The sequence below is a fragment of the Somniosus microcephalus genome, chromosome 26 (assembly GCF_052327205.1).
Source record: "Somniosus microcephalus isolate GS21.2 chromosome 26, FLI_Smic_1.0, whole genome shotgun sequence".
Lineage (NCBI taxonomy): Eukaryota > Metazoa > Chordata > Chondrichthyes > Squaliformes > Somniosidae > Somniosus > Somniosus microcephalus.
Genome location: NC_141012.1, coordinates 31,931,490 through 32,219,847, shown reverse-complemented (window position 1 = coordinate 32,219,847; position 288,358 = coordinate 31,931,490). Strand labels below are relative to the sequence as shown.

Genomic DNA, 288,358 nt, shown 5'->3' with positions numbered 1-288,358 from the left:
AAGTAAAAAAAAAAATACCTGTTTAACCTTCATTGGCCCGAGCTTCTGTCCCTGTTATCTTTACCCGGAGGGAAAGCTAGAATGGTTAAAATAGCAGTCGAGGCCCGATGATGTCATTAGACCCTAATCTGCATATTTAAAGAAAGACCTCGCCAGCTTCTATCGGGCATCCCTGCCTCCTTCTCAGAAGAATAGGTTCAAATAGAAGGTAGTGGAGACAGAATGGGATTGCTAGGGAATCGATGTTTTTAATTATAAGTTTATAAGTTAATCCACAAGGTAATAGAGTTCAAAGGCAGCTCTTGACTTTCATAGGAATTAAGCATACAATGATAACTATTATTACCAACAATTACACATATACAATGATAACCACTATTAATAATAATTTCACATATACTCAGGGCCACACTTATGATGCAAGGTAAGGCTCCTCGTGAACTTTAACAGCCTGCCCACTCAATTTCCGCCGGGCGGGTAACTTTAAAAATCACCCTTATTATTTTAATATTATCGTAGCAGATGCAGCATCTGTTCATTCGCACCCCACATGATCATCTGGGGCTACAAACACTTCTTCAGTATAAGAGAGTGAGGTAGTTATTGGTTAGCACCTGACTACAGATGTGAAGTGCGACTGCAACATGCAGCGAAGAAGTTGGTCTGAGGATCTCCGTAAACTGGGACTTGGACCCCATTAACATGAAACCCCATCCACCACCTTAAACATTCACTCCCTCCACCACCGGCGCACCGTGGCTGCAGTGTGTACCATCTACAAGATGCACCGCAGCAACTCGCCAAGGCTTCTTCAGCAGCACTTCCCAAACCCGCGACCTCTTCCACCTAGAAGGACAGGGGCAGCAGGCGCATGGTAACACCACCACCTCCAAGTTCCCCTCCAAGTCACACACTATCCTGACTTGGAAGTATATCGGCTGATCCTTCATCGTCGCTGGGTCAAAATCCCTAGCAGCACTGTGGGAGCACCTTCACCACACAGACTGCAGCGGTTCAAGAAGTCGGCTCACCACCACCTTCTCAAGGGCAACTAGGGATGGGCAATAAATGCTGGCCTTGCCAGCAACGCCCACATCCCATGAATGAATAAAAAAAACAATTGGGCACCAATCTAGTGTCCCGATACAGCTCACTGCTCGAGCCCAGAGCAAGATCAGCTGGCTTGGATGTCGTCAGCGGCCCTTTGGTAGCTCCTGGGATGGGGGAGGCTAATGGGAGGGTCAAACACGGACTGGCAGCGGCCCACAGTATTGCCGTGGACCCAAGAAGGCCTGATTCTCTGAGATCCACATTCAGGTAAGTGAAAACAAATTTACTTACTTTGGCTTTGCTGTATAGCCTGAAAATCTAGTTGGAGATTGCACAGCGTAAGCGCCACCTAGTTTTAACCAATTTCAGAGTGGGGTCCGTAAACAGGCCCTGGCCCCTTATTAACATATGCAAGCCTGTATAAGGTGGCCTCCAGGGACGCCTGAATATCGCCCGAGCCAATATGGCATTGGACATATTTCAGGGCTCAGGTATAATTTATTCCGCTGTTTTATTTTCATCTCTGTACCATTGCTGGCTGTGCCTTCAGCTGCCTAGGCCCTAAGCTCCAGAATTTCCTCCCTTCACTTCTCTACCTCTCTTTCAGATGCACCTTAAAACCTACCTCTTGTCCTAATATGTGGTTTGGTGTCAAATTTTGTTTGATAACGCTCCTGTGAAGTGTCTTGGGAAGTTTTACTATGTTATATAAATGCAGGTTGTTGTTGTACTCCCAAAAACGGGCAAAATTTCTGCCCAAAAATTCTGAACTTGCTAAATTCTTTCATCAGGGCTATCCTGTGTAAAGAAAAACTACTCAGAGAACCTAATAATTTTAGAAGGACAAAAATAGAGGGGAATAAAGAAGCAAAGTGGAAAATGTAGAATCGATAATGCAGTAAAGAACATAAAAAGCTGGATCTAAGGCGGACAGCAGAGGAGAGGAAACTCAGCATGTACAAGGCTGGGTTCCTTTTTCGAGATTTCTTCCAACATCTCTCTACCATTTTAAGTCAGTGATAAGAGAGTGAGTCAAGCTTGAAAGCAAAGGAAGCAAATGAGTCAGGGAGATGCACTTTAGTCAACATATAATAGAGAAAAGCTCCCAGATAGGTCTTTGAAGATAACAAGTTGCAATTACCTGCTTTTAATTCATTTGGATTTATATTTCATTTGTGCAAGTATTTATTCGCCACAGAAAACTACACTTAGTAGCCCAGCAAAGTAGTGGCAATCTTTTTGTTTGTATGAATGACAAATATGAGTGTCAGCCTTTGAGAGTTAAAACTTCTATGGTACTTGTGAGCTTTTAACTGAGGTTAACTAGGATCAGTGAGATCAGAGCAAATTAGGCATTATTTACCAGAAGCAAAAATGATCACTCCAAGGATTGAAATATAAATATGCATTAACTATATATGCAGCCTCAATTAGGAACTGCGGTAACACAACAAGCAATCGCAATTCAGATTCAGCGAGCGTGTAATAAGGAAGTCCAGGTAAAGTGCATGGGGTTCTATAGGGCCTAATTGAAAAGCCTGACTCATAAATGCAATAATTACTGGCTGTTGGCCCCTGATTATCATTGAAGTGGGAGATTTATGCTTTTCCCAGACAACTGCAGTTATGATGGAGTTGAGTTTGGAATAAAAGCAAATATCAAGGCAATTATAAATTAACAGCAGGTTACAGTGACAAACAGGGAGGAAATTACGGTTAATGTGGGCCTAATTGTGAAGTATTATATACACACTATTCAGTGGAAATTAAACTAGCTACCAAAGGGCACTAAAACTGGAAGCCAAATCACAGTCAAGGGAGGGGAATAGTCATCAATTTTCCACTCAAAGCTCGGAGCTGTAATGCAGTGTACTACATTCAAAAGTCAGCGCGTCAGAGACAAAGCAGGGGAAAATTCATTTCCATTAAATAACACGACAGATGTAGAAGAAAACATTTGGGCATGACAGCGTTGGTAAAAAGAGAAATAATGAGCATGTGTCTGGAACAAGGTGCTACAGCTCTTGCTGTTATTCGGGTTATAAGATGGAAACGTTCTAAAACTCGTTCGTGTCAAATGACCATATTTAAATTGCAGTACAGAATCAGATATAGTTCCGACACTGATACAAGTTGGAATTGTGAACTAATGTTGCCAACAAAAGGTAAAAGTCGACTTATTTCTGCTTTGCTTTACTTCAAGCCAAAGTTTCTGCTGCGGTGGTGTTCAAAGCTTTGCAGTTAAGGCTACATTTTCCAAGTACACACTGGCAGTGAGGAACTTTCCCCCTCTCCCATCCCCACCTCCAGTGCTGCATATTGGAAAACATGGGCAATGCCCACCTTCACTCTCTTAAGCTGCAAACTCGAGTGCACCTGGCACGTACTGGCACGGTCACTCGTCACCCAATATACCCCAACCGCATTAAGCTCTACCAGGCTTTACGTAGCCAAATCATATTATCTATATTGGAGGCCAAGGACAACCCATGGCCCATTGTTCTCCATGATCAGCTGCCTACTTAAATCCTTTTCTCCTACCCTCACTTCCAGCACCAAGTGTAAAGAGTTCATGGATTATTTTTCATTCTCAAATACTGAGATTGCAGCTGCCTCTGCCACAACTTCCCCATTCTCTCGGTCAGCCCCAAGCCCCTGCTCACTGTACTCATGGTCCGCTGTCACTTTGTAGTTTTGCTCCCACCTTTCTCCATGCCCTCTCTAAGCTCGCCGCTTTCATCTCCACCCCTAGCTCCTTATACCCAACTCCTAACCACTCAATTACCTTTCCTATCATCCTTGCTGATATTTGTAATGGTTCCCTTTGCTCAGGCATCATCTCCCTTCCTTTCAAAAATGCAGGCGTAACCCATCCTCAAAAAGGCTACCCTTGACTCGTCGGTCCTCCCCAACAATCGCCTATCTCTAATCTCCATTTCTTCTCGAAGGTCCTTGAACATGTTGCCGCCTCTGAACTCCCAAAACACACTGCTGGAATCCCTTCAGTCTGGCCTGCACCCTGCTCACAGCACAAGGACGTCCTAACAAAAGTCACAAATGACATCCTTTATGACTGCAACCATAAGGGATAAGGAGGGCATTATCCCTTCTTGTACAGTTTTGGTCACCACATTACAGGAAAGATGTGATTGCACTAGAGAGGGTACAGAGGAGATTTACAAGGATGTTGCTGGGAGTAGAGAATCTTAGCTATGAGGAAAGACTGGATAGACTGGGTTTGTTTTCCTTGGAACAGAGGAGGCTGAGGGGAGACCTTATTGAGGTGTATAAAATTAAGAGGGGCCGAGATAAAGTGGATAGAAATGTCCTATTTCCCTTAGCAATGGGGTCAAAAACCAGGGGACACAGATTTAAAGTAATTGGTGGAAGGTTTAGAGGAGATTTGAGGGGAAATTTCTTCACCCAGAGGGTTGTGCGGGTCTGGAACTCACTGCCTGAAAGGGTGGTAGAGGCAGAAACCCTAACCACATTTAAAAAGTACTTGGATGTGCACTTGGGATGCTGTAACCTGCAGCAAGAGCTGGGAAGTGGGATTAGGCTGGATAGCTCTTTGTTGGCCGGCGCGGACACGATGGGCCGAAATGGCCTCCTTCCGTGCTGTAACTTTCTATGATTCTTTCTTTCTATGATTGTCTTGTTTGACCTCTCTGTGGTGTTCGCTGCAACTGACCACACTATCTTCCTCCAATGCCATTGCTCTGCTGTCCAACCCTGTGGGACTGCTCTTGCTTGGTCCCAATACAGCCAGCATATCTCCAGAAATGGTTTCTCTTCCAGCTACAAGGATCTATCCTTGGCCCTCTTCTTTTCCTCATTTGCACGCTGCTCCTCAGTAATATCTTTCACAGGGTCAGCGTTTATCTATATACATATATATATATACATATATATATATATATGCTAACCATGCCCAGCTCTACCTCCTCACCCCTTCCCTAAAACCCACAACAATCTCTGTGTAGTCAGACTGCCCAATATTTCTCCAACTGAACAGGATAGTTACCCACTATTTTATGGGCCTGGAGCTTTCGCTCAGTTGTGCCATTTTTTTCGGTGCAATTCAGCTGAAATCGGTGTAAGCGACGCAAAAGATCGCAGCATTTTAAGCACAATTTGCGTTCAGCGCAACTCGAGTTTCCACAATCATGCGCTCTCATTTTTAAAATGTTGCGCTGGAAGCGGGCCCCGCCCAAAGAATTAACCACGCCCCCTGGGTTTGCGGGCCTTTGAGAAGGCTTTAAAAATTAATCTGGTTCTTTTGGGCGCAAGGACACTAATAGGCACATTTTAAAAGTTTTTAAATGTGATTTTTGTTTTAATTTACTGAGAAACTGCCAATGTACCCCAATATAACTAGAAAATAGATTTATATTGTTAAGTCCGTGAATGATTGAGACACGGACTAGCAGGAGAGAAACAAACAAGTCTTTACTGGTGAAAGGTATAAACGAAACTAACCAACAGAGGCTCTCTAGTGCCTTTTATACAGGGGTGGTCACTGCCAGTATGCAGTCTGAGACCAGTTATTCTCTTAAAGGTACATACACAACAATTCCTCCCCTTTTAGATAAACAGTACATAACATTCATTTAACAACTAATGATAATGAATTACAATCACAATTACTGTTGCTAGATACATTGGTTAAGCTTAAGCAATTATAAGTTCAGTCTTTGAGGAGGCTTCCTGATTCTGTCTGGATAACGCCTCTTTGGAGTATCAGGTTCTTCTGGCAATGTTGAGTCGGAATCAATGTCGTTGTTTGGTTCATCTGCTTCCAATATTACCGGTTCTGCGGTAGCTGCAATTGGAACGTCAATTTCATTACCAGGTGTATCAGATCGTGGTGTGGAGTTGACGTTTTCCAGTGACTCTAGAATCTGGTCAGCATGGCGTCTTACAATGCTCTCCCCAACATCCACAGTATACATGAGAGGTCCTTGTCGTGTACAAATCGTTCCTGGCTGCCATTTCTCAGTGCGGTAGTTCCGGGCCAAAACTGGTTGACCTATCTTAAAACTCCTGGTCGGCCTTTCATTCATATTCTGAAACTGCCTGTTCTCCACATCTCTTCAGACGTTTGGCTTAACCAAATCCAAGCGGCATCGTAGTCTTCGATTGAAGAACATCATGGCTGGAGTTTGGTTGGTAACCGCATGTGTCGCATTCCGGTAGGCAAACAAGAAGTTGTCCACCTTGTGTTGTAGGGGTATATCTTCATTACACATTGCCTTGATAGCCTTCTTGAATGTTTGGACAAACCTCTCGGCCAATCCATTAGTGGCTGGATGATATGGGGCAGATGTGTAATGCTTAACACCATTGTTCTTTAAGAACCTCCGGAACTCTTCAGACACAAACTGTGGTCCATTGTCAGAGCAAATCTGTTCAGGCAGCCCATTCCTGGCGAATATGGTTCGTAAAACTGCGATAGTTTTTTCCGTGGTGGTTGAGGACATTTTTATTACCTCTGGCCACTTTGAATCTGCATCCACCGCAATTAAAAACATCGAGTCCATGAAGGGACCCGCAAAATCAATGTGCACCCTTTGCCATGGAGATGAGGGCCACTCCCATGGATGCAGAGGAGCTTGTGGTGGGGCGTTTTGGACCTTCTGGCATCCTGCACAGCTCTTAGTCATCTCTTCGATTTCCCTATCGATTCCCGGCCACCACACAAACGCTCTGGCTAAGCTCTTCATTTTTACCCCACCCAGATGACCCTCATGAAGCTCATTGAGCACTCTATCCGTCAACTTAGGTGGAATTACTACTCTGGATCCACACATCAAGGTTCCTCTGCACACTGACAGCTGTTCTCTTCTTGACGAAAATGCTGGCAGCAGTGGTTCGCCATGTGCTGGCCATCCCTTCACCGTTAAATCATAGACCCGTGATAGTGTCGGGTCATTCCGTGTTTCCTTTTCTATGTTTGCATTCGTCACAGGGAGACATTCGACTATGGTCGAGTGGAATAACTCCATTGGATCCACTGCAAGGTCGTCTTCTTCCACCGTCGGCAACGGTAGACGTGACAATCCATCAGCATTTCCATGCTGTTTAGTTCCCCTGTACTCGATGTCATATTGGTGTGCCCCTAGGAAAAGGGACCATCTCTGCAGCCGTTGTGCTGTCATTATCGGTACGCCCTTCTGAGGGTTGAAAATGGAGACAAGAGGTTGATGATCGGTTAGTAGAGTAAATTTTTGACCGTGCAGATAGTGATTGAACTTCTTCACCCCCCACACTAGGCTGAGGGCCTCTCTGTCAATCTGGGTGTAGTTACGCTCGGCAGAAGTTAACGAGCGTGACGCAAAAGCTATCGGCCTCTCCAAACCATCAAGGAATTTATGTGACAGTACCGCCCCAATGCTGTAGGGAGACGCATCACACGCCAGCCTGATTGGCAGTGCTGGGTTGTAGTGAGCCAATACTTCCTTCGAAGTGATTAAGTCCTTACTCTTCTGAAAAGCACGTTTACAATCATCGCTCCATTTCCATGCTACCCCCGTTCGTAGTGGATGCAGAATTGTCGACAAATTCGGCAAAAACTTATGATAGTGATTCACCAACCCGAGGAATGACCTCAGTTGCGACACATTTTCAGGCGCTGGGGCCTTAACAACCGCTTCAATTTTGTCAGGGGACTTATGTAACCCCTCTTCATCAATCACGTGGCCACAATACGATATCTGTTTCTTAAAAAATTCACACTTGGGGCGGTTGGCTCGCAGCCCATGTTCCCGTAGTCTAGTGAGCACCTGTTCTAGGTTGTTAAGGTGTTCACTGTCATCTTCACCTGTTACAAGGATGTCGTCCAAGTAACACTGAGTACCCGGAATCCCTTGCAGTACTTGTTCCATCGCTCTTTGCCATATCGCCAGAGCCGATGCTACTCCGAATACCAATCGATGATACTGGTAAAGACCTTTGTGAGTGTTTATCGTGAGATACTTCCTAGAGGACTCTTCAACCTCCATCTGCAAATATGCTTGTGCTAGGTCAATTTTTGTAAAACGCTTCCCTCCAGACAGTGAGGCGAAGATGTCTTCTATCCTTGGAAGAGGATATTGTACTGTGTGAAGGACAGGGTTCACCGTCACCTTGAAATCCCCACAGATGCGAATCTTCCTTGGCTCTCCGGACTTATTGCTTAACGTTTTCTTCATGATAGGAACGATGGGTGTCGCCCACTCGCTCCAGTCGACCTTAGACAACACGCCCGCCTTCTCCAGATTCTCCAGCTCTGCCTCGACGGCTGGACGAATTGCATATGGTACCGGTCTCGCTTTGAAAAACTTGGGAATTGCATTCTCTTCTATTTTTAACGAGGCGGTTACGCCTTTAAGCGTGCCCAGTTCTTGTTGAAATACCTCTTTGGCGTTAGCTAAGATTGTTGACAATCGTCCAGGAGTGATGTCTTCATCTTTTTTACCGTCCACCGTCATTGCATGAATGGAATGCCAATCTAAGTTTATCTTCCTGATCCATTCCCGTCCCAATAACGGTGGTCCACCATTTGGCAATATGTAGAGATACAATTTCCGTATTTTCTTGCCATTGTATTCGACAGGCACCCTTATTTTTCCTCTGGGGTATACTTTTTGCCCCGTATACGTCATCAAGACGATGGATGTCTCTCTCAAGGGTATGTGTGAAAATAGCCGCTCGTAGTCTCGTCGATTCATGACGGTTAGCGCTGATCCTGTATCCAATTCCATTTTAACTTGGGACCCTGCTATCGTGAGGGTGACCCAAATGGTTCGGTGATCCTCTTTTGCGATTACATTGTGAAGTTTGAGACAGCTTAATCTCCTGTTCTCGGATTCACTATCGCTCATCTGGTCTTTGGAACTACTGTCCGTCATCTTTTGTACTTTCTTGTACGGTTCCTTAGTAGCCTTTTTGTTGTCGCTGGTCTTATTCCTAGACCTACAAACTCGTGCAATGTGTCCAATCTTCCCGCATTGTCTGCATATTTTGTCTTTGGACCAGCAGTCCTTCTGGTCATGGTTAGTTCTGCCGCAGCGATAACATTTTGCAAATCCCCGTGTCATTTCGTGGGTGCCGTATTCCTGTGGTTTTTGTTGAATTTCTGCAGCTCCCCTGGCTGCTGCTTCATACGATACTGCCACGCTGAAAGCCTTGTCTAGCGTCAGCTCTTTTTCTGCGAGTAACTTCTTCTGTGTTCCTTCACTCAGGAGTCCACAGACAAATTTGTCCCGTAGGGTATCTGCCAGTCCTGCTCCAAACTGGCAGTGCTTTGATAGCTTGCGTAGTTCCGTAAGATACTCAGCATTGCTCTCATCTTTGTGCTGAGTTCTCCTGTGGAATTTAAATCTTTCCGCTATCAACAGCGGTGCAGGGTTTAAGTGCTCCTGTAGAACAGCAACAATTTAGTTAAAACTCTTCGCCTTCGGTTTGGCTGGAGTAATCAGATCCCGCAATAGGCCGTACGTTCTAGCGCCCATTACGTTTAGCAATATTGATGCCTTTTTCCCCTCCGCTATTTCATTTGCCTCGAAATATACCTCGACTCTTTCCACATACATGGTCCAGTCCTCTAATGTATTATCAAAAGCAGTGATACAGCCAGTCTTCGGCATCTTGCAAATCTAAAATGGCGCCTCCCGCGCTTTGCCTTCTTCTCCGATTTAACAAAATGGCGCCTCCCGCGCTTTTCCTTCTTCCCCGCTGTTGTTAGCACTGCTTTCCACGGTTTCTTGCGCGTATTCTTTTTCTTTTATTATCTTCCCGTCGTGGAGCGGACCCTCTGGAACACTTCCCTCCCTCTTCTGAGGTCTGAACGCTGCCCAGCTTCGAAACACCGGCCGCGCCCTGTATGCTCCACCCTCTCTCTCTCTCCTTGCTTCCCGACTCGCTGCCCGGCCCCGTTGCAGCCCAGGAAGGATCAGAGCACTACCTGCCACCAGCCCGATTAGCTGGTAAACCACGGACCGAGGAACCCAGCCTGGCTCTGGACAGTCTCTCCTGCAAGTTTTGAAATCGATGATTGACGGTCGATGCCCGTTTCTCGAGTTTCAATGGCCTATTTGTTTTAAAAAAAATTTTTTTTTTTCTTCTTTCTTCTGGCTCCGACCTTCAACACGTCGTCGGAGCTGCTGCTGAGTTGCAGGTAAGTTCGTTTCGAACTCGTCGCCAGTGTTAAGTCCGTGAATGATCGAGACACGGACTAGCAGGAGAGAAACAAACAAGTCTTTACTGGTGAAAGGCATAAACGAAACTAACCAACAGAGGCTCTCTAGCGCCTTTTTATACAGGGGTGGTCACTGCCGGTACTGCAGTCTGAGACCAGTTATTCTCTCAAAGGTACATACACAACATATATCTTTTTTAAAAGTGAGTTTCAGTCATTTAAATCGGGTTACTCAGAGGTGGTGGACTTGAGACGCTGATTAAAAATGCTTATTTTTTTGTGATAAACCCATTTTCAGCTGTATTAATCAAACTTCACCAAGTTAGCACTTTTAAATACAGGAAAGACATTTTTTTAAGCCCAATTTTTTTTTTTTAATTACGTTTGAAAACGTTGCCCAATCGCGCTGGTTCAGGGCAGGTTTTGTGTTCGGCGATATGCAAATCAGTTTGAGCAGAAACTTGGGGGGGGGGGGCAGGCGGAAAAAAACACTTTACAAAAATGGGCCCAATTTGTACTGGAGTCGGCAATGGTGCCCAAGCCCTAATCAAACCAGATGTTTATATTATTGCAGATGTTTGATAGAAAAACGATGATGTTAAAAAGCAGAAAATACTAGAATGCACAAATGGACTATTTATATTTGACTAGGGTCGTAACCCTTAATCAGACTTCCGATGTAGGATCAAAATAATTATCCAATCCATCTATTTTAAATGTTGATTGGCCTACTGTGTATCTGTAGGATTTTCTGTCTTTATTTCAGATTTCCAGCATTTTCAATTTTAAAATATTATCTATATATTATTTATATATATATCTACACACCTCACTCCAGCTGTTCTGCGTATTCAGGTTCTAGTCAGTAACAGCACTCTTTGAATATTGCTCTTTCATAGCATCACTGCAATGGATCAGGAAAGAAACTGTCCGACCTACAATTTGCCGACAAATCCTCTTATGCAAACTAAATGGCCGCCACACGTGCGATCAATAAAACCCTTCAGTCTCCATTCTACGGCAGTCTGCTCTATATTATACAGTTTCTGATGAAATAACTCACCTGGAGATGTTAGCTGACAAATAAAAGAGCTGGTTGGTTTCCGAAGCAATTAATGGAAAGCTGGCCCTCCAGAGAATTTCATCAGCTGCTTCAAGCCAGTAATGGTTAGGCCTTTGCCTTTACAAAATGGCTCCAAGAAGAGAACACAACACAAGACCACCTGCACCTGCTTCCTCAGCCTCCTTCTAGCTGCTAGCTTTAATTGGATGCCCCATTGTTTAAGGACCCTGGGCAGGATGTTATTGGTTTCAAGGACGAAAATACATTTCTTTTCAGCCAACTTCTATTGAATTGTGTTCAGTGCAGAAAAGGCTTTGGCTGTTTTGATGATCCAAAGAGATGTTGCTTTTACTAAAGGTCACAGTGAAACCGAGTTTGTGTAAAACACTTTCTCCAAAACTGAAAGAAGATTACAACGAAAAACATGCTGAAATATTTGCTCTGTGATAGTTTACTGCAGTTACAGTACGGTTAAAAAAAAATCCATACGTCAGTTTTTTATTCTCCCTTTCCTCATGCAGCATGTCCCAGTAAAGAAGTTATGTCAGTGGTGCTGTCTTTTGGATGACATGTTAAACCAAGTCACCATCTGCCTCCTCGGGTTGACGTAATAAAATTTCATGCCATTGTTTGAGGAAGAGCAGGGGAGTTCTCCTGGTGTATGGCCAACATTTAACCTTCAACCGATAGTAGTTAAACAGATTATCTACTCATTTATCTCTTAGCTGTGTGAAAATTGGCTGCTGTTTGTCCCTACATTACAACAGTGACTACACTTCAAAAGAACTTGATTGGCTGTGAAACACTTTGGGATGTCCTGAGGTCATGAAAGGCGCTATATAAATGCAAGTCTTTCTTACCTTAAAGCAGTAACTACGCTTCAAAAGAACTTCATTGGCTGTGAAGCATTTTGGGACATCCTGGAGAATATAAATGCATATTCTTTCTTTCTTATAAACCTGTATTAATCTTGGCTGTGATAATTACAAAGGTTTGATACATATTTCTAATGCACCCCTTCATTTCTGGACCATCTGGTATGATGATACTGTACATTGCACAGACAATCCTGCCGGTAACAAAACCCACCTGATCTTCCTTTCATTGAGATTAATGAAGGGAAATCCAGTAGGTTGTGTCAGGGGCCTATGATCCTGACCGTGAGATTTCCTTTTCTGCAGTCTGCCCAGGCGGTGCTTAACACCCAGGTGATAAAGACAAATATCCACCCCTATATCACGCAGCACAAGCCCTACTTTAGTAAGCACCAGCAAAGATTCAGGCACCCGCCATTCCATAAATTAATATTACCATTACAAGAGTATCGACCTGAAGGAAGTAGCTCCACCGGTACAGAAAGATGAATCAAAGAGACCTGTGTTGGACATGCGGGCTGGATTTTACCAGCCCTGAGGAGACGGGATTGGAGATGGGACTACGGGCAAAATGGGAAAAATTGGGAGTGGGTCCCAATCCCACTCCCAACCCGCCTCCGAACCATCTTCCCGGGAGGCGGGTCACCGACTCGCGCAAGGACCCATCTCCTCGAGGCGGGAAGGGGATTAGAGCCAATTAACTGCCTGTTAACAGGCAGTTAACAGGCAGTTTTGAGGCTTTTCCCCCTTTTACCCCTGCAAGTGCGGGCTTCACGATGGCTGCAAATCTCGCCAGGGTCAGCGAGGCGAGCAGTGGGTCTGCGGGGGTGAGAGGGGTCAAAATGTTTGCTGTAGTGGTGAGTGATGGGTGCAAGTGTGGACAGGTAAGTATAAGAGGTGAGTGTAAAGTGTTGGAAAAAGTTTACTTACCTTTGTTTCTTTCTGCAGGCTTCAACCCTTGGGGTGCCTCATCTCAGTGGCAGAGGTGACAGAATGGCTGCTGCATTCTCAGATGCAGCAGCCATCTGCTTTCTGCTGAGGAGAGAGGTCTTGGTGCGCCTTCAGTGCAAGGGCTCACCTTAGAATAGAGATTGTCAGTGTTTGACAGCTTCTCAAAGCTGTCAAATGCTGACAATTCATCTGTCAAAATTTTTTCGACAGCTGAAGCGTCATACGCTGTCGTCATCTGTCACCGACTTTCCCTTAATTGGCCGGCTAAGCCTGCAGGGCGGGGCTTAATGAGGCCAATCAAGGAAAAATAGCGTGGGTTCGTCAGACGTCGCTGGGGGCGGGACTGAAACCCGGAAACCAGAAGTCCCGCCTCCAGCACGTCTCCAGAGTTAAGAACGTGGCTGCATGGGCAGGGCTGGATTATATTGGAGAGGCTTTCGATTTACTAGCTAAGGGAAGGTTAGCGGAAGTGAGGAGCCTCAGTGAGATTAATTACAATATTTTGACTGTGCCAAATAGAATTATGCAAATACATAATACGATGGTACGTTGGTTTGGCGAGGGGGCGGTGGGGGTGGGGGGAAGTGAGAAGATCAATAATCTTTCTTCCATGACACAGAAGTGTACATTTCTCAATGTGTCTCGCTGGTGATCACATTGGGGATAGCTGGAAAATCGACAAAGCACTAAGCCCACAGCTCTTTCCTTTATAGTTAAATCATTCTCTTGATGCAGTCTAACTGGGATTGTGAGGAAAGCAGATGATGATATTGTGGCAGGGTTTGAGTTTGTCCGTTCTATCTTTTCCCCTTTTGGTAGTGGCGATGGGGAAGGAGATTATTAGAATCCATGGTATGGCAGGCGATCATCTTATCCATTAAGGATATTGCAGCTAATGAATTAGCATTTGTCACAGTAACTATTTAATGTTATAGCCCGATTCCTTATTCCCTTAGATCATCATTCTGTCAATCTCTGTTTTCTCATAGAAGTAAAATTTATACCAAAGTAAGTGAAAATATTAACTTCATTTTTTTTAGCCTGCAACGAATGTCAGTTCTAAATATAGTTTCAAATATGTCATTTATGATCATTTGAGCTAGTCGTGTTTAAGAAACCAGACATTAGTTTCATGCAGGCTAAGAGAGCCTTATTTTCAATTTATACCATCAAAGTATGATCTTTCGTTATAATCCATAGCATGCTTTTGATAAAGATTAAAAAATACATTCTCAGTTGTCGGGACTCTGTCTCTGACTTGATATCTTAATTTCAGATAGCTCCACCACAGTCTTCTTGTTCAAATCCTGTCATGTGTCATGTGTAGAATTAGCTACAAATAAAGGGGTAGCGGGAGAGCGAGAGAGAGTGCTGGGCGTTTGACTTCCATATGGTTTTCCCATCACTAGGGTTTGATCCCCACAGCAGGAAGCTTTGTTCTTTGGAGACCCTCGACTTGAATATACATGTCGGGAAAATATTTAGCCATAGCTGGGTGGCAGTGTTTCCTCTGAGCTGTGTCTGTGTTAGTTCTGTAAGATCATCATGCCATTCAGTACATCACTACTGACCCAGAAACTCCCCTTCTGTTCAACTACAGTGATAGTGTGATTGAATCAATAGGAACCCCACCAGCTGCCTTTTTGTACCTATATACTGATGAAGGAAATGATGCAGTGGATTGGAAAAGATAATGCTCCTTTAATTCATTTATACAAAGAAACTCGACAATGTCATGTCAGTATTTCAATTGATTTCTTTCACAGGTCTCAGGTTAAGTAGTGTGAACTTTTATATACATTGAAATCTGTATTATTCTTGCTCTGGGGAGCATTTTTAAGGTCTGTTTTTTGAAATATATAAAAGCTAGAAAAAAAGTATGTTGATAATGTTCTGATATTTTGCTGTAAAAGTCATTGCAATCTATTGCTATCACAATCACATGACATCTATATTTTGATTTTGATGACATCACACAGGTTTGTATTCTGCACTTCCTGTGGTTCTGCAGCAAGGCACCATATAATTTAATCTTTTGCGTATAAAGCTAAAACAGACAGGCCATTCACACTCCGGGTTCAAAAGGAATGTCTGCTGAAACATTTCTCTTAAAGTTTATGATATCATTTGAATACACGCACCAGTAGATTTATATCATAGCATATACATAGACATTTTTAACTCAGTGAACTTAGTCTTTTGGATGAGACGTTAAACCGAGGCCCTGTCTGCTCTCTCAAGTGGGCGTAAAAGATCCCACGGCACTATTTTGAAGAAGAGCAGGGGAGTTCTCCCCGGTGTCCTGGGGCCAATATTTATCCCTCAATCAACATCACTAAAAACAGATTATCTGGTCATTATCACATTGCTGTTTGTGGGAGCTTGCTGTGTGCAAATTGGCTGCCACGTTTCCCACATTACAACAGTGACTACACCTCAAAAAAAATGTACTTCATTAGCTGCAAAGCGCTTTGGGATGTCCGGTGGTCATGAAAGGCGCTATAGAAATGCAAGTCTTTCTTTCTTGCTTTGAACTCATACACCTAACATCACAATATCTATCATACGATGCTATATACCTTCCACTCAAATCTTACAATCAGTGTTATTCTATAAGTCTGTCTAATAGGTCAGTGCCTAAAAGATTCTCCCTTCATAAATCTGTGTATGTCACATCTCATAGGTTGCTACATGTAGGATTCTTGCCTCATAGCTTCTTGATTGTGGAACTCTTACTTTTTACCTTCCTGCCTCTGGAACTCTTGTCTCTTACCTCTATGGTGTCGGACAGTTTAATTGCCTACCAAAAAATGTGTGACATATTTTCTTAGTACTTAGCCAGTTATTTTATAAGAAGTGAAGGGAGCTACCCTAGCATGCATGTGCTTGAGAAAGGGGAATCCAGCAAAGCTGGAGGGGAACATGGGCCTTGAAATGTTGCGATTGGATTCTGGTGCACAAAAGCACATTCGCCTGAAATTCCTCTCTGCTATTTTACCAGAGGTGTTAACCTATTTGTTTCAAACAGATTAATGCCTCTGCTAAAATAGGGGAGAGTCAAATTTCTGGCAGATAGGTTAAGCTAGTGTCCCATAATAACATTTCAAAGGTTATGTAGTCTTGTTACTCCTCCTGGTTTGAAACAACTTAACCAATAGCTCATAAGCTAAGAATGAGAGAAAAAAAGTAGTTTGGGGTGTTTGTGTTGCTAACTGTAGCTGTTTAACATCACAGTCAACATTAAGTCACAAGTGGATGTGCAATAGAGGACATTATGGGCCGTATTTTCCGATCGGAGGCTTCCCGCGTGCGGAAGCCTCCGATCTGGAAAAAATCTGAGGGCTCCCAGGACACACATACCTCCGCTCCTGGGCCTCTCGAACTCCAAGTGCGCAGGGCCCACGTTTCTCAGAGTATCCCAGAGGCGCAGGCAGTTCACAAGCGTCCCTGGGATCACGTGGGCCATGGGGAGCCAATCAAAGAAGGGAATCTCCCTTCATACACTTGACAGGAAGACCTGTCAAATATATGAATGGAGATCACCCCAAAAACATAGTAAAACTTTAAATAATTTTTTTTTTAAATCACATTTTTAAAATGACTTAAAATTACACTAAATTACCTGTAAATATTTTAAACAAAAATGTAATTTTTTGAAAAATATAATTAAAGATTTTTACGGGGCAAGAAATAAACTTACCTTTTTTTAAAGTATTTTTAAATGATACATCAGTGGAAATTTTTTTTTTTTTACTTTTACTCAACTCTTATCCTGGTAAAAGTAGGCCTTACGCCTGCTTTTACCAGGCGTAAGAATTGTAAGGCTTTTCTGTGGGCGGAGGGGCTCCAAAAAGCGGAACTGTCCGCCCACAGAGGGCCTACTCCAGGGCAGCCGGAGGATCTGCCAAGACCATTCTTGACAGATCGGAAATGCCGGTTTTCAGCGCATGCGCTGTGCATGCCCAAAACCGGCATTTCCGATATCCCTACGGGTGGGTACACACCGCGTACTCACCCATAGGGATCAGAATATCTGGGCCTATAACTTGATGCCAATACTCAGCAACATGGTACTGTAACATGATAACATGGTTATCATTGCACTAAGAGCACAGGGCAAATCTTCCAAAGCCTTCCTCAGCGCCAATGCCTATAGGAAAATCACGGGCAACATGCAGATGACAGACGAGGGCTCGGAAAACCAACATTACAGAGTCTTGGAGGATAATTTTAACTTAACTTGCTAGGCAGGAATCCCATGGGATCGGGTGGAATGCCGATTTTACTTCCCGGCCAATATTACCCTCTATTGACTTCAACGGTGTAAAACCAGTGCTGCATCCGATCTCATCGGTTTCCCGATGGGCTGGTTACATTAAAATTACCCCCTTCGTTTCAGCATATCATACATCTAAATAAAAGCAAATAGAAGAAAAATGAAATAAGGTGGTGACTTTTTAACACTGAGCATAAGACTTATTTCACACTCATCTTCATCGGGCAAAACCCTAATCTCTCATACAGGCTATTTTTCAAAACAAGGAATGGCCTGATTAACCACGTTGGGCCAACAGAGGCCATGTACTGCTGAGCCTTACAATACACCATCGTGTAGAACAGAAGCCCATGGATTTCCCCACGGATTATACTGCTCACTTACTGCTCTGGGAGCATTTTCCCCCTCGCCGCCCAAACAGATGAGGCTCTAAGCTGTCATTTTTCTTGCTCACTTAGAAGTAGAAAATTACCAGCAAGAACTCAATTAAGCATCGTGTAAGCTGAGCTTGGCCTGGTGTGAGGACATGTCAAGCTTTCACTCCTACTATACAACTTGACATGAAACAGCATCTGCCTTAGAGTAATGGATTTTGACTATAGCATTTCTTATGTGTTAATAAGGTCTTCTGCTATGAATAACAAAGAGGACAAGGACCAATATTTAACCCAGTGGCTCACTGACCTTCAAACTCAGCTGCACTTTTGTCTCACTAAAGGGCCACATGGAAGTGCATTCCTGCTTATCACATAAAAGTACAACAGCAAAGACGGAAGAATTGTAAATGCATTTCCAAGATTCCTTGTAGCTCTATGAATATGCATTTTATAAAGAAACATCTTCAAAGTTTAAGACGACATACCGACCATAGGAAATCTTCATGATTCCCTGTATGAGGGAAATATGTAAACTATAATCTCTCAAGAATAAGCCAAGTAGAGGAGTAATTTGAGCCAAATAAGTTGCTGTTAAACAAGACGACAACAACCATTTATGAAACCTAATCAGATCTCAAAGTGTAGGCACTTGTTATGAACCTCGAGTAAATTACATGCTCATTCTTGCTGGCTGTCTTCATGCATATAAATGAAATAGTAAGAATTAACTGATGAATTAAAGTGTAGCAGCAATCTGACTACTCAGACATAAGCTATTCACTGTTGTTTAGTACTTAATTGTATGCAGATACTTAGATAGTATAACTTGGAAACCATAGTAACTTGAGCATCCCCGATTTTAATCGCTCCACCATTGGTGGCCGTGCCTTCAGTGGCCAAGGCCCTAAGCTCTGCAATTCCCTCCTTAAACCTCTCCGCCTCTCTACCTCTCTTTCCTCCTTTAAGAGGCTACTTAAAACCTAACTCTTTGACCAAGATCTGCCCTAATTTGTCCTTATGTGGCTCGGTGTCAAATTTTGTTTGATAACGCTCCTGTGAAGTGCCTTCGTTTTACTACGTTAAAGGTGCTATATAAATACAAGTTGTTGTTGTTGTTTTATGTGTGCTTTCTGCTGAAATTGTTGTTATTTCCATTTTCTCTTTGTTTTCCCTTTGGTTTTGAACCTACCTGTCCCCTTGTAGTGAAAAGAAAGGATCAAGACTGCAGCTTGGTCCAAACATCACTGGCAAGGCGAAATTTGCTGTAGTTGTCAATCCGCTCTCTCTTTTACTTCTCACTCACTAGCCCATCCTCACTCACAACCAGCTGAGACTGAAGCATTACACTTCCTCATGCTGTTATGTATAAGATAGATGCTGTTTGTTTGTTTCTTCCTACTTTCGTCGTATCTACTTTGGTACATATCCACAATCTGCTGCTGTTCTCAGACCATCACTGCTTCCATACAATGGGAGCAATTCAACTCTCAGTAATCTGAAGCCTGCAGTCTAATGTTGCTCTCTTAGATGGGGAAGAGCCCCATTCTGAATCTTCTGGAACAAATCAACCCAGGCCAGTATTAGTATGGTTGCCCGAGACAATGCCAATCACAGAATATTTTCAAGAAAGCTACATGTGACTAATATCACTAGAAATATAACAATATAAGAAATATGTTATGGTCTGAACAATAAAGTTTCCAAGCAAATTTGCTTCTGAGTTTCAAATTTCCTGAATTGCATTAATCCCATGGCCATGTATATAACTCACTCGACTAAGCTCCGCCTCTCCACCTCTCGCTCCCCCTTTAAGATGCTCCTTAAAACCTGCCTCTTTGACCAAGCGTTTGGTCACCTGTCCTATGTGGCTCGGTGTCAAATTTTGTTTGATAACGCTCCTGTGAAGTTGGAAAGTTTTACTATGTTAAAGGTGCTACATAAATGCAAGTTGTTGTTGTAATGCCATTTCTTCAGTAAACTCATCAAATTAAAAGGAGTGGCAGGTCACTTCCATTTTGATAGGACCTCCTTTCTATTACTACTGGTTTGATGATCTTAAAATCAGCTAAAAGCAAACTCTAATACTGATCTAACAATGTTAAAATTTGCTGTTTTTATCTAAATGACAATACTGACTAATAGATGTCACTATAGTTCTGGATGACATAGAAATGTTTCTATTTGTTATTGTTTGCACATTATACCTTGGCATTAGCAATCCCTATCACTCTGAAAGTCCAAAGAAATCAATTTTAGGACACACAAAAAGAGACACAGATTGTATTTTTCTGTAATTAAAGCGACAAATACATGGAGGGATAGATGTTATGGATTAGCATTCCCAATGAAGTTCTTTGCACGATATGAATGCACATTGGGAGTGTGGCTGTAGATGACAGCATCCCACATGATTCTCCAGCTTTTAACGTTAATGGACAGACAATGGTGTGGAAGACAATGAACCTTGCATCCAAATTGATGCCATACCTACCTGGCAAGGTAAGCTCTGCACCCAGAATGACAATTTGTCAAATCTACCCTCGTGATTTGGGCCACACAGCTGGTCAATTTTGAAACATTAGTAAAATTGTGCTGGCTAACTGATTTGTGCTCCCAATGTAACACTTCTGGGGATTTCCAGGACCAATATTATTGCTTCATTTAAGAATGTCTGAAATTTGTTTTATAAGATAGGGTGCTACATTTCTAAGACCCAGGTGAGATACTCTGCAGTTTCTGACATCAGCAGATTTTTTCAAACCAAACAAAAAATAATTATAATAGTTTCAGTTTATCATCAGTTATAATTAAAAACTGAATTGCTGCTTTAGCATGTTTAATTTATAAATAATTCAGTACATTAACATAGTTTGACATCCACTAGCAAACAAGAACTGAATAATCTTGTGCATTTTGGCTCAGAGATTGTTTTTTCTTTGATTCATGTTGAGCTAAATCTCGGAATGCTGACCAATATTTCTCCCTCAACCAAAAAGAATAAGATTCACCTTATTGCTGATTGTGGGCTGGTGCTGGAGCAGAATTGCAGCCATGTTTCCCCTACACAGCAACAGCCTTTGGACTCCAAAAGTAATTCATTGAATGATGCACTTTAAGACATTCTAAAATGATAAGGTGGTACCATACAAAAATACAAGTGCTGTTAATATTATTAATGTGGGAGAGCTTTCTCAGACTATTTATCTTATAGATTAAGCAGTCAGCTATTCACAATATATATTAATGATCTGGACAAGGGAACTAGATGTAATATCTCCAAGTTTGCAGACGACACAAAGCTGGGTGGGCGTGTGTGCTGTGAGGAGGATGCCGAGAAACTCCAGGATGATTTGGACAGGTTGGGTGATTGGGCAGAAGCATGGCAGATGCAATATAACGTGGATAAATGTGAGGTTATCCACTTTGGTGTCAAAAACAGGAAGGCAGATTATTATCTGAATGGCAATAGATTGGGAGAAGGGGAAGTGCAACGAGACCTGGGTGTCCTTGTGCACCAGTCGCTGAAGGTAAGCATGCAGGTGCAGCAGGCAGTTAAGAAGGCAAATGGTATGTTGGCCTTCATAGCGAGAGGATTCGAGTACAGGAGCAAGGATGCCTTGCTGCAGTTGTACAGGGCCTTGGTGAGACCACACCTTGAGTATTGTGTGCAGTTTTGGTTGCCTTATCTGAGGAAGGATGTTCTTGCCATGGAAGGAGTGCAGCGAAGATTCACCAGGCTGATACCTGGGATGGCAGGAATGACGTAGGAGGAGAGATTGGGTCGATTGGGCTTGTACTCACTGGAGTTTAGAAGAATGAGAGGGGATCTCGTTGAAACTTATAAAATTCTAACAGGAGGAACTTTTTCACCCAGAGGGTGGTTGGAATGTGGAACTCAATGCCTGAAAGGGTGGTAGAGGCAGGAACCCTCACAACATTCAAGAAGCATTTGGATGAGCACTTGAAATGCCATTGCATACAAGGCTATGGATCAAATGCTGGAAAATGGGATTAGACTGGACAGGGATGGATGGGCGGCGCAGACACGATGGGCCGAAGGGCCTCTTTCTGTGCTGTAAAACTCTATGATTCTATGACTCTATGACTGGACAGACTAGATGCAGGAAGGATGTTCCCGATGGTCGGGGAGTCCAGAACCAGGGGTTGCAGTCTAAGGATAAGGGGTAAGCCATTTAGGACAGAGATGAGGAGGAATTTCTTCACCCAGAGAGTGGTGAACCTGTGGAATTCTCTACCAAAGAAGGCAGTAGAGGCCAATTCATTAAATATATTCAAGAAGGAGTTAGATATATTTCTTAAGGCTAAAGGGATCAAGGGATATGGAGAGAAGGCAGGGACAGGGTACTGAATTTGGATGATCAGCCAGGATCTCATTGAATGGCGGAGCAGGCTCGAGGGGCCGAATGGCCTGCTCCTGCTCCTATCTTCTATGTTTCTATGTTTCCATCTCTCCTGTCATTATTTGGATTGCCCTTGCATAACTCCTTACAGCCAGCTCAAAGGTCGTGTTGCTCTGGCAGAGGCCTGAGAGCAGGGCCTCGCCACCGGAGAATGTTAGGCCTTAAATGAGCAGAACAACCTCTTTCATTTTTAAATGGTGGCATAAAATAGTGGACTGACAAATCTATTTTAAGGAAAAGATGGCTGTAAATGTAAAAATAAGAACTTTGAACAAATAAAAGTTGACAGAAAGAAATGTTGACAATTATCAATGCCTCCTTATTATCCCAACTTCATTTACAAATACATCCTTAAACTATGTCTCTTACAAACCCACAACTAACTTAATTTAATAGAATAAATCCTTTGCCAGTTTAAAACGTTTTACCGTCTTGTTACTTTGTAGACAGATCTACGCTAATGAACATCAAAGGAAAATAACAGCTGCTTGTGTATTATTTTGTCACTATGTAAAGATTTATCTTGCAGTCTGATCAGAATAGCTTGAACTTTGAAAAGGTCACAACAAACCACTTGTGTTCCTCTACTGTTTTCTGCAGCGCTGGAGTGACTCTCAAAGGTCTTTACAGATTACCAATAAATGATTTACTCATCTTAGAGAAAATGGAAATCAGCTCCCACAAATGGTTTTCACATTGTTATGGCAACAAGCATCATATATACAAAGCAAGCTAAATTCAATCAAGTTAAGTTATAGGAGTGCTAAAGAAAAGAGAAAATAAAAACGGTATAAGGTGAGTCTTTGAGATGGATAATGGAAAATTTGAAAGCTGCAGTGTTAATGGACTGCCCTGTGGTGGAAGAAAATGGAACACAAGTGGGTGGTTTTATTTCTGCAAAAACATTAGGCGCAGCAATCACATCGGAAGAGCAGTGAAAGATGTCTCCCCTCATTTCTCCAGTTAATGACTGCAGGACATCTTTGAGAATCAGATGAGTAAAGTGTTGATCCATTTCTGACGGCCATTGACAGAAAGAATCTCGTCTTCTCAGAAGAAAAATAAAAAGGCAATTTTTTATCATCAGGCGCAATATTCCTACAGCTTTAAAGCGCAGGCACTGACAAGAATTTCAATTATTTAATTACGAGGGAAATGAAAGGACTTAAGTGTTGCAATTTCAGTCCGCTGTTTGACAGAGCAATCTAATGTGTGCTCAAATTGGAAATGAAGCAAAATACGGAGAAAATTAAAGAGGCTTCTACTTAAATTGTGGGATCACAAATGGTGAATTAGTTTCTTGATATATTCATTTAAGTGTTTAAGTGGAAGGTTTTATTGCTAATGTAGTAGAACGACATGACAGAAAATCTTGTGTGTGTGCCATTTCCATTAGTTCTACAGGGAAGATACTGAAATTGCTGCTTTTTCTGTATCAGGACTAAATGAATTTTCATAGAAATACAAGAATTGGGTCACATTGAACTTTATAGGCAGAGCAGACATGATTGGAAATACATTTTTCCTCTATTAATTTAAACAAAAAAGCGGACGTGACTGAACTGGTGAGCAAGACTAACAGAAATATAGTAACAAGCTGTTCGCCTGTTATTACCATCATTCTGAGTCGTTCTCATCATAAAATGAAAGGAAATTGGCAAAAATGTATTTACATAAGGTTGATTAAGGTCTTGTTAAAGATAAATTGTTGTCTCACGCAGACAGAGTTTAAGGACCTGGCCCATAGTATGGGCCTTGTACTTCAGGCAATCAGGCAGTGATTTACACGTACTTCTTGCAATCTAGTATAGTGCATTTGCTCCTCATGGTGTGGAATCTTCACAACATAGGAGACCAAATGCAGATCGGAGAGACGACTTTGCTGATCAGCTCTGTTCTGTCCTGACCTCCCTGTGGCTCACCACATCAACTGATACCTTCCATTCCCACTCTAACCTGGATCAGTGCAGCTCCAACAACACTCAAGAAGCTCGACACCATCCAGGACAAAGCAGCCCGCTTGATTGGCACCCCATCCACCACCTTAAACATTCACTCCCTCCACCACCGGCGCACCGTGGCTGCAGTGTGTACCATCTACAAGATGCACTGCAGCAACTCGCCAAGGCTTCTTCGGCAGCACCTCCCAAACCCGCGACCTCTTCCACCTAGAAGGACAAGGGCAGCAGGCGCATGAGAACACCACCACCTCCAAGTTCCCCTCCAAGTCACACACCATCCTGACTTGGAAATATATCACCGATCCTTCGTCGTCGCTGGGTCAAAATCCTGGAACTCCCTCCCTAACAGCACTGAGGGAGTACCTTCACCACACGGACTGCAGCAGTTCAAGGCGGTGGCTCACCACCACCTTCTCAAGGGTAATTAAGGATGGGCAATAAATGCTGGCCTTGCCAGCGATGCCCACATCCCATGAATGAATTTTAAAAAGACGTTTCTATTGTTGGATTACTACACTGTTGAACCATAGACAATGTAGGCTTCACGAGCAGCAGCTCAGCTTTCTCGTTGGCATTCGGCAGCCCTCTGGTCTGAACATTGGTTTCAGCAACTTCAGACCTCGATCTTCTTTCTTCCGGCTCACCCGCATTTTCTTGCCTCTTTCTCCCTCCATTTCGAAGCTGTTTTATTGTCTTTTCCTAAGCTTACAGAACAAATTTCACTTCTTTTTTCTTGCTTTTTATTGCCTTTTCACCATCAGACTGTGACTATCTGTATTTATCAACCATCTCTTCTCAACTTATCTTCCTGTATCCAGTTCTGGCAAAGGGTCTCCACCTGAAACATTAACCTGAATTTTCTCTTTACAGATGTTGATGGACTGGCTTTACATTTCCAACATTTTCTGCTCTTATTTCAGTTTAAGTTTGGAGTAATAAAAATGCAAAAAGCAGGAACTCTAACTTACCCATCCCCAAATAATGAACTCCCACAGACATAATAGCACATCCTTACATACCAACATAAAAGATTGACAGACAGGAAAAGACCAGCTGTCCCACACACAGCGATGGTTGGAGCATCATGACGAGACACTTCCCCCCCCCCCCCCCCACCGACGCCCCCACCCCTCCTCCCGCAGATATGTACTCTCCTGGGAGAGGAAAAAAACCCAGAAAAAATAAGGGAAAAAGTACTCTCTCAAATTCCTCTCTGACCCCCTCAGGCAATCAAAACCAGTCCAATAGATCACAAGTGTTAGCTATATCTTGACAAACTGTGTCCTGTCATAGAGTATAGTAGCCTAGTGGATACAATATTGGATTAGGAACCCAAAGGTTGTTTTGAGCTCCCAAACAAACCATCATGGCAAGTTATGAAACTGAATTCAATAAATCTATGGCTAGAACCAAAAGATGACCACTAAAGCTGCCAGATTGTCACCGAAACTCAACTTGTGCACCAAAGGTCTTCAGGGAAAAGAAGCTGCCACCCTTACCCGCTCTGCCCTACATGTGACTCCAGTCCCACACGATGGCCGGAATTTTCACAGGAAAAAATGGGTGGGTTGGAGGCGTGGGGGGGGAAAGTGAAAGTTGTAAAAATATAAAACCCGACCCCAACCTGCCTCCAACCTGCCCACTTTCCCTTTTACTCAGGCGGGACGGAGGTGCGGGCAGCCAACCCACTGCCAGGAGGCGGGTTGGTATTTTAAATGTTATAATGAGGCCTGAAGCCTCTAATTTAACCTGCTTTGCAGGTTTTACTGCAGGCGGCAGGGAATCCCAGGACACGGGATTTCCGGTAACTGTGATAGAACGGATTCTTTTACCCTCAGTCTGGTTCAGTAATCACTGAGTCGAATGCAACTGGAGAATTCAAACGATTTATTTTCCGCGGAGTCTTACTCTGAAATGTCGGCACCGACTCCTGCAAGAGTCTGACGAACCCAACAGAGCAAGCAATTTGTCATACAGTGTGCTACATTATTATACTTGCATTTGAGAAGACATTAACACCTCGTATATTCCTGCACCAACCCTGAGCTGTGCACGTATACATTTAATTTGATTTCCTGGCCTGGCAGTTTGAAATAAAGAAGTCACATTTAACTGAATGGGTTACAGCTAAGTAAACATCCTGGTAATGTGTTCATGATCACCTAAACATTATGGTAATGCGTTTGCAATCATGGTAATGCGTTTTCTGATCGCCTATTGTCTGTATAACTTCTGCACGCTGCCTTACATTGTTCCTTATCAGCAAGGGGTAACATCATGGGCGCCAGCCTCGTTAACAATTAAAGATCAGGTATCAGGTTAGCCCTTTTTTACTTCTCTGCTGCTTTTACAATTTCTTGTTTCTATTTCCTTGACCTTGGTATTCTCATTTGCAATGAGGGGGCGTCAGCCTCAGGGAGCAATCCCTGTGGGCCGGGAGGAGCAGGAGAGCTTCCTCCCAGACCCCCAAGCTCCCCGACCAGCAGCCTGCTGCCCCTGGGATCGGGGTTCGGACCCCTGCCCCCAGTGATCGGACCCCCCCCCCGGGGCTTGGAACCCCGCCCCCGCCAGGAATCGCGACTCAGGCTTGGGGTTGGGGATCGGACCCCCCCCCCAGGGGATGGGAGCCCTCCCCCGGGCTTGGACCCCCTCCCTCCATGGCTTGTAACTGCCCCCACCCCGACCCTCGCACCATCCTGGGCCCGGTGGCATAGTGGTTAGCACTGTTGCCTCACAGCGCCAGGGACCCGGGTTCGAATCCAGCCTCGGGTGACTGTCTGTGTGGAGTTTGCACATTCTCCCCGTGTTTGCGTGGGTTTCCTCCGGGTGCTCCGGTTTCCTCCCACAGTCCAAAGATGTGCGGGTTAGGTTGATTGGCTATGATAAAAATTGACCCTTAGTGTTAGGGGGATTAAATAAGTGGGGTTACGGGGATAGGGTGGGATATGTGTTGGTGTAGGGGTTACGGGGATCGGGTGGGATATGTGTCGGTGCAGGCTCGATGGGCCGAAATGGCCTCTATCTGCACTGTGGGGTTTCTGTGATTCTGTGAACACCTACTTGGTCCTGTGGCCTCCTGGTCTGCGTTCCCCGCCCGACTGGAAGCTGGCATCCGGGTGGGAAACCCGCCCTGTATGTTGCACGCATGCTGTGGAGTTAAAATAGCGTGCTGGGAAACCCGAACTTCCGGATATCCCGCCATCCCCTGGGTCCCCCCGCACCGTGCAGGTGGGAAATGGGAAAACCCCAGCCGATGTGGTTGACTCTTAATGCCCTCAGAGCAACCAAGAATGGGCAGTAAATACTGCTGTGCCAGTGTCAACCACATCCCAAGAACAAATATATAAATCAAAGGGAAGGTTTTCCTGTTCCTAAGGCCAGTCGATTGGCTGGGCGAAGTGAATACAGGAAAATCAGACTATCAGACAGGGTTGATCCTAATGGAGCTTACCCAATGATATTGCGGCTTTGGAAAGGACGCAGAGGAGGCCACTATACTAATTCACAGTGTAAAGCATCTTAGTAATCAAGATAGGCTAAAAAGTTGGGACTCTACACTTTAGAGAAGCGTAGACTTAGGGGTGATCTGATTGAGGCTTATAAGATAATGAAGGGAAGAGATTGTGTTCCAGTTGACAGTTTGTTTCAATTAAATAGGTTAGGTCAGGCCCCGGGGGTTTGGTGTGGTGATGGCGGGAGTGTCAGGCCCCGGGGGTTTGGTGTGGTGATGGCGGGAGTGTCAGGCCCCGGGGGTTTGGTGTGGTGATGGCGGGAGTGTCAGGCCCCGGGGGTTTGGTGTGGTGATGGCGGGAGTGTCAGGCCCCGGGGGTTTGGTGTGGTGATGGGGGAGAGTCAGGCCCCGGGGGGTTTGGTATGGTGATGGGGGAGAGTCAGGCCCTGGGGGTTTGGTATGGTGGGGAGAGAGTCAGGCCCTGGGGGTTTGGTGTGATGGGGGGAGAGTCAGGCCCCTGGGGGTTTGGTGTGGTGGGGAGAGTCAGGCCCCGGGGGTTTGGTGTGTGCTGGGGGAGAGTCAGGCCCCGGGGGGTTTGGTGTGGTGATGGGGGAGAGTCAGGCCCTGGGGGTTTGGTGTGGTGATGGCGGGAGTGTCAGGCCCTGGGGGTTTGGTGTGGTGATGGGGGAGAGTCAGGCCCTGGGGGTTTGGTGTGGTGGGGAGAGAGTCAGGCCCTGGGGGTTTGGTGTGATGGGGGGAGAGTCAGGCCCCTGGGGGTTTGGTGTGGTGGGGAGAGTCAGGCCCCGGGGGTTTGGTGTGGTGATGGGGGAGAGTCAGGCCCCGGTGGGTTTGGTGTGGTGATGGGGGAGAGTCAGGCCCTGGGGGTTTGGTGTGATGGGGGGAGAGTCAGGCCCCGGGGGGTTTGGTGTGGTGATGGGGGAGAGTCAGGCCCCGGGGGGTTTGGTGTGGTGATGGGGGAGAGTCAGGCCCTGGGGGTTTGGTGTGATGGGGGGAGAGTCAGGCCCCGGGGGGTTTGGTGTGGTGATGGGGGAGAGTCAGGCCCTGGGGGTTTGGTGTGGTGATGGGGGAGAGTCAGGCCCCGGGGGGTTTGGTGTGGTGGGGGCAGAGTCCGACCCTGGGGGTTTGGTGTGGTGATGGGGGAGAGTCAGGCCCTGGGGGTTTGGTGTGGTGGGGGGAGAGAGTCAGGCCCTGGGGGTTTGGTGTGGTGATGGGGGGAGAGTCAGGCCTCCACAAACTGGCTGCCGCTTTTCCTACATTACATCAATAACTACACTTCAAAAGTACTTCACTGGTTGTAAAGCACTTTGGGACATCCTGAGGTCACGTAAGGCGCTATAGAAATGCAAGTCTATCTTTCAAATGGGTTCAGATCAGTTCATCTCCCTTAATCTGCACTTTGTTCATTTTAGTGGTGTTGACAGAATAAAATTAAACGGTTAAATACTCAAATGCTCTTCAGCAATTCTTCTGAAGCAGAATAGCCCGGAGTAGCAGCTGTCTGTTTTTAATTTGAGTATTGATCTTGTAGCTAATCCATTTTATTCAATGAGTACTGCAATAATGCAGAATTCAGCAATTCTGGCAATTTCCTGCAGTTGATGATTGGATCCCATTATCTCAGCCTAACCGGAGCTTGAGATAAAGGAGCAGGCTAGAGAATCTCGTCCAATTATGGCCCCTCTAAACCAACTTAAAAACTCTTTTGCTAAATGGCATGCTATGTCAAAAATCAAAGGAGCGACTAAAAAAATAGTGTTAAAAATAAAATTGCTGCTTCAGATAAAATTCAGTATCAATCATTAATTTTCTGCAGACTGTAATAATTGCACCAGTTATTTTCCTCATCTTTCGGCTGTAGCACAAGTACATTTGTTTCCTCTTTTACTGACTTTCCTTTTAGAAATTTGGAATAAAGTTATGGGCAATGTAAATTTCAAGGTTGGCTCATTGAATTCCTTACTTTGTCTGTGTTAATAATTCATCAATAACTAAGTTTGCAGCTACTGTAGATTGTGCCTTATTTATATGGTTTTGTTGGCTTTTGTGGGACATATTAATCTTTAAAGAAAAAAGCTAAAATCTAGCGAGGTTTTTGTTTAAAGGGTTTCTAAAGACAACAGCTCAGACACTCCATATGAACTAGGCCTCTTTGGGTTGGTGTGGAGTTCTGGCCCAGAAGTTTGGTTGTTCTACTGTTCAGCGTCAATGACCATTTCAGGAAACTCTCTTTAAACCGGCACCTAAATAACTGGAAATCTCTGTTAACTGGCAAAATTCAGGAGTAGGTTCAGGTAAGTTTTACTTCATATTAGTGGCAGTTCCTGGATCTGTGGCTGTGTAACTGGGGTTCGTGCACTTGTTGCTAAGCAACAGGGATGCTTGGTCTGTGGCCGGAGTTCCTGCACATGTTGCTAAGCAACAGGGAAGCCTGGATTTGTTGCTGTGTACGGAGCTCTCTATCTTTTAAACTATACCTCTCTGTAATCCGGACTTTTTGATAAACCGGCACCACGCCGGTCCCGTTGGTGCCGGATAATAAAGAGTTTCCTGTATTCTGATGTTCAGGTTGGGCTGTTTTGTGTTCTTTCAGAAACCGAATGTGATAATTTTCTACAGGGATGCAAACCTGTGATTTGATAGACTCAATAAAGAAACGTCAGAAACGACAAAGAGAAAACATGTTGCCTCAACTTTGCCACTGATTTCCTCATTTTCTATTGAGCTGGATTGAGAACTGGCTGGCAGGATGTAGGCCATAGATGGATTTGGATCTGTTTGGAGACCAGTCACCAGTGGTGTCCCGCAGGGATCGGTGGTAGGACTGTTGCTCTTTACTATTTTTATTAATGATCTTAATGTAGGTGTTGGGGGCATGATCTGCAAATTTAGGATGATAATAGGATCTGTGCGAGTGTTAGTGCTGTAAACGATGCTCACCTGCTTCAGGTGGATCTTAATCTGTTGGGAGATTGGGCTCATGACTGGCAGATGATGTATAATTTGGATAAGTGCGGTGTTAGGCGTGTGGGCAGGGCAAACGCTCAACATTCATACGCTGTTCAGGGAAAAGCATGAAAGAAGGTGGAGAAAGAATTCTAGTGTATACATCTTTAAAGGTACATGAGCAATGCCATGAAGTGATAGCTAGAGCAAATAGTGTGTTGGGATGCATTCATAGGACAATTGAGTATAAGACAAGGCATACTGTATTGTCCTTGTGCAAGACCATGGTCAGGCCTCACTTGGAATACTGTGTCCAGTTTTGGTCTCTTCACATGGTGGGTGATATTGAGGCTTTGGAAAAGGTGCAGAGGAGGAGCCACTGGACTAATTCCCAGTCTAAAGCATCTTAGTTATCAAGATAGGCTAAAAGAGTTGGGACTCTATACTTTAGAGAAGCTTAGACTTAGGGATGATTTGATTGAAGTTTATAAGATGATGAAGGGAATAGATTGTGTTCTAGTTGACAGTTTGTTTCAATTAAATAGGTTAGGAAGGGCCAGGGCTCACAATTTTAAGTTTTATAAGGCCAGATTTAGGTTAGATGTCAGGAGGTGGTTCTTTTCCCAGAGAATAGAGGACCTCTGGAACAGGCTGCCATCTCATGCAGTGGATGCTGACTCGCTGAATTCCTTCAAGCGAGAGCTGGACCTGTTTCTGGCTGGGGCGGAGATCACCTCTTACAGACGGTGGGTATTGTAGGGAATTCAGGGCCAGTGTGAGCTCCTGGATTAGTTTTAATCACCTGGATGGGTCAGAGAGGAATTTCCCAGATTGTTTCCCCCCAAATTGGCCTTGGTTTTCCGACTCTCCCAGGTGATCACATGGTTTTGGGGGGAGTGGGGAGTGTATATAATGTGATGCTCAAGATATCGCCATTGTGTGAGACAGGCTGCATGGACCAGAGGGTCTTTACCTGTTCATCATTGTTCATATGTTTGTATTCTTCCACCCTTCAAAACAGCTGTTATCGCCTCTGACTCAAAGAGCCCATTCTTGATTCCATCTTCTCTAACTACTAGCTTATCTCTAACCTCCAATTGCTCTTTCACATCCTCAAGCATGTCATTACCATCTAATTCCATGTTCAGCTTTCCTACCACTGTTGGTTTAAATTCCTTCAATCCAGGTTCCACCCTGCCCATAATACAATACTGCCCTGGTCAGTGTCACCAAATACATGCTTTGTGACTATGACCAAAGCACACCATTCCTCCTTGTCCTTGTCGACTTCTCAGTACTGTTTGACATGGTCAACCATTCCATCCTGCTCTGCAGTCTCTCTTCTGCGGTCTACATCTGTGGCACTGCCCTCAGCTGATTCCACTCCAATCTGTTGAACATAGCCAGCACATCTCTTTCATTGGCTTCTCCTCTCACACCCACATGACTGCTTTGGGAGTGGTCCACAGATGCTTTCTTGACGACCTCCTATTTGTTATCTGTATGCTGTCCCTTGATGATAGGTATGGAATCAACGGCCAAATGTATGCCAATGACACCCAGTTCTGGCACCGCACTTACCTGCCTGTCCGTCACAGTGCTGTCTGATTGTTTGTGCAACATCAAACCATGGATGAGCCAAAGTTTTCTCCAGCTTAACATTGGCAAGACTGAAGCCTTCCTGTTCAGCTTCTGACAAAAACTCTGCCCCCTAGTCACCAATTCCATCCCCTTCCCCAGCTTCTTGCTCAAGCTGAATCTGATGTTGCACACCCCAGATGTTCTGTTTGAGTCTGAGTTGAAACATTGGGTGTGATCTTGCCAGCTCTGGGGAGGTGGGTATGGAGGCGTGACTGCTGGGAAAATGGCAGAATATGGGGGCGGGTGCCCAACCTGCCTCCATGCCATCTTGCCAGGAGGCGGGTAGCCGGCCCACGCTGGGTCCCGTCTCCTTGGAGGCAGGAAGGGGATTACAGCCACTTAACTGCCTGTTAAGGGGTTCAAAAGTGCGCTGTGAAGGTAAGTGATGGGTACATGTGTGGGAGGTAAGTATGTGAGGTAAGTGGAAAGTGCTAGAAAAAGTCTACTTTCCTTTGTTTCTTCCTGCAGGCTTCAAGAGTTGGGGCTGCGGAGAGCCTCGCACCTCCGCGGCAGAGATGACAGATGGCCGTAGCATTCTCCAATGCAACAACCATCTAATTTCTGCAAAAGAAAGATGTATGATGAGTCTTGAATTCAAGAACTCATCAAACTACAGAGAATGTCAGTGTTTGGCAGCTTCACAGAGCTGTCAAATGACAATTCATCTGTCAAAACTTTTTGACAGATGAAACATCATACGTTGACGTTCTCTGTAACTGGATTCCCCTTAATTGGCCCGCTGGGCGGGCTTAACAAGGTCAATCAAGGGAAAATAGCGTGGGTTGGCCAGAAGTTGATGGAGGTGGGACTGAAACCTGACAAGTGGGAGTCCCGCCTCCAAAAGCTCCCCATTGGCAAAATCCAGCCCATTGTATCCTAACAATCACCAAGATTGCCCAATTCTATCTCTGCAACATCGCCTATCTTCACTCATACCTCGCCCCACCACCGATACCCTAATCCACACCTTTGTTACCTCTAGCCCTTATCCAACGCTCTCCTTGCCAGCCTCCTGAGCTTCACCACCATTAACCAAAACTTGTCTAAAACTACACCACCTGTATACTGTTCCCTCTTAGTCCTGTTTCCTTTTTGCCTCTGTCTGCGCTGACCTCCATTGGCTCCCCATCACTCAAACTGAATTCAAAAAGTCTTCACCTTCACTTACAAATCCCTCTATGGCCTCATCTCTTCCTATCTCCTCCAGCCCGCGTGCACATCCTCTATTTTCTCATCTGCAGCCTCTTGTGCAAACTGCTGTCCCTCTGCTCCACTTTTGGTAGCAGCATCTTTAGCTGTCTTGGCCCCACAGTCTGGCACTGTCTCCCTAAACTTTGTCACCCTGCTACCTCTTCCTCCACCTTCAAAAATCTATCTCTTTAACCATGTCTTTGATTTCCTCCCCAACTTTCTCCTGGGCTGCTGCTCTTTGTCCATTACCACCTCTATGAAGCCACATGAACAATTTTACTATGTTAGATGCACTGTAAGAATCCAAGCCATTATTATTGCCCACGGTATGTTCATGATGACAGCAAATACAAATTCAGCACACCCTGAAATGCTGTACAATTTTGTACTTAACTCCTGTTGTTGAGAAAAATGGAAATATTGAGAAACATTTTTTTGAGTTAACATATGCCCCTTTCCTAATGTTTGCATTGGAAGAACAGATAGATCAAAGCATTTAAGTAACTTGCAGAGTGGGAGAGAATAGTGTGGCACAATACCAGTGAATTTTAGATTAAACGTGATTCAAATGCTCATCCATATTTCACCATTTGATATCAACAAAGTTGAAGGCTAGGATTTGGTAAAAGTACTGAAGTCAACTGATTCAACAGTGAGATGGTCGTACTGTATCTCAAAACATACTCAGGTCGGCAAAGCTCCACTAATAACACAGTCTAGGATGCTGACTCAAAATAAGGCCTTTTATCTTAATGTTATAGCCATAAAAACATACAGACAAAACAAAGTTTGTTTTTTCTGATTTTTAACTGTAATTTTGGTTTAAAAAGCTTTATTTGAAGATGCATTTGGCAAATACAGCATAGTCAAAGCGTGGTTCAATTGTGAGCTGTCTGACCTAGAATCTGGAAGTATAGGCTAAGCTGAAAATAAAATAAAAAGAAAAGCAATAGAATATAAAATGTTTTGAGGTAAGTGCGTCTACTGACTACCTCACATTTTCTTTTTGTTCCCTTTTTTCAGGCTTCTATTGGTTTCCACCTCTCTGCCTAATGCATGTAATGGACCCACTCCTTCACTTTGATCTTCAGGATGGTTACCGTTGAAAAAATAAATGTCCATCTGGTAACAGAGGCCCAACAACACAGGCATGAAAGAGAGAAGGAGCTCCTTAATCATTTGACAGAGCAAAATTTTCATTTCTCTTTTCTGAATTAAACCAACACATAGAGTTCCGCACACTTGACGGTGACCTCAAATCATGGTGAGTCTCATTGCACCATCTGGTTCATTCCAGCTTTTAATTGGAAAACTCTCAGATTAGCTGTTTTGATGTTAATTTTTCTTTGATTGAAGTTGTACACCTTCAATTAAATACCGTGCAATTTTTACAATATAAATAATAAAAGAGCAATTCCTTAGGGGGAATGGGTGGTGCAGTGCATTGGATGTGGGCTTTTAACCTTTGGGAACTCAGTTCAAATCTGGTGGGTTGAAAGTTTCCTCTTCCATTTGCTTTGATTTTCTCATTTACTCTATCTAGTCTATAAGCTGGTGGGTCCGATTTCATCTTACTCAGTCATCTTGGTGTTCAGTAAGATTGAGGTAGATCTTGACTTGGTGTGATAGTGTAAAACGGGCGATAGCGAGTCGGCAACCTGTTTTACATCTATCCCGATTTTTATTTCCACTGAAGTAATATTTCACATGAAATCAAAGTTCATAGGTGCAGCAGTCAGCCAGTTTGATGTCTGTGATAGCTTAAACACATAAGAGGTAGCAGAAAACGCAAAGCTACATTTTCAGTATACAAAATATCTATGGGTAGATATACGCAGTAATACTTGTGAAGATATTTTTGGATTGCCTAGTTCACCCATTGCCTGCTTACATTCGATTTGTGCATCTCTTGCACTCGGTGTGTGGATAAGAAAGCTCATTGCCCACTTATTTTTCTAGTTCAAACTAAGAGGCAACTATATCCAAGTGTCTGCAGCCACCACTTGATGTGTGATTTGGTAATCATACAATGAACAGGCTATGAAGCCAGCAATGTGCAGCTAAATAAAACTGACTTTATGTGTGTCTTGTGGGCTAGGGGGAGGATGGGGGGTGGGGGGCGGTAGTGAGATAGCTCTCAGCGGTATTTGTAAAATTCCTATGGAATATCCCTGTGCTCAATTTGATGCATTTGTTCACCCATGTAATTTAGATGGGTTAACAAATCCATTAAAATAGCCCACACAGGAATAATGTATGAACAAAGTAAAATGTCTGTTACAAATATGGCTGAAAGCAATCTGCCCCCACAGGTGTCCACAGCAGACACATACTATGCCAGAGGTTAATGCTGGGCTCGTGTGCAAGGAAGCTGCAACTTGTATAATTGAAGGGAAACAGGAGAAATGGCCATTGAGTTTGACCCTCCCAACAGACTACATACAACTGACATTGTCACACAATCTCCTTATCATCCCAAGAGATTTGAGACCAAAGAGAAGAAAACTCAGAAATGTCATCCTGATTCTCTGAATAGCAATCAGGCAAAAACTCCAAGATATCGATATAATTTATAATCTGCATCATTCAAATGAACAGTTTCTCCTCCCAACCTTAACTTTTATCGAGCTGGCAATGATAAGATTATATTGATAGATATTTGCAAACTTACTTAGAGTTCTACCAAATTATATTTGAATGCCTCCATGTCCAGGACTGAAGATACAAAGTTCATCATGTCTTCTGGCTTGAATTTACTCTGGGCAATAGTACAGGAATACTTAATACATTTTAAATAGATTAACTTCACCATTTAAAATAGCGGACAGAGGAATGTGACTTGAACATATTCAGCATCCATCCACAATTATTACCAATGGTATTTTCTAGCCAGAGGAGGAAGGAGGTTTCATTTCAATCAGGCTATGAAAGATGAAAGGACATTTGGCTAATCTGTTGTACCACTCAGTCCCCTTTGCAGTGACTATTTTGTTGTATAAAAATCATAATATACTGTGTAAAAAATGACAATCCATTATATTATGTAGGTTGGCTCTTAATTTCAGTGCTTACGTTTGAAAATAGACATTGAGGAATTAGAAACTTCACTGCTGCGAAGTGTGGAGGAACTGGACTCCTTCCTGCAAACATACCAGGAATGGAAGACCTGCGAATTTCCTTAAACTAGTATGATGCACTGGAATCCTGTATCGCAAGAATATAGTCCACTATACAGGTTAATGCAATTTTGCAGTCAGTTATTCCAATTAATTAATACTAGGAGCTTACTTTACAATCTTTTCCCAATGGTGAATTTGATGGCCAAGATCTGGAAACAAAATCTGCATTGTTTCCTGTTTTTGCTGACACTATGTTTGGAATCTGTTCATCCCTGAGTATGAGTTTGGCTGAGTTTAGGGATAGCTCAAAATCGCCATTGTATTAAGGATTAAGAGATATTCACACTGGTTTCAGTCAGGTAGATAATCACCTCACTGCAAAATCTTGCACAGTTTGATTTTGAATCTGTTAAGCAGGAGGAGGGTTCTGTACATATACAACTTGCATTTAAATAGCATCTTTAATGTAGCAAAACAAAAACAAGGCCTTTCACAGAGGCATAATAAAACAAAGGATACTGAGCAAACAAAAGAATATTAGGAAGGGTGACTAAAATGTTAGTCAAATAGATGTTAAAGGAGCAGAGGATGTTAGAAAGGCAGAGGGGTTTAGGACGAGAATTCAGGAGCATTGGGCCTAGGATGCTGAAAGCACCGCCATCAATGGTGGGATGAAGGGAGGAGCATGTACAAAACACCAGAGAAAGAGGAACAGAGTGCTTTAGGGGGATTGTAGTGCTAAAGAAGTTTACATAGCTAGAGAGGAACTACTGAGGCCATGAAGGGGGACCGCGGTGGTAGGTCAGCGAGGATAGGGGTGATAGGTGAATGGGACGGTGCGGGGTAGGATACAGGTAGCAGCTTTTGTATGAGCTGAAGTTTATATAGGGTGGAGGATAGGAGGCCAGCAAGGGAAGCATTGGAATAATCAAGCCTGAGGGTGCCAAATGCACGGCTGAGGGTTTTGGCAGCAGATCTGCTGAAGCGAGTTGCAGATGGACTATGTTGCAGAAATGAAAGTAGGCGGTCTTTGTGAAGGAGTATACACAGGATTGGGACCACTGAGATTGTGAAAAGTCTAATTCAACCTGAGAGAATGGTCAAGGAGAGGGATGGAATTGATGGCAAGTGTACAGGCTTTGTGGCAGGAGCCATAGGTGATGGCTTCGGTCTTCCTAATGTTTGACTGGAGGAAATTTCAGACAAGCACTTTGACAATATAAAGGCAGTGGACGAGTTGTGAAAGGTTGTGAAGAGGTAAAGATGGCTGTCACCAGTGTACGTGTGGAAGCTGAGATGCTGTCTATGAATGATGTGGCCAAGGGGTAGCATGAGGAATCTTTGGAATTCTTTACCCTAGAGGGATGTGAATGCTCAGTCGTTCAGTATACTCAAGACAGAGATCGATAGATTTTTTGGTTACTAAGGGAACCAAGGGATATGGGGATAGTGCGGGAAGGTGGATTCAAGGTAGACGATCAGCCATGATCTTATTGAATGGTGGAGCAGGTTCATAGCACCAAATGGCCTTCTCCTGCTCCTATTTCTTATCTTCTTATGAAAAGGAAGAGGCCAAGGATAGATCCTTGGGAGGTTCCAGAGGTAATGGTGCGAGTGAGGTAAGAGAAGCTATTGCTGGCGATGCTCTGTCTATGATTAGAGTGGAAGCAGGTGCAGACAGTCCCACTGAGCTGGACACTGAAGAGAGGCGTTGGAGGAGGATAATACGAACAGATGAAAATGATGGGCAGGAAATGACCAGCTGATCCATCAAGCCTACCCCACACCACGAAACATTCCTTATCACCCACCGCCACCCACCGCCCCCCCCCCCCGCCCCAACCCCGCCACACCCACAGACATGTAATAAGAACAGAAGAACAGAAGAAATAGGAGCAGGAGTAGGCCATAGGGCCTATTGAGCTTTCTCCGCCGTTCAATATCATGGCTGAACTTCGACCTCAACTCCACTTTCCTGCCCTATCCCCAAATCCCTTGATTCTCTTAGTGTCCCAAAATCTATCGATCTCAGTTTGAATATACTCATCGACTGAGCCTCCACAGCCCTCTGGGGTAGAGAATTCCAAAGATTCGCCACCCTCTGAGTGAAGAAGTTTCTCCTCATCTCAGTCCTAAATGACCGACCCCTTATCCTGAGACTGTGACCTCTAGTTTTAGACTTCCAGCTCGGGGAAACAGCCTCTCAGTATCTACCCTGTCAAGCACTCGTAAGAATTTAGTGCATTTCAATGAGATCACCTTTCATTCCTCTAAACCCCAGAGAATATATGAGATAATTATATTCCCTTCTACTCAATCTCTCCTCATAGGACAGCCCTCTCATCCCAGGAATCAGTCTAGTGAACCTTCGTTGCACTCCCTCTAAGGCAACTATATCCTTCCTTAGGTAAGGAGACCAAAACTGTACACAGTACTCCAGGTGTGGTCTCACCAAAGCCCTATATACTTGCAGCAAGACTTTACTCTTATACGCCAACCCTCTTGCATTAAAGGCTAACATACCTTTTGCCTTCCTAATTGCTTGCTGTAGCTGCATGTTAACTTTCTGTGATTCGTGTACAAGGACCTCCAAATCCCTCTGCTTACCAACATTTACTAGTTTCTCACCTTTTAAAAAATATTCTGCTTTTCCATTTCTTCCTGCCAAAGTGGATAATTTCACACTTCCCCACATTATACTCCATCTGCCACCTACTTGCCCAATCACTTTACTGGGCTATATCCCTTTGCAGCCTCTTTGTCCTCCTCACAGCTTACTTTAATCTTCTGGGAGAGGTAATAAAACAGAAAAAAGAAACAGGACCAAAGGCTGTAGATGTGTCAAGAGGATGCACTAGTGTCACAGCCACAGAGGATGACATTTATGGCTTTGGTTAGGGTTTGAAATCAGTGCTGTGGCAGGCGTGGAAACCTGATTGGACAGATTCAAACAGGGAACTGTGGAAAAGGTGGGCATAGATTTGAGATGCAACAAAAAGGTTCAACGACTTTAGAGAGTAAAGAGAGATTAGAGATGGGAAAGTCATTTGTAAAGACAGAGGAGTTGAGGGTGGGGTTTCGAAGAGGGGGGTGATGATGACAGTTTTGACAGAGAGGGAGACAGTAGCTCAGGAGAGGGAATTATTTACAATGTCAGTTAGCATACGGGTCAGGAAGGGAAATTAGATCAGCAGTTTAGCGGGAATGGAATCAAGGGAACAGGTGGTGGGTCTCATGGATGAGATGAGCTCAGAGAGGGCATGAATGGAGATGGGAGAGAAAGTAGAGAGAAATGCAGGTTCAGGGCTAGGGCAAGGTGGAGCCTGGGAAAGTATGGCTTGGTGGATAAAGGAAAGAGGGGAAAGTAGCAAAGGCAGCTGAATGGATGGTTTCAATCTTAGTGACAAAGAAGTCCATGAGCTCCTCGCACTTGTTGTTGGAGTTGAGGGTGGAGGTGGCAGAAGATACTGGTTTAAGGAGACGATTGGTAGTGGGGAAACAGCTCTCCAGGATAATTGTGGAGTAGTGGGTGGTCTTGGCAGCAGAGAGTAAGGCCCACTAGCGTTTGATGTGGTTCAACCAGATCTGATGATGGATGGCTGAACCAGTTGTCCTCCAGATACACTCAAATTTTCTTCCTTGGACTTGAGAGATGGGGGAGCGCACAGGATGGGAGAGAGTAAAGGATTTACTGGGGACAAGGGCATCAAAGGTGGAGGTGAGGAAGTGGAAGAGCAAATCAATAGCTGCAAAAGTACTGTAGTGAAAGGAGGGCCAAAGGCTCGGCAGTTGTGAATTTGAAAGTGTAATTGTAAGTGACTTGGGAGAGAATTTATTCCAGGGGTGGACACAGATGGAAGTGGGGTTTGAAGAGGGTGGGGGAATGTGGGTGGAGATGGATACAAGAAAGTGGTCAGAGATGGTTTTGTCTGTAATACATTGGAGTAGAGAAGCCATGGGAGATGGCAAGGTTGAGCAGAGTGACTGTTAATACTGGTAGGAGAGGGAACGGTTTAGCGAGGACTGGAAGGCAGTGAATTTAAAGGATAGAGGGCAAAGAGAATTGAGATGGACACTGAAAATGCTGGAGATGAGGATTTGCTCAATGCAGAGTATAATGGAGGACATCTCGATGAGAAACTCAGGGTGGGGCTTAGGGGTGGAGGTAGACATCAAGGCCTAGAAATTCGGTTTTGGCGCAGCGAGGGCTTTAGCGCCGGAAGTTAGTGCCGGCGCTAAGTCCCCCTGCGCGCGCCAAAAATTCAGTAGCGCCGCGCCCAAACGGCTGCCGGCGCTACTGAGGGGTCTCAGCGCCTCAAAACTGGCGCCACGCGCCGCATTGCGGCGCTATTCCGGCGCTGCGGCGCCCGCTGCGGTGCGGCAGGCTCGGGAAGTGCAGGCCTCCTCCTTCCGTTAAGGAGGAGCTGCCTGCACCCGGCCGCGGCCCGCGATAATCTTTTTAAAAATGAGCCCGGCACCTCGGACAAGTGCCGGGCTTGCTTCTGTTCCGGGGGGGGGGGGGGGGGGGGGAAGTCCGGGGAGGGAGCTGCGGCCAGGCGGCCGGCGGGAAAGCGGCCGGCCGCCGCGGGGCCTTTAATGCGCCGGCGCAAAGTTCTGTAAGGCACCTCTGCCAGAACGTTGCTTGCGGCTGCCACGGGCGAGGCGGCCGCAACTCAATTTCCGAGTTCGGGCGGGTTACCATGGCAACCGGGACGCTGCGCACACCGATGACGTCATCGGTGCCGGCGCAGCGCTACCGGCCTAATGCCGATTTAGGGCCCCTGTCAATTTCTAAACTGGCCATAACTTCGGCGCTAGGCCCTCTAGCGCCTCAAAAGCGGCGCTAAGGCCAGTGAATTTCTAGGCCCAAGGATTTTAAAGAAAAGGCGAGAGCGGTGAAACGAGGTGATTTGCTCGTAGGTGGAGAAAGTACCGGAGGAGTAGTCATTTGGTGATAAGGGCCACTACAGTGGTTTGGGTGGGGAAAGTGGGAAATTATGGACAGATGAGGAGGCTTCGAGAAGGGGCAAGGTGTTGCCACCCACGAGCCAAGTTTCAGTCAAAGGGAGGATGTGAATGCAATCATCCTCAATAAGGTTGTTGATGGCCCGTGTGTGAATGGAGGGAAATGTGGACGGGCCAGTGATTGTTGAACTATTAAGTGGTTGCTGAGGTTAGCCCCCAGTGCCCCAGGTGTCATAACATCCTATTACTAAATCAGGTCTGCCGGCGATTTCTTCCCAGGTTCCGTGGTGTCTGTCACTCCTGTAAGCAGTCTGTGTGTCTTACTTTTATGGAAGTTGACCCACACTACCTTACGTTTACGTGCTCAATAGCTTAACCACGGGGTATAACAATCATGTCCCCTTGTGACCTTCAAAAAGAGGCGGAGCGAAAAAACATTTGGTGAGACTATGCTTGATATGAATTGCTTGATAAGCTGCTTTTAGTCACAGTAGGTAAACATGATCAGAATCATTTCATTCAACCTGTACAATTTGTCTTCACAAAATGATACAAAATAAAGAAGACACCACATTACCCCTCATCAGTGGGCCATCTTACTTTAATTAACATTCCTTTCACAGTCATCATCACTGCGGGGGGTACCGTTATGTCTCACCATTCACTGCAACTCACGAAGCCACTTCCCAAGGTGCACACTAATCAACCCAAGACAAATTTGTGTGCAAGATCTGTTCATGTGTTGAAGATTTCAATGTTTGACACCACATTAATAGAAACTTTACATAAACATTGGCTAAAACACCCAAGTGGCTACTCTTGTGTGTTGTTAGTTGGTATGATTCGACTCGGATGAAGATGAGTGTGAGGGGTGGCTAGTGAGATGGGGAAGTGATAATGTAGATACAGAGGGATGGGTGGAGGTGCAAGGTAAGTTGGTGTGAGTAAGGATGTGCAGGAGTAGGGTAGCGAAGGCAGAGTGATGGGGATGTGATGAGTGGCACAGCAGGAGGAGGTTGAGTGGTTTTGTACTAATGTTTCCTGAGCGACTGAGATAATTGAAACGTTTGCGCCACTGCACCCAGGTCCTCCTGACCACATCCCTGCTTGTGCCCTCCTGTGCAATGTGCAACCAGGCTGTTTTGGTCTCCTAGGGAGGTCTCTTCCACCCATGGGAAGGGAAGAGGACCTCCCTGTCTGCTGTGACTTCCTCCATAAGCATATGGAGGGAGTCATGGGAGAACCTGGGTGCAGCCCTCTGCCTCTGTGCAGTGCTTGTCAGTGTTTGCAGCACTCCAATGCTGTAGAACACTGACAGCACAAATGTCAAAAGAAAGTTGGCCATGGTCCCTTTAAGGAAATCGGCTGATGTTGCGTCATGAATTACGTCAGCAGACCTGCTTTCTCTAATTGGCCCGGGAAACACACTGGGCGGGCTTAACAAGCCCTATCAACGTAAATTCATTTTAGACGGCGGGATGGAGCCAGCAGCGGGGCCACAACCCGCCACCAACACCGGCCGCACCGAACCCACCGAGGTGAGCGAAATCCCAGCCATTGTCTCCTGGTCATTAGTCCAGACCCCTGGATTGCTAGTCCAGTAACATAACCACTATGCTACTGTACCCGATAAAAGTCAATGGAGTGTAAGATCGGGAAGGGTGGTAAAACGGGCATCCAACCCGAACCTGCCACCTGCCCGGTTCCCGTTCAACGGGTTAGGTTAAAATTGCTCCCTAAGTTGCTTGCTGCTGTTGGGTAAGGTCTGTAGGTGCTATACTGGTGGACTAAGATGTCCTGCGCTCATGGCCAGACCAAGACTGGCAGGATCTCGGACGCAGTGTCAGTGCTTTCTTCCAGAGGCCCATCTTGTAAACTGGTTCTCGGTGCCTCCAACAGCATTCTTTATTTATGAAACAGCAGAGGCAGGGTTATCTCCATGCGCAGCGCTGTGCTATGGATTATGAAGCATTCACCCCATTTTGGGTTAAGACTGTTAGGGTCGATTTTAACTCCCGGGAAGTCAGTGGGAGCAGACAGCAATCCCGCACGAGAGTGTGAGTCGGAGGCCAGGCGGATTTTAACTGCCGAGCCTCATTTGGATCCCGCCAGTCAGTTGCTCGCCGTTTCCGTTGGAAAGCAGCAGTTGGCCAGCAGAGAAGGACAAAAATTGGACATCCCAGGGGTCACCACCTGGCATTGAAAGAAACCCGTGACAGCAAGGTAGCTACAGGAGGGGGGTTGTTGACAGGGTCCCACATACTGGAGGGCCTTGGTGAGACCACACCTGGAGGACTGTGTGCAGGTTTGGTCTCCTTACCTAAGAAAGGACATACTTACCATAGAGAGAGTGCAGCGAAGGTTCACCAGACTGATTCCTGGGGTGGCAGGACTGTCGTATGAGGAGAGATTGGGTCGACTAGGCCTGTATTCACTAGAGTTTAGAACAATGAGAGGGGATCTCATTGAAACGTATAAAATTCTGACACGGCTAGACAGACTGGATGCAGGGAGGATGTTTCCCCTAGCTGGGGGGTCTAGAACGAGGGGTCACAGTCTCAGGATACGGGGTAGGACATTTAGGACTGAGATGAGGAGAAATTTCTTCACTCAGAGGGTGGTGAACCTGTGGAATTCTTTACCACAGAAGGCTGTGGAGACCAAGTCACTGAATATATTTAAGAAGGAGATAGATAGATTTTTAGACACAAAAGGCATCAAGGGGTATGGGGAGAGAGCGGGAATATGGTATTGAGATAAAGGATCAGCCATGATCATATTGAATGGTGGAGCAGGCTCGAAGGGCCGAAAGGCCGACTCCTGCTCCTATGTTTCTATGTTTCTATGTACGGAGAGCCCGGGATAACAGTGACCTGGACTTTCCTTGTGGGGCCCAGAGGAGTACTCCTGCTCCTCCAGGCCGCACTAAGGTCTGTTTTTTTTTTAAGCTTACCCTACAAGGTTTAACTGGCTTCCTCACAGGTTTATCTGGCGAGTTAGCCACGGTGGGCACCCGTCGCGGGAAACCGATTTCCCGTCCACGACCTAAACCAGCATCATTAAAATCCCAGATCGGAGGGAAATGGAGCCGCTCCATTTTAACTGCTCCCCAGGTCCGTTCCCACTGGTCGAAGAGATCACGCAAGTTTGCCGTGTCATGTAATCATTTCACCCCCACCCCACCCCACCCCCCCATCCTAATGGGATTACAGTCGTGTAATCCCCTTGCAGGTGTTCATTATCATCTGTTTAATCAATGACTGCTTCATTTAGCCCTGTGCATGTTTTTTTGTTGTTTTATCTGCCATGAGAGGTTTTAATGATCTTACACTGTGCGATGGGCGCGCTCCATGTTTACTTGAATGTGCCATCTTAATTGGTTCATGAAAGCAAATAAAAAGGAATAATGAATAATTATACTTTTAATATTTTGGCAGCATGAATAAAATACATAACATTTGACAATAATTTATCACTTAAGTTGTATTTTCTGTTCTTCTCTGTGAAACAATAGTTGAAAAGCATGTTATTTTATACAACTCAATTTACAAATGCAATTAGTGGCATTATATTTCATTTTATTTTCAGTCATCTCCCGTCAATACATCTTTGAAGGCTGAAGAAGTTGGCACTAATTAGTTTAATAAAATAATGCAACATGTGATGGTTAATAAGTGATGTAGCTCATTGTACTGTCCCGGAGCATAAGATACGACAGAGAGACATGACAAGGGCTCTTGTCAGCCTTTGATGCAGGAATAAGCTAGATTTCCTGTACAAAGCCCTGTGTTCATCATTTTGAAAAGATGTTAAATTTCATTATAGAGTTGAAGCCAGAAGGAAACATGTTATTCAGTGAAAGGAATATCAAATGAGTTACTACTGAGAACATTTTGTTGCAGTTTCTACTTTTTTAGCCAGAATATTTAAATACAGTCTTAAATGTAACATTACTTGGTCATGAGTACGGACTTGAAATATACAGCACACAGTGTAAAAAGCACTACTGATTGTAGTGCATTCAGAGACTGCACCTGTATTATGGCATCAGGTGACAGCATACACATATTGTTTGTCAAACACCTAAGATTTGCCCAACAGTGTAAGTACAGTTCATATCTTTTCTACAAGGGCTGTTATACATCATGTGACATCTCCTGTACAACTGCAGTTAGTATACTCATCCTGTGCAAATAGCAATGTTTGTGTATATGTATAGCCATACCAATTTTCATATTGTGTACGCTACATATTGGCCCGGATTTTGCAGGGCCAATGATGGTGTACGCACACGCCGTCATAAGCCTTGTAAAAGGCCCCGCAAGTTTCGGCTTTCCACATGTGCTGCGCATGCGCGAAAACCTGGAACTTGTGATCCGTCAAGGCTCGCCTATAAGCATATGAGGAATCCTCCTTTCTGATAGAAGGACCTGGCCCACGTGATCCCAGGAATGCTTCGGAACCGCCTGCGTCCCTGGGATCCGTGGGCCTTTACGCAGGCGTACACCTGCAGGCCCAGGACCCGAAGTAACCAAAGCCCGGGAGCCAGCAAGTAAGTTTGGATTTTTTTTTCGGGTCGGAGGTGCACTCTGGAGTTACACCTCCGACCGCAAATTCCGGCCAAATATATATACAACTTCTGCAGGCATCAGAGATACACCAACATTAATACCAGAACTCTTTTAGCTCCAGAATAGCTTGCCTGCTCTCAAGAAACAAATGATCTGATATAACTGCCAAAACTGACCCAAGTTTACTGCATTAATCAATGAATGCCAACACCAATGGCTTAGTCGATACTCAGCATATCTTGAGCATCCCTGATTCTAATCGCTCCACTATTGGTGGCCGTGCCTTCAGCTGCCAAGGCCCAAAGCTCTGGAATTCCCTCCCTAAACCTCTCTACCTCTCTTTGCTCCTTTAAGACGCTCCTTAAAACCGACCTCTCTGACCAAGCTTTTGGTCATCTGCCCTTATGTGGCTCGGTGTCTAATTTTGTTTTATAACGCTCCTGTGAAGCACCTTGGGACGTTTTAGTACGTTAAAGGTGTTATATAAATACAAGTTGTTGTTGCCATACACACCGGAGGGTCCCAGGTTCAATCCCTGTGTCTGCTAAGTTAATTGATGCAGCAGTTGGGAGGCTATAATTGGCCTCAGGATCCTGGGGCTAGGGGAAAAATATAAGCTGGGGCTCCTGCTCCTGTCACCTGTCTGATCATGCAGTGGCTCCTCCTGGAACTGCATGTATATGGACATTGGATGAAGACAAGATGGAACTTAGTTGTGATGCTCCCTATGGGTAAATAATCTGTGGACTTTAAGGCTTAGAAATTGGATCACACCGCGCCTGTTTTTCAGGTGTGAAATGGGCACCTAAAGGCTAGTCAGCCCCCCGAACCTGTTCTGCCTTTCAGTTAGATCATGGCTGTCTGTAGCTCAACTCCATTTACCCGCCTTTGCTCCATATACGTTGATATCCTTACCTAACAAAAATTTATTGATCTCTGTCTTGAAAATGTCATTTGACCCAACATGTGCACAGCCTTTAAGGGAACAAGTTCCAGATTTCCTCTACCCTTTGAGTGAAAAAGTGCTAACTCATTCTACTCCTAAATGGCCTAGATCTAGCGTTAAGTTAATGGCCCCCTAGTTCTGGATTCCCCGGAGGAAATACTTTCTCTGCATCTACCCTATCAAATCCCTTTATCATTTTAAACACCTCGATTAGATCACCCCTCAACCTTATAAACTCAAGACAAAAGAAACCAAGTTTATACAAACTGTTCTCATCATTTAGACTTTTACGCCCAATATCACCGGGCACAATGTTAGATCGGGCACCCCCATAGGCATCCAGGAAGTAAACAGATCACTAAAATCTGGCATGCACAATCTCACCATGAACAATGCCATGGGAGATTTATCAGTTTTCTATCTAACATATTCAAGAAGTCAAATTTTAAAGTGTCAAAGGTACACGAAAAGGGAAAAAAACACCATCATACCTTTATTTTCTGATATTTACAAGCATCTGGCAATCTGTTAACTTCTCTCACCAAAAGCAATTAACCTGCAGTTGCCTCTTTACAATTTAACTTTGTGACCTTTGTGGTCAGTTGGCACATCAGCAGAATAATGGCCCTGATATTTCCGATCGGAGGCTACCTGTGGGCGGAATGCGTCAGATCAGAAAAAATTCTACGAACCTACCTGCTGGTTCCGTAGATCCCGAGGCTTCAGATCCTGGGCCTCTCCTCTTCGAAATGCGCAGAGGCCCACGTATCCCAGGGGCGCATGCGGTTTGCAAGTGCCCCTGGGATCACATGGGCCAGCCCGACCAACGTACAGAACTGTTAAAAGTATGAATGGGGATGACTACAAAAATGCACCAACACACTGAAATAAATAATTAAAAACCATTACATATATAAAATTAATTAAAATGACATTTAAACAAACATTTGATTTTTTTATTTTTTTAAATATGTTTTAACGGGGCTTAATATAACCTTATTGGACAGGGTTTTTAATTTATAATTGAGTGATAAAATCTTATTTTTCTATTTTTTTAAACTCTTATGCTGGTAAAAGCAGGCCTTATGCTTGCTTTTACCAGGCGTAAGAATTCTATGGCCTTTCAGCGGGCAGAGGTTGAGCAAATAGCACAACTCTCCACCCACTTTTCTTGGGCATGCGTTGGGTCCATCAAGAGAATTCTTGACAGATCGCAAGTTCCAGGTTTCAGCGCATGCACTTCGCATGCCCAAACCCGGAACTTGCGTTGCCCCTATGAGCGCGTACACCCTCGTATGCACCTGTGGGGGTCGGAAATTCAGAGCCATTACATTGTATGGCATAACAATCCTGTCGCTCTAAAAGAGAGTAATGTCCCACTTACCACAAGAATCATCACAAGAGATCTGCTAAGTCTTTATAAACTAGTGCCATACTTCCCAACATTGCTAAACTAAAATCTTTACAGAAGGTATAAGCTCAGAGCAGTGTGACTGGGTAGAAGGAGATGGAAATAGCTAAAGGCACCACTTGGTGGGGTGTGAGGCGGATGACTTTACTCTAATATATAAATGAAAGTTCATTCTTTACTCATGGTTTTCTAACAACAGAAATATTGGCCCTGAAATTAGGATCGGGAGTTTGCTGTGCGTGCAAGCCCCCGATGTTCACTTACCCGGCGCGCTGACATTTTAATCCTGGCCCGCATTGCATTTCCTCTCACTGGACCGCTTGAGGTCCTGCCGCACTGTGCGTGCGTGACCCAGCGGTGTACTTAGTGCGATGAGCCGGCTGGGATCACGTGAGCACAGGGCAACCAACGGGAGGTTGCAAAAGTTCATTCATGAGTTTGACAGTAAGAGCTGTCAAACTCATGAAAACTCCTGGCCCCAAAACACTACTTATACCTGAAAGAAAATTTAAAAAAACATTGCACTACTTAAATGAACCATAAAGAACTCTGAAAAACTATTTTAAACAATAATTTTAAAATTTGAAAAAAAAATTTATATTAAAAAATCGGGGCTAAAACTAAACTTACCTTACTGTAAATTCTTTAAAAATAACAAACCTGTGGAAAAAAAATTCTCAATTGTATTAATAGACCACTTACCTGTAAAACTAAGTACTTACGTGTGGTTTTTCAATGCGTAAATACCGGAGGCCTTTACACACGCGCAACTCTCTAAAAATAGAGGAAATCCAAGTCGCACGCGCTGCCTGATACCGCGCACGCGTTCAGCCTCTTAACCCCTTGGGTCAGTGGACAGGAAATGTCGGTTTTCAGCGCATGCGCTGTGCATGCTGAAAACCGGCAATTCCTCCGAGAGTACCCCATCCTTACTCACGCGTTGGGCCCGGAATTACTGGGCCGTTATGTAATTGTGCAATGTATTATTCTGCTGCTAAGGGGTGGAGATTACTAAAAAAGAGCACAGTTGAATGTAGAGGAAATCCAGTGAGGTGATTGGCAGTGAAATGCCAGAGTCAAAAACTCTTTCAGTATCAAGACCAGAAAACTCTGCTGAAAGCTTAGTGCCATATTTTAAAATAAAAAATAATTTCAGCGCAGAAGTTCTCCAACATTTATAACTCAGTCAATTGAAATAGAGGCAATTTGGGGCAGCTCTCAAGACCCTATTCACAAGTCTGCAGTGAGGTTGATTGATTAATTCCTAACACCATGCCAGCAATGCTCAAAGCTGGTGTTCTCAGTCCAATCGCTGAGAGCATTTCAACAGCATGTAGCCATCATATGCTTCTGTCTAATCAACCCAACCCATCCTATGCTCCAAAGACAGCATGGTCTGTGTTAAAGCTTTCCATACATTGTTGCGATGCTGGAATTACAATGCAAACTGGTCGTTTTTAATGACTGGGGAGCTGAGCATAACACTGACTGCGGTTTGTGTTAATTCTCTTTTCGACTTCCCTAGCTCAGACTTTGTGTTCGACTTTACAAATTCACAACAGTGCAATGCACTTAACACGGCACCACCTAGTGCTTTACTTTTCACTTCGTTAATTGGTTGACAGTGCCAGTGTTGAGGTTACAAGAAATGAGAGCATTGATAATGACTCTGAAAACTGTGAAGAACAGAAACCTAATGGGAGCAATCACTGACGCTCTCCCTACTCCTCCCCGTGAGTGCTACTTCTAGAATTCCACAAAGAAGAAGACTTAATGTGTCATAGTTTGAAAAACAGTACAGCATTAATGGTAAAATTGCTTCTCCATTGGTGCCTGTAGTTACATAACTTAATATCTACAATCGTTTGCTCTCATGGTGCAACACATACAGAGCAAACACACTGCTTTTTGCTGTACTATTTACTGGTAGCTGAGCTATATCCGTCCTATATAAATGTAGTGTGAATGTTTCAATTATAATTCATGCTGCAACTCCCCACCTCAGTATAACCTTCTCAGTATACCTGTAGCACCCACTTTTCAAACAATTGGCTGCCCTGTTGTTACAAGCACTAAAATGTACCTACCTAGAAAAAAACAGCAGGATCACGCCTTCAACTATGTACGTAACCATTGTAAAGTCTGTGGGTTGTGCAGTTAATAAATACACAGACTTCAGAAGTAACAAACAAACAGGTCTTTACTATTCGAAGGTCCGGGCGAATCTGCCCCAGCAATCCTGCTACAACACTTATATACTGGTGTGGTCACTATCGGTATTACAGTATACAGAAGCCAAACAAATAGTGCCACACCTAAAGTAGTTCCCTTAAAGGTGAACGGTTACATTCAATAGTTCCCTTAAAGATAGACGGGTACATACACTACAATCCTCCCTTTTTAGCTTATTACTTACAGAGTCCCCGTTAAACATACATATCTTCAACTTCCTATAAAACAAATTACAGATATAATCTCGGTGGAGTCAATGTCATATAAAACAATTTACAAATATAATCTCGGTGGAAACAGTTCACAGGTTCAGTCTCTGCGGAAACAGTTCATAGATTCAGTCTCTGATCTTGACTCGTTCCGAACAACATTTCTTTGGTGTAGCCGGTTCACCTGGCTAGCGTGACTCCTCCATAGCCTTTTTCTTGACGTAACAGCTTGAACTTTCGTCCTGTTGAACCAGCAGTGCGGACTTTTACAACCAACTGGCTGTCTTGACATTTTCCAGTTTTTCAACTAATTTAGCTCCTTTCGTAATGTCCCGCCTGGAATGGTAGAAGTGCTAATATTTTAGACAGTTATTATCTTCTGCTTCTTCTTTTTCTTTTCTGCCTTTTTGAAACTCTCGGAGCTCCTTTCTCGGCTGCCAGCTGTAGCGCCACCAACTCTCTATGTTCCTTAGACCTTAAGTGCTTCATCCGGATTTCAGCACTTTGAGAGTTTTCATCACAAGCTGGGCAGACCACATCCTCGTAATATTCAGTGTCACTCAACAGGTCATGGTAATATTCGGGTTTGTCCTGAGTTAGGCCAGCGAGAGAGACTTCTTCTTTCTCCTCACCCGTCTGGACGTTAGCTGACGGTGGTTCCTTCCCTAAACATCTTTCTTGAAAAGCCTTCTTCATGCATTCATATTCATCCCGCTCTTCCTGGGTTATCTGCCATTCCTTCACGACGGACCTCATTTGTGAGTTCAATACCTTCCTTTCCATCGGTAATTGCGTTATCAGGCTATTTAACCCTTCTACTGAAGTAACGGTTTCCACATTCTTCTGTTCACCTTGACGTGATTCAACGTACTTTTGGCATCCTTGTAAAATTTGTGTTGCCACCTCAGCTATCTCCGTGACTTTTGAGAGCTCCGAACTCGTTCCCCCTGAAGATTGAAGCTCGTGTTCAGATTGTTCCCCTTGCAGAGTCTTGTCCTTCAGCATATGAAGGAGTTGGCTGACCGTTAACTCTTCCCTGGGAACACGGTGGATCAGAGTCTTCTCCATTTCATCCACCTCTTTCTCCAATACTTCCACCTTACGTTCCTCTTGAACTTTGGCTTTCAGCGCTCGGAAAAGTTGTGCCCTGATGCTCTCTAGTTCATGTTCAGGGACCATTCTTACAGTGTCCTGTTCTTCCACTGAAAGGATTCCCAGTTGAATCTGTTCTTCAAGTTGTTGAACCTCGGTCATTGCCGCCTCATATTTGTCTTGGGTGTCCTTCAATGTTTTTATAAGTTCTTGGACATCCTGTCTTTCATGCGCTGCCATGATTTTCACCTCTAATTTCTCATCTATGGATGGAGCTTCTATCGATGAGTCTGTCTTGGCCTTGAGCTCATCAAGAATTTCCTGCAGCCTTTGGACTTCTTGCTCATGTTCAACCTTTAGTTGTTCATATGCTTCTACTGAAACTAGCTTTTCGGAGGCTGCCGAGTTAACCCCCTCCAGAATTGTAGCCTGGGCCTGTTCAATACTGTTCTTTCAACTTCTCACACTCTGCCTGTAAGGAGTCGTAGAGAAGAACTGGAATAAAATCCTGGCTCCCTGAAGATTCCTCTTCCTTTGGTTCATTCTGTAAATATTCTAGTTCCTGAACAGCATCAGGGGAATGTGATTGGTATTTGACCACGATGGCTCTATGGTCACTCTCTGCTTGAGCTAGCTGTCTCTGTAGTCTTTCCAGGTTCTCCCATTCGGTGTCCCAGAACTTTTCCATATTTTTCATCTCTTGTACGAGACGGTCACTCAACTGTTCTAATTGTTGTCGTACTTTGACATAAGTTTGCGTCTGAGCTCGGTGTTCTTCCGTCATGGATGAATCCTTTGCTTGAACAGGCTCAGAATTCTCTGTCAACCTGGAGTTCTGCTCTGCAGCTTTATTCTTCTTGGTACCATAAGTCCTTCTGCATGTCTTCGTTTTCTTTCCCATCATCGGCAAGTCCCTTTTAGCCTTGTCTTCCATATTCGACTTGGTCTTATCATCATCCATTTCAGAATCTGAGCTAATAGCTTGCACCGAGTCCTCCCTCATTATGGCTTTTAGGTAATGCCATTCCATGTCTATTTTCTTAATCCACTCCCGTCCTAGAAGTGGTGGTCCTCCCTCAGGTAATACGTACAAGTTCATTCTTGGGTGTTCTTTACCCCTATCTCTCACCTTGACTCTTATTTTCCCCACGGGGTATACGTTATGCCCCGTGTATGTCTGTAATACGAACTTGGTATTTCTTAAAGGTATGTGAGAGAATAGCCGATGGTAGTCCCTTCGGTTGATGACTGATAGAGCTGATCCAGTGTCCAGCTCCATTCTTACTTGGACTCCAGCTATTTTTAGTATGACCCAGATGGCCTGTAGATCCGTTTCTTTACCCCCATTGTGGATTCTCAGACTACCCAGCTCCTGGTTGTTTGGGTCTGAGTCTGAATTCTGTTCATCTGAACTCTTCTCAGCCACCTTGTGTACCTTGTTGTACTTTTCTTGTGGTGGCTTCCTTTGATTATTGGTCTTTTTCCCGGACTGGCATACCTTCGCGATGTGACCCAGTTTGCCACATTTCCTACACTTTTGGTTCTTAAACCAGCATTGATTCTGGTCATGCGTTGTCTTCCCACAACGGTAGCATTTTGTTGTGCTTGAAGTAATTTGGTCCACCCCGAGTGCCGCCGCCTTTAGTTGCATTTCCGCCGTTCCTTTCGCTGCGGCTTCGTGCGATGCAGCTATAAGGACAGCCCTGTCCAGTGTGAGGTCGTTCTCTTCCAGTAGTCGCTTCTGCGTCCCTTCTTTCGACAATCCGCATACGAACTTGTCCCGCAGCGCTTCTGTCAGATTCCCTCCGAACTGGCAGTATTTCGCTAGCCTACGCAGTTCGACCAAGTATTCCGCATTGCTTTCATCTTTCTTCTGCGTTCTTGCGTAGAATTTGAATCGTTCAGCCAGCATCAGCGGTGTGGGGTTCAAGTGGTCCTTCAGCACAGCCACAATCTCTTCGAAGGTCTGATCCGCTGGTTTATTTGGTGCTATTAGATGCTTCAAGAGCCCGTATGTTTTTGCCCCCATTGAGTTTAGCAATGTTATCGCCTTGTCATCTTCCTCTATTTTGTTGGCTTCGCAATAGATCTCTATGCGTTCCACGTACGTGGCCCAGTCTTCTATTTCAGAATTAAAGTCGTTAATATTCCCTCGCTTATGCATCTTTCTTCCCTTGGGAGCAGCACCAGTATTTCTTTAAGTATTCTTACTTATTTGTTTGTTTCTAAGATGGCGGTTTTCCCGCGAAATCGGTGGTTTCCCGCTCTTTCCTTCTCTCCCCGCCCACTTCAATGGCGGTATGTCAATCAAGATGGCGGTTTTCCCGCGAAAATGGCGGTTTCCCGCTCTTCCTTTCTCGCCCCGCCCACTTCAATGGCGGTTTCCCGCTTCTGGCGTCTTCTCCGCCTAATGGCGGCTTCCCGCGTTTCTTCCCGGTGGAAGGGGTACGCTTCCCCCACAGCGGACAGGTTCAGCCGCTGGCTGGCTACCGCACAGCTCCCCTTACTCGGCTATGTCTTTTCCTCCCGCCCGCACGGCTCTACCGGTGCTGGGTACACCCCGTTAACGGAGGACAGTTCAGCCGCTGGACTGGCTCTCGTGCAGTCTCTCTCTCCGTACCCGGCTCTGTCGCTCTCTCACCCGCACGTTCGGTGCTACCGGCCCTGGGTACCCCGTTGGTGGAGAACAGCTCAGCCGCTGGACTGGCTCTCGCGCAGTCTCTCACCCCGTTTTCGGCTGTGTCTCTCACCCACTCCCGCACGTTCGGTTTTGCCAGCTCTGAGTACCCCGTTGGTGGAGAACAGCTCAGCCGCTGGACTGGCTCCTCGCAGTCTCTCTCTCCGCACCCGGCTCTCACCCGCACGGTTCCCGTTCGCCTCCCCAGCCCTCTCGCAGACCGGTGTTTCCCTCCCCGGCTGCGGCTGGGTTTCTCTTCCCGCGCCTACTCGCAGGCTCAGCGTTTCGTGGCTGCGGTCGCTGCCCGGATTTTTCCCGCCGATCGCGGTCCGGCTGTCACCCGATGCCGTTGGACCCGACTTTTGGCCGGCACAGCTCCCCCTCGACCGAGGTCAAGTGCTCTGCCCTTATCCTCCGGATACTTCTACACCTTCCCCTACTCACAGTCTCTTCGGCCGCCTTGTTTCTTGCTGGTCGGCTCACTCCGCACCGTGGCAGAAGGGTAGTCAGTGCCTGTTGCTGATACAGCTTTTGTTGTTAGTCTTCCTGCTTTCTGTTGTTGCAGCCTCGTGTTTTCTTTTGGTAGCACGACGAGGGCGGTTGTCTCTCTTCGACGCTCTTCGTTGCTTTTGGTAGTCTTGCCGCAGGGTACGATCGGACTCGTCGCCACTGTAAAGTCTGTGGGTTGTGCAGTTAATAAATACACAGACTTCAGAAGTAACAAACAAACAGGTCTTTACTATTCGAAGGTCCGGGCGAATCTGCCCCAGCAATCCTGCTACAACACTTATATACTGGTGTGGTCACTATCGGTATTACAGTATACAGAAGCCAAACAAATAGTGCCACACCTAAAGTAGTTCCCTTAAAGGTGAACGGTTACATTCAATAGTTCCCTTAAAGATAGATGGGTACATACACTACAACCATGTTCCTAAATCAAAACCTAGGCACCGTTAATTCCTACTTAGTAGACAAGGCAGTAAGTTCTAGGCTTAAATAAAAATAGAAAATGCTGGAAATACTCAGCAGGTCAGGCAGCATCTGTGGAGAGAGAAACAGAGTTAACGTTTCAGGTCGATGACCCTTCGTCATCGAAGGGTCATCGACTTGAAACATTAACTCTGTTTCTCTCTCCACAGATGCTGCCTGACCTGCTGAGTGTTTCCAGCATTTTCTGTTTTTATTTCAGATTTCCAGCATCCGCAGTATTTTGCTTTTGTTTTAAAGTTCTAGGCTTAGGTTGTTTCCCAGCGAGCAACTCGCATAGGAATCAGTCCAGCCACTGTTGTCCACTACCCAGCACCTGGATCAAAAATTGATGTAGAAAATAGATCTCCCACAATTAGGGAAATGTTCCTTTCCTTTAACTCTGAATATGTAATTCACGTGCACAAGTCAAATTGAATTGCATAGCGTAATGTGGCACAGATTATCTGCTTCTGTTTTATATGGTGTTTACAAAACCTTTTTGCCTTTGTGTAATGGTAATTGATATTTTGTAGTATCCAATCCTTTCTAGGGGACTGCAGCCTCAGTAGGAATCAACTGTATTCAGTAAATAGCTTTTTGTGCAGATTCTGATATATGCAGCTCTCTTGTCCCTGCCTCATCTGCATACCTATTCAGCTGACAATTATTTGTCTCTTTACTGAAATAAGAAACAAGGACATCTGTGCCCAATTACTGATGGTGTTATCAAAACATGCCAAAGTGCACATAATTTGTCCAATTTGCTGCTTATTTATGTAATTAATATACATCTTTATGACTTTTATGTGTACACTTCCAGCGAACTTTACCCGTGGAACTGCACAAACCGATTGCTGTGCATCGTGCAAGCACCTTATCAAGACCCTTACCAAAACATTCTCAAACTAATTACCTACACTGTGTAATTCCTGAAATAAATTCAAGGTCAATATTTTTACCTACTTACGTAGTTTGTCAAGTTAATACATTAAACTTGCACTAGAGATTTAAAGGTGAGTGGTTTTTGCTCAGAGTGCCTGACAGTGACAAGATACAGAGAAAGAGTAGCGTTAAATATCATCATTCCAGTTAAAAGAAGAATATTAAATAGTAAAATGTTGCCGTTTAATAAACTCTGTGATTTTTAATGTCCAGAATACATTACTTCGCTGTCAACAGGGCAGTCAACTCTCAGTTGAAGTGAGACTCACTCACTTTGATGACGAAATATCACCGAATGTATTTCTACAAATCTCACTCTAAAAATAAATACATATCCATTTATTTAAATGGGTTTCCAATGCCTCTCTCTTTTTAATCATTTATCGCAGTCCTAACATTTCCTAAATGTTAATTGTACTGCTGTGTCAGCTGTGGCTCAGCTGGCAGCACGTTTGCCTCTGAGTCAGAAGATTGTGGGTTCAAAGTCCCACTCCAGGGACTTGAGCACATAATCCAGGCTGACTCTCTGGTGCTGCACTGTCGGAGGTGCCGTCTTTTGGATGAGATGTTAAACCGAGGACCCATCTGCCCTTTCAGGGAGACATAAAAGATCCCATGGCACTATTTTGATAAAGAGCAGGGGAGTTCCCTGTCCTGGCCAATATTTATTCCTCAACCAACATTATTAAATCAGATTATCTGGTTATTATCACATTGCTGTTTGTGGGACCTCACTGTGCGCAAATTGGCTGTCACGTTTCCTACACTACAACAGTGACTACATTTCAAAAGTACAGGAAACTTTGGTTTATCCGGAGGTTAACTGTCCGGAATGCTCGAGCCACCAGCAAAAATCAGGAGCCGTTTCGTTAGGTTTTTTTTCTTTTCGTTGCTTTTTTTTCACCAGTCAGGCTCTGCAAGGTCTCGCTGAAGCTGTTGCTAAGCTACAGAGACACTTGCAAGGTACGGCCGACTGTTTAGAAGCTTTACAGGGTTTGTTGCCAGATACGGAGCTCAAAATCTCCATATGTTTCAACATTAGCGCTGGTTTGTCTGGCAGTTTTGATGGGACGGCAACAGCTCGGTCTCATCGGTGCCGGATAGCACAAAGTTTCCTGTAATTGGCTGTAAAGTACTTTGTGATGTTCTGAGGTTGTGAAAGGCACTGTATAAATACAAGTATTTCTATTTTAATGTACACTGATCAATGCAGAAGTAAGAGCACCTGGCTATTCTTGTGCTGCTCCACTCTCCTCATGATGCCCACAGAGATCTCAGAATCTCCCCCTTGTGGTTGTCCGTTAACATTCCCCAGGTAAGTGTCCAGTACGATTTGGACAGGTTGGGCGATTGGGCAGATGCATTATATTGTGGATAAATGCGAGGTTATCCACTTTGGTGGCAAAAGCAGGAAGGCAGATTATTATCTGAACGGCAATAGATTGGGAAAAGGGGAAGTGCAATGAGACCTGGGTGTCCTGGTGCACCAGTCGCTGAAGGTAAGCATGCAGGTGCAGCAGGCGGTTAAGAAGGCAAATGGTATGCTGGCCTTCGTAACGAGAGGATTCGATTACAGGAGCAAGGATGTCTTGCTGCAGTTGTACAGGGCCTTGGTGAGACCACACCTCAAGTATTGTGTGCAGTTTTGGTCACCTTATCTGAGGAAGGATGTCCTTGCCATGGAGAGAGTTCAGCGAAGATTCACCAGACTGATACCTGGGATGGCAGGAATGACGTATGAAGAGAGATTGGGTCGATTAGGCTTATATTCGCTAAAGTTTAGAAGAATGAGGGGGGATCTCATTGAAACTTATAAAATTCTAACAGGACTAGACAGACTAGATGCAGGAAGGCTGTTCCCGATGGCGGGGGAGTCCAGAACCAGGGGTCACAGTCTAAGGATAAGGAGTAAGCCATTTCGGACTGAGATGAGGAGGAACTTCTTCACCCAGAGAGTGGTGAACCTGTGGAATTCTCTACCACAGAAAACAGTTGAGGCCAATTCATTAAATATGTTCAAGAAGGAGTTAGATATATTTCTTAAGGCTAAGGGGATCAAGGGATATGGGGAGAAAGCAGGGACAGGGTACGGAATTTGGATGATCAGCCATGATCACATTGAATGGTGGAGCAGGCTCGAGGGGCCAAATGGCCTACTCCTGCTCCTATCTTCTATGTTTCTTCTATGTTTCTATGGAAGACAGCCATAATTACAGCCTGGAGTTTGGACCCCAAAGCATTTATAGGAGCAGTGGGAGTATTCATAAGAACAGCAAAGGGTCACAAAACAGATAGTAAGAGCTACAAAAAGGGACTATGAAAAGAAACTTGCAAGGGATATCAAAATCAATTTGAAGAATTTTTATAGTTACATTTGGAAAAAAGGGTGGTCAGGAGCAATGTTGGCCCCTTAAAAACTGAAAGTGGTGATATTGTCAATGACAATGGGGAAATGGCGGACATGTTGAATAATTACTTTGCATCAGTATTTGCAATAAAAGAAGAGGATAGCATGCAGAAATCCCAAAGAAACTAATATTGAATCGGGGACAGGGAATCATTAAAATTAATGTAGATAAAATAAAATTAATAAAGAAAATAATGGCATTAAAGAGTGACAAATCCCCAGGGCCAGATGGTTTCCGTCCCAGGGTTTTAAAGGAAGTAGGTGAGCACATTGCAGATGCCCTAACTATAATCTTCCAAAGTTCTCTAGATTCAGGAACCGTCCCTTTACATTGGAAAATTGCACGTCATTCCGCTTTTTAAGAATGGCGAGAGGGGGAAACCAGGGAATTATAAACCAATTAGCCTAACATCTGTTGTTGGGAAATTGCTAGAGTCTATAATTAAGGATAGGGTGACTGAACACCTCGAAAATTTTCAGTTGATCAGAGAGAGCCAGCATGGATTTGTGAAAGGTAGGTCATGCCTGACAAACCTGATTGAATTTTTTGAAGAAGTAACTAAAGTAGTGGACAGGGGAATGTCTATGGATGTTATTTATATGGACTTCCAGAACGCATTTGATAAAGTCCCACATAAGAGACTGTTAGCTAAGGTTGAAGCCCACGGAGTTGAGGGAAAATTATTGACCTGGTTAGGTAATTGGCTGAGCAGCAGGAGACAGAGAGAGGGATAATGGATAGGTACTTAAATTGGCAAGATGTGACTAGTGGTGTCCCACAGGGATCTGTGTTGGGGCCTCAACTATTCACAATATTTATTAATGACTTAGATGATGGCATAGAAAGTCATATATCCAAATTTGCTGATGATGCAAAGATAGGCGGCATTATAGGCAGTGTAGATGGAAGGATAAAATTACAAGGGGATATTGACAGATTAAGTGAATGGGCAAAACTGTGGCAAGTGTAATTCAATGTAAGCAAATGTGAGGTCATCCACTTTGTACCTAAAAAGGATAGAACAGAGTACTTTCTAAATAGTAAAAAGCTAAAAACGGTGGATGTCCAAAGAGACTTGGGGGTTCAGGTACATAGATCATTAAAATGTTATGAACAGGTACAGAAAATAATCAAAAAGGCTAATGGGATGCTGGTCTTTATATCTAGAGGACTAGAGTACAAGGGGGTAGAAGTTATGCTGCAGCTATACAAAGCCCTGGTTAGACCACACCTGGAGCACTGTGAGCAGTTCTGGGCACCACACTTTAGGAAGGATATATTGGCTTTGGAGGGAGTGCAGCGTAGATTTACCAGAATGATACCCGGACTTCAAGGGTTAAGTTACGAGGAGAGATTACACAAATTAGGGTTGTATATCCTAGAATTTAGAGGGTTAAGGGGTGATCTGATTGAAGGTTTCAGATATTAAGGGGAACAGATAGGGTAGATAGAGAGAAACTATTTCCGCTGGTTGGGGATTCTAGGACTAGGGGACATAGTCTAAAAATTAGAGCCAGACCTTTCAGGAGTGAAATTAGGAAACACTTCTACACACAAAGGGTGGTAGAGGTTTGGAACTCTCTTCCGCAAACGGCAATTGATGCTTGATCAATTGTTAATTTTAAATCGGACATTGATAACTTTTTGTTAACCAAAGGTATTAAAGGACATGGGCCAAAGGCAGGTATATGGAGTTAGATCACAGGTCAGCCATGATCTCACCAAATGGCGGAACAGGCTCGAGGGGTTGAATGGCCTCCTCCTGTTCCTATGTTCCTAAATTGCTGCGACTGTGGCTATGACCTGCCTAAGTGAGGTCTCTACTGCAGATGCAAATAACCATACAACATAGGCTCCATGTTGTAACAGTCTCTTATGGAGCATGAAGGTCCTTATTCCCGTACAGCAGAGAGAACAGGGTCTCTCTCTCCAGCATGTTCACTTTTCACTACCCAAAATGAGGTATCTCTCAGGATTTGCAACTCAACTCCGTTGAGCAGGATCATTCTCTTTCTTTCTCTCCTCTCTCCAACTAGGATCTCTTTCTTTTTCCTCCAGCCCAACAGAACGCCTCTCTCGCTTTCTCTCGCACTGCCCGTTTCCCCATCTATCAAATAGGATATTAAATTAACGTCTTTCAGGTGCACCTAAAATATCCTATGGCACTGTTTGAAGAAGAACAGGGAGATCTCCTGGTGACCTGGCCAACATTTATCCCTTTAGCAACATCACTAAAACAGATTACCAGATCGTTTACTCACTGCTGTTTGTGGGGCCTTGCTATATGCAGCATTTCCCTACAACAGTTATCTTATTGGCTATGAGGTGCTTTGGGATATGCTGAGTACATGAAAGGTGCTATATAAATCCAAGTTCTTTCTTCTTTCTTTCTCCCCCTCAGTAGACTCTATCTTCCGATCCTTTCTGTCCTCAACCTCAAGAAGATGTCTCTCCCTCTCACTCCTCTTCTCCCTCTCACTCCTCTTCTCCCTTTCACTCTTCTTCTCCCTTTCACTCCTCCACCCTCTGGCCACGATTGCGGAGGCGGGATTGCGGCGGGAGAGCTGGTTGGCGGTTTCCAGTCCCACTCCCGGCTGTAGCCGCTCTGTAAAAAGGATTTTCCGTTAATAGGGCTTGTTTAGCCTGTCCTGCAGGGTTCCCGGCCAATTAAAAGGAAGCGGGTCTGATGACGTCATTTGATGACGCAACATCAGTCAGATTCCTTGAAGCGACCATGGCCACATTCATTTTGACAGTTGTGCTGCCAGTGTTCTGCAGCATTGAAGTGCTGAAAACACTGACCAGCACTGCACAAAGGTGCATAGCTGCACCCAGGCTCTCTCGCATGACTCCCTCCATATGCTTATGCTGTGACTCCCTGCATATGCTTATGGAGGGAGTCACAGCACGCAGGAAGGTTCTCTGCCCTGCCAATGGGCGGAAGAGACCGCCCCAGGAGATGAATGCAGCCTGGTTGCACATTGCACAGAAGGACACAAGCAGGGATTTCGTCAGCGGTACCAGGCTGCAGTGGCGCAAACCTTTCAATTATCTCAGTAGATCACAAAATGTAACTGCAAAGCTACACTCAACCTCATCCTGTTGTGCCTCTCATCACATCCCCATCACTCTGCCTTCCCTACCCTGCTCCTGCACATCCTTACTCACACATAGAAACATAGAAGATAGGAGCAGGAGTAGGCCATTCGGCCCTTCGAGCCTGCTCCGCCATTCAATGAGATCATGGCTGATCATCCAAATTCAGTACCCGGTCCCTGCCTTCTCCCCATATCCCTTGATCCCTTTAGCCTTAAGAAATATATCCAACTCTTTCTTGAATATATTTAATGAACTGGCCTCCACCGCCCTCTGTGGCAGAGAATTCCACAGGTTCACCACGCTCTGGGTGAAGAAATTCCTCCTCATTTCAGTCCTAAATGGCTTACCCCTTATCCTTAGACTGTGACCCCGGGTTCTGGACTCCCCAGCCATCAGAAACATCCTTCCTGCATCTAGTCTGTCCAGGCCTGACAGAATTTTATAGGTTTCGATGAGATCCCCTCTCAATCTTCTAAACTCTAGTGAGTATAAGCCCAATCAACACAATCTCTCCTCATACGTCATTCCTGCCATCCCAGGTATCAGCCTGGTGAATCTTCGCTGCACTCCTTCCATGGCAAGAACGTCCTTCCTCAGGTAAGGCGACCAAAACTGCACACAATACTCAAGGTGCGGTCTCACCAAGGCCCTGTACAACTGTAGCAAGACATCCTTGTTCCTGTACTCGAACCCTCTTGCTACGAAGGCCAACATACCATTTGCCTTCTTAACCGCCTGCTGCACTTGCATGCTTACCTTCAGCGACTGGTGCACAAGAACACCCAGGTCTCTTTGCACTTCCCCTTCTCCCAATCTATTGCCATTCAGATAATAATCTGCCTTCCTGTTTTTGCCACCAAAATGGATAACCTCACATTTATCCACATTATATAGTGCATTTGCCATGTTTCTGCCCAATCACCCAACCTGTCCAAATCGTACTGGAGTTTCACAACATCCTCCTCACAGCATACCCTCCCACCCAGCTTTGTGTCATCTGCAAATTTGGAGATATTACATCCAATTCCCTCGTCCAGATCATTAATATATATTGTGAACAGCTGGGGTCCTAGGACCGATCCTTGCGGTACCCCACTAGTCACTGCCTGCCACTCGGAAAACGACCCATTTATTCCAACTCTTTGCTTTCTGTCTGCCAACCAGTTCTCTATCCAAGTCAATACCTTGCCCCCAATCCCATGTGCCTTAATTTTGCACACTAATCTCTTATGTGGGACCTTATCGAAAGCCTTCTGAAAGTCCAAATACACCACATCCACTGGTTCTCCCTTATCTATTTTACCAGTTACATCCTCAAAAAATTCCAGTAGATTAGTCAATCATGACTTACCTTTTGTAAATCCATGTTGACTTTGTCCGACCCTGTCACTGCTTTCCAAGTGCTCTGCTATTACATCTTTTATAATGGACTCTAGCATTTTCCCCACTACCGATGTCAGGCTTACCGGTCTATAATTCCCCGCTTTTTCTCTACCACCTTTTTTGAATAGTGGGGTAACATTAGCTACCCTCCAATCCATGGGTACTGTTCCAGAGTCTATCGAGTTCTGGAAGATGACCAGCAATGCATCTACTATTTCTAGGGCCACTTCCTTAAGTACCCTGGGATGTAGATTATCAGGCCCTGGGGATTTATCGGCCTTCAGTCCCATCAATTTTCCTAAAACCATTTCCCTACAAATACTGATTTCTTTCAGTTCCACCCTTTCATCAGACCCTATGTTCCCCGGCATCTCTGGGAGGTTATTTGTGTCCTCCTTTGTGAAGACAGAACCAAAATATGTATTTAGTTGGTCTGCCATTTCTTTGTTCCCCATTATAAATTCCCCTGATTCTGACTGCAAGGGACCTACGCTTGACTTCACCAATCTTTTTCTCTTCACATATCTATAAAAGCTTTTACAGTCAGTTTTTATGTTCCCTGAAAGCTTACTCTCATATTCTATTTTCCCTTTCTTAATTAATCCCTTTGTCCTCCTTTGTTGAATCCTAAACTGCTCCCAATCCTCAGGATTATTGCTTTTTCTGGCCAATTTATATGTCCTCTCCTTGGATCTTATGCTATCCCTAATTTCCCTTGTTAGCCACGGTTGAGTCACCTTTTTTGTTTTATTTTTATGCCAAACTGGGATGAACAAATTCTGTAGCTCAGCCATTCGGTCTTTGAATGTTTGCCATTGCCTATCCACCATCAACCCTTTGAGTGCCATTCCCCAATCAGTCCTACCCAACTCGCTCCTCACACCAACTTACCTTGCACCTCCATCCATCCCTCTCTATCTACATTATCACTTCCCCATCTCACTAGCCACCCCTCACACTCATCCTCATCCTAGTGCAATCATACCAACTATCAATACACAAGTGTAGGCACTTGGGTGTTTTATGCAATGTTCATGTAAAGTTTCTGTTAATGTGGTGTCAAATATTGAAACCTTTATTTTCAAAACTTTGCCTTATTGTACAGATCTGTGCTCACCTTTGGTGGTGTCTTAGTGAGTTGTAGTGAATGGTGAGACATAACGGTACCCCCCGCAATGGTGATGAGTGTGAAAGGAATGGCTTGGGCATTGTAGGGATTCTTTATGGTGTTGGTGTGGGCTGGTGTTAACCTGGCGCATCATGTGGCAGCCAGGGTGTACAGCGTCAAGTGAAGTAAATCTGGCCACGATGATGCCATTGCTGGCCTCCCGGGCAGCAATGTTGTCAGGTGCTGATGCCCTGTGTCCTGTGCAGCCACAGTAGAAATAAATAAGTAAAGTTGGGAGTTTATGGGCAGGAATTTAACTCAGGAGTCGGGTTGGAGGCGGGCCTATAACTTTCGGGGTTGCAATCCCGCCTCCATCGAGATGCGGCCAATCCACGCGATTTTAACTTGATTGACCTTGTTGAGCCCAGCGGGCTCAGCAGGCCAATTAAGGGCCACCCAGCAACAGGTGACGTCACAGACTGAAATTTTGACAGATGAAATATCAGTGTTTCACAGCTGTTTGAAGCTGTCAAACACTGACAGTCTTACTTCTAACCTGAGTCCTTCTCCACAGACTCAGTTAGAAATCTCTCCTGCACAGTAAGCTGAAGGCTGTCACTTTTGACATTTTGCAGCCATTCTGCTTTCTGTGCCGGTGAGATGAGGGACTTCCGGAACCTAAAGGAAGAAAGGCTGAAAAGGTAAGGAAAGGTATGTAAAACTTATTTAATCACTTTAGACACACCAAACACACTTACCTTTGCACTCATGCACACATCACTCACCTGAACACCGACATCTCGACCCCTCCAAGTCCTTCAACCCGACGGCCCGCCTCCTCTAACTTGGCGTCGTTTGGAGCCATCGGGAATCCCACACTTAAACATGAAAAATAGGGATTAGGCTAAACACTGCCTGTTAACTACCTGTTAACAGGCAGTTAATTGGCACTAATCCCTTCCCGCCTCGGGTAGGCGGGTCCCAGTGTGGGGTGGGTACCCGCCTCCTTTGAAACTGGCATGGAGGCGGGTTTGGGTGCGGGATGGGGTCGGGACCCCTGATTTTGGGATCTTAACCCTCCCCCCCCCCCCACCCCACGCCTCCAATCCCGACTCCACAGCACAATGAAAATCCTGCCCTATGTGTGAAGAAAGATGGCTATTCCCTTTTGTATACTTTAGAGCATCAGTTGTCTGATAGCTCATAGGAACTGTGATCTTTTACACCAGAGACAGATTATTACACATACACCTTTGGTTTGTTTATATTGGGATCATTACATCAGGCCTCCAAACAGGGGGGTTCAGCTGGCCAGACAGAGATTGTGAAGTAGAATTTATTTTCATAGAATGTGATTGTGAAGTTATTTTCATTATTCACCAATTAGAAAGGAGTAAAACACACTGAATTAGCCAGTGAGGAAGAAGAACATTGACACACTCAATGGCCATGACATAAACAATGGCTACGGCAGATAGCGGAAATGTTATTATAAAGATTATGATTAGCTATTGCAAATCAGTGAACGGCAGCTGCAACTTTTAAACTTAGTTACATGAGTATTGCAGTGGATTTGGAGCATCATGGGTTAAATTGGTCTACATCAGTAGCACGGAATGGACACATAGCTTGTTTTATACCGCGCCCAATTTTCTTTTCCAATAACTTTAGCGGGAAAAAAAAATTGAAAAATAATTACAAAACAACAATTGAACAACAAAACGTCAAGTGAAGTCAGTGAATTGCTCAATCAATACAGCGCACAGTGTAAAGATTAATTACATAATAGGGGAGATTTTCTGTTCTCTAAGGGCCATAGTGCAGGTGAGGACCAGGCACTGAGGTATTAGAAAACCTTGTTCAGATCCATATATAGCTGAATCGGTGCTACTTTAATAGTGAGTCTGATTTTTCAGCAGACCTTTTAGACTGGCGTAAAGTGGTTTCACCTAACGGGATCCTTAGCTTCACTTAAATATTATAATAGAATTAAATGAAGCTAGGCTTCATTTCAAATCAAATCAATCAAATCAAATCAACTTTTATTGTCATTGTTAGTGCACAAGTGCAGTACAACGAAATGTAGTCTTGCGGCTCCCGAGAGTGTACAATTTGGATTATGACACTTAAACATTTCAACATACATTTGTACATATATATTAGCATAAATATGACCATAATAAAGTGCATTGGCAGATGTGCAGGCTTTAGTGTTTATTTGTGGAGTTCAGTAGGATGACAGCCCTGGGAAAGAAGCTGTTCCTAAATCTGGTCGTACGGGTGCGAATGCATCTGTAGCGTCTTCCAGATGGTAGGAGGGCGAACAGACTGTGGCTGGGGTGGGTAGGGTCTTTGATGATGGACCGTGTCCTCCGTAGGCAGCGTTTCTGATATATATGTTCTATGGTCGGTAGCCGGGTGCCGGTAATGCGTTGGGCAGTTTTGACTACCCGCTGCAGGGCTTTCCGGTCATGGGAGCTACAGCTGCCGTACCATACCGTGATACAGTTTGTCAGGATGCTCTCTATAGTGCAGCGGTAGAAGTTAGAGAGGATCGGGGGTGACAGATTACATCCCTTCAGCCTCCTCAAGAAATATAGGCGCTGCTGGGCCTTCTTCACCAGAGAGGAGGTGTTGAGGGACCAGGAGAGGTCTTCCGTGATGTGGACTCCGAGGAACTTAAAGCTGGCCACCCTTTCCACCTCCGCCCCATTGATGTGGATGGGGGTGTGACTTCCGCCTTTGGACTTCCTGAAGTCCACGATTATTTCCTTTGTTTTCTTGGTGTTAAGGGCCAGGTTGCTGTCGGCGCACCACTTCACGAGATGCTGGACCTCCTCCCTGTAGGCTGACTCATCGTTGTTGGTGATCTGGCCTACTACCGTGGTGTCATCTGCAAACTTGATGATGGTGTTGGAACCATTAACAGCCACACAGTCGTGGGTGAAGAGGGAGTAGAGGAGGGGGCTCAGCACACATCCTTGTGGGGCTCCCGTGTTCAGGGTCGGGGGGGGAGGTGTGGTTGCCTAATTTGACAGACTGGGGTCTGTTTGTTAGGAAGTCCAGGGTCCAGTTGCAGAGGGAAGTGTTCAGGCCAAGAGTTTGGAGTTTGGTGGCCAGCTTGTTGGGGACGATAGTGTTGAATGCTGAGCTGTAGTCTATAAACAACATTCTGATGTAGGTCTCCTTACCATCTAGGTGATTCAGTGCCGAGTGTAGAGCAGTAGTGATTGCATCCTCCGTTGATCTGTTTGCCCGATAGGCAAACTGGTGTTGGTCAAGGGAGGCAGGAACACTGGCTTTGATGTGGGCTAAGACCTCTGCCTACTTAGGATGGGCTTGGGTTGCTCTTTTGGATTATAGCAAATGGAAGCTCCAGGAATTATGGAGCTCTTAGATTGAGACTTTTCAGCCTTTCCTTTGTCTTCCAGTTTTGCAGTATATTTTTGGGACTGGCTTCTATTATTATTTTCTTTTGTTTAAAACCATCAGTGAATATTTTTTGTTCTTTCCAACAGTACATAATGTTTATGTGGATCCTAAACTCGTTGAATATTGTTTGCTCATGCACTGGAAAGCCAACTATAATTGAAACCATTTCTAAGACCTCAGCAGAGCAGAGCTGAAAGAAAGGGAGACTGTGAATAAGGAGTTTTTATCATACGACCTGGGAACAGCAAGGCAGCTAAGTGAAGATGACAAGTTAAATTCAAATTAGTGATGGGGTTGGATTTACAGCACTACAAATAAAGTATTTTTAGGTTGAAGTAGAATAAGATTGTGCCAGGTGAGAACATGCCCGGGAGATCAGCGGGCATCAGAACTAAACTGCCCGCATCCATCATTATGTCACCAACCATATCTGCAGACCTTGGCAATGACTGTAGGTTGCACAGGCTCTGGTATTAGTTTTAGATCTGTGCCCTCTGCTGTAAAGAACTCCTACAGCCAACCTGCACCAGAAGTACATTGCTGCCGGTGGCAGTGAAGGTCACCTGCTCAATATTTCTTGCCTCCACCTTCTTCCAGGCTAGCAGAATGATTGTCTGCAGTATCAGCCAATGTGCTGCCCACACATGTATCAAACAGGTCATTAATGCATAGGTCAGCATGACCAATGCTTTCTTCTTCGTTCCCATTGAACGGCAACAGCAGTGTGATATAGCTGACCAATGTCACCACATTGTTACATTGCACAAAGTAGATGGGCCATTGATTGCAGCCATGCGGCCATCACATATGTCAGTAGTCATCAGGCATCGTGTATGTAGCCTATCATACAATAATTTTATGCTTGAAATCCTTTCAAGATGTGATTATGCCAAGAGTGTCAGCTGTAGGTTGCAGTTTAAATATGTGCCCTGCTGGAGTATGGGTATGCTTTTGGACGAGACGTTAAACCGAGGCCCCGTCTGCTCTCTCAGGTGGATGTAAAAGATCCCATGGCTCTATTTTAAAGAAGAGCAGGGGAGTTATCCTCGGTGTCCTGGCCGATATTTATCCCTCAACCAACATCAGTTCAACAGATTATCTGGTCATTATCACATTACTGTTTGTGGGAGCTTGCTGTGTGCAAATTGGCTGCCACATGTCCCAATATTACAACAGTGACTACACTTCAAAATAACTTCCTGTGAAGTGCTTTGGGACATCCTGAGGTTGTGAACGGTGCTATACCAAGGCAAGTTCTTTCTATGCATTATAGGCTGTGAAAGAGCTCTACAGTTGCATGTGGGCTTGGAATGAGCCAGCAGTAAATGTAGAAAAGATTGATACAACTGTTTGTGGCCTTGAACCATCTACCCAGTGTAAAGTACTGTCGGGTAATCTTACCTTGGCAGCTTTCTTATAGTGTACCAGCTTCCTTCCAGGTTGTGCGAATAGTGTAGACAGCATTGGTCCAGGCTGCCAACTCCTGCCAGTCATGCTGCACTGCATTTGTATAAGCATCAACAATTTATCCCCCCCATGCTTGGTGGTCACCTCACTTTAAATGTCATCAACAGCATTTAAGGGCATCTCTCCCCTTAGACAAGCTTCCAGTGCCAGGCTCAATATGGACCAGGCACTCACCATCCATTCATTGGGGATGGGGATGGAAAATCCCATGAGTTCAGCCCTGTGAGAATTATAGACCAGTAAGCCTTACATCGGTTGTGGGCAAAATGCTAGAGTCCATTATTAAGGATAAAATAGCGGAGCACTTGACAAATGGGGAAAGGATCGGACAGAGTCAACATGGATTTACAAAGGGTAAATCGTGTTTGACTAATCTGCTGGAATTTTTTGAGGAAGTAACTGGTAAAATAGATGGGGGAGAGCCAGTGGATGTGGTGTACCTTGACTTCCAGAAAGCCTTCGATAAGGTTCCACACAAAAGATTATCATGCAAAATTAAGGCTCATGGGATTGGGGGCAAAGTATTAACGTGGATAGAGAACTGGCTGGCGGATAGAAAACAGAGAGTTGGAATAAACGGCTCGTTTTCGGAGTGGCAGGCAGTGACCAGCGGGGTGCCGCAAGGATCTGTCCTGGGACCCCAGCTGTTCACAATATATATAAATGATCTGGATCAGGGAATTGGATGCAATATTTCCAAATTCGCTGACGACACTAAACTAGGAGGAGGGGTGGGCTCTGATGAGGATGTCAGGAGGCTACAGTGCGATTTGGACAGGTTGGGGGAATGGGCGGATACGTGGCAGATGCACTATAATGTGGATAAATGCGAGGTTATCCACTTTGGGGGTAAAAACAGGAGGGTAGATTATTATCTAAATGGCAATAGATTGGGAGATGGGGAAGTGCAGAGGGACCTGGGTGTTCTTGTGCACCAGTCACTGAAGGAGAGCATGCAGGTGCAACAGGCGATTAAGAAGGCAAATGGTATGTTGGCCTTCATATCAAGGGGGTTCGAGTATAGGAATAGGGATACCTTACTACAGCTGTACAAGGTGCTGGTGAGACCGCATCTGGAGTATTGTGTACAGTTTTGGTCGCCCCATCTGCGGAAGGATGTTCTTGCCATGGAAAGAGTGCAGCGGCGATTCACCAGGCTGATACCTGGAATGGCGGGAATGACCTACGAGGAGAGATTGAATAGTTTGGGCTTGTACTCACTGGAGTTTAGAAGATTGAGAGGGGATCTCATCGAAACATATAAAATTATGGCAGGCCTGGACAGGCTGAATTCAGAGAGAATGTTTCCAATGGCAGGGGAGCACAGAACCAGGGGCCACAGTCTAAAAATAGCGGGCAAATCATTTAAAACAGAGATGAGGAAGAATTTCTTCACTCAAAGAGTGGTGAGCCTGTGGAATTCCCTGCCACAGAGGGCTGTGAAGGCTAATTCAATAAATATTTTCAAGAGAGAATTGGATATATTTCTGAAGGCTAAGGGGATTAAGGGTTACGGAGAAAAGGCGGGGACGGGGTACTGAACTGGTAAGATCAGCTAAGATCTCAGACGAAGATCAGCCATGATCTCATTGAATGGCGGAGCAGGCTCGAAGGGCCGAATGGCCTACTCCTGTTCCTATCTCTATGTTTCTATGTTTCTAAGTCAGCGAGCATTATGTTCACCATGCTCTGGTCTTATTGCTTTCATGTTGGAAAATATAACCTATCATTTGCTCACTAAATAAACACAATCTGTTGAGTGAAATGGTTTCACATGGCATTACAAAATGGCACCAAGGGCATTATTTCCAAAGCGTACACCCGATTTTATCTGCAATTAGACAATGATCCAGTTTGAATGGAAACTGTCCTCATCATCAGCTTATTTAACGCACATGGCCCAAATTCTCAATGTCTGTGTATGTTCAGCAAATTCCTGCCTTTTCACAAACCCAGCTCTGGCTAATCGCCTGTTTTTATGGCCACTTATTGTAGCCAACACAATAGCTTCATGTGATGCATTTCTTTCTGTCTTTTTTTTTTAGCTCCACTGACAAAACTCTGCTGAGGAGTTACTCTGCAAATCTGCCTGCTCTGGGATTGTGGGATGTGGCTGGGCTGCTGCAGGTTTGTGTCAGAGACTAGAGCAACACAAACAGCAGAACGAAAGGTAGGAGTTTCTCATACATTTTTGAATTAAATTAGTGACAGAGCATATTTTGATTTTTTTTTGGAATAAAACTTTCGTGTCATGTTTTAACTTTCCGATTACATGTTAAAAAGTCAAGCATTTAGAGGCAAAGCAAAAGTTTGATTAAAAAAATACCTTTTTTAATCTGGGTGCATCATATGATTTAAAAGAGAATATAAGGGAGTATTGCTTCTGTCTGCTACACTCAGCACCGCAGTGAAAACTCAAATGTGGCACTGAGGTAAGGTATGTAGAACACATAGTGATACTACTGAAAGAATAGCTATATCTGCAATTTGGAGTATAAGTTCAATGTTAATTGTATGAATCTGATCGCTAACTCCGCATGTGCATTACTGCTAAGTAGATCTTTTTAAATAAAAAAGGTTTCCCTTACTGATTCCAGATTCCGTCTTATTTGGAGTCTGTTCTATTCAGTGGACAATATGAGGAAATGTAATTCTAAGTTTGTAACAACTCCACGAGCAGCTTTATAAAGATTGATCTGTTAATTGTTCGTCTCTACACTAGTGTCTAGCCTTTGCAAACCACATATTCATCAAGTTTCAGCCTTAAATTGCCCTATTATTTAAACATTTTCTGAACAGTATTTTAAAAAAAATATTACAGCATATTTGCTAGCTCCTGTTCTTCACATTATAGCCCTGATAAATTATTTTCCACGTGTTTTTATATTATTACTTAACAAAAGTGCTCTGTACCAAGGAAGGGAAAGGGATGAAAAGGAATGATTCTATTCTAATAAAAGTCTTTTCGATTATAATACTTAAGTTAATCTGTTTGATTCCATAGTTACTATATTATTTTTAAACTGTTAGAATGGCACCATTATGTTCGACATTTGTTTCTCAAATACAATTGTTTTGTCATATGCAAATTGGAACTAGGCTCCTTAAATTGTTATGCCTACCTTTGATTTTTTTTGAGAAATGTGTTTTTTCCCATTATTAAATACCCTAAACACATTAGTGTATTGTTTATAACCTGTCTTCCAGAGGAACAGAATGTTGTTTTAAAACTGTAAAAACATCCACCATACATGATGACAAAACAATCTTTGAGACAATGGGGAGGAGGAGGGAAGGACAGAGGTTGCCTCTGCACGCTGTGTAGCAAAATCGTAAACCTTAGAAACAGATTTACAATTACACATAACACATAGAGGAAATCTTCCTGCAATATTTTATGTAATAGTGTTTTATGAAAAAATTACTTAAAGCACAATTTTAAAGAAAATAGGCATTAAAAAGACATTTATAAATAGAGTTGCAGCCAGCAAGTTAAATCAAGGTGGAAATCATATTGATGGGACTGTCGATATACTGGGAGTATCAGAATGCTTCCTCTATTTGGATCATTTATTTGTCGTTTAGTTTTGAATCTGTTCCACTCTATGAGATATCCTTGAGGATAAATGTTATTTGTATGTTCCATGATATTGATTGCTTTTAAATTTTATGAATGTGCTTTTCTCAAACTTTTATCAGCTGAGCAGTAAAGATACTATGCGTTATTATATCAGAAAAAAAGGCCAATATTCATATTCATGTCCCAAAGAATTACAGATCAGAACTCACCATGAACACAACCATCATCTCCACTATCACTGTCATCAACAATATACACATCACTTTCAACATGACCATCAGCATACCCGCAGCTCCACCATCCAAACCATCATCTCCACCATCATCATCAGCAAACCCACACCTCCACCATCAATACCGTCATCATCATCAGCACACCCGCATCTCCATCTGTTCAACATACTTTATAAGATATCCTTGAGGATATTTCAATACCAGCATCTCCACCATTACTATCGGCATCTCCACATTCACAACCATCGCCACATCCACACCGCCACATAAATGTCACTATCTCCATCATCAGCACACCCACATTTTCACAACACTACCACTATCTCCGCCAGCACTATTTGCACTATCTCCGCCACTACCCCAGCATGACCACCACCGCTATGTCTCCATTACTTCCACCAGTATTTGATATTCTGCAAACATGTTATTGTCCTCTGGCTGTCTGCTCTCCGCAAAGGCAGGACTAATATTCTATGTCGCAGATAAAGACAATATATTAGGTCGCATTAAATGGATTTGTGCCATATATTGTGATGTATGTTTATTTTAACATCACCATAATATAGCATTCCTCCTCCCCCTTCACCCCCTTCCTGGGTGGGAAAAATGTGCATCTGTTAACGTTGGTTCCACAAGATCAGGCATGGTTGTGATACCCTCCATGGTTGAGTAGTCTGCTAATGCTCATTTGCCAGGTTCTCACGTAAAAAGTGATCCATTGGGCAAGTTACCAGAAGGCTCTTGGTGCTCACAAGACCATGCTGAGCATAAAGCACCATCTCCAGGAGAGGAAATAAAAAGATCTCCACGAATGCTGAATAGTTGATTCTCGAGTGGGGGGGTTTCAGGAATTTGGGGCAGAACCTATTCACACTGGGATTCCATCCTGTTTGCAGTGGCCCTTTAAATTCCACTGGGGGGACCGTGAGTGGATTTTCTGCCTGCCTTCCAACCACGTCAAGGAGGCCACCCCAGGAATTACACCCTTTATTCCCTTAAAAGGCCTCAGGAGGACCCTCACCGAGTTCCGCTGAGAAGGAACCCAAACCTTTACAACGGAAAGGTAATCGATATATTGGGGGCAAAAGCTATGAAGAAGAAGATTAGTGTCAATCCATTCCATGGTCTCCACTCTGCCGCTGGAGCATGGGGCTGTTCTCACATTCTGGCCGATGGTTCATGGAGGGTGCTTCTGAAGGACTCTTGTGGACATGCTGCACCCATGCCAGCCACGTGAATTACCCTGTCCCTGCAATTTGGGACAGGGTTTGCGGGCAGCCACTGGCTCCACTCTGCCACACTTGTGCAAGTGGAGTAGGCCTCAGGAATTTCAGGGCCAATATGCACTTTGAAAGTTGCAGAAGGCAATCAGTATACGAAGGGTTAACACTTGATATGTTCTCCGCTCCAACAGTCAGCGAAGGAGGATATTATTCTATGAAATCTGGAGAAACAAAAATTTTCATCACAATAATGCACCGAGCAACAAAAAAATGAATTTGCTTTTTGTACTGTTGTTAACGTTTGTAGAAATTGAATTAACTCAAAGTACCTAAAATGAATAATAATCTGTGCCTTCCTTGTGCATTTCCTTTTATAGATTGCATCTCCAACAACAAGATGTACAGTTTTATGGGAGGAGGCTTGTTCTGTGCCGGTGTGGGCAATATCCTACTAGTTGTTTCCACGGCAACAGATTACTGGATGCAGTACCGCCATTCTGGCAGTTTTATGCACCAGGGACTATGGAGATATTGTGTGCCAGGAAAATGCTATCTACACACTGACAGTGTCGGTAAGGAGATTGAAAGCAGGCATGAATGGAGTTCATAGTATAACGAATGAAGACAACAACCTAGGAATTTAATGAATCCAATTCAGGAACTTTATCAAGGGTTTGAGTATATGTAGAATAATCGTCAAAGATCATTAGGGATTTTGTTTATACATAAAAATGGAGTTGGGGTGCAGGGGTACTTTTCCCCTCTCAAACAAAGACAGGAAATTGTTAAACGGCAATTGTTCCTGCGATTTAAGATGGCACAATTGTAGCTTCCCTGATGGTCTAGTTAGTAAAGGCTGCAAGCCAGGTTTAGCTCCATGGTTGTGGTGAGTGAGCTGATCACAGATGCGGCAGTAATTGGGGTTACTTTTTAAATTGTTTCAAAGACAGCCACTGAATAGGAGGTGTACTGAAATAGAGAGAGAGAGAAAGCACACAAACGTACAGAGAGAAAGAAAGAAGAAAGAAAGAAAGACTTGCATTTATATAACGCCTTTCACGACCACCGGACGTCTCAAAGCACTTTACAGCCAATGAAGTACTTTAGGAGTGTAGTCACTGTTGTAATACAGTAGAACATTATATGAACATAGAAAGAGGATTAGAAAATACCATCTGGTCCTTCTGGTCCATCAAGCCCACTGCATCAGACATGGTGCCACCATATAGAGATTGTACTCAATAGGTATACAGAGAGATGCAAAACATACAGAAAAACTAGTTGTGGAGACAAGCAGAAAGATCCAGGGAAAAAAGAGAAAGTGTAAGAGGCGCACAGGGAGGGGGGAGGCAAATAGGGTGCAAGATAAGGAAGAGAGAGGGAAGCAGAACAATTTCAAGAGAGGAAGACAAGACATGGAGAGACAATTAAAAAATCATTTTTCTCTCACGAGCAACACCACAAGAGATCAATTGGTGTGATAAATATTTATATCTGTAAATGCATAATGTCCTTTTGCCTGGTATCCCAATGTACAAACCTCCATTTTAGAGACACAGACATTGGCAACAAAAGCAAAGCCAGTTGTTTGTTCTGGTAGCACATGAAACAAACAAAATATCTGCACAGCACAGAAACTAAATCAAATCATGGTGGGAATATATCGGGTAATATTTTGGGTGCAACTCTTCATCAGAAATGGGTTCCACCCAGAACAATATCCTTTCTTTCCTGTTCAGATACTAACCAACCATTTCCAGCATTTCTTGATTTACAGCACTTGTGGCCTTTCTTTTCATTCTCAATATATCTGTGCAGGCCTGACCATTTACATTCTCAGCCTGCCCTTTGAATTTCGAACATTGAACAGTTCTTTGAATAAGAAGGTTGAAATACTGAGAACTGTCTCACTATTCAGTATTGTATTAACATGTGATAGCCATAGAGCCATAACGGCACAGAAGGACGCCATTCGGCCCATCGAGTCCATGCCGGCTCTCCGTAGAGCAGTCCAGTCAGTCCCATTCCCCCGCTCTATCCCCAAAGCCCTGCAAGTTTATTTCCCTCAAGTGCCTATCCAGTCTCCCCTTGAAAACATTGAGTGTCTCCGCTACCACCACTTCTGTCGGCAGCGAGTTCCAGGTCCTCACCACTCACTGCGTAAAAAAGTTTTTCCTCACAACCCAATCTCTTGCCCAAAACCTTAAATCTGTGTCCCCTAGTCCTTGTACCATCAACTAGTGGGAACAAGCTTTCCCCGTCTAGCCTTACAAACCCGTCATAATCTTGTACACCTCTATCAAATCACCCCTCAACCTCCTTTGCTCTAATGGAAACAAATCCAGCTTCTCCAACCTGTCCTTGTAGATAAGATCCCCATCCCTGGAACTATTCTGGTAAATCTCCTCTGCACCGTCTCAAGTGACATGTGTCTTTATTTCAACAGAATGGAGTAATTCTGCTGTAAGTTGTAACAGCTTTAATGGCCAAAGAACAAAAGAACAATTCAGGTTAATAGTCGCTGCTCGACTAGTGAATATTCCTCTAGCAGATAACAATCAATTTACCTCATTTTATAATTTATCTTATTTTATATATTTAACTGAATATTTCCATTCATGAATCAGAGTATATTAATATTTAACCACATTAATGGTATTCCTGATAATTAAATCACTTTTGTTGTAACATCTCACCATTTTATGTTTACAGCCTAGATTAGACAATCACTGCCTGACCTGCTGAGTATTTCCAGCATTTTCTGTTTTTATTTCAGTTTTCCAGCATCTGCAGTGTTTTGCTTTTGTAACCAATCACCTTCTCTGGAATGGTGCTTGGTGCAATCAGGGACTTTGAACTTTCCATCAAAATAAATGCAGCAAATTGAAGTGCTGGTGTTATCAGGGATGTGTTGCTTGCACTATTTATCCCGTGAGAGACACACAATAGTATCAATTATGGTAACTTTTCTAATCTGGACTGCAATGGTCATCAGCTCACATGAGGGGAGAAAAGACAACCCGATTTATTTGAAACTATTCAGTCGATTTATAAACAGCCTGTCTACATGGCTTACAGTGACAATAAAATACTTTATTTCTCATTTTTCCTATATTGTCTTTTGCCACTAGTGATAGCAGAATTTAAATTGACTTTGTTCTGATGTATAATAAGCAACTAACACTGACCTTTGTTTCTCCTAACTTGTTCCAGCATACTGGGATGCCACACGAGCATTCATGATCCTATCCCTACTGGCATGCTTCATTGGCATGATTATTGGCATCATGGCATTTATGCATTACTCCTCCTTCAACAGATTTGATAAAACGTTCGCTGCAGGCACCTTGTACTTTATTTCATGTAAGTAATGCAAATGCTTTCAAACATCACACGGGCCATGACGCCTTTCACTTTTTCCAATATGTCTTAACTTTTATTCTTACTATACTTATATTCTTTTTGTTTTGCAGGTTTGTTTGTGTTGCTAGCCATGGCTATTTATACAGCTGTCACAGTAAACTATTATGGTAAGCGGTATGGCAATTGGCGCTTCTCCTGGTCCTACATCATTGGATGGGTGGCCGTAGTGCTCACCTTCTTTGCAGGTAAGACATTATCTTATATAAGAGACGAATTCCTTTATGGTCTATACAGTCTCTCTCTCTGCCTCGGGGCAATTGGCATTACAATGGATTATCAAAAGCCAATTTCCCCACTCTCCTGAAAGTGCTGGGTCATAGTTCCACATTACACCTGCATTCCAGCACTACTTTTTTCATGCGTGAGCTGCAATGGTGAGCGTTGGCAAATTATTTTACCAGGGAGAGGCTATCACAGCCGAGCCTAATCTTCTCACCAAAATTTCTATGCAGACAAACAGACACACACACACACACATCACTGGAGAGCAATCAGGAGCAGGAGCCCTGGCCAACTTTTCTCTCCCAAGCCCAGCAGCGTTGAGATCAATCATGCCAACCCAGTTGAGATCAGTTAACCCGACAAAGACCAGCAATTGAAGCTGGAGCCTTCCTGGTGTGTATGGCTCACAATGTACTGGACACACAATGGAGCCATCAGGCACGCTTCAACAGTGAAATAAGATCGTTCCATCCTCAATGATGCAATCAGTCAGTGCAAAGGATGGCCATATATGGGAACTGCAATGGATGGCCATATATGAGAACTGCAAAGAATAGTCATATGTGAAGGCTGTGTTAATTTCACACAATTAGACAGAGACCTGGCAAGAACACAAAAACGAGCAGAATGATCTTACAGTTGGCTTATGATCTATAACGTCCTTCCTTTCGGTCATCAGAGGTTCCTTTTGAAGGGGTACCTTGTTTCCTTTACACACTGTGTGACTCTCTCCAGTGCCTGCTTTTATCACGAATCTTCTATGCACATTATAAGTCAAGACCCTTCTCTGAAGGGCATTAATGAACCCTCTTTTTTTTTACAACCACTGCAGCAGCTTTCATAATCATTTTCTGATCACTTTCAGATTCACTGAATTCAGTTTCACAACTTGCTATGGTGAACCCATGACCTCTGTGCTGCTGGTCTGGCAATCATAACCACTGCACCCAATTGTACATGTTTTTGGCTCATTATTGTGTCATTTTGAAATTGATCTCTCTGCTGTGCTGATTTGATGACACAACACAAGTATATTATTTCATTTCTTTCCCAGGTATCTTCTACATGTGTGCCTATCGTATGCATGAGAGTCCACAAAGCTCAAATTCTCGCTAATACCCAAGACTACATCTAAAGAAATGGAATTATATAATGGACCATCACTATGCAAGGAGTCCCATATTATGAAGTGGTATTTTTTCATTCGCCTTAGAAAGTTAGTTAGTGAAATTGAAACAAATTGTAGCTATGGTTTCAGAACTTGGTTGCAGATTTTCTAATTACAGCATCTGAGAAATAAAGTTTTAAAAAGGCACAAAAATGCTCTCAAGTACTTTCAAGAATGTTGTGTGAATTTCTCCACACAGTAATAAAATAATGGAGAACAAGTAATCCAGCGTTATGTACAAGAAAAGAATCTATTTACTAGCTTATTTTAACGTATTGGAAATGGCAAAAACTGAAACTAAATTGAATTCATTGCACTCACTTCATTTTACTTAATAAAGGTTCCTTGAACATCTAGTAACATTAAGCAAACCTAAACTTCTGCTGCAGTGCCATTAAATAATCTTTGTGAAGGGTTTCTTTTATATAATCATTCTAAGGATGCGGGCACGCTGGCAAGGTCGGCATTTATTGCCCATTTCTAGTTGCCCTGCAAAGGTGGTGTCGTGGTTTGACACAACTGAATGGCTCGCTCGGCCACGTCAGAAGGCAGTCAAAAGTCAACCGCATCGGTGCCGAGCTGGAGTCACATATAGGCCAAACTGGGTAAGGACGGCAGGTTGACTTCGCTAAAGGACATTAGTGAACCAGTTGGCTTTTAGTGACAATTCAACAGCTTCATGGTCACTTTAACTGATACCAGTTTTTTTTCTTAGTTCCAGAGTTTTTTTTTTAAACTGAATTCAAATTCTCAATTGCCATGGTGGGATGTGTACTCACTGCCTCTGGTTTATTAGTCCAGGCCTCTGATTTACAATGTGCCGATCAGACCATTGCCTCCTGTCCTGCACATGAGCTACTTTTCCCTTACAGGTAACAGAATAATAGAGATGACTACATTTTATGTCTTAAAATGCAGGATTTAGTTACAAATGATATCTGAATTTAGTTCATGTCACTTTAATTCAGAAAAACTAGTCCAGTATCCAAAATTATTTTCCGTAATGTCAAATTTGAAAGGACCAAGCTCCTTCCCTTTTGTTACCATTGTACAGAATTTCTGCAAACCCCAAACTACTTTCCACTGTAAGGAATTCCATCCATCCACATTTAATTGAATTTCAATGAGCCCAACTGCTTCCAGTCCATTCCCATTATATAGATATCCATGGGGACCAAAGCTCCTGCTATTCACTCCTACTGTATAGCATTGCAGTGGACTAAACCATTCTCATTCACTCTCGTGAATAGAATTCCTGATTCATTTAAATACAGAATCCTGATCTAAGCATAAAATGTTCCCTGATTATCGAAATGTTAATGCTCAGCAGATTAAACCCATTGCCTCACTGTTTTCTATATGTGTTTGTGTTAAGCAGTTTCTGTTACCTTTGTTTTGGTTGAATGGCTAAACAAATGGCTGAGCTATGATTAAAAAAAAATCTGCAATTAGACTGTTTCCTAGATTTGCTTTAGTTGTATTGGCTGCCTGCGGACAATGCTGTCAGAAATGCTCCCAATATTGGTGCAGTATAACTGAGGCACGAGACTGTAAGAACACTGGGATCGATACCCCGACAAGAATATTCATCAGGGGGACCAGAATAGCTTACCACAGACATAACCCAGAGCAATGCAGAGGAAAACACAGCCAGCCTGCTACCTGAGGAGAAACGTTATATACTTTTGTGCAAACTTAACACTAGAAGCATATCAGAGCTTCAATATAGTCCGCGAAGTAATTTTTCAAAGCATCTTGGACATTGAACATTCTCCTGTTATTAACTGAAGCCCAGTTAATGCTAACATATTGGCCCGGATTTTACGGTGGAAATCGTGGCAAGACTGTCAGCATTCGCTGTCATTATCCCTCTGAAGTTAGATATATTTCTTAAGGCTAAGGGGATCAAGGGATATGGGGAGAAAGCAGGGACCGGGTACTGAATTTGGATGATCAGCCATGATCGCATTGAATGGCGGAGCAGGCTCGAGGGGCCAAATGGCCTACTCCTGCTCCTATCTTCTATGTTTCTATGAAACTGACCCCAAATTCAGGATTTAGCGCATGTGCAGATAAATGCGGTAATCCTGAGGTTGCGGTCAGTCATTCCCTGCTCCGCCACAAATTGCGCTGTGGAACTCCCCGGAGCCCACAATCAATTCAAATCACTTGAAGGATTGAAAACTTCCCCTTTTACGATGGAATATCACTGCTAAAAAAAACTGAAATGTTAAGCCTTGTTGAGAGAGGTGTAACTGGGTTTTTAACGATGTACAAACTGCTGAACACCCGTTCTGGCCCTGAAACACTAATTTTATATTTGTGGAGTGTCAAATTTTTCCATTAATATGATTAAGAATTACAAGTTTTTAATATTTTTTTAAAATTTGTTTATGATATTTCAGCTTCTACCTTAAAACTATGTGCATGTGTCCCAATCTTTATTTTGCTTTCTGTAAAATCTATTAAAAGTAAATTATAATCTGTGCATTTTACTTCCTGGTTTGTTGTGTGTGAGAATTTGTCAATGTGATTGGCTGCTTAGCCTGCTTGATGACATCACTGCTACGGGACGCTGGCGATTCGCTTGATTTGGCGCCAGATTCAAGCTAAGGTTGGGAGAACTGAAATCGACACCACAGAGATTGCTTGATCTTTCTGGGCAGCTTTCTTCGAGGCCGGCGGCGAGCGCTGACACTTCGCCGCTGACCGCAAATTCCAGGCCAATGTAATACTTACAATTACATTTGTTATTGAGCTTACAATGATTTAGATTCTGTCAATTTTTAAAGTATCAGTTACCTTCAGTGTAATCGCTGATACCGAAACTTATGATGATGTCAACTGTAGTGTGATAGGTGCAGTTACATCAAGTAGCTGTTAATAACATATCTCTATGTCCAGCTCAATTCTTGATACCGCTGCCGGATTAGAGTTATTCTGAACTTCAGTCAGTGTTGTATGGTAGTACTGCTGACAGAACAGAGCTTCATCAAAATTAATCAGATTAGTTTATGTAAGACAATTGAAAGGGGATCTAAGAAGGCCTTATACACAAATATAAATCCCAATCCATTTTTCCATAAATTGGTGAAAGGTGGGCTCACCTGAGATGCTTAAGCTAACATGGGTCACATATTAGGATTGTCAACTTGCTTTTCCTTCACAGTGAGTGGTCATCATCTGGGATTTGCTTTGAACATACATTTGTTCCACAAACGAATTTGCCATTAGTGGTAGAGAAATCAGAAATGATAATAAAAGATTAAGAACAAAAAAGAATAGTACAGTCTCTGTTCATTTCTAACAAATATCTAAATAGTGAAATAATTATATAAAAGTCTGTGCAAAAATCATTACAGAAAATATATTTAAGTCTCATTCTAGCATAAGATGTCTTGGTTATCTCATGTTTGCCTTGTACTTAAATACAAAATGACTGCAAAAAGTGGGGAGTAGCGCCCTCTAGCATGATCATTGTGCTATTACAATACTAGATGACTTGGCGAGGCCCTCCTCACAGACCATCTGGTTATTTGTTCTGTTTTTATTATTAGGCCATATAGCATAAGAGACAGCTATAATAAGGTCAGGGGACCTAATAACTTGACCCTGATGTTATCAGAATGCTAAGAAAAACTAGGAGACAGTTTTACTGTAGGCAGGAAAGTTGTCATATATGTATAGCATATACTAAATTTCTATGTAATCTATTGAAAAATGACTCAAAGAAAGCATTGGAGCAGTGGTGTCACCAAGGGCATGATAGAGATTTTTCATAAATCTATCTTTCTCTCTTTAAATAATATGAATGCCATAAAAATAAATTTAACTTTTAAGAACTTCAGTAGTCAACTGGTTAATAAAAAGTCTGCTGGTCTAACTATACTGTCATGTATTTGGTTTAACTGACCTGGAGGACTATCTATAAACCTACTAGATTATGGCAAATGCTTGACAATAATTCCTTCAAAGCTACTACACAGGTAACTATACACTGTGGACTCAAATTATAACAATGCTGACATTGTGGCCTCATCGACACATCCCAAACCCGCGACCACTACCGACTAGAAGGACAAGGGCAGCAGCCGCATGGGAACACCACCCCCTGCAAGTGCCCCTCCAAGTCACACACCATCCTGACTTGGAAATACATCATCGTCCCTTCATCATCGCTGGGTCAAAATCCTGGCACTCCCTCTCTAGCAGCACTGTGGGAGTACCTTCACCACACAAACTGCAGCGGTTCAAGACGGCGGATCACCACCACCCTCTCAAGGGCAATTAGGGATGGGCAATACATGCTGGCCTTGCCATATCCCATGAATGAATAAAAAAAATGACACCCAACGGATTGTGGAGTATGCTTTCAGCTTCAGGTGTTATCCTTAAATTGATGAATGCAACCCCACTGCAACATTATTGTTCTCATCAGTTCATGGCAGCACAGCTAAATATGGCATTGTGGTGCCCTCAATAGCCAGTGAGTTTATTCAGCGAGTAACTGAGACATATGGATCAGGAGGCTGGCAGGTGCCTGTGGAAACAGGTACCAGAAAGCAATCAACTTCTTCAAGAAATGAACAGCGGTGAGAGGAGCAATATAAAACAGGTCTTCTAAAAATCTTTTTTACTCTAGTAGGTATAGTTAGAGAGTCAAACGTGTCCGGGCGCATAGTTTGATGTTAGGCAAGATGAGTTGGAATACCTGGGGGATGAGTTGAATGGGTCAAGTGACCCTAATCTTACACTTTTTCTTATTTTCTTAACTTACACATGTCCTACGGTCCCACCTGTATTCCTAATGGCCATGGATCAGAGCACAAAACTGTAAATAATTTAGCACCAAGGGCCACAAGGAGGGCTGCTGTGGGAAATAGATATGGAAATGTCATACTGGTGAAGTAGGGGGTCTCTTCCTAGGTTAAAGTGTATTGTTGGATCAGGGCAATAATGCTGATGCATCAAACAATGGCTAACTGCTTGGCTATCAGTTTGGCTCAGTGATAGCACTCTTTGAGTCAGAAGGTCGAGGGTTCAAGCCCCATTCCAGGGCTTGAACATGTAATTTAGACTGACAGTTCAGTGCCATCTTCAGGTGAGATGTTAAACTGTGGCTGTGTCTGGCTGCTCAGTGATGAGAAAATCCCATGGTACAATGTTAGTCCTCTCAGTGTCCTGGCTAACGTTCATTCCTCAATGTTACCCACTGAAACAGATTAGTTGGCTATTTATCTCATTTGCTGCTTGTGGAACCTTGCCATGGCTAGTTGGCTGTGCATTAGTATCGCTTGAGGATGTGAAAGGTGCTACATTAAAGCAAGTTCTTTCTTAATCCAACATTTGAAGCTCTGCGTAGCTCAGTCAGAGTTCCAGGTGAAGACATGGACTGGGAGAGAACTCCATAGGCAGGAGAGACACTGAATGGACCTGAACTGCTGGGTATATGTCACAGGATTATTGGATTGATGCAAATCGTTGAGGTATAACTGTAGGACTTATTTAGTTCCTGGCATAAATATGGATGCTAGGCTTAAACTCTGGCAATGGAAAAGGCAATCTGCCTGACTTTGGACCGCACTGAGCCCCGGAACAAGTGCAGGGCTCCGTCTGCCAAACAGAGCAACAACATTCCATCAGTTGGTAGGATTATGCTTTGTATTTACAATGGACTGTGTTTTTAACTCAATTCTGTTAAATACTAGTTAAATCAAACAAAATTGAAAAGAGGTTTCAGGAGCCTTGTCCTCTCAACAGTGTTTGGTAAAAGCTGTTGAACCTGACTTAGCAAAAAAAAGGGATGGAATGATATAGTGGGCAGTACACTGGCTTTTCACTTTTGATACCTGAGCTTGAATCCAGCTCAGACTAATGGGATGGAATTCTGATAATGCCTGAGACCCAGTGGTGTAACTGGGCTCAGTATATTGGGATGCCGAAGATGGATTATTGGTGATGCTCTCATGCTTGATTTTCAGCACTGCCTTAATGTTATTCTAATGGCAAGTGTGACACTGAAAATCAAGTGTGGATGTACCATTCTCTTACTTATTTTACCAATTTTCACAGCCAATTAAGTACTTTCAAAATGTAGCTGTTGTAATGCAGGCAAACATGGTAGCCAATTTGTGCAAAGTAAGATCCCACAAACAGCGGTGTGATAAATGACCGAATACTCTGTTTTTGGAGGTTTTAGTTGAGGGATAAATATTGCCTAGGTTGCCTAGGACATTGGGAGAGTTCTTCTCCTCTTCTTCCTACAGTTCCATGGGATCTGTTATATCCATCTGAGAGGGCAGTTGGTTCAACATCTCATCTGAAAGACAGCACCTCAAACAGTGCAGCATTCCATCAGTGCTACACTAAAGGGCTGACCTGGATTATGTGCTTGGCTACAATTGACTTTAGGTTAAATATTTAGAGAGCAGAGATTCTCCCCTCCTCACATTATAAACAGTTACCTCTCTACATGCATCCAGGGATTCACAAAGCTCTGTCCTAACCAGGAGACAGGAGCCGAGCACTGGTAAATAAGGTTCTACCTGGCTGGAACCTGAACTGGAACAATTGGCCTCAGACAGCTAGCTGCTCCATAACTGCACCCTAAAGCAATGTGGGCCTGACTAGGAATTGAAGCTGAAACTGGCTCAGTTATACGCTGGACATAACAACTGACCCATCTGGGGAACCAAAAGTCCTCCTGTAACTGAACTACAGGAGGACTACAGTAATTTGCACTGACCAAATTTTAAGCACTCAATCTCGTTAAGACATTGGGGGGAAAATTTGTCCCCTTAGTGCCTATCGTTAGCGCCAGCACATGGCACTAATGGGGCGCTAGACTAGTATCGTTGGGGCGAGGTGAATCCTGCCCACCTGTAGCGCTGCCAGTAAGAGATATCGTCGGGAATATGAATGTCAGGTGCATCATGACATCACTGAGTGTGCAATGCTCACTGACCACCCGATCTGCTAAATTGATTCTTGCCACTTACCTTAGCACCAACAGGGAGAGCTGGCATGAAGCACCAGGAAGCCGGCTCCAGGGACATTATTTAAAGGGATCATCAGTAATCACTCGCAGCTGTCAGGTTCGTGCAGTTTCAGTGGTTTCTTATCAGTTTCACATACTGCAACAGTTTCATTCAGTAATTTCATGGTTCTTTTGTATCAGGAGTCTTGTGACAACTAAAGGTACCTACATTTGTTCCTCAAAGAATCAAACAGCTACACCTGGTAACATTAATGGGGGCTGTACTGGCAGTCGACCTCGCCCTCCAGGATCTACAGCAGAGGCCATGTAGGCAATGAGAAAGACAGGAACGTGTGCACAGAGAGATGAGGAGGGACATCAGGGCTCTCACCAGGAGGCCTTACCCTCCGAGGGTATTCCAAGAGCACTTCTCCTATCTTCAATTAAACAAGGAGCAGTGTATTAGATGGCTCCGCCTCACCAATGAGGTGGTCACAGAACTCTGGCACCTCCTTCAAACAGACTTCCAGCCTCACACCAGGCTGATTTAAAGCCCAGATCCTCTTTGCTGACCACATCCCCATCATTCCATTCCTCTTGCAGGCTGTATCACACTACAAAGCTGAAATGACAGACACCACAAAAAAATGATAAGCAAATTAATACATTTATCAAAAATCAGTGAATACATTTTTACACCATAAATATTAACTATTCACCCTTGTGCAATCCCTTAGTGCCTGTTGTTACTGTGCCTTTGCCTACTCTGGTGCTCCTATGAGGTTTTGGCCCAGTGGCTACAGTAGGGCTGGTGGAAGGCTGCTGAGTGTCCGCGCGGGAGACTTCAGATGGCCTTGCAGGTCACCCTCAACCAGCTCTTGACCTGGAAGGCCCGGCTGTAGACTGCACCACCTCAGCAAGGGTGGCAGCAGTCTGGGCTGGCTAGATGACAGGCAGCGACAAGGGCAATGGCAGAGTGGCAGTGGTGGGAGCAGGAATGCTGTCATCGTGTGAGAGGACAGCAGGTTCCTGATCCACTGACCCACTGCCACTCCCCCAGGGCAACACCTCAGCATACCTAGCAATCTGTTGGAGCACAGATTGCTGGCTTGCTGTGACATCGTGAAAGCCCCGGTCGACGGTGGTAGACCCAGCCACGATGGCAGCAGTCAGAGCTTGCGTGGCATCAAACTGAGACTGCATGAGAGCACACCGACATTGCATCGCTTCTGCCTGCACTGCAATGGAAGCTGCCAGATTGCCCATCACACACAGCATCAGGTCTGGGTCGCTAAAGTCTCTCAGGAAGTCCACCATCCTTTGCAGACTGGAAATGATGGGTTCCATGATGTGTGCAGAGCTTTGTGCAATGTTGGAGGCGCACTCCTCCACGCTCCTTACCATTGCCGACAGGCTCTCATGCACCCTTGCCATTGCACCTATCATCTCCGTGTGCATGCCCATCACCCTTCTTCTAAAGGCCTCCCTATCGAGGTCCTCATCTGAGTCCTGTACAGCAGAACTCGTGCGTGAACTCGCCCTACGGGGAGCTGGCCCCCGAGGTACCCTTTCCCCCTGGCCTTGCTGCAGCCCATTTGTCCCCGGTGCCTCACTCTGTGCAGATCCCACTACTATACTAGCCTCTAAAGAACGTGTAGTGCCAGTATCTGAGCTGGTGTCTGTGGGTGAGAGATGCAGTGATGCGGTGTGTTCTTCCTCCTCCTCTTCTTCCGCCTCACTCTCTACCATGCCCTCTGGGACAGGCTGTCCAGGTGCTTGCTGATTATCTGAAAGCATAAAGGTACAAGAGTCGGGTTAAGGTGAGGGGAGGGGGGCAGGCAGGGAGAAATGCATGCATACAGCATGATTAGCTGGAAAGTGCAAAACACTTGTGGGGTGAGGGGGAAGTGGGATGTGAAAAGAAGGAGTCGGGATGAACATACCATTGTTGTCCCCAAGGGGGTCAACGTTGCCGGTGGCCACGACACCCACCACCTGGCGCCCAATGATTTGCAGCACTCGATTCTCCAGCGCACACAGTTGTTCAGTGTCAACTTGTCCCCCACCTGTGCACTCCTGCTCCCTCCTGTTGTGCGGCACCTCGGCCTGCAAGAGAAAGGAAAGTGTGTGAGTGAATGTGGAGCAATGTGTTTAGGTGAGGTGCCTGCCATAGTTGAATAGCTGTCATTGTGTGCAAGGTGTGAAATGTGGGTGTGAATGTTGGTAGGTAGAGATTGTTGGTGGGGTGTGGTGCAATAGGCAGGGTGTGAAGATTGTGGTTCAGATGGTGGTATGTATCATTTGTAGAAGCATTCACTCACCCTGCCCACCCGAGTAAGGTGGTTGAATTTCTTCCTGCACTGTGTGTGGGTCCTGGGGACCACAGTGCTGCCCGAGACATGCTGTGCTACCTCCCTCCACATGGTGCAGAAGACTTGTGGCGAGGGCCTCCTGCCACTTGTTGGGTAGAGCACCGCCCTCCGTCTCTCCACAGTGAAAACCAGTGCCTCCAATGCTTCATCAGAGAATCTGCGGGCTCTCTCCCTGGGGCATGGACCTGCCATGAGCACCCCTGGTTCAGTCCTCTGGCTCCTTCTCTTGCTTCTGCTTCTGCTTGCTGAGGCAGCTGCACAGCCAGAAATGCTAACAATGAGGTGCTGCAGCATCAATGAACCTCCCCTTTAAGTAGTGAAAAAAACCTGTGGCAATGAGGAGTTGCGATTAAACTGCACCCGATATTGGTCCAGCCTTTAAGGGTAATGCCAATGATCTTGGGTTTTAAGACTTGATTTAGGACTCTAATCATTTTATTGAGCAGTGAGGGCAAAATTTGTGTGCATTTGCACTTGGTGTAAAATTCTCCAACTTTTCTACTTACTTGGCTATGACGAATTTCTAGCCCTAGAGTTTGGTTTGACTGAGTTCCTTCTCCTTATATTTTATATTTTAAAAAGCCTCTCTATTCTATTTGTATTTATTTATATCCAATCCTTGCCAGTGTTGTTTACTGTACCGCTTTTTGGAAAACGGAAATGAACTGTGACAGAGAGTTGATCTCTTGATTTCAATCTCATGGTGGATAACTTGTGTTTCCTCATCTTGCTCTTTGCCTAACCCCCTCCTTTCGCTGAATCTAAAATAGTAACAGTTCCTCAGCTCAGTTGAGTCGCCAACCAACAATTCTTCGTTTATTAGATTTGAAATAAACTTCTTTTGTTGCATAATTTTGGTAAAGATTAAGAGCGAAATCAAAACCAATCTTCTGCCAATGAAAAACCACAAAGAGGGAGAGGGGAGAGACATTTCTGGTGTCAATTGTGACTGTTAAGACAGTGGGTGGTGTCGCCAGTCCATATCCCACTAATTCATTTATTGATGTAATTTCTGAAGTTAGGCTTTGTGGGGAGGAGCTATAGAACGGAAAATTTCATCCCGATCTTCCCATAACGAATAAAATAAAGTTAATTTAGGCAGTCACACTTGGAATTTACCAAATCTAACCTTTCTCACACACAATCCACACGTCTGTCCCTCCCTTTATTGTTTATCTGTCTGCACTCAGCGTTTCTAGAGGATTGTACAGCTACGCGCTCATATCCTTCATATTATAGCGTGCATATCCCATTCTTTCTCGCTGCAGGGTTTACACATCGTTGTAACTATATTCATTAACTTTACGTTTTTTCAGTTTCCGCTCCTTTTTATAGCAACAGTTTTACGCGAATCATCCTACCAACAAAATATACATTATTAATAGTACACCTGGAAAGTTTAAAAGGTGGTGTCTCATTTTTCTTCACAGTAACAACATTCTTGCAATCTTGTCGAATCCCAAGAAGTGTCAGTGTCGCTCCCGATTTCCCTGTAGCTGGGATGTGGGACTCTGCAGCTCCAGCTCAATCCCTGTCCCTTAGTGTGTGGGTCGTTCTGGAGGGGAAACACGCCGAATATTTGAGGAATAAAAATGTGTTGCAATACTCCGTACTGGTGACCATAACTGGGAATAATCCTTGTCGTAAAGTTCTGGGCAGAAAACCATGCCCTGCCGAATGAGGAGACCTTATATCGACTCAAAATTGTTATTTATTTAAATGCTCAGTTAGTTCCGTTTCAAGTTGGGTCTGTTCGGGACAACACGGTAATATCGTGGATAGAATTCAGTGCATGTAAAAATATGGAACTTTACATAGAATTCGACTGTTAAAGTAGAATTCCAATAAGGTAGATTGGATCACTCATATCTTTCACTTTGATAATAAACTAACTCAGGTTTTCTTTTCGTTAAGAGTACATTTAAAACAATAAATGAGTATCTAATCATGAATAAATGAGTGAAACAAATGACTAAACCGATGTTTGTATCAATTCTTTAAAATGAAGATCATAAAGTTTCATATTAATAAGATTCACCAGGTCTGTGTGTGTGTGTGCAGCACCTGCTATAATATGAATGGAACTATACAGGAAAATGTTGCCATTAAGATATGAGACAACCCTGGTAAAGCTGATTAACGTTTCTAACTATGATAAAATGGGCTTCTTGTCTGCTTTGCAAATTACAAGCGTTTAAAGTAGCACAGGTAAAGGCGACGCACGTTTGATAAAAATGCAACATTTTTAAAAGCAATGAATGGTTGTTTAATCTGTAATTATTGAACCGTCTTCATGCAAGGTGGGTGTACTTCATACTTCATACACACCCCGGGGCACACACAGACTGTAACTAGTCTGTGCCAAACTACCCAGTACAGTTTTTGTTGCCTTCGATTTCTTGCAACACAGGTGACGTGAAATTCTGATACACTTTCCGAACAGCAAAGCTGAATGAATTCGGTCAAATGTTTAATTTGTTTTTTGAATGAGAAATGCGGCCGGGTATTTGGTTCGTTTCTGTACATTTGCACTGATTTCTTACCGAGCAATGACGTTAGTTCACATCACTCAACAAGTAATCATTTCATTTTTACTCGCCCTTCTTATTTCCGTCCCTTCCTCTTGTGTTCTCCTTGCAAAGTCTGGTGATCTATTGGAAATCCCCCTGGAGCTGTGTGCGTTTCTCAGGAGAAAACCCCTCTTCTCGGAGTTAAAGTGCTCGAAAAATGACACAACCCCCAGTCTGAGCAGAATCAAGCTGTGCATTGGCGATTCTTTGGCTAACCCTGTTCCATGCTGAGTGTGGTCTTGGTCTGCTTTGCACCGCCGTCTGAGTTGTAGCAAAGCTTGACAAGTCACAATAGGGATCATCAGCCCAGCTTTGTTTTCTCCTTAATCCAATACCTGGCAACTGGGCATTTCTATTCATTTAAGCGAAACAAAAAAGCACACACACATACTCGTGGCCTGTGACTTATTTTAACTGTAAATTCTGTGTCGGCAGAATTCTTTTCCGAGATTGCACGTGTATTAATGTAATCCGGATCACACAAGAACAATGTATGAAGTACGTTTTAATTTGATCTACACCATGTTATAAAGTCGTTCATGTTTATAAGTCTTCTAATTGTATTCAGTAGTACACCAAGTAATTTATAGAAAAATAAAATTAACCAAAAATGTTTTCCACTGATCTATACATAAATGCATGGGTACACACCCTATATACATGTGTGTGTGTGTGTGTGTGTGTGTGATAGGGTATACACATATATATAGTAAAAATGCAGTTTGCAGTAAATGCAGCATATAGTATATATATGTGCAGCTTGAGTTAAGTTTAAACAAATATTCCTGTAACATTAACTGTCAGAATTTCCTGCTAAATCCATTGAGTAAACGGAAAATATACAATGGCTGGAAGTGATACGTGGCGGGGGGGGGGGGGGGGTGGTTTCAGGTTCTAATCACCTGGGGAAAAACTCGGGTAATAAATGACTTTATTCCGCTTTGGGTTTTAAATAACTAAACAAGATGTTCACATATTATCCTCTCGAGATTGAAATATCAAGTATAAGTATGTATAGTGCACCGAAAGGTACTGAATCAGGGGAGATGGGATCCTCCTTTATTGACTAGACACTGAATTATTCTTATATAATAATAAAACGTTGTATTTTAGAACGTGTTCATAAACCCGTCCGAAAGTCACGCTGATTTGCTTGCAAACTGAGTGGAATGTTCTAACTATATCATGTCGGGCGGGCACCAGTGAACGAAAGGGTGAGACACTGACTGTATGCAGCACTCTGCAAGCACTGCACCAGCTCCAGGAGTTAACTCTTGGTCTGTCGCTGACACGCTGCACCGGCCCAATCGCTTTCAATGCCTGGAGGGCACGGGGGTGGAAACAGGCAGCAACCAGAACTATTCCGAAATGTTATTCGTTATCGGACCGTTTACATTCTGACAAGAGTTTAATCGCTGGCCTTTTAATAATGGAGCCCATCTTACCCCAAGTGAAGAATTCGCCTTTCACAGGGAAACATGGCAATTAAAGGTTGAAGCGATCTCGGTGCCACTTCAAGTTCAATCTATGGTGCCGTTCGGTTGCTGCCTGTTCCTCGACTCCTAATCATGTTTTCAGGAGTTCCAGGTGGAGTCGCGACCTCTCCCATTGTCGCTTTTAACCGGCTTTGCTCCGATTGTGTGCAGATATTTTTTTCAGCTAAATCCTTTGCAATTAGTATCGATGTACAAAGTACATTTTTATGTGCAAAGTGCGGACTCTGAACAGCTGCGAGTCGTGAAGTGCCTCCTACACTGTGTCAAATGGCAGACTAGATTATTTAGAGGTGCTTTGTGGAGAGAAACAAACCCATCTGACTTCAAGAGGAAGTGAGAACCTTAGGGTTTTTTTTACATATAATTTACAAAACGCATAGCAGTGATGTTAAATAATCCGGCTAGTTTACGGCTATGCTGCTAACAGCGAAATTACAAATTCGATTAATTGAAGAATTGAAGGGGATGTGTATATCTGATTATTTTATCTGCTACACTGTCAGCAATTTAGTGCCACTTTCTCGCAAAATTAAAAGCAGCACAACCTTCCAAATGGGCCAGGCACATTGGGAAAATACCTTCTCATCATTGGGCTGTGAACGTTTCACAATATGTGAGCGTGTAAAAATGGCAACGATTCTATTTAAACCTGTACGGAAAAAAAAGATTCGTATATATAGTGACAACGATGAGGGAATCGGCCCTGGTTGAGGCTGCCTGTTGCACTATGTCAATGCACTGGTGGAATAGGCGTAAACGGAATTGGCGTTAGAAGCTTTTTACAAGCATGTGTCGCTCCAGAGAAAAGGTGCTGTGCTCTGAAAGCTCAACAACAGGCGTCCTACTTGATGAGATGGACAATAAAGCGGCTTAGCTCTTAGTCTCTGCTCTGACGGCATCGACAAGCTGTACATTAGGACAATCCCATCGCCATTAGTTCATTTACGTTCCCATTTGCCCCTAACAGCAACTAGTTACCGTGTTGTGTGTGTGTGTGTGTGTGGGGGGGTGGGGGGGGTTCTTTTAAAAAAAATCAGTCTCACCGTATTGCATTCATGCTCAGGTCTGCCTGTGTACAGAATAGCAACAGTGTAGCCGGCCAGGAGCAAGAAAGGGCAGATAGAAAATGACACACATATTTGCAAATATATCAACAACAGGAAACGCTGGAAACACTCAGCAGGTCAGGCAGCATCCGTGGAGAGAGAAACAGAGTTAACTTCCAGGTGAACCGTGGAGAGAGAAACAGGTGAACCTGAAACGTTAACTCTGTGTCTCTCTCCACGGGTGCTGCCTGACCTGCTGAGTATTTCCAGCATTTTTCTGTTGTTGGTTCAGATTTCCAGGATCACCAGTATTTTGCTATATATAAAATAATCATTGTGTGTGTGTATGTGTGAGATGTGATGTGACAAGGACGCCGTTTATTCTGATTCACGTGATTTTCAGACCTAGTGAAGTGTCCCCTTCACTCACACAAAACATCCAAAACTTGCCTGCGTTGTACTTGCTGGGCAACTTGGCATGTATTTATTAAAATATTCTTGTTTACCAGCACCGTGGTCTCTTAAACCTTCATCATTTCTCCCTCACCCCGGCTCATACATATGGAAGACGTGACTCGCACTTGGTGAAGTAATGTTCTTTTAATGCTAATTGATTTCAGAAATTAATTTCTCCTACCTGCCTGATCGGATGGAACGGCTGTCCCCGTGCCCAAGGATTAGCACTTCCCTCGCTAACATCTTCCCTAATTATCTAATAGCATGGGCTGCGAGAATTCTGTCTCTGTTCAACCACTTTCCGCATTAATAAAAAATGATTGAAACTGTGATGGCAACTCGATTTCAACAAATTAGTGCGGGCACTGGGAGATGGAACAGAAGTACCTTCTTGTAATTTTCCCGAGTTTAATGTCAATAATTACACCAATTTGATGGGAAATGAGCTGAAATTATCTGCCGCTCTATTGAATCTTGCAGTGCAGGAGGAAAACATGAGTGTGTGAGAGAGACAGAAGAGTAAATAAAAGAGACGAGGGAGGAAGGGGAAATAAATCAGTGAGGTTAAGGGTTAAGTTTTTGATGAAAATATATACTCATAATAATTTTCTCATCGTATAATTGTAGGGATCCAATAGCCACCTAAATATGTATTGGACAGCGTAGGATTAAGAGATAGAAACACATATTCAAGGAAATTAAACGGAGCAAGGTCTAATGAACAGGATAGAAAAGACAAAAGATATCTTGGAACAAAATAAGGCATTTCAGATTAAATGTATGGACATCACAAGGTATGCGCTCGACATGCGGGGAACCTCGCCCGGATCGATTTGAATCGTGTGGCTCTGATGTGTGCAACGCTGCATCCAGAGAGGAGGCGGGGAACGGGGCGAATAAAAATAGCAACATCATTCTGAATGGTTTCCCCTAAATATAGAATTAGACTTTGGTGACCCATGTTAAGAATGTATACATTCCAATATCTTTCTGAAAAACGAAAATGTATTTTTACTTGACACACTGACAGCTCAGATCATTGGTAAAAGTAGCATGTTAAAATCTGCGAAATTTTAAGTCTTAATTGCGTTGCCTCGGATATATTGACGAACGATTCCTGCTTCTAAGTTATCATCTTGAAAGTGACCAAAGATAAAGTGACCCAGACATACTCCTCTTGACATTAAATGTTAAGGCACCTATTAAAACTTTAATTATAAGTCATGAAGTTTCTAGGCAGGGTGCTGCCTTATACCGTCCCTTCGCCGTCCCTTTTGTGTTGATGTGGCACAGTTTCAGATGCACGTCGCGAGCAAAGCAGCAGCATAAATGAACAAGTCAGTTTGCTTGATCTAGTTCCCCCCCAAGTGTAGCTACTAGCCTGCAACGCTCAGCCTATACATCACAGCTACCCTGCTCGCGGCTTCTTGCACTGAGCTGTATGGCAAAGGACTTCTGCTCCCGTCCCACTCCTGGATGGTTATTTTTTTAATCATAAATGACTGCGAGCTCTCTCCTAGCATTAAATCAATTCAAGTGTAATTCCTACACTACAACAGTGACTACACTTCAAAAAGTACCTCGTTGGCTGTAAAGCGCTTTGGGACGTCAGGTGGTGGTGAAAAGCGCTGGAGAAATGCAAATCTTTCTAAATTTAAAGTATGCAGGTGGCCCAATGCACCATCCGGGCACATTTAAGCCTAGCGTCGCAACAGGCCGAAGTTATACTGCACCTGGTGTGAAGCTTAAGTGGGTATGAAGCTACCTGCTAGAACTGACCTCCAATCACTTGTATTCAGCGCAGTCAGGCTGAGCTCACTCAGCTGACGCCCAAGTTACACTAATACAAAAGCAAAATATTGTGGATGCTGGAAATCTGAAATAAAAACAGAAAATGCTGGAAATACTCAGCAGGTTAGGCATCATCTGTGGAGAGATAAACAGAGTTAACGTTTCAGGTCGATGACCCTTCTGATGCTGCCTGACCTGCTGAGTATTTCCAGCATTTTCTGTTTTTATCCCAAGTTACACTATTGCTTTCAAGTTGATGCGCATTCTAAACTTAGGAACGATTACAAAGAACTGTACAGAGGATTGAGGTCATTGGGTCCATCTAGGGCATCCTTTATACGATCATACGAAAATTATGGGCAGATAAAGACCAACTGGTCCATCAAACCTGCCCCACACTCGTGATTAGACACTTGCTACCCCACCCCCCGGCCCCCAGCAGCCGTGTAACCTCCTGGGAGAGGCAAAAAAAGGGCCAATAAATCAATAAAACTCTAGGAAATTCCTCTCTGACTCCCTCAGGCAATTGAAACCAGTCCAGGAGACAAGTCTATAGAAATCTAGGATCCCATAATCACAAAGACCAACACCTCCCCATCTCTGCAAATATCTAAGGACACATAAATATGCAAGATAAATACATAAATACTGTGGCTACAAGAGCAGGTCAGAGGCTGGGTATTCTGCGGCGAGTGTCTCACCTCCTGACTCCCCAAAGCCTTTCCACCATTTACAAGGCACAAGTAAGGAATGTGATGGAATACTCTCCACTTGACTGGATGAGTGCAGCTCCAACAACACTCAAGAAGCTCGACACCATCCAGGACAAAGCAGCCCGCTTAATTGGCACCCCATCCATCACCTTAAACATTCACTCCCTCCACCACCGGCGTACCGTGGCTGCAGTGTGTACCATCTACAAGATGCACTGCAGCAACTCGCCAAGGCTTCTTTGGCAGCACCTCCCAAACCCGCGACCTCTTCCACCTAGAAGGACAAGGGCAGCAGGCGCATGGGAACACCACCACCTCCAAGTTCCCCTTCAAGTTACACACCATCCTGACTTGGAAATATATCGCTGTTCCTTCATCATCGCTGGGTCACAATCCTGGCACTCCCTTCCTAGCAGCACTATGGGAGTACCTTCACCACACAGACTGCAGCGGTTCAAGAAGGTGGCTTGCCACCACCTTCTCAAGGGCAACTAGGGATGGGCAATAAATGCTGGCCTTGCCAGCAACACCCACATCTCATGAATGAATTTTTTTTAAAGAGCAGTGAAACCACCTTTAGAAGGTATTCTCACACTGCCTTGACTTTACGAAGGCGCAGAATAAGTACAGTCTAGTGTAAAGCCATGTTAAATATGACCGCAGACTGTCCGTTGGGCTATTCTGGCATTAGGAATGAGCCAGTCTCCCACCTTCTAACATTAAAACGGGAATAGGCCAGGAAGGAAACTGGACACAAATGCACGTAACCAAACTCTTTCATTAGGAGGACTTAGCAAAACTGAAATCTTCTGTCTGCGCTTTGCACTGTACAGTTAAGTAGCTTAATGATAACCTTCTGAATCGGAACACGATTACACCCCCCCCTCCCTCATACACACCCGCCAGGCCACAATATGTGCTCCAACACTTCTTACCTGCAGATTACCTATTAGATTTTTCATACCATGATCTTTAACAAGTGGATAGTTTTAACAAATGCAAAGTATTGAAATATATTTAGTAAATGCCGATCAACCTGTATTGTGGGTTTAAATAATTTTGTTACTCCTGCAAATGATTGTATTACCCCTTTGTCAGTAGTACTAAGTCAAAGACAATTCGCTTCCAAATATTAACACCTTACATCATAAATGGAACAAATTATTTTGTGATTGTTGTTACATTCTGTATCTCTGTAATGCCCGTGCACCATATAATGCAATATGCCCAAATATGACAAGTGGTTGCAATTCCATTTTTGAATTATCTAGGGATCTAATCGGAAGCAATTTTAACAAAGACAAACATCTCTTCAATCTGAACAAAACGCAAAGAACAGCAGATCCTGGAAGTTCTAAACAGAAAACGCTCAACAGGTCAGCATCTGTGGCGAGAACAGACAAGTTAACCTATCAGGTGTGGACCCTTCGCCAGGACTGTCTGCCCTCTCTCTCCACAGATGCTGACTGACCTGCTGAGTATGTGTTCTCTCTTAAACTTGACCCTGTTTGCTGGAGCACAGGTAGGCTTGGGAAGATTGAGCAGGTACAATGGGCGGGAGGTATTTCTGATGGCTGGAGAGCGGAGATCATTTTAGAAATTGATGACGCAATTTAGTTCAGGAAAACAATTGCATTTTTAAAAAGCCTTTAAATTGTTGTAATTCACTGAAATGGCCTCTTTCAGCACCTGGGCCAGCTCCCGACAACCAGCGCTACCTGCGCCAACATCCCCAGCCAGCTTGCTGATTGATTCCTATCCTCCGCCCTTCAGCTTCCCCATTGGCTGATCGCAGTCCTATTTCATGATGAACTGCAGCTCTTTTACTTCAGTAAATAGTCTCCCAACCTCCTACAAACCTGTTGCCTCTAAAATAAGACATTCCGCCGAGTCGCGGCAATAAAAGACACGTCGAGCTTGCCGGAGGAGTTTCCGTCACAAGAAAGCTGCAGAAAATCCCCTTTGGACTGAGGGCATTCAGCGAAGTGGAGAGATGAACCTGAATTTCACGTCCCCGATACATCAAGTTTCTGCCCAGCGGCCAACCTCTTTCTTCATCGAAGATATTTTACTGCACAAACCCAAGCCTCTGAGGGAAGCTCCTCCCGTTTCTTTTGCCAGTTCCTTGGCGTCCAGAGTCCCTTTGCTAGAGTATGGATACCCTATAATGCCAACCCCGACCATCCTGGCACCTCACCCTCATCACCCACTCCACAAGCCGGAGCATCATCACCCTTACTTTCTCACAGCCCCTGGTAAGTCTACCTGTTGGTCACTACATGATAACTGAACAGTGAAAGGGAGCACTTATGGGCGCTGGAATAGGAACGCGATTTTAACTTTAAAAGGGTATTTCCCAGCGTGTGTATAACAACCTCTGTACGGGTTGTGCACTGAATATGTGGAGACAGCCACCTTAAAAGCGTACTGTCATACTTCGTGTCTTTTATTCAAAAATAAATGTTTTCAAAGGTTTAATGGAGTGCATTATACTATTTAACATTTTTCGCAGCAGGCAAACTTTTCACAAATGTGTTCTAGACATCAGAAATCAGGTTACAACTGCGCAGTTTAGGGGAATATATATGAAATCGCGTTACAGTGCAATTTCATAAAAGCTTTGGATACTTCATGTAACAATGCAATAAATCAATTTAATCAAACGCTCAGGTGCAGAAACAAGGCGCGGTCTAATGTCCAATTGATTTTGGGGCTGCAATTCCTGTCAGGGAAATAATGCGTCATATAAGGAAATAGGAAATCTTGGTTATATACAAAACTTTTATTTCGAACTACGAGGCAAAGATGAATTTGAGGTTTTTTTGTTAAAAGGACGCCTGTTTCAAAGTGGAATTGTTGTTAAAGTTTGTTACTTTGTTGTAGTTTGAGCGTAATCTGATGCTCAAGCTGTGTACAAATACAATTGACAGCGATTAAAACTATTTCATTTTATGAATGGAAGCTCTCGTACAGACCCGTTTGTTTCCCACAGGCGCGAGGAATACAATATTCAAATTTTCAAAGTGCTTTACTCACCGTTTTTAAATCCCCTTTTCTTGAAGGCATTGGTCTCTGCAATATTTTAAGGCAATTATTTTAAAACATGTGTCTCAAACGAAATTGCTACATTTGCAGTTGTTTTAACCGACCTTGTGCATTGCTGTTTCTAAAGCCTCGGTTACTTCAAACTTTAGTCATTGTGGAATTTTTGCAGCGCGCCTTTTTTCTTGATTAATTCGCAAAATTGATTATTTTTTTTTAGGGTAAGGGAGAATCCAGCTTCTCCTGAGCCCCGCATTCAGTTCTCCAAACAATCTGTTATAAAACAGCCACCTTTGCATTCGGGTAACATGAACACGGCCATCGGATAAACTGCATCCTTTCGCCAGGGTGGAATCAAAAAGATATTCCAAAACTTCGTTCTGAAGAAAACTCTTGTTTTTAATTCTGTATAAAGTTAATATTAACGTGTTTGTTAAATGCATTGAAACGATCTAAACCACAACTGAACGATATCACATTTAAAATATTACTATTCAAAAGAGAAAAACAAAATCGCATTTATAATCTGTATTCAGAGTATATTTTATAATATGAAATATAGCTACCGCAGATTGTGGTTATTAACCTTGTATTTTAAATGTCATATTCATACCAATATTAGCTTTGCTTATTTAGTTACTACTAATTATACCGATATTGGACCACTAGACACACAACAAATCATGTAAATATTTTGAAATAGATATCTGGGGAACTGTAGAGTGGGTGCAAAATACCGGTCGTATTATTCAGCTGGCGCGAGTGAGTTTGTACAGGGGCAAACGCTGATGGATGTATCTATTAGTAGACCATCTTTAAACTGAAGTGCAATAAATCCTAGAATATTATTGCACATTCAGGGAGTTAGTAATCATAAATATGCAGATTTCCACCCTAACTAGTGCGAACTGTTGCGTGACTGGGACACGCACTCGCCTCCGCTACCATAAATTAACTTCCCAATCTTTGAAATGAAATGGAGTTTGGCCTCTTCTCGAATCTAGGGTGTATTTCAGAGCGGCAACCGGCCCTCATTTGTATCTTAACGCTGATTTTTGTAACGCACGGAGACTGCTTTAAGCAAAGAAACCCATAATAGTTCATAATGTTAAACCAACGGGCAATTATGATTCTAGGAGAGACGAAAGAAAAGAGCAAATGGTCAAAATATAGCCATTAATTTATGGCATGTCTGTTTAGAATGTAACTGATCAGCTACTAACCTGTAACAAGAGCAGCCTTTGTTAAAACCGCATAAACTATTCTAAACTTCTTATAAAGTGTTACAGACGGTGGGACCTGGTGGGCAAGTTGAGGAGAGATATCGATATCTGTTTACCAAAGTCATTAATGCGAATTTCATTGTTCCACACCTCGTTTCATTGCTTGAAAAAACACACTAAATAATTAGAGACATGGGTTCATCTGTAACCGACACGTCTACAACATCGAATGTAGCTCAGTACAGTGGGCAGGACTGCCCTGCTCTACAGGTCTGATACAACGGGCCTTACAGATAGAACATGCGTTTAATTCCATTGCCGTACAAGGACCACAAACACTTCAGGGCGAACGCGAACTCGTTCAGTAAATCAGTGAATGTAGAAAATGAACCCGGAGCGTTTTGCTGGCAAAGGTTTGGCAATTCTTTAAACGACAAACAGATAACCGTGTCTCTAATAGACTAACGTGTTAATAAACGGAAATCACAGCGATGGAGTACTTCGATTTTCAAGTTTATCATTGTCTTGTAACAGAGAGGTATTTGAGCAGAAATTATCATTAAAGTAAAGGGTCAGATAGTGTCAGGCACACGCTATCGGCAGTGTCTCCTTGTTGTTTTCGTTTGATTTTAAAGTCCAATTTAATATTCATTGCTTTTATTGTCTTGTTCTAAGGATATGTATAAAATCTGAGCAGAAAGAATATTTAAAAGGTGACAGCATTCCTAAGGGCTGTTGTAGGATGTGTTGCCGCCGATGCTGATGTAGTGAGTGGCCAATTTCTGCCGAATCTTGGAACAGAACGGTCATTATAGGCCACACAACTCTGTGAGCCAACTGAGCCAGGCTCAAATAGTTGCATAAGGAATCTTTGACTATGGGGAATACTGATTTGGGAAGGATATTCATACCGGAGTATTGTCCCTTTGTTATCAGTAGGTATGCATGTGCCCGCTCTCTTCCAACACCCGCCCGAGCTTCCAGGCAAACATTGCAGGCGGCGGAAAGCGAGGACCGTCTTCTCCGACTCGCAGCTCTCAGGGCTGGAGAAACGCTTCGAGATTCAGCGCTACCTGTCCACCCCGGAGAGAGTGGAACTGGCGTCGGCACTCAGCCTCTCGGAGACACAGGTACAGCCGGAGGGAGGGAGGGAGGGAGAGGGTGAATAAAAAGGATACCGTGCCGTCCTCCAGAGATCTGAATTCCACTTGCCCAGATATAAACAGCTCTTTAAGACCGCTATCAAAAATAATGTCACAGCACGCACACCAATTCCATTTGAGAGAAGTCAAAACATTGAGATCTTCGAATACAAATCGACTGAGATAAAAAAAAACTAGTGGAAAGAAATTCTAGCAAATATTCCCAGAGAATTTGGCCTTAGTACAATGAGATGAGATATAAGTGAGCAGCTGGCTGTTGATTCAATGTTAAGATGTGTTTCTAACTGTGAGAGCGAGTTGCAGTCCAGGGATGGGCCCGGTACATCTATCAGCCAGAGCCGCCGGCCCATACCGATCACACGGCCTGGTCACCACAAAGACACTTCAAAGAAAAGTTGAGTGGCCCCGAATGGAGTTTAATTCGGACAAGTCACCGCTTCTGTTTTAACCCAGCCCCTTGTGTTTTCCCTCCAGAAGTCAGAAGGCATAAAACCACTTCTCCATTCGATTCTATTTGTCTCCACACGCTTGTACCCATTCACAGATTGATGCTCCCAATATAACCCCCCACTCCCCCGCAAAAAAATACATAGAAACACCATCACTGAAACTTGGGAACACCCACACTTTTAAAGTCATCATCCGGAACACGAAACTAAACTCAGAATGGGATGCTTTAAAATGTAATCTGCAGATTCTGAAGAGATTACTCGTATGGAAAAAGTGATCATATAAAGTAACGGCACGTTATCGGACTTGATTGAAAATGACTGCAGTGAAAGTGGGCTGGCAATCGTTTGTTGGAGATTGTTCTAATCGAAATATGTTTTCACACGTTCAACGGTTCATCCACTGCACATATTTTCACATTTACTTTTCGAATTACTTCTGAAATTAAATACTATGCGAATTTATACATTTTTTTCAAGCAATATCTGACGCTGGGAATTTCAATTTCGAACTTAGAGATATACTATACACGTTTAGTGTTAGCTTAGTAGTCATGGTGCCGAGTAATTTGTGGTGATAACACTTTCTCAAGTCCGCACTGAAAGCAAGCGGACAGTGAAATGCTTCTTGTAATATTTTTAATCCACAAAATCTTGCACGTGGATTTATATTTGCCAGGTAAATCTTTCTGTCGGTGAGCATCCAGTGTGTTTCTTGACACGCTGTGTAATTACATGTTTATTACAAGACATTTAATATAATTATGCATTCATATTATGTTTTAAACAGAAATAAATCGTGTCAAATATTTCTATAAACATTGAAAGGCGAAATATTGGATTTGGTTCTGAAAAAATTAAACATTGGAACCAAGAAGCGATTCCATTGAAAAAATTCCTAAAATGTATCTGCATCCCAAACTCTAGTCGCTGCTAATGTGGAATCAATCCGCATTCTCGGCCTGAAGTAACCTCACTGGGTCAATCGTGATCCCGTCACCTCCAATAATCTGAGCTTCTTGCTGGTGTATTTTCCAGGTTAAAACGTGGTTTCAGAATCGAAGAATGAAACATAAAAAGCAGTTAAGGAAGTCTCGGGATGACCACGGTCAGAAAAACTCACCCACCGACGACCAGCGTCTCGACTCCAGCGTCAGTGAGACGGAATTAAACCAGAAAAGTTCCTCAGAGATTAAATCCTTAAGCAGCCAGAGCGCCTTTCTCTTAGAGGACCATGAAGATGATGTGGACATCATTGAAGATGATGATATTTGTTCTGCTGACCATGCAGTGTAGAATAAGATTCGCGAAATAAATACTACATCGCAAAGAACTACTGTCCACATGGGAAGTACTATGAAACTGCTGGGGTTGTGAGGGGGCTGAGAATATCAATGCTACAACACCGACCTGATGTGACAACCCCTGAAACATATACTTCTGATAGCCTGTAAATCTGATGTTCTTTTCTGTATATAGTTAATTAACGCAAATCTAATATTTATTTCAAGTTTATTGTTGCAAATAAATTCGGCTGGAATGATGCCTGATTTATCGATACTATATTACCAGCTGTTAGTTTTTTTTGGATCATTTTCTAGAACTTGTAATGTAGAATGTCTGCATCTTGTCAACGATTTTAAATTATATTCACGTTAATAAAATATTAATTTACAAGAAATTAAAATGTAATTATTAACTCCTGTAGCAGCATTGAAAGGTTTGGCGTCCAAAGCACCAAATGTTACATTTTCAACCATGTATTCGGTTTTAAAGGTGTGGATTTTAATGTTTTAAACCTGTCTGCTCTTGATCGGAATTTCAGTTACATATTCTCAACCGATTTCCCCACTAAGGCAATTAATTTATGTAATTACGATTTGAAAAAAAATACAACACATTGCTAAGGTTTTAAGCTAGGACTTGTACATAGAAATGCGGTGTTGGATTTGTACATATAGTCTGCATTTATTGATTCCACATTTCAGTACAACTTTTCTTATTAATAATACAAATTATTTGACACTATACTGTACGTTATTTACTGTGTTTTCGGCATCAGTTGTGTAACTAGATAGCTTGAATAATCCACCAACTAGAATTTCAAACACGGAGAAAAATCTAGTTTGTGTTATTCGCTCTATAATATATACTGTATATGGTATTTTCTATATAATATATGGTATATGTAATCTGTATAATATATAGTGTATATGCTATTCTAATATACTGTATGTGTTATCCTATGTATAATATATACTGTATTTATTACTCTATACATAACATATACAGTGTGTTGTACTCTATACCATATATACTGGGTGTGTGTTATTTGCCAATAATTTACTGAAGAACACAAGGCTGTGCCTTAATACTTATGTGATACTTGTACTCGGGTTGAATACAATCAACCATTCTTATATCCCTTTGTCTACATAATGTCTCCCTGCACTCAATTCCCTGATAGTGTTGGTAAAGTTACTCTAAACACAATGTTCGAACTGTGACTAAATAGCACACACAGTATTTCTTATAACAAGAAAACAGCCAAGCAGTCATTTAAAGGCAGTAATACTGTTCAGGCTGCAGAAGGTGCTTTTAAATTCATTAAGCTTCAAACTCAGTTGATTGATGTCAATATAAACCTTAATGGAATTAAATTATTGCATTTTAACATCGTTTTGGAATCTATGATACCATACTCAATTATACTTCATTGAAAATGAAGCACTTTGGGATATCCTGAGGTCATGAAAGTTGCTATATAAATGCAACTTTTTTATTTATTTTCTTTAACAACGACTATCATGTACATGAACCCTGATAACAATAAGACATCAATTGAAACAGACCACCTTACATCAGTTTCCAAAATATCTATTCCTTCAGCTTGACCTGTTTCTAAGATGAGGACCACCATTCAATTTCAAGATAAATTGTCCATCATTTTGGGCACATTTATATACATTTTGATAAGTATGCATCTATGAAAAGGTAACATTGAATATACAACTATCATAAACAAATAGTGAGAAATTCCACTCTAAGTTCTAAAGTGATCTTCAGTTAAATCTTACTTACAAAACTGTAGTTTCTAAAGAAAACATATGGTTGCATGACGATTACGCTTTAATCAGGACTCCGAAAGAATGGCAGTGAATTGGAGTGATGCATTGGAACTCTATACTAGAATGATGCATGCCTCTATCCAGCCCCCATTATAATTAAAACGATGATGATATAAATTTAAGAAGAATTACTAGAAAGCAAGTCATTGAGTATGGAACAGCTTTCACAGCTTTTCATTTGTACTGCCTACATAACGCCATATGTCTTAATCATACTCTGCAAATTTATCTACCTAATTTTTGATGTGGGATACTATTAGTACAACAACATGATAGAAAAACATAGACCATAACAGTAATAGAAATTGTTAATTTCTTCACAAAATAGCAATTCACAATAAATAATCAAATTAGTCATTTTCTATTACTGCCATATTTATTCTTTTTGGTGTAGAAATGCTGCCACATGACCCAGCTCCATAAGTACCTGCCTCCACAGCCATGAGTCCAAATCCAAGAGCTGCGTTTAAGGTCATCTGTTGATGTCAGGAAACTGGACTGAGGTCATCATTTTCACAAATGGCCGCATTAGCCGAACACAGTACAAATTCTGTCTCTCTCACACACACATTTCATCCCTCATAATTTAAAACGTTAAAAGGTTTCGATAGGGTAGATACAGGGAAACTATTTCCTCTGGTGGGGCTATCAAGAATGAAGGGACATAATACAATTAGAGCAGGCCATTTAGGAGCAAAATCCAGAAGCATCTTTTCACACAAAGGGTAGTAGAAATCTGCCTCCACAGCCACGAGTCCAAAGCAACTCTTGGAATTCACTCCCCCAAAAGGCTTTGGACGCTGGGACCATTGGAGCTTTCAAGACCGAGATCGATAGATTTTTGTTTGGTGCGGGTATCAAGAGCTAAGGTAGGTAAATGGAGTTGAGGTACATATCAGCAATGATTTAATTGCATAGCAGAGCAGGCTCTAGGGGCTGAATGGCCTACTCCTACTCTAATGTTCCTATGTTCACCTGCTTGGGTAATGGCATGAATTAATGGCACAATTTCCCTGGCAACAAAGTACACAATACAATAAGACATTCACTTTGCAATATGCTGCAATGATAAAATACATCAGAAGCAGGCAGCAAACTCTGTAGTACAGTTTAACCTCATAATTGGGAACATATTGGACTGTCCAGGTAGTTACTTAATAAGGCTTGAATTCCATTATTGGTTTTCAATGGAGATTTAGCTGGGGCTAAATAAAAGGCTTTACATAGTAAGACATTTTTAATAACTGAATTCGCTATAAGAAGATTTAAAAGGCACTATCTTCATCAAAAAGTGTGTGTCAAACCTTTTACTGTGATGAAATTAATTACACTGAAATGTATTATGGTATCCTCAGGAGATAAATGCTTTGGGGGAAGAATAGATGTGTTTAAGTTACTTAAGCTGTATATTTTCCGCTATATAAATGCTAAAGTAAAATGAACATTTCCCAAACTTCTATCATTTATATTTTTAAATAAGTAATTCTCTTTTCTGAAGTACACAACATAATAAGGTCCTGACACCCTGGTGAGGGTATGGGTGCAAATCCACTCCAAAATGGACATAAGATTCCTCTGTCTATTGGCTACAAGGGCTCTATCTTAAGTTTTGGCAATTTCATTCTAGTTTTCCATGGGTATAGGTCCAAAGCACAAAATGGCCCAGGATTTAGCATCGATGGCCAATTTCAATCAGAAAGACCATAGTGGAAAATGGAGAAACTTACATTAGTGCAGTAGACAATGTTAAGACATATTACTGGGGAATGAACCTCACTCTGCTTCTAGTTGTAAAGGCTAATTTTATCATTGTGTGTTCTTGGCACAAAGCCTTGCTTTATTCAATTTAATGGATGGAGAATCATGGGAAGTATATCCTCAATTTCTGATATGTGCTCCCAGAAGGCAAGGCTCTCTGCTGGCAGTGCGCATTCATAAAATCAGCCCTTGAGTATACACCTAACCTGGCAAATACTCAATGCTGACACTGGAGGCTAAAAACAGAAACACTTCGGCCGGAATTTTGTTTACCTGGCCGGGTCAGGTGTGGGCAGTCGTCATGGTGGGTCATGACCCCGTGTTGATTCCATCCCGCTCCTGAAATCGACGTTGTGTTAATGGGGCCGATTAAGCCCACCCTGCATGTTACCCGGCCCTATTAAATGGTATCGGTCTGATGACATCATCGATGCCGCCTTTCCAACCGAGATATTTAAAGGAGCCATGGTCACATTGCATTTGAAGGTTCATCTAGGAGTGTGCAGGCAACACATTGCACAATTGGACTGCTGCAAACATTTCCAGAGGTGATTGCACAGAGACAGAGGGCTGCACCCAGGTTCTCCAATGACTCCCTCCATATGAGGGGGTCAGAGCATGCAGGGAGGTCATCTTCCCTTCTAATGGGTGGAAGAGACCTCCCCAGGAGACAAAAAGAGCCTGGCTCCAAACAGCTGAGGAGTTGAACAACAGGGATGTTATGAGGAGGACCTGGGTGCTGTACCACAAACATTTCAATGATCTCATTAGATCAGGAAAGGTGAGTACAAAGCCACACTCAACTTCATCCTGCCGCACCTCTCATCACATCCCCATCCCTCCGCCTTCCCAACCCTGCTCCTGCACATCCTTACTCACACCAACATACCTTGCATGTCCACCCATCCCTCTCTCTCTCTATCTACATACTCACATCCCCATCTGACTAGCCACCCCTCACCCTCATCCTAATGAAATCATACCAATTAACAACACACAAGGAGGCCATTTGGCTTTGGCACCCCACTCCATCATAGTCTCCCTCTAAAGATGTAACCCATTCATTCCTTACACTCATTCCATCAGTCTCACTGAACCATCTCTTCTTTCCCTCCTTGCAGGAAAAGAGAGCCCACAATAAGAGGGAGAGGGAGAGAACTGGAGTTGGAACGCCATCATTGGTGACCCTAACAACAGCAGAGGAGGCTGCCTTAGAAGCTTCGGGAGTCGCCAAATAGCTGGAGGTGGGAAACAGAGAGAGGGGGACATCTCAGCAACCTGGTGACAGAATTACATATCATACAGCTACAAGGCATACATCAGTCACATACAGCTACAAGACATACATCAGTCACTCATATGGGGACTGATGTCAGCAGCCAGTGAATGATCATCATGTGCATAATGGTATCTGTACCCATTCTTCATATGACACATCTAACTCATCTCTTTACTCTCCCACAGGTCCATCAAGAGCGCCCCCCCCCATCCCGACTGTCCAGGGAGAAGAGTTAGATGACTCCTCAGAGGAGTCTCCAGCCTCTGAGGGCGCACCGTCACCAGACATAAGTGAACCCAGAACCAGCACAGATGTGCACACCTCGAGAGATAGAGTAGTGTTGTCACCTGGTGTCTCACAACTCACAAGTGAGCAAGTGCAGATGGTGGAGACAGGGACAGCAGTGGAGAGGCTTTGTCGGAGGCTGCAAACTCTCCTAGCTTTGCTGAGCTGCATGTAGACGCTGAGCCTCGGGGGCCATCCAGAAATGCCCACGGATGTGCAGCAAGAAGTGCAGGAGGCTTTGACAGGTTTTGCGAACTCGATGTCTGCAAATGTGCAGAGAATGGAGGAGTCTATCTCCAACATGAGCACCACCGTGTCGCAGGCGATGACGACTGTAGACTCTTCCGTGGATAGGATGGCCACCTGCTTAGAGCAGCTAATACGCCACTCACAGGAGCACATGGTCTCTATGGAAAATAGATGGCAGAGGCTCATAGACCTCTTTTCTAGGAGGGATGTCAGCGTAGACGTGGGTCCTCATGACCCCACTGATGTGCAGCAAGGTGCTCTCCAGCTCCTTGCTAGCAGGGAAGTGCGGGTGGCCCATAAGAGGGATGATGGTAAGAGGGCACATGGAAGTGGGGGCTTCTCTCAAAGTGCTCACACTTCTACCCCATTGCCCCCTCCTCAGTCAGAGCCCCAGATGCCTCCTCTGACAGCGATGGCCGAGTCTGCCCCTGCACAGTCGCAGGAGGAGCAGACTTTGGCGGGGCCATCAGAGGCTCCAAAACCCAGAGGACGTCCGCTAAGAGTGTCTAAGTAATCGCAGCACAGAAGGGAGTAGGCTGCCTCTACCTCTGCTGAAGCCACAGGGGTAGCACCTCGCAGAAGCATGCGTGAGAGAAAGCTGACACACAAGTAGGTTTACAAGGGTAGCCACTTGGGTGTTTTATTCAGCGTTTCTGTAGTTTCCATTAGTGTGATGTCAACCATAAAAATCTTTATTTTCACCACTTTCCGGTCTTGGACAAATTTGTGTACATCTTTGGAAGTGGCTTAGAGAGTTGGAGTAAATAATGAGACATAACGTGACCTCCAGCAATGGTGGTGAGTATGAAAGGAATGGCTTGGTCATTGTAGGGATGCATTGTGGTGTTGCTGTGGGGTGGTGCCAACCTGGTGCAGCACGTGGCAGCCATATAGTTGCAATGCCTGAAGTTCAGTAAATCTGGCCATGATGAGGCCATCCCTGGCCTCCCGGGCAGCAATGTGCTCGGGTGCTGATGGTATTTGGGCCGCAGATTCCTCCTGATCCTCCTCCTCCTTGTCTTCCAGCTGATGCTCCTGCTCCTCCTCCATTAAGGGAGTGGAAGCCTTTGCAGTTGACAAAGACTCCTGGGTGATGATGGGGTGCCCTGATGGCCACATGTGTGCAGTCGATGATGCCCTGCACCCGTGAGAAGTGAGCCAGAGCTGCAAAAGCCAAGTGCCGCTCAGCAATACTGGCTTCATCAATAGCAAATTTGATATAATTGGCTGACTTGTCTAACAGGACATCAGTGACCTGTATGATGCATCTGTGGGTGCCCGACTGCGAGATGCTACAAATGTCTGCTGCAGATCCCTGGAAAGAGCCTGAGGCGAAGAAGTTGAGGGCCCTGGTGACTTTGACAGTGACTGGTAAGGCGTGTCCACCCGCTCCTCTGGGCTGCAGTCTTGCTCCAGCAATGTGCAAATGTCTGCGATGACCTGAGCCTCCTTTGGCACTGCTGCTCAGTCATGCTGAGGAAGCTCATCCTCTGCCTGTATACCCTGTGTTGGGGGCATCACCTCCGGTGCGGTGCAGCCCTGCGCTGATGCCCTCTGTCCTGTGCAGCATCAGGTGGTTGAGGAGAAGGTTGGTGGTGTTGTTGTTGGTGCTGCTGGTGTGCCTGGTGCTGCTGGTGTTGGGGTTCATTGTGGTCTGATTCTGAGGACCAAGGTGAGGCAGTATTGGTGGCACCCATGCTGATGAAATAGATGGCAAGTCAAGTAGAAATAACTGAAGCAATCTGTCAATGATGTGATATGAGGTGACACAGGATGCCAACTTTGCTGGAAACACTTGCAGCCTGTAGAAAGCTAAATGTGTGTTGCAAATACAGTCAGCGACAGCTTCTGCCCGAGGAAAGTGATCAGCTGTGAGGTGGGAGTTTTTATTGTACTTTCCATGCTGAGCACTAATCAGCTGGATCAATGACCACTCAACTTCCGCCTCAGGTTGACAGACGTGGTTCCCGAACTGCGTGATTCCCGCGGTCAGCCAGGGAAATTTGAAAGGTAGGCTTAAAAAAACTCAAAGGGTCTGACAACTACCTGATAATGATTAAATTAGCTCACCAGCGTCTGCCGTTCGGGTTGCTACCGCACAGGCAAACATGCCCGAGGGAAAGACACGTGGGGCGGGACGAGATATTGCAAATTTCCCATCAGACGTGCCTCCGATTGTGCCCGCACGGACCCCAGAAAATTGCGGCCGACGCCGTTGCTAACATCTCTCGCCTTCACGAACATAAAAAGCCTTTTAAAAAAATCAAATGAGGTGTTGGATCTGTAAAAATCTCCCTGGTGCAGCTGATATGCTCAATGTATCTCCTCAGAGGAGGGAAGCCTATTCCCAACCACAGACTGTTGCGCTAAGACCAGTTTCAAAAATGGAGAACGGTTGTGCTCAGAATTAAGTCCACGTGACAATAGGTAGGACATAGATTGTTATCATCTGAGAACCAGAATTCGAGTAAGGCAAGTTGGCCAACATCACACAGAACTCTGGTGTATCTTTGAGCAGTGATCAAGCCCACCCAGCATGTCGAGTGGAAGGTAACTGTAGACTTACCGTTGATGGTGTATAGATTGGAACCAATAAGTGCCTGCGTTCGAAGGCTACCAAATCATACATTTAGATTATTTTTCAACATTTTCAAACTTCCCACTCCCTTTTATTTTTAACCTTAAAGCTTCTCTGTCTGTTTTAACATGACTTTAAAGACGGCTAATTGCTTGGATCAATAAATGTTTGGTGCCTTTCAGAATATTAGATGATTAATCTAGCACAAAGCGAGCAAATATTTCAAATTTCCTTTGGACAGACCATTTATAATCTTCAGTTAGGAAGCCTAATTATAGATGTTTCAACCTTTCAAAAACTATGCTCACCCCCATTTAAATGCACATACAATTGTGGTTGCTGTTCCGCTTTTATCTGCTCTTAAAAGGTGTTTTAAATTGTATTCTTATACATTTAAAATGTGAGGTGACGGCCTTCCTTGATGGCTGAGTTGCACACATGTCAACTTGAAAACTAACCTGACAATCCCCCCAAAAAATGACAGCACTAAAACGCTGTGGCCTAGAAATTCGGGCGCGTTCAATTTTGGGGTGGGCCGGTTGGGGGGATGGGTGGGGTGCAGGGATCAACCCCTGCACCTGAATGGTGTGGCTCGAGACGCCCCTGATATTGGGCCTCATTTACATTGAGTAGGAGAGTTGCCAAGAGCAACAGGCAGCTCGCAGGCGATGCGCAATTGATGATTGGGCTGCTGCTGGTGTTGCCGCGGCCCTCAGATAAGTAAGGAAGACGGGTGGAGGGGGGGGTGCATTCAGGTTGGGAGGTAGGGGCTCGTGGAGGTAGCGGCTCGTGGAGGTAGCAGTGGCAATGGGCCGAGGGTGGGGGTTGGTAATTGGTAGCTGGCAGTGACCTGCGAGATACTCCGCGGCACTCCTGCTCCTCCCAGCTCCACGTTCAGCTAAGTATTTTTTAAAAGCTTACACCTTGTTGGTTGCAGCCTGCAGCAGTCCCTTTAAGGACCACCTGCATTGGTCGCATGTAGGCCTGGCTTTCCTGAGTGCAGCTGGCGCTAGCTACCTCAGGGCAAACAATCTAGCAGTGAGGGCCTCCTCAGCAATCCACCCTCCAGAGCTGCTCCCCAGTTCTCTCTTGTGTGTGGCACATAGGAATTTCCCCTTCAACTGGTAACTACGGCTCTCTTAATGATCCCCTCCCTCCCACACCTAATCAGCAATTCTCTGAGTACTTAGATATGGAGTTTCCATTTTGGGTGCAATCGGCGATCTGGGCGCAAATTGCATCCAAAATTGCGCTAGTTTTGAGAAATGTTTTCTTTTTCTTAAGTTGCCACTCAAACTCATTTGCATATCAGCAAACGTAACATCTACCATGAACCAGCGCCATCAGGCAGCGTTTAAGAACATTAAAAAAAAAAATTTGCTGTAAAAAATATTCTGTGATATACTTAAGAGTGGTAACTTGGTGCAGTTTTGTTAATACAGCTGAAAGTGGGTTTATCACAAAAAATGAGCATTTTAATCACAGTGTCCAGTCCACCAGCTGTGAGCAACCTGATTTTAAATAACTGAAAATGACTTTAAAAAGCCTTACAGAACCATTTACTAGTTATATTGGTCTATACTAGTCAGTTTATTAGTAAATTTAAAAACTATATTCAAAAGCTTTTAAGACATGCCTATTAGTGTCCCCGCACCTAAAAAGATCAATTTAAAATAGAAACATAGAAGATAGGAGCAGGAGTAGGCCATTCAGCCCCTCGAGCCTGTTCCGCCATTTAATGAGATCATGGCTGATCATCCAAATTCAGTACCCTGTCCCTGCTTTCTCCCCATATCCCTTGATCCCTTTAGCCTTAAGAAATATATCTAATGCCTTCTTGAATATATTTAATGAATTGGCCTCAACTGCCTTCTGTGGCAGAAAATTCCACAGGTTCACCACTCTCTGGGTGAAGAAATTCCTCCTTATCTCTGTCCTAAATGGCTTACCCCTTATCCTGAGACTGTGACCCCTGGCTCTGGACTCCCTGACCATCGGGAACATCCTTCCTGCATCTAGTCTATCTAGTCCTGTTAGAATTTTATAAGTTTCAATGAGATCCCCTTTCATTCTTCTAAACTCCTGCGAATATAAGCCCAATCGACCCAATTTCTCTTCAGTCATTCCTGCCATCCCAGGTATCAGTCTGGTGAATCTTCGCTGCACTTCCTCCATGGCAAGAACATCCTTCCTCAGATAAGGCGACCAAAACTGCACACAATACAAGGTGTGGTCTCAGCAAGGCCCTGTACAACTGCAGCAAAACATCCTTGCTCCTGTACTTGAATCCTCTCGCTATGAAGGCCAACATACCATTTGCCTTCTTAACTACCTGCTGCACCTGCATGCTTACCTTCAGCGACTGGTGCACAAGGACACCCAGGTCTCGTTGCACTTCCCCTTTTCCCAATCTATTGCCATTCAGATAATAATCTGTCTTCCTGTTTTTGCCACCAACGTGGATAACCTCGCATTTATCCACATTATACTGCATCTGCCATGCATCTGCCCAATCACCCCACCTGTCTTTGAAACCTCCTCAAAGGCCTGCAAATGGGCGCATTTAGCAGAAACTTGCAATGGTGATTAATTCGATTTGGGGGTGTGGACAGTTTTGTGGGCGGGGCCGGCTTCTAGCGCAATTTTTTTAAACTAGCGCAAAAGATCGCAGAAACTCAATCGGTGCTGGACATAATTTGCATTTAAAATTCTGTAGTCTTTTGCGCTGGTTTGGCCGATTTCAGGCGAGTTGCGCTGAAATAAAGAGCGCAACCGAGCGGAAACTCCAGGCCAGAATCTCATTGCAGAAAAATGAATTCGGATTAGACAGTGGTGCTGGGTGGGTGGACAAGAGCGATGCTAAGTGGGGGCAAGCATGGAAGGATGTCGATTTTCAGCCATAAGTGTGGACAACATTCCAAAACCCCTGGTTGTCTGTGTGAAATGCAACAACATGGCATGTATGCATGCCACTGTGGAACTGAACCATTCATGTAAGACAGGCCCCCAGTCCAGCTACGCTAGATAACCTCAAATAGGATGGCTGTACACACACTCAACAATTGGCCTCTGTCCTCCTGCGGAGGGAAAGAGTCAGCAGTATCCCCACCATTTAGTCACCACTGCTATGAAGTCCATGGTTTTGTATAGGTGCGTGGGTTGAGCTGTAATGCAATGCACCCCATGAATAAGTAGTCTGTCAGTAATCATTGGCTAGGCTCATGTATAAAGAACTGTTCTTTCGGCAAGGTATTGGAGGCAGCTAATAACGCGAAAGGAGGGCTAGAAGATTGGAAGTGTGAGGGAAATTTAGAATAACCTGTAAATGTAGTACATTTACTGAATTAGTCCTAGATATCTGGCATTTTGCTATCCTTGGGGCATAGTATGTTAATGTATCAATATGTTGCAGCACAGGGTTATATGAATGGGGTCTTGCCCACAATTCCCCATAATAGTGAAATCTCAACCAAAACTGGGTTGTCATGGGGAACTGCCTGACAACTTTTCTCTACATACTCAGCAAATGGAAAAGTCACTTTCACTTATGTCTGTTGAATATCCATGACCACTATGTAGGAAGACTGAACAGAATCTCATGCATGTAATCAAGTGTGCCATACATGGAAAACAGTGGAAGGTTATATTGCATTGTCAATGTCCTTATAATGGCTCTTAGGAAAAAGCCTTGCTTATTGATACAGACTGAGAATAAATCGATGGACCAAACAAGCTCTGAGTGACTCACAAATATTCAAGCCAATCTTTGTGTTACAATGAATATCAGATCCTGAAATTGGGTCAATTGCAACTTTGGTGCATTCAGTAGGAGCCCTATTTTTTGAAACACGTCGTTTTCTGTCCAACTCAGTTGAGAAACAGTTTGAAGACTGCAATCAGGTGATCATCTCTTTGAATTAAATGTGTTAACCATTGCATTTTCGCATCTTGCAAAGAGATAACGAAAAACAACCTATTGTCCCAACTGTGAATGGAATTTCCATTCATGCCATTTAGTGGTAATATGTAATGCTGGATAAAGTCTAAATAATAATAGCTTATAAATAAGAATCATTCATCAAAATATCAAGCATTAGAGCCTCACATAGTGGACTCCATAGGTTGAAAGCAGGTCTGCAGTGAATGGGATTGCCATTAAATAACTTGCATACGATATATTCTGAGAATAAGTTACTGTTGTTTTGAATGAATTCTTTAGTTTCGCAAACCTGTCAAATACACTAAATGATTGAGGCCGAGCACAGGTCCTGGCGGTGAAGAACAAGTAGGACCACCTGTTGTGTCCGTGGCAGCTGCCTAAATTATAAAAAAAAACCCAGCCCAGAGTCAGTTTGGTTCAGTTGGCAGCATTTTGAGTCAGAAGGTTGTGGGTTCAAACACCACCCAGGAGTTGAGCACATAATCTAAGATGACACAGTACTGAGGAGTGCCATCCTGTTGTGTCAGCCTTTGGATGAAATATTAAATTAACAAGCTCATCTGCCTGCTCAGGGCGGATGATGAAGATCCCATAAGAACGCAAGAATTGGAGAAGTAGGCCATACATGTCACTATTTGGTCTTCTTTCAACCATCATCACCAACACCATCTCATTGCTGTTTGTGCCTTGTAGAAATGACATAATTCAAAAATAATTTATTGTATGTGAAGTGCTTCGGAACATCTCGAGAGAGAGACACGACAAGGTGCTATATAAATGCAAGTTGCCTGTGGTGGGATTATGAACTCATGTCTCCGGATCATTAATCCAGGCCTCTGGATTACTAGACCAGTAACATAACCACTATGCTACCGTACCCATAAGTTGCTTGCAATTGTACTATTTAAATGACCACTTGTGAGCAGGGGTTAAAGTGGCTGGAATGGTTCTTATCTCAACCAGTCCTTATAACCACTGCATGAATTCAGTTCTTTTTCTTCATTGGTCACTCATGATCTCCCAAGATTAGCAAAAGATTAAGGGGGAAAAATTCGGTATCGCCCCATTTGGGGTGCCGTTATCGGCCGTGCGCAAAGTTCAGCGCCTGGCGCCAATTATCGCCTCCGACAGCAAACTTGGCTTTTATCGCCCCTGGAGGTGATTGGAGCGCTAAATCAGGCGCTTCACACCTGTCTTAAGGCGAAAACGCCGAGGAGTGAGGCGCTACCTCAGAGTGCTGGTGAAGCAAGGAAGGGCAAATCAAAATAAACCTGCAAAGTGCTGCTCAGTACTCAAAACTCCTTCACACAGCATTGAATCTCTCCAGAAGTCTCTCTCTCTCTCTCTCTCTCTCTCTCTCTGACTGCGTGGTGCAAAAATGTCACCGACAAAAAAAGGCAGGAAGCGGTCGCCTTTAAATAGCACTCCCCTAGTCCCTTTCTGAGAGCATAACACTCCCCTCAACCTGTCGTTGCAAACAACTGAATTTTTCCCCCTAAAACCTGTCCTTTGTGCACGCTCAGTTATTTGTGTGCCGACCTCAGCTCTGGTTTCTCTGCCTGATAAGTTGTGATGTGGGGCTTTTCTGAGATTGGACTGAACAGTGAAGCAATGTGTAATCATGGTGAGGGAGAGACCGGGTACTAGGGATAGTTGGGGCCTCACAGCTTGAGCAGGGAAGTTGGGATCTGGCACAGGCATGGGGTGGTGGGAAGGAGGAATGCAGTGTGATGCCCAGCCAGGTGGAGAAAGAGCCACCTGCATAGTCATTACTGCTCGCTCTTTGGATTTCTTCCCAGGGCAAGTTAAAGTATACGAAGGAAAGCTAGCTGAAATTGGATAGATAGATAGAACTTGCATTTATATAGCGTATTTCACGACTTCAGGACATCGCAAAGTGTTTAACAGCCAATAAAGTACGGTTTGAAGTGTAATCACTGTTGTAATGTAGGAAATATAGCAGCAAATGTGTGCACAGCAAAATCCCATAAACAGCAATGAAATAAATGAACAAATCATCTGCTTCAGACGTTGGTTGAGGGATAAATATTGGCCAGGACACCGGAAAACCCCCCTGCTTTTTTTCGGATAGTGTCATGGGATCTTTTATGCTCACCTGGGAGGGCAGAAGGGCCCTCGGTTTAACATCTCCTCCAAAAAATGGCCCTTCCGACAGTGCAGCGCTCCCTCAGGACTGAGCTGAAGTGCCAGCCTAGATTTTGTGCTCGTGTCTCTAGAGTGGGGCTTGAACTCACGACCCTCTGACTCAGAGAAGGCAGTGCTATTACGGAGCCAAGGCGGATGCTTAATTAGCCAACATGTACCACTTTCACAACCAGAAATAAGCGAACTGTCCTATGAATGTGGCAGAAGATGGAAAACGATGACTAAAGGAAGGCACAACAAAGGTCACATTTTACTGAGATTGAAATGTTTAGTAAAGCAACATGTGAAATGAAAAATGCAGTTCATGGAAGCATAAATATCCAAGAGGACCATCAAAAGATTTGAGCTATCATAGTAAATATTCCCAAAGAAAATAGAAAATAAATGAATAATTTGGAATGTGTGGCTAGATTGCAAATCGCAGAAAATAGAAAAGAAATAATACAGCACAAAAAAACGCTGCAGCATCAGCCGTCACCCAATACTTAGACTTATTGCCAATACTTACAATCTTCTGGGTGAGTTCTAATAAGTAATGTACAGTTTTTATTAAATAAATTAATATTTGCAAAACATTTTCTACAATAATATTGATGGCCTGGTAAATGCCCTTAAAAGTGTCATTCTCTTAGCTAATGGCACCCCCCTCACAGAGCAGCTAACTCGCTATCTGAATAACAAGTAGAATCTTAATCACTGCAGGCAAACACAGGCAGCACTGTGCAATGGGAGAAGAATTGATGTGTTATCTTCAGTGGTGAGAAGGTCAAGTCAATAGTTCTAGTCCAAAATATTGACTATGCTGTTGCCCACCAAACTCCAAGTCTAAGGGTAGTGAGAGTTAAGAAAACATAAAAGTAATAAGGACTCATTAGCTACAATCCAATTTGTTGGCATGGTAATTATATTCAACCTATGGTAGTGAAAATACAATACATAGTGTTACATAGTATATACAGCACAGAAACTGGCCATTCGCCCCAACAGGTCGATGCCGGTGTTTATGCTCCATACGAACATCCTCCCACCTTGCTTCATCTCACCTTATCAACAAATGCTCCTTTTCCTTTCTCCCCCATATACTTCTCTAGCTTCCCCTTAAATGCATCTCTGCTATTCATCTCAACCACTCAATGTGGTAGCAAGATCCACATTCTTGCCACTCTTGGAGTACAGAAGTTCCTCCTGAATTTTTTATTGGATTTATAATAGTGAATATTTTATATTTATGGCCCTTAGTTTTGGACTCCCGCACCTGTGGAAATATGAGTGAAGTCACAACCAGTGAAGATGGCCAGAAAAAGAGGGATCCTCGAGAAAGCTCAAAATCACCATCAGCAAAGGGGGAAAAATTGGGTTGTTTTGCAGCTCCCGTTAGCGCCCCCGGGGGCACTCATGGGACGCAAAGGCCCTCACGCCCGGGCGCGGAGCCGTTAACGCCTCCCACGACATTTAGCGGGAGGTTAGCAGCGGCGGTAGCCGGTAGTGCCCCACGGCGCTGTGCTACTGGCGATAACGTTATCGCAGTGCGCAGTGCCCTGCTCGCACCCCGGCCGCAAATTTCGGTAGCGCCCCCTGACCTATCGCCGTATGATATATCCAACAGGGTCAGGGTGGCGTTTTTGCAGCCACGGTGGCGCAAGTTAAAGGGCAGGTGTCGGGCGGCCATTTCTTTTTGGCTGACTGCCAGCACCTGCCCCCTTCCCCTTTTCTCTTCGGGGTGCCGGCCGCGAGCATCAGCCCGGCACTCCTCTTGAGTGCCAGGCTCTTTTCCCGGTACCCCGCTCCCCGGTGGTCCAGCAGTGCCCCGGTGCGTGCGGCGCTAGGCCCCTCCCCTTTAATCAGGGGAGGGAGGCCTGCAATACCGCGGCGCTACATGCCGACGCACGTGGCGCTGTTGTATATAACACTGCAATATTGAATGGTAATGCCCCAGGAAGGAGGGGGAGCGCTTCCAGTAGTGCCCCGCCTCCTGCTTGGGGTGCTACCACTCAATCTACGGTGTAGGGGCGCAACCAAATTTTTCCCCCGTTTTACAACTTGTATCTATACCGTGGTTTTCGTTTCTATGCCCTTTTGCGAGCTTCAGAAAAAATACATCCCTTTCAATTTGCCCATCAGTTCTTTCTTGGTGCTGCTTGGAGTTGTGCTGCTGACATTTTTAGGGCGCAAGTTTTATATTCTCTGTGGAGCACAGCACACACCTAGGCAAGCTGATGGATTTGTTAATAATAGTGATTTTAACTTCATTTCAGAGTTGACTCTTCGTATACAATTAGAAAGACAGGACCAGGTTATCAGGCCTTTCCAAGATTATTACATGATAGCACAGCAAGAGTTACTGACATTGAAACAAGACTTCTGTTAATCCCAGGAACACAGCAGCAGCAACAATCCATATATGAATAAAATACTAGTACCAGGGCTTCAGACCCTGAGGTTACAAAGATAGAGAAGGGGCAAGGCCAGGGAGGGATTTGAAAACAAGGATGAGAATTTTAAACTTGAGGACCAATGCACGTTGATGAGCATGGGGTGATGGGTGAACTCGGTTAGGATACGGGCAGCAGAGTTTTGGATGAGTCAAGGCTACAGATCAAGTCTCAAATCCAATCTCATCACTTACTAATTCTGTCGATTGTATGTAGAATTTTAAAGGATCATCGATTAAAGCAGAATGGTTGAAGCAAGCATTGGGCTATGGGATAGCAAAATACTGCGGATGCTGGAAATCCGACATAACAACAGAAGATGCTGGAAAAACTCAGCAGGCCAGGCAATATCCGTGGAGAGAGAAATAGAGTCAACATTTCAGGTCAAAACCCTTCTACAGAACTGAGAAAAAAGGCAGGAAATGAAACAGATTAAAAGGCAGTTTGGGGGCTGGGAAATGGGGGAGGGGATGAAAGCAGAGACGTTAAGAGATATTCAAGGTGAGACGAGATGGTAATACAGCCTTCTGGACTCAATATCGAGTTCAACAATTTCAGATCATAACCTCGGCCCCTATTATATTTTCATATTTTTTATCCACACTTTTGGTTTGTGACTTTTCCTTCTTTCTCTCTCTCCCACACGGCAGCTGTCTCTCACTCTGCCAGCGCATTTCACACTTCATCTAGAGCCATTGTTTGTTTCTTTACCTGTCCTATTACCATCTCGTCTCACCTTGAATATCTCTTAATGTCTCTTCTTTCATCCCCTCCCCCATTTCCCAGCCCCCAAACTGCCTTTTAATCTGTTTCATTTCCTGCCTTTTTTTCTCAGTTCTGAAGAAGAGTTTCGACCTGAAACGTTGACTATATTTCTCTCTCCACGGATGTTGCCTGGCCTGCTGAGTTTTTCCAGCGTCTTCTGTTGTTATTTGGGCTATGCGAGATTGGCATGTGGTCAGTTTGTACCTCAGGATGGTTTTACATTGTATTCCACGCTTCCAGGAAATCTAAGGTCAAATTCATGAGACATCTGTCCTCTTATCAGCTGCTTTCAGTTACATTGGGGAGAATTTTAACCCCCCAGAACAAGTGGGAGAGGGGCCCCAGGGGGATAACTTCTTACAAATGGGAAGCACGACCCAAGCCATCGCAAACATGCCTACTTCCGGTTTAATTGGGGCGGGTAGGGGGGTCAGGTGAGTAACTTGCTCACGAGAGGCGGGTCAGTAATTATAATATTTAAATGAGGCTGTGTGCCTCAGATTTAGAATTAGCGGCTGCGGGCCAGGTTTCCCGGGGCTCAGGAAACCCGGCAAGAAGTGACAGATCCAGCAGTTAAGTGCTTTTCCAGCACTGCTAGTGGGCCAGGAGAAACAGAAGTGGGGTGCCACCCCCTCAGTGCCCCCTCCCCCATACTCCAAGCTAACCTGCCTCCCTCCCCGCGATCGGTTAAACCCCTCCTCACAATCTCCAGCCCCCTCCCCGCGATCCGATGTCTCCTCCTTCTATGATTTCTGCCCCTCCCTCTATAATCTCAGCCCCCTCCCCCATCATCTCACTCCCCTGCGATCTTTCCCTCCCACATCTCCTGTCCCGGGCTGTGGCCTTGTACACCAGGCTTTCCCACCCAGCAGCCAGCCAGCCCCTCACTCTGGTCGGCTGCCGAGTAAAAAAAAATCAAATGATGTCCTGCCGTTAATTTCGGCAGGACCTCCACTTTTCTTGTATTTCTGTGTTTTCCAGCAGCAGTCACCCAACTCCCTCCCTGCCTCCCCATAAATATCGGGGCTATCCTGTTGTTATGCCACTATTATACAAAGTGAAACTGACAGAACAATCAGCACTGAAAATTTTTGATATCCCCAGAATAAAATTCCAAATAAATTATTTTGAAGACTTCTTTGGAGCTATCCAGCAATATTTGATAAGTCTTCTTTCCAATAATGGGTTTACTTAAATGCTTGAACCTTTCACCAGATGAAGATTTTAGCACTGAACACCTGAAGGTAAATTGGTGGCTTTCCATTGTCCCTGCAATAAACGCGGGCTGAGGAGCTGCCAGTGCTGTTTTCTGGCAATACACAAAGCTAGCTATTAAGTCCTAACAGGCTTATAGCAATTAAGGACTAGTTCAAGACCATTTCCATCACAACCATCAGCAAGGGAAGAAAATTACTGTAAATTATCTAATGTGAATTCAAAGGATAAGAAGGATAGTAACTGAGCCTAAACCAAATTGCAGGTTACTGTTCTTAAGAGTAAGCAAAAAGGCTTGGGAATATGGTCACCTGTGTGATTCATGGCTTTTAGTGCTAGGTTTTCAACTGCAGCAAAGGCCTCTACTGCCACGGAGGCCATTTTACTCTTTAACCTCCAGCATAGCAATGCAACTCTCTTGCATTATAACTGATATCTAGGTTACATTAGCTTGTGGTGCCCAGAGTCCAGGTGCTGCAGAAGCCAATTTTGTAGCTTGTGCGAATTATACTGGACCTTCAAAAATGCCATAGGTTGGACATTATCTCTGTTGATGAATCAATAATCACCTCCCCCTCCGCATTACCCCCCACAATGTCCATTCACTCATGAGCAAGACCCTTGCTGTCAACGATCTTATTGCGGATGATTGCAGTGACATCCTGGCTTTGACTGAAATTTGGCTGACAGGTGGTGACACCTTGCCCCACCACCCACCCTGTCCAAACCACCACAGTGGCAGTGTGGCACTTATCACCAAATCACACCTTGGTCTTTCCCCCAACTTCTCCACATTTGAGCACCTCATCTTGTTCTGTCTCACCTCCCCCTTTAAAATATGTGTTGTCTACCACTCACTCTGCATTTCTCATGAAGATATCTTTCCTCCTTTCCTCACAGCGTCTATACTGAATGACACCTCCTCTTCAGTGATTCCAATCTCAGCTTCTTCTGTCCTCTCCATGAATTCACTGCCCTCCTGTCCTTCCTAAATTTCTCCTTTCATAAAACCTTTCCTACCCATATTCATGGTCGCCCATCGATTTTGCCACCTCCCATGGTCTCTCAACGCCCTTGGTCTCAATCACACAGAAGCCATCTCTGAGCACTTCTTTATATACCTTACCGTCTACATTTCCCTTTCCCCTTCCAACCTCACTTCCCTCTGCATCCACTCGTGGTAGAAATTCTCCCCCAAGTCATCTACAACTGTACTTTCAAACTACCAACAGCCTAGCCTTGGGCCCTCCATTCACCATTCTACAGCTGATGATTTGCTCAACCACACCTTCATCTTTATGCCCTTGTCCTCAGTAAAACCTTTACTCTCTTTCATCCTGATCATTCCCTCTGGTATAGTCCCCATCTTCATGATCTCAAATCCAAGGTGCACAGACTTGAGCGTATCTGGTGCACAACTGGTTTAACCATCCATCATGATATCTGGCAGGACCATATCATGTTATTGGGCCTCACTACCTTCGGCCAAAATCATCTACAACTCCAAGATCATGCTGGAGAACAAAGATAATCCCTGTCTTCTTTGTCCAATTACCAACCATCTCACTAGACTTCTTTCCCTTGCCCCCTCCACCCTCACCTCCAACAACAAGTGCAAGGGACTTATGGGCCCAAATTTTGCTGTAGCAGGCCATCTAACGGCATCTGCTGTTAGTTAGGCTTGCCTTTGCAGGTTTAGGTTTTAAAATATTTTACAAGGCAAGTTGCCGAAAGTGCGAGCTGATAATGGCCCAGCGAGGGAGACAGGGCATTTGGGATCTGAGTGAACAGGGCAAGCAACTGTGTATCTCCTTAACCAATCAGAAGATATAAACAGTGCAAGGGCTGAGAAGGAAGGGTAAATTAGAGTGGGTAAATTCAATGTCAAATCAGGTACAGAAAGAGAAATAGAGAGGGAAAGAAAGATTGGATTAAGAAAGAGAGAAAAAATGACAGAAAGGATAAGTAAAAATTTTTTTTAAATGTAAAAGAACTATTAATGCCTGAAGGAATGTAACAGTGCCAGAGAGGCTGTTAGACTTGAAATGACAAGACTTAATTTTCTGTGACGAGTTTAGTTCGTATCTACCATGCAAATACAGCAACTTCACCCCATTCAATGCATTTCAGTGGTGAGGCAGACAGCGAGATGTCATGCTTACTGACGCAACTCGGCAGCAACTTTTGGATATTGGCATTCAAATGCGCATCTGCCCCTCGCCTGATGTTGCTGTACCATTGGTGCATAAATAAGAGCGCAATTAGCCTCACCATTATTTTGCGAGCAATATCTAGGCCTTGGACTTCTTTGCCACTGAGGTTGAGATCATTTGCTCAGCTGCCCTGGCCCTGAATCCGTATCTCTCTCTAGTTGCTGTCTCATCTCCCCTTATGTCCTCTCTGAGCTCATCTTGTTTATGAGACTCACCTCCTGCTCCCTTGACAACATCTCCATTACACCATGGACCATCCAATTTCCCTTCCTAGGCCCCATGGTAGCTAACATTGTAAATACTTCATTCTCCTCAGGTACTGCTCCCCTCCCTTTCAGAACTTCCGTCATCACCCAAGCCTGAATTAAAAACACCTCTTCTGTCGCTATCTCTATCGCCATAGGAATATAGGAATTGCTAGACGAAAAAGAACCACGTTCCCTCTAGTTTGCTTTCTACCATCTTGGTAGTTGCAAGATACAATGATAAGGGAGTTGTTGACTAATTGTAGCAATCAATCTTTATTAATTAGTCTCGAGCTGACCCAGAAATTACATTAGTGAAACCCCAGTGGTGGAGAGCTTTGGGAACCATAGGTCCAAAGTCATCATTTTTCTCCCAAGGTTGCTACACTTCCCACATGTCATGACTCAATATTACTCATATAAAGTATCCCCAAATCCCAAACTCCAGTTGTAGTTCTAGTTCTGCTCAGGACTTTAGCTGAGGTGTTTTCCCAGTCTGGCATGATCACCCCCACATTTAAATTGGTGAATATTGGCTGCTGTCTGATTGCTCTTTGTGCCTTTGTAATAGCTTCACACCATTTTGCTTGAGTCACTGCTTTATCAATGATTAATTCAGATTCGAACTGTAATCTCTGAGACAGCAGCTTGTTTTCTAGTCCTCCTACAGTAATATCACTCATCATTTTATCATGCAGTCACAGTGTTCAGCCAGATGTATAGAGCTATAGCAACATTATCTGATTCTATTTCTAAACATTTCTCTGGTTGAATGCAGCTTTCTTAAAAAGTAGGGGCTGGATTTTCATTCAGAAGTCGGGAAGGAGGCGGGACTACAACTTTCGGGTTTTAGTCCCGCCTCCATTGAGATGCGGCCAATCCACGCGATTTTCCCTTGATTGACCTTGTTGAGCCCGCCCAGCGGGCTCAACAAGGCCAATTAAGGGTCACCCGGCAACAGGTGACGTCACAGACTGAAATTTCATCTGTCAAGGCGTGTTGACAGATGAAATATCAGTGTTTCACAGCTGTTTGAAGCTGTCAAACACTGACAGTCTTACTTCTAACCTGAGTCCTTCTACGCAGACTCAGTTAGAAATCTCGCCGGCACTGAAAGCTGAAGGCTGTCACTTTTGACAGCTCGCGGCCATTCTGCTTTCTGTGCCGGCTGAATGATGGACTCCCAAAGTCTAGAGGAAGGAAGGCTGTAAAGGTAAGTACAGGTAATTTAAACTTCTTTACACACTTTAGGCACACCAAACACACTTACCTTTGCACTCATGCACCAATCACTCACCTGAACACCGACATCTCGACCCCTCCAAGTCCTTCAATTCGATGGCCCGCCTCCTCTAACCTGGCGTGGTTTGGAGTCATCGGGAGTCCCACACAACACCCTTCAAAATAGGGATTAGGCTAAAAACTGCCTGTTAACTACCTGTTAACAGGCAGTTAATTGGCACTAATCCCTTCCCGCCTCGGGTCGGCGGTCCCAGTGTGGGGCGGGTACCCGCCTCCTTTGAAACTTACGTGGAGGCGGGTTTTGGGCGGGATGGTGTCGGGACCCCCGAATTCGGGATTTTTGCCACCCGCACGCCTAAAAGCCCGCCTCACGGCACACTGAAAATCGAACCCTAGGTTTCCATGCACTGCAATATGTTTTTTCTCAATAGTTTTCAAGACAGTTAAAAAGAGCATATAACTGATTACTAACCTCTTAGCTAGGCCTGACCCATAACCCTACATGCACCACCCAGACCCAAAGGCCGGAATTTTCTTTACCTGGTCAGGTGCGGGTGCTCGGTGTAGCGGCTTGTGATCCCTGACGTAAGAAAACTACTAGGCACTTGGTCTAAGCATTAAACAAAGCTTTAATCAACTGTTTTACAACATGGAGGTCTAGTTGTGTCCTTCATTAGTTCCTGTTAAGAATGTCCTGCGCAAGCTGGGCCCGTGCCCGAGTATTTATACTCTCCCTGGACAGCGCCACCCGTAGGCCGCTCAGTATTATTTCATAAGTCTTTCTTTCATGAATGACTGATTCATGTCAACCCCGTTGCTGCTTCCATCCCGCTCCAGAAATCGGCTTTGCACTAATGGGGTCTATTAAGCCCGCCCCGCGCGTTACCCGGCCCAATTAAATGGTGCGGGTCTGATGACGTCATCCATGGCGCGTTTTCAGCCAGGATATTTAAAGGAGCCATGACCACATTGCATTTGAAGGTTCATCTAGGATTGTGCACAACTGGACTGCTGCAAACAATTCCACAGATGATTGCACAGAGGCAGGGGTCTGCATCCAGGTTCTCCGATGACTCCCTCCATATGCTTGTGGAGGGAGTCAGAGCATGCAGGGAGGTCCTCTTCCCTTCAAAAGGGCGGAAGAGACAAAAAGAGTCTGGCTCCAAATTACAGAGGAGGTCAACAGCAGGGATGTGGTCAGGAGGACCTGAAGCAGAGCCAGAAACATTTCAATGATTTCATTAGATCAGGAAAGGTGAGTACAAAGCCACACTCAACTTCATCCTGCTTTGCCTGTCATCACATCCCCATCACTCTGCCTTCCCAACCCAACATACCTTGCACATCCACCCATCCCTCTCTGTCTATCACATCCCCATCTCACTAGCCACCCCTCACACTCACCCTCATCCTAATGCGTTCATACCAACTAACACACAAGGGGGTCATTTGGCATTGCCACCCCACTCCATCATAGTCTCCCTCTAAATTTCTAACCCATCCATTCGTTAAACTCATTCCATCACTCTCACTCAACCTTCTCTTCTTTCCCACCTTGCAGGAAAAGAGAGCCCACAATAAGGGGGAGAGGGAGAGAACCGGAGGTGGAACGTCATTACTTACCACCCTCACAACAGCAGAGGAAACTGTGTTAGAAGTATTGGGATTCACCAAGCAGCTCGAGGTGGGAGACAGAGGGAGGGGGACATCTCAGCAACCTGCTGACGGAATTACATATCAACCAGCTACATGGCGTAAAACAGTCACTCATATGGGGACTAATGTCATCAGCCATTGAATGGTCATCATGTGCATATGGTATCGGTACCCATTATTCATGACATATCTAACATCTCTTTACCCTTCCACAGATCCATCAAGAGGCCCCACCCCCCACTGGACAGGAGGAAGAGGAAGATGACTCCTCAGAGGAGCCTCCAGCCTCTGAGGGTGCACCGTCACCAGACATAAGCGCACCCAGCACCAGCACAGAGATGCACACCTCGGTGGGTCCCACGTGAGATAGAATAGTGTTGTCACCTGGTTTCTCACAAGTCACAAGTGAGCAGGAGCAGATGGTGGAGATAGGGACAGCAATCAGTGGAGACTCCTCGCCAGAGGGCACAGGACCCTCCCAGCTCTGCTCAGCTGCATGCAGATGCTGAGCCTCGGGGATCATCCAGAAAGATGGCGATCCTGGAGGTGCAGGAAGGAGTGCAGGAGGCTGTGACAAGTTTTGTGAGCGCGATGTCTGCAAATGTTCAGAGAATGGAAGAATCCATTTCCAACATGAGCACCACTGTGTCGCAGGCGATGGCAACTGTAGGCTCTTCCATGGAAAGGATCATCATAATAATCATAATCAACTTTATTGTCATTGTTAGTGCACAAGTGCAGTACAACGAAATGTAGGCTTGCGGCTCCCGATAGTGTACATTTAGATTAAGACATTTAAACATTCAACATTCATTTGGCTTGTAATACATTAACATAAACATAATAAAGTGCATTGGCAGATGTGCAGGCTTTAGAGTTTATTTGTGGAGTTCAGTAGGACGACAGCCCTGGGAAAGAAGCTGTTCCTAAATCTGGTCGTTCGGGTGCGAATGCATCTGTATCGTCTCCCAGATGGCAGGGGGGTGAACAGACTGTGGCTGGGGTGGGTAGGGTCTTTGATGATGGTCCGTGACCTCCGTAAACAGCATTTCTGGTATATGTGCTCTATGGTCGGTAGCCGGGTGCCGGTAATGCGTTGGGCAGTTTTGACTACCCGCTGCAGGGCTTTCTGGTCATAGTAGCTGCAGCTGCCATACCATACTGTGATACAGTTTATCAGGATGCTCTCTATTGTGCAGCGGTAAAAGTTAGAGAGGATCAGGGGTGACAGGTTACGTCCCTTCAGCCTCCTTAGGAAATATAGGTGCTGCTGGGCCTTCTTCACCAGAGAGGAGGTATTGAGGGACCAGGAGAGGTCTTCCGTGATGTGGCCATCTGCATGGAGCAGCTGATGTGTTACTCATGTGAGCACATGCCATCTATGGAGAATAGATGGCAGAGGCTCATAGACCTCCTCTTTAGGAGGGATGTCAGCATAGACGTGGGTCCTCATGGCCTCCTCGGACAGCCCCTGCACAGTCACAGGAGGAGCAGACTTTGGTGGGGCCATCAGAGACTCCAAAACCCAGAGGACGCCTGCCAAGCGTGTCTAAGCAGTCACAGCAGGGAAGTGAGCAGGCTGCCTCTACCTCTGCTGAAGCCACAGGGGTAGCAGCTCATAGAAGCATTGAGAAAGATGAAACACAAGTAGATTCACAACGGTAGCCACTTGGGTGTTTTATTCAATGTTAATGTCAAGTTTCCGTTAATGTGATCTCAACCATAAAAGTACTTATTTTCACCAATTTCCGGTCTTGGAGAAATTTGTGTGCACCTTTGGAAGTGGCTTAGTGAATTGCAGTGAATGGTGGGACATAACGGTACCTCCCCCAATGGTGATCAGTGTGAATGGAATGTCTTGGTCATTGTGGGGATGGTTTATGGTGTTGGTGTAGGGTGGTGCCAACCTGGTGCATCATGTGGCAGCCATATGGGTGTACAGCGTAAAGTTTAGTAAATCTGGCCATGATGAGGCCATCCCTGGACTCCCGGGCAGCAATGTGCTCAGGTGCTGATGCCCTCTGTCCTGTGCGGCATCAGGTGGTTGCGGAGCAGGTTGGTGGTGCTGTTGTCAGTGCTGCGGGTGTTGGGGCTCATCAGGGGCAGATTCTGAGGACCAAGGTGAGACAGTGTAAACAGCACCCATGTTGATGGAATAGATGGCAGGTCAAGTAGAGTTGACAGAAGCAATCTGTCCATGTTGAGAGAGGTTCTTCCAATAAGGTGATACTGGATGGAGACTTTGCTGGAAACACTTGCAGCTTGCAAAACAATAAATCTGTGCTGGTAATGTTGTCAACTGCAGCTTCTGCCTGAGAAAAGTGATCTGCTGTGAGGTCGGAGCTTTTATAATACATTTGATGCTGTCAGGTAATCAGCTGGATCAATGGCCACTCAACTCCCACCTCAGGTTGACCGACGTGGTTCCCGAGCTGCGTGAATCCCGTGGGCATGCAGGGAAATTTGAAAGCTGGGGGAAAAAGGCGCTTAAGTGTCTGACAAGCTGATAATGATTTCAATTAGGTCGCCCACCTCTGCACCGGCCAACACACCTGAGCGAAAGATGCGTGGGGGCGGGATGATGGCGGGTTCCCAACCCGCACCGATTTTTTTCAAATTTCCCACCCGACCCACCTCTGATCGCGCCCGCACGGACCCCTGAAAATTCTGACCAAAGTATTCTAAAACGTTATTGCAGATCTCAAAATACATCATATAACAATGCAATGATTCACTACAAATCACCTCATAACATGTAATCCAGGACTCACAGTAGTTTACAGGGACACCAAAGAACATCGCTGTTTTAAGCTTATTCAGTTTTCTTATCAATTGTTGCTAATTTTCTGTGTTTTCTTTAATTAACAGCTTTTGTTCACCACTATGTTTCAACATTTCTTTTGTAATAATTTCTTTAACATGTGTCACCTGTTTGCATCCTGTTCCTCGACTCATTTAAATGTGTATCGAATTATGAGCTGTGTGTGTTGCCAAAACAATGTTTGGCACAACATTGCGAGTTAATATTGTAAAGCCAATGGCTGCAATTTTGTTAGAACAATTACCAGTAATTCAGTGATCTTTGTAGTATTATCTGCTTACTCAGTAATCATAGCTAATGATATTTTATGTGTTCATTATTTTGGGCCAGTTAAGACAGAAGGGACAAGTGGTTCGTGCACCTGCCTGTGAACTGAATCCTTTACACATTGAATTTGTCAGTGGATTAGCTGTGCATATTATGATAAAATTAGTACAGTAATACTTTACACTGCAATGATTGTTACATTTATTTAAATCAGCTGTTATTGACCTTTCCACTAATAATCTGTCCATAAAATCGTAACCGACGCCTGACAATTTGTATTTTCTGGGGTTTGACAAATAAAATGCTAACAACGGCTGGTTCAAATGTAGACATGGGCTACAATATTGAAACAAACCATTTTCTGTACTATAGCAGAACATTAATAGACATTTTGCTTCAAGCTGGTTAGTTATTTACTTCAGTAACATGACTAACATACAATTTGTAGAAGGATGTGGAACTGGATAATGCAATGGCAGTTGAAAATTCACCTTGTAAATCCAAGTTCTACCATTCTATATCATTGATTAAATAGCCCATGTGATTCAAGATGATTCTGTGCTGTGAGATGGGGGATAGGTGGCCATTAGGTTTCCATTCCCCTGCTTGATCCTGCAGCTCCTTAATACTACAGTGTGGTGCCCAGAATTGGACACAATACTCCAGCTGGGGCCTAACCAGTGATTTATAAAGGCTTAGCATAATTTCCTTGCTTTTATACACTATCCCTCTACTTATAAAGCCAAGGATCCTGCATACCTTTTTAGTAGCCTTTGCAACTTGTACTGGCACCTTCACAGATTTGTGTGCATACACCCCCAAGTCTCACTGCTCCTGCACCTCCTTTAAAATTGTACGATTTAGTTTATTTTGCCTTTCCTCATTCTTCCTACCAAAATGAATCTTTACACTGCTCTGCGTTAAATTGCATCTGCCACATGTTTGCCCATTTCACCAGTCTGTCTATGTCCTCCTGAAGTCTGTTACTATCCTCCTCATTGCTTACTGCATTTCTGAGTTTCATGTCATCTGCAAACTTTGAAATTATGCCCTGTATACCCAAGCCCTGTTCCTGGGACTAGGGACAGGGTCACCGCCAAGGCTTGGAAGCTAAGCAGAGCCAGGCCTGGTTAGTACCTGGAAGGGGTGACCATCAGGGAAGACCAGGTACAGAAGGTCAGTTTGGAAAGTTTAATCTGAATTTCAATTAATGTCAGATTCATTCTCAAACAAACTTTATGGTATAATTGAGGGTACATTAGAAGTGTAATAGCTATGTCAACCAATAACATCTCCCGTGCTGTCATTTTAAAAGGTTTATAATATTACAACTAATTAGTACTTCTGATTAGTCCATCCCCAAGTACACCAGAACTTCTATTTAAACTCTTCTAAAAGAAAAATCCTTTCTTTCTTCTCTCGTCTTATATTATTTGTGCATTGCTTTCTCCTACCTTTAGAAACACCCTGTGCTCTGCTCCATATTCTAACATCCCATCAGTTCTGTCTGAAGGCTTACTGCCTGCACCATAATTTCTAGCCACTTTTTTTGGTGTGTACCTCAGGACTACAGCGTGAGCAACATCAACAGATTAGAAAAGAGCCATTACAGTGTGGTTTAATTAAACCTACTTTCTGTGGAATTAATTCTAATTTACCTGGTTCCTGCAGGTTGTCTGGGTAAACATTGCCAATTTCAGGCTTACCTAAGAAAAGGGTATACAAAGTTTAGCTTCCCTCACCCCTCCCCGTGCCTGTTTGTTTCCTTAATTTATGAAATTAGCCCTTTCTTTTCACTGATGTATGTTAGTCATTTCCTTCTACAGTTCTTTTTGTGCAAATTGCACCTATTCAGCCAGGAAAAGCATTTGCATTATCATTTATCAGCATACAGATCAAAAGATTCCCTTTCACTGCGAGGTACAGTTATAGCAAACACAACGGCACCTTTTGAAATTTCACTGATTGTGAAAATTCACAAATAACCTTGCCCCCGCCCCCCACCCCCCTCCCTATTTAAACATGGTAGCATGGGGAAGCTAGATATTTAAAATGGACTTTATACGTGAAACATGAAAAGAGAAAGGGGTGTGTATTGGTAGATCTGGTAGGCCAAAGCAGTTCATTTTCCAAAATGTGACTTTGATATGCTGACAATTTGAAAGAAAAGCATTGGTGTATGGATAGTGCGGAAGGTGATCAATTAAGAGATTAAGCATTTTGCAGCACATGGGGTGCATCTGCATTTTATCCTAATAACAAGGCTATCAGCTCATTTTCAGAGCACTGCTGTCTACTTCAGTTCAGGCTTCACTTCAAAGAGACGACGTCTGCCTGTGCTATTTAATCAGAAAAGGGATGCTAATTTGGCCTCCTTAATGTGTGGTGGTAAGAGACTCCTTCAATTAACTGAATTCTACAGTCAGGGAATAAAGGGATGCAAACAGAGTCGAACTGGAAAGGCAGATTTCTCATTAAATCAAAAGGGCCGGCATTCATTACCTCTCGCATCTGAGGCTAAACACTAAATACACACAGAGCATCAAAGGGTCCGTGATGGGTTAAATAGGGAATGCAATCTAATTAAAATATTACATATGAGTAAATAGCTCTTTGATATTCATCTAAAGGTTCCATTAAAGAAATAGGTGCTTCAGATTTGTATTATGGGGGGATTATCACTTTTAAGTACAGACAACAAGTTTGTGCCTAATCAGAACCGCTTCAAAGTGTCATCATTTTGTGACCCATTTGCAGAACCAGCCGTGAATGAGAAAATATGCTGATATTTGGGTCTTGAAAGGCCATTTAATTCTGGCTCAATATAGCAGCAGGTGCACAAACCAGAGAGGCCGAGGAGGAAAGACGAGGCAGATAAAGGGAGGGAGAGTAATTCGGCAGTAGGAAGAGAGGAAAGGGTAGTTTCAATAACTTTATCAATATATATCCATTAAGGTTTCACTAATTCGTACTGTTGTGATTGCATTGGTTGAACCGATGGCTAGTGGTAAGAATGCTCCTTTCATCATTCTGTTTATGATTTTGAACCTCCTACCACTTCTGATCCACCTTGAGTGTTCTGGCACTTGTTAGTAACTTACTGGGCGTGATATCTCTTGCAGCAGTGTTCTGTTTATACTGGATTCTGAATGGCGTGACCTGATGGGCTCCTGAACATCCGAAGTGGTTTGTGTGACCTCACCGTCCTTGGCCTCTTGCATTGTTCCACGGAAGCTCAACGTAAACTCGAGGAACAGCACCTCATCTTCCGATTAGGCACTCTGCAGCCTTCCGGACTCAATATCGAGTTCAACAATTTCAGATCATAACCTCGGCCCCTATTACATTTTTACTTATATTTTTTATCCACCCCTTTGCGGTTTCTCCCTTCCCCCCCCCCCCTCTTTTTTCTCTCTCCCACATGGCAGCTGTCTCTCATTCTGCCAGAACATTTCACACCTAATCTGAGCCGTCTTTTGTCTCCACCAGTCCTATCACCATCTCGTCTCGTTTTGAATACCTCTTAATGTCTCTTCACTTCTTTTGTTCTGTCCCAGCCCTGCCTTTCGATCTATTTCATTTCCTTTCCAGTTTTGAAAAAGGGTTAGACCCGAAACGTTGACTCTTAATTTCTCTCCATGGATGTTGCCTGGCCTGCTGAGTTTTTCCAGCATTTTCTGTTGTTATTTTGGATTTCCAGCATCTGCAGTATTTTGCTATCATACTAGTGTGTGGTGCGCCTGTTTTATAGGCCGCAAATTGTGAATTTGCTTGCCAACCAACCTTGGTGTGTATGTGTGGGATGAAAGGAATTTTTGACAGATGAATTGTCATCGTTTGACAGCTCTGTGAAGCTGTCAAACATTGACAATCTATGTTGTTTGATGAGTCCTTGTATTTAAGACTCATCAAACCTCTTTCTTTTGCAGAAATTAGATGGTTGTTGCATCGGAGACTCTCCGCATCCCCAACTGTTGAAGCCTTCAGGAAGAAACAAAGGCAAGTAAGCATTTTCTATCACTTGTCACTCACCTCACATACTTACCTCTCCACACTTGCACCCATCACTTACCTTCACAGCACACTTTTGGACCCCTCCGTTAACAGGCAGTTAAGTGGCTGTAATCCCCTTCCCGCCTCCAGGAGACGGGACCCGGTGCGGGACGGCTACCAGCTTCCTGGCAAGATGGCACGGAGACGGGTTGGGGGCAGGATGGGCACCCGCCCCCAGATTCTGCCATTTTCCCGGCAGTCCTGCCTCCATACCCGCCTCCGCAGGGCTGGCAAGATCGCACCCTGAGAGTCTGAAATGGCAAATTTCCCCAGTACTAACATACTTTAACCTCGATAAGGTCAAATTCACACACATTAAAAGATAACAAAAAGCATTTGCTTTGAATCCAGGAGGGGTAAGTTTGAGGGACCTTCAGTGGGCATTTTTATTTATATTACTTACAATTAAGACTAGTAACTTGTCACAGTGAATTTCCTCAAAAAATCAAGGGGCAATTACAAGTAAAAATGAGAAAATCATAAAAAGGACAGATAAGTTGCTTCAAGTTTACAAAAGAATAACAAGAGTTTTAACACAGCACTTAAGGTCACAGGTTTGTAGATTTCACAGAAAAATGGACAAAATTGCAAAATCAGGATTTTATCCCGCCAAAAATCATAGAATCCCATGTAATAAAAATAGAATTTGATTTTATCAGTCACTATACCTTAAGGAGACATAAATCCTAATTCTCCACAGCTCCTGTTGCTCCTGCCTCTATTACAATTGCATAATGGAAACAGCATGGAAACGTTTTTTACATTGCATTATAAATCACATTATGATTTAATCAAAATCAATGTAGTTTGTAACAGTCTAAATGATACACTAGATTAATAAGACAAATTATACTAAGAATCAGTTTTGAAAATTGGGTGCATTTCATTTTAATGGAAATCTTGAGAGTGGACTAATCATATAAATTTTTCACCATGAAAGGACACACATTTTGATTAGTTTTGTTATTTACAATTAGCAGACACAAAGTGTATATATTTTAAAATAAAATTAATATAAAAACATATACAATTATGAATAATCCACAAAAATAATTTCTTAAAATTAACATCTCCCACCACACTCCAAATCTATTTAGCTGTGTGCAGGAAATAAATGCATTCCTTGGAAATGAATAAAATTAAAAATGAATCAAGCCAGTCCATATAAAGGGCTTTATGGATTATACTTCAAAGAGTCTTTCTGGAAAGAAGGCTGGGCACACTGAGATTACAGCCTGTAAATGATGAGCACATTTCACATCCTAAAATGCAAGATTGCTTTCAAAGGTATTTCAATAACATTTGAAAACTCTAGTTAAAAGTGGATACTTTTTCATACATATTTTGCCTCCGAGTCTGTTACTTTCTCTCATTGCATAGAGTCCAGAATACAAACAAGCCCCACTAGGCCACAACATGGTGATGGTGCCGTACTTCCCTGAAATGTGTTGTCTTATACAGGTTCTACGGGTCATTGGTTTAAATCAATGAGGTTGCCTTGCCCCCATTATGAATGCACACTTAGAAGAGTAAATACAAGGTATTACAAAAACTCACTTTCAATAAAAGAAGTTAATTTCCATAAACTAATTGAAATGCTTTTGGGCGAGGTAAACATACTCTGCAGAGAATTACACTCGGGCTTCTACGCTCTTTCACATGAAATGATAGGATGTGAGTTTATGCCCATGATCCTTTACACAGCGAGTTCCCAATCTCAGCTGTGCTGCTATGGAGAAGAAACTTGGTGCTTCCCCAAATGTTGGGAGGGGAAAGGGAAAAAAAAAGAATCAGAACCCTAGGGTTGCACTCATGAGTGTCCTAAAGTTCAGCTTCCGAGTGGCACTGGAATAGCCCAGGAATAGTCTCCTGGCCTCTCAGCTGAAAATAGTGCATGGAGATCCAAACCAGAGGAGGAGAAAATACTTCAACAGAAAGGCGTCCATCAGAAAAAAATGGTTTTGAGGATGGTAAGACTGCCTAGATTAAATCAATCATTGAAACTAATGATTGACATTTGTAAAGATGAAAACTGGTACTAGTTTGCCGATCAAGTGTATATATTGTTTGTGATTGAACATTATGAAAATAAACAGCATTTAATAAAAAAAAGAAAACTTGTTTTTTTTAAAAACAAAATGATACATCTAAATGGTATTTAGTACACGTGTATATATACAGAAATAAACTTTGCGTATAAAAAGAGCTCATGCTTCACATATAATACAATAATGGGGCAGTGATATTTCTGTAAGTGCAAATTCATATTATATGGTCAGTAGAATAAAAGTCATTCTTTTTGGTAATCTAACTTCATCTGTTCTGTATCCTCTCTGTGATTATATTAGACCCAAGTATGTTTCCTGACTTCTGACTGCTTATGAGGATGCTTGGTGCAACTTTCAGTTCTTAGACTTTTCCAGTAAATGGATGATATTTGGGGCTATTCACTGGGAGTAGTGTCTGAGGGAAGGTGGCAGGATTGAAAGCAGCAATGTGAAATGTTAAATTGATTTAATCAGGTGCTTTGCCTTAGGCTCTTTTCACAATAAATGAAAGAATATTTTAAAAATAAATGTAATAAAATAATTATCATTAGAAAATCTAATAGCAGAAATCTGGCAGTATTAAAACCAGTTTGTTACCTCTGGTTGCACTGAGCTGGTTCAGACACTACGGGCTACTATTTTTCCTGTTCACTATTTTTAATTAAAAGTGAATGTGAGTATAAGGTAAGGAACACTGTTTTATATTCAGATCTACTTTTTCCACTAAAATTAGCAAACAGAGGAAAATACACACCTGTATGAGTCTGGAGACATGAAGAACAAGTTGAGAATTAACCTCCCATTTTCCTTTCAAATATAATCAAATGGCAATAATGAACTTTCTGCTTCTATTTTGAGAACAGACAGAGTGATTGTAGGACTCAACATGCATTCTGATGTTTTATTTAATGTTGCTTGAGCTCAGTTACAAACCCAGTGTATTCCTGTGCCTCCATCATTATTTGTATGCACGCTCTCCTTGGCAGGCTTTATCGCTATCAATACTAAGATCAATCACAAAGAAGATTATTATTATGCAGACCACTTACCTAAATTAATATGGCAGGCAAAGTGTTTTTAATAATCATCTGAGGTAATTTACTCAATATAGAAGCTTCTTCCTATTTTTAGGCTTTTGCTTTTGTTGCACATTATAGAATCATAGAATCACACAGCACAGAGGGAGGCCATTCGGCCGACCGTGCCTGGTCCATCTCTTTGAAAGAGCGATCCAATTAGTCCCACTCCCCTGTCCTTCCCCTATAGCTCAGCACATTTTTAATTAATAATTAATAAACATTAGTAGAATTTCCTTATACACACTGTGATTGCAGATGGAACAAGTCTCTGACATGTCTATTTTACAGACTGTTAAAAACAATGAGGGATCAGGTGTAATGTGCAATGTCTTTAATAGTTCTCCTGCAGTTGTTCAGTGAAAACAAACCTCGAGGTTGGTGATAATGGAAGGCCATGATAACCTGTGGCTTTGAGTTGTTAATGTTTGACTTTAAAATTACTTTTTAACAGGGTTGCAAAGGAGCTCTTAGTCTCTATGAAAAATGTTATGCCACTATTAAAAATACAGAATCACTCGTAAAGGTACATGAATTTCAGAATACTTATAATTTTCATTCTCAAACAATTGGACCAACTCTCAATATTCAGAATTTCAAGGTATTTCCTCAACATTGGATGGACTTTTTGGGCTTTTGCAGTTTCTCCAGAGATATCATACATCTTTCTTATGCACAGAATTTGTCTCTCAAACTGGCTTTTTACTTGCAAGGAGCTACAAGATTGCAGGTTGCAAGCATCAGTTTAGTTCTGGTGAGAAAGGAAGCTTCAAAAAATACTAACCCAAAAAATGTAAATTGCCCTGCAAGTTCATTCAATCTAGAACCAATAATGATGGTCAGTCATAATACCTTCTCCAAAGAGTTGGAAATCCTGAAAAGACAGACTGAAAAATATTTTAGAAAGAACTGAAGCATACTTTCTCAGTCAGTCTTTGTACAGAATGCAAAGAGAGTCCATCATTTACTATTTTTCAACAGTGGAATTATTGCTCTACGTTAAGACAAATGCAATTGTTATATAAAATATGCAATGTATAAAAACTAGGACTTAGAATGCTATTAACATGGACCTTTCAGTGTGATCCATACAGTATAGTATGTGATGTTCCTCTTGAAATACCAAAATCACTTCTCATCCTCAAGTCACATGCATTGCTTTGAAAGCTGCCACCATTTGCTTCTCTTTTTCATGTCGTTTCTGCATCATCTCAAGCAGTATATTTTGGGATGGGTCTAGTTGTGCATATTGACCACATTCAGTAAACTCACCCCTTTCCGACTTCTCATTGGCATCCCTAGGTTTAGCTGGAAGTGGTTTTGGTTTCTGGATATTTTTAGCATATTCCATCGCCTAGGGTTGTGTAAAGAGAAACAGGAAAAAGTCCATTTTAATGTATAGTATGATTCATAGTATTCTGGTTGCAAAATATAATTTTACAATAGGCAGAGGTAAGTTATCATTTACTGTTATAATCAACTCTCAATGTTGGTTCTTCTGTACTAAAAATTGATTTCTGAGATCTAGTATGTGTGGCAGGGGGAACATAAGAAATAGGAGCAGGAGTCGGCCATTCAGCCCCTCGAGCCTGCTCCGCCATTCAATAAGATCATGGCTGATCTACCTCATCTCCACTTTCCTGCACTATCCCCATATCCCTTGATTCCCTTAATATTCAAAAATCTATCGATCTCTGTCTTGAATATACTCAATGACTGAGCCTCCACAGCCCTCTGGGGGAGAGGATTCCAAAGATTCACCACCCTCCGAGTGAAGACAATTCTCCTCATCTCAGTCCTAAATGGCCGACCCCTTATTCGGAGACTGTGACCCCTGGTTCTAGACTCCCCAGCCAGGGGAAACATCCTCCCTGCATCTACCCTATCAAGCCCTGTAAGAATTTTGTATGTTTCAATGAGATCACCTCTCATTCTTCTAAACTCTAGAGAATATAGGCCGAGTCTACTTGATCTCTCCTCATAGGACAATCCCCCCATCCCAGGAACCAGTCTGGTGAACCTTCGTTGCACTCCCTCTATGGCAAGTATATCCTTCCTTAGGTAAGGAGACCAAAACTGTACCCAATACTCCAGGTGTGGTCTCACCAAGGCCCTGTATAATTGCAGTAAGACGTCTTTACTCTTACACTCAAATCCTCTTGTAATAAAGGCCAACATACCATTTGCTTTCCTAATTGCTTGCTGTACCTGTATGTTAACTTTCAGTGATTTGTATACAAGGACACCCAGGTCCCTCTGAACACCAACATTTCCCAATCTTTTCCTACCAAAGTGGATAATTTCACATTTCTCCACATTATATTCCATTTGCCATGTTCTTGCCCACTCATTTAGCTTATCCATATCCCTTGAAGCCTCTTTGCATCCTCCTCACAACTTACATTCCCACCCAGCTTTGTATCATGGAAAAAACTGTTGCATCCATGGAATTATCCTTCTTGTTCACCAAGACATCAAACAAGACTGATGACAGAAACCATGAACAAGTCTCCTTAAATAGTGTATAGATAAGTGGCCTAGTAGTATTTCACTTATGATATCCATATCACAATGCTTGTAGTGCAGGCTCCAGTCACTGCAGCTGCAAGGACGGATTAATTTGTGAAATATATTTTGCTATTTTTCATAGAAAGCTTTCTTTATCTGGAGAGTAAATGGAGATTCTATTGGGTTCACTTCACAATAACATTTCATTATGCAGAGTGAAATGCAATATAGGTTTGCAGCTAGAATTTCTAAAGCTACAAGTGACACACTGCAGAGGGATTTAAATCACAATACCTCATAGTTGGTACAGTATAACTTTTCTATACCTATGTGGTGGAAACAGATTCAATAGTAACTTTTAAAAGGGAATTGGATAAATGCGTGAAAGGGTGAAAATTGCAGGGCTATGAGGAAAGAGCAGGGGAGTGGGACGAGTTAGATAGCTCTTTTAAAGAGCCAGCACAGGCATGATGGGCTGAATGGCCTCGAGTGTTGTAAGATTCTATGGGCTGGATTTTATGAATGGAGACGTGTTGGAGGCGGGACTGCTGCTTGCCGGGTTTCAGTTCCACCTCCATCAGCTTCTGGCCAACCAGCAGGATTTTCCCCTGATTGACCTTGTTAAGCCCGCCCAGCGGGCTCAGCAGGCCAATTAGGGGGAAGTCAGTGACAGAATACGTCAACATATGATGTGTCATCTGTCAAGAACTTTTGAAAGAAGAAATGTCATTGTTTGACAGCTCTGTGAAGCTGTCAAACACTGTCATTCTGTGTAGTTTGATGAATCCTTGTGTTCAGGACTCACCAAACCTTTCTACTTTGCAGAAATCAGCTGGCTGTTGGATCGGAGGATGCAACATCCAGTCTGTGATCTCTACAATGGAGGTGTCGGGGACTCTGGCTCCACAGCGGCTGAAGGTTGTAGGTTGAAACAAAGGTAAGTTAACATTTTCTAACACTTACACTCACCTCACATACTTACCACTCCACACTTGCACCCATCACTCACCTCTACATCGCACTTTCAGACCCCTCCGACCCCCGCAGACCTCCTACTCGCCTCCTACACCCCGGTGGGGATCCCCCAGGTCGGGAAGCCTGAACTTCAAGATGAAAAATGGGGATAATCCTATTTTCTGCCTGTTAACAGGCAGTTAATAGGCTTTAATCCCTTCCCGCCTCCAAGGAGACGGGACCCGGTGGTGGGACGGTTTCCCGCCTCCTGGCAAGAGGGCACGGAGACGGGTTGGGGGCGGGTGGCAAACCCGCCCCCAAATTCTGCAACTTTCCCGGCAGTCCCACCTCCATACCTGCCTCCCTCGGGGCTGAGAAACTCCAGCCCCATGATTCTATATACATATATATATAAAAATAGATGATTTCTAGGAAAAATATATTCATTTGCTAAACAAATAGTCTTACTATCTCCTATCTGTAGGTCTGATCAATTATTATTCTGACAGCAATGGATCACTTGGCTTTTAGATGATAAAACAGAGATACACAATGCAACATGTATGAAAATAATTGAATTAAAAAGTAATTCTATAAGCTGGACATCACTGTCAAGATTTCAGGTTAGATTTTATCCCTTTCCATAAGTCAACTGGCTGAAAATAGCCCTTCATAATGTTTTGTCAACAATATAGCTTTTATTAAAAAGAAATTCTTAAAATTTAAGAAAATTCATTAGACGCAACAGCTCAGTGTGACAGTTTTTCTTACATCCATCTGAACATACAATAATAGTACAGTACATTAATGTTTCACACGTTCATATGACATTCCTCTGCTCGCTAGTTTAATTCCAAAATATTCTTTCAACGCAATAACATTTTTCTTCATAAACCAATTAATATGCACTGGTATAATAGTGATACAACATTATTTACTTATTTTTTACGCACCACTTTCCGCCGTGAAGTTGTATCTTTGTTTTCAATGCTTGGGGATGGTTTGAGTAGAGATGGGGATGATTTGGATCCTACTTTCAAGTTCTGTTCTTTAATTTGTTTTGCATATTCCTTTTGCCGTTTCATTATCTCTGCCTTAACGGACAAACGCACAAAAAACAAATGTCAGCTACAGGAATGGAAGGAAAGAATAAATACTGCCTAGATTTGAAGTAAAGGAAGGAAAAAAAGGAGTGGGTTGTGACTTTTCCATTCCCAATCTCAAACAGTTCTTCCCTGATGTTGGGTCTTTTGCACCATGTACCCAGCACCACCAGAGAAACCAGACAGCGATCTGTCTCCAGGCAGTGTGCAGAGGATTTGGTGCATCACGACAGTATGCAAGATCGGACTCCCACCCGAACCTGGCAGGGAGTGGGAATTTGGGCAGTAGGAGGCACCAAAGGGGTTCCGCAGGGACCATCGCCAGCACAAGGAGGGCTCCAGGAGGGGAATACCCATCGGGTCGGGTGGGGGCGGCAGAAGCCTGGGGCAGAGGTGGCCCAAGGCTTCATTGTGGACCCCTAGGAGCACTGCTACTTCTCCAGGCCCACAAAGAAACTAAAAAATAATGTAAAAGTCGCTGGGCCTCTTCTAGCCCTGGCTGCTGTTCCCAGTATGTTTGACCTAGTGGGAAAGACACCACTTCTACCCTGCTCAGGCCAAAAGTTAAAATGGCAGCTCGGGGCCTAATTACATCATCAGACCTCCATATTTATAGAGAACCCCGCCCGCTTGAGACGGGTGTCCTTGTCATCAATAATTTAAAATTGGATTCTCCCAGTTTTTATTCCATTCTGCCAGTTTCTCCGTCTCCGTCGCATCTGTTCTGACGATGTCACCTTCTACACCAGTGCTTCCGATATCTGTTCCTTTTCCCTCAACCGAGGATTCCCCTCCACTGTGGTTGACAGGGCCCTCGAACGAGTCCGTCCCATTTCCCACACTTGTGCCCTCACCCCTTTCCTTCCCAGAACCATGTTAGGGTTCCCCTTGTCCTCACCTTCCACTCCACCAGCCTTCACATTCAACAGATCATCCTACATCATGTTTGCCACCTCCAGCGTGATCCCACCACCAAACATATCTTCCCCTCCCCTTTCAGCATTCTGAAGGGACCGTTCCCTCCGCGACAACCTGATCCACTCCTCAATTACCCCCAACACCCCCTCCCCTTCACACGACACCTATCCGTGCAAGCGCAGGAAATGCAACAGCTGCCCTTTTACTTATTTCCTTACCACCGTCCAGGGCCCCAAACACTCCTTCCAGGTGAAACAGCAATTTATTTGTACTTCGCTCAATTTATTATACTGTATTCGCTGCTCACGATGCAGTCTCCTCTACACTGGGGAGATCGCTTTGCGGAACACCTCCGTTCAGTCCACAAGTGTGACCCCGAGCTTCCGGTCGCCTGTCACTTTAATTTTCTGCTCCACTTCCACTCTGACCTCTCTGTCTTCGGCCTTTTACACTGTTTCAATGAAGCTCAACGTAAGCTCAAGGAACAGCACCTCATATTTTGATTAGGCACTTTACAACCTTCCAGACTCAACACTGAGTTCAGCAATTTCAGACTATAACCTCTGCCCCCATTTTTTCGGATAGCAACTGTTGATGATTCTGCTATTCCCATTTACACATCTTCTAGACGCATCTTTTATTCCTTTATTTGTCCCGTTACTATCTCCTTTTGCCTCACACCATCATCCCTTTTGTCTTTTAATCTCTCCTGTCTTCCACTCTATCACAGACCTTCCCCTCTGTTCTTTCCTCCACTCCCCCCTTTCCCTGCCTCTGCACTTGCTTCAAACCTCGAACGTTTTTCAGTTCTGACGAAGGGTTAACTCTGTTTCTATCTCCACAGACGCTGCCTGGCCTGCTGAGTATTTCCAGCATTTTCTGTTTTTATTTAAAATTGGAGTTATCCAGATTGGGTGGGAAATGAGTGGGTAAATCCCCACTCCATTTTAACTGTTCCCCTGGCCTAGGTTCTAACACTCTGTTCCCATTTCAAGTACAATCAGTAACTCCTCTATCATGGATTGTTATTTAGCTGTCTAGGTGACCCTATGTTAATATGTACACAAGAGCTGAAAACACTTGCCTTTTCCTGAGCTGATTTATAGTCTGGTCCCAAACCTCCAAGTTTCACATCCTGTTTTAGGTCCTTGTAGTTTCTCAGTGTATAACGCTGAATGGGGAGCAAATGGGATAAAGATCAACCAAGTTTACTTAATTAGAATTGGAAATAAAATGAATGCTATGAAGATTGCACTTGAAGTTTGTAGAAATTGGAGAACTGACAGCGAGTAAACAGAGAATGATCTGACATTCTCCATTGTTTCTCATTCTCCATAAACTTCATACATAATTGAAATATAGCAAAATAATGCTAAAAGCTGAAGGTAAGAACTCTTTCTTCCAGCGTTATGGCCAGCTGGGGCACAGCTATCCCAAACTGTTTGCCATCTTAAGCAATCAAACCAAGACTATAATGGTGAAGCCATGAAAGTTGGCCTAAAATGTGGCTGCACCATGAAAGGATTAGCTTAGCCTATCTGCGGCTCCTGGCTAGCAAAGAATATGACATTCATTCTGGTACTTAACTGGTTCATCTCTGCATGTTGATCAGTTTAGAACAAACACAAATTGCATTCTTATAGCACCTTTAGTGTAGAAAACACCCCAAGGTGCTTTACAGAGCAGGGAGAAAAAAAAAGTTCAGAAAAGAGACAGCAACTTTGTCATAAAATGGATTTTGATTAGATTTTTAAAGGTGAAGAGAGAAGTGGAGGGTTTTAGGGAGGGAGTAGGGCTGGAGTGGCGGAAGCCTGTGTCACCAATGGTCGGGCGAAATGAAGGCGAGTTACTTAAAAGGGCAGAGTTGTAAATGAAAAATGTGGGAAGGGCTGTAAGGCTGGAGGAGGGTGCAAATAAAGGTGTGGTGGGGTGAGGCTGTGGAGGGATTTGAAGACAGGGACAAGGATTTTAAATTGAGGTTTATCTTATGCTTTATTTGTAAATGAAACAAGAAGTTAACTAGACTAGTGAACACCTTTTTTATAATAAAGACAAAGATTTTGCTTGCACTATAAATGTGCTGAAGGAAAAAATATCCTTCGTTATACAGATTACAATGCGCATCTCTGAGAAACCAGTTAGACAAGAACTGGGGAAAAGATTTGTCCTGTTACAGGAGTATAACACATGATGCATGTACCAGTATTAACCTCTTTTTAGGCCTAGAGCTGGTTGAAGATGACAGTTTATTCCAGCACTAGGCAGTGATTGTGCTGTTTGTTTCCAGGAGCATTACAAGAAATTAAAACAGGGTGAGAGTTGATAATATCAGCTAGTCCTTTTCAAATTTCGGTACGAGGACAAGTTATGGAAGTTGGTTTTGCTTTCTTTGGAAGAGTCTTCAAAGTGACCTGATTGAAAGTTTCAAGATTATGAAGGGGACTGAGAAAGTTGATTCAGGGAAATTGTTCACTATGGTGACGGGTTCAAATTCACAAGTTAAAAATGAAGAGATTAAAAAGAGAAGTCAAGATGATCTTTTTCATCCTGAGCATAACAGAACTGTAGAATAGTTTGCCAAAGAAGACCATTGAAGCAAATATCATAAAGAGATGACTAGATACATATCTGGAGAGAGTTGGAATTGAGGGTTATGGCCAGAAAATATTTTGTTTTCAATTGTGTCATGTGAGTAAATTTTACATGTTGGCTTCGAGGGGGGAGTGATACTATTTTTGTTTCCAGTATAAACGCTTAGCTTACAGTGGAGATGGTACTGGTGCAGACTTCAGCTTCTGGTACAATAGGTGTCAGAGCAAGGGACAGTTCTGTAAAATTTCATCCCATACTTGCACCATTTAATAACAAGATTATCACATTTTGTTTGGTAAAGAAATACCTCAGAGGCACAGGACTGACAAAATTAGTAAACACAAAGGGAAACAATTATTATAGCAGTGGGGGGAATGGATGAATCAGACAGATTTGTGCTTTAGCCGGTGGCTAATCCTCAAAGCCAGTCTGCAGGGCAGTCAGCCGGCAATACACAAAATGCCCAGCTCAAAAATGCAAAAACCATTACTTCAGTTTACTATGTCTGCATTGGGGCTTTAAGTTAACTTTTTAAGTGCATGTTTGGTCATGGTTCTGCTAATCACTTTAACCCTATGCCGGCTGCTTCACTGGTACGTTCCAATGTTCAACCTACATCATGAATGTCCTCTCTAAGAGAGTGAGCAGGAAGTACTGAACTCTTAATTGGCATCCAAGACCAAAAGGATGTTGATCCACACAAGTCATAGTTAACATCAGTTGAGTAGCTCTGTGAGCTGCAATGTCGACGAGTCACTTCAAACTATACAAGGAGTAGACTTTTAATTCCTTTTAGCATAAGTAGATTATTGATAATGACAAAAGTGCTCCCTGTATACTTAACTTGTTTAAAATAAAGGAGCAAATAAGAATACACCAACTGCATTTGTTTGTAAAATAGGTGCGCGTTTATGCCCCTTGTTGAATATATACAAAGCTGATATCTTGTTACAGTAAAAACTCTAGGCCACTCACAGGGTTTGGCAGTGCACTCAAATCACTGTTAGAAATGATTACAAAGCAGTAATCTCACTGAGGGGTTCAGACAATACCACGAACTGCAAAAGCGAAGCTTGAATGGTTTATAACTGTCAACTGAACTCGGATTACATGCCTGAAAATCACTCCGGTACCTATCTACATCTATAATCTCCAGAACAGCAAACACTGCAGAGGCTGTGTACTCGCATGTGCAAAACTTGGATTTAGAAGTATGTATAAAAATGTAACGTTTGATAACCATGTTGCTAAAAATATTTAAATTTCAATTATAATTCTCAGTAATTTAATAAGATCACTAAAAGTTAACTAATTCCTTAAATAGACTTGGAATCTTATTTTCTACAGCAATTCTAAACCCGCTCCTAGTACAACCTGATTAAGTACAAAAGCAGAATTCATTTAAGGTTTCAATGTTTTGAAAGAAAATCTAAGTGGGAATTTTAGGCGTTACAAGGGACAGTATCACACAAAACACAGCAGGTCTGATTTTTCTCTACCACCCTGTTTATGACTATAAGCAGTAGTGGAATGATAACTGTTTTAAAAAGCAAACTTACCGCAGTACTAAAATACTGAAAGAGGAGTCAGATGACACAGTTAAGACTCTGACACAATTTTCACGTCAATCAGGACTGGCCATTCCCTCCACCCACCCACTAATCCTGAGCGGAACAGGTCCGGAGGCGGCCATTTCTGGTGGTACTTCAAGGGATTCTCACCTGCTCTTATTTAAAATGCTGCCAAGGTTTGGGAGATATGCTGATAGTTTATTGTGTTTTTAGGTAAGTTACTTGATTTTAAAATGCTTATAGTAGCTGGACAACCTTCTGAAATCTTCAGGGGGGCACTGGCAATGCACTTTTCTCAAAATGGGCATCCTTCTAACAATTCCAGTCTGGCTAGAAGCAGAGGATTAGCAGGGAAAGGTGGAAGGAGCACTTGGAGCTCTGGCTGCAGGGAGATCAGCTAGACGGAATCCTTACCCTCCCAACAGAGTCTATAGGCTCAGGATAACGCAGCTGCGCTTCCCCAGGGAGGCTCTTGCTGCCAGCAACAAGACCTACTGCCACTGCCACTGCATTGCTTCTTGCAGGCAAGAATCACTACAGCCCTGAGCTTCTTTATCTCCAGCTTCTTTCAGGCTGCAAAGGAGCATATCAGTGACATCAGTCAGTCTACAGTTCATGCTTGTATTAAACAGGTGACTGATACCATGTTTTAAAGCAAACACTTTCAACAGCAACTTACATTTATATAGCGCATTTAACGTAGTAAAACATCCCAAGGCGCTTAACAAGAGCGATATCAATAAAAAACATTTTTGACACTGAGCCACAGAAGAAAAAAAACAGGACAGATGACCAAAAGCTTGATCAAAGAGGTAGGTTTTAAGGAGCATCTTAAAAGAGAGAGAAGTAGAGAAGCGGAGAAGTTTAGAGAGAGAATTCCAGAGCCTAGTAGCAGTTATATTCTCGGTTGTGGAATGGAGGTGAAGAAACTTGTAGCTAGTCTAGGTTAAAAGGGACTGATTTGAAATATACTCCATAATAATTGTTTATGGAGAATACACCATTAATGACAGCTAACCTAATCATTTCCCAGTAGCACCAGCACAAGAGCACATATACCAGAAACGCTGTTTACGGAGGTCACGGTCCATCATCAAAGACCCTACCCACCCCAGCCACAGTCTGTTCGCCCTCCTGCCATCGGGGAGACGCTACAGATTCATTCGCACCCGTACGACCAGATTTAGGAACAGCTTCTTTCTCAGGGCTGTCATCCTACTGAACTCCACAAATAAACTCTAAAGCCTGCACATCTGCCAATGCACTTTATTATGGTTATGTTTATGTTAATGTATTACAAGCCAAATGTATGTTGAATGTTTAAATGTCTTAATCTAAATGTACACTCTCGGGAGCCGCAAGCCTACATTTCGTTGTACTGCACTTGTGCACTAACAATGACAATAAAGTTGATTTGATTTGATTGCTTTGCGCCTCCCATTAGCGCCTTAAGAGGGTGCTAATGGGGTGCAAAGCAATGAGCACCCGGGTGCGGCGCCGCCCGCGAAATTCTCGCAGCGCCCCAAGAGGGATACGGGGTGCTTTCAGTAGCGCCTTGCTTCCCGCTTGAGGCGCAACCACTCAATTTCTGGCGTGGGGGCGCTAATTTTTCCGGGGCGCTACTCAATATTTAGCCCATAGTATTTCTGTTACCGATGGTACATTTTTCATATCCCTAATTCACCAGTATGCATTTTCCATGGCCTGTTTTAGGATTTTCATAGAAAAATTCATAAAGTATTTTGAAAGGCTAGCACACAAACACCATCTGGTGGACACTTTGTGCCGAGGAGCTACACTATTGTGAACTGAGGTCTCGCATTTAATGACATAATGCCTAGAATTTCCTGGAAACTTGTGCCAAAACAATGGTGTAAGTATCAATAGTAAGTATCAATATACCCTCTAATTTTTTTTGGCGTCGTGCGACCCCTTTAAGCGGCTGCGCGGGCCAAAGTACCGCACATGCGCGGTTTTTACATTGAAAAGCTGGCAAGCCGGCTGTGTGGGATCCCTGGAGCACAGCTTAAAGGGAACACTGGTAAGTACAACATAATGGCGATTTTCAATACAAAAGATCGAGCAAATTCGAGTATAAGTGACTTATGCTGATTTCTATGCTACAGACAAGTTTCCTTGATTTTTTTACACTGATTCTGTGAAACCGTCTGCTGCTCATTAACATAGCCCCATCCCAATATAAAAGTTCAGCTCACACAAATTTCCAATATTTACTAACACAAATGCAAAATACTGCAGATATTGGAAATCTGAAATAAAAACAGAAAATGCTGAAAACTCTCAGCAGGTCAGATGATGCCTGACCAGCTGAGTGTTTCCAGCATTTTCTGGTTTTATTCCAGTATTTACAATAGCTATCTGCAGGCCTAGATTGAAGTCAAAACATTTAAGCGCAGCAGGGACCAATTTCACCATTTTAAGAAGGTTGGCAGCAAATTTTAAAAATATTTTTAATAATTATTTCTTACTGTGACGTCCACTGTGTATTCTACATCTTTTAGTTTTTTTATGGCATCAAAAAGTGTTGCATTAAAATTGAAAAGCTTTCACGACCGCATTTTCTTGAACATGCTGTGCCTGATGTGCAAATATGATGGCTTGATGGCTTTAATATTCACAGATAAAGAGGGGCTTAAAGTGTCCTTGCACCCCGATTGTTTACGCTGATTTTTGTTTGTTGATGGGGTTTTGTTACATTCTGGTGTATGCCAATGAGATGGCCAGGTAATTTTGGCGTAAGTAACGGTCGTCAAGATCAGTGAAGAAACCGGCGTAAATTTTGACGTATCTTTCAATTTATGCCAATCCAGGAAATTCTGGGCCAATAAAAAATAAAACATGGGGTCATGTAAGCTTGTGGAATATAACTTAAATCTAATTATGAAGTTATATTCCATATGGATTTAAAGTGCATTCTATTCATCAAAATGGTTATGTGAAGAAGTTTACTTCAACCTATTTCATTGGATATGTTTTATGCTTCATGAGATTCTATAATGGACTTGGTCTATTGTTCTCTGATGTATAATTGAGAATCTAAACAGCTTTACTATTTCTTTGTATTGTTCTGCTTCAGATTTCCTTTATAAAAGTCATCTGCTTAAGGTATAACTTTTTTGGGGGAGTGGTGATAATTTGAGCAATAATGATGTAATTAACTTTTTCCATAAGGTATGAAATATATCTCCTGAAGATACCATTTTCATAGCTGTATTATATAAAACATCAGAAACTGTCGGCCATTTTGTTGTGTGTGTACCTTGTAGTTATTCTTTTCCTTGAGCTTATTAACCTTCTCCATTTGTGCCAGGTAGCCATCCGAGTTACAGCGTGTTATTGTGGCTGGTTTCTTCCTGTTTGGCCGAGTGTCCAGTTCAGAGTCGCTCTCGGCCATGGGACCAATAGGTGGCAGCACCAGGTGGGAGCCAGGGTGTGTGTGAGCCAGACGTGGTGTGTCCTCGCAAATGTGCTCCATTTGCTGAATGAGTCGTGTGCTAGGAGACTGAACCAAATACCGCTGATGAGAGGGCAGAAAGGGAAATGTAGGGAACCTAGAAAAAAAAGAAAGGTGGTTAAATCACTTTTTATTGTATTGACTATTACTTGCCTGTAACATCTTTTTAAAGTTAGAAATACAGTCTATGCAGGTTCAAAACACTCATAATAGGCCAGTGGATGTGGTTCTAGCTTCATTTAATGCTGCTGAAAAACACAGCAGAGAATGTATATGCGGCAACATAGTACTGTACCTTGCTGGTATATATGGAGACTCACTTATAAAACTTTTTAAAAATCACCTTTTTTCAATCATACCAAAGGAAGCTGAGTCTCAGGTAGATGTTTTGGGGTTGTGGCTGCAACAGAAGTGTAAAGGCAGAAGGCAGGTGTACTAATTGGTGCTAATTTAACTTGCAGGCCGTACTTATCAATACTTACTAGCACTATCTTAAGTCATATTATCAAACCGCATTCATAGAAACATAGAAGATAGGGGCAGGAGTAGGCCATTCGGCCCCTCGAGCCTGCGCCGCCATTCAATGCGATCATGGCTGATCATCCAAATTCAGTACCCTGTCCCTGCTTTCTCCCCATACCCCTTGATCCCTTTAGCCTTAAGAATTCATTTGGTTCACAATGTTTTGATAGTCAGAAATTGGAGCAAATTTAGCTTTTGTTGGTCAATTTGGTTTCTATTTCCCACTATAAACAGGTGTAAAGTTACACAGAACCAACTTATGTACATCAATATGAAATCATAGCCAGAGGGATAATCTTTTATACCAGTATGATATGAGAATTGGGGGAAGGGCAAGAAAGCACCATCAAATTTGCTTGAAAACAGAATATTTTCTGGGTTTGTCTGTTTAAACCCGACAACCTACATTTCAAGGGTGCTCACTGCATACAGACACATCTCAGAGCACTTTACAGGGCAGTGGATCACAAAAAGACTATTAAGCAGGAGAAAGGGAATAGATCAGGAGGGGAGAGAGCATAGTGAAAAAGGGTATGACTAATGCCCAATTCTTGTTATTGTGACATTTGCTTTGTGCTTTGTCATGTTAGTTAGTGATAATAATTCAGCCAATATACTATTCAATTAGGATGTTTCATGTGACTTTCTGTAAATGCAACGCACATGGTGTGAAATGTGTTTATTGATTCACGAATAAAAGGGTTCTATTTTGGTGAAACTTTTTAGCAGTTTGTTCCATGTAGAAGAGAAAAGCATCTGGAGTGGGAAATTATAAAAACAGAATGGTAACATGAATGGCAGGCCAAAGTTAAAACATGCTACGTTTCCAGTATGATATCCCTCCGCTGATAAACAGCTACGTATATACATTTATCTGTAAGCAGTGAATTAAACAGCACATTTTTTTTAAAGGACTCAGAACAATTATTATACAAAACAGAAAATATATTTTTTATACAAAGCAGTAGAAACACAAATTGCTCAATGACACAGATGTTAACACATTTGATAAGCATTTCTTTTTAATGATTTTTAATCTTTATGCATATTTGAAGTGAATTAGATGCAATTTTGACAATGAGTTTAAACATTATTGCTTTTGTCACAATTTTTTTAATTGCTCGTTGTAGTTTTAAACTAAAGAATAGACACTGTCTTTTGACCCAAAGTTCAAAGTGGATCATTTAATTGTTTGATGGAGACTTGCAATGAAGAACATAGGAAATAGGAGCAGTAGCAGGTCATTCGGCCCTTCGAGGCTGCTCTGCCATTCAATAAGATGACTGATCTTTGACCTCAACTCCACCTTCTCGTACTATCTCCATATCGCTCGATTCCCTTAGTATCCAAAAATATATCGATCTCTGTCTTGAATATACTCAACGACTGAGTATCAACAGCTCTCAGGGTACAGGATTCCAAAGATTCACAATCCTTTGAGTGAAGAAATTTCTCCTGATCTCAGTCCTAAATGGCTGACCCCTTATTCTGAGACTGTGACCCCTAATTCTAGATTCCCCAGCCAGGGGAAACATCCTCCCAGCATCTACCCTGTCAAGTCCCTTAAGAATTTTATATGTTTCAATGAGATCACCTCTCATTCTTCTAAACTCTAGGGAATATAGGCCTAGTCTACTCAATCTCTCCTCATAGGACAACTCCTCCTTCCCAGGATTCAGTCTAGTGAACCTTCGTTGCACTCTCGCTAAGGCTTAGGTAAGGAGACCAAAACTGTGCACAGTACTCCAGGTGTGGTCTCACCAAGGCCCTATATTCTTTACTCATACTCCAAGCCCTTTGTAATAAAGGCTAACATACCATTTGTTTTCTTAATTGCTTGCTGTACCTGCATGTTAACTGTCTGTGATTTGTGTACAAGGACACCCAGATTCCTCTGAACACCAACATTTCCCAGTCTCTCACCATTTAAAAAATATTCTGCTTTTCTATTTTTCCTACTAAAGTGGATAACTTCTCCATGTTATATTCCATCTGCCATGTTCTTGCCCACTTATTTAACCTGTCTATATCACTTTGCAACCTCCTCACAGCTAACCTTGTATGTCAGCAAACTTGGAAATATTACACTACATTCGGCCCCCTCATCTAAGTCATTGATATAGATTGTAAATAGCTGAGGTCCAAGCACTGATCCTTGCAGTACCCCACTAGTTACAGCCTGCCAACCCGAAAATGACCCGTTTATTCCTACTCCCTGTTTTCTGTCCGTTAACCAATCCTCAATCCATGATAATATATTAGCCCCAATCCCATGATCCCTAATTTTGTGTAATAGTCTCTTGTGTGGCACCTTATTGCTTACTTTCTGAAAATCCAAATACATTACATCCACTGGTTCCCCCTTATCTACCCTGCTAATTACAACCTCAAAAAAACAAACATTTGTCAACATGATTTCCTTTTCATAAATCAGTGTTGACTCTGCCCAATCATATTATTATTTTCTAAGTGCCTTGTTATCACGTCCCTAATAATAGATTCTAGCATTTTCCCTACTACTGATGTCAGTAGTATATTATATACTGGATCACAGATAGAAAGGTATTTTCTTTCTGTATATAATGTGAGTCCAATCTAGTGCCACACTTGCATAATGTATTTATTCATATATTTGTATATAACATTAAGTTCATCTCAACTTAACTTTAAAATAATTAGCAGACATGTTAAGAGTAAATGTTGACAATCAATTCCTAAGAGGTTCAAAACTGGTCAGTCAGCATCTATTACGAAATTCTAGCACATGATCAAATAGAGGACTCCATTTCATGCTGTGGTTGAGATATTATGCTACGCCAATACCAAAAATGGTACAAGATGAAACTTATTGAATTTGCCTTGCTGGAAACCAAGACTTTGTTTAGTGAGCCATCAGAAATTTCCCTATTAGGGGATCTTAATGGTGGAGCAGGCTCCAGGGGGCGTATGGCCTACTCCTGCTCCTATTTCTTATGTTGGCACATGAATAAATAAAATGTAGTTTTAGTATATAATCAAACATTTTGAGCTTCCTATCATTGTTTAATTGATAATAAATATTATTAGTTGTTTTGGTTTGTAAAAACTTTGATCTGTGTTTAATATACTTCAATTCTACTGGTAGTGTACTACAAGACTATATTAAATGCAGCAAGTAGATTACTCCAAGCAAGTCACTTTTAATTCTCAGGTACTCATCTCTGTAAGGGTAGATTACAGAAAAGATTCAGCTTCTGGATCATACAGGATAAAAATCAGATTACAGCAAGTGATTAGACAGCCCAACAACTGGCCAATTCTATAAAAAGAAATTGAAATTGAAACAGAATATCTTACTTTAGATTGAAAAATGTCAAATTTCTCCTCCATTTTGTCCAAAGTGTCAAAATATTTGTTACATTAAAGGGGAAATCACATTGTAAATTACTTACAAATAACAGTCTGTCCTACTAATTTGGTGAAATGCAGCATTTAATCTCATTACCCACAGCTTTCATGACCAGTCTGAAAGCCGGAGATGAGTTACTCAATCAGCGTCACTGGCTGGCCCATCATGATACGACTTTTCAACATCCTTTTCAGTACTGGTTGCTGAACAGGAACCATCTGCCAGTTGAAAACGGAGTGCCAGCAAATTAATAGCAACAGTTTTTAAGTGCACTCAAACTTGCTTGTAGCAAAACAAATGTAGCCGTAAAAGGGACTGTTATATCTGATTTCTGTTACGTCAGGTTTTATGTAAGTTTCTACAAAATATTACAGTACTTGGAAAATAGTATTGTTAAAATATTGGTAATGATACAATGCTGCACAAATAAACAACAACAACTTGTACTTATATAGCACCTGTAAACGTAGTAAAACGGCCCAAGGCGCTGCACAGGAGTATTACACCGAGCCACATAAGGAGAAATTAGGGCAGGTGACCAAAAGCTTGGTCAAAGTGGTAGGTTTTAAGAAACTTCTTAAAGGAGGAAAGAGGTGTAGCGAGGCGGAGAGGTTTAGGCAGGGAATTCCAGAGCTTAGGGCCTAGGCAACATAAGGTACGGCCACCAATGGTGGAGCGTTTACAATCAGGGATACTCAAGAGGGCAGAATTTGAGGACCGCAGATATCTCGCGGGGTTGTGGGGCTGAAGGAGATTACAGAGATAGGGAGGGGCGAGGCCATGGAGGGATTTGAAAACAAGGAGGAGAATTTTAAAATCGAGGCGTTGCTTAACCGGGAGTCAGTGTAGGTCAGCAAGCACAGGGGCGATGGGTGAACAGGACTTGGTGCAAGTTAGGACACGGGCAGCCAAGTTTTGGATGACCTCAAGTTTATGTAGGCCAGCCAGGAGTGAGTTGGAATAGTCAAGTCTGGAGTTAACAAAGGCATGGATGAGGGTTTCAGCAGCGGATGAGCTGAGGCAGGGGCTGAGACGGGCGATGTTACGGAGGTGGAAATAGGCGGTCTTAGTTATGCCGCGGATGTGTGGTCGGAAGCTCATTTCAGGGTCAAATATGACACCAAGGTTGGGAACAGTGTGGTTCAGCCTCAGACAGATGTTAGGGAGAGGGATGGAGTCGGTGGCTAGGGAACGAAGTTTGTGGCCGGGACCGTAAACAATGGTTTCGGTCTTCCCAATATTTAATTGGAGAAAAGTTCTGCTCATCCAGAACTGCATGTCAGACAAACAGTCTGACAATTTAGAGACTGATGCTGTGGTTTCGGATGATGTCGCCAAGGGGCAACATGTAGACGAGAAATAGGAGGGGGCCAAGGGGGACACCAGAGGTAACGATGCGGGAGCGGGAAGAGACGCCGTTGCAGGTGATTCTCTGGCTATGATTAGATAGATAAGAATGGAACCAGGCAAGTGCAGTCCCACCCAGCTGGACGACGGTGGAGAGGCGTTGGAGAAGGATGGAGTGGTCAACTGTGTCAAAGGCTGCAGACAAGTCAAGAAGGACGAGGAGGGATAGTTTACCTTTGTCACAGTCACAAGGGATGTCATTTGTGACTTTGATGAGTGTTTCAGTACTAAAGCTTTGCAATTAAGTATATTAAAAAAATAAATGGAATTTAATTAACACAAAGTGACTGCTTTACATATAGGATAAGAACAGTGCAAGACACTTAACAAGAACCTGTACAATTTTGCCATAACCAAACAAAATAATCAATAACCATGCAATAAACAGAGACACATCAAAGCCTCAAACAATCTAAGTGTCAAATAAGATGTAAAAGCCACTATAAGCCCACTGACTCCCACAGCTACCTGGACTACACTTCCTCCCACCCCGCTTCCAGTTTCTCCGTCTCTGCCGCATCTGTTCTGACGATGCCACCTTCCATACTAGTGCTTTGATATCTTCCTTTTTCCTCTCTACCATGGTTGACACGGCCCTCAACCATGTCCGTTCCATTTCCCGCACTTCTGCTCTCACCCCTTCCCCTCCCTCCCAGAACCACGAAGGGTTCCCCTTGTCCTCACCTTTCACCCGACCAGCCTCCATATTCAACGGATCATCCTCCACCATTTCCGCCACCTCCAGCATGATCCCACCACCAAACACATCTTCCCCTCACCTCCCCTTTCAGCATTCCGAAGGGACCGCTCCCTCCGCAACACCCTGGTCCACTCCTCAATCACCCCCAACAGCCCCTCTCCTCCCCACAGTGCTTTCCCATGCAAGCGCAGGAGATGTAACACCTGCCCTTTTACCTCCTCCCTTCCCATTGTCCAGGGCCCCAAACAATTTAACAATTTAGTATACCGTATTCGCTGCTCACGATGCGGTCTCCTCTACATTGAGGAGGCCAAACGCAGATTGGGTGACCGCTTTGTGGAACACCTCCGTTTAGTCCGTAAGGGTGACTCCGAGCTTCCAGTTGCCTGTCACTTTAATTCTCCGCTCCACTCCCACTCTGACCTCACTGTCCTCGGCCTCTTGCACTGTTCCAACGAAGCTCAATGTAAGCTCGAGGAACAGCTTTCGATTAGGCATTTTTCACCTTCTGGACTCAACATCGAATTCAACAATTTCAGACTATAACCTCTGCCCCTATTTTTTCAGGCGGCAGCTGTTGATGATTCTGCCATCCCCATTTACAGCATTTCACCACTCCCGCCCTCCACTCTATCACAGACCTTCCCTTTTGTTCTCTCCTCCCCTCCCCCCTTTCCCTGCCTCTGCACCTGCTTAAAATCTGTTACATCTCTAACTTTTTCCAGTTCTGACGAAAGGTCACAGACCTGAAACGTTGGGTTCGATTTTGTGGAACCTGTCAGGAAGAAGGCGGGACTTCCCCTTCCGGGTTTCTGACCCGCCTACTTCGACGTCCGGCCAATCCGTGCAATTTTCCCTTGATTGACCTTGTTGATCCCGCCCAGCGGGCTCAGCAGGCCAATTAAGGGCCACCCGGCAGCAGGTGACGTCATAGACTGAAATTTCATCTGTCAAGATTTCTGACAGATGAAATATCAGTGTCTCACAGCTGTTTGAAGCTGTCAAACACTGACAGTCTGATTTCTAAGCTGAGTCCTTCTACGCAGACTCAGTTAGAAATCTCAGCAGCACTAAAAGCTGAAGGCTGTCACTTTTCACAGATCGCAGCCACTCAGCTTTAAGTTCCGGCTGACTGATGCGCTCCCGACGCCTAGAGGAAGAAAGGCTGTGAAGGTAAGTAAAGGTAAGTAAAAGTTCTTTACACACTTTAGACACACCAAACACACTTACCTTTACACTCATGCACCCATCACTAACCTGAGCACCGGCATCGCGACCCCTCCAACTCATTCAATCCGACGGCCCGCCTGCTCTAACCTGGCGTGGTTTGGAGCCGTCGGGAAACCCACACGAAACCCCTCAAAATAGGGATTAGGCTAAAAACTGCCTGTTAACTACCTGTTAACAGGCAGTTAATTGGCACTAATCCCTTCCCGCCTGGTTTCGGCGGGTCCCAGTGCGGGGCGCCCCTGAAACTTACGTGGGGTGGGGTTTTGGGCGGGATGGTGTCGGGACCCCCAAAGTCGGGATTTTCCCCCCCCACATGCCTGAAACCCCGCCTGATGGCTCCCCGAAAATCTAGCCCGTTAACTCTGTTTCTCTCTCCACACATGCTGCCTGACCTGCTGAATGTTTCCAGCATTTTCTGTTGTTAAGATGTAAAAGCCTATTAGCATTTTTTGTTTCTTTATTTTTCCAGGACTTCTCTCTCAACTCAAGCAAGGATAGCCAACTCACACGAACCATCGCCACTGCTGCATTGTAGGAAGGAGTGAAGCGTCTCCATGCTGCCTAATGGTTCATTGGTTGTTGGTGGATCGATCACAGGGCAGTCATCTTCAATGTCACATCCACTGAATTGATTTGTCCTGCGATCCGAGTCAGACTGCACCCCGTTGCTGACCATCTGCTCGTTGGCTGTCTTATATGCCTCAAAGATCCCTTCAGCAGACATCTAGCGCGTTCCAAGAGATATAGTTGGAAATATCCATAGCTGGCTCCTCAAGCTGCACATTGATCATCTTCATATCCTCCTTGATGATGCTCACTTTGCACCAGAAATCTATTGCTACCTTGAGGAATTGTGGCTCTCAAAGGGCATTATAGACCACCAGGTAGTGATTGCCTCAAGATAATGATGACCATATTACAGTTGTAGTTTTGAGGTACTGGTACTGTTGATTGGCAGAAAAGGAGTAGTGTACTAAACAGGCTCGACATCTCTAGAGAACGGGCTGTGCAATTATCAAGCAGGAGAAGAATCCAATCACCTTCTGCTTCTTCTTTGTGGTCCAGGTGATTCACCCAGGCCTTAAACAGGTTTGTTGCCTGCCATGTTTGTACACAGTGGCACAGTAACTCTCTCCTTACTTATCTGCCACCCAATAACTTGCATTTATATAACGCCTTTAACATAGTAAAACGTCCCAAGGCGCTTCACAGGAGCATTATCAAACAAAATTTGACACCGAGCCAAATAAAGAGATTTAGGGCATGTGACCAAAAGCTTGGTCAAAGAGGTAGATTTTAAGGAGTGTCTTAAAGGAGGAGAGGTGGAGAGGTTTAGGGAGGGAATTCCAGAGCTTAGGGCCCAGGCAGCTGAAGGCACGGCCACCAATGGTGGAGCAATTAAAATCTGAGATACGCAAGAAGCCAGAATTGGAGGAACATAGAGATTTCGGAGCGTTGTAGGGCTGGAGGGGGTTACAGAGATAGAGAGGGGCAAGGCCATGGAGAGGTTTGGAAACAAGGATGTTTCTTCAGAGAAGTGCAAGATCTTAGGCAGCACACATTGAAAACGGCCTGTTTCAGCACTAAAATGTCTGACAAAAATCAGAGAAGTGAGAGTATCCTCTCAATCAACAAAACGCCTGCTTACTGCAGATATCTTGTAGTTTGATCTTGCAATGTTTGTTCAATTTTCCCATCCAAACATTGGTAGCCAATTTGTTGGAACAAGGCAACTGCTTTCTCTGTTAGGAATAGATTACTGACCAGCATAATTTGCACATATACCTGGTGAAACTAGCACAATGCTTATCCACATCCATATGGCTGGGCTTTTGAATGCCATCTCCTTGCAGAGCTTATGGTTGAATACGGTCTTCAGTCTTGAGCAAAATTGAGAGAAAGTGCTGATGGCTAAATTGTTTGATGACTTTGCCCTGTTTTTTCTTTTCCATCTGCCAGTGTGCTGAATCTCCATTTTCTTTTTCACTGGTACATTCTTAACCATCACCTTTCCCTTTGACACCATGGGCTGGATTTTCATTGAGGAGTCGGGTAGGAGGCGGGACTACAGCTTTTGGGGTTGTAGTCAAGCCTCCATCGAGTTCTAGCCAACCCACGCGATTTTGACTTGATTGACCTTGTTGAGCCCGCCCAGTGGGCGCAGCAGGCCAATTAAGGGCCACCCAGCAACAGGTGACATCACAGATTGAAATTTCATCTGTCAAGACCTTTTGACAGATGAAATATCAGCGTTTCACAGCTGTTTGAAGCTGTCAGGATCATTTAGAGATCTCCCTGGAACAGAAAGCTGAATACTGCAACTTTTGACAGCTCGCAGCCATTCTGCTTTCTGTGCCGGTGAGATGAGGGACTCCCGAGACCTGAAGGAAGGAAGGCTGTAAAGGTAAGTAAAGGTATGTAAAACTTCTTTAAACACTTTACACACACCAAACACACTTACCTTTGCACTCATGCACCCATCACACCTGAACACCGGACATCTCGACCCCTCCAAGCCCTTCATCCCGACGGTCCGCCTCCTCTAACGTGGCGTGGTTTGGAGCCGTCGGGAATCCCACACGTCAACATTAAAAATAGGGATTAGGCTAAAAACTGCCTGTTAACTACCTGTTAACAGGCAGTTAATTGGCACTAATCCCCTTCCCGCCTCGGGGAGGTGGGTTCCAGTGCGGGGCAGGTACCCGCCTCCTTTGAAACTGGCATGGAGGCGGGTTGGGTGCGGGATGGGGTCGGGACCCCCGATTTTGGGATTTTAACCCCCCACCCGCCTCCAATCCCGCCACCATGGCCCAATGAAAATCCTGCCTCATGTCTCATTAACATCAAAAGATCATGTGTGCATGGAACAAGTGAGTAAATATTCATTATATCACTTATCAAAATGCTCTTTGGGTAACTGCAATACATCTTTACTAAGCGATCTCGCACCATAACCAACCTTCTTTTAAGCAGATTCTAGCCAATATTAAATAACACAGAAAATCCTTATACATCAAAATTATTTTGCTTTTTTTTTTTAAAAAGATTTTGTTATATACAGGTTCGACTATATCAGTATTTAAAATAAATGATTGCAACTTCTATTTATAAGGCAAACTATGCAAGTGACCATAGCATTCCTGTACATTGCTTACCCTGCATTCCCATATTCCTTTCCAAACTGGTTGTAATCCTCTTTCGCCATTTTCTCCTGGTTTATGGAATAGAATAGTGGAGTTCCAGCACCAATATCTGGCCCTTGCAGACAGGGCTGATTGTAAAGACCTGGTGCTAATGCTCCAGTGTAAAGAGCTTGGTGGTAGTTAGGATTGACCATTTGGCCATGTTGGGTTTGTCCAAAGTGTGTATCGGAAGGGGCCTGTATGTCACACAGAGATTGATGTTGAGCATTTTCTGCTACGTACAAAGCTGTTGAAAAGTGGGATGGGTTGGTGTTGAACTGGTGTGGATAGCGAGAGGTCCTTGATTCAGGGGTCGTTTGATACTCCTGAAAATATGGAACAGGATTTGGGGGCTGTGGAGCATTATAAACATTATGGTTTTTGTAAACTGAAGCAGCTTGACTCATTGGATGATGTGATGGGACAAGCTTAACAGTGGTTTGTGTGTTGCCACCAGATATAGTTGGGACAAAATCTGACGAAGTGTTTAAATGAATGTTCAGATTCACGGTTGGCTGAGAATTGGGAATGAAGGCAGGGCCAATCTGATTGACAGACGATGAAGTAAATGTTCGGTCACTGCTGGGAGTCAACAAGATACTGTTGTCATCTCTGTGAATTATTAGCAACTCAGATGTATTTTCATTCTGGTGAACCACGTTTTCAAAATGTTGCGGCTTCTCCTCATGAAGCTGTGCTTTCTGCGTTTGCTGCTTAGTAGAAGGCTTATCAGGAGGTCGTGGGGGTCTTTCTCTCACTACATTCACCAATCCTTTTTTCTTAGTAGACAGTTGTTTTGCTTTCCGGTTCTGGAAAAAAATTAGCATAAAAATATGGCATATTATTACTAAAATATTGTGGGCAATTGAAAATCGGAGGGGGTGGGGGTACCTCGGCAGTGCTATTGAAGCCCAGGGCCCACCTGGTGCAATTTTCAGGCAGGCCTGTAAATGGGGAGCAGCCCGCCCAAGTGAAATGAGCAGGAGCCTGTTTCAACAGGCAAATCAGAGTCCTATGCTGGTTGTAGGATGCCGGTTGCAATTTTCATGTACAAATGGGTAGACAGTGTGCCGAGCATGCTCTGCCCTGTTGTACCAGGTGTTCAGTGGCCTAACCGGTGGTCATTAAAGGGACCGTTGCAGGCCTCTCAATAAACGGCCCAGGAAGCTTTCAATTTTTTTTGGTGGGCCAGGAATAGCAGCATTGCTCCTCCTGGGACCTCCTGAAACATTCCAGCCCACTGCAAGCTTATTTGAGGCCATCCATTGGGATTGCCTCACCCCACCCCCCCCCACTGGTCTAACAAACGGACGGTCAGAATAGCTGCTCTGCCAAATTCATGCCTGTTTTGCGCGCTACTTGAAAATCGCCCCCATTGTATCTGAAATATATTGCAGTGTATTTAATTATATAATTCAAAGGGAGAAAGGGCAACATTGGGATATAAGCAAATTCCCAAATTCCTAGCAGCAAAAAGGACACAGCTACATCACAGAGAGTGCATTGGTGAGACCACATCTATAGTACTGTGTACAGTAGTGGTCTCCTTATTTAAAGAAGGATGTTAATGCGTTGGAAGCAGTTCAGGGAAGGTTTACTAGACTAATACCTGGAATGGGTGGGTTGTCTTATGAGGAAAGGTTGGACAGGCTAGACTTGTATCCGCTGGAGTTTAGAAGAGTAAGAGGTGACTTGATTGAAACATATAAGATCCTAAGGGGTCTGGACAAGGTGGATGTGGAGAGGATGTTTCCTCTTGTGGGAGAATCTAGAACTAGGGGTCACTGTTTAAAAATAAGGGGTCACCCGTTTAAGACAGAGATGAGGAGAAATTTTTTCTCACAGAAGGTCGTGAGTCTTTGGCACTCTCTTCCTCAGAGGGCGGTGGAAGTAGAGTCTTTGAATATTTTTAAGGCAGAGGTAGATAGATTCTTGATAAGCAAGGGGGTGAAAGGTTATCGGGGTAGGCGGGAATGTGGAGTAATCAGATCAGCCATGATCTTATTGAATGGCGGAGCAGGCTCGAGGGGCTGAGTGGCCTACTCCTGCTCCTAATTCATATGTTCGCATGTATAAAGGGAGATTAGCTAGGGGCCATCACAGCTGAATGAGGATATAACATTATGAGTTTGTAGCTTCCCTTTAATGCAATGCTACTCACTAAATTTTTGTCCAACCAATGCCTTGCTCAAAGGCCAATCTAAGGAATATTGCACCAACATAAGCAAGAAAGGCCTTGTGTGCTGTGATTTCTGGCTATGCCATAGAGAGATGGCATGTGGGTCTGCAACAGTGATTCTGCATCTGCTGAGCTTCTGATTTAAATCATGTCACTGCAGGCAGTGAGTGAATGAAGGACTGGCATTTTCCCCACAGGAAGTCAAAAGAAACCACTGGACTAATAGTTGTCAAGTCGTTTCATTTTAATAGGGCTGTTTTGTTTGCCCTATGGAAGCTGGGACAATCCAATGTCCAAATAGCACTCCTGTGTCTTCCTTTGCTGGAGAACAAGAAGCAGAGAGCGGAAAGAACTGAATCTCAACTCGGTCAACATTCCATTGTCCTGCAGCCTGTGAATGGAGGCCCACAGGAACATGGAATAGTATGTATGCCAAGGACCACAGCTGAAGGGACTGTAGTGTGCAAGGGGCCCCAAGACATCACTGCTTTGATACCATACACAATGGGCCAGAACTTCGGGTCCCCACGGGTGAGTACGCGCTGTGTACTCACGCGTAGGCCCAACGAAAGTGCCGGTTTCGTGCATGCACCGCGCATGCGCGGGAAACCGGAACTTCCGTTCCCTTAAAGGAAGGGGTTCACAGGTTGAAATCGTGCGCCAGAGAGGCAGCGCGTACGCCTGGAACTTCCGTTTTTTTTGCAGGTTTCTCCAGGAGGGTAAGTCTCCAGGAGCTATGCTTCTAAAAAGCAGTCGCAAGGCCTGCTTTTAACAAGGTAAGTGGTGAATTAAGTAAAATTAAAACATTTTTTCCACAGGTTTATTATTTTTAAATACTTTAAAGAAAGGTAAGTTTATTTTTAGCCCCGTTACAAACTGTAATTAATTTTTTCAAAAATTTAAATTATTGTTTAAAAGTTATTTTATGTAATTTATAGTTATTTTAAAAATGTGATGTTTTTTAAAAATTTATTTGAAGTTTTAGTGATGTTTTGGGGCTTATAGTATTCATAGATTTGACAGGTCTTCCTGTCAAATCTATGAATAGAGATTCCCTGCTACCATTGGCTCTCCATGGCCCACGTGATCCCAGGGGACGCTTCGAACTAACTGCACCCCTGGGATACGCAAGCACTGCACGCCGGCAGTTGGAGGAGGCCCAGGATCGGAATCCCACGTGGGCCCACAGCTCAACGGCTGGCGCACTAGGTAAGTGCAGGTCGGAGGCTTGCACCCGCGGGAAGCCTCCGACCCAAATTTCTGGGCCAATGCGTCTACTCACTGTTCGAACTACAACGGACTGCAGACTGCCTATGTGATCAATACCACATACAGTATTCTGTGCTTGAAGGCAGGCAATTATTAAAACTATTGCTGTACCACATTCAAAATATCACATTACATTTACAAAAACATCAATTTTGGACGTTAATGACCAGTTTAATCAAAGGCTTTAACTCATTATATTGTGAATGACACTAGTCATATTTACTGCATATTAAGCGGTCAGAATTGTAAATAATCTAACCTGTAACCTCTGTGCCTTTTGCTTCCACTTCATTTCAATATTGTAGTTCTCCTGACCATCCACAGTATCCTGGATAAACTCATCAGCAGTCGTGGTCATGGAACTTTTAGCAGTAGATACCTGTGAAAGTGCCAGTGTCATTGACCACATTTGAAAACATAGAATATAATATATGCTGAAAATGATTTGAAGATACACAGTACTTATCTCTATATTATTATCCTGTCACCTGTAAATACTTCCTGAGGCCATTTCAATGTTAATTGTGTCCACACCTACATTAAAGCTGGTGACGGGCCTGCCCTGACTTGTTTCTCGTAAGATTTTCCATTAAGACTGTCTGTGACTCCAGAAAACATTAGGACAAAAGCAAAATACTGTGGTTGCTGGAAATCTGAAATAAAAATAGAAAATGCTGGAAATACTCAGCCGGTCAGGCAGCATATGTGAAGAAAGAAACAGAGTTAATGTTGGCCCGAAATGTTAACTCTGTTTCTCTCTCCAGATGCTGCCTGGCCTGTTGAGAAAACATTAGGATCTCTGTTCTGTTTGCACGTAGTTCCAGGCTGTCAGGCATGGCACAGTTCTTTTTAGTTTCTCAGCCTCCCTTAATTTTAAATTTAAAAAAAATCTAATTGTTAAAATTTATCTTAATGGTCTTCCTCTGCTGTTTTGTCACACTTAGTGTTTTTTTTGCCTCCCAGCTGCTCCCAATACTTTCTGGGTTCCACTGTTTGCCACTAATAGGCCTCCCACACTGTTCAGCTATTCGGTCAACCTCCACTCGGTTCAGCTCTGCCTGGCATTGCCATTCCCCATTGGCCGCTCTGCAGACCTTAGGCTTGTTGTTAACCCCTGGTGATGCGTCACCCTCAACCCATTCTACCATTTTTATCAGCCTCTCCCTTCAATTAGGTCGTTCTCAGAGTTCCGATTGCATCTTCACAAAGAGCTCATCAGAGCCCGCAATCCCTGTAGCCCTTTGAAAGTTAGTTATTATTCTCTCTTTAACTTTATTGACCAAATTGGGGAGGGACAAATATGAAGAAAAATTCCAGAGAAACATAAACAGAGCAGAAAAAGAAATGTGATAGAAGTACAAAAAAAAGAGGGCACAGATGGCTGAAAGAGATTGAGGCGAGCCAGAAATGGGGGAGACTGAAGCAGAGAAAAACCAATTTAGAGAATGACAGACATTTTTGCCACCATCTCCTCATCTGTTTTCCCTGGTCCCCCTTCCCTCTCCAGTTTCTTCTGGCCTCCTGCATTGCTCTTCCATCTCGGCCCTAGTCTAGTAATGCCCCCTTCTCTCATCCCACTCAACCTGAAGACTACACTTGATATTCAATCCCTGTGTGCAACACCATGGGGCATCAATTAGTCAGAGACAGAATAACATATCACTCTACACGCTTCTACTCCATCTTTTTCCCTAGTCTTTTCAACTTTGGCTCACTTTCCACCTACAGCCTCTGCACTGAACATATCATCTCCTGCCATTTCCACCACCTCCAATGTGATCCCACCACCAAATACGTCTTTCCTCCTCCCCACCACCCTCAGCTTTCCAAAGTAACTGTTCCCTCCGTGAGACCCTGGTTTCAATACCTTAAAGGGACAACTGGAGGTCACCAAAAAAAAAGAGGCAAGCTTTTTAGTTTCCACTTAGCTTGATGTGGAGGCTGGAGGAGCAAGTGTGTTCCTCCTGGTTCTACAGCAATACTGCGGGCCACTACCAGACTGTGCTCAACCACTCCCTGTGCATCTCCTCCCCTCTCAGGATTGACCCGCTGGCTGGCTTGGCATCTCAACCAGCCGATTTTCGGAAGTGGCGGACCAGGGAGCTGCATCGCTACGCCCGACTGACGTCCGCAGCTAGCTGAAACCGCAGCTCACTGAAATGAGGCTCAAGACCCAATTTGGGACGATTCTCCATCTCCATATTTGAGTGTGCATTTTCAACATGTTGCCAAATTTTGCACTGCTTCCCCGCTAGAATCCAATTTCTCCCTCATATGCTTCAAGTTGTACATTGAAGGGATTATACGGATGCATACTGAGTAATTCTGCACACTGCATATACTCAGACTTAATTATCTTAGGGATTGCAGCAATGTTCCCTTTAATTTTTTGGGGGTGCGCGGCCCCTTTAAGGGGCTGCATGGCCCATTCAAAATATCGCACATGCACGGTTTTTCCTATTAAAAAGCCAGGGAGCCAGTTGCGCGGGAACTGCAGAGTCCTCCCCAGCCACGCAGCTTAAAGGGAACATTGGATTGCAGGCACAGATGTAGTTGACAATTCCCTTCTGGTGATAGGGTGGTAGCCCTGGAAAAAATATCAACTTCACGGTGAAGCTTTTGAGATAAGTTGAACCCAAGTATAAATCCCAATGAGGATATTCAAAGACATGACATCATTGTTATTTTGCCAGATAAATCTGGCCCAATGAGTTTAATGCGCATGTCACGATTAGTGTGTAAATCGTCCAGCAATTTATGGCAAGGAAGAGATACTCTAAGTTGCCACAAATTGCTGCATTTGCGCATTAATTAAAGTCACAGCAGAAAGTTAGGGCAAGTACTTAACAGCTTAAGGACCCTTTTAATAACGAGACTTATATTCCTGCAATGACATTCAACCCCTCCAGCCCAGAAAGGGAGTAATCAAAACTATAGGAGTCTCAAGTCTGCAGGGAGTAAATTGTTCTTAGAGGTTTTTAAAATTAAAAATTGACATGTTTTACTTACTTTTCCTTCCTGTCTCTTTTTTCTCTCTCTCTTAATCTTTCTTTCCCTGATTTGACTCCAATTCAACCTATTTCCCTCTTCATCATTCCTGTTTCTTTCTCAATCCTTAAATTTCATTGGCTAAGGAGATAGATGGTTGGTCCCACTCTTCAGCAGTGTCCCAGATGCCCCGTTGACCTTGCCCAGTTGGTCAGACAAAAATTGTTCGGACAGTAGACAAAAAAACGTGCAAAATTCCGCTCATTAGCGGTTGGCCAATCATACGGGGGAAATCCGCTCATTAGCATTGAGTGACGTGAAGGTTGACCAATCCTACGGGGGGAGAGCGTGCTGCGTCACGGGGGGCGTTTCATGGCGTGTGTGGGCGGGGCCTAATCTTTCAAACTGCCGTTAGTACCTCACAAAATGGTGGCCACGGGAAAACTATCTCCTTCCCTCACTCTCTCCCCTCTTCCCTCTCTTCTTCCCTCTCTCTCTCTCTCTCCCCTTCCCCCTCTCTCTCTTGCCGTTGAGTGCGGGACCGGGAAAACCGGGGGCTTTCCAACGAGCCATCCCCGACCGAAATCGGACACGGGACTCCGCAGCGAAAGGCGTTCTTCTGCCGCCCGGCCAACCGGGTCCAAAGGCCCGCCGCGTTAACCATGAGGAACCCCGGGCTCGCTTCGGAGCAATGGGTACCCGGCCTCCCAGTGTCGGACTGACTCCGTTCTGGTACCGAGGTGAGTTGGGCCGGGCCTGAGGCGCTAGGGAGGGGAGGGAGGGAGAGAGGAAAGGAGGGAAAGACAGGGGGAGGGAGAGAGACAGGGAGAGGGAGAGGGAGGGAGAGAGAGCGGGGAGGAGGGAGAGGAGGGAGGAGAGAGCGGGAGGGAGGGAGGGAGAGAGGGAGAGGGAGGGAGAGAGAGCGGGGAGGGAGGGGAGGAGAGGAGGAGGAGGGAGAGAGGAGAGCGGGGGAGGGAGGGAGGGAGAGAGAGAGAGCGGGGAGGGAGGGAGGGAGAGAGAGCGGGGAGGGAGGGAGAGAGAGCGGGGAGGGAGGGAGAGAGAGCGGGGGGAGGGAGGGGGAGGGAGGGAGAGCGGGGAGGGAGGGAGAGCGGGGAGGGAGGGAGAGAGCGGGGAGGGAGGGAGAGAGAGCGGGAGGGAGGAGAGGGAGAGAGAGCGGGGAGGGAGGGAGAGAGAGCGGGGAGGGAGGGAGGGAGAGAGAGCGGGGAGGGAGGGAGAGAGAGCGGGGAGGGAGGGAGAGAGAGCGGGGAGGGAGGGAGAGAGAGCGGGGAGGGAGGGGAGAGAGAGCGGGGAGGGAGGGAGGGAGGGAGAGCGGGGAGGGAGGGAGGGAGGAGAGCGGGGAGGGAGGGAGGGAGAGAGAGCGGGGAGGGAGGGAGGGAGAGAGAGCGGGGCAGGGGTGGAGGGAGAGAGAGAGCGGGGCAGGGGTGGAGGGAGAGAGAGAGAGAGGAGGAGGGAGGGAGGGAGAGCGGGGAGGGAGAGGGAGGGGGGAGCAGGGGAGGGAGGGGAGAGCGGGAAGGGAGGGAGGGAGGGAGAGCGGGGGAGGGAGGGAGGGAGGGAGAGCAGGGAGGGCGAGCAGGGAGGGAGGGAGGGAGGGAGGGAGGGAGGGAGGGAGGTAGGGAGAGCGGGGAGGGAGAGAGGAGCGGGGGAGGGAGGGGGAGAGAGAGAGCGGGGAGGGAGGGGGAGAGAGAGCGGGGAGGGAGGGGGAGAGAGAGCGGGGGTGGGAGGGGGAGAGAGAGCAGGGAGGGGGAGAGCCGTCCCCGACCGAAATCGGACACGGGAGTCCGCAGCGAAAGGCGTTCGTCTGCCGCCCGGCCAACCGGGTCCAAAGGCCCGCCGCGTTAACCATGAGGAGGGAGAGGAGAGGGAGAGAGAGGAGGGAGGGAGAGAGAGCGGGGAGGGAGAGGGAGGAGAGGAGAGGAGAGGGAGGAAGGGCGAGGAGAGAGAGAGGGAGGGAGAGGAGAGGGTGAGAGAGGGAGGGAGAGGAGAGGGGGAGAGAGAGGGAGAGAGGAGGGAGCGGGGAGAGAGAGAGGGGAGAGAGAGGGGGAGGGAGAGAGAGGGGGAGGGAGAGAGATAGGGTGAGGGAGGGAAAGAGTGAAGGGGTGGTAGAGCTCGCCTTCTTCCTCCAGGCTAATCCTGAACTAAATCCAGCAGTCCCTCTCTCTCTCTCTTCCCCCCCAGTCTCTCTCTCTCTCTTCCCCCCAGTCTCTCACTCTCTACCCCCCCAGTCTCTCACTCTCTTCCCCCCAGTCTCTCACTCTCTACCCCCCAGTCTCTCACATCTCTTCCCCCCCAGTCTCTCACTCTCTTCCCCCCAGTCTCTCACTCTCTTCCCCCCAGTCTCTCACTCTCTTCCCCCCCAGTCTCTCACACTCTCTCTTTCCCCCCCGTCGCTCTCTCTCTCTTCCCCCCCGTCGCTCTCTCTCTCTCTTCCCCCCGTCGCTCTCTCTCTCTCTTCCCCCCATCTCTCTCTCTCTCTCTTCCCCCCGTCTCTCTCTTCTCCCCCCCAGTCTCTCTCTCTCTCTTCCCCCCAGTCTCTCTCTTCTCCTCCCCAGTCTCTCTCCCCCCCCCCCCCAGCTCTGTCTCTCTCTTTCCCTCTCTCTCCTTCCCACACAGACAGACAGACAAACTCTTTTATCTATATATAAAAATTATTTCTACTTTTTTCATAACAACATGCCCTCAAAAAAACCCTCGGCACCGCCGGGCACTCCAGCTAGTGTAATATATATTATCAGGGCCACTGCTTTATGACGATGAACTGAAATTGCATATTTATTATGTGAGTGTTAGCAGTGTCTTTGATTTCAAATTATGTGATTAGAACCACAGTTTTGTGGAAATTGTAAATGAGTGGTCTTATTTATTATTATTTGTTTGCTTTGGCAGCAGTAGAAGATCCTGGGTTTTAGGTAGTACTGTAATGAGGTAGGTCCTGGGTTTGGTCGAATGGAGGTGATGGTGCTGGAGCCTGGCAGCATAGTTAGGATTTGTCAGGATGGTAGAAGGTGGTTCTTGTAGTTTAGGTGCATGGGGGCTGTAGCCAGGATTTGAGAGTATTAGGGGGAAGGGCATCAGTATGTCTCAACAATGGTGATTGGTGGGCTGTGGGTGCTCATTTGTGGAGATTCTGCAGTGAGCTAGAAGAGGGGGACCTTGGAGTGTGGAAGTATTGTAGTGTGGGATTCTGGGATGTAGTAGCACTGGGAGGATGCTTCTGGTTTTCTTGGAGAACGAGGGGGAAGGGTCTCAGAGTTTGGAAGAACAGTGGGGTTGTATGTAAAAGTAATGGGGAATCTGTTTGTGGGCAAGGATCAAGACATGTCTGAGTACTAGAAAGCTTGCTCCCTCCAACTGTAAGGAAGTGCTGTCTCCTCAAGATCTCAACCCCTACCTATAACTAATAGCCATAACGGAGACGTGGTTGCAAAGTAGCCGAGGTTGGGAACTAAATATTCCAGGACACACGGGGGAAAAATTCAGTTGTTTGCGCCTCCCATTAGCGCCTTAAGAGGGTGCTAATGGGGCGCAAAGCAACTAGCGCCTGGGCGCGGCGATGTTTGCGCCGCTCGCGAAATTAACTAGACATTTTGCGGCGACGCTAAACACGACTGCCCACGATCTCCTGCGCTGGCAGATCGTGACATCAGTCGAGTGCGCAACGCCCCGTTAGCGTCCCGGACATCAAGTGGCGTCCCCTGCCTTACCGCCTGCGACGACAGGTTGAGGGGAGCGTTATGCTGTCAGAAAGGGACTGGGAGAGAGCGCTATTTAAAGGCGACCGCTTCCTGCCTTTTTTTGTCGGTGACATTTTTTGCACCACGCATTCTGAGAGAGGGAGACTTCTGGAGAGATTCAATGCTGTGTGAAGGAGTTTTGAGTACTGAGCAGCAACTTTGCAGGTTTATTTTGATTTGCCCTTCCTTGCTTTGCCAGTGCTCTGAGGTAGCGCCTCGCTCCTCGGCCTTAAGACAGGTGTGAAGTGCCTGATTTAGCGCTCCAATCACCTCCAGGGGCGATAAAAGCCAAATTTGCTGTCGGAGGCGATAATTAGCGCCAGGCGCTAAACTTTGCGCAGGGCCGATAATGGCACCCCAAACGGGGCAATACTTAATTTTTCCCCCATAACTTTTAGAAGGAATAGGCAAAATGGAAAAGGAGGAGGGGTAGCCCTGATAATAAAGGATGGGATAAAGACAGTAGAGAGAAAGGATCTTGGCTCCGAAAATCAAGAAGTAGAATCAATTTGGGTGAAGCGAAGAAAACAGCAAGGGGCAGAAAACATTGGTGGGCGTTGTTTATAGGCCCCCAAACAGTAGTTGTAATGTAGGGCAAAGTATAAATCAGGAAATTAGAGGCACATGTAACAAGGGTAATACAGTAATCATGGGGGACTTTAATCTACATATAGACTGGACAAACCAAATTTGCAGTAATAGTGTGGAGGATGAATTAATGGAATGTATGCAAGATAGTTTTCTAGATCAGTATGTTGAGGAACCAACTCGGGAACAGGCAATTTTAGATCTAGTATTGTGCAACGAGAAAGGGTTAATTAATAACCTTATAGTAAAGGGGCCTTTAGGGAAGAGTAACCATAATATGATAGAATTTTATGTTGAATTTGAAAGTGACTTAGTTAAATCCAAAACTAGGGACTTAAATCTAAACAAAGCAAACTATGTAGGTATGAGTGGGGAGTTGGGCTAAGGTAGATTGAGAAACTACATTAAAAGGTATGACAGTGGACAAGTAATGGCTAGAATTAAAAAAATTAATACATAATTTACAACAAATATACATTCCTTTAAGGCACAAAAACCCCAGAGGAAAGGTGGTCCAACCGTGGCTAACAAGAGAAGTTAAAGATAGTATTAGATCAAAGGAAGAGGCTTATAATGCTGCCAAAAAGAGTAGTAAGCCTGAGGATTGGGAGGATTTTAGAATTCAGCAAAGGAGGACCAAGAAATTGATAAAGAAAGGGAAAATAGAATATGAGAGTAAACTAGCGAGAGACATAAAAACAGACTGTAAAAGCTTCTATAGGTATTAAAAAAGGAAAAGATTAGTGAAAGTAAATGTGGGTCCCTTACAGGCTTAGACAGGATAAATTATAATGGGGAACAAGGAAATGGCAGAGAAATTAAACAAATACTTTGGACTGGATTTTAATTCAGGGGTGGGCTAGGGTCGTGTAATCCGCATTTCGTGTTATCAACTCGAATCTAAATCGATGTGGGAGATTGATGCGATTTTAACTTAATTGGCCAATTGAGTTCCAACGTGTGGGAACCCATGGCAAATGAGTTTTTCCAGTCTAAAAGTCGCCTCCGATGCCATCATCATTGTTGCTGCATTTAAGGTCTGCAACAAGCCTTGCTTCTTCTGCAGGCTGCCAACCTTTTGGCCTTTCATGTTAGAGGGACCTGGAGGCAGAATGACCAGCGAGAGACCTAGGTCTGCTCCCAGGTTTGATGATGTTGCCTTGCAGGCTTTAGTAGAGGGGGCAAGAGCTCATAAAGAGGTGCTCTTCCCTTCTTCAGGGAGGAAGAAGCCTCCCCAGCAGACCAAGGCTGTGTGGGTCCAGGTGGCTGAGGAGGTCAACTCATTATCAGTAACCCGCAGAACCTGGATTCAGTGCAGGAAGAGGTTTCATGACCTTCTGCGCACTGGAAAAGTGAGTATGCATTTTCCCATCACCCTCTATCTGATCCCCATTGCCTTTCCTCACCAGCACTCAGCTTTAGCAATCTCTTCCTCCACATCCCACTTGACACTGACATCCATGCACCCTTACCCATTCCCTCTCTTTCTATGGTCACATTCACCTAACTATTCGATTATGCAGCCCTCACACTCCCTATCACTGTGATGCTATGAAAACATCTGACAACACACAGGGAGGGCCCTTGGTCTTGCCACCTCACTCCATCTTTGTCTCCTTCTAAGTATCTATGGAATCTCTACACTCACTCCTTCATTCTCACTCAACCTCCACTTGTCTCCCTCATTGCAGGAAAAGATAGCTCACAATAAGCGAGAAAGAGCGAGGACAGGAGGACGGCCACCCCTCAGTAGCCCACCTCACCCCCTGAGAGGAGGCGGTCCTGGAGATCGTAGGAGTACAGGAAGATGCGCAAGTGGGGGGACAGACAGAGGGGTGCATCACAGCAAGCTGGTGACAGAATAGTTTTCCATCTCTCTCACTGACATTGCATGAGTTGCTGATAATGATTCTGAAGCTCTAACAGATGCACTTATGATCATCTGCAATATGCAATGTGCATGTAACCTTGGCATCACATCTCTGACTCTTTCCTTTACTCCCCCACAGAACCATCGCAAGCACCCGCCCCACTAGCCAGGAAGAAGAGCATGAGCCTCAAGACTCCTCAGAGGAAGCTGCAACCTCTGATGGCGCAGCATCAGCAGAATTCAGCACACCCAGCACAGACACTCACACCTTGGTGGAACCTTCGGGACATAGAGTAGTGTTGTCACCTGGTGTATCACAGCTCACAAGTGAACATCAGCAGATTGTGGAGACAGGGACAGCAGTGGGGAGTCCTAGTCGGAGGGCGCAGGACTCTGCCAGCTCGGCTCAGCTGCATGTCGACCCTCTGGATGGACCCAGAGGCATAGGATCAGCGGTGCTGGAACTCCAGGAACAGATGCAGGAGTCTCTGGTAGGTATTGTCTCCAGGGTCGCTGCGAGTGTGGAGCGAATGGAGGAGTCCATAGCGAACATGAGCAGAGCCTTTGTGGAGTCACTGGCGCATGAACGCATCACCATGGAAAGGATGGCAACCTCCATGGAGGTGATAAGTCGCCAGAGTGCAGAAAACATGGTGAGTGTTCAGAATAGAATGACATCTCTGGAGGAGCGATGATCATCTACTGAACAGAGAAACCAGAACTTCATGGAAGTCCTCCTGAATAGGACTGCCAGTGCAGATACGGGTCCCCATGGCCTCCCTGATGTGCAGCAAGGTGCTCTCAAGCCACTTGCAAGCGCTAAGGGGGATCTGACACATGAGAGGGAAGTTGGTGGCAGACATCAAAGAAGTGGGGGCTCCTCTCCAAGCGCTCACACTTCCATGCCACTGCAGAGCCCTCGGTCAGAGCCCTCGGGAAAGGTGTCGAGACAGGAGCAGCAGGAAAGTGAGCGAGGGGCCGCCACAGCTGCTGAAGCCACAGGGGAAACACCACGTAGGAGCACATGTAAGAGAAAGATACTGCACAGTCACAAGGGTAGTCACTTGGGTGAAATTTGATGTTTTCTGTGAAAAAGCCATCAGATGAATAATGTAAATAAAAAATCTGATGGCTACTGCTGTAGTTGTGGCGTGTGTCATTTCGTGAATGGGACTTTCACATTGAGGACTTAGGATTACTTGCAATTGTCAGTATGGTGGTCAAATTGCTAGGAATGGCCATTGTCGATGCTCAGGTAAGAAGCTGCGAGGCAAAAGTGCTTGATTGGCTAGGCTAAGCAAATCTGGCCAAGATGAGTGCGTTCCTTGCACCCAGGCAGCAATGTTCTCGTGCAATGCTGCCGCTGGTTGATGGGCCTCTGCAAGATGTTCATTTTCGCTCTCCTCCTCCTCATCTGAGGAGGATATGTGACGAGCCACTTGGTCCTCAGGAATCTGCAAGCCACGACGCTGTGCCATGTTGTGAAGTGCACAGCAAACCACGACGATTCTGGAGACCCTGGCTGCTGAGTACTGCAGGGCTCCACCTGGATGGTTTGCTCGATTATGGCTCTGGTGGACATATGGCTGGAGTTGTAGCTCTCCTCAGCTTCGTTGGATGGGCTCCTCAACGGCGTCTTTAGCCACGTCTTCAGGGGATAGCCCTTGTCTCCAAGTAGCCATCCATTAAGTTGGTCTGGTGGACAGAATAGCGGAGGCACACTAGACTGGCGCAGTATGAAGGAGTCATGGCAACTGCCAGGGTACTTGGCACAAACATGCAACATTTCCTTCTTGTGGTCACACACCAGCTGAACGTTAAGGGAGTGGAAGCCCTTGCGGTTGATAATAATACCTGGATTGTGATGGGGTGCCTTAAAGGCCACATGTGTACAGTCAACGATGCCCTGCACCCTTGGAAAGCCTGCCAGATTAGCTAATCCAACCGCACGCGCTGTGACACTGGCTTGATCCTTGATGAAATGGATGTGATTGTGTGCGATGGCAAAGAGGGCATCAGTTACCTGCGTTATGCAAGTGTGTGCGGCTGCCTGGGAGATGCCGCTGATGTCTGCTGCTGATCCCTGGAATGAGCCTGAGGCAAAAAAGTTGAGTGCGGTGGTGACTTTGACGGCCACTGGTAAGGGTTGTCCACCTGGTCCTCTGGCCTGCAGGTGTTGTTGCAGCATTGCGCAGATGTCACCCACTACCTCTCGTGAAAGTCGGAGCCGCCTTTGGCACTGCTGCTCAGACATGTTGAGGTAGCTGACCCTGTGTCTGTAGACCCTGTTTGGGGGGTATCTCCTGTGCCGACGGGCTTCCATGCGCTGGCCCCTTCTGGCCTGTGCAGCTTCAGGTGGGTGAGCAGCAGCTTGGCGCTCCTGCTGGTGCTGTTTTTCCTGGTTCTGCTGGTGCCACGGCTGGTCTTCGTCCTCATCTAATGTCCAGAAGGGAAGGTAATAAATGGCTCCCATGCTTCTGGTATATGCCTCTGTTGAGGAAGCGCTCAGTGAAGGTGGCGAGAGGGGTTTCCCAGGAGGTCACACTGGAGATGGGTGTCAGGCTCCAAACTTCCACAGCTGTGGTTATGCCTTCTAAAAGTTCCCCCAGACCCGAGACAACAAAGTCCTGCCACCTGCAAATGATGGCTGATCAAATCTCCTCTTTAATGGTTGAGCTGCAGCTGATCGTCAGCAATCCAATTGTGCTCCCGCCAGGTTTCACCGTCGTGTTTCAGAACAGGAGTGTTTCACGTGGGAAAAGGGTTAAAATCGCAAAGGCCTTTCAAAATGACATTATAGAGGCAATTTAGTGCTTGTTAAGGGCCTTAATTGCCTATCCCGCCTCTTGGAGGAGGGACGGAGATGGGACCATTAGACACGAATTAATGAAAATTGCTTGGAGGCGGGGTTGGGCCCGCCCACCAGTTTTTGCAATTTTAACCCCCCACACGCCTCCAATCCCGCCTCCATGGCCCAATGAAAATCCTGCCCTTTGTGTCTGTCTTCACGGATGAAGACGCAAAAAACTTCCCGGAAATAGTGGAGAACCAAGGGTCTAGTGAGAATGAGGAACTGAAAGAAATTAATATTAGTAAAAAAGTAGTACTGGAGAAATTAATGGGACTGAAAGCCGATAAATCCCCTGGACCTGATGGCCGACATCCTAGGGTTTTGAAAGAGTTGGCTACAGAAATAGTGGATGCATTGGTTGTCATTTTCCAAAATTCCATAGATTCTAGAATGGTTCCCACGGATTGGAAGGTGGCAAATGTAACCCCACTATTTAAGAAAGGAGGGAGAGAGAAAACGGGGAGCTACAGACCAATTAGCCTGACATCAGTGGTAGGGAAAATGCTAGAATCTATTATTAAGGACGTGGTAACAGGGATCTTAAAAATAATAATAGGATTGGGCATAGTCAACACGGATTTATGAAAGGGAAATCGTGTTTGACAAATCTGTTCAGAATTTTTTGAGGTTGTAACTAGCAGAATAGATAAGGAGGAACCAGTGGATGTAGTGTATTTGGATTTTCAGAAGGCATTCGATAAGGTGCCACGCAAGAGTTTATTAAACAAAATTAGGGCTCATGGGTTTGGGGGTAATATACTAGCATGGATTGAGGATTGGTTAATGGACAGAAAAGAGAGAGTAGTAATAAATGGGACATTTTCAGGTTGGCAGGCTGTAACATTTAGAAGAATGAGAGGTGATCTCATTGAAACATACAACATTCTTACAGAGCTTGACAGGGTAGATGCAGGGAGGATGTTTCCCCTGGCTGGGGAGTCTAGATCCAGGGGGCACAGTCTCAGACTAAGGGGTTGGCCATATAGGACTGAGATGAGGAGAAATTTCATCACTCAGAGGGCGGTGAATCTTTGGAATTCTCTACACCAGAGGGCTGTGGAGGCTCAGTCATTGAGTATATTCAAGATATAGATGGATAGATTTTTGAATATTAAGGGAATAAAGGGATATGGGGATAGAGCAGGGAAGTGGAGATGAGGTAGATCAGCCATGATCTTATTGAATGGCGGAGCAGGCTCGAAGGGCTAAATGGCCGACTCCTGCTCCTATTTCTTATGTTCTAACTGAATAATGTACTCTTCATAAATAGTGCGAGAGAAGCTATACAAACTAATAACTGAAAACATCACCAGAGGTTCAAACGAACCTTGCTATACCACAAAGAACTAAAACACACAAAAACAACAATATAAAAATAGCAACAACCTTCAACAAGAAAAACATGCTAACTTTACAAAGCACGCATATCCTCTTATACACATCACATATGAAGTCACTGACTACCTGCACAAACAATTAAATCTCACATATTCATTACACAAACTACATCACGATTTACCTCTCCCACAGTCAAACCATACCACCTCTAACACTCTACAAAAATATTTAGGGTTAGGCTTTGCTATGAACAACGAATGAATGGCGGCAGCCGTTCGTTTGACTTGAACTTGTGTATAGACTTTCTATGGGGTTTTGCACGGCAAATTGCTGTCAGCAGGACATCAAAATGGCACCGTGCCCTCTACAGGGCATCTGGGACCTGTGTGAACAGAGAAAGCGACTGTGTGTCTCCTTAAACAATCAGATTGAAGGATTGTGAAATAAACAGCGCAAGGACTGAGAAGGAAGTGTTAAAGAGTGGCCGAATTCGATGTCAAATCAGGTACAGAAAGAGAAATAAAGAGGAAAGAAAGATTAGATTAATAGAGAGATAAAAGAGACAGAAAGAAAAAAGGTAAAAAAATGTATTCACTTTACAAAGTACTCACGTTAAAAAAAAAATCTCCAACCATAATTAAAAGCTGCAGGGATGAGACGCTACACTGTAAAAGTTAATTTTCAGTGCCAGAGAGGTTATTTGGCAGTAATTAAGACTTACCATGCCGTTAAAAGGGTACTTAGACTGGAATAGACAAGCCCTAACTTTCTGTGGTGAATTTAGTCCGTATCTACGACGTCAGAACAGGAACTTCACGCCGTTCAATACATTTGAATGGGGAGCCAGACGGCGAGATGCCATTTTTGCGCAGCTTACGGAGAGGCGGCATATCACGGACAGCAACTTCCAGATTTTCACCTTTAATTGTGCTTGTGTGCTCACCGGAGGTTGCTGTCTGATTTGCACATTGTTTGCCTCACCGTTATTTTCACAGCAAAATCCGGCCCAATATTGTGAGGTAACTGTTGTGTCCGTGTATAATAAGATACAGGCTGCAGGAGAACGGTACAACAGGTGTTTACTCAACGTGGCTCACACTGGAACTGATCTGTACAGATTACTACTCAGGGCTATATACAGGTGTGGTCACTGCCGGTACTGCAGTATACATGAGCTGTAAAAGATAGTTCCCCCCTTAAAAAGGTATATACATTACAATTCCCCTTTTAGATTAACAGTACCATAACACTCATTTAACAATTAAATATCAAACTAATTACAATTAACACTTTTAACATGCAACATTAGCTGAAAATAGTCTATTTATAGATTCAGTCTTTGGGGAGGCTTCCTGATCCTTTCTGGATAGCGCCTTTCCCGAGTGTCTTGCTCTTGGCGCGGAGGCGATTCTGGCCCCCTGTCGTCGGTTGGTTCATCAGCTTCCGATGCTACTGTTTCTGGGGTAGATGCGACCTGTACGTCGGGTTCATCACCAGGTACGTATGGGCGAGGCATGGGGTTGACTTGTTCCTGTGACTCTAGGATCTGGTCAGCATGGCGTCTCATGATGCTCTCCCCAACGTCCACTGTGTACATTAGTGGGCCCTGCCGTGTGCATATCGTTCCTGGCTGCCATTTTTCTGTTCAGTAGTCGCGGGCCAAGACTGGTTCCCCTACATTGAAGCTCCTTGTTGGCTTCTCATTGAGGTGCTGGAATTGCTTACTCTCAACATCTCTTCGTACGTTTGGTCTGAGCAAATCCAGGCGAGATCTTAACCTTCGGTTAAAGAACATCATGGCTGGGGCCTGGTTGGTGACTGCATGTGTCGCATTCCGGTAGGCGAACAGGAAATTGTCCACCTTGTGCTGCAGCGGAATGTTGTCATTGTACATAGCCTTTATTGCCTTCTTAAAGGTTTGTACGAACCTCTCAGCCAATCCATTTGTGGCTGGATGATACGGGGCGGATGTGTAATGCCTTACCCCATTCTTTTTCAAGAACCTCCGGAACTCTTCGGACACAAACTGTGGTCCGTTGTCGGAGCAAATCTGTTCTGGCAATCCATTCCTGGCAAAAATGGTCCGTAGGACTGCAATAGTTTTCTCCGTGGTGGTGGAGGACATTTTGATGACCTCAGGCCATTTCGAGTGCGCATCCACGGCTATTAAAAACATTGAGTCCATGAATGGACCAGCAAAATCAATATGCACCCGTTGCCATGGAGATGAGGGCCACTCCCATGGGTGTAGAGGGGCCTGTGGTGGTGCATTTTGGACTTTCTGGCATCCTGAGCAGCTCTTGGTCAGGTCCTCGATTTGTTTATCGATTCCCGGCCACCACACATAAGCCCTGGCTAGGCTTTTCATTTTTACCCCTCCCAGATGACCCTCATGAAGCTCATTGAGCACTCTATCCCTTAACTTGGGTGAAATTACCACTCGGGATCCACACATCAAGGTCCCCCGGCACACTGACAGCTGTTCTCTCCTTGTCGAGAATGCTGGCAACAGTGAGTCGCCATGTGCTGGCCATCCCTTCACCGTCAAATCATATACCCGAGACAGTGTCGGGTCATTTCGGGTTTCCTTTTCGATACAAGCGTTAGTTACCGGTAGGTATTCAACTGTAGTGGAATGGAATATTTCGACAGGATCCACTGCTGGTGCTTCCTCCGCAGTAGGCAGTGGCAGGCGTGATAGCCCATCAGCATTTCCATGCTGTTTCGTGCCCTTATATTCAATCTCATAGTGGTGCGCCCCTAGAAAAAGTGACCATCTTTGTAGTCGTTGCGCAGTCATCACCGGAACGCCCTTCTTCGGATTAAAAATGGAGACAAGAGGCTGGTGATCAGTCAGCAAGGTGAATTTCTGCCCGTGCAGATAGTGATTGAACTTTTTCACTCCCCACACTAGGCTGAGGGCCTCCCTGTCAATCTGGGCGTAGTTACGCTCGGCTGAGGTTAGTGATCGTGAAGCAAAGGCTATTGGTCTTTCTGAGCCGTCCGAGAATTTGTGCGACAGCACCGCTCCAATGCCGTAGGGTGACGCATCAAATGCCAACCGAATTGGTAATGCTGGGTTGTAATGGGCCAATACCTCTTTCAATGTGATTAGTGTTTTGCTCTTCTGGAAAGCTCGTCTACATTCGTCACTCCACTTCCATGGCACCCCAGTTTGCAGTAGGGTGCTCAGTGGGTGTAGTATTGTAGACAAATTTGGCAAGAACTTATGGTAGTAGTTTACCAGCCCGAGGAACGACCTCAGTTGTGACACATTTTCCGGTGCTGGAGCCTTGACTACTGCCTCAATCTTCTCTGGGGACTTATGTAACCCCTCTTTATCGATAACGTGGCCACAATACGAGATCTGTTTTCTAAAAAACTCGCATTTGGGGCGGTTAGCTCGGAGCCCATATTCCTGCAATCTAGTGAGCACCTGCTCCAGGTTGGCAAGGTGATCACTGTCATTTTTGCCCGTGACCAGGATGTCGTCCAAATAACACTGGGTCCCTGGGATCCCTTGCAGGACTTGTTCCATTGCCCTCTGCCAAAAAGCCGGAGCTGATGCTACCCTGAATACCAGCCGGATGTATTGGTAGAGACCTTTATGGGTGTTGATTGTGAGGTATTTTTTTTTGATGCTTCTTCTACCTCCATTTGCAGATACGCCTGGGCCAGATCAATCTTAGTGAAGCGTTTCCCTCCAGATAGCGAGGCAAAAATATCTTCAATCCGCGGAAGTGGATATTGTACGGTGTGAAGGACCGGGTTCACTGTTACCTTAAAGTCCCCACAGATGCGAACCTTCCTTGGTTCCCCAGGCGTCCTGCTCAATGACTTTTTCATCACAGGGACGATGGGTGTAGCCCACTCGCTCCAGTCTACCTTGGACAGTACACCTGAACGTTCCAGACTCTCCAGCTCTGCTTCGACGGCTGGGCGGTTCGCATAAGGTACCGGTCTGGCCTTAAAAAATTTTGGGCTTGCGTTTTCTTCAATTTTAATCGTCGCTGTCATGCCTTTTAGTGTTCCAAGTCCTTGCTGGAACACTTCTTTCGCGTCAGTTAGGATCTTTGACAGTCGCCCAGGTGTGACGTCGTCATCCTTTTTGTCAGCCACAGTCAGTGCCTGTATGGAATGCCAATCCAGTTGTATTTTCCGGATCCATTCACGTCCCAGTAATGGTGGTCCTCCATCTTGCAATACATACAGGTCTAGTTTTGGTGTTTCCTTACCGTTATATATAACGGTCACCCTTATTTTTCCTTTGGGGTAGACTTTTTGCCCCGTGTACGTCTTCAAAATAATTTTTGTGTCTCTCAAGGGTATGTGTGAGAATAGCCGCTCGTAGTCCCGTCGGTTTATGACTGTTAGGGCTGATCCTGTATCCAATTCCATCTTTACCTGGACTCCTGCTATCTTGAGAGTGACCCAAATGGTTCGGTGATCCTCCGTTGTGATCACATTATGTAGTTTCAGACAACTCAGTTCCCTGCTTTCGGAGTCGTTATCACTCTTTTGTTCATCTGAACTATTCTCCGTCATCTTATGTACCTTCTTGCACTTTCCTTTGGTAGGTTTCTTATTGCTGGTTTTCTTTCCCGACCTGCAGACTCGTGCTATGTGTCCTACTTTTCCACACTGTCTGCACACTTTGTCTTTGAACCAGCAATCATTCTGGTCGTGTGTTGTTCTGCCGCAGCGATAGCACTTCTCTGTTCCATATGACATTTCGTTTGTGCCATATTCTTGCGGTCTCTGTTGCATCTCTGTAGTGCCCCGTGCTGCTGCTTCATATGATACCGCAATGCTGAAAGCCTTTTCCAACGTAAGGTCCTTTTCAGAAAAAGCCGTTTCTGGGTTCCTTCACTTTGAAGCCCACACACAAACTTGTCCCTTAAGGTATCTGCCAGTCCCCCTCCAAACTAGCAGTGTTTCGATAGTTTGCGCAGTTCTGTTAAATAATCAGCACTGCTTTCATCCTTATGCTGGTTCCGTTTGTGAAACTTGAATCTTTCTGCTATCAGCAGCGGTGTGGGGTTTAAATGTTCCTGTAGTATCGTTACTATGTCTTCAAAACTCTTTTCCATTGGCTTCGTTGGGGTTACTAGATTTAGTAATAAACCATACGTCTTTGCACCCATTAAATTCAACAATACCGACGCTTTCTTGTCATCTGCCACCTCATTTGCCTTGCAGTATACCTCTATTCGTTCGACATATGTAGTCCAATCTTCGACTTCATTGTCAAATGCGGTGATACTGCCACTCTTCGGCATTTTGGGTGTGGTTTAAAATGGCGTCTCCCAATGGCTTAAAATGGCGTCTCCCGTGCTTTCCTTCCTCCCCCGCTGCTGCCAACGCCGCTCCCGGCGGTTCTCGTTGCAATGGCGGCGCCCTGTAGGTTTCGCGCGCTTCTCCTGCGCTGCTGCCAACGCCGCTCTCGGCGGTCCTCGTGGCAATGGCGGCGCCTCGCGGGTTTCTGCACGTCACTCTCTCCCTCGCTTCGACGCTGTTCGGCCCCTGAACACCGGCTGCGCCCTGTGCGCTCTGCCCTCTCTCTCTCTCCCCCGTCAACGCTGCTCGGCCCTTTGCTGTGTCGCTCGGTCGGGCTCTAGCCCACCGCTGTCCGGGAAGGGTCTGCGCACTACCTGTTGCCAGCCCGTTTCGTTGGACCACCTCGACTGGAAAGCCAAGCCTGGCTCTCGACAGCCTCCCCCGCAATTCTCGAGTCTCTGCTGGATGACTGGGCGGTTGCCCGTGGTCGACACCCGAGTCTCTGGCCTTGACCTCCAATCCACTGATCTCCAGGAACAAATCCCCGGGAGGTGATGCAGAGTTGCAGGTAGGTTCGAACTTGCCTTGTCGCCAATGTTGTGTCCGTGTATAATAAAGACACAGACTGCAGGAGAACAGTACAACAGGTGTGTACTCAACATGGCTCACACTGGAACTGATCTGTATAGATTACTACTCAGGGCTATATACAGGTGTGGTCTCTGCCGGTACTGCAGTATACATGAGCTGTAAAAGATAGTTCCCCCCTTAAAGGTATATACATTACAGTAACTACATCAGCATTGAGTACAATATAAAGACCTGAGAGTAGTGCGACCATATTACATACAAGACATGTTTACTAGATAACAATCAACAAAGGCAAATTAATTATCTAAAAGGTCACAGCAACATTCAATTTGGAGGATAGAGTCCTTAAATAAAGCACTTCAGGAATGAAGCAACAACGATGTGCTTTAATCAGCCCTCAATGATTCCCATTGCAGAGATGAATGATGCACATCGCAATGATGTTTAATTGAAGCAAAAATACCGCTTTATAATGAAGAGGTCCAACTACAAATTTCGCTCCAGCATGAATGTAGGCTGCACCTGTTGTACCCATTGAATCTATGACATAGATTGTGCAGCATATAAACTTCAGAAAAATATGGACAAAAATTTAATTTCCGCTGTCCACTCGCACCCCCCTCCCCTTCTCAAGTTCAACCATTTACTACAAATACCATAAAGGGAAATTTTATTTGGGAGCGGGATTCAGGTTAGCGGGGTACGGGATGAACGCTAAATGTGCCCGACCTCGGCAGCGTGGCCTAGGTAATTATAACTCCTGGGCTGCATCTGTTTGGCGCCGGTCAGCTACCCGCCCGAAATGGGTGAGAAGTAGCAGCTAGCTGGTGAGTGGGAGCAGAGGCTCGAGTGGCAGGAAGCTGCTGACTGGCATCAAAGGAAGGCTCGCCAGCAAGAAAGTAAGTCACAGGGAGGAGGTTTTGGGAGGGTCGCGCAGGAGGGAACAGGAGCCCGGGGCAGGGGGTGTCTAAACTCTCCTTGTGTGGCTCAGAGGTGCACTCCTGCCCCTGCTGGCCCCACAAGGAAAGTTAAAAAAAAGTAGCTAAAATGGCCTCTGTTAAGTCTGTGTGTTCTAGTTATGGTTAATAAGAATCACTGCACACAGACCACAAGAGTAAATTCAACAGGTCTTTACTAGTCGGAGGTCAGGCTGAACTAAAAGATACAAGACGCTATACAGGCTTATATACCAGAGTGGTCACTACCGGTATTACAGTACACAGGGGCTCTTAAAGGTACATACACTACAATTCCTCCCCTTTTAGATAATTAGTACATAACATTTTAAGTAATCATTAATTAACATGTTTACAAGAACAATAATCTACACATTTGCTGCAGTTAATCAATTATAAGTCAGTCTCTCTGGAGGCTTCCTGACTCGGTCCGGATAACGCCTCGGTGGTGTAGTAGTTTTCGGTGGTGTAGTAGGTTCTTTTGGCAAGGTCGATTCGGCTTGAATGCCAGTGTCGGGTTCATCTGGTTCCAGTATCACCGGATCGGAGGTAGATACTATGGGTATCTCTGCTTCATCATTAGGCGTATAGAGTTGTGGTGTAGGTTGTCCCTTTTCGGATGACTCTATGATCTGGTCAGCATGGCGCCTTATTATACTTTCACCAATGTCCACGGTATACATCAGCGGTCCTAGTCGTGTGCAAATAGTTCCAGGCTGCCATTTCTCGGTACGGTAGTCCCGGGCCAAAACTTGTTGACCTATCTGGAAGGTTCTAGTTGGCCTTTCATTCATGCCTTGAAATTGCCGGTTCTCTACGTCCCTTCTGATGTTTGGCTTGATCAAATCCAGCCGGCATCTTAGTCTTCTATTGAAAAACATCATGGCGGGAGTTTGGTTTGTAACCACGTGTTGCATTCCTGTACGCAAACAAGAAGTTATCTACCTTATGTTGTAGATTTATGTCTTCATTACCCATGGCCTTTATGGCCTTCTTGAAGGTCTGGACAAACCTTTCAGCTAATCCATTGGTGGCGGGATGGTATGGGGCGGACGTGTAGTGCTTAACCCCATTGTTCTTTAAGAACTTCCTGAATTCTTCGGACACAAATTGCGGTCCATTATCAGAACAGATCTGTTCCGGCAGCCCATTCCTGGCAAATATGGTCCTTAATACTGTGATGGTTTTTTCCGTGGTGGTGGAGGACATCTTTATTACCTCCAGCCACTTGGAGTGTGCATCCACCGCGATTAAGAACATTGAGTCCATAAATGGACCAGCAAAGTCGATATGTACCCTTTGCCATGGAGATGAGGGCCACTCCCATGGATGTAGAGGGGCTTGTGGTGGGGCGTTTTGGACCTTCTGGCATCCTAGACAGCTCTTGGTCATTTCTTCGATGTCTCCATCGATACCTGGCCACCACACAAACGCTCTGGCTAGGTTCTTCATTTTCACTCCACCCAGATGCCCCTCGTGAAGCTCCTTTAGCACTTTATACTGGAGTTTGGGTGGAATCACCACTCTGGATCCGCACATCAAGGTTCCTCGGCACACTGACAGCTGTTCTCTTCTTTGCGAGAATGCTGGCAACAGTGGTTCGCCATGTGCTGGCCATCCCTTCACCGTTAAATCGTAGACTCGTGAGAGAGTCGGGTCATTTCTCGTTTCCTTTTCAATGGTAGAATTTGATACTGGTAGACATTCCACTATGGTTGAGTGGAACATCTCCACTGGGTCCACTGTAGGCGCCTCTTCTACCGTTGACAACGGTAGGCGCGATAAACCGTCAGCATTCCCATGCTGTTTTGATCCTTTGTATTCTATGTCATATTGGTGTGCCCCTAGGAAAAGGGACCACCTCTGTAGCCTTTGCGCTGTCATAATGGGAACGCCCTTTTTAGGGTTGAATATGGATACCAACGGCTGGTGGTCTGTCAGCAGTGTAAACTTCTGGCCCTGCGGGTAATGATTAAACTTCTTTACTCCCCACACAAGGCTGAGAGCCTCCCTATCTATCTGAGCATAGTTGCGCTCAGCGGAGGTCAATGATCTGGATGCAAATGCGACTGGCCTTTCCAAGCCATTTGGCAACTTGTGTGAGAGTACTGCTCCAATACCATAAGGAGAAGCATCACAAGCTAAACGAATAGGTAGCGTTGGGTTGAAGTGAGCCAACACTTCCTCTGAGGTGATCAATGCCTTGCTTTTGCGAAAGCCCTTCTCACAGTCCTCGCTCCACTTCCATGGTACTTCTTTCTGCAAAAGAGCATTCAGCGGGTGCAGCACCGTGGATAGATTTGGCAGAAACTTATGGTAATAGTTAATCAACCCGAGGAACGACCTCAACTGGGATACATTTTCCGGAGCGGGAGCCTTCACAACAGCTTCGATCTTGTCAGGTGACTTGTGCAGCCCCTCCTGGTCAATGACATGACCACAGTACGAGATCCGTTTCTGAAAGAACTCACATTTCTGGCGATTAACTCGAAGTCCATATTCCTTCAATCTGGTGAGCACCAGTTTCAAATTTGCAAGGTGTTCCTCATCGTCATCTCCTGTAATCAGGATATCGTCCAAGTAACATTGAGGGCTTGGAATTCCCTGTAATACCTGCTCCATGGCCCTCTGCCAAATTGCCGGAGCCGAAGCCACTCCAAAAACCAGTCTATTATATCGATACAAGCCTCTGTGCGTGTTGATTGTGAGATACTGGCGCGACTCTTCCTCAACTTCCATCTGTAAGTACGCTTGCGCCAGGTCTATCTTGGTGAAGTGTTTCCCGCCAGACAATGAAGCAAAGATATCCTCAATCCGCGGAAGCGGATATTGCACCGTGTGAAGCACTGGATTAACTGTGATCTTGAAGTCTCCACAGATGCGGACCTTCCCCGGTTCCCCTGGCTTGTTACTCGATGAACGCTTCATGACGGGAACAATGGGCGTGGCCCACTCACTCCAGTCCACCTTAGACAGTACTCCTGAACGTTCTAGCCCTTCCAGCTCAGCTTCCACAGCAGGTCGTATCGCATAAGGTACCGGTCTGGCTTTGAAAAATTTTGGGTTTGCATGTTCTGTAATCTTGATTTTTGCCTTAATTCCTCTCAGTGTTCCCAGTCCCTGTTGGAACACCTCTTTAGCCTCATCCAATATTCTGGACAATCGTTCAGGTTTGACATCTTTTTTTCCGGAATCTACCGTTATTGCTTTTAGGGAGTGCCAGTCCATATTTATTTTCCTGATCCACTCCTGTCCCAGAAGTGGTGGACCTCCCTCAGGTAGTACATATAAGTCCATTCCTTGGTGTTCTTTGCCCTTGTGTATCACCTTGACTTTTATCTTTCCGATGGGGTATACTCTTTGCCCCGTGTATGTCTGCAATACTATCTCCGTATCCCGTAGGGGAATATGTGTGAATAACCTTTTGTAATCTTGCTTATTCATGACCGTCAACGCCGATCCGGTGTCCAATTCCATCTTCACTTGGACTCCTGCTATCTGCAGTGTGACCCAGATAGTTTGTAGGTCAGCTTCCTTACTCACATTGTGAATTCTCAGACTACCCAGTTCCTTGCTGTTGGAGTCTGAATCCGAATTCTGTTCATCCAAACTCTTCTCAGCCACCTTATGTACCTTTCTGCACTTTTCCTGCGGTGACTTTTTGTTGCTGGTCTTCTTTCCTGACCGGCATACTTTAGCTATGTGACCAAGCTTGCCACATTTTCTACATTCCTGATTTTTAAACCAGCATTGGTTCTGATCGTGTGTTGTCTTTCCACAACGATAACATTTCGCTGTACCCAAAGCCATTTGATCTACGCTGAGTACCGCTGCCTTCAGCTGCATTTCCGCAGTGCCTCTCGCTGCGGCTTCGTGTGATGCTGCAATAGTGACAGCCTTATCAAGTGTAAGATCATTCTCTTCAAGCAGCCGCTTTTGTGTTCCTTCTTTCGACAATCCACACACGAATTTGTCTCTCAGTGCCTCTGTCAGTCTTTCCCCAAACTGACAGTATTTCGCTAGCTTACGCAGTTCAATTAAATACCCCGCGTTGCTTTCCTCTTTCAGTTGCGTTCTCGCATAAAATTTAAATCGTTCCGCTAACATCAGCGGTGTGGGGTTCAAATGATTTCTCAGGACAGCAACAATTTTAGCGAAAGCCTGATCCGCCGGTTTAGCTGGTGATAGAAGATGCTTCAATAGCCTGTATGTCTTCGCACCCATTGAGTTTAGTAAGGTTAGTGCTTTATCTTCATCTGATATTTTATTTGCCTTACAATAAATCTCTATGCGTTCTACATACGTGGCCCAATCTTCAACATCGGGATCGAAATCGTTGATGTTACCACGCTTAGGCATCCTTGCAATCTTCTTGAGAAACAAAAAGAAATTTTTTTTTTTTTTCAAAATGGCGGTTTCCCGCGCTTGTCTTCTTCCCCCTACGAAAATGGCGGCTTCCCGCGTTTGCCTTTCTCCCCCGCTGGCTGTAATGGCGATTGCCGTATTGCTGCGTTCGCCCTCCCCAGTGGCTCTCAAATCGTGCCTCCCAGCCCCTCTTGCAGTCCGGTCCTTTCCCCCGGCTGCGGCTGAGTTCTCCGCGGTTTTTAAAAAAAAATTATTTCGCGCCTCGCGGCCTCGGTAGCTGCCCGGCCTTTTTCCCCGGTCGCAGTCGAGCTCTCTCTCAGCGCTGTTGTGTCTCCCAGCCCGCTTGCAGCCCGGTCTTTTACACCGGCTGCGTTTGCATTCACCGCGGCTCCCGTGCCTTACGCTGCCCCAGTCTCAGCGCCTCTGGCCCCGACTTCTGTCCGGCTCTTTTCCCCGGCCGTGGTCGAGTTCTCCGCCCTTATATCCTCCGTTTTTCCCTCCCCTACTTCACAGCCAACGTGGCCGACTTGCTGCTCGTCGCTGATCGGCTTACCCACCACCGTGATAGAAGGGATGATCACTGCCTGTTGCTGATGGAAGGCTTCGTGTCAGGATTCTTCCTTGCTCTTCAGACCCGAGTCTTTTCTCAGCAGGATGATGAGGGCGGATGCCTCTTCTCGACGCCCGTTAAACTGCCTTGGATATATCTCTGCCGCAGGGTAAGATCGTCTTCGTCGCCACTGTTAAGTCTGTGTGTTCTAGTTATGGTTAATAAGAATCACTGCACACAGACCACAAGAGTAAATTCAACAGGTCTTTACTAGTCGGAGGTCAGGCTGAACTAAAAGATACAAGACGCTATACAGGCTTATATACCCGAGTGGTCACTACCGGTATTACAGTACACAGGGGCTCTTAAAGGTACATACACTACAGCCTCTTCTGGTCCAAGACCTTCTTGTCGCTGTCTTTACGAGGTAGGAAAGCCACAGAGGCTTCCTCTCTCAGGCCAGAGTTAAAATTGCAGTCAGGGTCCAATGACATTATCAGACCCCGATCCGCAAATTTAAAGAAGAACCCTGACAGCTTTAGCCAGATGCCTTTGCCGCCTGCTTTGACGAGCAGCTTACTAATGGAATACGGTGGGTTCCAGGGACGTTGGCAGCTAAGCAGCACGGTCAATTTCCATTGGGCGGTTAGGGTTAAAATCGCTCCTCATATGTCTTAGCAAAAAGAAATTACAACAAAATTATTCCATTATCAACAGCCAGAAAACCTGGACTCCAAATTCATGAGGACCCGAGTTGGAATCCATCTTTGACTGACATTCAAACATTTCTTGATAGGGCCTCTAAATGGAGAAGTTTCTCCCAAAGGTAGGATGTTTGGAAAAATACTATAAACAATCCCATTCCTCACTATGATAGTGCCTATTACACAGTTATAATATGCCACTAACACTGCATGCAGCAAGAAGATCTGAAAGGGTTATTACTAGTCCTAGCCCCTTTAGGGCTACCCCGGATCAGGCGTATTCCCCAAACGTTCACTTTCAACTAAAGTTTGAGGTAGCCGAATCCTAATGACGCTTAATTGGGTCTAAAGGTCCAGACTATCTCTCCCTAAAAGGAAAGGAACAACCTGAAGATGTTACCATCCTCCAGATAGCACTTTTAATAAGTTTAGCTAGACTGTAACGTTCCGGATATTATGAGGGTCTGGAAAACTTCTCCAGAATTCTGCAACTCCTCACCAGAGTATACAGAGATTGAGTTTGTGAGTTTGATACAGAAGTATTATGTGAGACAATTCTAAAAATATATAGGTTTATTAAAGAACCGACATGTAATTTACAGTTGGTGATTCAATCACAGCATTAACAGTTCCAAAAACAGAAATCTTACAATTCTATTATCAGAGATCCTTATTCTCAAATCTTAACTTCTCTAGTTTTACAGTTCTTAGTTTATTCCAGGATATCCAACAAAATCAAATACAATACCTTGATCCCCAAGATACAAAGAGTTGTAGACTTACAGAGCTTGCCTCTGAAGCCTGAGAATCGCTTTGCCCCTTTACAGCGAATCTATCATCGCATTTGAAAATTCAATTTTTATACCTTTTTGCAGTGGTATTTCCTTTGAAGTTTTCTGCTGATGTAAGCTAATTATCTCTAGTCATTTTTCTGTTGACCCCTGCTATTTTTAGTTAGATCAGCTTGTAGCATTAAGAATTATGTCTCTACCCTGAGGTGTTCAAAGCTTATCATAAAAAACGGTGTGGAGCAGGTGCATCTATTTCATGTCATTCTTACCAAAGTCTTCTGTTTGTATCTTTTTATGACGTGTAAATTAAAAACACCTCAACCGGGTGCACCATTGTCTTCTTAGTTACCTCAACTGGTGGTAACACAGACTCGTGTTTCCCGTGTTTCATTTGATGTCATTTTTACGAAGGCATATGTTTCTTTAATTTTCTGTGTTTCTTTCCGAAGTGTTGATTTAAGACACCTTAACAGGGTATACCATTGTGTTCTTTCCAAGGCTTCAGACTTTCAGGAACCTCCAACCTCCTGTTTCAATAAGACTGTTGGTTCAGTGTCAACAACTTATCTTATCTCAATAGCCTGTATGCTATTTACAGCTTCTCCATTGTTAGGTTTTTAGATTTTCAAGCCCAGTTTGTCAGAATTCTTTTATAGAATGGTGTATTTTTCTGAATTGCTACATCTGAATCTGTATATTGCTTATTCCTTATTCCTTCACAGATCACTCAGTTGTAACAAACCGCTACAAAAAACAATAAAAAGAATGAAACTGGACGGACCACCCGGCATCGACCTCGGCACCGGCTACGGACACGGCAACAGCACACGCAGCCCAGTCGACCCTGCAAAGTCCTCCTCACTAACATCTGGGGAATTATGCCAAAATTGGGAGAGCTGTCCCACAGACTAGTCAAGCAACAGCCTGACATAGTCATACTCACAGAATCATACCTTTCAGCCAATGTCCCAAACTCCTCCATCACCATCCCTGGGTATGTCCTGTCCCACCGGCAGGACAGACCCAACAGGGGTGGCAGCACAGTGGTATACAGTCAGGAAGGAGTGGCCCTGGGAGTCCTCAATATTGACTCTGGACCCCATGAAGTCTCATGGCTTCAGGTCAAGCATGGGCAAGGAAACCTCCTGCTGATTACCACCTACCACTCTCCCATAGCTGATGAATCAGTACTCCTCCATGCTGAACACCACTTGGAAGAAGCACTGAGGGTAGCAAGGGCACAGAATGTATTCTGGGTGGCTCGGTAGCACCACTACTGACCGAGCTGGCCGAGTCCTGAAGTAAATAACTGTCAGTCTGGGCCTGCGACAGGTGGTGAGAGAACCAACACGAGGGAAAAACCTACTTGATCTCGTCCTCACTAATCTACCTGTCACAGATGCATCTGTCTATGACAGTATTGGTAGCAGTGATCACCGCACAGTCATTGTGGAGACAAAGTCCCGTCTTCACACTGAGGACACCCTCCATCGTGTTGTGTGGCACTACCACCGTGCTAAATGGGATAGATTCAGAACAGATCTAGCGGCTCAAAACTGGGCATCCATGACGCGCTGTGGGCCATCAGCAGCAGCAGAATTGTATTCCACCACAATCTATAACCTCATGGCCCGGCATATCCCTCACTCTACCATTACCATCAAGCCAGGAGACCAACCCTGGTTCAATAAGGAGAGTAGCAGAGAATGCCAGGAGCAGCACCAGGCGTACCTAATAATGAGGTGCAAACCTGGGGAAGCTACAACACAGGGCTACATGCATGCTAAAAAGCGGAAACAGCATGCTATAGACAGGGCTAAACAAACCCACAATCAATGGATCAGATCAAATCTCTGCAGTCCTGCCACATCCAGTCATGAATGGTGGTGGACCATTAAACAACTAACGGGAGGAGGAGGCTCCATGAATATCCCCATCCTCAATGATGGTGGTGCCCAGCACGTGAGTGCAAAAGACAAGGCTGAAGCGTTTGCAACCATCTTCAGCCAGAAGTGCTGAGTGGATGATCCATATCGGCCTCCTCCTGAGGTCTCCACCATCACAGAAGCCAGTCTTCAGCCAATTCGATTCACTCCACGTGATATCAAGAAATGGCTGAGCATACTGGATACAGCAAAGGCTATGGGCCCTGACAACATCCTGGCTATCGTGCTGAAGACTTGTGCTCCAGAAGTAGCCGCGCCTCTAGCCAAGCTGTTCCAGTGCAGCTACAACACTGGCATCTATCTGACAATGTGGAAAACTGCCCAGGTATGTCCTGTCCACAAAAAGCAGGACAAATCCAATCCGGCCAATTACCACCCCATCAGTCTACTCTCAATCATCAGCAAAGTGATGGAAGGTGTCATCAACAGTGCTATCAAGTGGCACTTACTCACCAATAACCTGCTCACAGATGCCCAGTTTGGGTTCCGCTAAGACTACTCGGCTCCCGACCTCATTACAGCCTTGGTCCAAACTTGGACAAAGGAGCTGAATTCCAGAGGTGAGGTGAGGTGAGAGTGACTGCCCTTGACATCAAGGCAGCATTTGACCGAGTCTGGCATCAAGGAGCCCTAGTAAAACTGAAGTCAATGGGTATCAGGGGGAACACGCTCCACTGGCTGGAGTCATACCTAGCACAAAGGAAGATGGTTGTGGTGGTTGGAGGTCAATCATCACAGCCCCAGGACATCGCTGCAGGAGTTCCTCAGGACAGTGTCCTAGGCCCAACCATCTTCAGCTGCTTCTTCAATGACCTTCCCTCCAACATAAGGCCAGAAATGGGGATGTTCGCTGATGACTGCACAATGTTCAGTGCCATTCACAACTCCACAGATAATGAAGCAGTCCATGCCCACATGCAACAAGACCTGGACGACGTTCAGGCTTGGCCTGATAAGTGGCAGGTAACATTCGCGCCACAAAAGTGCCAGGCAATGACTATCTCCAACAAGCGAGAGTCTAACCACCTCCCCATGACACATTGCCGAATCCCCCATCAACATCCTGGGGCTCACCTTTGACCAGAAACTTAACTGGACCAGCCACATAAATACTGTGGCAACAAGAGCAGGTCAGAGGCTGGGTATTCTGCGGCGAGTGTCTCACCTCCTGACTCCCCAAAGCCTTTCCACCATCTACAAGGCACAAGTAAGGATTGTGATGGAATACTCTCCACTTGCCTGGATAAGTGCAGCTCCAAAAACACTCAAGAAGGTCGACACCATCCAGGACAAAGCAGCCCGCTTGCTTGGCACCCCATCCACCACCTTAAACATTCACTCCCTCCACCACCGGCGAACCGTGGCTGCAGTGTGTGCCATCTACAAGATGCACTGCAGCAACTTGCCAAGGCTTCTTTGACAGCACCTCCCAAACCCGCAACCTCTTCCACCTAGAAGGACATGGGCAGCAGGCGCATGGGAACACCACCACCTCCAAGTTCCCCTCCAAGTCACACACCATCCTGACTTAGAAGTATATCGCCGATCCTTCATCGTCGCTGGGTCAAAATCCTGGAACTCCCTGCTTAACAGCACTGTGGGAGTACCTTCACCACACGGACTGCAGCGATTCGAGAAGGCGGCTCACCACCACCTTCTCGAGGGCAATTAGTGATTGGCAATAAACGCTGGCCTTGCCAGCGACGCCCACGTCCCATAAATTTTTTTTAAAAACATGGATACACAAGAGGAAAATGCAACCATTCCAAACTTAAAGCTGCAATGCCCCATAACTTTAACGTTTAAATACAATTTAACCATAAAAAGTAGTATTCTACATAAATGCATTTTCTAAAAGTTATTATGCTGAGTTATCTTAAAGCAGTTGTGTCAAATTATTACATCAAAATCCTGCACGAACACAGCTTTTCAGATTTCTTCTATTACTGAAAGAAAACTAATGTTCCCTAAGAGAGAGAACAAACAACTGGATTTATTTTACTATTAGTTTAAATAAAAACAGCTGTAACACTATAATTTTAAGGAAGGCATTAAAATCAGTCAAGTGAACATCGTTGCCCTTTCTAATGCTGCCTTCTACCAAAATAATCCACAATTTGTTATACTTTGTACCACAGTGCCAGCTGCTTACCAACTGAATTGGGTTTTGTGGGAATCAAAATCTGTTTGGCTAGATAATGTAAGCTTCTTTGCTGTCTAGTGTGTAAAGGCTAAAACTTTAGAAAGTTTGTCAAATAAGTTGTCTCTATGTTTGGACAGTATTCCTGAGACTCACTCTCCTGCAATAGAATGGACAGGCCAACTTCTGTGGTCAGTAAAGGAGCTAAGGGACACTCAGCAGAGACGTCGCTTAACATTATAAACTGTTGATTTATTAAATATTGTTATGTAATTATTGTCTGGCATAATTTTGAAACTGTCAGCCAATGGGCAAAAAAAAACCCAGTATAGTCCTGCAGTAAACTTTCTTTTGAACATTGCTCAAATGTAAGTCCAATGTGGTGCCTCATTATATTTAATAGAATGATATATCACAGGATGAACTCTGCCAAAATATATGCTCTTGATAAAGAATGTCAAACATCATAAAATCTGGTTACGTTAGTAAAGCACTCTGAAGAATGAAAATAATTTAATGAAGCCATTACAGTACTGCATTTACGTAAATTGAAGTGGCTTCAGATTCGAATTGGTGCAAAAACACAAGTCAAACTTGGGAATCAAAATTCCAATCTGACTCAGGCTACACAAAACGTTGAAACCACCTGCAGGAAATACTCTTCCACCACAGCTCTTAGCTATGGTTCAGTTGGTAGCACACTCGCCTCGGAGATTGTGGGTTCAAGTCCCACTCCTGACACTTGAGCACCAAAAGCTAGGCTGACACTCCAGTGCAGTGCTGAGGGAGTGCTGCACTGTCGGAGGTGCCGTCTTTCAGATGAGACGTTAAACCGAGGCTCTGACTGCTCTCTCAGGTGGACGTAAAAGATCCCATGGCACTATTTCGAAGAAGAGCAGGGGAGTTATCCCCGGTGTCCTGGCCAATATTTATCCCTCAATCAACATCACTAAAAACAGATGAACTGGTCATTATCACGCTGCCGTTTGTGGGAGCTTGCTGTGCGCAAATTGACTGCTTGTGTTTCCTACGTTACAACAGTGGCTACACTTCAAAAAGTACTTCATTGGCTGTAAGATGCTTTGGGAGGTCCGGTGGTCGTGAAAGGCGCTATATAAATGCAAGTCTTTCTTTCTTTTCACAGGTATAACTTCATCCTGGTACAGAGCCAAGTTTAGAAAGTGGAATTTGAATATTCTTTAACATTAGCAGGGAGCCTATGCTCTCACCGCTCTCTTCTAATATTAAAATGTAATTAGTTAACAAGCAGAGCTCTGCGCATCACTGCTTGTGCATACACACAGAGCTCGTCATTGGACTAAGTCTGGCACACAATCAGCAACAACTCAATTCTGCTGCCTGTGCACTACACTCTACAGGGACTGCTCAGAGACCAGCATCTGCAATATAAATGACACTTTTAGTTTTACATAATGAATTACCATAATATTAACTGACTGTATTGGGCCAGGATTTGCTGTAGGGCAGCTGGGACCTGAGTCAACAGGGAAAGCATCAGCGTATTTCCTTAACCAATCAGATTGAAGGATTGTGAAATAAACAGCACAAGTACTGAGAACGGTGTTAATTAGAGAGGGCGAATTGTCAAATCAGGTACAGCAAGAGAAATGGAGAGGGAAAGAAAGATTGGATTAAGAGAGAGAGAAAAGACAGAAAAAGTTTTAAAAATTTAACTTTTTAAATTTTACACTGTTAAAATCTCCAACAACAATTAAAACCTCAAGGAATAAGACTCCAGACTTGTAATAGTTAATTTTCAGTGCTAGTGTGGTTGATTGGTTGTAGTTAACACATCATTAATAGGATACTTAGGGGAAGAAATTCGGTACCTTAGCGCCTCCAGTTAGCGCCTGGCGGGGGCGCTAAGGTACCAAATCCAGCGCCACACGCCAAATTCAGCCACCCCTCCACCATAGTGCCGCTGCTAAGAGTTAGCGCCAGGAACTTCAGTGCCAGGCAGATCGTGACGTCAGTGAACGTGCAATGCTCACTGCGCGCTCGATCTGCCAAATTGAGTATCGGCCCCTGCCTTAGCGCCTTGTCCCGACAGGGAGAGGAGGTGTGAAGCAGTCAGTAGCCGTCTCCAGAGGCGCTACTTAAAGGGATTATGAGTAATAAGTCGCAACTGTCAGGTTAGTAGTGTTTCAGTGCTTCCTTGTCAGTTTGAGATTGAATTCAACTCTTGAGCTGTCATTCAAAGGTTGTTTAGTCTCCGAGTGTTGCGGCTTCTAAAAGTTAGTTACATTTATTCTCACAAAATATCAAAGTGCTGCACTTCCTTACATTAATGCGGGCTGTACTGGCAGTCGACCTCGCCCTCCAGGATCTACTGTGGAGGGAGCGCAGGCAGCGAGAAAGATTGGAACATGTGGACAGAGGGAGGCGGAGAGCCATCAGGACTCTCAACAGGAGGCCTTACCCTCCGAGGGTCTTCAGACAGCAATTCTCCTACCTCCAATTAAGCCAAGAGCAGTGCATTAGAAGGCTCTGCTTCAGCAAGGATGTGGTCACAGAGCTCTGCCGCCTCCTGCAACCAGACCTTGAGCCTCAGATCAGGATGGGGACGGCTCTTTCAGTGGCAGTCAAGGTCACCATCGCCCTCAATTTCTTCGCCAGTGGATCCTGCCAGTCTGCAACAGGAGACATAGGCAGCATCTCGCAGTTTGCCGTCCATCGCTGTATCCGGGAGGTCACAGAGGCTCCACAATTTGGCCATCATGAGGGCCCATCCCTTGCCAGCAGGGATTGTGGGACCACCTCAGGAGGAGGAAGGGGGAGAGGAGGAGGAGGAACAGGAGCGAGGGAGGAGACAGCCACTGAATCGGCCTTCCGGAAGGGTGGTCCATTACCGCCTCATCAGACTGCGGTTCCAGTAAATTCAACCCCAGATCCCCGTTGCTCACCACATCCCAATCATTCCATCCCTGTTGCAGGCCATATCACAGCGCACAGCTCAAATGAGAGACAGTACAAAATTATCCGAAATGAATGAATAAATTTATCAATAATCAGTGAACACATCATTACGACAACAATATTTACTATTCCCCCTTGTGCAATCCCTTAGTGCCTCGCGTTACTGTGCCTTTGCCTACTCTAGTGCTCCTACGAAGTGTTGGCCCAGTGGCTGCAGCACGCCTGGTGGAAGGCTGCTGAGTGCCCGTGCGGGAGACTTCAGATGGCCTTGCAGGACGCCCTCGACCAGCTCTAGGCATGGAAGGCCCGGCTGTAGGCTGCACCCCCTCAGCATGGGCAGCGGCAGTCTAGGCTGGCTGGATGACAGGCAATGGCGAGGTGGCAGCAGTGGGAGCAGGAATGCTGCCATCGTGAGAGAGGACAGCAGGTTCCTGCTCCACTGAACCACTGTCATTCCTCCGGGGCCACACCGTAGCATTCCTAGCAATCTGTTTCAGCAGATTGCTGGCCCACTACAACACCGTGAAAGGCCCGGTCAATGGTCGTAGACCCTGCCACGATGGCAGCAGTCAGAGGTTGCGTGATATCAAGCAGCCTGAGATTGAATGGCACCAACTATGGACTCCATTACAGCACTAAGACGTTGCGTTGCTTCCACATGTGCTGCAATGGAAGCTGCCAGATCGTCCATCACACGCTGCATCAGGTCTGGGTCACCACGGTGTCTCTGGGAGTCTACCATCCTTTCCAGACTGGAAATGATGGGCTCCATGGTGTGCGCAGAGCTTTGTGCAATGTTGGAGGCGGACTCCTCCACGCACCTTACCATTGCCGACAGACTATCGGGCATCCTTGCCATTGCACCGATCATCTCCGTGTGCATGCCCATCACCCTTCTTCTAAAGGCCTCCCTATCGAGGTCCTCATCTGAGTCCTGTGCAGCAGAACTCGCGCACAAACTCGCCCTCCCTGAGCTACCCTTTATTCCTGGTCTTGCTGCAGCTCACTCGTCCCCGGCGCATCACCCTGTGCAGATCCCACTACTATAATAGCCTCTAAAGAACACGTAGTGCCAGTATCTGTGGTGGTGCCTGCGGGTGAGACATGCAGTGACGCGGTGTGTTCTTCCTCCTCCTCTTCTCCCGCCTCGCTCTCAATGGTACCCTCAGGGACAGGCTGCTCCGGTGCTTGCTCATTATCTGGAAGCATAAAGGCACAAGAGACGGGTTAAGGTGAGGGGAAGGGTGCAGGAAGGGAGAAATGCATGCATACAGCATGATTAGCTGGAAAGTGGGGTGAGGGGGAAGTGGGTTGTGAGAAGGACTGTGATGAACACAAGGGGGTCAACGTCGCTGTTGTCCACAAGGGGGTCAACGTTGCTGGTGGCTACGGCGCCCATCACCTGGTGCCCAATAATCTCCAGCACTCTATTTTCCAGTGCAGACAGTGGTTGGGTGTTGGCTTGTCCCCCGCCTGTGTGCCACTGCTCCCTCCTGTTGTGAGCCACCTTGGCCTGCAAGAGAAGGAAAGTGTGTGAGTGAGTGTGGAGCAATGTGTTTGGGTGATGTGTCTGCCATAGTTGAACAGCTTTCATTGGCCCAGAACTTGGTGTCGGGGGCTTGCCGCGCGTGCAAGCCCCCGATGTGCACTTACCCGGCGCGCCGACATCTGAAACCTGGCCCGCAGTGGATTTCCTTTCACAGGCCCGGTTCAGCTGTCAGCGTGCTGTGCTAACCTGACCCAGCGGCGTAGTTAGTGCGATGTGCCGGCTGGGATCAGGTGAGCACTGTTCAGCCAATCAGGGGAGGGGAAACTTCATTCATAAGTTTGAGAGTAAGAACTGTCAAACTCATGAGAAGTACTGCACCCCAAAGCACTACTTAAACTTTAAATAAAATTTTAAAAAACATCCCAATCATTAAATTAAGTATAAATAAGTTTTAAAAAAATTTAAACAAAAATTTTTTTTTTGAAAAAAAATTTTTTTTAATAAAAAGGGTCTAAAACTAAACTTACCTTATTGCAGATTCTTTAAAATAATAAACCTGTGGAAAAAAAAATTCTAAATTGCACTAAAACACCACTTACCTGTAAAAATAAATACTTACGTGTGCTTTTTACAAGCGTAAAGACCGGAGGCCTTTACACATGCGCAAATCCCCCAAAACAGAGGAAATCCAAGACGCACGCGCTGCCCCCTACAGCGCACGCGCTAGCCTCTTCACCTCTTGGGTTAGAGGAGAGGAAATGCCGGTTTTCAGCGCATGCGCTGTGCATGCTGAAAACCGGCATTTCCTCCAGCCAGACGCGCGAGTACCCCTTCCGTACTCACGCGTTTGGGGAGGAATTACTGCCCCATTGTGTGCAAGGTGTGAGATGTGGGTGTGAATATTGGTAGATAGAGATTGCTGGTGGGTGAGTGCTGGGGGTGTGGTGCTTTGGGCAGTGTGTGCAGACTGTGGTTCAGATGGTGGTATGTAGCATTTGTTGAGGCATTGACTCACCTTGACCACCCGAGTGAGGTCGTTAAATCACTGTGTATGGGTCCTGGGGACCACAGTGCTGCCCGAGACCTGATGGGCTGCCTCCCTCCACATGATGCGGAACACTTGCGGCGAGGGCCTCCTGCCACTTGCCGGGTAGAGCACCGCCCTCTGTCTCTTGACAGCAGACACCAACTCCTCCAATGCTTGGTCTGAAAGTCTGTGAGCTCTCTCTTTGGGGCGTGGATCTGCCATGAGTACAGCTCGTCGAGTCGTCCGGCTCCTTGGACTTGACATGCTCCTGCTTGCTGACACAGGTTCACAGGCAACAATGCTGAGAATGAGGTTCTGCAGCATGAATGAACGTCCCCTTTACGAACTGGAAAGAGTCTGTGGCAATGATGACCTGAGATTAGACTGCACCTGATATTGGTTAGCGCTTTGAGCGTAACACCACTAAGCTAGGCACTTGATTTAGCGCTCCCATCCTTTCTTTGAGCGATGACACTTAATTTTGCCTGCAGCGAGATTCATTTGCACTAAATCTCAAACGTTTCCATCGTTAGCGCCCTTTCCTGGGCGATAATGAATTTCTCCCCCTTAGACTTTAAATGACTTGACTTACCTTTCAATGGCAAGTTTAGTTCGTAACTACTACGCAAATAAAGCAACTTCACGTCATTCAATGCATTTCAATGGTGAGGTAGACAGCAAGATGACGTTTCCATGAATCTAACAGCAGAGCAGTGCAGCTCGGACAGCAACTTTTGGATATCCGTGTTTAACCACGCATCTGCCCCTCGCCTGAAGTTGCTGTGCCATTTGCACATAAATAACAGTGAATGCCATTAGCCTCATCATTACTTTGACACCGTTAATTCTGGCCCAATATTTCCTGGTAATCAACTGATTAAAGGGGGTGCAAGGACAGAGAGACCTGGGGGTGTTTGTGCACAAATCTTTGGAGGTGGCAGGACAGGTTAATAAAGCAGTTAATAAAGCATGTAGGATCCCAGGCTTTATAAATAGCGGCATAGAATACAAAAGCCAGGAATTTATGCTAATCTTTATAAAACACTAGTTTTGCCCCAGCTGGACTATTGTGTCCAATTCTGGGCACCACACTATTTAGGAAGGACGTGAAGGCTTTGGAGAGGGTCTGGTGGTGGAAAAACATTTTTACGCAATGAGTGGTTCGGATTTGGAATGCACTGCCTGATACGGTGGTGGAAACAGATTCAATAGCAGTTTTCAAAAAGGAATTGGATAAATACTTGAAGGAGAAAAAATTGCAGGGATATGGGTAAAGAGTGGGGAGTAGGACTAACAGGATTGCTGTCCGAAAGAGCCGGGGCTGACTCGATGGGCCGAATGGCCTCCTCTGTGCTCTACTATTCTATGATTCTAATGACATCGCTGTCAGTATAAATGTAACAAAAAAATGAATAAACTTCCTCACCTTCACCATCACTATCCCTATTTTAGAATATACTGGGTAATCTCCAGTGGTAGTGTGCACAGGTAGTCAAGACCAATTGAATTTTCAGGTCAAGTAGGGTTAGAGAGTGGGGGAGGGCAAAGGGTGAGAGGAAAGGGGTGGGGTGGAGGGGAAGGGGAAGACAGTGTGAGAGGAGGGAGAAGACCATGGAAGCGTATAGGGGAGCCAGGGTGGGGAAGGGAGATGGTTAGACAAGTAAGGAGAGGAATCAAAAGGGAAGGAGAAATAGGAGGAGGGTGGAAGAAGCTCAGGTGAGTTGCTGCAGTGCATCCTGTAGATAGTACACACTATGTATAGCCTTGGTACACCGATGGTGGATGCGGTAGATTTTTAGGCTAGTGGATGAGGTGCCGATCAAGCATACTGCTTAGTACCTGGATGGCATCAAGCTGCAGCCATCCAGGTAAGTAGGGAGTATTTCATCACAGTCTTGATGTGTGCCTTGTAGGTGGTGGAGAGGCTTTGTGGAGTCAGGAGGTAAGCCAAGTGCTGCAGAATATCCAGTCTTTGACCTACTCTAGGAACCACAGCATTTATGTGATGGTCCAGTTGAGTCTGGTCAATGGTGATGCCCAGGATGTTAATTGGGGGGGGGGGGGGGGGGGGCAGGGGGGCAGAATAGAGATTCGGCAATGGTAATGCTACTGAATGTCAAGGGGAGGTGGTTATGCTCTCCCTTGTTGGAGATTGTCATTGCCTGGTACTTGTGTGGTGCGAATGTTACTTGCCACTTATCAGCCCAAGCCTAGGTGTTGTCCAGGCTTTGCTGTATATGGGCATGAATAGAAATTGTGAATGGAGACGAACACTGTGCATTATCAATGTACAGGAAACTTTGTGCTATCCGGCACCGACGGGACCGAGCTGCTGCCGTTCCCTCAAAACTGCCGTACACTCCAGAACAAACCCTGTTGCTTAGCAACAGCCTCTAAACAGTCGGCAAGCGTCTCTGTAACGTCTCTAGCTGAAGCTGTTGCTTAGCTACAGATGTTGCAGAGCTTGACTGTTCAAAAAAAGCAAAGAAAAGAAACGAAAAGAATAAAAAACGGCTCCTGATTTTTGCCGGTGGCTCGAGCTTGCCGGACGGTTTGCCCCCGGATAACACAAAGTTTCCTGTATAGCTCTGCTTCTGACCTTGGGAATACTTGATGTGACACAGCGTGTCCATAGTGGATAGGTATTCAGCACACAAGCACTAACATCCCTCATTCTGATGAGCACAAAAAATCACCCAAGAAGTTTAATCAATCTTCACTGTAGAAGTTTACGTTAAAACACAAGTTTTTGAGTAACTTGTATCTTAGCACTTATAATGATACTAGTGCATAGAGCTTTAAGTTATAAGGAAAAATAATTTTTCATCCACCTTCTGTCACCATGAACCTGAATAAAGTGAAAATTTATTGCATTGTATCAACATTACTCCAAGAGAGCAATTTCTACTGAACAGATTATTTTCAGGCTTTAACTATTAGTCCCTGGTCAATACCAATATTCTACAAACCCAGCAGCCGAATACCATGTTCAAAGGGACATTTTGCTCACTGATTGATTTGCTGTTATCCCCCCATTAGTAATTACTGAAATAGATAACAAGTCCAACGTTTAAATAATTCTGTAGCTGTTTTAATGGATGCCTCTCATTTAATTGTTGATTCCTTGGCCTAGAAATTCAGTTGGCGCCGCGCCAGGGCTTTAGCGCCGGAAATTTAGCGCCGGCGCTAAGTCCCCCTGCGCGCGCCAAAAATTCAGTAGCGCCGCGCCCAAACGGCTGCCGGCGCTACAGGAGGGTGTCAGCGCCTCGAAATGGGCGCTGACTGCCGCATTGCGGCGCAATTCCGGCGCTGCGGCACCCGATGCGGTGCGGCAGGCTGGGGAAGTGCAGGCCTCCTCCTTCAGTTAAGGAGGAGCTGCCTGCACCCGCCCGCTGGCCGTTGAAATCTTGAAAAAAATGAGCCCGGCACCTCGGAGAAGTGCCGGGCTCGCAGGCCAGACGCATCTGTTCCGCGGGGGGGGGGTGGAGGAGTCCGGGGAGGGAGGTGCGGGAAGGCGGCCGGCGGGAAAGCGGCCGGCCGCCGCGCGACCTTAATGCGCCGGCGCTAACTCGCGTAGGACTCTGCTGAAACATCGTTAGTTGCGGCTGCCACGGGCGAGGCGGCCGCAACTCAATTTCGGCGTTGGGGCCCGTCACCACGGCAACCGGGACGCTGCGCACACCGATGATGTCATCGGTGCCGGCGCAGCGCAACCGGTCTAACGCCGATGGCAGAGCCCCACTGAATTTACAAACCGGCCATAACTCCGGCGCTAGGCCCTCTAGCGCCTCAAATGGGGCGCTAACCCTACTGGCTTTAAACCACTTTAGTGCTTGTCAATAAGTAGAGGGTTCTTCTGCATGCAGCTAATGTTAAAAGCTTTTCTGAATAACACAAGGTTACACAACATCTAACCTTAGTTGGTTTAAAAAAAATGCATCAAGTTTTCAAGTAATCTTCACCTATTTTGTATCAATGGAAGATGGAACTACGGCTTTTGACAAATCAATATCAATAACTGGGCTAACAGATATACCAGAATTGTACTTTTCAGTAAAATAATTCTATGGTTAAATAAGTTTACAAAGCCAATTCATCCCTCATATATGATATGATGATCTTTTTATGTGGTCTAGCCTAAGTATTTTCTTATGTGTATATTCAAGAATTCTAACATGGATCACCTATTAGCTGTTGTAGATAATGTACAATATTTACCTTAAACATTCACTCTCTCCACCACCGGCCCACTGTGGCTGCAGTGTGTACCATCTACAAGATGCACAGCTGCAACTCACCAGGGCTTCTTTGACAGCACCTCCCAAAACCGTGAACGTTACCACCTAGAAGGACAAGGGCAGCAGGCGCATGGGAACACCACCACCTCCAAGTTGCCCTCCAAGTCACACACCATTTGGACTTGGAAATATATCGCCGTTCCTTCATCATTGCCGGGTCAAATCCTGGAACTGCCTCCTTAACAGCACTATGGGAGTACCTTCACCACAGGGACTGCAGCGGCTCATGAAGGCGGCTCACCTCCACCTTCTCAAGGGCAATTAGGGATGGGTAATAAATGCTGGCCTTGCCAACGAAGCCCACATCCCAGGAACAAATAAAAAAAAAATATTTGACCATATCACCACTGCAACAGATTAGGCATAATTAGCGAGTTTAAATGATTTTATGCAAAGCATGCTCAACGAGAGTTAAAAACTTATGGTTGCAGATCTCCGTATAACTTAGTCATAATTATAATTTTTCCACACATAACTAGTAGCTACCCCATGGCATTGCTCATGGTAAGTGAAATTGTATACTGTTTTATAAGGCTAGGAATGCTGTACCATGTAAACTACAATGTATTGTTCTGTTATTAAGGTAGAGTTGCATCCCTTGATGACCACAAAGTTTAATTATTGTTAAATAAACAGAGCCTTGGATTAATTAGAGTTTCATTGTTGCTCGATGGGGAAATTGCCCAAGTTAGAATGTGCTTTTAATTTCAAGCTGCAGGTCAGAAGCATCTAACATTAAAGTGACTGACGTTATCGCTCTTTTTTTAAAGAGAATTCTACATCTATAACAAAATGTTATGTCTGGTATGCAAAGGACAAAACACACAGTGAGATGCAACTTACTCCTGTGGCATTGCTCACAGTGAGCCAGCAATTATACTGTTACATGGGGGGCTCGGGTAGGGATGTGGAAAGGCGCCTAGCTCCACTTAAAGAATTTGGAAAGACGTTTGTAAGGGATCTCCCCAGAAAGTGAAGTAATTGTTTTCTGTCTGGCTGCTGGAAAATAAGTAAAATAGTATTTTCCTTCCCAACTGCAGGAAGACAATTAAAATAGTTTCCCCCTCACATTACACACTTCAATAAATAAATCTCTGCGTGCAATATAGGGGAATGACTGCTCATCGTTTCTGTCCACCGGTTTAGGCGGTGCCTTTAAGTTGTGATGGCCAAGAAATATATAAAACTTTAGTTTAATCTTTTCCTTATTTACCAATTTATCTCTGCAACAATACTTACTGTACTTCAGCAAGGCTTGTTGTAAAATTCAGCACTTTTATTCAGAACTTCCCTGCAAAGCCAAATGCTGCTGTTTATACTCAAAACTAAAAAAGAACCATTGTTCGTATAAACATGAATAAAAGAGATGAAGCTGTTGTAACCTTTTAGAATGCATTAATTCCAAGTTCTTTCTCACACTCTGGTTTTCTCCTCAGCTCTATCTGTATTTGTTCCACAAGGTCCCTGATATGTCACTGGCCTTTCCACGCCATACATGGATCGACGTTCCAGCAAATTACAGCGTAAATATCAATCGATATGAGCGGGCAGCTGGAAAGTCCCACTCGCTGTTCCAGCAAATTCAAGCCTAATTTAAAATTTTTTTTTAAAGATTGCAAGATTTATTTGGTTTGTTGTTTCCTTTCTTTATTGGTAGCTGTTACTGACTACCTATTTTTTGATTTGCAGTTGTTTGAACTTAATTAGTCATTTCCATTCCTGTTTATTACTTGCTGATTGGTATGTTTCCTACCCATTCAGTTGTGATTTCTTGCTGATTTCTGAATATAAAATGGGAACCAATCAAGTGTGGCACAAACCTTGCAAACGTTGGTGTGACATCGGAGGTGTGACAGCATTGTGTGATGAACATAGGCACCTCCAACACACACTACTGTATTATACACTGCAAAAGCAGCCTGAAACTTAGGTACTGATAAGCATTAACATAAAATCTAGTCAGGGAAAGGTATACATTATAGTCAAGGAAAAAAATTATATAGTGATGATTTTATGGCATGATGCATAGGTCTGTAATCATTATATGTAATTAGCAAGAGCTGTTTAGTGGAACTCCCCCAATGATATTAAACCTAATCAGCAGGGTTGCCCCACACTTTTTTTTTTACTCCTCATTACATTTTCTGCAAGGTTAATGTTAATTTTAATTTAATTTTATAATCCAGCTAAATGGAGCACCTACATTTGGTGGGATTTAGGAAGGAAATTCTGCAATTAGAACAGGGGCAATTCAATGCAAGCTGTTGGATTATTGATATTCATCTGAATTGGTACCAACACGAAAACATGATCACAAGTAATTTTTGTAATTGCTCGACACAAGAAGTGATCATTGTTGAAAATTATTTTTGTACTCAGTACGTTTCTTTTATATAAAAAGCACTGGAATGACTCAACTGTTCAACCCATTCTACTGAATGAAATCTACACTATGTTCAGCATTTCAAAATGCACTGTGGTCACAACTGAGATAAGTACAATGCTGGAAAGTACTGCAGAGGCTGCAGCCATTGTAGGTGTTGATTGCTCAGACACGATCACAACATAGTCCTCATTATCTCTTTCACTGTGATGCAGGCCTCAACCTCTGCCCATGTTTCTTACAGCATCTTTTATGAGCTATTCTAATAATACCAATCAAATTGAGAAAATCATCAAATGAAATTATTTTGAGCATCATAAGCTGCGTAATGTTCTTTCTGTTAAATCGAGTCCGTAATTACTTCTCTACAGAGAATATACAACAAAGCTAGCAATCATGGCATGTTATTATCCCAGGCTAGGGTACAGAAGTCTGCAATAGGACTTCAAAGGCCCATGGTTGTTGAATTGCATTTGGCTGTTATTGTGGGAGCTTGGGCAATCTTGATTAGATGTTCATACTAAGGCGAAGCATGCTGCACAGAGAGCCCGAGCCCTTTGGTCTCGAGCCAATGAGCCATTAATAAATTGTACATTATGTCTTCCCACTTTGAAGTGAGGGTTATTGGGAAGGAAAGGAACTAGTTTAAGTGCAGCGGAGGTAGATGTGCAGCTACTTCTGTTATCAAAAGAAGTCAACAGGTTGTCCTAGACTAACATGACTGGCAAAAGTTGCTGCTTTATCAAGCACCAAATTCATTTTTGTAGATTGAATATCTTGCTCATATACAGGTATTGCTAACAAATTGATGTTGTAACCAGTTATCTTTCTTTTGAAAGTAACTTAAAAAGCCAAATTAACTCAAGTAAACTGAAGCAATACCAGCAATCACATATTATGGATTTGCTCATTATGGACAACTTTAAAGAAAAATCTGCAGAGACGAGAAACAATTGTTTAATATAAGTAATTAGTATTGTAATACTTAATTATTACTGTTAATTTTATTCTGTGGCAAACATCTCCTAAAAACAGGCTTTAAAATAAAGGCTGCATATAGTGACACTGCAAGTTCCGGCCAGGATGGAGGTGATTGGGTAATTCCCCCGTCAATCACACTTGGGGACCACACTGCTGTGAGTGGCTGGGATTGATTTTATGCACATTTGCATTATGTAACTATCCTCCATTCTGCATTTTGCTGGAGAAATAATACTGCTGTACCCGGGATAATCTGCTATAGTTTCAGTTATCAGTTCAGAGGCTCTGCTTGTTGTAGAGGCTCTAGGGGAGAACTTGGATAAGACCTCAAAACGGACGCAGGGATCGCGGTGCACGATTAACCCGGGCCCGTTCATAGCGTTGCAGGCAGCATGTTAAATTCATGCTGCCTGCTCTTTTAAATGATTTTTGTGTGCAGCCAGCGCTACCCGCACTGTCCATTGGCTGCACGCATCTGCAGGGGGCCCAATATCGCAAGTGTCTAATGCTACTTAAAGGCAGTCTGTCCCCCTTAAAGGAGAAGTCCATTGTGGCTGCAACAAGTGGTGGGAGCTTTTTCAAAACTGAATCAGCGCAGTGATACTTTGAGGAATGGCTGAACAAGCGAGAGAGCGCGCACCAAGGTTTTCAGACAATGCACTGGAGGTCTTGGTGGAAGAGGTGGAAAGGAGGAGAGATGTCCTGTATCCGCAGGGGGGCAGGAGGCCCTCCAGGCACATGCTCAGGAGGCAGTGGTAACAAGTAGCGGCGGGTCTCAGTGCCAGGAGTGTTGCTCCAAGAACATGGATGCAGTGCAGGAAGAAGTTTAATGATCTCGCACACAGTCAAAGTGAGTAAATTCATTTTCAAATGGCATATCCTACCCACTGCACCACTAGCCTCATCCACTGCTTAATTCACTGCATCCCCATCACCCATCTACTAACAATCTCTATCAATCAGGACTCAACCCTAATACCATATACTTTACCTCACCCTCACACACTTAGCACTGTTGCAAGCCTAGCACCCATAACTCTCAACTCATACACACTGGCAGCTATTCAACCATGACAGACACATCACCCAAACATATTGCACAACACTCACTGACACACTTCACTTTTTCTTGCAGGAGAAGGTGGGGCATAACAGCAGGCAGCAACAAAGAACTGGAGGAGGACAAGCGCGCTTGCATGTTTTAACCTGCATGGAGGAGACAGTGCTGGTCATTGTGGGAAGGGGCATCGCTGAGACTATGCCCACTGGCAGGGCTGAAGCGATTGATGAGGAGGGTATCAGCATACCTAATCCTCCTTCTCTTATTCCACTTCTCCCTCAACCTCTTCTGACTGACGAGCTGCCGAGGGTGAAAGCACGCACATCTTACAATCTCTTAATAATAATTATTATAATAATAATAATAATAATTCAACTTTATTGTCATTGCACAAGTACATGAACAACGAAATGTGATCTTGCAAGCTCCCATGACTGGGAGAAGCAAAACCGCTGCGTCGGTGCGCGCCGCCATTCCATTTCCACCATTCCTCCTGTCCGACAATCTTCAGCCCAACGCCCGGGCCTGCTCACCAGCCGCTCCTCCTTCCGTGACCTTCTCACCAACCGCCCCTCCTCGGGGCTCCTTCCGTGACCTTCTGCACCTGGTCTTCCCTGATGGTCACCCCTCCAGGTACTAACCAGGCCTGGCTCTGCTTAGCTTCCAAGCCTTGCCAGTGACCCTGTCCCTAGTCCCCTCACCATGAAATTTCTGATGAAAGCTCATCAACCTGAAACATTGGCCACAATTTTGCCGGCGCTCAGAGAGGCAGGTCAGAGGTTAAAGTGCTATTGATTGACGGCGGGTCCCGAACCTGCCGTCAACCCACCTCCAAACAGTTCTCCCAAGTGTCGGGTCCCCGATTTGCGAATGGACCCGACACCTAGCGGCGGGTAACGGATTAAAAGGCAATTACCTGCCTATTAACAGGTACTTGTCAGCAGTTTTCAGCCTGTTTTTGGATTTCCCCACTTCTGGATCAGGTTTCCCAACATGCGGACGCCACGCCAGGTAAGTGTGGCGTGTTGTGAGTCTGGTGTAATGTTTGTGAAAAGATGACAGCTGCAGAAGTGGTGTTAAGGATCCAATGTTGCACATGGCGAGTTTCAGAGCAAAGAAAATGTTGGTTACTGCATTTTTAAAACATATACAGATTTCTTTAGCTTACAAGTTTTTTAAATCCAACTATATGTCCAGTGCCATCTCATTGGGAGAACCTCTCTCACCAGTGACAGATCGCTTCCATCACCTCACCTGCAGCTGCCATCTACTTCAGCATATGGGGGGAGTCATTGGAGAGCCTGGGTGCAAGAGTTCACCTTTGTGCAGTGATTGTCAGTGTTTTCAGCACCTCAATGCTGTCAAACACTGAGAAATCAACTGTCAAAATAAAATTGTGCGTGGTCCCTTTAAGGAAACCGGCAGATGACGCGTCATCAAATGATGTCATCAGAGCCGCTTCCTGTTAATTGGCCGGTAAGCCTACAGGTCAATCAAGGGAAAAATCAAGTCTGTGGAGCGGTGGCAGCTGAGGGTGCTACCAGAACCCGGAAACCAGCTGTCCCGCACCCATCCCGACGCCGATCACAAAATCACGGCCGTTAACTCAGTTCCTCTCTTCACAGATGCTGCCTGACCTGCTGAGCATTTCCAGCATTTGCTGTTTTGATTCCACAATATCTTTCATCGCTTGTTATTACTTAAGACTCATACTGAGTCAGTAACAAAATCTTCCACCTACTACAATTGAGAAAATGTCTGGAATGAATCAGACAACAGAATTTTCAGAGTGATCCAGAGTGTTTTTGAATAAAATGCCAAAAATGAAAGTAGAACTTCTCCAATAGGAGTGAGATTGAAGGTTTCGTGCACGGAAGCAGTAAAATTCTTCACAGTGAATGCGAAGATGGAAAAAAAACTGGGAGAAAATGCTTAATTCCCACATCCCCCCCAAAAGTGAAGTCTGAAGTAATGTAAATGGAGATTCTAGAAGCATTTTGTTAAACTGGCTGCAAACTAGCAGTGACGAAGTGCTATATTATACATGGTAGTTCTGATATTCATTCTGACAAGATGAAAGGCAATTTACTGAGTAACATCTGAGCTGGCCAATCTAGAGAATACAACAGCCTGTATATGTGCATCTTATTATGAGGATTCTAAACAGCAGCATATATAAAATCTATTGAAATCAATGCAATGCGTTTTCTTTTGTACAGCGCATTGAGCTGGCAATTAGTTATTGCAACCCAGTAAGACAATTAATCTACAAAATGATTCATCTATGACAATGTGAAGTGGCTTTCATGGCTGCAAATACTGAAGCTTAGATACTGCGAGTCCTTGCTAAATAGCCTGAATGGTGGTAGTTTTGGTAGGAAATTAAGGATTGCACATCAATTAATATGTGCAGAACCACAGGCACACTGCAATGTTTTCTTACAACATTAGCCATAATTGGTACTTGAATATGCAAATATTGGTGATGGAGGACATTATCGCACTGCTAGGAACAGATGGAGGCCAGAAACAATGACCTCAGCTCTTTAGCAATATAAATAACTGTGGAAATTCCATATTCCTTCATCTTCCGATAGTGATTATAACACCAATAATGAAGAAAAGATATCGAAAAGAGGCCTACAGTGACACAGTTCTGCATCAATAAAAAGTCAGCTCTTCAACAAATTTTTCGAGGAAATCAATGGAGCTTAAAATGGGACAGGCTCCATAACGGGCGGATGATACGCTCCACCCGTTTATCACGGATGGGTGAAAATTACCCTCATAATCTTTAGTTGATTACTAAGTAAGGTTAAAAAGGCAGAAAATGCTGAAAATGCAGTGGTTCTGACAACAATTACAAAGAAAACAAAAAATGTTTCTGTTGGAGACCCTTTGTCAAACCCATTCCAATAAAAGGGAAATGTTTGTCTTTTTATCTTTAGATGCTGATTGACCTTCTCTGAATTTCCAGTTTTTATTTCAGGTTTCCAACACTTATTTCTTTCTAGTTCTACTCAAAACCTTTTTTGCACTTAATTGCATTATGTCAATATTTTAGTAGAGACTCTATAAAATATAAACTTATGGCTTAGTGATGTGCCCACATCACACTGTCCCACAGAGATACATAGAAACATAGAAGATAGGAGCAGGAGTAGGCCATTCGGCCCCTCGAGCCTGCTCCACCATTCAATGTGATCATGGCTGATCGTCCAAATTCAGTGCCCGGTCCCTGCTTTCTCCCCATATCTCTTGATCCCTTTAGCCTTAAGAAATATATCCAACTCCTTCTTGAATATATTTAATGAATTGGCCTCAACTGCCTTCTGTGGTAGAGAATTCCACAGGTTCACCACTCTCTGGGTGAAGAAATTCCTCATCTCTGTCCTAAATGGCTTACCCCTTATCCTTAGACTGTGACCCCTGGTTCTGGACTCCCCAGCCATCGGAAACATCCTTCCTGCATCTAGTCTGTCTAGTCCTGTTAGAATTGTATAAGTTTCAATGAGATCCCCTCTCATTCTTCTAAACTCCAGCGAGTATAAGCCCAATCGACCCAATCTCTCCTCATACGTCATTCCTGCCATCCCAGGTATCAGCCTGGTGAATCTTCGCTGCACTCCCTCCATGGCAAGAACATCCTTCCTCAGGTAAGGTGACCAAAACTGCACACAATACTCAAGGTGTGGTCTCACCAAGGCCCTGTACAACTGCAGATCTGAAAAGAAGGGCAACGGGAGGAGGAGACTTCCGAATGAGATATTTGCAGACAGAAATTCCTTAAAATCAAAGAAACCAGCAGTATTTTCAGATCAGTTGTGTGTTTTGAGAAGTGCACCACTAGACTAATTAGTACAGTACACTCCTCCTCCTAGTTGCTTAAAGAAGTTTAGCAAGGTCGTAATTATCCGTATATTTCTGCCAGAACCTAGCTGCCCCCTTACAAAGCCAACCAACCTCCTAGTCAGCGTTCCTCATTTGTTAATAGTTAGGAAAGATCAACATGTGCTGCTTGCTAATTGTTTTTTCCCCTATTTAGTGACCAAGATTTTAATGTGTTATGTATTCTCCATTTTTACTCCTGATGACAATGGGTGGTTAATACCTGGTGTACACGGCTGCAGGTGGATTGTGCCAATATTAATCTAATCATTACAAAATAGATTTACCACTGAGCCGCTTCCAGTCTACGCAAGTCTAATGTTTCTAGGTTACAAACAGAATCCTACTACTTTTTTTATATAATAAAGGTTGGAAACTGAACTGCAATACTTACAAACACATTCCTAATAAATTACTCAGTTCACTATTTTAACAGAGGTGTTAACCTGTTTAAGAACAAGAAAATAAGAAATAGGAGCAGGAGTAGGCCATATGGCCCCTCGAGCCTGCTCCTCCATTCAATAAGATCATGGCTGATCTTCGACCTCATCTCCACTTTCCACGCCAGCGATGGCCTCACCATGGCCAGGTTTACTTCACTTGACGCTGTACACCCTGGCTGCCACGTGATGCACCAGGTTGGCACCATCCCTACAATGCCCAAGCCATTCCTTTCACACTCATCACCATTGCGGGGGGGTACCCTTATATCGCATCATTCACTGCAACTCACTAAGCCACTTCCAAAGGTGCACACAAATCTGTTCAAGAAGGCAAAGTGTTGAAAATAAAGGTTTCAACATTTGAGACCACATTAACAGAAACTTTACATGAATATTGCATAAAACACTCAAGTGCCTACCCTTTTGCATTGTCAGTTGGTATGATTAGACAAGGATGAGGGGTGGCTAGTGAGATGGGGAAGTGATAATGTAGATAGAGAGGGATGGGTGGAGGTGCAAGGTAAGTTGGTGTGAGTAAGGATGTGCAGGAGTAGGGTAGGGAAGGCAGAGGGATGGGGATGTGATGAGTGGCACAGCAGGATGAGCTTGAGTGTGGCTTTGCAGTAATGTTTCGTGATCTACTGAGATTATTGAAAGGTTTGCGCCACTGCAGCCTGGTCCTCCTGACGACATCCCTGCTTGTGTCCTCCTGTGCAATGCGCAACCAGGCTGTGCTGGTCTCCTGGGGAGGTCTCTTCCGCCCATTGGAAGGGAAGAGAACCTCCCTACGTGCTGTGACTCCCTCCATAAGCATATGGAGGGAGTCATGGGAGAGCCTGGGTGCATCCGTGCACCTTTGTGCAGCGCTCGTCAGTGTTTGCAGCACCTCAATGCTGCAGAACACTGACAGCAGAACTGTCAATTTGGACACGGCCCTTTAAGGAAACCGGCTGATGATGAGTCATCAAATCCGCTTCCTTTTAATTGGCTGGGAACCTCGCAGGGCGGGCTTAAGAAGCCCTATTAATGTAAAATCATGTTGGAGGCCGGGATCGAGACAGATGCAAGGTTCCCACATGCCACAGACATTGCCCGCCACAGACCCGCCGAGGTTGGAAAAATCCAGCCCCTGAAGTCAGATTCAGAACTCCAACCCTCTGATTTCTACAGAAATGTCTCATCTCTCCCTGGGTAATAGGAGGGAATGGGGGACAGTTACATAGTCTGCAAATTATCTTCATTTATTCTTAATGCTATGCTGTCCAAAATCCAGCAATGATATATATAGTAAATATATATATGCACGGTTTTACAAACAGATGCAGAAACTCAGCAAAGTAGAGAAAATATTTGAAATTCTTGCAATCTCATTGAGATAAGCGTAAAATGAAAAGCTGAAAGTCTCATGAGAAAGAATAAAAATATGGAGAGATACAATGAAAGAATATATAGATACATCAGGACATATCTGGTATCTTTCTACTATGCACTAGAATATTTACTATATAGAATAGTATTATACAGAGGTACAGCCCCAACTTATTAATTTGACCTAGTTGATCATCACCTTCTAGTGTCAGCATTAAGTGAATAGATTGGTGAGATGTAACAGACATTTTCTATTCAACATTAATTTCCATAATTCTGTTCACCTAGGATCCTTTGTTGCTTCAGCCACTGAAAAACACGAGTGTCGGCTGGGTTCGGAAGGGAACAATTGTGCCATTATTGTCACAGTGAGGCCAGATGCTGGGATTATCATATAATTGAGATAGAAAATAATTATGGCAGACTGATTATCAAAAAAACCTGAAAACAGCAATGAGACTAGTACATCTGAAAGATCAAAATATTGCTCATACCACAAGCGCGTTATGCAAGCTACAATATGCAATATTTATGTTATACATGATTACGAAAGACGCCAGCCTTTTGAATTATCGTTGTCAATCTCTATTCTTTTCAGTACATTTTTGATATGTAAAGTTAGAATCAGCCATTCCCTTGTTTCGGTAATTTGTCCCATGCAATTCTTTAAAATGTTTTAATAAATTCTGTGAGTAGACAAAAATACATACAGTATAATAAAATGATATTACATCCATGGATCAGTCTCTGTGAGAATCAGTATAAACAAGCCAATTCCATTCAACTGGTCTACATGGATTGATTTAAATACCGGGTCTTAGTATTGACACATTAGTCACTCGTGGGTTACAAGATCTTTGCTTAAGGGCTAGACTGGGTATCTCACCTACTCTCTATTGTGCATCCTCTAAAGAAATAATGGCATCAAATGAGGAAAGAGTCAGGAATTTATCTGGGGTCATCAACTCCGACAGCATTTAAAATAGTCTCTGCAGGTCCTTGAGCTTCAACCCTTGCCTCTGCACTAACAATACTCCAATTCTGCTGCTGATATGGGTAAGTCCCTGCAAATGGACCAGCATGAGAATGCTACCGGTGCGCCACCCTGACATTATATATATTTTTTAAACAGTAGCTGTCTTTGACTGTCTTCTTTTGTGTGCTCTGCTTTTTCCCCTATAGCAGTCAAAAGCGTATGGATTGGCTGAGTTAGTCCGCACAGAATAAGAACACAGTGATTTACCAGCATTGTATCATCTGGGTCAATTACATGGGTACTAACGTTCCAAGCAATCTGAAAAGCAGGATACAGCTTTAGACTTCTAATACCGGCATTCAACAGATCACATTTGCTAGCATACAGTACAAGGAGCCTAGAATTCTCACAACATTCCCCAATACTGTAACTAGCTGCACTTTTGATTAGACTGTAAAATGTTCAAAATCCACTCAAATGATTTCTTTTTTTTACGATTACTATAGTAGAGTAGATACAAGACATGGTATTTCTGGTGTAGCTCAATTTTGTTACCTACAAATTTCATTTTTTCTGGCATCTTATTTTGATTTTATTGAAAAGTCAGTTTGACTCAGTGGTAACGATCTTGTTTTTTCAATGGGCCAGGATTTACTGTAACCGGCAAACGAACAGCGCCCGCCGTTAGTTAAACTTGTCCGTTTAATTTCCATGAGCTTATGCAAGTTGCTGTTAGTGGGAGATCTACAGGGCATCTGGGACCTGTGTGAACAGGACAAGCAATCTCCTTAACCAATCAGATTGAAGAATTGTTAATGAACAGCGCAGAGTCTGAACCAGGATGTACAAGATGGAATAGTGAATTCAATTATCAAATCAGGTACAGAAAGAGAAATAAAGAGAGGGAAAGAAAGATTGGATTAAGAGAGAGGGGAGACAGAAAGAAAAAGTTAAAAGATACATTTTATTTACATTTTAAAAATGAACAATGAATAGCCTCACTGCTATTTTTACAGTAAATTCTGGCCCATTATGTTACTTGGAGAGAAAATCATCTCTGTGTTCTTCCCATTTGTACGATATCTGCAAGAATTTCTTGTGATATCTCATGTACTGCAGTGCTCTCTAGTGTCTGAAGGTTGTCATTGTACCCTATAACTTTCACTATTGCATATAAATATTAATAAAGATAATAGCAACATTGATTTAACAGTTTCAGAACAAATTCCCTTCAATATTCAATATTAAAGGTTACATTATTTTATAATTCTTCAGGCTTTTTTTGAAGAATGTATGCAGCAATTGTAATAATAAAGGAAGTGGCATTCCTGCTACCTCCACCAAGTCCACTGCGTTCAATGTAGGCAAGTTGACTATTTCCCCCCTGAAGCAAATCCACCAGGGAAAGTAATAATAGGCTCACTGCACTGCCTGCACAGAATGCCAGTGAAACTGACTGCATTAAGAGTAAGAAATAGTTTGTCTTTTTATGGTTTCTTTAATTTGTAACAATTTGGTTCTGTGTTACTCGCTATCTTAATTCAGATTGGCCCAGAAATTCGGGTCGGGGCCTTCCCGCAGGTGCAAGCCCCCGACCTGCACTTACCTAGTGCGCTGGCCGTTGAGCTGTGGGCCCACGTGGAATTCCGGTCCTGGGCCTCCTCCAACTGCCGGCGCGCAGTGCTTGCGTATCCCAGGGGAGCAGTTAGTTCGATGCGTCCCCTGGGATCATGTGGGCCATGGAGAGCCAATGAAAGCAAGGAATGCTTCATTCATAAGTTTGACAGGAAGGGTTGTCAAACCTATAAATACTACGGGCCTCAAAACATCACTAAATCTTCAAACAATTTTTTTTTTTTTTAAATCACATTTTTTAAATAAACTATAAATTACATGAAATAACTATTTTAAACAATAATTTAAATTTTTGAAAAAAATAATTTTATTTTCTAACGGGGCTAAAAATAAACTTACCTTTCTTTAAAGTATTTAAAAATAATAAACCTGTGGAAAAAATGTTTTAATTTTAATTAATTCGCCACTTACCTTGTAAAAAGCAGGCCTTGCGACTGCTTTTTACATGTCTAACTTCTGGAGACTTACCTTCCCGGGAAAACCTGCAAAAAAAGCGTAAGTTCGATGCGCACGCACTGCCTCTCCCGCGCACGCGTTCGACTTCTGAACCCCTTCTTTCAGGGGAACGGAAGTGCCGGTTTCCCGCGCATGCGCAGTGCATGCAGGAAACCGGCACTTCCATTGGGCCTATGGGTGAGTACCCCGTGCATACTCACCCGTGGAGACCCGAATTTCTGGGCCATTATATCTTTGGCTGCCCGGCTTAGACTAAAAAAAGGTTACACTGGGAATCAATATAAAGAGTTTGTAAACAGACGAAAGGGCCAATGATGTAGACCCGCAGAGCCCTGCTCCGAAGGTGCTCTATGTGTTTGTATCCCACTGAGCTGACGTTGCCCAATAAATCAGATCATTATTATATGTTGATGCCACTCCTACTGTATGACGCGTAATGTGCTGGGAGGGCAAGGGGTCCACTTGGATGAGATTTCTGTCGGCAGCAGTAACTGTCCTTAAAGTTACACTTCAGATTTTCTCAAGAGCAGTCACTGGGGACAGAGTGGTCCCATTCAGTGATCAGGCTCTGGAGTACCTGGTGCAGGCAGTCAAATACAAGTGGAATTGTATTGATGGAATGGTAGCTCTTTCTATTCATGAATGACACTGCGTTTGGGTTAGAGACAACCATGGCCACATGCATGCAGTAAATGATGCTGAGTACTTTTAGGAATTCTCCGCTATGGCAGACGTGGAGGGCTGTTCTTTCTGCTGGCTACTTTGCAGAGGAAATGTGTTGAAATCCTTGGCCATGTTACCTGCTTGATACAGTTGTGGACTGAAAAATCAGGAGATCTAACAGCAATATCCACACTCGCTTGGAGGAAATCTACCGCATAAAAGTTCAAAGCAGCTGTAACGTTCATAGCTGCTAACAGGCTCATTCCTGTACTCGAACAGGTCTCCAAATCTTGCTGCATAGAAACATAGAAGATAGGGCAGGAGTAGGCCATTCGGCCCCTCGAGCCTGTTCCGCCATTTAATGAGATCATGGCTGATCATCCAAATTCAGTACCCTGGCCCTGCTTTCTCCACATATTCCTTGACCCTTTAGCCTTAAGAAATATATCTAACTCCTTCTTGAATATATTTAATGAATTGGCCTCAACTGCCTTCTGTGGTATAGAATTCCACAGGTTCACCACTCTCTGGGTGAAGAAATTCCTCCTCATCTCAGTCCTAAATGGCTTACCCCTTATCCTTAGATTGTGACCCCTGGTTCTGGACTCCCCCGCCATCGGGAAAATCCTTCCTGCATCTAGTCTGTCTAGTCCTGTTAGAATTTTATAAGTTTCAATGAGATCCCCTCTCATTCTTCTAAACTCTAGCGAATACAAGCCCAATCAACACAATCTCTCTTCATACGTCATTCCTGCCATCCCAGGTATCAGTCTGGTGAATCTTCGCTGCACTCCCTCCATGGCAAGAACATCCTTTCTCAGAGAAGGCGACCAAAACTGCACACAATACTCAAGGTGTGGTCTCACCAAGGCCCTGTACAACTGCAGCAAGACATCCTTGCTCCTGTACTCAAATCCTCTCGCTATGAAGGCCAACATACCATTGGCCTTCTTAGCCGCCTGCTGCACCTGCATGCTTACCTTCAGCGACTGGTGCATAAGGACACCCAGGTCGCGTTGCACTTCCCCTTTTCCCAATCTATTGCCATTCAGTTCATAATCTGCCTTCCTGTTTTTGCCACTAAAGTGGATAACCTCGCATTTATCCACATTATACTGCGTCTGTCATGCATCTGCCCAATCACCCAACCTATCCAAATCGTACTGGAGTTTCTCCGCATCCTCCTCACAGCACACACGCCCACCCAGCTTTGTGTCGTCTGCAAACTTGGAAAAGACCCGTTTATTCTAACTCTTTGCTTCCTGTCTGCCAACCAGTTTTCTATCCAAGTCAGTACCTTACCCCCAATCCCATGTGCTTTAACTTTGCACACTAATCTCTTATGCGGGACCTTATCGAAAGCCTTCTGAAAGTCCAAATACACCACATCCACTGGTTCTCCCTTATCTATTCTACCAGTTACATCCTCAAAAAATTCCAGTAGATTAGTCAAGCACGATTTACATTTTGTAAATCCATGTTGACTTTGTCTGATCCTGTCACTGTTTTCCAAGTGCTCTGCTATTACATCTTTTATAATGGACTCTAGCATTTTCCCCACTACCAATGTCAGGCTTGATAATTCCCTGTTTTCTCTCTACCACCTTTTTTAAATAGTGGGGTTACATTAGCTACCCTCCAATCCATGGGAACTGTTCCAGAGTCTATAGAATCTGGAAGATGACCAGCAATGCATCTACTATTTCTAGGGCCACTTCCTTAAGTACCCTAGGATGTAAATGATCAGGCCCATGGGATTTATCGGCCTTCAATCCCGTCAATTTCCCCAACACCATTTCCCTACAAATACTGATTTCATGCAGTTCCTCCCTCTCATTAGACCCTATGTTCCCCGACATCTCTGGGAGGTTATTTGTGTCCTCCTTTGTGAAGACAGAACCAAAGTATGTATTTAATTGGTCCGCCATTTCTTTGTTCCCCATTATAAATTCCCCTGATTCTGACTGCAAGGGACCTACGCTTGACTTCACCAATCTTTTTCTCTTCACCTATCTATAGAAGCTTTTAGTCAGTTTTTATGTCCCCTATCATACTCTATTTACCCCCTCTTAATTAATCCCTTTGTCCTCCTTTGCTGAATCCTAAACTGCTCCCAATCCTCAGGTTTGCTGCTTTTTCTGGCCAATTTATATATCCTCTCCTTGGATCTTATGCTATCCCTAATTTCCCTTGTTAGCCACGGTTGAGTCACCTTTTTTGTTTTATTTTTATGCCAAACAGGGATGAACATGAGCTGCAGAGTTGGCTGAGAATGTCTTTTAGGCATCTAAGTTGGCGCTGGCTGGTTCTTGAGACAAATGCAAGTAAGAGACCGTGGCATAACGACAGCATAATGATGTGTCTAAATGGAGTGTCCTGTAATGGGCCTCGTGTGTAGTCTCTTGTGTAGACTCCAAGCACTGAAAGTGCTTAAATGCCGCACTGTGGCACATTAAGCACATCGGGCATGGTGAAGGCCTCAGTGTTCCTGTGCTGTGTAGCTTTGGGTGCTTGATATTGCAATAATGGCCCTTAATTTGCGCTCAGCGAGCGGTGAAGAAAAGGCGTTCGCTGCTGGCCCCCGAAGTAAGCTTCGCACAAGGATCTTGTGATCTCTGTGTCGAGAAGTTAGGTTTTCTGACGTGCAATTCAAATCAACGCAGTATAGTGGGAATCCCATAGTGCGAGCTGCTGTGACGTCAATAAGCTGTCTAAACAGCCAATCAAAATGCAGAATTTTCACAGACAGCCAATCAGGAAGTGAGGTAAGCTCTTAAAATCCTAACTTTTTAAAATGTTACAGAGAGCAAACCAAATATTGGGGCTCTCATGGGGAAAAGGCAAACCTGAAATAAAGATAAACAAACTTTAAAATTAAACATTTTTTTTTTAAAGTTTCTAAACATTTTTAATTTTAAATAGATAAATTTGACACTGCACAAAATTAAAATTAGTTTTTCAGGGTCATAAACGTTGTTTAGCAGTCAATGCACTGTTAAAACCCCAGTTACACCTAATGCCTTGGGAACTTTTAATGGGTATTTAACAGTGTAATTACCGCGAAAGAGCCGAAGTTTTCGTCAGTTTTCCTGATTTGAGCGATTTCACTGATTGCCGGCTCTGTGGTGGCCGGGGCGGGGGCGGGGGGGGGTGACACACCACAGCCTGTGGAGGAGCAGTGAATTGGTACGCGCTAAATCCTGAAAGTGCGGTTAGTTTCAAAGGCACAATGACAGCGAACACTGCCAGTTCACTCTCACCAGGACCACAAATTCCAGGCCGTTGTCTCCCAATTGTTCAACTACTTAGAGATCATTCTCCAAAGCTCCACTGAACAAAATTCCACTGAAATTAATGGAAAAGCAGTTGGCAGAACATCAGCATTGTAAATTGTAGCATACCATGCTCTTTGCGACAATGTCCATGCAGCATTGAAAGGATACAAGGAAAGGGACGTGACAGAGAATTTAGACTTCCTGAATGTGTTCCTGGTGTTGTCAATCAAGACCCATACTGAAAGAGTTATTCACAAAAATATCAATAGGTTTCTGATATTATACATGTGGTACAAGAGAGGGCCGAATTTACCATAAACTTTCACATTACAGAAAGCATATGCAATATTCAGTTTCAGCATATTGTTGAGAAATTCTCTTGGCAATGCAACTTTTGGGGAAAGAAAGGGAATCTATTAAAGATGCTTTCAGATACATCTTGCCGCAGAGTTAGAGTGGCACTTCTCGGATCTGGATGTGGGTCACCTGCCCACCATTTCAGGGAGAATACAATTTGGTTTTGGAGAACCTAAAGATATGGAGGACATTTTTTTAAAGATAAAGAAATAGAGAAAAATAATCCAAAACAGAAACAAGAAATACATTTTAAAAAGTCACTGAAACAGAAGAGAGGCAATAAAGTTTAGTAAAAGAGAGATAGTTGGAGAGAACAATCATGAAGGCAGAATCCAATAGATGAAGTAAGAGAGAGGAATAGTGCAAATGAAGAAGCATGGAAAAGGAATAGAAAGGGGAAAGAATAAACACACAGTGGAAGAAATGTGAAGATACAACAGCTAACATTAAAAATGGGATAAGAAACTCAGAATATTTTTAAAAGGTAACATTAAAGTGTAAGTAAATATTTTCATTGTGAAGTTTTTGCTTAGTTTAAAAAAGACTAGATGTAACCTACCAATTACAGGAAACTCTTGTTTAAACGGCACCTAAATATCTGGAATTCTCTATTAACCGGCAAAATTCTCACTCCGAAAACAACACCTCAATAACCGGAAATGTTGCCGAGTCCGAGTCTCCCGCGGTGGCCGAGTTAGTCAGTGGGGGTAGTTCTTAAAACTGCCACTACTTGGCTTCTTGGCGCTGTCGGAAGTCCGAACACCTCAATAACAGGAGTCTGACTCTCCCGCGCTGCCGGTAGTCTCTTCCGATCCACCATTTTTCTGTGTGTCTCCTGCGCTGCCGGTAGTCTCTCCCCGTGCATTTGTTGAAGTGCATGATCCTGATGACCCAGCTGGCATGGATATTCCTGATGAACCAGCTGACTTGGAATAAGTGTACAGTCAACTACAGTACTGTATACAGTCATTTACTGTATAAGTTTTGTTTTACTGTTAAGTAATTAAAGAGTTATGGATTACCCTCAACTGGCAGTACTGTACTTAATCAAGCATCTTCCAGCATCCATTTAACACAACATTCTGTAGGTGAGTACCCAATTACTGTATACAGCAAATTTCTTGATTTTTAATTTTTGTTTGTTAAAAATAGCCTCGGTAGATAACCCGCTCCGTCATCCGGAATTTTTAATCAACCGGCACCATCCCGGTCCCGTCGGTGCCGGATACCAAAGAGTTTCCTGTAGAAGAAAGCTTACATTTACCTCCTCACTGTCAGGTCCTGGAGTCACAGCATCTTGCCTCTTAAAACTAGAAAGCAGTTGCTCAACTGACTTCAGTAGCAGGTTGAGTTACCATCGCCTGAATGTTGGACCGGACATCCTGGGTTTTGTGTGGATCGTCAGTAAATGTCTTAAACGAAAAACAGACTCCAAAGTCTGTTTTTAACATCAAACTCGTTTTCCCATTTATTTCTGTGCCTTATGATATATGGTTATTAAGATTAATACATTTTTAAAAGAATAATCCAGTTAGCAAAATAAGAAGCCACAAACCCACTCTCTGCCCCATTCTGGATTTAGATTTAAAAGGTTGCAACACTAGAAGTGGCTCCACCACTGAGCAGATGTTACTGTTAGTGCGGTCAGTCCTGAGTGACAATCAGAAGGTCGCAGCAAAGTTTTAGCTCAGTAACTAAAACACAGAACAAACATGAAATGAAAGAAGGGAAAAACACAAACTTAGGCAAGAAATTCTGGAACAAAAGCAAATGTAATAAAAACTCTGCCGAGATATACACTAACAAAAGGAAATAAAGATAGTGTTAAACCCCCAACATACGATGGTTTAGTCACCTTATCTTCAGTATAGTCACCAGTTTTCACACACTGATAAGCACTTCAGCACTTAAACTCAGAATGGCTTCTGCCCTCACACAGCAAATTCACTGCAGTCAAAAAGAAAATACTTGACCATCACACCTACCTGCCGCGTACGTTTAGCCTCCTTTTCACTATATAATTGTCGGTATGAGGTTATTTTGTGTGTGCCCAGAGTTTGCTTATTACGTTCCACAATATCGTCCCGCGATCTTACTTTTGTTTGCAATTTCCTGTCACGAGAGATCACAGGGTCCGTGTGGTATTTCACACTATTTATGCTCACGTCGCTACATGTTGACTCACGCTCCCAGTATTGCTGGTATTCTTTCTGATAGTGATCATTCAAATTTTCATAGTTGTCTTCTTCATCGTGACATTTATTTTTCCCATGGTTATCCTGGGGTATGGTTTCTGTGATTTTGTCTGTTCTGGGTTTCCTGTGGTTTTGCAAATCACTCGTATTGTTCTCTTCATAAGATCCGGGAGAATCGAGAGATTCACGATCTTCCTGAGTGCTATCTTCAGCTTTACAATAAGGAGAAGGCGGTCTTTTCCTTTTAGGTTGTTTCACTGCACTGTTACCATTTTCTCTCAAACTAAATCTAACTCCTTGAGATTTATTTGTTGGCCTTTTCTGTTCCAATAAGTCACGGTGTTCATATTTATAATCATTCAACATTTCATAGTCGGCTTCTTCATCATGACATTTATTTTTCCCATAGTTACCCCGAGGTACGGTTTCTGTGATTTTGTCTGTTCTGGGTTTCCTGTGGTTTTGCAAATCACTCTTACTGATCTCATCATAAGATCCGGGAGAATCAAGAGATTCACGATCTTCCTGAGTGCTATCTTCAGATTTACAATAAGGAGAAGGCGGTCTTTTCCTTTTAGGTTGTTTCACTACACTGTTATCATTTTCTCTCAAACTAAATCTAACTCCTTGAGATTTATTTGTTGGCCTTTTCTGTTCCAATAAGTCTCGGTGTTCATATTCACGGGATCTTCCAACATTTTTCTCCAACAGGTCATTCCACTCTTGGAGTGAGTTCTCCAGTGAATCATGAGGGTGCGGGTTGTGTTGTTGATGCGCCTGCTTGGACATAAGAATCTCTGCTCCCACTCTGGTATTCCTCCAATTGGGATTATACCGCAGGCTGGCGTATCGGTCACTGGATTGATATCTGCAAGATTTAAAAAAAAATTCAATTGTAGCATGAAAGATTGTTGACCAAAAAATCTACCGACCATAGAGCACATATACCAGAAACGCTGTTTACGGAGGTCACGGACCATCATCAAAGACCCTACCCACCCCAGCCACAGTCTGTTCACCCTCCTGCCATCTGGGAGACGCTACAGATGCATTCGCACCCGAACGACCAGATTTAGGAAGAGCTTCTTTCCCAGGGCTGTCATCCTACTGAACTCCACAAATAAACTCTAAAGCCTGCACATCTGCCAATGCACTTTATTATGGTTATGTTTATGTTAATGTATTACAAGCCAAATGTATGTTGAACGTTTAAATGTCTTAATCTAAATGTACACACTCGGGAGCCGCAAGCCTACATTTTGTTGTACTGCACTTGTGCACTAACAATGGCAATAAAGTTGATTATGATTATTATGATATAGAAAATATCCTATTAGTTAGTCTATCTCAGTTTATAGCTAATGTGCCCTTACACGTCACATAGTAGGGCAGCGTAGCACCAAATGTGAAATAATCAACGGATTGAGTGGGAAAGCTACTGTACTATCCCATTGCATCACTGTAGGTTCGGGCTGTCATCTATCCTTAAGTTCATGCATGGAACAATGCAGTAAGCTCTTTTCATTGGTAAGAATAGAATGGTGGCACAGGAGAACACCCTTACTTGCGATTTTAAATACTGTTAATTAAAGATAGACTTTGTATTGGAGGCATTTATGCAACAGCTCATATTTGTAAAGCACTCATTATGTGAAATAATGTCTCACAGCATTTCACAACAGGGAAAACTGGACACTGACCACAAAGTGAGGAATTTTGTAGAAAAGGGTGACCCAAATGCACAAAGAGATGATTTTTTAATAGTAAGTGGTTTTGGAAAAAAATTCCGGAGAGCAGTGGCAGAAAGATCTGCATTCGATGGCAGACTAGAGGGGGCAGAGACCAAGCGTGTGGAATTAGTGGCAACCTATTGACTTGGATAGGGAATTCGTTAGGAGACAGAGAGTAGGGATACTGGGTATGTACTCAAATTGGCAGGATGTGACAAGTGGTGTCCCCCAAGGATCTGAACTGGGGCCACAGCTTTTCACTAGATTTATAAATGACTTGGATGAAGGAATAGAGAGCTGTATATCTAAGTTTGCTGATGACACGAAGTTAGATGGCACAGTAAATATTTTAAATGGGAGCAGAAAGTTGCAAAGGGACATTGATAGATTAAGTTAGTGGGCAAAACTGTGGCAGATTGAGTTCAATGTGGGGAAGTGTGAGGTCATCCACTTTGGGCCCAAGAAAGTGTATTTTCTAAATGATGAGAAGCTAGGAACTGTGGAGGAGCGGAGAGATTTAGCGGTCCAAGCACAGAAATCACTAAAAGCTAGTGGACAGGTACAAAAGATAATTAGAAAGGCTAATGGAATGTTGGCCTTTATTTCGAGAGAGATGGAATAAAAGGGGTGGAAGTTATGTTACAGCTGTACAGGGTTCTTGTTAGACCCCAACTGGAGTACTGCATTCAGTTCGAAGCTCGGCACCGGAGGAAGTATATATTGGCCATATATACCAGAATGATACCGGGGCTAAAAAGGTTAAATTATGAGGATGGGTTGCATATTTAGGTTTGTATTCCCTTGAATATAAAGGATTAAGGGGTGATCGAATTGAAGTGTTTAGGATGATTAAAGAATTTGATAAGAGTAGATTGAGAGTAACTATTTACTCTGGTGGGAGAGCCCAGAACAAGGGGGCAGAACTTTAAAATTTGAGCTCGGCAGTTCAGGGATGTCAGGAAGCGCTTCGGCACACAAAAAGTAGAGGAAATCTGGAACCCTCTCCCCCCAAAAAAGCTGTTGAGGCTAGGTCAATGGAAAATTTCAAAATTGAGATTGATAGATTTTTGTTAGGCAAGGGTATTGAGAGTTACGGTAGAGGGCGTTAAGATGCAGATCAGCCATGATCTAACTGAATGGCGGAACAGGCTCAAGGGGCTGAATGGCCTATTCCTGTTCCTATGTTTCCTAGTAATTCAGATTCAGAGGAATGGAGTGTGCAGGCTAGGAAATTGATTCACTAGGGCACGTCTAATCACATTTGATGACAGCATCTAAGAAAATCTTTTTGGGGAAAAAAAAGTGATTGCAACGTTATAACCTAGCACGTCCTTATACTGTACTTAGTAGAGCAATTTAGCAGGAATTGTAGCGCAATGCAAGGGTGGTGTTAGGAGAAGTGGGGGTGACGTCAGTGGAGGACTTTGTGCAGGAGGGGAGTCAGGCTGCAGAGTTCTGGATCAACTCAGCTTTATGTAGGGTGTCAGTGGGGAGGGAGGGCATTTGAGAAATTGATCCTTGAAGTCATCGAGGCATTGATGAGCATTTCAGTAGCTGGCAAGGTTTTTTTTTTATTCATGTGGGCGTCGCTGGCAAGGCCAGCATTTTATTGGCGAGGTACATACTGCTGCTGGTGAAAAACCAAAGTGATGCATGACCACTTCCTCACAGTGCCTTCTTTTGTACTGCTAATGGCCCGTATAAGCAGTTCTGCATTATATTGCAGTCCAGTATTAAACATAGCACGAGTTAGGCACTGCAGACAGCAATAGGTACAAAATCTACCAGTCCCAGACGTACACAGCTTAGGGCTGAACATAGAAACATAGAAGACAGGAGCAGGAGTAGGCCATTCGGCCCCTCGAGCCTGCTCCGCCATTCAATGCGATCATGGCTGATCATCCAAATTCAGTACCCTGTTCCTGCCTTCTCTCCATATCCCTTGATCCCTTTAGTCTTAAGAAATATATCCAACTCCTTCTTGAATATATTTAATGAATTGGCCTCTACTGCCTTCTGTGGTAGAGAATTCCACAGGTTCACCACTCTCTGGGTGAAGAAATTCCTCCTCATCTCTGTCCTAAATGGCTTACCCCTTATCCTTAGACTGTGACCCCTGGTTCTGGACTCCCCGACCATCGGGAACATCCTTCCTGCATCTAGTCTGTCTAGTCCTGTCAGAATTTTATAAGTTTCAATGAGATCCCCTCTCATTCTTCTAAACTCCAGCGAGTACAAGCCCAATCGACCCAATCTCTCCTCATACGACATTCCTGCCATCTGCCATATATTTTTTAATATGAAAAATAATAAAAGCCTTTATCATTAGAGTTTGTCGTGCACTTTGGGTTTATCTGAATCACATGACTGTTAAAAGTTCTGAAATTTCTAGTCTGTGATATAAAAACAGCAAAAATCAAGACCTGAAAATTCTGCTATGCGAATCTGGTGAAACAAATGCTACAAATGAAGTTCGGGTGTCTCCCATTTTTAGAGGCCTTAAACCATTTGAAATAAATGGGCCAGCATCTCTTAAAATAGCAAAGGCAATTCATATACATTTGCTAAGTGTTCAAATGCTAATATTCACAAGTAATTTCAAGGATGAAGAGGGTTTTTCCAAATATATATTCAATAGTAAAATGATAACAATAGGAATGCAGCTATTAAATAGTTGACAAGTATTTAATATTAAAATCAGTATGCTACGCTGAAGGATTTGATTTCAAACTCCTTTGTGGGCTGTAAATCTTATTTAAAAACTTTTGGTTAAATAAGTTCAAATGAACGTTAAATCACAGCAAATTGTATAGCTGTAAACAAACCATCAATTTAAAATAAACGAGCAATAATTGTGAAAGAAAAGCAAATGGAAGCTAAATGTTTAATAACATGTTTCATTTGCATATGCAAAGAGCAATGAGTCCCAATTATTGAAAATGTTAACCTAAGTGCATGGGTTGTAATTATCGGGGAACTGTTCCAATTCAGTCCCTTGGACAGAATGATGCAGTGTTTTCTATTAAATGGATATTTGGTTTTATTTGATGTGATCATGATGAGCACTAATAATGTAGTCCATTAACCTACAGAAATATCATCGCATATGGATTGGAGACCCTCGCAGTAACCCCATTAGTCACCCAGGAATTTGAAGCACTTGCTCAGCATCTGTTGTATGTCCATAAACAAAAGTGTTGGATATCTATTGTCTGCATAACCTTTTATTCGGTTGGGAACAAAAAAATCCACGTTTATTCCATGATAGACCATGAAGGAGCACTTCACACTCGTTTTGTTTCAACACAGCGACTTGGGTCACGCTGAGCAATCTGACCCATTTGGACATCGTGCAGCACAATAGACCTCTTGAGATTCAGATAGCTGAATCATTAGAATCATTTGAAATGATCCATTCTGACACCTAGCTATCTTTCTGAGAAGGGTTTCAAATCCATAAACTACGACTGCAGTGTTAAAGGTTTGCAGCATTTACATTTTGCATACTTTTAATGAATAATTAGTTCAGCTGCTGTGCCGAGCTGTTCTGTCACCTTTCACCGAAGATCTCCCTTTTAACAAGATTCTTTGTATACTTGTGCTTCTGAGCACCTTAATGATATCTTCTTCTTCTGCAGGCCCTCGGAACCGAGGATGACTTGCTTCCACACTAAAAATTAGTTCTCAGGTGACTGATGAGTCCAATGCGGGACCTACAGTCTCTGTCACAGGTGGGGCAGACGGTGGTTGAAGGGGCGGGTGGGTGGGGTGCTTGGGTTGACGTGCGCTCCTTGCGCCTGGCGAAGAGACTCGAGGCGTTCGGCGCCTTCCCGAATGCTTCTCCACCACTTCGTGCGGTCTTGGGAGGAGAAGCATCCGGGAAGGCGCCGAACACCTCGAGTCTCTTCGCCGGGAACAAGCGGAAGCCAAGTGCAACCTTCTGTAGAAAAGGGAGGATTTAGTAAGATTCTTTATGGACGGCATGTTTTAAAATATGCAACAGATCAGCTAACATCTGAAAGAGAAAGACAAGTTAACGGAGACCATCAGAATTCTGATGAAGTTAATAAGTTAATTACCTAAAGAGGAGTGGATGCAACTTTATCAAACTTCATCAAAATTTTGATAAGTCTCATCCAAACCATTAACTTATCTTTCTCTTTCAGATGCTGACTGATCTGTTGCAGATTTCCAAGATTTTTCTGTTTTTATTTCAGAGTTTCAGCATTTCACATTAAATCTTCTCTATTGCAGACCAGGTTGAATATACTTTTAGACCTAGAAACTGTTGTTGGTGCTATTCAGCAGTTAACAGTGAATTACTAAAAGTTTCTGGAAGAAATAGTGTATGCTTGTTAATCACCAATATTGCTGGCTTCTGTTGTACGAGAAAGTTGTGCCCCAGAAAACCCACACGGCAGGCTGACCAACGGAATGGCACAAGCAGAAACAAGGCTGAGCAGCAGTTAACTACATTAAGGAGCTATATTGCTGCAAAATACAGATTTCCAGGGCTCGTAAATACTTTGGTGACCAGGTGCTGGAAGCGCTGATACAGTAAGTAAGGGATATGAGGACAATACTGAGCTGAAGAACAACCTACCCAGAGGTGCCTGGTACAATAAGCTTGGGAACAAAGAACAAACATGGGAATATAGGGGGTGATTTTCTGAGCCCCGAGGAGGCGGTATGGAGGTGGGACTGCTGGGAAAATGGCAGAATTTGGGGGCAAACCCGCCTCCATGCCATCTTCCCAGGAGGCAGGTAGCCGTCCCGTGCTGAGTCCCGTCTCCTTGGAGGCGGGAAGGGATTAAAGCCTATTAACTGCCTGTTAACAGGTAGTTACCAGGCAGAAAATAGGATTATCCTGTTTTTGCCCTCACAAGTGCGGGCTTCCCGATGGCACCAAAACCCGCCAGGGTCACCGAGGCGAGTACTGGGTCTGCGGGGGTCGGAGGGATTCAAAGGTGTGCTGTGAAAGTAAGTGATGGGTGCAAGAGTGGAGAGGTGAGTATCTGAGGTAAGTCCTAAGTGTTTTTAAAAGTGCACTTACCTTTGTTTCTCCCTGCAGGCTTCAGTCAGTTTCTATATGGAGAGTCTCGCACCTCCGTGTTGCAGATGAGAGATGACCGTTGCATTCTCAGATGCAACAAACATCTCAATTCTGTAAAAGAAAGAAGGTTGATGAGGCCTTGTATGCAAGACCTCATCAAACTGCAGAGACTGTCAGTGTTTGACAGCTTCACAGAGCTGTCAAACGATGACAATTCATCTGTCAAAATTTTTTGACAGATGACACGTCATACATTGACGTGCTCTGCAACCGGCTTTCCCTTAATTGGCCTGCTAAACCCGCTGGACGGGCTTAACAAGGTCAATCAAGGGAAAATACCATGGGTTGGCCACAACTCGATGGAGGCGGGACTGAAACCCAACAAGCAGCAGTCCTGCCTCCATTCACAAAATCGCCCCCATAGTCTCCAGTACTCAGTAGACTTGGAGAGATGTGAAGAAAACTGTGGCTGACCTCATGAAATCAGCTAAGGTAAGACCAAATTATGGTTTGGAATGCCAAATACCTTCCCCAAACATACCCTCACAACCTGTAAATCAATCTGTGCTCTACCATTAATAAAAGCTTATGCTGTGCAATACTGCCGTGAGGGAATCATGTCCTAAAGGCTTAGCATGCATGGCCATCATGCATGGCCATACTGCAACAAGTGCAAAATGCAACAAGCAGCTTTATAACTCTAACTGTGGGAATCAAAGAAATCTTAGAGGCTTTAGTTGTTGTTGTTGTTGTAGTAGACCAGAAATCCTCACATTCCAACTTAGCTGAATCGTACACTTTGATTTACCGTCAGACAAAATGGTCTGGAGGATGGATAACTACGTCACTTGCAAAATCTCAAGACTTTTTCTCTGCTTACAGGGCAAGATAGCTCATAATAGAAAAGAGCAGACCAGAACTGGAGGCAGATAAAAGCCTCTGGCTCCATTAGGAGGCCATCCCGCGCATCATAGAGCACACGTGTAGCAAGGGGATACAGGAGAGTGAAGCCAGAAACCTCCCCTGAGCTCATATCTACTGCCATCACGCTCTTCTTATATCTTGTCGCCCTATTCAGTCACATACACTCAACTTCAGGAACATCACACACAATAGGTTGCAATGTTCAGACTGCTAAAAGATTCTTCGTTGAGACAATATTTTGATCGATGCTCCTCTTTTGTTTTTGCAGGCCTGGAAGAACAGTGAAAATGGGAGCCAGTGTCATTGAGCAAGCCAGCACCTCAAAGTGCATGGTGAGGAGACCAAATGCATGTTGATAAAGTGGAACACCTTTCTATTTGTGGACAGCATTGAATAATGGACGAGTGTCCTGTGGCTACATGGGTGCCATCAATCACCCTGGTGGAATTGGGCATCCTTGTTGTGCTGCTGTTGTTGGTCAGTGCGATAAAAGACAAAGGTCTTGGTCCTCCTGAATAAATCATCAAGCACCTCTTTATTATCGCCACAGACAGAAAATTGGCTGATACCATTAGCCTAGAAGGAGCTGAAGGCATAAAGATTGAGGACTATGGTCACCTTGATGGTCACTGGCAGTCCTGTCCCTGTGTACGTGGTTGTTTGTAGGTCTTCTTGAGGCAGATGACTCAGGTTAAAAAAAAGTCAATTACGATTACTTTGTGAAACGTTAAGGCTGTAATTGATGCATTAGCCCCATAATAAGCAATTATGCTGACAACAGTGATCACAAGGTTAACACAAGCTTTCAGTGCAGTAGTATGCAACAGCTTCAATAGTCCTAAAGCAATTTTCAAACAGGTGGAAACGAGGAGGTAAGTAATCATCGTACGCACTCATCACCTTGCTGGCTACGATCGCACATTTTGCCACCAGCAGAATAGTTTACATCAACAACAATTTCCAGACTATGATACTTCATAATGCCTGATAGATTTTTATTTACACTTTGTTTCTCACCTGGTACTGCCTGAGTAACCACTATCCACCATTAAATGTATTCATACACTTTCTGACAGGACAGTGCTTGCAATCAATAAAGAGGATGGGGGAGAAATTGGGTGAGTAGTGCCACTTGTTAGCGCCTAAAGAGGCAGGCAGTGGCTGTAGCGCCACTGGCTACGCCTCCCGCGATATTGAGTTGGGGCGATAATGGTGGCGTTAGCCTTTTGCGCTGCGCCGCCACCGATGACGTCATCGGTGTGCGCCGCGCCCCATTCACGCCCCATTCGCGATATTTGGTAGCGAACAGCACAGTTGCGCCGTTCGCTACCCACGCCCGGCGCAGTTGCGCCGTTCGCTACCCACGCCCGGTTCACGGGGCCTTACTGTGCTGGCAGCGGCGCAAGTTAAGATGGAGGTGCGGGGCGGCTGCCTTTTTTGGCGACCGCCTGCCAGCACCTCCGTCCCCGGCCTCCTAACCCCCCGCGGCATTGCCGGCTGTTTCCCTGAGAGCCCGGCACTTCTCCTTGGTGCCGGGCTCATTTGTCGGCACTCGCGAGCGGGGATCGCGCTGTTGCAGGCACCTCCCCCTTAACAGTGGGAGGAAGGCCTGCAGTACCGCAGCGTGCCATGCCGCAGCGTGTGGCGCTGCGGCACGTTGCGCTGCGATATTCAGTTTCAGCGCCCTAAGAGGGACGGGGAGCGCTTCGAGCCGCGCCCTGTCTCCCTCAAGGGGCAATGAAACTGAATATCTGACGATCGCTGAAGCCTCGAACGCTGCGCTAAATCCTGCACTCAGGCGACTTTTGCGCCACTTTGGCGCACCAACCCAATTTCTAGGCCGATGTGTTTAATTCAATACGTAAAATCTCAAATGATTTTAAAGGCATTCCAGAAAATGGTCCATTGTACCAGTCACTTAATGTGTGTTCCTCTCACCCCTGACAGTTACAAAGTCCATAAACTAAAGCTGCTTATATAATGTGTTTGTGTGGCTCATAGAAACATAGAAGGTAGGAGCAGGAGTAGGCCATTCGGCCCCTCGAGCCTGCTCCGCCATTCAATGAGATCATGGCTGATCATCCAAATTCAGTACCCCGTTCCTGCCTTCTCCCCATATCCCTTGATCCCTTTAGCCTTAAGAAATATATCCAACTCCTTCTTGAATATATTTAATGAATTGGCCTCCACTGCCTTCTGTGGTAGAGAATGCCACAGGTTCACCACTCTCTGGGTGAAGAAATTCCACCTCATCTCTGTCCTAAATGGCTTATCTCTTATCCTTAGACTATGACCCCTGGTTCTGGACTCCCCGGCCATCGGGAACATCCTTCCTGCATCTAGTCTGTCCAGGCCTGACAGAATTTTATAGGTTTCAATGAGATCCCCTCTCAATCTTCTAAACTCCAGTGAGTACAAGCCCAATCGACCCAATCTCTCCTCATACGTCATTCCTGCCATCCCAGGTATCAGCCTGGTGAATCTTCGCTGCACTCCCTCCATGGCAAGAACGTCCTTCCTCAGATAAGGCGACCAAAACTGCACACAATACTCAAGGTGCGGTCTCACCAAGGCCCTGTACAACAGCAGCAAGACATCCTTGTTCCTGTACTCGAACCCTCTCGCTATGAAGGCCTACATACCATTTGCCTTCTTAACCGCCTGCTGCACCTGCATGCTTACCTTTAGCGACTGGTGCACAAGGACACCCAGGTCTCGTTGCACTTCCCCTTCTCCCAATCTATTGCCATTCAAATAATAATCTGCTCATTCCTGACATGCTCATTTCATGCATTTAGAAATAAACACTTACATTTATATAGTGACTCTCATGACCTAAGGATGTCCCATAGCACTTTACAACCAATGAATTACTTTTGAAGTGTAGTCACTGTTGTAGGAAATGTCTTGTGGCAACATCAAAGATAAATTTGCCAGATTTGCTAAGGAACTTCATTACCGCACCAAGATTTTTCCAACTTCAAAATTCCTGGAAGTAAATGTTGGACTCCTGGAAATTGAGATGGTGTCTAATTCTACACTTAACTGTGTACAGTATATTATTTAGCATGGTGATGTCACAATGCTTGCTGTGCTTCCCCATATGTTTATCTTATATTAATGAGCACATTAAAATGTAAATTTATGTTGAAGGAATCTATTTTGTAATATCTGATTAAAAACCAATAAAAGAGGCACAGCTTGCCTTTAACTGTTGCTCACTCTTCTGTAAAGAACAAAGACTAGTCCCACCACCCACTGTGTGAAAGAGGTACTGCACTGCTGTCCAAACAGGACCAGGCTGTGGATATTTAGCACACAGCTCATCACTGTGTACCTGCCTTGTTCAGTATTGCCTTAAATCAAATTATGAGTGAGGCAGTGGGAAGTTGAGACACTGAATGTGATGAGCCTGAAGGTATAAGGGAACAACAGAAGCTGGTAATTAGATGAAGAATAAGCAGATAATGTTGTCATTTTCACCACATCCTTGATTGCAGTCATGATGATTATGAAAGAGTTGAGTGTCTGCGGTTTAACCCCTGGTCTGTGCTTGACTTGCTGATCCCAGCCAGGTCAGGTATGGGGTGATATAATTACCCTAGGTTAGAGTGGGGAAAAAAAAAATCGGCCATGTTTCTGACTGTTAACCAGTGAACCATGGTGAAAAGTTGATGTCTGTGGACAATGGATGAGAACAGGATATGGCTCAGCTGTTAACCTATCATGACTGAATAGCCTGCCGCACGGTGTCTAAATAACAACACGACCGCTTGATTGAGGAACTGAGCGGCTGTATAATACCATAGGATGAATCAGTCAGCATTTTCAGAAGGTAGGAATTTAGTCAAGATTGTGGAGGGGAGAAGAAGCTGAAGAAAAGTAATGGGGCTAAACATCAGCTTCCCAAAAAAGATTATGCCCACAGAAAAAGCAGAAAACTGTTCAGAAAGACTGAAGAAAGTGGCCATTGACGATGACGAGGTGAAAGCTGGGGAACTGTTTCCATACCTGGGAAGATGTACACTGAGCAAAGGAGGATGTAAGAGAAGTGAAAGGATCCATTGTTCTAGACTCTGCGGGCTCGATTTTCCAAGCCCCGAGGAGGTGGGTTTGGAGGCGGGAGTGGTGGGAAAATTGCAGAATTGAGGGGCAGGAACCAATCCCGCCCCCAATCCGCCTCCGTGCCAATGTCCCAGGAGGCGGGTACCCGACTTGTGCTGGGAGCCGCCTCCCCGAGGCGGGAAGGGAATTAGTGCCAATTAACTGCCTGTTAACAGGCAGTTTTTTACCTAATCCCTATTTTTAGCCCTGAAGTGTGGGGTTCCCGACGGCTCCGAACCACGCCAAGTCAGCGAGGAGGACCGTCGGTCTGTAGGGGTTGGAGGGGTCGAGATGTTCGTTGTGCAGGGGAGTGATGTGTGCAGAGGTAAGTGTGTGAGGTAAGTGTAAAGTGTTTTAATAAGTTTTACTTACCTTTACTTTCTCCTGCAGGCTTCCTTCCTTCAGGTCTCGGGAGTCCCTCAGCTCACCGGCACAGAAAGCAGAATGGCCGCTGAACTGTCAAAAGCTGCAGCCTCTGCTTTCTGGTCTGGAGAGATCTCTAACTGAGTCTGAGTAGAAGGACTCAAGTTAGAAGACAGATTGTCAGTGTTTACAGCTTCACAGAGCCGTCAAACGCTGATTTTGCATGTCAAAAGCTCTTGACAGATGAAATGGCAATCACTGACGTCACCAGTAACCAGGTGTCCCTTAATTGGCCTGCTGAGCCCGCTGGTCAATCAAGGGAAAGTAGCGTGGGTTGGCCACAAGTCGATGGAGGCGGGACTACAACCCAAAAAGTGGGAGTCCCGCCTCCAAAAGCTCCCCATTGACAAAAATCGAGCCCTGAGTGTTTTGACAAATTATGGAAACCAATCTGGAGGAGGAGAGATGTGTTATGGGATGTGAAAGGCGTGTATGAGGCCAGTGTCCAATCAACACTCCATATGATGCTGAGTGCTAGAATCCAAAGAAGGCTCAGTAGTGGTGGCCAGAAGTGTTTAGAACACACCCTGTAAGGAAGATATTGGGTACAAGCCCGAAGGATACAGTGACCAAAACTTAAATAATAAGAAAGGGTAACATGTAAAGTACAGAGCATGTTATGGCAAGAGGATAGCTTTGAGCAGGGAGGTTAGGCGATACACAATTGGCTGTGCATGGGCCATGTGCAATTATGATGAATGGCTACTTGGATGAGGTAGCAAAGACCTACTGGTGCCAATGAAACCATAGCCCAGCAAGAGTCAATACCGAGAAGCACAGAATCTTACAACACAGGAGGAGGTCATTCGGCCCATCGTGCCGGTGCTGTCTCTTAGAAAGAGCAGTGGTGCTTAGTCGCAAATCCCCATTCCTTGTCCATAACCCTGTAAGTTCCTCTTCCTCAAGTACCCGTCCAACATCTTTTAAAATTATTTATGGAATCAGCTTCCACCACCTTTTCAGGTCGAGCGTTCCAGATCCCAACAACTGAGTGAAAAAAATTCTCCTCCTCTCCCCTCTCGATCTTTTGCCAATGATTTGGAATCTCTGACCTCTGGTTATTGATCCACTCACCAGAGGGAATTGTCACCTCTTAACCTTCTCTGTTCCAAGGCAAACAGTCCTAACCTTTCCAACCTCTCCTCATAACTGAAGTCCCTCATTCCTGGTAACATCCTGGTAAACCTCCTCTGTACCCTCTCTAAGGCCTTTAAATCTTTCCTGAAGTGCGGTGCCCAGAATTGTCCACAATACTCCAGCTGAGGCCTAACCAGTGATTCAAGAGAGAAATTTGGGAGATAGCTAGGGGAAGAAAAAAAATAGTTTAAATACATGGTCAAAATGAACAATTACCTTGTTTTGTCATTGTCCTTGTGCTCAGCTTCAATCTTGCCTCTATCCGGCTCATTTTCAGCTTCTGCTTCCTCCAGACTATCATAGAGATTCCATCCATCCTCATCCCCATTCTCAGCGTCAAATTCAGTGTCTTCTAAAGTTCGAGTTACCATCTCTTCATTCTCCTGAATGCGATGCTGCAGTTCCAGTTGGCACTGCCTCTCTTGAATTAAGCTGTCAGAATCAGACTCCAATGGGTCATATAAACTCAAGTGAAAATCCTCTCCTTCCTCCAGAGGAAATGGTCCCTCTGGCACCTCTTTCAGCAGGGTGGAAGCTCCTGGGTTAAACAGCTTTCTCCTCTGTGTGGGATTCCGATTTTTATCCATTGTTACAAAATGTTAAAAAGGTTTTATTGATTGTTCATTGCGCAGGTACAGTACTAGTTCACACAAAAAAACGAGAAATGGTTTCTGTATCAATAGGATTTTCTTGACTTCATCATATGCATATGAAATTCATGTTCTGCACGATGTGACAGCCGTATGGTTTAATTGTACTTGTATCATATTTATTCAACAGCTAAAAACAAAAAGATTCAATTGTTAATGTATTAAAAATCATGAAAAAGCTGACAAACTAAGATGTAGGCTTTGTGCCTATATAGCATGGCAGAAATTATTTTTGTTAAACATTTTGTAAAATATGACTATTTATAAAATGCTCTTCAGCAGACTAGATAACTTTACATTTCAGAGGGTTTCTCAAGTTAGGACACACGTAACCTTTACTCTGCATATATTGCCTTTTTTCATAATATATAGAAGCAGAATACCACTAACCAGCATAAAACATGCAACATTAAATTTTCAATCATAGACACTAACAGCTACCAGTTCTGACGAAGGTTACACTTGAAATGTTAACCTGTCTGCTCTCTTCATAGATACTGACTGACTTATTGAATGTTTCCAGCATTCTCTGTTTTTAGTTCTACCACAAAAACTTCAGTTTTAGTTCCTTGATTTTCAAAATAACTATAAACACATTAAGTACTTACTCGGTAGTTCAGGTGTTGCAATGGAATCTAACCGGAACCTCTGAATAAAGAAATACATTAGAGTACAAGCTCCATTATCAAACTGTACTTCCTATAGTTACATTATTGGGGGAACTTTGAGCTCAAGATGAAGGCTGCAACCAACAGGAATTGGAAGTCTTCTCTACATTTTACACCCAATACTAGTTGCTCAAGTATACCATTGCTGGATGAACAGTAAGGTTCACTCTAGTCTGTCCTAACAATACAGGAAACTCTTTGGTATCCGGCACCGACGGGACCGGAATGGTGCCGGTTGATTAAAAATTCCGGTTGACGGAGAGGGTTATCTACCGAGGCTATTTTGAACAAACAAAGAGTCAGACTCCTGTTATTGAGGTGTTCGGACTTCTGACAGCGCCAAGAAGCCGAGTAGTGGCAGTTTGGAGAACTACCCCCACTGACTAACTCGGCCACCGCGGGAGACTCGGACTCGGACTCCGCAACATTTCCGGTTATTGAGGTGTTTTCGGAGTGAGAATTTTGCCGGTTAATAGAGAATTCTGGATATGTAGGTGCCGTTTAAACGAGAGTTTCCTGTATATCTTAACACCAACCTTAAAAGAACCCCACCCATCATTGCACCTATACTTTTTTCCATTTCTTATACTAGTCATCCTTATGGCCTCTCTGAATGAGATTGACAATTTAATGCTAATTCATGGCAAAACGTACGAGGTTTGTGTGGACGGGTTATAGCCACTAAGCACTGAGTCAAAGCTACCCAAAACTCTTACAGCTGTCAGGAGAGGCTTTTAATCTCACGCTGGATTCAAAACCAGGTCCTAACCTCCTTTCCTCAACATCACGTCTTTGTAATTTGCACACCTTATGCCAGATCTGGCACGGTGTTAGAATGTATTTTGGAACTTAACCAAAGCATTGGGCTTCATTACAAATTGCTTCATCACCCAGGAATCACAGGCACAAGCCCTCAAGTCAACCTACGACTACACTAAGTCGTTTACATTCACATTATGGAAACAAGCATCAACAATACTAGGAGGTAATGATTTCCAGATCAGTAGGTTCTGTAGAATGTAAAAGTTTCGTTGACATTTTGGATTAGAAATTTGCAGCCTCGAGTTGATTAAACTCCCTCCAGCAAGTGAAGACAAGCGTTCCGGGCTCTGAATACTGGGGTGACATCCAGCGGAGTGCTCGCATCCGATGGGAGTGGAGTACTCGTGTGCGATGGGAGTGGAATGGCGATTCCCCCATCACATCTAGCCGGGTCTCCTGGTCAGGCTAATAACCTGTTCGCATAAAAAGGGGTTGTTGTTCTGGCAAAACCTAGAGCATGATCTGCTGGATGCAACGCAGTGGAAGTAATGGGTTGTCTCATGTGCTGAGGTATGGGTGGGAGAGAAGTTGATTAAACTAGTTAGTACCATATAAATTTAGGTGAAAACTAACTTAAAACCAAAACAAAACTATTAATATTTGCAAATGAAAGCACCACAAAGCTAAAATCAAAAATAGCACATTCTAAGAAGCAAATTTTACATTTACAGTCACCAATCCTATTTGGAAGGACTTTCTTAACTGTGACCATGGTGCACTATCCCTCCTCATCCCTCTCAACCCATCTGCAGCCCTTGACACGGTTGGCCACGTCATCCTCCTCCAACACCTCTCTATTGTCCAGCTCAATGGGACTGCCTCGCCTAGTTTCATTCTTAGCTATCCATTCGTAGCCAGAAAGTTTCCTGCAACGGCTTCTCTTCCCACTCTGTTACCTCTGGAGTTCCTCAAGGATCTATCCTTGGCCCCCTCCAATTTCTCATCTACATGCTGCCACTTGGTGACATCATCCAAAAACATGTCAGATTCCACATGTACGCTGACGACACCCAGCTCTACCTCACCACCACCGCTGGAGTCCACCACTGAATCTGATTTGTTACGCTGCTTGGCCAACAGTATTGAACGAGCAGAAATTTTCTCCATTTAAATATTGTGAAGGCCAAAGCCATTGTCTTCGACCCTCGCCACAAATACCGATCCCTAGCCACAGATTCCATTCCCCTCCCTGGCCACTGGCTGTGACTGAACCAGACTGTGTCCTATTTGATCCTGAGCTGGGCTTCTGACCCTATATCATTTCCATCACCAAGACCGCCTACTTCCACCTCCGTAATATCGCCTGTCTCTGCCCTTGCCTCAGATAATCTGCTGTTGAAACCCTCAGCCATGCTTCTGTTACCTCCAGACTCGGCTATTCCAAGGCTCTCCTGGCTGACCTCTCACCTTCCGCCCTCCAGAAACTTGAGTTCATCCAGAGCTCTGCTGTCCCTATCCTGACTCGCACCAAGTCCCGTTCACCCATCGCCCCTATGCTCGCTGATCTACATTGGCTCGTGGTGCAGCAAGGCCTCACCATTGTGTTCAAATCTCTCCATGGCCTTGCCCCTCCATATCTCTGTAACCTCCACCAGTCCTCCAACCCTCCGAGAACTCTGCGTTCCTCCAATTCTGACCTCTTGAACATCCCTGATTTCCTTCACTCCGCTATTGCCGGCCATGCCTTTATCTGTCTCGGTCCTTGGGGGCATAACCTTAAAATTAGAACTAGGCCGTTCAGGGGTGATGTCAGAAAGCATTTCTTCACACAAAGGGTAGTGAAAATCTGGATCTCGTTCCCAAAAAGCTGTTGAGGTCAATTGAAAATTTCAAAACTGAAATTGATAGATTTTAGTTAGGTAAAGGTATTAAGGGTTATGGAACCAAGGTGAGTAGACAGAGTTAAGATATAGATCAGCCATGATTTAATTGAATGGTGGAACAGGCTCGAGGGGCTGAATGGCCTACTCCTATTGCCATGTTCCCTAAGCTCAGAAATTCCCTCCCTAAACCGCTCTCTCCTCCTTTAAGACATTCCTTAAATCCTATCTCTTTGACCAAGCTTTTGGTCACCTGTCCTAATGGCCCAGAAATTCGGGTCGGAGGCTTCCCGCAGGTGCAAGCCCCCGACCTGCACTTACCTAGCGCGCCGGCCGTTGAGCTGTGGGCCCACGTGGGATTCTGATACTGGGCCTGCTCCAACTGCCGGCGCGCAGTGCTTGCGTATCCCAGGGGCGCAGTTAGTTCGATGTGTCCCCTGGGATCACGTGGGCCATGGAGAGCCAATGGTAGCAGGGAATGCTTCATTCATAAGTTTGACAGGAAGAGCTGTCAAACCTATAAATAGTGTAAGCCCCAAAACATCACTAAAACTTCAAATAATTTTTTTTTTTTTTTTTTAAAAACATCACATTTTTAAAATAATTATAAATTACATGAAATAACTATTTTAAACAATAATTTAAATTTTTGAAAAAATTAATTACATTTTCTAACAGGGCTAAAAATAAACTTACCTTTCTTTAAAGTATTTAAAAATAATAAACCTGTGGAAAAAATGTTTTAATTTTAATTTTTTTTATTCATTGATGGGATGTGGGCGTCGCTGGCTAGGCCTGCATTTAGTGCCCATCCCTAATTGCCCTTGAGAAGATGGTGGTGAGCCGCCTTCTTGAACCGCTGCAGTCCATATGGTGTAGGTACACCCACAATGCTGTTAGGAAGGGAGTTCCAGGATTTTGGCCCAGCGACAGTGAAGGAACGGCGATACAGGTCCAAGTCAGGATGGTGTGTGGCTTGGAGTGGAACTTGTAGGTGGTGATGTTCCCATGCGTCTGCTGCCCTTGTCCTTCTAAGTGGTAGAGGTCGCGGGTTTGGAAGGTGCTGTTGAAGGAGCTTTGGCGAGTTGCTGCAGTGCATCTTGTAGATGGTACACACTGCAGCCACAGTGCGCCGGTGGTGGAGGGAGTGAATGTTGAAGGTGGTGGATGGAGTGCCAATCAAGCGGGCTGCTTTATCCTGAATGGTGTCGAGCTTCTTGAGTGTTGTTGGAGCTGCACTCATCCAGGCAAGTGGAGAGTATTCCATCACACTCCTGACTTGTGCCTTGTAGATGGTGGAAAGGCTTTGGGGAGTCAGGAGGTGAGACACTCGCCGCAGAATTCCCAGCCTCTGGCCTGCTCTTGTAGCCACAGTATTTATATGGCTGGTCCAGTTCAGTTTCTGATCAATGGAACCCCCAGGATGTTGATAGTGGGGGATTCAGCGATGGTAATGCCATTGAATGTCAAGGGGAGATGGTTAGAGTCTTGCTTGTTGGAGATGGTCATTGCCTGGCACTTGTGTGGTGCGAATGTTACTTGCCACCTGCCAGCCCAAGTCTGAATGTTGTCCAGGTCTTGCTGCACATGGACACGGACTGCGTCAGTATCTGACGAGTCTCGAATGGTGCTGAACAGTGTGCAATCATCAGCGATCGTCCCCACTTCTGACCTTATGATGGAGGGAAGGTCATTGATGAAACAGCTGAAGATGGTTGGGCCTAGGACACTGCCCTGAGGAACTCCTGCAGTGATGTCATGTGATTGAGATGAATGACCTCCAACAACCACAGCCAACTTCCTTTGTGCTCGGTATGATTCCAACCAATGGAGAGTTTTCCCCTTGATTCCCATTGACTTCAGTTTTGCTAGGGCTCCTTGATGCCACACTCGATCAAATGCTGCCTTGATGTCAAGGGCAGTCACTCTCACCTCACCTTTTGAGTTCAGCTCTTTTGTCCATGTTTGGACCAAGGCTGTAATGAGGTCAGGAGCTGAGTGGCCCTGGCGGAACCCAAACTGGGCATCAGTTAGCAGGTTATTGCTGAGTAAGTGCCGCTTGATAGCACTGTCGATGACACCTTCCATGACTTTGCTGATGATTGAGAGTAGACTGATGGGATGGTAATTGGCCGGGTCGGATTTGTCCTGCTTTTTGTAGACAGGACATACTTGGGCAATTTTCCACATTGCCGGGTAGATGCCAGTGTTGTAGCTGTACTGGAACAGCTTGGCTAGGGGCGCAGCTAGTTCTGGAGCACAAGTCTTCAGTACTATTGCCGGAATGTTGTCAGGGCCCATAGCCTTTGCAGTATCCAGTGTCTTCAGCTGTTTCTTGACATCACGTGGAGTGAATTGAATGGGCTGAAGACTGGCATCTGTGATGCTGGGGACCTCAGGAGGAGGCCGAGATGGATCATCCACTCGGCACTTCTGGCTGAAGATAGTTGCAAATGCTTCAGCCTTGTCTTTTGCACTCACGTGCTGGGCTCCACCATCATTGAGGATGGGGATATTTTTGGAGCCTCCTCCTCCTGTTAACTGTTAATTCACCACTTACCTTGTTAAAAGCAGGGCTTGCACCTGCTTTTTAAAAGTGTAACTGCTGGAGACTTACCCTCCCGGAGAAACCTGCAAAAAAAAACGTAAGTTCGATGCGCACGCGCTGCCTCTCCGGCGCGCATGCGTTCGACCACTGAACCCCTTCTTTCAGGGGAACGGAAGAGCCAGTTTCCCACGCATGCGCAGTGGATGCACGAAACTGGCACTTTCGTTGGGCCTACGCGTGAGTACCCAGCGCGTACTCACCCGTGGAGACCCGAATTTCTGGGCCATTATCTCATTATGTGGCTCGATGTCAAATTTGGTCTGATAATAGTCCTGTGAAGCGCCTTGGGGCGTTTTACTATATTAAAGGCGCTAACTAAATGCAGGTTGTTGTTGATGGGTTAGGACCCTGCCCAGTGTGACGGGATGAAAATCTTCTCCCTTTGCTGTGTGTACGGGTTGTATGTGAAATGATTTAAGGAAGTCTACTGGACATCAATACAAAGTACAAAGCTAATTGAAAACTGGTACTATTCAACAATCCCATTACTCACTTACAGGTATAGTGAATTATGAAGACAGCACAATAATGAAAAAGGACATAGACAGATTAAGCAAGTAGGTGGAATGTTGGCAGACGCAGTTAACATAAAAGAACGGTGCATTAACTTTGGATGAAAGAATGGGAGATGAAGTACAATCTGAATTGTGAAGTACTGGGGAAGTAGATGAACAAAGGCATTTAGTGATCCAAGTACACAAGTCATTAAAAGTTAGCTTGTAGGTGCAAGAAATAATCAATAAGACTAACGAGTTGCTTAGCTTCCACACATATAGTTTAGAATATAAAAGCAGTATTACTGCAACTACCAGTGTTTGGTAGATCTCATTTGGAATACAGTGTTCAGTTTTGGCTACCCAATTCCAAGGATACATTGGCCTTCGAAAAAGTCCAGCAATGATTTGCCAAAATGAAGGCACTGAGTTATGATGAGAGATTGGGTGAATTTTGGTTCTATTACCTAGAGATAAGGTGGTTAATGGGTGATCTGTTTGAGGGGTTTCAAATGATAATGTGAATAGACAAGTTAGAGGGAACAACACTTCCCTCTAGGAGGGGATTTCAGGACAAGGGGACTTAATCTTACAATTCGAACTAACAAAAACAACAACTTGTATTTATATAGCGCCTTTAACGTAGTAAAATGTCCCAAGGCGCTTCACATGAGATTTTTTTTATTTGTTTATGGGATCAGGGCGTCGATGGCAATGCCAGCATTTATTGCCCATCCTTAATTGCCCTTGAGAAGGTGGTGGTGCGCCGCCTTCTTGAACCGCTGCAGTCCGTGTGGTGAAGGTACTCCCACAGTGCTGTTAGGGAGGGAGTTCCAGGATTTTGACCCAGCGACGATGAAGGATCGGCAATATACTTCTAAGTCAGGATGGTGTGTGACTTCGAGGGGAACTTGGAGGTGGTGGTGTTCCCATGCGCCTGCTGCCCTTGTCCTTCTAGGTGGAAGAGGTCGAGGGTTTGGGAGGTGCTGCCGAAGAAGCCATGGCGAGTTGCTGCAGTGCATCTTGTAGATGGTACACACTGCAGCCATGGTACGCCGGTGGTGGAGGGAGTGAATGTTTAAGGTGGTGGATTGGGTGCCAATCAAGCGGGCTGCTTTGTCCTGGATGGTGTCAAGCTTCTTGAGTGCTGTTGGAGCTGCACTCATCCAGGCAAGTGGAGTGTATTCCATCACACTCCTTACCTGTGCCTTGTAGATGGTGGAAAGGTTTTGGGGAGTCAAGAGGTGAGACACTCGCCGCAGAATACCTAGCCTCTGACCTGCTCTTGTTGCCACAGTATTTATGTGGCTGGTCCAGTTAAGTTTCAGGTTAATGGTGACCCCCCAGGATGTTGATAGTGGAGGATTCGGCGATGGTAATGCCATTGAATGTCAAGGGGAGGTGGTTAGACTCTCGCTTGTTGGAGATAGTCATTGCCTGGCACTTCTGTGGCGCGAATGTTACCTGCCACTTATCAGCCCAAGCCTGAACGTCGTCCAAGTCTTGTTGCATGCGGGCATGGACTGCTTCATTATCTGTGCAGTTGTGAATGGCGCTGAACACTGTGCAGTCATCAGCGAACATCCCCATTTCTGACCTTATGTTGGAGGGAAGGTCATTGATGAAGCAGCTGAAGATGGTTGGGCCTAGGACACTGCCCTGAGGAACTCCTGCAGCAATGTCCTGGGGCTGAGATGATTGACCTGCAACCACCACAACCATCTTCCTTTGTGCTAGGTATGACTCCAGCCAGTGGAGAGTTTCCCCCGATTCCCATTGACTTCAACTTTACTAGGGCTCCTTGATGCCACACTCGATCAAATGCTGCCTTGATGTCAAGGGCAGTCACTCTCACCTTACCTCTGGAACTCAGCTCCTTTGTCCATGTTTGGACCAAGGCTGTAATGAGGTCGGGAGCCGAGTGGTCTTGGCGGAACCCAAACTGGGCATCTGTGAGCAGGTTATTGGTGAGTAAGTGCCACTTGATAGCACTGTCGATGACACCTTCCATCACTTTGCTGATGATTGAGAGTAGACTGATGGGGCAGTAATTGGCCGGATTGGATTTGTCCTGCATTTTGTGGACAGGACATACCTGGGCAGTTTTCCACATTGTCAGATAGATGCCAGTGTTGTAGTTGTACTGGAACAGCTTGGCTAGAGGCGTGGCTAGATCTGGAGCACAAGTCTTCAGCATGATAGCCGGGATGTTGTCGGGGCCCATAGCCTTTGCTGTATCCAGTGCGCTCAGCTGTTTTTTTATATCACGTGGAGTGAATCGAATTGGCTGAAGACTGGCTTCTGTGATGGTGGGGACCTCGGGAGTAGGACGATATGAATCGTCCACTCAGCACTTCTGGCTGAAAATGGTTGCAAACGCTTCAGCCTTGTCTTTTGCACTCACGTGCTGGGCTCCACCATCATTGAGGATGGGGATATTCTTGGAGCTTCCTCCTCCCGTTAGTTGTTTAATGGTCCACCACCATTCACGACTGGATGTGGCAGGACTGCAGAGCTTTGATCTGATCCGTTGAACGTGGGATCGCTTAGCTTTGTCTATAGCATGCTGCTTCCGCTTTTTAGCATGCATGTAGTCCTGTGTTGCAGCTTCCCCAGGTTGGCACCTCATTTTTAGGTACGCCTGGAGCGGCTGCTGGCATGCTCTTCTACCCCCTGGTTTGGTGGTAATGGTAGAGTGAGGGATATGCCGGGCCATGAGGTTACAGATTGTGGTGGAATACAATTCTGCTGCTGCTGATGGCCCACAGCGCCTGATGGATGCCCAGTTTTGAGCTGCTAGATGTGTTCTGAATCTATCCCATTTAGCACGGTGGTAGTGCCGCACAACACGTATTATAAGTATTAGCCCAGAAATTCGGGTCGGGGGCTTCCCGCGGGTGCAAGCCTCCAACCTGCACTTACTTACCACGCCGGCCGTTGAGCTGTGAGCCCGCGTGGGATTCCGATCCTGGGCCTCCTCCAACTGCCGGCGCGCAGTGCTTGCGTATCCCAGAGGCGCAGTTAGTTCGATGCGTCCCCTGGGATCACGTGGGCCATGGAGAGCCAATGGTAGCAGGGAATGCTTCATTCATAAGTTTGACAGGAAGAGCTGTCAAACCTATAAATACTATAAGCCCCAAAACATCACTAAATCTTCAAATAATTTATTTTTTTTAAATCACATTTTTAAAATAACTATAAATTACATGAAATAACTATTTTAAACAATAATTAAAATTTTTGAAAAAATTAATTACATTTTCTAACGGGGCTAAAAATAAACTTACCTTTCTTTAAAGTATTTAAAAATAATAAACCTGTGGAAAAAATGTTTTAATTTTAAATAATTCACCACTTACCTTGTTAAAAGCAGGCCTTTTTAAAAGTATAACTGCTGGAGACTTACCCTCCCGGGAAAACCTACAAATAAAATGTAAGTTCGATGCGCACGCGCTGCCTCTCCGGCGCACGCGTTCCACCTCTGAACCCCTTCTTTCAGGGGAACGGAAGTGCCGGTTTCCCGCGCGTGCGCAGTGCATGCACAAAACCGGCACTTCCATTGGGCTTACGGGCGAGTACCCCGTGCGTACTCACCCGCGGAGACCCAAATTTCTGGGCCATTATAAGACAAAAAAATTGGACACCGAGCCACATAAGGAGAAATTAGGGCAGGTGACCAAAAGCTTGGTCAAAGAGGTAGGTTTTAAGGGGCGTTTTAAAGGAGGAAAGAGAGGTAGAGAGACGGACAGCTTTAGGGAGGGAATTCCAGAGTTAGGGTCTAAGCAGCTGAAGGCACGGCCACCAATGGTTGAGCGATTAAAATCAGGGATGCTCAAGAGGACAGAATTAGAGGAGCGCAGATATCTCGGGGGGGGGGGGGGGGTGGCTGAAGGAGATTACAGAGGTAGGGAGGGGCAAGGCCATGGAGGGATTTAAAAACAAGGATGAGAATTTTAAAATTGATGCGTTGCTTAACCGGGAGCCAATGTAGGTCAGCGAGCACAGGGGTGATGGGTGAACAGAACAGGTGCGAATTAGGACACGGGCAGCCGAGTTTTGGATGACCTCAAGTTTACGTAGGGTAGAATGTGGGAGGCCAGCCAGAAGTACGTTGGAATAGTCAAGTCCAGAAGTAACAAAGGCATGGACGAGGGTTTCAGCAGCAGATGAGCTGAGGCGGGGTGGAGACAAGCGATGTTAGAGGTGGAAATAGGTGGTCTTAGTTATGGCGCGGATATGTGGTCGGAAGCACATTTCAGGGTCAAATATGACACCAAGGTTGCGAACAGTCTGGTACAGCCTCAGACAGATGCTAGGGAGAGGGATGGAGTCGGTGGCTAGGGAACGGAGTTCGTGGCGGGGACCGAAGACAATGGCTAAGCTGATTAAAAGTGAATATGGGAAAAATACCTTCACACAAAGGATTGAGAGATTGTGGAGTAAGCTGTCCCAAAAGGCCATCGATGCAAAGTTGAATGAGGGGCCAAAAAGGAAGATGTGTACTTATTTGGGAAGTAAAGGTATTAAAGGATAGTTAAATCACCAGCACGGACATCTCTGGCCTTGATAAGGTAATCAATTGCAGATTATTAAACTTGCTGTGTTCACATCATAATGATTGGTCTTTCAGTAAGGACATCATCACACATTAACTGCTATGGAGAGTTCTGATCAGCATCCATTTGCAACAAAAAATGGAGCAAAGTATCTAAATTGTTTCTGGTCATCGGATTCACCTCATGTGACAGCCATGGCTCAGTCGGTAGCACGTATGGGTTCAAGTCCCATTCCAGGCACTTGCGCACAAAATATAGGCCGACACTCCAGTGCAATACTCAAGGAGTGCTGCACTGACAAAGGTGCCATCTTTTGGATGAAATGTTAAACCATGTATGAAGTAGCCAAATTACTATTATACCTTAGTTTGTATGTTAGCCATAGGCATAATTAGTTTTAATGCTAGAATACGTATAATGCAGCACCAATGTACAAGGTGGAGATAATGGGTTAATCCCTACCCTGAGTTAAACGATATAGAGGTCTGTGTCTGTATTTCCTTTATTCAGCTAAAGGTTTAAACATGATTAAATGACTTCAAGGCTGAGAGATTAAACTGCAGAAGGAAGAGTAGGGAGGAGTTGGTTGTCCAGGCAGGCAACACTATGCAGATAACGCACCTAAGGACTGGCTGATAGTAAATCACAACAACAGGGTTCCAGTCTTCAAAGTCTAATTAGGATGTGCTTGCTTTGCAGAAAGTAACTCGAGACGAGGCCGAATGCAAAGGCCTCGCACCCTTAACAAAGTCGGCTATCTTAAGAAAACATTCAACAAGCAAAACCACCTGGCTAATGGGCAAATGGGGGTTGTAAAGTAATAAAGATGGGGGCCCATAGGCCGGAGGTGACAGGACTAACCGATAACAGAAATGTGGGATTGTAAGCGCCAGAAGATGAAATGTCACGGTTTATAATTGCCATTTAGCTATAACTCTGTATATGCTGATAAGCTTTATCCCCGCCCCTAGGGAAGGGAGTTTGATTTTTGTATAACTGTGATTGTTGCTAGGGAATCGGTGGAGTCGAATCTGAGAGAGAGACTCAGAAGGTTCTCCCCAGGCCTGTGAATAAAGACCGTTTTGAACCATCCTTCACTCGAAGTCTGTCATCTGTACCAAAGCTAAGCGTTGACTTTGTATATCACTTAGTCCGCTCTGATGGGGAAAGGGTTAAGTGTCGACCTGACAACACCAGGTCCACTTTTCAGGTTACAACCATGTACACATGAATTGCCCTCTCAGATAGACGTAAAAGGTCCCATGGCACTATTCGAAGGAGAGCAGGGTTGTCCTGGCCAACATTTATCCCTCAAACAACATGAATAAAACAAATTACCTGGCCATTAGCACATTGCTGTTTGTGGGAACTTGCTGTGCACAAATTAGATGCTGTGTTTCCTACATTACAATATAGTGACTACACTTCAAAAGTACTTAATTAGATGTAAAGCGCTTTGGGACATCGTGGCATGTGAAAGCCACTATATAAATGCAAGTCTTTCTTTCTTTATATCCAAAATGTCCCTAATCTTCTAAAGTCATGCAGAAAAAGTTGTGAGCCCATACCAAAAAAATTCCCGCATCATTTAAATTCATTAAAAATAACAAATACACATATGAAACAATTTCTAAGATATAATTTGCCCTCGGGGCTCTGATGAAAGTTATAAACTAACCTTTCCTCTACACATTTCACCAGTCCTGTCAAATATTGGGGAAATGTTAGAAGTGACATTAATGATTAGAAAGTGGCAGACAAATCTCTCAAACCCGAATATAATAGCAAAATACTGCGGATGCTGGAAATCTGAAATAACAACAGAAAATGCTGGAAAAACTCAGCAAGCTAGGCAGCATCCGTGGAGAGAGAAACAGAGTAAACATTTCAGGTCTGGGACCCTTCATCAGAACTGGAAAAAGCTGGATATGTAACAGATATTAAGCAGGTGCAGAGACAGGGGTGTGGGGGTGTGGAAGGAATTGAAGGAACATACTGTGCTTTTGTAAGAGGCAGGAAAGATAAAATGTTGCAAATGGGAATGGCAAAATCATACAGCATGAAAAATGGGGGCAGGGGTCATAGTTTGAAATTGTTGAACTCAATGTTGAGGCCAGAAGGCTTTAAAGTGCCGAATCGAAAGATGAGGTGCTGTTCCTCGAGCTTACGCTGAGCTTAGTTGGAACAGTGTAAGAGGCCGAGGACGGCGAGGTCAGAGTGGGAGTGGAGCGGAGAATTAAAATGGCAGGCGACCGGAAGCTCAGGGTCACACTTGCGGACCGAACGGAGGTGTTTTTGCAAAGCGGTCATCCCCATCTGCCTTTGGTCTTCCCCCAGTGTGGAGGAGACTGCTTCGTGGTGAGCAGATCCTTTCAATGTTTAATATTTAAAATACATAGTTGGGAGCTACAGTATTTTCAAAAGTGGCATTGTTGAACCAAGAAAAAAACGACTGAGTGCGACACTAGGGGGCTTCTGCTGGCCCTGTTGCTGCAATTACTGCCCCTTGAATTGTCCCTTGCTCTTTACATGGCTCTGGGCCCAGCACCAGGGCAGCGCAGGCGCAGCAGGCAGCGCTGGGGACAGTTGGAGCGTCAGTCGGGCTGCGCAGAGTTTCAGGAACCTCGCCACAGCCGACATTTAAAAAAAGATATTACTACCGTTTACAAGCGCCGGGCTGAGTTTCACTCAGACCGATTTATCGCACATTCTATTTATTAACTCTCCTGTCGCTAACGGGCTGGAACCACAGGCAAAAACTCACCCGCACCGTGACGCTCGCCAACAGACTACACGGCGGCGTCGCCACGGCAACGGCGCTGTCGACGTCATTACGTACAAGCGTGCCGGGTTTGTTCGGGACCAAAATGTAGCAACCTTATAAACACCACGTGGGCAGGTTTTCCAGCTGGTGGGTTGAAGAATGCAGAACTACAGCTTGCAAATCATTTATTTACAGTTTTATCTTTAGGTTGCATTTCCACATGCATTGGAGTAGATTCAAATTAATTACAATTAAGGAACAGCCCCTCATTTTTTTAATTAGGTACTTTACAGCAGGCACCTCAAAGCACTGGAGAGGTATCACCAACGCTGCCTCCGCAAGATCCTGCAAATCCATTGGCAGGATAGGCGCACCGACGTCAGTGTTCTTGCTCAGGCCATATGAGGAGAGGTTGAGTAGATTGGGACTCTACTCATTGGAGTTCAGAAGAATGAGAGGCGATCTTATTGAAACATGTAAGATTGTGAAGGGGCTTGATCGGGTGGATGCGGTGAGGATGTTCCCAATGATGGGTGAAACTAGAACTAGGGGGCATAATCTTAAAATAAGGGGCTGCTCATTCAAAACTGAGATGAGGAGAAACTTCTTCACTCAGAGGGTGGTAGGTTTGTGGAATTTGCTGCCCCAGAAAGCTGTGGAAGCTACATCATTAAATAAATTTAAAACAGAAATAGATAGTTTCCTAGAAGTAAAGGGAATTAAGGGTTACGGGGAGCGGGCAGGAAATTGGACATGAGTCTAGGTTCGGAATGGTCATGGCCCTGTGGGTAGTGGAGTGGGCCCAGGGGCCGTGTAGCCTTGTTCTGCTCCTACTGTGTTCTAATTCTGTGTTAGATTTCAGGAGATGGTTTTATCCCTGTTCCTGGCTGGGGTGGAGATCGCCTTTACAGAAGGTAAGTACTGTAGAAAATATAGGGACAGAGTGATCTCCTGGAAGAATTTCGATCGCCTAGATGGGTCGGAGAGGAATTTCCCAGAATTTTTTCTCCCAAATTGGCCATTGGGTCTTTATCTGGTTTTTCGCCTCTCCCGGGAGATCACATGGGTTCGGGTGGATGCAGAGTGATAGAAGATTTGAGGTTAGGATCAGATCAGCCATGATCTTATTGAATGGTGGAGCAGGCTCGAGGGGCCGATTGGCCTACTCCTGCTCCTATTTCTTATGTTCTTATGTTCTTATGTTCTAACATCCCCAGCATCGAAGCTCTGACCACACTCAATCAGCTCCGGACGGGTCACATTGTCCGCATGCCCGATACGAGACTCTCAAAATAAGCGCTCTACTCGGAGCTCCAGCACGGCAAGAGAGCCCCAGGTGGGCAGAGGAAACGCTTCAAGGACACCCTCAAAGCCTCTTTAAAAAAGTGTAACATCCCCACCGACACCTGGGAATCCCTGGCCCAAGACCGCACAAAGTGGAGGAAACAGAAACACAGAAGATAGGAGCAGGAGTAGGCCATTCGGCCCCGCGAGCCTGCTCCACCATTCAATGAGATCATGGCTGATCATCCAAATTCAGTATAACAACAGAAAATGCTGGAAAAACTCAGCAGGTCAGGCAACATCCGTGGAGAGAAATTTGAGTTGACGTTTCGGGTTGGACCCTTCTTCAAAACTGGAAAGAAAAGAAACTAGATCGGAGGCAGGGCTGCGATCGGATAAAAGAAACAAAAGAAGTAAAAGAGATTAGAAGCTAGACGAGATAGTAATAGGCTGGGATTAGGTGTAAAGTGTACTGGCAGGGCAAAAGATAGCTGCCAGGTGTGAGAGAGAAACAAAAGGAAAGGCGGGGGGGGGAAAGGAGTGGAACAATTACAAGAGAAAATGAAATGGGGGCCGAGCTTATGATCTGAAATTGTTGAACTCGATATTGAGTCCGGAACTCGAGGAACAGCACCTCATCTTCCGATTAGGCAGTCTGCAGCCTTCCGGACTCAATATCGAGTTCAACAATTTCAGATCATAAGCTCGGCCCCCATTTCATTTTCTCTTGTAATTGTTCCACTCCTTTCCCCCCCCCCCCTTTCCTTTTGTTTCTCTCTCACACCTGGTAGCTATCTTTTGCCCTGCCAGTACACTTTACACCTAAATCCCAGCCTATTACTATCTCATCTAGCTTCTAATCTCTTTTACTTCTTTTGTTTCTTTTATTCTTTTGTCCGATCGTAGCCCTGCCTCCGATCTAGTTTCTTTTCTTTCCAGTTTTGAAGAAGGGTCCAACCCAAAACGTCAACTCAAATTTCTCTCCACAGATGTTGCCTGACCTGCTGAGTTTTTCCAGCATTTTCTGTTGTTATTTCGGATTTCCAACATCTGCAGTATTTTGCTATCATCCAAATTCAGTACCCTGTTCCTGCCTTCTCTCCATATCCCTTGATCCCTTTAGCCTTAAGAAATATAAGAAGCATCCGGGAAGGCGCCGAACTCCTCGAGTCTCTTCGCCGGGAGCAAGCGGAAGCCAAGCGCAAGGAGCGCACATCAACCCAAGCACCCCACCCACCCGCCCCTTCAACCACCATCTGTCCAACCTGTGACAGAGACTGTAGGTCCCGCATTGGACTCATCAGTCACCTGAGAACTCATTTTTAATGTGGAAGCAAGTCATCCTCGGTTCCGAGGGACTGCCTAAGAAGGGGGACTCAACATCGAGTTCAACAATTTCAGACCATAACCTCTGCCCCTATTTTTGCACGTGGCAGCTGTTGATGTTTCTGCCATTCCCATTTACACCTCTTCTAGTCTCACCTTTTGTTTCTTTACTTGCCCCATTACCAGCTCCTTTTGCTTTGTACTATCGTCCCTTTTGTCATGTCATCCTTCCACCCTATCACAGACCTTCCCTTTTGTTCTTTCCGCCTCTGCACCTGCTTAAAATCTGTTCCATCTCTAACTTTTTCCAGTTCTGACAAAAGGCCATCGACCTGAAATGTTAACTCTGTTTCTCTCTCCACAGATGCTGCCTGACCTGCTGAGTATTTCCAGCATTTTCTGTTTCTACATTAATAATTATAATATTTACTTACACTTAAGCCAATAGATTAGGGTGACCATGTTTCCTAAACCAAATCCAGGGACACACAGGGTGGGAGAGCAGCGAAGTAGTCAGGACGGAAAACGTAAGTTGCGCAGTGTAGCGAGGCAACATTTTTTAGCAGCCTATATTTTAACAGTTGCAGATATACACTGCAAATGGAAAATACCGCGGATGTGACGTCACACTATTGAAGCGCATTCCGACACGGCCCAGAGATGCCCACCCACTCCCAATCCCCCACTGCAGCGAAGTTTCCAGAAAGTTTAGCTGGTACACCAGTTTTACACCAATACCTGTAGTAATGGGAATGCAAACGAGCACACCCAGGAAATTTGTGTGCAACTCCCAACACGAGAAATTAAAAGTTCGGGTATTTGGGGACGCATTTTGTGAACCGGGGACTCTTCCGGGGTCATTGTTTGCCTGGGGACACAGTACCTCATCCGGGGTCGTATGGTCAGTGGATGGTATTGAGGGGAGGTATTGTTGAATCATGTTAGGTTGGAATTAAAGTACTTTCTACCCATGGTAGCTTCAGGTTGCATGCTCCAGACGTAGTTTTTAAAAAGTTATTATAGATACATTATTGAGGGGAAGTACGTTGCATCATGTGAAGCGGGAATTAAAAAGTTTGCTAAGCTTTATTTTTGTAAAGGGTGCATTTACTAATGACGGTAGTTCTCAATAGCGACTTCTGCAGGCTATGCAGTGGTAACTGCACAGATGTCAGCTCAGATTTTGCAGAATGCAAAGCGCTTTCTCCATACCTCCGAAACCCTAACCCCCATTCTACCCTAACCTTAACCAGGACAGCTGCAGTGTGAATAGTCTCTCCAGTTTTGGAGAACGCTGTGAGATTATAGTTACACTATTTAAGTTGAAACACCATAACATCAGCAATCGTCTCCATCCCCACCATTAAAGTATTTACTAAATGGGGAAGTAAAACCTTTACAATAAGCCTGAGTTTGGACTTACCCAGAGCTGCGAAAGCTGTGAGCTAAATTTGGATTGATCGAATAAGTGAAGTGTACATAATTTCCCATGTATAATGACTGTTCAGTCAGTTGTAGTAAAGGAATATTTTTCTTTAGTTTCTATTATTTTTTGCTGACCTGTATTTTAAAATAATATAAGAAAAGCTTGAGGACAAATTTAAAAAGCTTTATTCAGGTAAAGTTTATAGAGTGATACGATAGCAAAATACTGCAGATGTTGGAAATCCGAAATAACAACAGAAAATGCTGGAAAAACTCAGCAGGTCGGGCAACATCCGTGGAGAGAAATTTCTCTCCACGGATGTTGCCCGACCTGCTGAGTTTTTCCAAAGTTTATAGAGTGTTTTTTAAAGGAGACTAAGGGCTGGATTTTATCGTAGGAGGCGAGACTCCCACTTTTGAGGCTGTAGTCCCGCCTCCATCGAGTTGTGGCCAACCCACTCGATTTTCACTTGATTGACCTTGTTGAGCCCACCCAGCGGGCTCAGCAGGCCAATTAAGGGCCACCCGGCAACAGGTGACGTCACAGATTGACATTTCATCTGTCAAGAGCTTTTGACAGATGAAATATCAGCATTTGACAGCTGTTTGAAGCTGTCAAACACTGACAATCTGTACTCCAAGTTAATTCCTTCCTCTCAGGCTGATTTAGAGATCTCTCCAGAACAGAAAGCAAAGGCTGCAGCTTTTGACAGCTCGCGGCCATTCTGCTTTCTGTGCCGGTGGGCTGAGGGACTCCCGAGGCCTGAAGGAAGGAAGCCTGCATTAGTAAGTAAAGGTAAGTAAAACTTATTTAAACACTTTACACACACCAAACACACTTACCTCTGCACTCATGCACCCATCACTCACCTGAACACCGGACATCTCGAACCCTCCAAGTCCTTCAGCCCGACAGTCCGCCTCGCTAACTTGGCGTGGTTTGGAGCCGTCGGGAAGCCCACACCTCAGGGATAAAAATAGGGATTAGGCTAAAATCTGCCTGTTAACTACCTGTTAACTACCTGTTAACAGGCAGTTAATTGGCACTAATCCCCTTCCTGCCTCGGGGAGGTGGCTCCCAGCACAGGTCGGGTACCCGCCTCCTGGGAAATGGGCATGGAGGCGAGTTGGGGCGGGATGGCTTCGTGCCCCCCGATTTCTACACCCCACATGCCTCCATTCCTGCCTCCACGGCCCTGGGAAATTCTAGCCCATGTGTATAAGATAGAGGACTGTTTGTGTATGTGTATGTGAGAAACAATGTCAGTTTACTGATTACACATCCTTTGCAGCTTCTGTTTTGTGTTCTGTAAACTTCATAGAATATTAAGCTGAGTGGATAGTCTTTATGCTAAAAGGAACATAGGAACAGAAGTAGCCCATTCAGCCCCTCGAGCCTGCTCCGCCACTCAATTAGATCATGGCTGATCTATACCTCAACTCCATTTATCCACCTTTGCTCCATATCCATTGATACTCTTACCTAATGAAAATTAAAAATAATAGTTCAGTTTTCAAAGAAAAAGCAACAGAGTGGCACAGCGGAAGTGTGCTGGGCCCATAACCCAGAGATCGGTGGATCGAAACCATCCTCTGCTATTTACATTCTTGGGCGGTGGAGGCAGACTCAATCATGGCTTTCAATAGGGAATTGGATAAGTACCTGAAGGAAAACTATTTGCAGGGCTACAGGGAAAGGGCGGGGGAGTGGGACTAGCTGAACTGCTCTTGCAGAGAGCCGGCACGGGCTTGACGGGCTGAATGGCCTCCTTCTGTGCTGTCACCATTCTTTGATTCTATGATTCTAAAGCTATTTGAGTTTTAAAACCCCAGTAATTATTGCACTTGTATTTTTTTGGCAGATGGGAAAGGAAATTGCTAAATGTTTAAACCTGTGAGGCAGAGATTCTAATTGCTAACACCTATGAGAGAAAGCTGTATTCTGGACGGTCAATTCAATATCATCTATTTTACATTGTTGCCAAAGTTTAATATTATCCCCAAAGAGTGGGAGAAGCAGATAGTGTCATTCCTCATTCTAATTTGATTTAGGTATTTTTTTAAATAAAGCAAATTGAATTTTGAAAGCATCTTAATGCCTCTTTGATTGAAAGATAGGAAGGGAGAGTAGAAGGGGAACAGGTGCAGGCTGAAAAACCCTCTAACCTCTCCACATCCACATGTGGTGGGCAAATGAGAGTGGCGGAGTGGATGGAGGATTGAGGATGAGGTGAGGGACAGTGGAGAAAGGAAGAGGGGAGGAGAAAGAGATTGAGTGGGTAGTTTAAAGGGGAAATAGTATGGGCAAGATAGCAGGCAGTAAGAGGTTGGGGACGCAATGCGAGAGAGGCTGCAGGGGAGGCACAAATGATTACGGGGGTGGGAAGGGAACCACCAAGGGTTAATGTGAAGTCCTGCACTTCGGAACACCATGAGAGGCAGTATAATCTAAATGGTACTGTTTTGAGGGGGGCGCAAGAATATTTGGGGGTACATATTCACAAATCTTTGAAGGTGGTAGGACAAGTTGATAAGGCAGTTAAGAAAGCATATGGGATACTTGGCTTTGTAATTAGGGGGTTGAATATCAAAACAAGGAAGTCATGCTCAACCTTTACAAATCACTGGTTAGGCCTCAGCTGGAATACTGTATACAGTTCTGGGCACCACACTTTAGGAAGGATGTCAAGGTCTGGGAGATAGTGCAGAGGAGATTTACTAGAATGGTACCAGGGATGAAGGACTTCAGTTATGAGGAGAGACTGGAGAAGCTGGAATTGCTCTTCATAGAGCAGAGAAGACTAAGGGGAGATTTAATAGAGGTTTTCAAAATTACGAGGGGTTTTGATAGCAAGTAGGGAGAAACTGTTTCCTCTGACAAATGGGTCAGTAACCTGAGGTCATAGATTTAAAATAATTGGCAAAAGAACTAGAAGGGAAATGAGGAGACTTTTTTTTCCACACAGAGAGTTGTTAAAATCTGGAACACTACCTGAACGGATGCTGGAAGCAGATTGCAAGGAACTTTCAAAAAGCAATTGGATATGTACACGAAGAGGACTAATTTGCAGGGTTATGGGGGGAAAAGCTGGGGTGTGGGACCGAATTGGACAGCTCGTTTAAGGAGCCGACACAGGCACAACTGGCAGAATGGTCTCCTTCTGCGCTGTAAGAGTCTATGATTCTATTCTATGATTCTGTCTGTAATGATCTTGAGATCTTAAGCAATAGAAATTTGTGGTCTTTTTTTGAAGTTGCACTCCTCCTCCAGTAGGTGGCATTTATAAGCCACTTGAGCCAAAAGACAAATATAATAGTGGCTGTTCTTTTTTTTACTAAACTTAAAACATTAAATGAAACTTATCAAATTAAATTAAAATTTGGTTGCCGGGGGTGATGATGCACTCCATCCCTGCGGTGCCCACTGGTCGTGGAAGGCCTCGAGTGTGCCGGCGGGCACCGCGTGCTCCATCTCCAGGGCCACCCGGGCGCAAACATGGCCACGGAAGGGAGGCAGGCAGTCGGTCAGACCGACCCCCTCGACCACTCGCTGCCTGGACCAGTTGACGGCCACTTTGGCCAGGCCCAGGAGCAGTCCTACGAGGAAGACCCCCGACCTGCCTGCCCCACTCCGCACCAGGTGACCAAAGATCAGGAGCGTGGGACAGAAGTGCAGCCAAAAAATTGAGGAGCAGCCCCTTCAAATAATGGAAGAGGGGCTGCAACCTCTCACACTCCACATAGACATGGAACACGGACTCCTCCAGGCTGCAGAAAAAGTGGCTGGGTTTTGACAGTGCTCCAGTGGAAAATTGCAGTGACTGAAATGTCAGGTCCGAGGGAAGACAGTGTGGCTCTGTATGAAGCAACGACAACTGTTAGGAACTGGCTGAAACATAGAAGATAGCAGCAGGAGTAGGCCAGTCAGCCCCTCGAGCCTGTTCCGCCATTCAATGAGATCATGGCTGATCGTTCAAATTCAGTACCCTGTCCCTGCTTTCTCTCCATATCCCTTGATCCCTTTACCTTAAGAAATATATCTAACTCCTTCTTGAATATATTTAATGAATTGGCCTCAACTGCCTTGTGTGGTAGAGAATTCCACAGGTTCACCACTCTCTGGGTGAAGAAATTCCTCCTCATCTCAGTCCTAAATGGCTCACCCCTTATCCTTAGACTGTGACCCCTGGTTGTGGACTCCCGCGCCATCGGGAACATCCTTCCTGCATCTAGTCTGTCTAGTCCTGTTAGAATTTTATAAGTTTCAATGAGATCCCCTCTCATTCTTCTAAACTCTAGCGAATATAAGCCCAATCGACCCAATCTCTCCTCATACGTCATTCCTGCCATCCCAGGTATCAGTCTGGTGAATCTTCGCTGCACTCTCCATGGCAAGAACATCCTTCCTCAGATAAGGCGACCAAAACTGCACACAATACTCAAGGTGTGGTCTCACCAAGGCCCTGTACAACTGCAGCAAGACATCCTTGCTCCTGTACTCGAATCCTCTCGCTAGGAAGGCCAACATACCATTGGCCTTCTTAACCGCCTGCTGCACCTGCATGCTTACCTTCAGCGACTCGTGCACAAGGACACCCAGGTCTCGTTGAACTTCCCCTTTTCCCAACCTATTGCCGTTCAGATAATAATCTGTCTTCCTGTTTTTGCCACCAAAGTCGATAACCTCACATTTATCCACATTATACTGCATTTTCCATGCATCTGCCCAATTACCCAACCTGTCCAAATCGTATTGGAGTTTCTCTGCATCCTCCTCACAGCACACACGCCCACCCAGCTTTGTGTCATCTGCAAACTTGGAGATATTACATCAAGTTCCTTTGTCTAGATCATTTATATATATTGTGAATAGCTGGGGTCCTAGCACCGATCCCTGCGGTACCCCACTAGTCACTGCCTGCCACTCGGAAAAAGACCCATTTATTCCAACTCTTTGCTTCCTGTCTGCCAACCAGTTCTCTATCCAAGACAGTACCTTACTCCCAATCCCATGTGCTTTAACTTTGCACGCTAATCTCTTATGCGGGACCTTATCGAAAGCTTTCTGAAAGTCCAAATACACCACATCCACTGGTTCTCTCTTATCTATTCTACCAGTTACGTCATCAAAAAATTCCAGTAGATTAGTCAAGCATGATTTACCTTTTGTAAATCCATGTTGACTTTGTCCGATCCTGTCACTGTTTTCCAAGTGCTCTGTTATTACATCTTTTATAATGGACTCTAGCATTTTCCCCACTACCGATGTCAGGCTTACCGGTCTATAATTCCCCGTTTTATCTCTACCACCTTTTTTAAATAGTGGAGTTACATTAGCTATCCTCCAATCCATGGGAACTGTTCCAGAGTCTATAGAATTTTGGAAGATGACCAACAATGCATCTACTATTTCTAGGGCCACTTCCTTAAGTACCCTAGGATGTAGATTATCAGGCCCTGGGGATTTATCGGCCTTCAATCCTGTCAATTTCCCTAACACCATTTCCCTACAAATACTGATTTCATTCAATTCCTCCCTCTCATTAGACCCTATGTTCCCCGACATCTCTGGGAGGTTATTTGTATCCTCCTTTGTGAAGACAGAACCAAAGTATGTATTTAATTGGTCTGCCATTTCTTTGTTCCCCATTATAAATCCTGATTCTGACTGCAAGGGACCTACGCATGACTTCACCAATCTTTTTCTCTTCACATATCTATAGAAGCTTTTACAGTCAGTTTTTATGTTCCCTGCAAGCTTACTCTCATAATCTATTTTTCCCCTCTTAATTACTCCTTTTGTCCTCCTTTGCTAAATCCTAAACTGCTCCCAATCCTCAGGTTTGCTGCATTTTTTGGCCAAATTATATGTCCTCTCCTTGGATCTTATGCTATCCCTAATTTCCCTTGTTAGCCATGGTTGAGTCACCTTTTTTGTTTTATTTTTATGCCAAACAGGGATGAACAAATTCTGTAGTTCATCCATGCGATCTTTAAATGTTTGTCATTGCCTATCCACCGTCAACCCTTAAGTAACGTTCCCCAATCCATCCTAGCCAACTTGTGCCTCAAACCATCATAGTTTCCTTTATTTAAATTCAGGACCCTAGTCTCTGAGTCAACTACTTCACTCTCTATTTTAATGAAGAATTCCATCATATTATGATCGCTCCTCCCCAAGGGGCCTCGCACAACAAGATTGCTAATTAATCCTTTCTCATTACATGATACCCAGTCTAAGATGGCCTGATCTCTAGTTGGTTCCTCGACATATTGGTTCAGTTTCTTTATACAATGGCTACTTCTTAATTTTTGCTATAATTTCTAAATCTAATTTCTGAGGAGCAGCCAGCTTTCCTTTCTGAACAAGAAAATGATACAATAGAACTGATTTCCGTGGAGTCTCTTTTAAGAACATTATAATCTATTACTGGTTATTGGAATGAAGTGCTTGTCTATGCCTATGCCTTTTGGGTAAGATCTATTTAGAAGCCTTGCAACCTTTGCATCCACTTGAAAAGTGAATCATCCTGTGCTTTGTACCTCTCTTAAAGGAAGGTTCTGTGTTCCTCAGTTTCTTTCCTCTCTGCTGCATTGTGAGAAAGGAGAAACATGAAAAACCCAGAATAATGTAAGAATTTACATCAGAGTACCCGCCAGAGCTCACTCAGTCTTGGTTCAAAATTTTGATAAATTTTGATATATTTTGTTCTTGAAATGAAACACAGCTCCATGTGGTTATTTGGGTTTTTAATCTCATTCAATTTGAACATAAATCTCACTCATACAAACTTCCTGTTCTTGACAGCTATGTATCGGAGACTTTAAAACTAGTAAACGATCCTAACAAGAACACATTTAAATGGAAATCAGTTCTATTGTATCATTTTCTTGTTCAGAAAGGAAAGCTGGCTGTATAAAGAAACTGTATTGTAACTAGAGCTGCTTATGAGGATGTAAGTTCCATCATTAATAAATATTGAGAATAATATCCTGTAATGCAGTTTATTGATTACCCGGGGAACCAGCTCCTGGTTTCAAATAGCCATTGATAAATAAGAAACAGCTTAGTTCAGGCCAACAGCATTTATTTAAATACTGATTTTAGTTCACTGTTTCCAGAAATAAAATGTAATTGTTTTGTCTTGATGCCAATGAAATGAATAGAAAGGATCTAAAGAGGCAGCTCTACTCCACATGCACCACCGTGATTCACTAATATAATATTTTCTGGATAAAATATTAAAAGCCGTGGAGTCTCTTTTAAGAACATTATAATCTATTACTGGTTATTGGAATGAATTGCTTGTCTATGCCTATGCCTATTGGGTAAGATCTATTTAGAAGCCTTGCAACCTTTGCATCCACTTGAAAAGTGAATCATCCTGTGCTTTGTACCTCTCTTAAACATCTTGCTTGAAATGGGGAACATGCCATTTGGAGCATCACTAATTCCCTGCCGTCACACTTGGTGGCAGATTTTGCATAAGATAGCACTATTTTGTTTTATTCATTTCTGGGATGTGGTCAAGGCCAGCATTTATTGTCCATCCCTAATTGCCCTTGAGAAGGTGGTGGTGAGCCGCCGCCTTGAATCACTGCAGTCCATGTGGTGAAGGTACTCCCACAGTGCTTTTAGGTAGGGAGTTCCAGGATTTTGACCCAGCGACGATGAAGGATCGGCGGTATACTTCTAAGTCAGGATGGTGTGTGACTTGGAGGGGAACTTGAAGGTGGTGGTGTTCCCATGCGCCTGCTGCCCTTGGCCTTTTAGGTGGAAGAGGTCGCAGGTTTATGAGCTGCTGCCGAAGAAGCCTTGGCGAGTTGCTGTAGTGCATCGTGTAGATGGTACACACTGCAGCCACGGTATGCCGGTGGCGGATGGAGTGAATGTTTAAGGTGGTTGATGGGCCTTCAATAACCACAAAACTAGAAGTTATAGACTTAAACAAGTTGGCTTTTAATCACTAAGATCAGAGCTAACATCTCAACACGCCGACTGGTTCACAGGAATGAGTCATACAGATCCTGGGATCTTTATGTAAGAGAAGTCAGGGGCGGAGCCAAGAGCCAAGACCTGGAGCCTCCCAGGTTAGTCGGGAAAGAGGAAGTGAAACTATACACAGTGGGGGAGGGTAATATACATGAGTGCAAAATGAATACAGGATCAAGACAAACAGATTTAATTACATTCACCCCTTCTATAGATTTAGTCCATCGGGGTGATGTTTCTTAAAAGTTGGTATAAGTGAGTCTGTCAGGAGGTTTTGCAGTTCTCAGTGATCGGCGCAAAGCCAGTTGGGGTGCCTCTAGGGGAGTGGATTCTGGTTCCTCCGCTGTCCGGGCCTCCGCAGTGTCTTCCAGGTTATCTGCAGTGTCCTCCAGGTTAAAGTTGGGTATTGATACCTCTGGGCATCCTGTCTCTTTGTAGTGTAGGTCTTCATCGGGTAGTCTCCCATTGTTCTCTCCGCTCCCCGAGGGAGCGAGGTGTTTTATGGAAACAGTGTCCTTTCGCCCGTCAGAGTATTCGATATAGGCGTACTGAGGGTTTGCATGGAGGAGCTGTACCTTTTCCACAAGGGGGTCCGTTTTATGGCCTCTCACGTGCTTCCACAATAGTACTGTCCCCGGAGATGTCAGCCACGCGGGTAGAGATATGCCCGAGGTGGATTTCCGGGGGGAAACGAACATCTTTTCGTGAGGGGTAGCGTTAGTGGCAGTACATAACAGAGACCTTATGGAGTGGAGCACGTCTGGGAGGACTTCCTGCCAGCGGGAGGTCGGAAGGCCTTTTGACTTTAAGGCTAACGTGACAGCCTTCCAAACAGTAGCATTCTCCCTTTCCACTTGCCCATTACCCCGGGGGTTGTAGCTAGTGGTTCTGCTAGTGGCTATCCCCTTCGAGAGCAAGAACTGGCGCAGCTCGTCACTCATGAATGACGTCCTCCTATCGCTGTGTATGTAGTTCGGCATGCCAAACATGCAGAATAGATTACAGAGACACTTGATGACCGTGGCACTGGTCATGCCTGGGCAGGGAATGGCGAAGGGGAAGCGGGAATATTCATCAATGATATTGAGGAAGTATACGTTACGGTTGGCAGAGGGAAGGGGTCCCTTGAAGTCCAGACTTAGGTGCTCAAATGGCCGTGTGGCTTTGATAAGGTGTGCACGGTCAGGCCTGTAGAAACGAGGCTTGCATTCCGCACAGATGCGGCAGGCTCTGGTCATTGCCCTGACCTCCTCGATGGAGTGGGGCAGATTGCGGGACTTTATAAAATGGTATAGTCGGGTGACCCCTGGGTGACAGAGGTCGTTGTGGAGACCCTGTAATTTGTCCGTATGAATGCTGGCACACATTCCCCGCGATAGGGCGTCTGGGGGTTCATTAAGGGCTCCCGGCCTGTACATAATATCATAGTCGAACGTGGATAGTTCGATCCTCCACCTGAGTATTTTGTCATTCTTGATTTTCCCCCTTTGTTATTAAACATGAAAGCCACCAACCACTGGTTGGTGAGCAGGGTGAAACGTTTGCCGGCTAGGTAGTGTCTCCAGTGCCACACTGCCTCCACTATAGCCTGTGCCTCCTTCTCGACAGAAGAGTGCCTGATTTCAGGTCCCTAAAGGGTTCGGGAGAAGAAGGCCACAGGTCTCCCAGCCTGATTGAGGGTCGCAGCTAAGGCAAAGTCTGACGCATCGCTTTTGACTTGAAAGGGAATGCATTCGTCCACTGCACACACTGCAGCCCTTTCAATGTCCTGTTTAATACTGGTGAAAGCACCTTTTTAAAGCTTTGGGATTGTGTGGCAGGGGCAGTTCCTTTAGGGGGCGTAATCGGTCAGGGTCCGGTCCAATTACCCCATCTTCCACCACACAGCCGAGGATACAGAGACAGGTTGTGTTGAAGACACATTTGTCTTCGTTGTAGGTTAGATTCAGCTTTAGGGCAGTTTTTAAAAATCTTGCAAGATTTAGATCGTGGTCTTGCTGGTTGTGCCCGCAGATAGTGACATTGTCCAGATAGGGGTAGGTAGCTTGTAGTTTATTCTCGTCAACCATGCAGTCCATCTCACGTTGGAAGACCGAGACCCCATTTGTTACCCCGAAGGGCACTCTGAGAAAATGGTAGAGGCGCCCGTTCACCTCGAAGGCGGTGTATGGGCGGTCCTCCGTTCTATTGGGGAGCTGGTGATACGCAGATTTGAGGTCGATAGTCGAGAAGACTCGGTATTGCGCAATCTGGTTGACCATTTCTGATATGCGGGGTAAAGGGTAGGCGTCCAGCTGGGTATAAATATTAACAGTCTGGCTGTAGTCAATTACCATCCGTTTCTTTTCGTTATTTTTAACTATGACTACTTGGGCACGCCACGGGCTGGTACTGCATTCAATAATGCCTTCCCGCAGGAGTCTGTCCACTTCCACCTTGATAAAGTGTCTGTCTTCCAGACTGTACCGTCTACTTTTGGTCGCTATGGGCCTACAGTTCGGAGCGAGATTAGCGAATAAAGAGGGCGGGCTGATTTTTAAGGTTGATAGGCCACAGACTGTGAGTGGCGGCTGGGACCCGCCATATGCTAGCGTGACACTTTCGTGGTGGCACTGGAAGTCCAGGCCCAAGATTACATTAACACAGAGTTCTGGCATCACGAGGAGTTTAAAACCCTTGTAGTCCGTGCCTTTTACAGTCAGTGTTACCACACAGTAGCCCAAAAGGTCCGAAGTGTGGGGCTTAGCAGCCATAGCAATTCTGCTCCGTGTAGGGGTTACCGTTAATGAGTGCCGCCGTACCAGGCTAGGGTGGATAAAACTCTCGGTACTCCCACAGTCAATTAAACATTTCGTTAAATTCCCGTTTACCTGTATGTCCATCATGGATTTTGTCAACGGGTGTGGCCTGGATTGATCCACCGTGATCGAAGCCACTGTTGGGCCCTGGATGGCCGTTGAGTCGGGAAAAGATGGCGGATCCCAAGATGGCGGCCCGCACAGCACGCACGAGGCGGTGACGGAGTTGGAAATCGGATTCCCCCTGCAGACTTTGCTAAAATGTCCCTTTTTCTTACATTTGAATCATGTAGCGTCCTTCGCTGGGCATCGTTGTCTGGGGTGCTTGGCCTGGCCGCAGAAGTAGCATTTCAGGCCTTGAGACATTGCCGCTGTAGTAGGACTCCTGGGTGAACTGTGTGGGGACTCCGGCGGCGTAGAGCTGGTCTGAGACCTGGATGGGGAAGATGGCTGATTCCAAGATGGCGGCCCCCTCGGCGCACACGAGGCGGTGAGGGCCGCATGGCCGGAAGAATAAGAGTCAGAGTTTCTCTGGGCCACGTCCAGCGATCGCACAGTGGCCACTGCCTTTTTTAAGTCCAGGACCTCCTTCTCCAGCAGTCTCTGCCGGATATAATTCGATTTGAGGCCCGTGATGAAGGAATCGCGGACCAATTCGTCAGAGTACGCGTTGGCCGTCACGGCCTTGCAGTTACAGTCCCGGACCAAGTCCTTTAGGCCCTGTAAGAAATCGTCCATTGATTCCTCTGGTCGCTGCCTGCGTGTAGCCAGCAGATGTCTGGCGTACACTTCATTTACCGGCCTCTGGTATTGGGCCTTCAGGATAGTGATGGCCTCCGTGTAAGAGGTGGCGTCCCGGATTAACGAATAAATCCGATGACTTACGCGAGTAGTCAGTAGACTCAGTTTATCTACCTCGTTAGCGGATGAGGCCCCCGCGAAGAGTTCGAAGCATTTGAGCCAGTGTCCAAATTGATTTGATGCTTCAGCAGAATGTGGATCCAAGTCCAGACGCTCTGGTTTTAGGAGTCGATCCATCCTAGTATTCTTTAGTGATTAAAATTGATGGGCCTTCAATAACCACAAAACTAGAAGTTATAGACTTAAACAAGTTGGCTTTTAATCACTAAGATCAGAGCTAACATCTCAACACGCCGACTGGTTCACAGGAATGAGTCATACAGATCCTGGGATCTTTATGTAAGAGAAGTCAGGGGCGGAGCCAAGAGCCAAGACCTGGAACCTCCCAGGTTAGTCGGGAAAGAGGAAGTGAAACTATACACAGTGGGGGAGGATAATATACATGAGTGCAAAACGAATACAGGATCAAGACAAACAGATTTCATTACAGTGGTTGATTGGGTGCCAATCAAGCGGGCTGCTTTATCCTGGATGGTGTCGAGCTCCTTGAGTGTTGTTGGAGCTGCACTCATCCAGGCAAGTGGAGAGTATTCCATCACACTCCTGACTTGTGCCTTGTAGATGGTGGAAAGGCTTTGGGGAGTCAGGAGGTGAGACATTCACCGCAGAATACCCAGCCCCTGACCTGCTCTTGTAGCCACAGTATTTATGTGGCTGGTTCAGTTAAGTTTTCTGGTCAATGGTGACCCCAGAATGTTGATGTTGGGGGATTCGGCGATGGTAATGCCATTGAATGTCAAGGGGCGGTGGTTAGCCTCTCGCTTGTTGGATATAGTCAGTGTCTTGTGTGGCGCAAATGTTATTTGCCACTTATCAGCCCAAGCCTGAACGTCATCAAGGTCTTGTTGCATTCGGGCATGGACTGCTTCATTATCTGAGGAGTTGCAAATGGAACTGAACACTGTGCAATCATCAGCGAACTTCTGACCTTATGATGGAGGGGAGGTCATTGATGAATCAGCTGAAGATGGTTGGGCCTAGGACACTGCCCTGAGTAACTCCTGCAGTGATGTCCTGAGGCTGAGATGATTGACCTGCAACCACCACAACCATCTTCCTTTGTGCTAGGTATGACTCCAGCCAGTGGAGAGTTTCCCCCCGCTGATTCCCATTGACTTTAATTTTACTAGGGCTCCTTGATGCCACACTCGGTCAAATGCTGCCTTGATGTCAAGGGCAGTCACTCTCACCTCACCTCTGGAATTCAGCACTTTTGTCCATGTTTGGACCAAGGCTGTAATGAGTTCTGGAGCTGAGTGGTCCTGGCGGAACCCAAGCTGAGCATCGGTGAGCAGGTTATTGGTGAGTAAGTGCTGCTTGACACCTTCCATCACTTTGCTGATGATTGAGAGTAGACTGATGGGGCGGTAATTGGCCGGATTGAATTTGTCCTGCTTTTTGTGGACAGGACATACCTGGGCAGTTTTCCACATTGTCGGATAGATGCCAGTGTTGTAGTTGTACTGGAACAGCTTGGCTAGAGGTGTGGCTAGTTCTGGAGCACAAGTCTTCAGCACAATAGTCGGGATGTTGTCGGGGCCCATAGCCTTTGCTGTATCCAACTAAGGAGAAAATTCTATACCTTTAGAAAAAATATTGGGCTAAAAATTCATCTCGGGCGGTGGCACAAAACGGACGGTATCGGATCGGCCGCCCTTTATACGTAGCGCCTGATCTTCACAATGGAATTGAACATCAGGTGCTGTGTATAACGGGCGGCCAATCCAATACTGCCTGCTATGCACCACCGCCTGAGACGATTTTCTAGGCCATGAATTCTTACTGAATCATGCACATTTTACAGTTTGGAAGTGTTATTAATGTTAATAGATGGCTTTAAAAAAAAATAAAGGAAGAAAGTGCTTCAAATAACCAAATTTGCCACACTCAGCACTCCAGGGAATGCAGCAGCAGGACAAAATCTTTGCTGTTTTGGAGAAATGAAGAACCTATAAGCCTTATGAAACAATGCATTAGTCACTCCCTGAATGTAGGTGGTCACAGTTGTAGTGTCCGAGTATAAATGATACACGGACTGCAGGAGAACAATAATAACAGGTATTTACTGAACAAGAGGGTAACTTAAGACTGAAATACAGAAGCCTGCTATGGCTTTGTATACAGGGGTGGTCACTGCCGGTACTGCAGTATAGAATCAGTTCTTCTCTTAAAGGTACATGCATAACAATTCCTCCCCTTTTAGATAAACAGTACATAACATTCATTTAACAACTAAATAATAACTAATTACAATTACAATTTTCTCTGTACTATATACATCAACTGAAATAATCATTTATAAGTTCAGTCTTTGAGGAGGCTTCCTGATCCTGACTGGATAGCGCCTTTCTCGAGTATCCTGTTCTTGCGGCGGAGTTGATTCTGGCTCATTGTCATTGGTTGGTTCGTCAGCTTCCAATACCACTGCTTCTGAGGTAGACGCAATCTGTACTTCGGGTTGATTACCAGGTGCACCTGCTCGTGGTATGGGTTTGGCTTGTTCCTGTGACTCTAGAATCTGGTCAGCATGGCGTCTCACGATGCTCTCTCCAACGTCCACTGTGTACATTAGTGGTCCCTGCTGTGTGCATACCGTTCCTGGCTGCCATTTTTCTGTTCGGTAGTCGCGGGCCAAGACTGGTTGCCCTATCTTGAAGCTCCTGGTTGGCTTCTCATTTATGTGCTGGAATTGCTTATCCTCAACATCTCGTCTTATGTTTGGTTTGAGCAAATCCAGGCAACATCTTAGCCTTCGGTTGAAGAACATTATGGCTGGAGCTTGGTTGGTGACTGCATGTGTCGCATTCCGGTAAGCAAACAAGAAATTATCCACCTTGTGTTGCAGTGGTATGTCGTCATTATGCATTGCCTTTATTGCCTTTTTAAAGGTCTGAACAAACCTCTCAGCCAATCCATTTGTGGCTGGATGATATGGGGCAGATGTGTAATGCTTCACCCCATTATTCCTCAGAAACCTCCGGAAATCCTCTGACACAAACTGTGGCCCATTGTCGGAGCAAATCTGTTCTGGCAAGCCATTCCTGGTGAAGATGGTCCGTAGGACTGCAATAGTTTTCTCCGTGGTGGTGGAGGACATTTTGATGACCTCTGGCCATTTCGAATGGGCATCCACAGCGATTAGGAACATTGAGTCCATAAATGGACCAGCAAAATCAATGTGTACCGTTGCCATGGAGATGAGGTCCACTCCCATGGATGTAGCGGGGCCTGTGGTGGAGCGTTTTGGACCTTCTGGCATCCTGTGCATCTCTTGATCATATCCTCGATTTCTTTATCGATTCCCGGCCACCACACAAACGCCCTGGCTAGGCTCTTCATTTTTACCCCTCCCAGATGACCCTCATGAAGCTCATAGAGTGCTCAATCTCTCAACTTGGGTGGAATTACCACTTGGGATCCACACATCAAAGTCGCCCGGCACACTGACAGCTGTTCTCTCCTTGGCGAGAATGCTGGCAACAGTGAGTCGCCATGTGCTGGCCATCCCTTCACCGTCAAATCATAGACCCGAGAGAGTGTCGGGTCATTTCGGGTTTCCTTCTCTATACTTGAGATGGTAACAGGTAGACATTCGACTATGGTCGCATGGAATATCTCAATAGGGTCCACTGCAGGTGCTTCCTCTACCGTAGGCAACGGTAGGCGCGACAGCCCATCAGCGTTTCCATGCTGTTTCGTACCCTTGTACTCTATGTCGTACTGATGTGCCCCTAGAAAAAGTGACCATCTTTGCAGCCGTTGCGCCGTCATCACCGGAACGCCCTTCTTTGGGTTAAAAATGGAGACCAGGGGCTGATGATCAGTCAGTGGGGTGAATTTCTGCCCGTGCAGATAGTGATTGAACTTCTTTACCCCCCACACCAGGCTGAGGGCCTCCCTGTCAATCTGGGCGTAGTTACGCTCGGCTGAGGTTAACGAGCGCGACGCAAAGGCTATTGGCCTCTCTGAACCGTCAGGGAATTTGTGTGACAGCACCGCTCCGATGCCGTAGGGAGACGCATCACATGCTAACCGAATCGGTAGTGTTGGATTGTAGTGGGCCAATACTTCTTTTGAAGTGATTAGGCATTTACATTTCTGAAAGGCACGCTTACACTCATCACTCCATTTCCATGTTACTCCAGTTTGCAGTAGGGCGTTCAGTGGGTGCAGAATTGTAGATAAATTCGGCAAGAACTTATGGTAGTAGTTCACCAACCCGAGGAACGACCTCAGTTGCGACACATTTTCCGGTGCTGGAGCCTTGACTACAGCCTCAATCTTGTCCGGCGACTTATGCAACCCTTCCTCATCAATCATGTGGCCACAATACGAGATTTGTCTCCTCAAGAACTCGCATTTGGGGCGGTTGGCTCGTAGCCCATATTCCTGTAATCTCGTGAGCACCTGCTCCAGGTTGGCAAGGTGTTCACTGTCATTTTCGCCCGTAACCAGGATGTCGTCCAAATAACATTGGGTCCCCAGGATCCCTTGCAGGACTTGTTCCATCGCCCTCTGCCAAATAGCCGGGGCTGATGCTACCCCGAATACCAGTCGATTGTACTGGTAAAGGCCTTTGTGAGTGTTTATTGTGAGGTATTTCCTAGACGCTTCTTCCACCTCCATTTGCAGATACGCTTGGGCCAGATCAATCTTTGTAAAGCGTTTCCCTCCAGATAGTGCGGGTTAGGTTGATTGGCCATGATAAAAAAATTGACCCTTAGTGTTAGGGGGGATTAAATACGTGGGGTTACGGGGTTACGGGGATAGGGCTTGGGTGGGATGGCTGTCGGTGTAGGGACCGGGTGCTAGGGTTTGGATGATCAGCCATGATCTCATTGAATGGCGGAGCAGGCTCGAAGGGCCGAATGGCCTGCTCCTGCTCCTATCTTCTATGTTTCTATGTTTCTATAGTGAGGCAAAAATATCTTCTATCCATGGAAGTGGATATTGTACTGTGTGCAGGACTGGGTTCACAGTTACCTTGAAGTCCCCACAGATGCGAACCTTCTTCGGTTCCCCAGGCGTGCTGCTCAATGATTTCTTCATTATAGGAATGATGGGTGTGGCCCACTCGCTCCAGTCCACCTTGGACAGCACACCCGCACGCTCCAGACTCTCCAGCTCTGCTTCAACGGCTGGGCGGATCGTGTAAGGTACCGGTCTGGCCTTAAAAAAATTTTGGGTTTGCGTTATCTTCGATTTTTATCGTTGCCGTTACTCCTTTTAGAGTCCCAAGTCCTTGTTGGAACACCTCTTTCGCGTCAGTTAGAATTTTTGACTGTCGTCCAGGTGTGACGTCATCATCCTTTTTATCAGTCACAGTTAGCGCCTGAATGGAATGCCAATCCAATTGTATTTTTCGGATCCATTCACGTCCCAATAATGGTGGTCCTCCATCTGGTAGTATATATAAATACAGTTTCTGTGTTTCCTTGCCGTTGTATTCAACTGGCACCCTTATTTTTCCTCTGGGGTAGACTTTTTGCCCCGTGTATGTCTTCAATACAATGGACGTGTCCTTCAAGGGTATGTGTGGGAATAGCCGCTCATAGTCTCGTCGATTCATGACAGTTAGGGCTGATCCTGTGTCCAATTCCATCTTTACTGGGGACCCTGCCATCATGAGGGTGACCCAAATGGTTCGGTGATCCTCCTTTGCGATCACGTTGTGTAACTTTAGACAACTTAGTCTCCTGCTCCCGGAGTCCTTATCACTCTCCTGATCTTCCGAACTACTGTCTGTCAATTTCTTTACTTTCTTGTACTTTTCCTTAGTAGTTCTTTCCCGACCTGCAGACTCTTGCTATGTGTCCCATTTTCCCACATTGCCTGCATACTTTGTCCTTAAACCAGCAGTCCTTCTGGTCATGGGTTGTTCTGCCGCAGCGATAGCACTTTTCTGCTCCATACGCATTTCGTTAGCGCTGTATTCTTATGGTTTCTGTTGTATTTCTGAAGCTCCCCGTGCTGCCGCTTCGTAGGATACTGCCATGCTGAAAGCCTGTTCTAGCGTCAGGTCCTTTTTCAAAAGTAGTCGTTTCTGGGTTCTTCACTCTGGAGCCCGCAGACAAACTTATCCCGTAAGGTGTCTGCCAGTCCTGCTCCGAACTGGCAGTGCTTCGATAACTTGCGTAGTTCCGTAAGATAGTCAGCATTGCTCTCATCTTTGTGCTGGTTTCTTTTATGGAACTTGAATCTTTCTGCTATCAGCAGCGGTGTAGGGTTTAGGTGTTCCTGTAAGATATTAACAATCTCTTCAAAACTTTCCTCCATTGGTTTAGCTGGGGTAATTAAATTCCGCAATAGGCCGTACGTTCTCGCGCCCATCAAATTTAATAATACTGACGCCTTCTTTCCATCGGCCACCTCATTTGCCTTGCAGTACACTTCAATTCTTTCCACATACGTGGTCCAGTCTTCTACCTCGTTGTCAAAAGCAGTGATACTGCCACTTTTCGGCATCTTGGGTGATTTAAAATGGCGCCTCCCGTGCTTTTTCTTCTTCCCCAATGGAATAAAATGGCGTCTCCCGCGCTTTTCCTTCTTCCCCTTGCTGCCACGCTGCTCTTAGCGTTCTGCAGGGTAATGGCGGCGACCCGCGGCTTCGGCGCGTCTCACTTTTCCTTCCCCTTGTTTTATTTTTGCTACGCTGCCCGGTTCTTGAGCACCGACCGCGCCCTTTGCACTCCACCCTCTCTCTCTCTCTCTTTTCCTCCCGACGACGCTGCACGGCCCCTTTGCAGAGCCACTCGACCGAGCTCGAGCTCGCCGCAGTCCGGAAGGGCCAGCGCACTACCTGCTACCAGCACGATTTGCTGGAACACCTTGACTGGGGAGCCAAGCCCAGCTCTCCACAGCCTCTCCTGCAACTCTCCGAACTCCGATGGATCCTTGGGCGGTTGCCCGCGGTCGACGCCCGTTGTTCTGACTTCGACCTCCAAGAAGCTTCTTCACAGGGAAAGACCCCCGTGAGGTGATGCAGTACTGCAGGTGAGTTTGAACCTGTTCGTCGCCAATGTAGTGTCCGAGTATAAATGATACACGGACTGCAGGAGAACAATAATAACAGGTATTTACTGAACAAGAGGGTAACTTAAGACTGAAGTACAGAAGCCTGCTATGGCTTTATATACAGGGGTGGTCACTGCCGGTACTGCAGTATAGAATCAGTTCTTCTCTTAAAGGTACATACACAACAACAGTGACCTGGCTAATATCAGCAACATCATCCCTGGTACCCAACACAATGCAGCAACCAAGAAATCGATGCTTGCTGTCGATTTCAGAGCCCCGGGCAGAGCAGTTGCAGTCACTGGGAACCTTCCCTGCTCCTGAAAACTAGCTGTCACAATTTAATATAACAGTTCTTAATTCCCTATTGAGCCTTTGAAAGCATTTATCTAACATATTTAGGTAACTGGGGCACAGGGTGCGGCCTAGTATTGGCTCTTTGCCTAAACTGTTTTATTGTTCAACGTTTTAAAACGTTAAGGCCTAGAAATTCGGTGGGCTGTGCCACCAGTTAGCGCCCAAAGAGGGCACTTAGTGGGTTTAGGGCCACTGGCCACACCTTCCGCGAAATTTAGCATGGCGCTAATGGCGGCGTTAGCCTGTAGCGCTGCGCCGCCACCAATGACGTCATCAGTGTGCGCAGCGCCCCGCTACCACCCCGATCACGAAATTTGGTAGCGCCCCCCGCTGTAACGCCGGTTGCAATTTGCGACCGGTTCAGGGGGGCCTACCTGCGGCGGTAGAGACGCTAATTAAAGGAGAGGTGCGGGGTGGCCATTTTGTTTGCTGGCTGTCTGCCAGCACCTCTTCGCGCCGCCGTCCCCGGCCTCCTGAGCCCACCCCCCCCACCCCCCACATTTTGCCGGCTGTGTCCCACGAGCCCGGCACTTCTCCTCGGTGCCGGGCTCTTTTGCCGGCACTCGCGATCTCCGATCGCGCTGCAGCAGGCCCCTCCCCTTTAAGAAGGGGAGGAAGGCCTGCAGTACCGCAGCGCGCCGTGCCGCAGCGTGTGGCGCTGCGGCACGTTGCGCTGCGATTTTCATTTGCAGCGCCCCAAGAGGGATGCGGGGCGCCTCGAGCAGCACCCCACTTCCGTTTGGGGTGCTGAAACTGAATTTCCGGCTGGCGCTCGCGGCTTCTTCCGGGGCAGTACTTCCAGCGCCCAATGCGAGACTGGCGCCCCAAATGGGGCGCCACCGAATTTCTAGGCCTAAATGTTTTGATTTAGATTTTGACATACAGCATTAATCCTTATTTACTCATGTGTAAGGGAACGTTAATCACAAGGTGTAGAAAAAACTTTGATAATGCAGATATTGGAAATGGATCTTACCACTGATCCTTTGCAACTTTTAAAACAGTGAGTCAATTATTAGGTACCCACAAAGTAGTTTTAGCTTTCTTTCTGTTCTCTGCTCTTCTCAAGTTGCTTATTTGAAGTAGTGATTCCATTTGTAACATATCTCTTTCACACAATCTCAGATATTATATTACTGAAGGAAGCTACTCAATCTACCACACATATGACAGAGCCAAGTCTGCAACTGGAGCAATCTACTGTAATCCCCTTTTCCATGCTTATCCCCATATCATTTTATAGTCTTAATTTTCAAGTACAGATCCAATTCCCTTTCAAATAATGCTCTAGTCCCTTCCTCAACATGCACTTGTGGTAAAACGTTCAATGCTCGAATAACCCTTGGGGGAGAAATTCGGTTGTTAGCGCCACCGATTAACGCCTAAACAGGCCGAGAAGTGAGGCGCCAGCCAATTTCCGGGCGGGCGCAGGGCGCCTAGCGCCTCGCCCCATATTGAGCATGCATTTGGCGCCGGCTTAGCGCCCGCTCATGGGCGCAGGCTGATTATGACGTCATTTGAGTGTGCAATGCCTTTTGGGCGCCCCGGACCGGAAATTCAGTGGCGCTCCCCTCCGTAGCGCCTGGCGCTAATAGTGACAGCTTACCTGGAACCTTACCAAGTCGCTCTCGGGCTGGAGGAGCGTTATTTAAAGGGGACTGGTGTGGTTTCAAAGTGGCAGCCATTTTTGGAGCACAACTTCCTCGAGAGCTACAAAGAGTTGCTGAGCTGCACACTGAGAGCCATTTGACCACTGAGCCAGTGCAGGCAAACGATCTTCAGCCTTCTGACCATCACCTTGCTGTTGGTGAGCCTTGACAACGGGGAACCTTCCTGTGGGCACTTATTATGGGGGCTGCATTGGAGGGGAACGTCCTGCTGCTGAATCATCTGGAAAGGGCACTGAGACGCTCGGAGAGGGGGGCGGGCATGGCCAGACGGAGGAGGGCCAACAGACGTCGCCACAGCAGACCTTACACTGGCAGGGTTTTCCAACAGCAGTTTTCCTACATGAACATGCCGGAGGAGCAGTGTGTCAGAAGGCTGCGATTTAGAAAGGAGGTGGTGACTGAGCTGTGCCAGCTGCTTCAGCCAGATCTGCAGCCTCAGATAAAGTGCAGGACATCTCTGTCGGTGGCTGAGAAGATGCCTGATGGCCTGAACTTCTACGCGAGCGGCTCTTCAAAGGCTGCGCGTCAGAGGCTGATTAGAAGTAGCTTCTAGGCCCCTCTCATGGAATGCTTGCTGCCATTCCAAGAACAATAATGGAACCGGTCTGATAGCCCCATGCCTGTGAAGGGCAAGATGCCTGTAAATAATAGGCATGGCCATTGTAAATGAAGAAAGTGTTTCATTACACAAAATGTGGTTCCTTCAAACATGAGAAAGCTATGGCAACAGAAAGCAAAACTAATACACTGACACATAACTGCCTCTCACACCCGGGAGACTGTCCAAAACATAAATCACATTCCGACCATCTTCCTTTGCCTTGATTCCACTGCGCCAACCAAAGCATCCAATGCCCCATCAGTGAGGCATTCCGCCCTCTGCCTCACCCTTTCCATGTCTTGCTAGGCTGGTGCACCACAGGTATTGAAGGCCTACAAGGCAGTGAGTGTGTCTGGTGATGCCAATTGACCTGCCCCTTTAAGAGCTGGCCGGTGCCAGTGTGTCTCAGGGAAAGTGATTATTGACAGCACCTTTGCTGCGCCCCGCCGCCGCGAAATTGGGTTGCGCCGCCGGGTTAGCGCCTTAAGAGTAGCGTGCAGCGCCTGATTTAGTGCCGCAATCACATTTAGGGGCGCTGCAACCCAATATTGCGCTAGGTGGCGCTAAATTGCGCCTGGCGCTAAACTTTGCGCATCGCCAGGACTAGCGCCCCAAACGCGGCAATACCGAATTTCTAGGCCCTTGTCTCTTAAACGAGCAGATCTCCTGTGGTAATAAAAACAGAAAATGCTGGAGAAACTCAGCAGGTCAGGCAGCATCTGTGAAGAGAGAAACAGAGTTAACGTTTCAGGTTGATGAAACTGGACAGTTCTGACAAAAGGTCATCGACCTGAAACATTAACTCTGTTTCTCTCTTCACAGATGCTGCCTGACCTGCTGAGTTTCTCCAGCATTTTCTGTTTTTATTTCAGATTTCCAGCATCTGCAGTATTTTCTTTTTGTATTAGGTCTCCTGTGGCATTGCCTTTGGTGAGTCAGATGTTATACTGCTGCGGCAGGAGCAGAAGGCTGCAGTGGTGTGAAAATGAGAAAGAAATGTATGTTTGGAGATGTTGGAGAGAAGTAAAGGCAAACTTCCTTATTTAAAGGGCTCCATTCAGTTAAAGGACTGAGCAAGCTCTTGGAAGAGTGGCAGAAATGGCTGGAGCTAAGGATGAAGAAAGGCGCGCTGCTAATTTTTCAGAGGCAGATGTGCAAGTGCTGTTGGTCCAAATTAGAGAATGTTGGAGAAATGAAGAACCTATGAGCCTTCTGAAACAGTGCGTTAGTCACTCCCTGAATGTAGGCGGTCACAGTGACCTGGCTAATATCAGCAACATCGTCCCTGGTACCCAACACAATGCAGCAACCAAGAAATTGATGCTTGCTGTCAATTTCAGAGCTCCCGGGCAGAGCAGTTGCAGTCACTGGGAACCGTCCTGCTCCTGAAAACTAGCTGTCACAATTTAAGATAACAATGATTAATTCCCGATTGAGCCTTTGAAAGCATTTTAGCTATAAATTGTTGGAGTACCAGGGAAGAGGCCATCACAGACAGCAGTGCAGGCCATGTGGAAGGAGGTAGCTGTGGCTGGGAATTCCATAACCCTTAGGAAGTATAATGACCTCACCAGGTCCGCAAACGTAAGATGTTTTAAGTGACTAACAAAGAAGTACATGGGTATTCCCTGGAATAATAGTCAAGCATTGCCGCTTTATTCCAATGTTGGGAGGACTCGTAAAAATCAACATTTCATTGTGCAGTACACACGTCTGCTGCATATATGACAAATAAAATTGAATTGAATTGAATTGAATTGAATTTAGGGTAGCACATGGCACCATGTCCTTTTGAGAAGCAGTCACTTGGCAGCACTCATTTTAAGGGTTTCACATCCTGCAATGCATGCTAGCACACTCAGGTCTTTGCTCTCTGACACCTACCATTACTACCATCAATTCCATGAATCTGGACTGAATGTGACTGCAGCATGTGAGGACTTAATGCCAGGGAATATCAAGCTACTAGAGAAGGATGTGCCAACATCTAATATTTGCCACAACATGGCCATAACTGACTTCCAATCTAGCTTGGCAGTTGGGGATTTAGATGTGGGAGTCTCTGTGCCTCAGCGGATGTAGAAATAGGCAACTTTTCTCGTTTAATGTTTCTATGTATTCTTCAATCGCTTCATCAGATACCACTTCTCAGAAATATGTCAACCATGGTTCAGTGGCAGCACTCTCGCCTCTGAGTCAGAAGGTTGTGGGTTCAAGTCCCATTCCAGGGACTTGAGCATATAAAGCTGGGCTGACACTCCCAGTGCAGCGCTGAGGGAGTGCTGCACTGTCGGAGGTGCCATCTTTCGGATGAGACATTAAAATGAGGCCCTGTCTGCCCTCTCAGGTGAACGTAAAAGATCCCATGGCACTATTTTGAAGAGGAGTTGGGGAGTTAACCCCAGTATCCTGGCCAACATTTATCCCTCAATCAACATCACTAAAAGCACAGATTATCTGGTCATTATCACATTGCTGTTTGTGGGAGCTTGCTGTGCGCAAATTGGCTACCACGATTCCTACTCTACAACCTAGCACAAAGGAAGATGGTTGTGGTGGTTGAAAGTCAATCATCACAGCCCCAGGACATCACTGCAGGAGTTCCTCAGGGCAGTGTCCTAGGCCCAACCATCTTCAGCTGCTTCATCAATGACCTTCCCTCCAAAATAAGGTCAGAAATGGGGATGTTTGCTGATGACTGCAGAGTGTTCAGTGCCATTCACAACTCCTCAGATAATGAAGCAGTCCATGCCTGCATGCAACAAGACCTGGATGACGTTCGGGCTTGGGCTGATAAGTGGCAGGTAACATTCGCGCCACACAACTGCCAGGCAATGACTATCTCCAACAAGCAAGTGTTTAACCTTGATATTCAATGGCATTACCATTGCTGAATCCCCATCAACATCCTGGGGGGTCACCATTGACCAGAAACTTAACTGGACCAGCCACATAAATACTGTGGCAACAAGAGCAGGTCAGAGGCTAGGTATTTTGTGGTGAGTGTCTCACCTCCTGACTCCTCAAAGCCTTTCCACCATCTACAAGGCACAAGTAAGGAGTGTGATGGAATACTCTCCACTTGCCTGGATGAGTGCAGCTGCAACAACATTCAAGAAGCTCGACACCATCCAGGACAAAGCAGCCCACTTGATTGGCACCCCATCCACCACCTTAAGCATTCACTCCCTCCACCACCGTCGTACCGTGGCTGCAGTGTGTACCATCTACAAGATGCACTGCAGCAACTCGCCAAGGCTTCTTCGGCAGCACCTCTCAAACCCGCGACCTCTTCCACCTAGAAGGACAAGGGCAGCAGGCGCATGGGAACACCACCACCTCCAAGTTCCTCTCAAAGTCACACACAATCCTGACTTGGAAATATATCGCCAATCCTTCATTGTTGCTGGGTCAAAATCCTGAAACTTAACAGCGCTGTGGGAGTACCTTCACCACATGGACTGCAGCGGTTCAAGAAGGCGGCTCACCACCATCTTCTCAAGGGCAATTAGGGATGGGCAATAAATGCTGGCCTTGCCAGTGATGCCCACATCCCATAAACAAATAAAAAAAAACCGTGACTACACTTCAAAAGTGCTTCATTGGCTTTAAAGCGCTTTGAGACATCCTGAGGTCGTGAACAGTGTTAAATAAATGCAAGTCCAAAAAAAATGACAAAGTAGCTGATTAAAATCGAATGCTGCTTAAGCAAATCAAAGTTAACTGTGCTGTTTTTTCCTCCAGAGGCTGTAAGCCAGCAGACATTGGAAAACGTTTCTGAAGAGCAAGGCCTTGCCATCCCCTCTATCTTTGGCAACACTGGTAACCACTCACGCACTCCATTATTGACCCTCTGCCTTGCACTCAGCGGTCCCGAGACACCCACCCAACGGGTACAGAGAGTCGAGATTACAGATTGACACATGTGGAAGAGAAGCCTGATGAAGTTGAGCAGAGGCGTAAGATGTGTCATCCCCTGACTGCCCAGCAAAGGAATGATGATCTCAGGGGCTCTGCCATGAAGAGAAGAATGCTAGCAGAGCATCAGGCACATATGGAGGTTCCACTTGTCTCTCTCCCGAGATGTGCGGCAAATGGCTGGGTTAATGGTGGAGCCCACTGTCCTGCTATATGGAAACAGCCAAGAACATTTCAACTTCTTGCAGAGCAGCCTGGAGAAAGTGACAGCCGCAGAAGCATCTGCAAACCTTCCCCTGCTTCAAGAGAGATCCAGACAACTCAATCAATTCATTGTGGATGCATTGAATTAAGGCCTGAAGGTCTTGGATGACCAGCTGGAGAAGTTAATACAAAGTATACAGTGCAGCATCTCAGAATGACTAAAATATATTCGGTTGATTCTCAGGGATTTAAGGATCTTTCTGATTCTGTGAGGTCTGTTGTCCCCCTGATAGCTGGTAACCAGAATCCTGTTCCCAGCACCAATGGAGAAGCTGATGTGCATGATTCAGAGGCAGCTTTTCCTCATGGCAGCATCACAGAGGAGCACTCCATCTACTCCTTGCAGAATCTTTATAGGACCAGGCTACCAAGGAGCTCATGATGAAGCGGATCCCAAGTCCATCACAGGATGTGGGCGACCTGAGACTGGGGCCACCTCCATCCCAAGAGGCTCCTAATATTTTTAGCAACCGTCTACATCTCAGGCCCCAGGCCCTCAGGTGGCACATAGAAGAAATGTTAGAATAGGGCAGAGAAAAGCTTGTGCCAAGGCTGTGCACGGTGACAAATCTAAACAATGTTTTTGTAAATAGTCGAAGTAAATCACTGGAATATTTTACAAAACCATTACCATCTCCTTTTGCTTTGTACAATCATACCTTTTGTCATTTAATCTCTCCTGCCTTCCACCCTATCACAGACCTTCCCTTTTGTTCTTTCCTCCCCTCCCCCCTTTCCCTGCCCCTGCACTTGCTTAAAATCTGTTAGATCTCTAACTTTTTTCAGTTCTGACGAAGGGTCATCGACCTGAAACGTTGGGGGTGATTTTCATTCAGAAGTTGGGAAGGAGGCGGGACTACAACTTTCGGGGTTGTAGTCCCGCCTCCATCGAGATGCGGCCAATCCACGCGATTTTCACTTGATTGACCTTGTTGAGCCCGCCCAGCGGGCTCAGCAGGCCAATTAATTAAGGGCCACCCGGCAACAGGTGACGTCACAGACTGAAATTTCATCTGTCAAGACTACGCAGACTCAGTTAGAAATCTCGCCGGCACTGAAAGCTGCAGGCTGTCACTTTTGACAGTTCGCAGCCATTCTGCTTTCTGTGCCGGCTGAATGATGGACTCCCGAAACCTAGAGGAAGGAAGGCTGTAAAGGTAAGTACAGGTAATTTAAACTTCTTTACACACTTTAGACACACCAAACACACTTACCTTTGCACTCATGCACCCATCACTCACCTGAACACCGACATCTCGACCCCTCCAAGTCCTTCAACCCGACGGCCCGACTCCTCTAACTTGGCGTGGTTTGGAGCCGTCGGGAATCCCACACTTCAAGCTTTAAAATAGGGATTAGGCTAAAAACTGCCTGTTAACTACCTGTTAACAGGCAGTTAATTGGCACTAATCCCTTCCCGTCTTGGGTCGGCGGGTCCCAGTGCGGGGCGGGTACCCGCCTCCTTTGAAACTTACATGGAGGTGGGTTTTGAACGGGATGGTGTCGGGACCCCCGAATTCGGGAATTTAACCCCCCGCACGCCTCCAATCCCGACTCCACGGCACACTGAAAATCGACCCCGTTAACTCTGTTTCTCTCTCTACAGATGCTGCCTGACCTGCTGAGTGTTTCCAGCATTTTCTGTTTATATTTCACTGGAATATTTTGATGTAAGGACTGTTTAGTGTTTGGTTCTCTTGTATGATGATGGGGAGTGGAATTAGGATGTGATGGCTAGCTGTGAGGAGTAAGAATTTTACTTAAGACCATAGAGAGTGTGGTGAAAGGAGGCAGATCTAATAGTGCTCCAGTCATCTATGAAAATGTGCTGAGTAATTCGATCTCTCAGCTGTTTCGCAGCAGTTGCTACTGCGCCTGTTCTTCATGGACTGGGTCATCAGCTGTGTCATCATCAGGCTGTCTGGCATCCTCTGGGACATCCATCATCATTCCTTTCCTGATTGTCAAGCTCTAAAGCACAAAACTTGCTACCACTGTACTGTAAGACACTCGCCAATGGCTTGTTCAATTCTTATCCTTGTCGTCGTGGGTGTTTCATTGTACAGGAAACTCTTGATTTACCAGCACCTAAATAACCAGAAATCTCTGTTAACCGGCAAAATGCAGGAGTAGGTTCAGGTAAGTTTTACTTCATATTAGTGGCCATTCCTGGATCTGTGGCTGTGTAACCGGGGTTCCTGCACCTGTTGCTATGCAACAGGGACGCCTGGATCTGTGGCCGGGGTTCCTGCACCTGTTGCTATGCAACAGGGACGCCTGGATCTGTGGCCGGGGTTCCTGCACCTGTTGCTATGCAACAGGGACGCCTGGATCTGTGGCCGGGGTTCCTGCACCTGTTGCCATGCAACAGGGACGCCTGGATCTGTGGCCGTGTACAGGGCTCTCGTACCTTTTACTATACCTCTCTGTAATCCGGACTTTTTGATAAACTGGTACCACGCCGGTCCCGTCGGTGCCGGATAAAAAAGAGTTTCCTGTACCATTTCTCTGCAGCTCTGGTGGTCCCAAGAAGAGGCATCATGAGCCATGGCAGTTTCGGGTATACTTTGTCTCCAGCAGTTATCTTGCCTTACACTTGCTGTTGAAATACAGTTGAAACACTGGCCTGACAAAAGCATCATGACAGCTCCCAGCATGTCATGAAATCACAGACAAGAAGAGCGTAACAATTTCTGTAATGCATGCGGTGAGCCCCAAAATATGTCCAGAAGATTCCACAAGCAATCGCTGTGTCCATTTAGCAAAGCACTTCCAGCTTAATGAACAGTTCCTGAAAAACTGTGCATTTGACACAGTGGCACACATTCTCCTAAGAGAGACACATTCTCAAGGGTAAATGGGACGGCTGGAGGTCATCCCGTCCTAATTTTGTCATTTGGATGTGTCTGCCTCTGGGAGGTGTGGGCACCTCTTCAGTGCGTCCTGAAACTGAATGGAATTTATGTTGGCAGTGGGAGTGGGTGCTGGGTGGTGGCGGGGGTGGGGTTCTCCAGCTGAACCCTCGCTTAAATCAGCCTTATCAGAAATTCTTGACCCCTTAAAGATGCAAATCCAGAATTGTGTGCCTCCCCCAAGCCAAGAATTTTGGGGCCAGAAAATATAAACTTAAAGCCCAGGCTTGCTTCAGTTTGTTCTTTTCTTATTGTTAGATTTTCATTATGTTTCAGAGTAACAGAGTTCTGACTTTTTGATTTTATTTGAATCAACCTAGGCTGACACCCCTCTATACCGGATTTGCTAACTTCCCTCTCTATCCGGATGGGCATGGTATCCAGTTTCTTCCCCCCTGAGTTCCTCTTTGGTCAGCAACGTCTCTTACTTGTCAACACTGATTTACCAGCTCTGCTGAACCTGTGACTCATTCCCTGCCTTACTTCCCTCCTCCGACAGAAGCTCAGCGTTGAGGCCTTCCTGTGATCACTGGGCCAATTCAAGCCACAGATGTTGAGGGGCCCGTGCTGTAGCACCTGCCCTAGTTCGATCATTTTCAGTTTCTGCCCCATCAATTACCATCAGCACGAGAATTAGCAGTGCCCCGAAATGGCTGCGCAAATGGTGGCCCAGATTTCCTCATTGGCCAAACTTCAGTCCAGGTGACAAGCTCAGGCCTCCATTGCCCCAAAGGGTGGGACTGCAATCTAGCAGAGTCTCCATTGATCCTACAGACTCCAAGGGCTGGATTTTGATTCAGGGGCGGGCTGGGGTCGTGTAATCCGCATTTCGTGTTAGCCACCCGATTCTAAATCGATGTGGGAGATTGATGCGAATTTAACTTAATTGGCCAATTGAGTTCCAACGTGTGGGAACCCATGGCAAATGAGTTTTTCCAGTCTGAAAGTCGCCGCCGATGACGTCATCATTGCTGCTGCATTTAAGGTCTGCAACAAGCCTTGCTTCTTCTGCAGACTGCCAAACTCTTGGCCTTTCATGCTACAGGGACCTGGAGGCAGAATGACCAGCGAGAGACCTCGGTCTGCTCCCAGGTTTGATGACGTTGCCCTGCAAGCTTTAGTGAAGGGAGCAAGAGCAAATAAAGAGGTGCTCTTCCCTTCTTCAGGGAGGAAGAAGCCTCCCCAGCAGACCAAGGTTGTGTGGATCCAGGTGGCCCAGGAGGTCAACTCATTGTCAGTAACCCGCAGAACCTGGCTTCAGTGCAGGAAGAGATTTCATGACCTTCTGCGCACTGGAAAAGTGAGTATGGATTTCCCATCACCTTCAATCTGATCCTCATTGCCTCTCCTCACCAGCACTCAGCTTTAGCAATCTCTTCCTCCACATCCCACTTGACACTGACATCCATGCACCCTTACCTATTCCCTCTCTATGGTCACATTCACCTAACTATTTGACTATGCAGCCCTCACACTCCCAATCATTGTGATGCTATGGAAACAACTGACAACACACAGGGAGGGCCCTTGGTCTTGCCACCTCACTCCATCTTTGTCTCCTTCTAAGCATCTATGCTATGGATTCTCTACACTCACTCCTTCATTCTCACTCAACCTCCACTTATCTCCCTCATTGCAGGAAAAGAGAGCTCATAATAAGAGAGAAAGAGTGAGGACAGGAGGAGGGCCACCCTCAGTAGCCCACCTCACCCCCTGGGAGGGTGTGGTCCTGGAGATCGTGGGAGTGGAGGACGATGCACAAGTGGGGGACGGACAGACGGATGCATCACAGCAAGCTGGTGACAGAATAGCTTTCTATCACTCAATGACATTGCATGAGTCACTGATAATGATTCTGAAGTTCTAACAGATGGACTTATGATCATCTGCAATATGCAATGTGCATGTAACCTTGGCATCACATCTCTGACTCTTTCCTTTACTCCCCCACAGGACCATCGCAAGCACCCGTCCCCACTAGCCAAGAGGAAGAGCCTGAACATCCAGACTCCTCAGGGGAAGCTACAACCTCTGAGGGCACAGCGTCAGCAGATTTCAGCGCACCCAGCATCAGCTGGGTGGGACTATCGCGAGATAGAGTAGTGTTGTCACCTGGTGTATCACAGCTCACAAGTGAGCATCAGCAGATTGTGGAGACAGGGACAGCAGTGGGGAGTCCTTGTCGGAGGGCGCAGGACTCTGCCAGCTCGGCTCAGCTGCATGTTGACCCTCTGCCTCTGGGTCCATCCATAAGATCAGCGGTGGTGGAACTCCAGGAACAGATTCAGGAGTCTCTGGCAGGTTTTGTCTCTAGGGTCGCTGCGGGTGTGGAGCGAATGGAGGAGTCCATAGCGAACATGAGCAGAGCCTTTGTGGCGTCATTGGCGCATGAACGCATCACCATGGAAAGGATGGCAACCTCCATGGAGGTGATAAGTCGCCAGAGTGCTGAAAACATGGTGAGTGTTCTGAATAGAATGACATCTCTGGAGGAGCGATGGTCATCTATTGAACAGAGAAACCAGACCTTCATGGAAGTCATTCTGAGTGGACTGCCAGTGCAAATACGGGTCACCATGGCCCCCCTGATGTGCAGCAAGGTGCTCTCAAGCCACTTGCAAGTGCTGAGGGGGACCTGACCCATGAGAGGGAAGTTGGTGGCAGACATCAAGGAGGCTCCTCTCCAAGCACTCACACTTCCATGCCACTGCAGAGCCCTCGGTCAGAGCCCCACCAGAGTCCACACCCATCTGAGATCGGCGTCTCAACCCCTGCACAGCCGCAGGAGCAGCAGACTGTTGCCGAGCCCTCACAGGTTCACAACCCCAGAGGACTCCCGCCAAAGGTGTCGAGACAGGAGCAGCAGGAAAGTGAGCAAGGGGCCTCCACATCTGCTGAAGCCACAGGGGAAGCATCATGTAGGAGCATGCGTAAGAGAAAGATACTACACAAATAGTCACAAGGGTAGTCACTTGGGTGAAATTTGATGTTT

General features: G+C 44.8%; 3 protein-coding genes across 4 annotated transcripts; 2 read left to right on the top strand and 1 right to left on the bottom strand.

Moving 5' to 3' along the window:
* The first annotated feature begins 74,865 nt into the window (after nucleotides 1-74,865).
* On the top strand, nucleotides 74,866-79,927 carry lim2.1 (lens intrinsic membrane protein 2.1). Its single transcript, XM_085968254.1, has 4 exons — nucleotides 74,866-75,040; nucleotides 77,682-77,831; nucleotides 77,942-78,076; nucleotides 79,168-79,927. The coding sequence occupies exons 1-4, from the start codon at nucleotides 74,866-74,868 to the stop codon at nucleotides 79,227-79,229; spliced, it is 522 nt and encodes a 173-aa protein (XP_085824380.1). The 3' UTR covers nucleotides 79,230-79,927.
* Nucleotides 79,928-98,694: 18,767 nt separating this feature from the next.
* On the top strand, nucleotides 98,695-103,874 carry bsx (brain-specific homeobox). Its single transcript, XM_085968253.1, has 3 exons — nucleotides 98,695-98,956; nucleotides 101,906-102,096; nucleotides 103,617-103,874. The coding sequence occupies exons 1-3, from the start codon at nucleotides 98,695-98,697 to the stop codon at nucleotides 103,872-103,874; spliced, it is 711 nt and encodes a 236-aa protein (XP_085824379.1).
* Nucleotides 103,875-135,742: 31,868 nt separating this feature from the next.
* On the bottom strand, nucleotides 135,743-256,100 carry jhy (junctional cadherin complex regulator). Of its 2 annotated transcripts, none has more exons than XM_085968045.1 (9): nucleotides 255,928-256,100; nucleotides 238,718-239,281; nucleotides 224,921-225,998; nucleotides 165,252-165,371; nucleotides 161,518-162,353; nucleotides 150,921-151,212; nucleotides 144,558-144,648; nucleotides 142,410-142,546; nucleotides 135,743-139,348 (listed from the first exon to the last, which is right to left on the bottom strand). In XM_085968045.1, exons 2-9 carry the CDS (start codon nucleotides 239,086-239,088, stop codon nucleotides 139,136-139,138), a joined length of 3,138 nt encoding a protein of 1,045 aa, XP_085824171.1. In that variant the 5' UTR covers nucleotides 239,089-239,281; nucleotides 255,928-256,100; the 3' UTR covers nucleotides 135,743-139,135. The 2 variants fall into 2 exon arrangements, with proteins under 2 accessions (XP_085824171.1, XP_085824170.1); XM_085968044.1 differs by lacking the exon at nucleotides 255,928-256,100 and adding an exon at nucleotides 252,884-252,974.
* Nucleotides 256,101-288,358: the final 32,258 nt, after the last annotated feature.

Bases quoted from the DNA above. Each gene is read 5' to 3' on its own strand.
- lim2.1 (XM_085968254.1), top strand. From the start codon at position 74,866: ATGTACAGTTTTATGGGAGGAGGCTTGTTCTGTGCCGGTGTGGGCAAT. The intron at 75,041-77,681 runs GTAAGGAGATTG...AACTTGTTCCAG, and splicing joins TCTACACACTGACAGTGTCG to CATACTGGGATGCCACACGA. The intron at 77,832-77,941 runs GTAAGTAATGCA...TTTGTTTTGCAG, and splicing joins CACCTTGTACTTTATTTCAT to GTTTGTTTGTGTTGCTAGCC.
- bsx (XM_085968253.1), top strand. From the start codon at position 98,695: ATGAACCTGAATTTCACGTCCCCGATACATCAAGTTTCTGCCCAGCGG. The intron at 98,957-101,905 runs GTAAGTCTACCT...TGTTATCAGTAG, and splicing joins TTACTTTCTCACAGCCCCTG to GTATGCATGTGCCCGCTCTC. The intron at 102,097-103,616 runs GTACAGCCGGAG...TGTATTTTCCAG, and splicing joins TCAGCCTCTCGGAGACACAG to GTTAAAACGTGGTTTCAGAA.
- jhy (XM_085968045.1), bottom strand. From the start codon at position 239,088: ATGGATAAAAATCGGAATCCCACACAGAGGAGAAAGCTGTTTAACCCA. The intron at 151,213-161,517 runs GTAAGCAATGTA...TTTTTTTTCTAG, and splicing joins AAGGAATATGGGAATGCAGG to GTTCCCTACATTTCCCTTTC. The intron at 142,547-144,557 runs GTGTTTTCAGCT...CCGTTAAGGCAG, and splicing joins ATCAGCTCAGGAAAAGGCAA to AGATAATGAAACGGCAAAAG.